Source organism: Microtus oregoni, unplaced genomic scaffold, assembly GCF_018167655.1.
Source record: "Microtus oregoni isolate MIOR12 unplaced genomic scaffold, Mior012 000005F_ref0000423, whole genome shotgun sequence".
Classification (NCBI taxonomy): domain Eukaryota; kingdom Metazoa; phylum Chordata; class Mammalia; order Rodentia; family Cricetidae; genus Microtus; species Microtus oregoni.
In genome coordinates, this window is record NW_024543064.1 from 56,065,843 (window position 1) to 56,354,200 (window position 288,358).

Here is a 288,358-nt window from a genome sequence, read left to right on the forward strand (position 1 = left end):
ATTGGAGGTTTCCATAAATGCCAATGAAATACAGAAGACCAGAAAGTAGTGTTTAAAAACCTACATTCAAAACTATTGGATAATCTAGAAGAAATGATAAATTCCTGAATGCATATTATCACTCAAAACTACATCAAGAGTCTATAAACAAGTTAAACTCGTCCACAACAAGCAATAAATTTGAAACAATAATAGTTTCCCAATAAAGAAAAACTCATTTGAGCCTACTCATAAAATCTTGGGAGAGTCTCTGGCTGTAAAGGTCATTTAGATTACTAGTCACTTCCAGTCTTGGTTGTAGAACTTGGCCCAAGAGAGAAGACAGATCACTTGGCTGTTCATCATCTCTATTTACAACTTTCTGGATGGAAAAACAGGTTTTTCAACTTTCCCATTGGAAAGACAATCCCATGTGCTTAGGATGTCTGTGGGTGCAAACACTTTCGTGCTCCCAACAAAAACAATCTTCCACAATCTGGTATCAGTTTTTGTCATAGTGGGGATTTCTATTGTTGTGAGAAAATACCATGACCAAAAGCGACTTGGAGAGGAAAGACTTTATTTCATCTACAGCTTGGTCAGGGAAGGCAAAGCAGAAACTTTAGGACAGGAACTAATACAGAGGCCTTGGAAGAGTGCTGATTTTCAACTTGCCCACAGATCAATCTGGTGGGGACATTTTCTCAGTTGAGGTTTCCTCTTCCCAAATGCTATGTGGGAGGCCCCTCTGTGTGCTGTAATTACCATTAATGAATAAAGAAATTGCCTTGGCATACTCCTAGGGTAGAACTTAGGTAGGTGGGGAGGACTGGACTCAATGCTGGGAGAAAGAAGAGAGGAGTCAGAGAGACACCATGGATCCACCGCTGGAGAAATGCTGAAACTTTGCTGGTAGGCCACGACCTTATGGTGATGCACAGATTAATAGAGATGGGTTAAATTAAGATGTAAGAGTTAGCCAATAAGAGACTAGAGCTAATGGGTCAAGCAGTAATTTAATTAATACAGTTTCTGTGTGGTTATTTCGTGGCTAAGCTAGCCGGGCATCTGGGACGAACAAGCGGGTCCTCCTCCAACACAATAACTCTAACTTGTGTCAAGTTGACATAAAACTAACCAGCACAAATGAAGTGTTGATTCTATCATTGTTTGTAATAATAAGCCATAAGAAATAACCTCTCACATAATTGTCTTATTTATTTGAGTGATTGTACAAATAAGGTAAAATGAGTAGCAGGAAAGTTAAATAAGATACGAAGCCTATTCTTCAAAAGGAAAGAGAAGCCCAGTACATGTTTCTGGGGAGTTTGAAGAGAGCCTGTCAGCATCATTCTTTCTCTCTTCAGTCTGTGAGAAACTGAAATCTAAGAAAAGAGAAACAGAGAAAATGACATCGCCTTCCTGATGTAATTAACAAGATGTCAGACCAAGTTTTTACTCTCACACTAGTAAAACTTTACTTCAAGTAGGAAGGAAGCAAAAAAAAGACAAAATGAAAAAAAGATACTGGTGAGTGTAGGAAAATAGCAAGAAAGGAAGGGTTATGACTGGGACATAATGAACTGATTTGGGGTGGGTGTCTTGGAATGATCTCATGGAAATATCTCTTTCCAGAGCTGACCTCAGGGTCTGAGCCATAACTCAATGGCACAATAGAAACTGGTGTTAAGACATCCTCAATGAAGGAGAGAAACTGAAGAACTGAAGTTTAAGAGGTGGTTTGGAAAGTCCCCCATAGGATGTTTAAGCTTAGGTAGGGATGTGGGTTTTCTTCCAACTACAACATTATGGTTTGAATCCCTTGACCAGGCTTGTTATGATCAAATATATTACTTCAAAGTGATCACTTGTCTGCTGGGTGCAAAGTGCAAGGAGGCAAAAGGCAGGAAGAACTAAAGGGCAGAAAGGCTCACGTTCCAGGTTCTGCACTGTGGAGGCAGGAACTGAAGGTGGTCTGCACTGGCATGCCTGGAAATACACAGAGTAGCCATCTGAAAAGAGCAAAGGCTATTTATTCATAGTTTGCTATAGTGTCGTCTTGAGACAGGGTCTCCCTAAGTGCTCCAAAACTGACCTGGAACTCTCTCTATTCTGGGCAGAACTTGAACCTGTGACTCTTTGCCTTCAGGTAATGTCATCCGAGATTACAAGCCTGTGTCCCAGGCCTAGGTCCCTAAAGCTCCTTTTCACCTGGTGTGTTAGTTACTTCCTATTGAGTGGCATATATTTTACTGTATTTTGTCCTTGTTGCTTACTATTCTTTTCATCCCTTAGAATTATAAATTTCCAATTTTAATTATTGTAATCTTGGATATTCTTAGAAATTGTATACACTTCTTCAAAAGCAGATCATTTTTCAAAATTCTTGAGGCAATATCTCTTAGTTACATTTATCTCTCCATTAGAACTCACGGTTGCCACATAAGCATCTCCTATTACTTCAGAATACCTGAAGAAATTATTTGATTGCACATAAACATACAGATAAATGCATAAATATGTGCTTAAATGTTTCAGAAGAAAACTTGATCTAGATGCCAGTGCAGCCTAACGGACAACATGAAAAGCAGCAAATTTATAACTGTCCTGTTGAAACTTTTCAGTAAGGCCATATTTACAAACATCCATTGAGAAGCTTCACTCTGTGAAACTTACTGAGAACTGTGTTCTGTGAGAATACGAATCCTATTAGAATACTGGCTAAAAGCTTAATGCTCAACATTGAAATGTGTGAAAAGTCAGAATGACTCTACCAACTCTGAAATAAAATCCCTTCCACTCAAGAAAACAAATAGCATCAGAAGGGCAAATCAGCCCAGCTCAGTAGTCTCTAGTCTTAGTATCCATACCGTGAATATATGCATCATCTCAAATCACACTGTGTGCAGTCCACGTATAGGTTTCCTTCCTCTTTTTTATTTTCCTTCTTAGACTTATTTTTTTTAATGTGATTGAGTGTTTTGCTTGCATGTATTTCTGTCCAACATGTTTGTGTCTGGTTCCCACAGAGGTCACAACAGGGCGTTCAATCCCCTGGAACAGGAATTTCTAGGTAGTTGAGAGCCGGTTCTGGGAATGAAATCTGGGTCCTCTGCAAAGGCAACAAGTACCCTTCCCCACTGAGTCACCTCTCCAACCCCTATGGTTTTACTTTCAAATGAGTATAGAATAAATGGACTCCCAACAATTTCCCAATGAAAGAAAAATCAAATGTTTTAGCCTTAGCCCATTCAGTGTTTTATTAAAAAGATTAATAATTTATGGACATCTGGAAAAGTCTCTTGCCTTTATTGTAATTATCAAGATGGATGGGTAGTGGTAAAAAGTATTCCCCAAGTAATGCGAGTTCTACTATTTTAAACATATTTATTCTTTCTTAAAAGGCTCTGGGCATGAAAAATTACACAGACTTCAACAACACAATGAATCTAAAAAACTTGAGCAGATCAAGGTTTATTTTCCATTCTTCTCTCAACACTCTTTACGTAAACGAAAAATTAACTTCTTTACATTTCTCTGTAAGGTGACCTCGTTTGGTAAGGTGGGCTTACAATTACCCCTCCCCCTTTTTTTGGTTAACTCTAAAACATCAGATAATTGTAGTTTTTTGGCAATGGCTCATTTGTGTCAGTACTTGCTTTTTATGTGAAAAACTTTTATGCCTACTCTCCACTTCAGGGGTAAAAAACGTACCTCAGTTGGTAGAGTATTTACCAAGCATGCACAAATCCCTGTGTTAGTTCCCCAGCATAAATCATGGAGTTTGAGGTCAGCCCCTATAGGATGCATAAGACTCTTGTCTCAAAAGAATAAATAAATGAAATAGATAAGACCTCTTGTTCAGTTTTTGCTTATATCATACTCTGCGTGTTCCTTCTAGCCCAATAAAATATTATTCATTCATCACATATCAAATGAAAAAATAGTCCTTGAAAGACTACTACGTGCTAGGATCTAAAACTGTAAGAATTAATTCCACTGTTTCTAGTCACAAGAAATACCTATGGGAGAAGTGAGGGCAGCAGAGTTGCATAAACATCGTAATTGTGATAGGAAACAAAGGGTGTTTTTTTTCCTGATTTGGCAGAATTTAAGATTTTTCCTAGAGGCAGTAGCATTTTAAACATTTTGAGTTTTTTTAAAGAGGAGTTATGATGCTTTTTAATGTTTTATATCAATTTAGTTTATAAGCCCCTTCAAATTAGTACTTTTCTTTTTATTATTTTTATTGAGCTATATATTTTTTTCTGCCCTCTCCCTTTCTCTCCATCCCCTTCTATGCTCTCTCATGATCCCCATGTTCCCAATTTACTCAAGAGATCTTGTCTTTTTCTACTCCCCATGTAGATTAGATCCATATATGTCTCTCTTAAAGTTTTCTTTGATGTCTATGTTCTCTGGGATTATGAAATGTAGGCTAGTTTTTCTGTGTTTTATTTCTAAAAGCTATTTATGAGTGAGTACATATTATATTTGTCTTTATGGGTCTTAGTTACCTCACGCAATATGTTTTCTAGATCCATCCATTTGCCTGAAAATTTTAAGATGTCATTTTTTTTCCTCTGTGTAGTACTCCATTGGTAAATGTACCACATTTTCCTATCCATTCTTTGATCAAGAGGCATTTAGGTTGTTTCCAGTTCTGGCTATAAAAAATAGTGTTGTTATGAACATAGTTGAGCATGTCTGTCTGGTATGATTGAGCATCCTTTGGGTATATACACAAAAGTGGTATTGCTAGGAATTGAAGTAGGTTGTTTCCTAATTTTCTAAGAAATTGTCATACTGATTTCCAAAGCATCTCTACCAGTTTGCACTCCTACCAGGAATGCAGGAATGTTCCCTTTATCCCACAACCTCTCCAGTATAATCTGTCATAAGTACTTTTGATCTTGGCCATTCTTACAGGTTTAAATGGAATTTCAGAGTTATTTTGAAATATGTAGCGGCGTAAATAAATGCAGGCAGATTGTAAAAAAATATATACAGCTTTAATGAAGGAATAAACTTACAGAACCGAGATTCCCGCGTAGCACAGGAAGCAGGAAAAGGGACGCGCAGGCTCCCACGCACCCAATTTATCAGTAAACATTCAATTTATCAGTAAACATTCGCCCGAGGCAGACCTGCCCCCTAAGGGGCTGGCTTAACCCTACATCTCCCCCTTTTGTCTAAATAAGACAGAACTAAACCAAATACAACTATAAACAATAATAACAAATGATAAATATAACAAACAATATTGAGAACAAAAGTTTTGCTAGACATTCTATCTCAAGGAGTCTAAATAATGTAGAGAGTAACTACAATTAAATAATCTTCAACTCTGTCAAAGATCTGAGAAGGGAATAAATATTACTTAACAAATGAGAGATATCCAAAATGTGCAACAAATGACAGAGACAACTGACTACCTGGGCAATCACCCAGTCTCGTTTGCAATGTTGAGTCAACCAACTTTGGCTAAGGCCTAACATAACTGACATACCATTATCAAATGCAAGGAACTTTCTTAGAATTATCCTACCCTGTCTTGGCAAGATAAGACAATCCTGTTTCATATCTTAGTCAGTAGTTGAGGTATGGGCTTTTCTTAACCCAAAGGCCAGTTCTGCCAAGAAGACAAGCTCCCAGTGGAGTGTCTTTGGTGCTCAACGTTCTCTCGGGAGTAGAGTGGCGTTGCCAGGAGTAATTGTGTCTCGTTGGCACAGAATTCTAGGTTAGATTAAAGGCCATTTCCTACAGCTCTTCGAAGAGGCTGAAGATTATACTATCTATACTAAATATAATCTCTATGTATCTAAAAAACCTGATTAACCTAAAAATAAATATGACAAACATATAATTCTCAATACCTAATTTGAAAACTAAGAGAATAAACAACTGTGCAATATATGAAGACAATGATCTTCACCTGTAAACAATGTCATTACATATCAAATGTAAACAATGTTATTACATAAATAGTATCAGAGGTAGAAATGTACATTGTGATATGGTAGATGTATCAATACAATATAAGCATACTCTTATACAAAAATAGAGGTAGGAACACTCACATTCAATATTCAATATATCAATATACAAGAAACAGTACCAATATGATTTTCTAAAAACAGTAAGCCACAAATACCAATCATCCCATCAAACCAGTTAATCCCCCTTTTTTTGAATATACCCCTAATTCCATGGCTAAGGATACTGAGCATTTCCTTAAGTGTCTTTCAGACATTTTAGATTCATCTGTTGAGAGCTCTCTATTTAGGTCTGTACCCCATTTTTTGTTTGTTTGCTTGCTTTTCAAGACATGGTTTTTCTTTGGCTTTGAAGAAGTAGTTTCTTGGAAACTACTTCTTGTAGACCAGGCTGGCCTTGAATTCGCCAAGATCTGCCTGCCTCTGCCTCCCAAGAGCTAGGATTAAGCACAAGTGCCTCCAAGTCCAGTTTGTACCCCATTTTTATTGGATTATTTGTTCTTTTGATGACTAGTTTCTTGAGTTTTTTGTATATATTAGAGATCAGCCCTTTATTCAAAGTGGGGGTGGTGAAAATCTTTTCCCATTCTTGTTTTATGAGGCCGCTTGTTCATTTCCCAGCCACCCAGACTCCTGAAATAACCACACAGAAACTGTATTAATTAAATCACTGTTTGGCCTATTAGCTCTAACTTCTTATTGGCTAGCTTAATTTAACCCATTTCTATCATTTTATATTTTACATGAATCTCGTGGCCTACTGGCAAGATTCCAACATATCTGTCTCTAGCAGCAGCTCCATGGCTTCTCCCTGACTCTATTTCTTCCAGAATTCAGTTCAGTTTTCTCTGCCTAGCTCTACTCTTTCCTATCACCGGCCTAAAACAATTTCTTTATTAACCAGTGGTATTCCGAGCATACAGAGGGGAATCCCACATCACATTCTGTAGGCTGCTGTTTTATCTTGTTGACTGTGAGTCAAATCGAAGACCCGGATATCAATCCATGCATCTTTGAACATCTGATTTTTTGACAAAGAAGAAAAAAATGTAAAATGAAAAAAAGAAAGCAAATTTAGCAAATGGTATTGGCGTAATTGGATATCAACATGTAGAAGAATGAAAATAGATCCATATCTATCGCCAAGCACAAAACTCAAGTCCAAATGGATCAAAAACCTCAACATAAAGTCAGCCACACTGAACCTCATAGAACAGAAAGTGGAAAGTATACTTGAACACACTGGCACAAGAAGCCACTCCTAAATACAGAACCAGTAGCACAGACACCGAGAGAAACAATTAATAAATGGGACCTCCTGAAACTGAGAAACTTCTGTAAAGCAAGGGACACATTTTGGAATTTTAAAGTGAGGCAAGAGTTCACAGGGGAGTATAGTCAAGGGCACAGACATGGGAGGGCAAAAAAACACAATTTTATGAAAGGGATGGTAGCAAATATACCTGGAGAAAATTCAATTAAATTATTTCACTAAGAATTCTGGCTAAAAATACTAAAAAAAAAAAAAAAAAACAAACAAAAAAAACAGAAAAGCTTGAATTCTAAAATCCCCTTCCCCTATAATATTAGTCTAGCTTTATTAAAGGTTAATTAAATATATAACATAATAAACTCTTCCTGCCTTGGTAAACTATCTGCAAAGTGATTAATCAGCTTCTAATTGACTTTCAAAATTAATTAACAAGGTCACATAAAAATGTGCTAAAACTCTACGGACCCCTGTACTCCTTATGGTAATTTTAAGTCTAGTACCATCTATGAATGAATCACTCTTATAGTTTGTATGCTATTTTCTTTTATAAGCTATTCTTAGAAAGTCAGCACAAAACTTAGCTATCATTTGTCTTGATAAAATGTTTTTCTTAGAAACCATTTATTTAGTGCTTTTGTGCAAATGCACACGACCTACATGAATGTCAGGGGACATCTGACTGGAATCTCTTTTCTCCTTCCATCATGTGAGCACCGGGAATTCAAGCAAAGTTGATTGAATTCAGGTTCCCATGTTCTGCGGAGGCAACCAAATATCTTATGGATAAATTAGTTGAAACATTTTTTAATGGATATACTAAATAAAGCTTATACTTTTTACAATTTTGTAAGTCACTCAATACAATATTAATAAGCAGATTCCCTCTGGGAGAAAAATCATAAACATGAATATAAGATGCTAGCTAATTTATTGGGGCATTTTCAATTTCAAAATTTTTATACATAAAATTTTGTGACCATGCTAAAAGTAAAATATTTACAAGGGTGGGTTAACAGTTTCATAAACCAAACATCTCTAGTTTTTAGAGTTGGTGTTTAAGGGAATGGTGAGATGACTCAGGAAATAAGCATTTTTGCAGCTGGAGCCTCAATCCTCAAGCCTGAGTTCAATCCCCAGAACGCACACAAAGGTAGAAGTAAAGAAGCTACTCCAATAAGCTGTCCCATGACCTCCACTTATACACCAAGTCACATGTATCCCTTTACTCACTACACATCACTCATTTCATATGCCATATATCCCTCAATACATCATGATGATGATGATGACGACAATGACGATGATAATATTCTTGGGACCCACTGGGTTTATGGAGCGTTTAAGTGGGTAACATCTCTGAAATTTTAATAGTTCATCAACTGATCTTCATGTCTCAATAAAAAACACTCCTAAGTAACACAATTCCTACCAGCTCTGGCTGTCTAGACAGATTTCCAAGGCCTGCCAAGTTATAAGTGTGTGTCATAGACATAGACATGCTTTCTTGGAGAGACTGTGCCAGTTTTCAATCACCTCTTTTATCACCTCCAGTATCTGCCAACTATTCTGTTTCTAGGAGTATTGTGATGTTTGGTATGGCCTCTCTAAGAGCAGGTGCAATACACAAAAGGCATCGCTTTCCAGTTGAGGGATTCAACTTTCAATTACATTGCTGAAATCATCTGGGCTATCCCCTTCCCACAGATCCAATATGACAACACCACAGAGTTGCTCTGGAAACCTGAAGGGCTTTCTAGTTGCTCCTCATTAAAAATAAATGAATAAAAGTAAAAACATACACACAATGGAACAATGGAGAAAGTTTTAAGGAGAAGAAACAGAACTCGAAAGATAAAACTAGTGGAAGCAGGGTGGACATTGATGGACATACCAATGAAAATAAATCACAAGAACTATATAAAATTCATTACCAAATTAGGTACCCACATTTGAAACAGCAATTCTCATTGCAAATTAACTGTGTAGGATGAAGTATTGGAGACAGTTTACAAATCAGATAGATTCAAAGAGTGTTCCTACTGGGGCTTGGCTTAGAATAAATCCTCTCTGAGTGCCCTGAAATTCCAAGTTTAAATAATCAATCGCTATTGATTTTTCACTTTTGTTCTGCCAACGTTTGGTTATTCCCCAGGTCACATAGCCTTGCCATTTGAGCCAAAGTCAATAAAGAATTTATTTATTCATTAGACTCTGTAGGAGTGGAACCTAATGCTGAAAACAAGCTTTAAGATTTTGTATGGGAAATATCAAGCATTTTGTGGAGTTTTAATGTGCATCACAAATCTGTATTAAGGACACTATCAAGATAAACTTGGGCCTTGTACGAAACTACTTCTCAGTAATCTAATTGCTTTACTGCAGGAGAAAATAACTTTAAAAGAATCTAACAATGTTTTGGGTCCTTGTAGCAAGATTATGAATATTAATTTGCTCATTAATAATTAAAAAGTTGCAATGTTTTCTTTATAATTATTGGAAGCACAGCACATTATTGCAATTTGACTTCTACTGGCCAGAGCTCATCACTTGATGAGCTGCCAGGAAGTACAAAGAGGCACAGACTACTGTAGCAATCTGAAAGTTCAATACTCCCAGGTCAACTAAGTTTTGCAAATAACACGTATGAAAGCAAACTAGCTAAAGAGAAAAACTTTATTTCTTTCTCACATTTACTCCATAATCAACAAAAATAATCTGCACATATGGTGAAGATGCTGCTAGGTTAACCAACTAGAGCACTGTGATTTGGGTGAATTGGAATGTTGTAGATCCAGAGACAAATTATTTCAGTCAGGACACACCTTTAATCTCAGCACTTGGGAGGCCTAGGCAGGCAGAGCTCTAAGGACAAGGTCAGACTAGTCTACAGAGTGCATTCGAGGATGGCCACCTCTCAATATCCAATTTAAAGAGATGAATATATATCAGAGCAAAGAAAAAAAAAACTTGATCAATATAGCCACATCATGAGTAATGCATAGAGTGGGCCAGGAGCTTTATGTCTGTCTTCAGGTACTGTCGTAAGCTTTGAATTTAAACAGATAATTGAGGAAAGAAATGAGAGATCATGGATTTACAGAGTCCTACTTAAGGAACGGCACCTTTACTCACTTGGTCAGTTCTTTCCCTGTACATTTGTCTTTAAAAGTTCCTATGACTGAAGGATGCCAGCTGGTTCTTGGGAGCTAATTCTTGCTGCCATAGACTGTGGGCTTCCCTTCATGGATAACCTTCCTCGCATGAGTGATGATCTGTCCTAGGTTTAGTTGCTCTCATAAACCGGGTTGGGTTCGGTTTGAGATCCAACTTGACAATGCATGAAATGGTTTGGATGGAGAGGTACTCTCTGGCTGGTTATCAGTATACAGAGTCAGATAGAAATCTGATTCAAATTACAGGAGGCACACGAAATTAAAACAGAAATGTTAGACTTTTATCCTGTTTTGGATGCCTTCCAAGTCCAAATGAGAAGTCCATGCATTTCAGGAAAACCTGCTTCTGTGTTAGTGTTATAGTCAAACTTTAATCTTACCAAGTAGTTCATTTCAATTTGTGACTAGAGAAAACAGAAATATCTCTGTGACTATTAACAAATTTTGCTGAATCTTCAGATAACAGGTTCCTAAGCTTTCACCAAATCACGAAGTAATTTTATTTTGCTAAAAAGAAAAAATAGTTTCTATTGTGCTGGAGAGATGGCTCAATGAATAAAGCACTTTTCATACTAGCATGGGACAAGAGTCTGGATTTGTATGTGACAGTCCACCTATAACCTTAACACTTGGAAGGCAGAGACAGGGAATCCCCAGGGCAAGCAAGCCAGCTAGACTCACTCAATCAGAGAGCTGCAGGTGTAGGGGTTCGGTGAGAGACCCTGCTTTCTCAAGCAGAGTGGAGGGTGATTGAAAAAACACCTGAGTTCAACACTCACGCACATACAAACACACATACACACACAAACATCATATGTGCATATTCATACATGCACATGCACAAAATGATTTGCCTAAGCCCAGAAATTTTATAAAGGAAAGTAGGGACACAGGAACCATCAAGTATAAGTAAGATTAAAAAAAAATAATTTTCAAAAGAAAAGAAAAAGGAAGATTTTTAAAAGGTACAAGTATGGTGTATATATATATATATATATATATATATATAGGAAAAATGGTTAAAGTAAAAGGAAAATTTTTTGAGTAAGGAAAGATTTTAGATAGACCATAAGCTGATTTTATCATAAAGTTAAAGAAGTTAAAAGAATTTATAAAAAATGGAAAGATGGCTCAGAGCATCAAAAGCACTTGATGCTCTCCAGGAAGAACTATGTTCAATTTCCAGCACTCAGAACAAGCTATAATTCCAGCTAAAGGGGCTCTGATGCCCTGGTCTGTTCACTGTGGGCACCCCACATGCATTTGATACACAGACACACATGCAGGCAAAACACTCACACACATAAAAGAAAACTTTTTTATTTTATTTTTAAGTGCATTGGTGTTTTACCTGTACATATAGACATATGTAAGCATGTTGGATCCTGGAACTGGAGCTACCGACAGTTGTGAGCTGCCATGTGGTTGCTGGGAATTGAACCCGGCTCCTTTGAAATAGTGGCCAGTGTTCTTAATTGCTGAACCATCTCTCCAGCCCCCAAGAAAATAACTTTTTCAAGTAAAGAATTACTCCAAAATAGAAACAAACAGATAAGCTAAAGTGTGTAATGAGAAGGCTTGTGAAAGATAAAACTTATAAGAAATATGTATATGATCAAGTCCACTATAATTAAGAGCTAATATAAAGTCCTTAGGTTAAGATTAAATACACTGACACAGACAGAAAATCTTTCTACTTCCAGCAGAATGTTTTTTTCATGCATCCTGATCCCATCCATCTTCCATCCCCTAGCATTTACCCTTTGCACCCACCCCTGCAATAAATAAATAATAAATAAATAAATAAATAAATAAAAATTTAAGAAAAAGAAAAAGAAAGAAAGAAAGAAAGAAAGGGAAAATCTCATCCTGGAAGCTGCAGTGTGACATAGTCACACAGTAAACCCCTTCATCCATACATCTTTAGGTGCAGACGTTCATCACAAAAAATCATTGGTTTGGTTCAAGGCCCCTGGTCTCAACACACTATGGACACTGTGCCCTCACAAGGACTCTTCCTGGACATGCCCTGTGTCTTGGAGATGGTGTAGCACCCTGGGTGCACAGGACTGCACCCCTCCACCTATTCTCCAGCAGATCACAGATGATGTGGATGTTGAGGCAGGCCAACACTTAAAGCCTGGTTCTGGGCTTGGCTAGTTCCAGCGGAATGTTTTAAATTCACAAAAACAAAGCAACAAAACAAAACTTGCAGAACAAGGATTTGAATTTATATCCCTCTGCCGGGTAGGCCACTTTAAAGCTGATGTGTAGGTTTGATAGGGAGACCTCCAACATGAAGCTATGAAAGTGCTGTAACATGCTGCATTTGTATGTTTCCCCACTGCTTTGAAGTGTCCCATTGTTAAAAACCCATCATCTTGGCAGCAGAAAAATTCCCATTGAAAATTATTTCTATCTGGGACACTCCTGCTGAATTACATGGCGATTGTGAAGCTTACTTTACTGAGTAAATATTTTAATCTGCTTGGAACATCTGAGCTACTGTACAGATATTTCATTATGCCTATAATGAATCTTCTATTCTCTAGATTGCTGATTAGATAAACAAATATCAGTAGAAATTAATTTTCACAAATGACAATAGCCTTTGTCTCCCTTGGCCAAAGATATCACAATTTATTTGTTCTAAATCTATCCCACTTGGAAAACATTAAATATCCCTTGTAAAATAATTCCTAAGCATCCAATGAAAATATGCAGAGAACTGTATGGACCATCTCTACTAAGAGGAAACGCTATACACTACTCTACTATAAGGGATATTTTTAATTGACAATGACAATTCAGAATTGGTTATGGGATCGTGCCTCAGTGAAGTATAGAAGACAAAGAATTAAACAAGCAAATGCTAAAACTGGTCATTCCATCAGTTAGAAAAGACAGCACATAGACACTTCTGTTTATCTTCCATGAAAAGAAACCTATTGGGAACTTCTAATTCATCTCAAGTTTGTGTCAACTTCTGAAGACACCGCCACATGAATTTCTGAAAAGATGGGTGGCAATTATCTTTGGTCAAACCTGAAAAGTGAGAACCCCAACACCTCTGGCATCATGGCATCATTTCTGCTGTCATTCCTCTGTAACACATTTCATATATCTTTTAGTGCTTAGACTTCTTTTTTAATTGTCTGAGGTATTTGTAACTTACCCTAGTACATATCCCTAATGACAGTAATAATTCTGATTTGAATATTAATGAGGATTGTATTATAAACTACAAATGAAGATAGTTATGTTGTCTCATGAATCTTACTTGCTACCCTGCACACCTTACTTGAGCCTAGTCTTTATGTTTAAAAATAATGCAAATTTTTCTTTCTCTCAGTATTTAGTTTCATTTAGAAAATTAATCCAGTTTTTAAAGGCCTATTTTAAATGTTCCAAAAGAAGCTCCATTTAGGGATATCTTCTGTTCTAAATCTACTAAGAGAAGGGGGAAGCCACAGCTAGGTAAAATCAGTTGGATTTCTGTGTAGCCATTAAATCTTTTAAAGTTAAGATACAACACATAACAGGCTCTCAGGAGCCCTATGGATTACTCAGATTTCTGTCTAGCTTGGAGTAACTGATTCTGTTAGCTCTTGTTAGGAATGTTCATGATTTGGGGTTGTGTCTTACTATTCAAACTGCATAAAACCATCAGTCTCCAACAGCAATAGCATTCATGTTGTTATTCTTATTGTTTTTTGTTGTTAGCAAAATGAGCCAAAGCCTATAGCCAACACAAGACCTTTCTGTGGTGTAGGTACTAAACTAGGAACTATAAAAGAATGAAAGAAGAGGAGGGAGGGAGTAAGGAAAAGAAGGAGGAAGGCCCTTATAAAAAGGATTGATGTTCAAAAATAGAACAGAAAGACAAAATGACATTTAGAAAAGAAACTTGTCAACTTAGAGAGCCCTGAGTCTATTTTTCTGGATTAAATAAATCTTCAAAAATATCCTATGATACATTTAGTCAAGATAAAAAAAATTTTATCAGGTAAATTTTACCAGGTAAAAGTAGATGGCCGATGTTACAAAAGGATTTTTATGGAATCCTGTTTTCCTTCCTCATATTAAAATTTAAAAAAAGAAACTTTGGGACTTGCAAGGTAACCTCAGTGAGTAAAGGCACTAGCCTGTGGGCCATCTTCATAATCTTCAGAACCCATATAGATGTTGAAAGAGAGAACCCATTCACAAATTTGTCCTTTGACCTCCACCCACACCCATAGCACTCACGCCCTCCCTTCTAACTCACTCCACCACACATACATGCATACAACGATAATTTTATTTATTTATTTATTTATTTATTAAGAGATAAGATTTTATCATGCCTTCAAAATTTATAGAATCAATTATGGAGTCAATTATGACCTCTTGAGTGTGCCATCATAACTAATAACATTTGCCATACAGGGAAAATGGCTGTTACAAAAGAACTTAAAATGGCATTATATTGTTAATCTGATTTCTTCCCCAATGTGATTTTCCATTCATTTCCCCAAACTGGAAGTTGTTGTAATACAAAGATAATAGGGCAAATCAAATTATTCCCCACAAATAATAGTTACAATGATTTGAACATTAAAATGCAATATTTCTTTCCATCACCTGCCAAGTATCTTCCTGTGCCAAAGAGACTAGAATATAAAAGTGTAATCTCCATGAAGGCACCAACTTGAGCTCTCTACATTCAGTGAACTGTGTAGATGTTGTCCTTGGCAATGAGGCCCTGCTTTCAGTTTTCAGAAGGTGACCTGCTTCTATCCTATTATCAGCCTGGGTTGTTTAGGGATCTTCAAGAGACCCTGTCAGTCAACAACTCATGCAAATACAATCCAGTCTCACCACTGGAAGCAAGCTTTGCCTGATTTAAAAGATGGCCAGTTCATACACCCTATACTCCAGGGTCTTTACTAGAAGGCATCCTCATAGTTTCCAGGAAGTTTGCACTGCACTTTTGGGGTCCAGCGTTGATGGATTCATATATTCCAGGGTAGAGGCATGTGGATTAGAAATATTGGCAGACAAAACAGAGATATAAAAGAAATAGACAGAGACACAGAATAGAGTCAGGAGGGCAACCCAGTTTGTACTGAATTCATTCGCGTTTATTTTCCATATGCTCACGTACCCCAATCCAAAAGTGGGGAAGAAGGCAAAGGACTGCTTTACCATGATACAAAGAACAAACAGAACAATTATGCCATCAACATCTGGAACATAAAGTAACTGTATCCTGAGTTAAGTATTCTGTTGTTTAGACAGGACATGCAGTGACCATACCTTAGGTCAAGCATCCTCTAGGCAGCCACTCCCTGGGTCAAACCTCCTGTCATAACCTTAAAACAGCAAGAATAGGTCTGACCTTTGGTCAAGAAGGAATGGATCCACATCCATGGTAAATGACACTGCATTAGGTTCACACACACACACACACACACACACACACACACACACACACATGCTTCCAATGCTTCCTAATTCTTTCAGTCACTTCCAGCACTTTCTGCCTCCACCTCCCCACCACCTGATCCCTCAGACTCACACCCTCTCCACCCTGAGTCCACCCACAAATTTTTTTCTATTTCCTCTTTCTAGAGAGGTCAATTTGTCACCCCTACAGTCCTCTTCTTTACCTAACTTTTCTGGATCTGTGGATTGTAGCTTATCATTTTCATAACTGTTAATATCCACAAAAATCTATGACCTACAATCTGTCCTGCCTGCAAGATGTGCTGGGGCAATGATGGAACAAAACTTGTGGGAGTGGTCAACCAATAGTTGATTTAACTTGAGACCCACCACTCAAGAGGGAGACCATGCCAGATAGTGTCTTGATTGCCAGAAACTGAAGACTGGACAGCCCAGAGACCTAGGGTAGAACCAAACACAACTTGAAAAAAAAATGAAAATCATTTCTAATGATATTCTGCTATACTGGTAGATCAGTACCTTATCCAGTCATCACCAGAGATGCTTTGTCCCTCAATAGATGGGAGTGGGTGTCAAGACTCACAGACATTATGCAAATTGGGAATCACCTTTGGGTCCCTCCCCTTGGAAATTGAGGAACCTTACAGAAGATGGGTAGGAAAGATTGTAGGAGACAGAGGGGATGAAGGGTATCAGGAGAACATGGCCCACCAAATTAACAAATCAGGGCTCACATGAGCTCATAGAAATTGAGCAAAGAGGAGTACTGTACCAGGTCCTCTCCCTATATGTTCGGGATGCTACCTTGGTGTTTTTGTGGGATTCCTACCTGGGGGAACAGGGGTATCTCTGACTCTTTTGCTTGCTAGTGGGACTCTTTTCCCCATATTGGGTTGCCTTGTCCAGCCTCCATATGAGGGCTTTTGTCTTCTTATTGTACTTTGTTTTGTCCTGTTTGACATCATCTCTTGGAGGCCTGCTATTTTCTAAATCGGAAAAAGAAGGAGAGTGGATCTGGGGAGTGGGGTGAAAGAGGATTGCTAGGAGAAGTGAATGAAGGGGAAACTGTAGTCAGAATGTATTGTATGAGAGAAGAATCTTTTTTCAATTAGAAAAATTGAGAAAAAATCCAGTTCTTCCTAATATTAGAACTAGCCACTCTACGTGAGGTTATGGCTAGTAAATTAAAGTATCCAGAAGAAAAATAAAAGCAATAATAAATTACTTCAAAAGTCCAAAATATCAAATAAAATATTTCATAGGATACAAATGACTGTAGACACTTGGGAAATATAGTCAGTCTGGCTAAAGAGGATGACTTTTGTTCGTGATGATAGTGGTTAAAATATGTTTTCCTCATCTGCTACTACTACTTCTTGAAGGCATACTATGACCTTTTGAAGACATATTATGTTATGTCTAGTCAGCTTCATCTTTATCAGATTCTAGGAATAACACTATCTAGAAGTACAATCCACCAACTAATTTGGCTTCTCTGTGCACAAAATATGATGGCTAATATGTTATTTGTTGTCTTATCTTTGATGATAACATTGCTATTATATGTTACATGTAAATGGTATATCAATACAAAGGATAGAAAAAGAATATAAAACAAAAAACCCAGATACAATCACTAAGAATGTCAGTACGATCCAGAGGCTACTTTCTTTTCTTTCTTTTTTTGTTAATGAAAAAAAAATTCTGCCTCCTCCCAGCTTCCCATTTCCCTTTCCCCTTCCCCCTACTCCTCTCCCCCTCCCTCTCCAGACCGAAGAGCAGTCAGGGTTCCCTGCCCTGTGGGAAGTCCAAGGTCCTCCCCACTCCATCCAGGTCTAGGAAGGTGAGCATCCAAACTGGCTAGGCTCCCACAAAGCCAGAACATGAAGTAGGATCAAAACCCCGTGCCATTGTCCTTGGCTTCTCATCAGCCCTCATTGTTCGCCATGTTCAGAGAGTCCAGTTTTATCCCATGCTTTTTCAGTCCCAGTCCAGCTGGCCTTGGTGAGCTCCCAATAGATCAGCCCCACTGTCTCAGTGGGTGGGTGCACCCCCTCATGGTCCTGACTTCCCAGGGCAATGTCCCCAGTTAGTTCCTTGAGCAGCTGAGGATAGGGAACCTGAAATGGCCCTATCCTATAGCCCATACTGATGAATATCTTGCATATCACCATAGAACCTTCATCTGGCGATGGATGGAAATAGAGACAGAGACCCACATTGGAGCACTGGAATGAGCTCCCAATGAGGAGCAGAATGAGGGAGAACATGAGCAGAGGCTACTTTCTTAATAGCTTTGGAGCCTGTCCTGGAACTCGCTCTGTAGACCAGGCTGGTCTCGAACTCACAGAGATCCACCTGCCTCTGCCTTCCGAGTGCTGGGATTAAAGGCGTGCGCCACCATCGCCCGGCTTACTTCATGTTTTTATACATTATATTTGATTGATGGCTAATGGGGAAACCCTGTCTCGAAAAACCAAAAAAAAAAAAAATAGCTTTATCAACTACTTCACATTCCTGAAGCCTGCTGCACTGCCTAGTCAGCTTCATCTTTATCAGATTCTAGGAATAACACTATCTAGAAGTACAATCCACCAACCAATTTGGCTTCTCTGTGCACAAAATATGATGGCTAATGGGGAAACTGTAGGCTCAACTTCTTAAAACAAAGTAACTCCTGTGTGATTTTTACAAACGTACTGACTCATTCACTAGAACTCTATAAAGTTAGAGGCTGGAGAGATGGTTCCGCAGTTAAAAGCACTCCCTGCTCTTCCAAAGGACCTTACAACATCCACAAAGCAACTCACAACCATCTGGAAGTCTCCATGTCCAGGGAATCTAATATCCTCTTCTGGCCTCCATAGGCACCATGCATACTAGTGCTGTACACATACATGCAGACATGCAGGCAAAACAAATAAAAATGTAAAGGTCTATTTTGAGAATCATATACTCAGTTTATAGCTGCAAAGCTTTCTGGGGTTGTTTATTGGTATACAGTCTTAGTGACACCCCTGTCCTTACCATGATTTAGTCCATGACTCTGCCACCTTTGTTCTCTATAAACTTCCTGGAGTTTCTACATTTGAATAGAACATTTGTGAGCTACTTTCATATTTTGAGAAATTCCAGTTTTCTTCTATCCTCACATAAGGCATTTATTCTGTTTTCATCATGAAGTAACGGAAGCCAAAAGATTAAATGAAAACTACCAAGAAAAAAACATTAGTTAGAAAACCAAGAGTAGAACCCAGGCTGGGTGACTTGCCTAGCCAACAGTGCCCTGGATTTGATTCCCAAAACTTTCAAGACAAAAAGATAAGAGCGCAGACCTCATTTGTCCTACTTGGATTCCTCATGAAGTATGATCTGTAAGCACACTCATTTCAAATGCAGTGACTTATGTCTTACTGCCACTGTACTCGATTTCTAAGAATTAACTCATGAATATTAATTTATTAAACTAACAAAATGCTAAATCACAAGAACATGATTTCATTTCTCCAAAAGCTGACATATTAATGTAAAATTAGACTTTCTAAAATTGACCATATATCTTATGGTTCTATTGTAATTATATTAAGAATTTAAATTGGAAAACAAAAGACAACTAACTGCCCAGTTCTTTTTGATTGGGAATATTAGAACTCAGCATGTGAGTTTTCCAAATTCAAGACCCCTCACCCATGGCACATTCTTTTAAACAAGTTGAGACTCTTATGAAATTTGTTCTTGTTCATACCAAGTAATTTATTTATATATTAAGACTGACATTCTGAATCACAAGATATTTTTACCAAATAAAAATTAAATGATTTAATATCTCAACATTTCACTTTACAGATACAAAATGAAGATTTCAAAGATAGATTCAACAGTGTTTTTTGTGACTCTAAATGGTATTTTCTTTTTCATTTTTCAAAACAGGCAAAAAAAATTAAGTGAGGGTTTGTGTGGCACACAAGCGAATACAATTAAGGAGACCCTCATTGTTGTCTTCTCAATAGACTTGTCACATAACTATTCACAGCTTTGTCTAGTGACAGAGGAATATCAAAAAGATACTGAATACTATAGCAAAATTCTATTGTGCTTCTGAGATCTAATCTTTGTCTGAATGTAATTGCCTTATTAAAAGATTTGCAAGCTTACTCTTTCTGTGATTCTAAAATAAGCCAAGAAAAACCACGCTGCAAAATTGCAACTACAGTCCCCATGATATGACAGCAACATGTAAGTCAAACTGAAATTAAAACCCTATTGCACAGTTCTCCAGCAATGGCATGGAAGCTTCCAGTCCTGCAATTATCCCTGATGGTATGAGTGACATTTGGAAGACTTTCTTCCCATGAACTTAGCTTAGAGTGCCTGAGGAACTGCTTATGTAAATATGAATATCTCATTTAGATTGTAATTTATGTTGTGTGGCAGTATCTGCTTCTTAGTACCTGTTCATTAGAGCTAATAGATTCAGGACAAATGCCTTTGTCTTCCCCACTCTTCTCATCCTCAAACACCTTGATATAAGTCTTGCTAGTGGGGAAAATAGATTCATCATTCAGTAGAAGAAATCACTATACATAGTAATGTCAATATCTCTTAGCTATTGTCAGCTTTGGTAACTAGAAATCTTCTGCAGCTGCTGTTGCTTTCCCTTATAGCAAACTCCTTTCTTTGACACATTGTAATGTTTTACTTTTATGATTTTATGAAAGGCAATGCTTTCCTCTTCTCACATTCCCTTACCCATATATAAGAGAAAGACATGGTGCCAAGCACTAATTCACTTTAGTTGGGAAGCAAAGTTATTATTCCCAGGGGCAACACAAGTAACAACCAATTTTATTTTTCCATAATTATCTTGTTTAAGAAACAGTAGTCAGTTCATTATAATTCCTCCAATAACAGTGGGTTTGGGTAGAAGAAGACAATGGAATTGAGACGTTTTGAAAATGTATAAGTTACATGCTTTTTTTGTAGTTGTTGCTCTTCTTCTTCTTCCAGGATTGGTGGACTTAGGGCATATATTTAGTATGTATAAAATGTGATGTGTAAAATTAAAAAGTTTTTTTTCTTTTGTTTTGTTTTTTTGAGACAAGGTTTCTCTGTGTAAAGTCCTGGCTGACCTGGAACTCATTTTATAGACCATGCTGGCCTTGAATTCACTGAGATTCATCTGTTTCTGCTTCCTGAGTGCTGGGATTAAAAACATGGACCACCATTGCCAAGCCACAAATTTTCTTTTTTTTTCCTGGCTTTATTTTTTTTATTTTAAATTTATTTATTTATTAAGGATTTCTGCCTCCTCCCCGCCACTGCCTCCCATTTCCCTCCCCCTCCCCCGATCAAGTCCCCCTCCCTCATCTGCTCGAAGAGCAATCAAGGTTCCCTGACCTATGGGAAGTCCAAGGACCGCCTACCTCCATCCAGGTCTAGTAAGGTGAGCGTCCAAACTGCCTAGGCTCCCCCAAAGCCAGTACGTGCAGTAGGATCAAAAACCGATTGCCATTGTTCTTGAGTTCTTTAAATATATTCTTTTCACTTCAATAACATGATAACACTCTATTAACACAGGATGAATTTATATCCATTTGTCTGTCAAAATGCAAGCATATAAGTTTAATCAGCCCAGAAGCTATGACTCATTCCCATGACCACTTTGTGTTAGAGGAAGCCACTTTTTGGTTACTGGCTGTTCAGCCCTGAAATAATCACAAAGGAACTGTATTATTTAAATCACTGCTTGGCCCATTAGCTCTAGCTTCTTATTGGCTAACTCTTACATCTTAATTTAACCCATCTCCACTAATGTGTGCATCACCATGAGGTGGTGGCCTACCAGCAAAGTTTCAGCACATCCTTCTCCAGTGGTAGCTCCATGGCTTCTCTCTGACTCAGTCTCCTTTCTCCCAGAATTCAGTTTACTTTTCTCCTCCTACCTAAGTTCTGCCCTGCTATAGGTCCAAAGCAGCATCGTTAATAATACCTAAGTAAACAGGAACTGCATTGTAAGAAATTTCCAAAACTCTAGAATTGACAGAGACATTTTGCTTCCAGGACAGTCACCCAAAGTTGTTCTGTATTGTTGGGGCATCCATCTTCAGCCTATAGGTTCATAGTATTCATCAGACTTTTTCATGAAGTAAGAAATTTCCAAGACAGTTCCTTCTATATTAACAGAAGCTGACTCTTTCATGAAGTAGGAACCCCAAAGGATCATCTCACCTTTAGGCAATTTCAGCAGTGATTTCTCTGTGGGTCCTGCATGTCCAGTTCATCCGGCACTTCAGGCAAGAGCAGTTTTGTGCCCAAATGGCTAACCAACTCCATAAGAAGATACTTAGATGCTCATCTTTCTTTTGAAGTAGGATGATGCTACCAGGAACAGATGTGTCTCATGTCATTATAAATACTAAATTTTAAAAATATTTAAATGCCATATTCTGTAGTTTCTGAAATGTTTTAAGAATACCTATCTATCTGAAATACATCTCTGTACATCTAGAAAATCTAACCAACATGGCTACAAGCTTGACTATTATAGATGACTATTTACCTATATTTCTTAGTTATACATTACATTTTTAAATGAACTTGCAAAATCACAATACCTTAATCAAGAGCAAATATATATATAGTATAACAAAATTGACCTTATATTTGTATCAATAAACCAAAATTCATGCCATTGAACATCTCTATAGCATATCCCCCTTTAAATGTAAACAAACATTTACAAACAATATTTGGGAATATGAGCACAGTTTTTCCTCCAAACTGCTTCCTGCTGTTTATTGGGTGAAGTAATTTTTTTGAGGGGTGTTCAAGGCAATCTTTCAGGGGCTCTTGGTCCATCAAACCAAGTTAGTCTAGAAGCAATCTACAGGTTCTCATCCTCTGTGGAAACAAAAGAAGAACTTCTTTTCCAAAGCAACATATCCTTAGGTCCATATTTTGAAATCAAGATACCTTTAAAATATATATGTTAGCTTAGCTTAGCACTCCCCAGAATCAAATGTCTCTCTGGATTCAAAAAATTCAGAGAAAACACAATAGTATACATAATCCAGACATAAAATACAATAGTATATTTCATCTTTACATGGCTTATTTCTTTTTACTTCTTAAATCTATGACTGTCTGTGCTCTATCTCTTTAAAGATTTTGTTTTATTTTTGAATAAATTATTTATTTTTTTATGACTCTCTATACTCTTTTTTCTTTTCTCTCCCAAGCCTACACACATTTATCCAATACTGTGACCCATTTAGAGGTCTTTTATGTCTGAATCTTTCCTATTGTGTATCTGTCATTCTTTACTATCCAGGAGTACTTCTTAAAATACTAAGTGCTTCTTAAAAATTTAAGATATGACATTACTAGGATATATACAGTACTTCTTGCTTGTTCCACACAGTCCAACATGGTGAAAGCCCATTCATTGCCTCTGCAAGCCTTGCACACCACCCCAGTTCCAAGTATGCAGTGGGTCTATGTTGAGCCATTAGGAAGTCCATACACACTGCTTACAAACCCCATTTAAGTGTTTGGTCTCCTGAAAGAGACAGAGTTTGTGCTGGCAGCACAGCCCAGAAAGCTGGCAGTTTCAAAACGGCGCAGATTTTTTTTTCTTTTTTCTGCTACTGATGAATCAGGAAGGCCTCTCTTAAAGGAGCTGAGGCATGCCACCAGCAAAATGCTGGCCACCAAGAAGCCGTGCTTAACTCTGGTTTGTGTGTGTGTGTGTGTGTGTATCTAAAATTACTTTTTAAGCTCTCTCAGGTTTTAAGTGGATTTTAGTTAGCCACGTTGGCGCCAATTTGTTGGAGGAAACTGCTTGTTGGTTCCCAGATGCTCAGCCCCAAAATAAACACACAGAAACTATATTTTTCAGATCATTGCTTAGCACATTAGGTCTAGCTTCTTATTGGCTAACTCTTATATCTTAATTTAACCTATTTCTATTCATCTGTGTATTGCCATGTGGATGTGGCTTACTGGCTAAAGTTCTAGCATCTGTCTCCAGTGGGACTATAAGGCTTCTCTCTCACTCCACCCTTCTTTTTCCAACATTCAGTTTAGTTTTCCCTGCCTAGCTCTGTTCCTCTATAGCTCTGCTGTAGGCCCAAAGCAGTTCCTTTATTAACCAATGGTAATCACAGCACACAGAGGGAAATCCCACATCAACCTTGTAAACTCAAATTAATGCCAACTATTGCATTTGAGCACATCATGAAAATACGAACATTTGGCATGCCAATTAAATAAGATGGAATTTGTTCAAAATGCTACTGAAATTCCAAGATGAACACTTGTTTATAAACCTAAGCTTTTCCTTATAAAAAGCCAATTGTTGGTTTTACTGTTATAACTTCATGGTTGTCTTTAAGAGTAATTTTATTCAAATTATAGGTTGTGAAGTAAAGAAAACCACATATATTTGCCAATAATTGGCATATCTGTGACCTCTCTAACACAGTTAGAACTTCCCAGAAGGCCATTTTGTGGCACTTTTTCTTTCCTCATTCCTCAGTTTCTTTCTAAGTCTTGTATTTTTGTTGGGGAATATATGAGGTAACAAAACATTAAATCATATTGAGTTATTCAATACATGTCTGTCCAGTTATTGTCCTTGAAAAATAATGATGTAAATGATGCCTAAAAATGATTAACCCATCTGTCAAGTAAATGCACATTGTCCAAGGGATACAATATTAAAAAGCTAAAATATTGCAGACCTAATTTTATATAATTCTAATACAGTTTTCTGGCTTAGCTGGAAGAATGTAATAAAAAGGAATATACATTCCACCTTATTTTATTTTTTTCTCCACCTACCCTATTAGAGGGATAGAGCCAAATGCATCACTCAATGCTCTCAGGTTCCAGGTCAGGATGAGCAGAGCTGTGATCATGAAAGAAGGAGCTATTGATATTTATACTAAGAAGAGTGTTCAAAAAGAGTCTCATTAAAATTTAGAATATATGGATGCCACATACTTTTTCCTAACCTCCAGTATCTGTTTCCAGGACAGAATACACTGTCTCAAGAAAGAGAAACTGTGGAAATATACTGTGTAACAGAGGTGATGTGAATTCTTCACATGAAGACTCAACTGTTTCTAAAGACATTCATCCCACTGTAGTTAAGAGAAGACTGTAAATGCAGAATAATATGGTTTCATATTATTACACATTATTACATAATATTGCATATTAAAATTAAATTTAAGTGTGCCCTTGGTTGCAGCCCAGAGATTGAATAAGTCCCTATTGCTGAAAACTATGCCCACTTCAGGCATAGGACTTAGATCTGCCCTGAAAGTCTCCTCCCTGAAGCCTAGCTTTCATAATATTAGAAGCTGCTAAGTGGGGGAGGAGAGAACAGGACCAAAAACACCACTGAGTTGTGATTCCAGCATGGCACGATATCTCCAAAAGTGCAATAATGGCATTCATATCTTGGCAGTGATTCTCAGCTGTCTGATTGGATTGGAAGCCCACTCAAAAGGAGTACTTTTGCCTAGTACTTGAGACATTGTCAAGTACCTGATTTATGAAGATCATATATTTTAGAACAAAACCAATTGCTAGTACTTTGCTATGCCAGCATAATTCCTAACTGTATTCTAATGCAATAATGGATACAAGATAGGAAGGAATATGAAAAGCTAGGTGTTTTTCTAGTATTATGTTTTAATTCTGTCATAAATTATTGCTTTGGGCAATGAATAAGTTCATAAAATATATTTGGTACTGAACACTTAAAATTTTATGTGAAGCCCCACAGTATCTAATCCAAATTCTTTCTCTAACCATATAGAGGTTCATTGATTTGTACAGAGTATGGATCTGTTTAATTTTGTTATGTGCTATTTTTATTTATTTGCAAGGTTTTTTTTCAAAATAAAGTTGTTTTGATCCCAAAGAACACTAAAACTTATCCTTATACTCACATATAAATGTAGCTCTCACCCCCCATCACAAAAGATTCCCTCTTTGCCTCCAAAGACCATAACAGAAAACCACAACTGGTTCATTACAAAGGTCAACTAATAGTGGAGAACTTAGCTTCAACTGATAACATCTACAACACAATTCCTGTACCGAAGGAGCAATTGGGTCATCCCAGAAAACAGGGCATTAAGATTGTAAGAACTAGAGGACCAAGAAGTCTGCTGTGTCACAGGGAATCCCACAGAGACAGCTGACCTGACCTGGTGGGAGCTCACATACTCTGGACTTACTGCTGGAGAGTCAGCATGGAACCAACCTAGACCCTCTGAATCTAGGTGACAACTGTTTGGCTTGGTCTTTTGTAGGGATCCTAGAAGTGGGACCAGAACCTGTCCATGATGCATGAGCTGGCTCTTTGGGACCTAATCCTTATGGTGGGATGCCTTGGTACTGCCTCAACTTGATGTGCCATGCTTTGTTGACTCCCATGGAAGGTCTTACGCCTTCTGAATGGACATGGAGGAGGAGTGAGGGGGCAGGAGGGAAGTGGGGGGAGGAAATGGAGAGGAGAGAGGAGACACTGTGACTGGTATGTAAAATAAATAAATAAAAAGAAGTCTACTGTGAGAATCTGTCTCCCACAAGTGATAGGAAAACTATAATCCCTTCCCCATACCTCAGCAGTATGGCTGCTTAAACAAAGTTTGAAGAAGGACAACACCAGTAGACATACCATAGATGTGCCAACGTGGAAGAGAACTCATAGGGCCCCGTCTATAGATGATCCAGTAGCAAATAATCAACCCTGAAAAAGCACTCAAACAACAATAAACAGACAGAGCAACTTGTAGTTATATGTGTAAGCATTTACATGAGTGCTTATGTGTAACAACAATAATCTAAGAAAAAGAGATAGAGGATTCGAAAGGGGTGGGGAGTGGAACATGATAGGAGTTAGAGAGAGGGAGCATGGAAGGGTTGGAGGGAAGAAACAAAATGGGGACAATGATGTAGCTATATTTAAATTAATATTTTTAAAAGAGAAGACTGTAGAAATTTGACCTTTCAGGATCTTAAATTTTGTATCTGGAGGAAAAAGATGCTGAAATGGATCATTTCTGCACTCTTGCATATTCTAGAATTTACTCTCATGAACCTGAAGAGCTGAATAGATAAGAAAAGGGAAAAACAGCAAGTTTTATATCTTAATCTGAAAAGGTTAGCTATATTAAACATAAGATGGTTCCACATTCTCTTCTCTTAAATGTGAAATATTTGAGGGCACATTAGAGCCGGCACATAAAGTTGGTCTTTAACTACTGAGAGGAGAAAATCATTTCTTTTACTAAAGTATATGAGCCAAAATTAAAAAATACATTGTAAGTGATATAAATATTGTCATAAACCTATCAAGCTTTTAATATTTCAGAGGATGAGAACTGACAAGATAATTACACATGATTTTTATTTTAATCTCTTCAAAATGACACTGACATCTCTCCTCTTCAGGGTTTACTTCCTTTGGGCCTATTATACCTCAGTGATTATTTTCTCCCTCCCGTTTCTGAAATAAATTATTTTAACTTTAAGATTTTTAATATGTCTTCCTCAGCATGTTCTGTAGGTGCCATACATACAAAATCATCTGGGTTTAAGTTGTGCTTGAAGGAAGTTTTGAAAAAAGATATGTGTGTTTTATAATTCACTCACTTTAAAAGATCAGTTTGATCTTACAGTCATTCTAGATATTTTCCATTTATTGAAATTTCTCCACCTTAAGCTTTAGTTTTATGCAATAAAAGTGAGCCTGAATGTCCTTAGAATTTGTGTAGGAAATGGTGTTGCTGAACACGGTCCAATGAGCATGACAGCCATTACCATCCCATTCAAAGCAGCTGAGACTGCTCTCAAGGGAACCTCAAGTCCAGCAGGTTAGCTTTCCAGCATGGGAAGGGCAAGGAAGCAATTAGGACCTCCCTTGAGATTCTGGCCACTCCTTCCTGCTCTTTCCTGACACAGGTAATTCTATTCCAGCTGCAAGTGGCCTCGATCTCAAGGTCTGAAGGACAGTCTTTCCAACATTTTTACTACTGTAAAAGTCAACACGACTGCAGGTGCCCCACTGGCAAATTCTAATTTACATCTAATGTTAATGTCCGTCTTGTAGCCAATGTATTCACCACAACTGTATTTTCCTTCACAGCGGATATCTGTCAAACATAACTCGCTGACTAAAATGTCTTTGAAGGCATGGCTTTCTCTTCAGAATCCTTGTCCAAAGGCCATGCTTTTTTCCAGTGCTACAGCATACGTCACATTGCCTTTTCCTTCTCTTACCAGAAGCAAGACTGTTGAATTAAGTAGTCACACATGCTACAGCACAAAGCAGATATTTAGGAAAATGCTATCTCACTTTAAGCTTTATCCAGACATCAAATATCCTCTGACGGATTTTATAATGCATGTTGATGTTGCCATAAAAAAAACCTAATAATTTTATGTTCTAAGAAATCAATTTGAATTAAATCTGAACACCACCTACATGTTTCTTAATTAACCTGATGATACTTACAACAATATTTTTAATTTTATGGTATTTTAAGTGAAGCTATAGAGCGAGTAGAACTGAAATCACTTCTGCTGAGGCTTTTTCTTTTCAATGCTTTATCATTTTTATTATAAAGTTAACACATAATTATTACCCAAAATTGTAAAATAGAGAATAGTACAGAAATAAAATATATCCAGCATCCTAACATACAAAAACAATAATCAACATCCTTTTGGCAGTTTTCCTTCCAGTTTTTATTTCATAGTTTTCTCTAAACTAATACTTTAGAATTTTATACATAAATCTAATATACTTTGAAAAAGTCTACCACCAGCTGCCTCTCTCCATACTCCATAGTACTTCCACCCTTCTCAATTTTATGTACCATTTTAACCCACTGAGTTATTTAGGACAGCTTTTTGTTATATGCATCAGTATGGAGCAGCTATACTTCCACAGATTTTTAAAAACCAGTTCCAATTATGTATACAGCTGTATGTCCTAAACTTGACATTCAATATCACATATTATCTCTCATATCAAACTACACTATTCATGAATGTCAACTGAAAGGAACATGAAAATTACATGAACCTAGCATAGTTAGATCATGATACCAAGTGAGTAAATGTTAGCATATGTCCAATAATATCTTGATCATTTCTTAATAAACTCAGTCAAAAAGCTCCATTAATTTAGATATGACTCTGATTATTAGAAGATATTTAGCATTCTTATTTTTTAGTCTTATAAATAAATAATGCTTGATTTAATAAATGTTATACATTTACTTTTGGTACATCTTGTTATATTATTAAAAACAATTTCCAGACTCAAGCCACACAAAACAAAACAGAATGTACATTGTTCAAGACAATGTTTTTCATGAAATTTTATAAACTTCTTCTCTCACTCAAAATATGTAGGATTGGCTGTAACATCAATATTCAATTTCTTTCCTAGTATATTCTCATATATTTTAATTATGTTCTTAGTGTACCGCTGCCTGGGGGATCAGCCTCCAGCAGCACAAGACTCAGAGTCAGAGTTGGCACATCCTGTGATTTTTTTATCTGAGGGAATTAAGGGGAAAGGACACTCACATACTCTTGACGGATTCCTTCAGACCTTTTCTTTATTTTTTTTTTTTTTGCATTCTCTATTCTCTATTCTTTCTCTCATTCATGATGTTTTCCTTCTAATTCCTTCTAACTCTCTCATTCTGGATATTTTCCTTCGAACTCATTTTAAATCTATCTTTAATCTTTCCCTTGCAGCTTATTTACCCTAGCAAAATTTTTCAAGCAACATAAATATTAGAATGTGGTAACATTTTGTTTTTAAGTGAATGACTATAATGAATACAAGTAAAAGAACAGCATGTTTTCCATATCCCTTACATGGCTAAACATTTTACATATTACAGGTGTAAAACAAATTATCCCAAGAACCCACATGCATTCACGCCCAAACAACATTCAGTATCATATACTAACAGTGTGTAAGCAAGCACAATATTCTTTTACTGGCAGGCTGCATTTTGTGGTTATAAAGAAAGGGCCAATCACTTTATTACTGATCTCAAAAGGTAAGCTCATAAGAAATATTAAAAGAATCCTAAATCTAAACTTTCATATATGAAAAAGAATCAGTCAGCTCCATTTTAGATCTTTAGGGTGCAGACCCATTCATCAATAGTTTCTAATATCAGGAGACTGAGGGCAGAAATGGGTATAAAGAATTAATCATCACCTTTGGTCATCAAGCAATCCTAGCAAGAAAGGCACATCAATTAGAAACGTTGTGCTGCTTTGTTCTTGTTCCCTGACCTTAAAGTGTTCCTCACTCAACCATGTGCCTTTGTAAAACTTTAGGTTGTCTTCTTGGGTTTTCCACCTCAAAACTATTTGACAAAGGCATTTTAGTCTTACTTTAAGTTAGTTTCAAAGCTTTGTTTCAGCTATGATGCACTCGGAAACCTGTGAACACATCTCACAACATTAAGGTTAAAAGAATTAAAAGGAATTCAAGCCAGCTTGGCTCCTAGGGATTCAATTGTTTCCCTTAATCATTAACCCGAACTGTGATCTCTGCAGCTCCTTAGGTAAAATTTACAAGTCCTAGCTGTAACACTTCCTTGTATTTATTTTTAATCATCAAAACTCTATTTAAACGAACATCATTATTATCAATTAAGCAGTTCAGCCTAGGAGGAAATCATCTTCATAATAATCCACAGGTAAAAATGCCCTGTAGAACGGCATGTTTCCATGAGATAAACACACTAAATTGTAGGCAGCGGGGATCTCCCCACACCCATTCACACCATGCCAGACACCAGAGGAAGATGGCAGCGGCAACCATGTAAAGGCACAGCAGAAGCAAAAGACATTCTGGATGCTGTGGTCTGGAGCCTTGCCTATCCCAAATTCATCCCTCAGGGATTTTCCTCCTGGTAGGCTGACACTTGAACTTCGATTGCTACCTGCTGCTCCCCTGAAATGGCCACTGGCATCAGTATATCGATCTCTATTATCACATTTTCTTTTACTTTTCGAAGAATAGACCTTTTGTAATTAACAGTGATGGAAAAGGCACAATTCAAAGAATTCTCCACTACTGCTTATCAGATTTTCTGAATGTTAACATGTAATTGCATTTACCCCATTTTCCTTTCTTTGCAGACACAGCCATAATTTTTCCCTGAAATGTTTGAGAGTAAGTTGCATAAATGATACTATTGTATTTCACAAAGTGAAAGACTATGCATTATATTTCATGATGTTTGACAATTTGAAATCCCATTTGTTCTGAATCTCTGCCAATTTAGTAGATGAAAATAGCATACTGTTTAAATTCACATATTTTTCTGTTAAAAAATGAGCCAGCTTCCTTATATTAACTAATAAAAAATAGAGCATTATTCCTTGTATTAACTAATTATTCCTGATTTTTGTTACTTGTCTATTGGTGTTTACATATCATCAACAACCTTACGTACACATATGCTCACCTTCCATGTAAGAGCAAGACAAAAATCACTTCTTAAAACAGTGAAGGTCAAGTCCTTGGTCACTATAAAGTTATAACCAGTTTTAAGAGTAAAGGTATAAGGTAGTAGATGAACGTTTCATACATATAATGTATTCTTATTTATTACATACATATAATACACATACATTAAAAGCATGGAAACTATCCACAAGTAAAATTTTACATATAAGTACTATGAAAAAAACAGATAATAGCATCTCTGGCAAAGATGAACTACTCAGATGGAACCAAACACACCCCTTTCTTTCCACCTCCAGGAGAGAAAGTTCTCCAATTAGGCCAGGGGTAGTAATTATTTTTCTCATTGCTGTCAAATATTTCTCAAATACCTGTCAAAGAAAGCCAGTTAGGAAGAAAGCGTTTATTTTAGTTTACAGTTTAAGAACGGATGTAGTTACCAATAACTAGGTGAAGGCATGACGGCAGAAGCATGAGGTAGCCAGTCTCACATTCAGAGGAATCAGAAAGACAGCCTGGTCTATGAAACCACAAGATGTAGCGTGAATTCTAATTGTTCTTAATAATAACACCCAGAGTCTGATATTACGTGGTGAAAGCTGAAGGATCAGGGAAGCAAAACAGCCCTAGTTCTTACCTCTACGAAATCCTCAGACCAAATGGGATATCCTGTCTCTACAAATTCTCAGACTGCAATTTCTAGGCAACCTCAGATTGAATCCTGAGCTCCTGTCTCCTCCCACCTTATATTCCTCTCTCCACCTGGCCTTATCACTTCCTGTCTTCACCTCCTTAGCGCTGGAACTAGTGAGTCACCCACTGCTGGGCTCTGTTTCTCTTTTAGACTGACTCAATCTTACATAGCCCAGTGTGGCCTTGAACTCACAGGGATCTTTAGACAAATTCTCCACAGCAAAAACGAATACAACTCATCTTAAAATCATATTCCGCAACAGCATTGCATTGCAGCGCAGGGGGAATTATAGGATGAAATCTTGTCTTGGGAATTTGAAAAACCAAAGTTTAAAAACTTCCAACTGGAAGTTGTTTGCAAACTGTTAATAGAATTTGGGGTGTTTTGTTCATTTGTTTGTTTTTTGTGTGTGTTTTTAGCTAGATTATGTAGTCCTGGCTCTCTTGGAACTTGCTCGGTAATCCAGGCTGGCCTCAAAGTCACAGAGATCTTCCTGCCTCTGCCTCCCAAGTCCTAGGATTAAAGATGTGTGCCACCATGCCTGGCCAAACTTCCATTTTGTCTCTTCCTTCTTTTGCTATCCTTTCAAGGCTATTTTGGGAAATTCCCTACCATGTGTTCAGAATGCACTGATCTTATTCTCTAGGAAATATTTACATTTTTTTCTTTTGGTTTTTGTTCCGTTGACCTTTGCTCATAATACTCATTTTGGGACCCTTCAGTCTATCTTGAAAATTCTCTTGTAACAGAGCTAAGAGATTCCCCAAAATAATTTCACTGGGTTCTGATATATTTAAGATCTCTCTATTGTCTTTTCAGTCAGTTTGATTTAGCCCCAAATAGCACATGAATTTCAGCTTTTACACAATTTAATTTTGTTTTAATTAAATATTTTTATTTTATCTTCTTTTTAGTTATATGTACTAGTCCACACCTCTGTTGCTGTGATAGGACAATGGCGAATATCATCTTGGGGGACTGTTTTTCTGGCTTATGCCATCAAGTGAAACCAAACCGGGAAGGGAAACAAGACCACTTGCTAGGGATGGCACCACCAACATGGCTTGGGCCCTTCAACATCAATTAGCAACTAAGAAAATGTTCTACAGATATGGCCACAGGTCAGTCCAATAAAAACAGTTCCTCAATAAAGGTGCCCTCTTCCTAAGAGGGTCAACTTGACAGATATAGTTAATTATGACAGTGTAAAATATTTCTCATTTGTATTTCCTAATACTGGACATTTTCCACATTTATATTGACCATCCATTGATATACATGAATACACACACACACACACACACACACACACACATATATATATATATATAGATATAGATATATATATATACATACATATAATTTTTTGAAGCTATCATTCTTTTCCTTTTTTTTTTTTGTTTGCTTTTTTGAGACAGGTTTTTTCTGTGGCTTTGAAGCCTATCCTGAAACTATCTCTTGTAGACCAGGCTGGCCTCCAATTCACAAAGATCTGCCTGCCTCTGCTTCCTGAGTGCTAAGGCCTGTGCCACCACCACCTGGCTATTTCACTTATTTTAGGTGGGGTTATATAGTTTTTTATTTGTAGACACTTTTATATATTATTAACATAAATTATCCTACTATACACATGCAAAGAAAAATATCAACAAGTAATCTCTCTCTGTGACTTGCTTTTTTATTGTATAACATGTTTGACTAGTAACTTTGCTGAAATCCAATTTATCATTTCTTTTTTTGTGTGTTTAGTAATTTTTGTTCTCTTTAGAAATCTTTGTCTGCTAAAGTGATGGCTCAGTGGGGAAGAACACTTGAAACTTATCTAGAGAACTGCAGTTCAGGTCCCAGCACCCATGTGGAGAGGTTCACAATCTTTTGTAACCCTAGCTCAGGCTTCAAGATACAACACCTTCTTCTGACTTCCAGGGCCACCATCACACATGTAAGGCTCACTCACATGGTTCACATAGGCACACATATAAAATAAATATAATAAAAATAAATCCTTTTTCATTTTTAAAAATCGCCAAAGCCCAACCTTGGCTGAGGTTCAGGTCCTGAGGAAAGGAAGGGCAGTTGGCACAAGGAAAACTTCTGACCACCAAGTGAACTGCACTCAGGGGGTCCTAATAGCTCAGGCCATCTTTACTTATACTTAAACAGAGGTGTTTTTTTTTTTTAGCAAACTTACATAAAACTTTATTTTTATCTTCTATTTTTGACTTTTGTCTTTGATCCATCTGAGGTTGATTTGAAGTACACTGTAAATTTGGAAGTAAACCAAGTTGTTGGTTTTTTGTTTGTTTGTCCTGGGTATTTGTTCCCTGCTTCTACAGCACTCATTAAAAAGCTTCTTCTCCCACGTGGAGGACACCTTGACAATAAAAGCCTCCAGACATACATCTAGCGAAGCCTCCTTCCAGGTCAGAGCAGAGGGAATGTGCACAGATCAAATTACAGCATAACACAAAGAAAAATATGGAAGGGGATGAGGCGAGTGTGCTAACATATCCAGGATGTGGACCCTTGCAGAACGGTAGCCCCACGTTGCTGGATCCGCATGTTCTTCATCTCAGTGTCTGGACCACATCACAATTCTCTGCTGGGGTTGAGAAGCTGATGCCCACTTACCCTGTCAGAAAAGGATTTCCACAGCCACATTTGGACAGTTAGTCTGAAGCGCAGTGTTAAAACTTACTGTACTTCCTGGATAAAAGCACTAAGGCCATACCTGGTATTATCAGCAAGTGGCCTATCTACACCCTCCTGATATCTGGGCATGGTGGCTCATTCTTATGATTACAGCCCTTGGTAAGTAAAGGCAGGAGGGTTGTTGTGAATTCAAGGCTACCCAGGATGACAGAGTGAGTTCCAGGACCCCTGGGTATTAAAGTAAGAATGAAACTCAAACAAACAAAAATAAAGGGACCTGAATATTTAATATTGCAGTAGTTCAGGACTTGTGCCTGTAGAGGCTGCAAAGATGCCATGCCTCTGCTGCCCTCTGGGTTTTTCTATCAATAACTTAAACACGATCAATTCTTCCATCTTTTTTATATGCACACCACACATGCTTCGGCGCATTTACTTTATACTAACAAGCTTCAGAAGCCAAGTTGTTCTGTATTTAATTTCTTCTCTCCATTGTATGTGCTTTCCTTATGTTTTGGTAGGAGGGATCAGCATAGCCCACCATCTGTTTTTGTAAATAAATCTTTCCGTAATACAGCCACAGTCATTCACTTCCATGTTTATAGCTGCTACAAACACTGAGCCAAGAAGGATCAGCAGAAGCAGAATAGGTGGCATTTCCGAATTATTTACTATATGGCCCTTGAAGAAAAGACTTTCCCTACCCCAAATTCTATAGAGGATTGGACGCTGAGCAAGCATTTATTACAAATCAGTTTCAGTCTGTGGATCCATTCTTGGACCTTCTACTATGTCTTGTTTCTCTGAAAGTCTACCACTGTACTGGTATAATATTGGTATGATAACAACATCTTGAAAATAAGTCATTAAACCAAACGAGGTGAGTATCTCACCATTATTTTCCTTTTTTACATAATTTTGTTAATTTCTGAAGAATTTCATGAAATGTATTTTGAGTGCATTTACCCCCTCAACTTTTCCTTTAGTACCCCTCAATTCTGCCATCTTTTCCTACCAACTGAGATTATTTCTTGTTTTTTCTTCTTTTTTCTTTCCCAGTCAAGTCCAGTTTGTGTTATCAAGCACATTGGAGCTTGACTCCTCTTCTCCCAGAAGCCATCAGGTGCTAATAGCTCCTCAGCTAGTGTTTAGACTACATACCTCCATTTCTCCCTCCCCTACGCTGGGATTTTCTCTGGATGGGACTTATGCAAAGCTTATGCTATCCCAAACACTGTGAGTTCTCTGCCTTGCTGTGTCTGGAAAACACTGTTTCCTAGAAATTATCCATCACCTCTTGCTCTTACAATTGTTTTATCCCTCTTCTTCAAAGACCTCTGTGTCTTCTGGTAAGACTTGAAGGTCTGATTTGGGGTATTGAGCACCCTAGCACTTTTTGTTCTCTGCCTGTTTAAGAATTGAGGCTTCACCCTAACAACATCTACACCATCTAGGACCTGCTGGAGCTAGTGAAAATACTGGTCCTGAGAACAATACCTGCAGGATCTCCATGACTTGGGGCAGTCACAGAATATCCCTAGAACTTCCAGTGAGTATCCAGGACGATGGTGTACCAGAAACCAGAGGCCTTGAACCAGACCAATGAGCATTTGCTAGTAAAGCTGATTAAACAAAAGGATATATTATGTGACACACTAAGGCTCCCAGTGCCAACAGGAGAAATGAAGAAGTGTGGGAGAAGTGGGAGAGATGGAGAAGTGGAAGAGCATTTTTGTTTGTTTGTTTGTTTTGGGGTTTTGTTTTGCTCCTTTTTTGCTTGCTTGCTTACTTTGTTTGCTTTTAATTTTCTTTTGGAGGCACTGTGGAGGTAAGGGGAGTATATGGGGGTACTGGGAGATGAGCAGAATTAGGATTCATGATGTGAAATTCCCAAAGAATCAATAAGAAAATTGTGTTTTAGGGATAAAACCGGACTCTCTGAACATGGCAGACAATAGGGGCTGATGAGAAGCCAAGGACAATGGCACTGGGTTTTTGATCCTACTTCATGTTCTGGCTTTGTGGGAGCCTAGCCAGTTTGGATGTTCACCTTCCTAGACCTGGATGGAGGGGGGAGGACCACTTTCCACAGGGCAGGGAACCCTGACTGCTCTTCGGACTGGAGAGAGAGGGGGAGAGGGAGCGGGAGGAGGAGAGGAGGGGGAGAGAAATGGGAGGCTGGGAGGAGGCGGAAATTTTTATTCAATAAAAAATAAATTAATTAATTTAAAAAAAGAAAAGAAAATTGTGTTTAATAAGATAAAGAATTGAGGCTTGTCTTAATTACTTTTCTGTTACTGTGGAGAGACACCAAGACCAAGGTAACTTTTGTAAGAGAAAACATTTCATTGGAGGCGTGCTTGCAGACTTAGAGAGTTACCCCATACTCATCATGACAGGAAACTGACAGGCATGTTGCTGAAGCAGTAACTAGGAGCTTTAAATCCAGATCTGCAGGCAGCAGGCAGGAAGACCTGGCATGAGCTTTTGAAACCTCAAAGCCCATATCTCGAGTACTTTCTCCTACAAGACCACACCTCCTAACCTTTCCCAAACAGTTTCATTTCCTGGTGATTAAACATTCAAATATGGGGAGCCATTGCCATGTAAGCCACCACAACAACTTACAAGAAAAAGCATTTAATAGGAGCTTACAGTTTCAGAGGGTGAGTCCGTGACCATCATTGTAGAGACTATGAAAACAGGCAGGTATGATGCTGAACAAGTTATTTGAGAGGTTATATCTGATCCACAAGCATGAGACAGAAAGAACTGGAAGGTTATGAACATACAGGGGCCATTCTCAATCAAAACTCCACAGGGATAATTGCCATCCATTGCAAGGGAAGCTTCTCTGATTAAGGCTGAGAGATGCCCTAAGTCCACTGTTTTAGCCATTCTAAGTATTTACCATTTTTATAAGAATTTTAGAATCAACTTGTCAATATCCCAGACACAGCTTTTGGGATTTTGACTGGGATAGTATTAAATCTACAGTTAACTTGTATAGAAATGTCATTCTAACACTACCAAACCACTTATTATATATTATTTATGATTTCCTCCATTAATGATTTCTAAATTGTAAGCAAAGAAATCCTACACGTATTTCATTAAAATGATTCTAAGTAGCCTATGTTTTCTGATACTTTCATAAATAGAATTGGCTTTCTTTTTTCTAAATCACTTCTGCTAAATGCAGAAAAGCAATGGATTATGACATGCTGAACTTATACATGCTCATTTTTATTAGTTCTATGCTTGCTCTGTGGGTCAGGTAATCATTAACTTTGTGTCGACTTGTTCTATCAGATTCTGACAGTAGAATTGAAATCTTTACCTTTGGTTATACATTTATCTATTTTTTCCCTTTGCTTTAATTTTGTTTCTTTTGACTCTTTGCTATTGGAAATATACATATTTATGATTGCTATGTCTTCTGACTGAACTCACCTTTTATCCTGAAATATAGACTTACGTCTGATAGTTCAGTCTTGCAATCTTCTTACCTGATACTAATATACCTATGCCAGGATATCATAGTTACCATATACTTTCACTTCAGTAATATATATTTTCCTACCTTTTACTTTCCAATTAGTTACATCTTTTTTTAAAGAGCAATTGTCACTGACAGAATAAACTTAGATTATATTTTTTATTCAGTAACCGCTAAGCTATAATTTTTCTATCTCAGAATTAGTATCCACTTGCTACTTTTCTCTCTGGGACTCTCAGTCACATTTTCATAAGGGACAAGACAAATTTATATGATTTGGGGGGGGGCATATGTACAGTATCACCTGTCTACCATAGGATGGTTCACGAGTTGGACAAGGGGCTGGATATTGAAACACACACAGAGAAACACACGGGGTGGGGGTGGGGTCATCCTTGACACAAGGATGCCAATTTTATTGTGTTTCAGGGCAGCTTATATAGGGCTCTCCTTAACTAATGGCCACGACCTAGCTACCTCTCAGGACTTTTCAGCTGCAAGCTCACCAGAAACCACTCCCCTGCCATCAGGAACTCATGAGGGTCTCGTGCCCAGAACAGCTGCAGGCACAGGAAAAACAAGATGTTTATTCCAGCAGGCAAGGGGTCATAGAAAATTCAGGGTCTGAGGGTCTGCAGTCCCCATCAGCATACTGGATGATATATTAACAAAACTCTAAGTTTGGGGATTTTCTTTTAAAAAGTTTTGAGGAGTTTGTTTTCACTTCCTTAAGTAATAAAGTAGTTTTGTTTTGTTTCATTTTGTTTTGTTTTCATTTTGTTTTGGAGCCTTCCTGGAACTCACTCTGGCCTTGAACTCACGGAGATCCACTCGTTGCTGCCTCCCAAGTGCTGGGATAAAAAGTGTACATCACTACCTGCCTGGCCCTTTAATAATGTTAATTTGCTAAGACCCAGGCTTCAAACATCTCTTATGACAGCTGCTGCATTCTATCCATCTATCTATCTATCTATCTATCTATCTATCTATCTATCTATCTATCTCTTTTTCTTTCTCTGTGTTCCTCCCTCTCTCCCTTCCCAATTTATATCAACCTAACTACTATGAGTTCTCTTCATGCCTGTGTCCAGTTGAGAAAGACCTAGAACGTGAGACTTTTGTGGTGCTCTCCTCAATGTGAATTCCTCTTTTATGTAATTCAGTTCTTGCATTTTTTTCCTTTTATTGAAAATAGATTCTTTGCAGGTCAGTGGTAGTGCACGCCTTTAATCCCAGCACTCGGGAGGCAGAGGCAGGCAGATATCCGTGAGTTTGAAGTCAGCCTGTTGGTCTACAGAGTGAGTTTCAGGACAAGGCTACAGAAAAACCCTGTCTGGAAAACCCAAAAGAAAAAAGAAAAGAAATAAAGAAAATAGATTTTTTTTCTCATAATATACCCTGATTACAGTTTCTTCTCCCTCTACTCCCAGTTCCTCCCAATATTCCCTCCTATCCAGGTCCATTCCTTTTTAGTCTCTCATTAAAAAAGAACAGGCTTCTATGAGATAATATTAAAGATACAAAGATATCTATCACATAGAAGTTAGACAGTACAAACCAACAGAAAGAAAAAAAGGCACAAAAATCAGAGATCTACTAATTTGCACACTAAGGAATCCCAGAAAAACACTAAACTTTGGAAGCCATAGTATATACACAGAGGACCTGGTACAGACCTCTGCATGGCTTGTGCATGTGGCCTGTCTCTGTGAATTCTTATGACCTTCACTCATGCTGATTTAAACACCTTGCTTTCTTGGTGTCCTCCTCTAGCCCTTACAGTTCCAAGCTGCCATGGTGGCCTCATCTTCCATCTCTGATACTCTAAGGCAATTGCTCAATAGTTTTTACTCACATTCTGGTTACACCCACACTGCATAGACCAGACAGTTTTTGAAGAACAGGCCAGCATAAATGCTAAGAATCAAGTTTATTTGAGATTTGTTTCTTTTTTAATTAAACACTGTATTCTTAAATATATGTGGATTTTTAATTTGACCTATAATTTGTAATTTTATCATACAGGGTAATTATTCTTGTACTGGATCCTTGGCTGTTTCTAGACCCAGAATTTAATAATTTTGTAGAACTCATTGAAATTTAAGGCAGCACTTCCCAACGTCAGTTTTGTAGGACAAAAATAGGTTCTTAAAGTGCATAACTCACAGGATATATTAAAATATTTCCTGCATGATGTTCCTAGCTATTAACAATTCCCTATATATAGTGAAGGACATTCCAAGTCCATAAGTAAATAAAACCATTACACTTCAACAGAGCAGTTTATTGATTTAATAAATATTTATTAAGTTGGCATTTTAGTATTTTTTCAGAAATTCATTTCTCATTTTTTTGTTATTTTTATCATTTTTGATACTTCATAGTCTAGCGTTCTATGTAACACTTGAAAAAATGCTGTGTTTAGAAAATGGCTTTTATATGGAATTCTAATTTCCTTCCCTAGAACTTCACTTCAAAAAAAAAATCTCTGTTCTAGAAAACTAGAATATTGCCCCTCTAGAATGTAAGTAAAAACAGCAACAATCTTTCCTATTATCCAGCACACATGAGATCACTTTTACCTTCCCATTCAACTACACAAGGACATTTCTCAGAGGCCACCAAATGAGTGTGTCAGATCTTATAGGCTGTGAGCTCGGTTTCACAAATGGTCCCCACTCCAAATACCAAACCCAAGCAAGCCCTGCATTGTTTCGCCTACACATCTTATCAACTATCTATAAATTATAATTCACAGAACCCCAATTGAGAGCATATTCGTTTACTAGAGTCCCTCATAGAACTAGGAGAAATATTTTCATCTATCAATTTATTATAAAGGATACCGATGAGCATCCAGATAGGACAAAAATAGGTTCTTAAAGTGCATAACTCACAGGCTATATTAAAATATTTCCTGCATGAGACACGTGGGGCAAACTGTGGGTGAAGAGACAAGAAGCTGCTGTGCATTTTCTCAGTATACTACCTTTTAAGAATCCGCTTTGTTCAAATCATGGCAGCCATCCACAGCTTCTCTTTAAGGAAGATGACTGATTGTACTGTTAGATACTGGTGATTAATGTAACTTAGAAATTCTCTTTCTTGCCTACAAGTTGGAGCTGTGTGTAATCCTACAGTTGGCTCCTCCAAGTGACTGACTCCTACCCTGAAGTTTTCTAGAGGCCCACCAGGAATTATCTCACTAGAACAAAGATAATTCTAGCACCCCTGTTGTAGGATATTACAGAGAGTTTAGAAGACCTTGGCTAGAAATTAGGGGCTGGGATCAATACATGTATTTGTTATTTTTTTTGAAAGCCCATATGTGTCTTTATTCATTAACCAAATAAAAACAGGGATTCTTCAGCTCTGGGCAGCTGGGGAACGAAAGAGCAGTCTCCTTCTACACCCACAAACGTATCTCATTTGTTTTCTACCTCCATGATTTTTCATAGAATGATTATATCAGTCAATACATGTCTTCTCTAACCAGTAAATGTATATTTATCAATTACTTCACCACAATGGCCAATCCTTTTTACGTTAATGCTCGAGTCAGCATCCCACTAAGATCTAGGAAAGCCCATAGGAACACTTTCCATATGTGTAGAGCACATACTGAGAGAGATGCAGTAGAGCAATGGGAACTAAACGGCATGTGAAGCAAGTCGTCCTTTGTTGTTCTGCATGACTGTGAAATGCATTCTGAAAACTTTAGTGCCTAAATCTTTAACACTGCACAACTCTGCTAGTAAAAATTCCAGGCAGGGATTACACCACAGAGCGAGACTCGGGGAAAATGAGAAAGTGTGAGTCTGTTCCAAAGGCTTAAGTGACTTCATTGACCTCCCTTGTACCATAATGGGTGTGGCTGTTTATTGGGATCCACATGAATTTTCTTTAGCTCCTATAGTCTCAGAGTTTCCTTGCAAGATGTCACATGTCCATGGTATCTAAGAGGACCAAGTGGGTGAGGTTGGGACTATAGCTTCTCTCAGGCGAAAGCCCAGAACTAGCCACTCCTCCTTTGGCTCTGTCCTATTTATCATAGTTATTGTCCCAGATTACAGACAAGGGACTCTAGAATCCACACAGCACAGAAAGAATATCCAAGTCAAGTATTTGTGTTCACCTTTAATCTATGATTTGTCTCAGGTAGAGACAAAGTTCTCAGGTAGAAACAAAGTAGACATTTTGCAGAAAGTGATATGAAAGAAAGGGACTTCTGATCTATTCCAGAATGAAAAGATAGGGACCTTGATCTCATAGACAATGTTATTGTCAAGAAGAAAATGATTAGAGGTAATGAAGGTACCAATACTACAAAAGTATATCATCAACTTCATGCCAAAATATTTGAAGGTTTAGGTAAAATTGAAATATAAATTAAACTAAAACTTATAAATTGATCCAATTTTTCTTTTTCTTTTTTTTTCTTTTTTGGTTTTTCGAGACAGGGTTTCTCTGTAGCTTTGGTGCCCATCCAGGAACTAGCTCTTGTAGACCAGGCTGGCCTCAAACTCCCAGAGATCTGCCTGCCTCTGCCTCCCGAGTGCTGGGATTAAAGGCGTGCGCCACCATCGCCCGGCTCCAATTTTTCAAAAATGAAATTACTATACTATTTAAGAACTCTGTTCAAATGTATAAAAAATATTCTGACAACATGGAAGTATCTAGACATGAATGACTTCATGAATGAGACAGACAAACATTCTGGGAATAAACCTTTGTGATCGATCACATTCAAGTCTTCCAAGAACAACAGAAGTCATGATCCCAACTGATTTGTCAGGATTATGGACGTGATGATCAGCACCTTGGAAAACTTAAAACTCATAGATGATTGCATCCCAGGTGGTTTCTGTAAAAATAATTTCTGGATATGACAAGGGGAAAAAAGTTGGTATTTTGGTTCAATAAACTTACGGAACTGGACATGCTAGGCAAGATCTCTGCCACTGAAGTAGGTACCCCATCCTGAGGACATCAGTGTGTATTGTTTTCCTCTTCTTGTTCCTAAAGATAATTTTCGTCATTGCCCACTTAGATTATTTTCCTCACATTTCCCGATAAGAAGTCCTGCTTTGCTGGAACTATTCTGTTGTGATGCCAAAGTGCACAAAGCAGAGGATTGAGAGAGGTGTGGAAGAGGGAGCCCCCTAACCACAATAGTCACATCTATTTACATAACAAAGAACTGGGACGAGGTAGAATGAAAGATTTGGGTGTCTGAGAAAGTTTGAGGAATTCTTAAGTAACCTCCTTAGGAGGGATTAGTGGGTTAATAAAGGCTGTTTCAGAAGTATAGTTTGAGAATTTACACTTGATTCTCATGATGTACCTAGACATGGAAGAGATGCTTGAAATTATTTCCTAGTGATTATTGTAGTAATGATTATAACTGCAGTGTTAGTGTTCACTAATTTTTCTAGCACCGTAACTATCATGATCTACCATTTTACAGTTGTGTGGCTTGATCTGTTTGTTGGGCCCCTGGCAATGGGACCAGGACTTATCCCGGGTGCATGAACTGGCTTTTAGAGCCCATTCCCTATGATGGGTTACCTTGCTCATCCTTGATGCAGGACGGAGGGACCTGGTCAGGCCTCAATGTAGTATGCCAGACTTTGTGATGCCCCAAAGGAGGCCTTGGCCCTCTAAGGAGTGATTGGGGAGAAGGGATGGGGATGGGAGGGGAAAGGAGGGGAGGGAGAACTGAGGTTGGTATGTAAAATGAAAAAAATTTAAATAAAAAAAGTGTAAAAAATCATAGAGTTCACGTAATTGAGTAAACAATAGTCATATAAAATATGGAGAAAATGAGAGGTCTATGAGATGGTTATTTTTCTAGGGACATTATAAAGTATTAAGGACATGCTCTTTTAAATAAACAAAATAAAACAGACAAATTGCAGATAGTAAGGTGACAGATTGTGGGAGATTGGACAAACAATAGATTTATACACATAGGCAAAATTTTTCAATGAGAAGATCCACTGGAAAGGAATTTTCTTCCATCCTATAGGACTTTGGTTTGAACCATTTTCTTTCCATTTTTATTCAGTGCTAATTAATGTATTAGACTATGAAAACAAAAGAAAATATTACTTAGTAATCAGAATATCAGCTGGGAGAGGGCTCATTCTCCTGAACTGAGAAAACCTGGCTTGATCTGAGTTCCAAAATGTAAGACTATCAAAAATGACAACTAATAGCTGAGGATCACATATTCCCAAACACCCCTCTGCCATTTTGCTTAGCACTGCTGCAAGTATACATTGTCCATGATAACGACCTGGACGTAGACAGGAAACCGACCCTCTCGCTAACGTGCATTCTGAGAGGCTGGCGAGATATGCGCTATGAATGAGCTTAGGGGACTTACTGACTTTGGAGGAGGATTTTGGAAAGGTGGTCACAGAATATAACCGAAGAAATATTGGTTCTGGAAATATGTTCCAATGTCTTTCTGCCAGTCTTTTATTACACTGTTGTTTCAAGTTTGCTCCGTCCCTCTAGAAGCCACTCTGCCTCCGCTTTGTCTTGGGCCGAGAAACCTATCCTCTTCCTAATACAAAAATAACAACAGCTATATTTCCTCTTTCAGACACTGTGCTGTTTCATGGGCATTGCCACAGTACTCAAACATCCTCTTATTAACAACTAACATTATCATCCAATCTATAAACGAGCAAACGGAAAGGTCTAATAACTTTTCCATGATCACATAGCTAACGATGTAGCTGACATTTGAACTAATGCAGTCTGATTGTAGAACCTATCTGTTGAGCCACCACAGCATCCTGCTTTCCACTGTAATTTCAAATTAATTTCACCCAAAACTTCTCTCACCATGAAAGGAATTCTGAGTCCAATTAATAAAATGATAAAAAAAATCTCTTGTCATATCATTAGACTTGTTTTTTTAATCTGAAGTAAAAATTTGGCATAAAGCAAAGCGAGAAAAATATTACTTGATCAACTATTACATGTTCATGTGTTTATGCTGATAATTCAAGCTGTCATTCAAATCAAGATTGTATGCCTGGGAAAACAGTGAAAGACAGAGGGGGAAAAAGGAGTGTAGGAAACATCTGAAACTGTCATTGGTAAGGGGAAAGGGCCACAGAGCTAAACGGCCACCTCAATATCCTAAGTGGTTCCCCTGAGATTTTAAGGGCCTCAACTCAGACCAAGTTCATTGGTTTTACACTGGAAAGAATTTCATCATTAGCAGGTTTATGAAGTAGAATCAGGCTTTCTTTTTATTTTATTTTTTATTTTTTAGATTTTATTTTATATCCATGAATACTTTTTTGCATGGGTTGGGGGGAGAGTTTATTTCTGCTTATACTTCCAGGTCAAAGTCTATCACTGAGAAAAGTCAGGGCAAGAACTCAAGGCAGGAACCTGAAGGAACAGCTAACTTAGAGAAACAGCTCAAGACCACCTTCTTAAGGAGAGAACAACTCACAGTGGGCTGGGTCCTCCTAATACAGGTCAGCAGCCAAGACAATCCCTCACAGACAAGGCCAAGCAAATCTAAGTGACTCACTTGAGATTGACCCTTCTCAGGACTCTAGGGTGTGCAAATTGATAATAAAACTAATCAGTACAGGGCTGGAGAGACAACTCAGAGGCTGAGAGCTTTGGCTGCTCTTCCAGAGGTCGTAAGTTCAATTCCCAGCAACCATGTGTCTCAAAACCATTTGTAATTTGATCAGGTTCCCTCTTCTGGCATGCAGACAAAACACATAATAAATTAATTAATTAAAACACAAACAAAACTAATCAGCACAATTAGTGGATATTTTTGATAACCATAGTTCAAAAAATTATAAAATCCAGATAAAGGGATACATGTCAGAGGATACACACACAACCATAATTGAACCATAAGTAGAGATTGTTGAAAGGTACATAGGTGCATATGCATGATCAAAATATACATAAAACATAGCTATACAAATATAATTATATGTACAAATGTACATATAAATCCCTAACATAGTTTTTCCTTTTATTAAATATACATTTTTTTCTTCATTTACTGTGGTGGTTTGAAAGAAAATGGCCCCCAAAGGGAGTGGCAATCAGGAGGTGTGGCTTGTTGGAGTAGGTATGGCCATGTAAGAGAAAGTATGTCACTATGGAAGCAGACTTTGAGGTCCTATATATGATCAAGTCAAACCTAGTAAGATAGATCACTTCCTGTTGCCTGCAGAATTAAGATGTAGCAGCTTCCTCTCCAGAACCATTGTTCACTGCCACATTGCCCCTTGATAATAATGGACTAAACCTCTGAACTGTAAGCTGCCACTTCAGTTAAATATTTTCCTTTATAAGAGTTGCTGTGATCATGGTGTCTCTTCACTGCAACTCAAACCTTGGCTAAGACACATAGCATATCCTGATTATGGTTTCTCCTCCCTATATCCTCCCAGTTCTACCTACCTCCCCTCCCATCCAAATCTACTTCCTTTCTGCTTCTCATTAGAAAGAAAACAAGCAGGCTTTTATTATTATTTATTAATGAAATAAAATAAAATATAATGAAATAAAATATAAAACAAAATTAATCTCACTAACAATCCGAGCCAAGAGGCAAATATCAGTTTACACCTCAGGGTTGCCAGAAAACCTTTTCTCTGTGTCTGTCACTTTCTGTTTATCTGTCTCTTTGTCTCTGTCTCTCTCTTGTATTTGAGGTGGCTCTGGAGGTGACTTGGATGGAATTATAATCTGATAAAAATAAAACTTGAAGGAACTGGGATTAACACAAGGAGTTTAGAGCATGTTCTGTCTCTGTAAATGGGGTTTCCAGTGGGACTCCCAGAAAACGACCACTTCACATCTGGGAAGGGAGAAATGCTTTAAGCCTTGCTCATTGTGCTAGAATTCTTGGTCTCCTTCTGGCAGGAGGCTTTAACTGAATCCCAGGGGTCTGGGTTCCTTTCCCTTCTTCACATCCCTAAGACTTTTCCTGTCTCTCTATCCTGCCTCAAAACGATATACGCAGCTTAAAACAAATTGGATCCCAGGAAATTCACATTGATTGCAAATGGGGAAGGATGCAAATAATGTTGTGCTCTATCTGAATATTTCTGATATGCTCGGCCTGTTTAGTGGAGATCATAACCAAGATAGAAGACATACGGAAGCAACTCTAGTTAGGAATAAGCATGAGGTGGTAGAAAGGTTCAATGGTTTATATAAGGCCAGCCAAGGAGACCAGTAATACACAATTCTAGGCAGATGTTAGCTCCCTTGAAGACATATACCTAAGGCAGGGAACTGCAAAGAGTCCAAGAATGTCAGTTGAAAATGGGGTCACATGGACATTCGAGAGTACTTTTACAGTCAGATTTTGGGGCAAGGGGTCAAGACTGGCTAATGAAGAAACGTCCTAACTGCAAAGTAGATGCTAACAAGTTTGAAATTTGAAATCTGTAGACTACTTTGGCAGGATGGAAATTCAAGCATTCCAACACAAAGTTGGAACTGTGGCTTTTAAATGCTAAATTCAATTAAATCATCTAGGAAATGTGTTTAAAATGCAGATCACTGCCTTGCTCACTCTGTGAAGAAATCTGCATCTGAACCATCATTCCAGGTGAGGCTGATATTCATGCAGGTCACATCATGACAACTGAAAAGAAGCTGAAGCAAGTGATAGACACTCAGCACATGGCTAACGAGAATCTGAATTCCTAAACACAACACAATCTGAGAGGACAAGCTTCACTCACTGAAGTGACAGAATGACCAGCTAAACCTGAACTATGTCACCCGGCAGAATGAAGATAAGCATTATAGAACAAAGCGAAATGATAGCCTAGATTTGCCAAGCAAATTTAATTTGAGAATAGCTATCTCTGAGCATACAAATGGAATCAGAACAAATGACCATTGAAAGCCAATTCAGGATATGGCTTGCACCCACTTCCTATCCGCGTGCTTTCTTTCATTTGTTTCTGTTAATGAAATTGGAGCATATCACAGAGAAACAGAACAAAGTAACTGCGATGCTAAGTGAACAGTTTGTTCTCTGAACCCACTTTTCCAAAGAGCTGTTGTGTGTGGGGAGGGGGAGGGAGGCTACATTCTTTTTTTCTTAGCAAATGATAGGCTCACGCATTTTAATGCCTTATATGGAGTATAGTATCAGAATGCAAGCATACCAAACACAGAGCTTTTGATAAAAGAGAGAAGCTTGGAGCAAAACTTTAAGGGAATAACTGTTGATGGTGGAAAAGAGAATCAAACTTTCATCTTACAAAACAACCCAAAGAATTGCTGCTACCGTGTGCTTAAAACAGCTCATTTAGCAACACGAGGAGAAAAATCAAAATCGCTTTCCTTTGAAATGTCATGTTTCATAACTGCCTACCAAGGACCTCCACCCAGTTTCTTATCTTTTAAAAACAGGTTTCGAGAATCGTCTCTTCATCAGTGGCTTTGATATCAAATCCACTTGTTCCTTATCAATGAAGCAACCCTCCTACACAATAAACTGGTCAAATATCTGCCAGCCTGTACTTTAAAAGTTTGAACGATGGGAAACAGTGGCCTCAAGAGTCCTGTTCACTTAGCAATATTTATTTGAACATCCCTCCTTTTAATGGATCCCATGATCCTCCCTCTACTTTCCCACGATAATTCTCACCCCCACTCTATTTTGTCCCGTACCTCCCCACAAGCAGACATAGTCAGTTCCATACACACAAATACACACATGTTTGCTAAGTTTAGAACATTATTATTTTTACCACATAGAAAGCAATAAACCTACAGAGTATTCATAATTCCAATCTCTAATAAGAAGAGACTGGATCGATGTCTAGGTGTGGCGGCACATACCTGTAATTCCAGCACTAAGGAGACTGAGAAAGGAGAATTAAAAAGTTAGAAGCCAGCCTAGGCTCTTGTCTCAAATAACAACAAAAGCAGAAAAAGAAAAAGGAAGGAAGAAAAAGAAGAAAGGCAGAAAGAATGGGGAGAAAGGGAGGAAGAAGTAGAGTTGAAACTGCATAAGAAATATGTTTTCAAGTATTATGAATTATTCCTTTAAAAGGAGATGGAGAAAAAAAAAAAAGGAGATGGAGAACCTGTGCTGCTCTTGCAGAAGACCAGAGTTCTGTTCCCAGCACCTTATCAGGCGGCTTACAGCTGCCTGTAACTCCAGCTCCCAGAGGATAACTTAAGTCTGGCCTCCTCAGACACCAACACTCATGTGTACATACCCACACAGAGACCTTCACTCATACACGCAATTGAAAATACTCAAATACATTAAAAAATATTTTTGCTTTGTTGGCTGTGCAAGCAAGAAGAACTGAGTAAAGCACCCAGGCAAAGCGAGGCTTGGGAGTACACATTTGTAATGCTAATGCTCCTACCAGTAAAGCCAGGCTGGGGGGGGGGGGGGGGTAGCACACATCTGGAATACTAATACTCCTACCAGTAAAGCCAGGCTGGGGGGGGCACACATCTGGAATACTAATGCTCCTACCAGTAAAGCCAGGCGGGGGGGGCACACATCTGGAATACTAATGCTCCTACCTGTAAAGCCAGGCTGGGGGGGGGGCACACATCTGGAATACTAATGCTCCTACCAGTAAAGCCAGGCTGGGGGGGGGCACACATCTGGAATACTAATGCTTCTACCAGAATGATGGACAGCTGTCACAAGGGAATCCCTGAAAGCTCACAGGCCAGCTAGAATGTCATATGCTACTTTGAACAATAAGGAGAACATGTCTCAAACAAGTTGAAAGGCAAGGGTGGACACCAACCCTGATCTTTACATACACAGACACTATGACAAGTGCATACCTATGCACCCCCACACACGTGCACATATATAATACACACATTATTCTTCATCATAGACATATACACACACATAATACACATGTTTTTCCTTTATCATCTATATTGAAGGCACCCACAGAACGTGCGAAGGAAAAATTCAATTTCTCATTGACCTAGCAATTAGTCAAGGTTTTTAGTCACTTCCTATACATACTAACTCCCCCCCCCCCCAAATATCACAATAGCTGAGCAAGACTAAATAAAGTTTGACGGTATTTATTTTTTTGAGTTTTTGTACCCATATTTTAAGACTACTTACTTATAAAACTATGATTCCTAGAAATGTATACGATTTTTAAGTAACAGAATTTCCCAAATTGTTTAGGGGTATTCACTATTTTTACAACTTTTTGTTGTTGTTTGGTTGGTTGGTTTTCAAGACTGGATTTCTCTGTGTAGCCCTGGCTGTCATCCTGGAATTCACTCTGTAGACCAGGCTGGCCTCAAACTCAGCGATCCTCCTGCCTCTGCCTCCCAAGTACTAGGATTAAAGGCATGTACTACTACCCTCCTGGTTTTACAGGCTTTAACAGAAAGCATGTTCTATTCTTCTAGCCTTACATCCGTGATGTTTTTACTACTGTATTATTTACTAACATCTTGAAGTTTTTACTGAACTTTAGCTCAATCACAGCATAAAGTTCATAATCCCATCTTCACAGAATCTATAATAATGTAAAGTAAATTCACTTTGTATAAAAAGAAATCTTAACCCAATCTAAGGAAAGAAACATGACTTTCCGCTTTACCTACACTAGTGATCAGCTTTGTAGAGACAAAAAACTAGTTTCTCTGAGCCTCTCTCTTTTTATTGTAACAAATCATTATTACTAGTTACCAATAGTATCAAACTATCTTATTTATTATTATAAATTTCTTATCTATAAGATATTTCTTATCTATTATTATAGATAGAAATTTTTTAGGTCATATAATAAACCTGATTGGTACACATGAAGCTAGGTAAGTAATGATGTTGTCTTTAGGAGTGTTGTTATAAAAATAAATAAAAAATGTCCAGAAAAATTAGAAATATTATCTAAGCTAGAGGGTAAGGCTCAGTGACAGCGTGCTTGCCTAGAATGCGCAAGAACCTGAAGCTCACATCAGAAAGAGAGAAAGAGAAGGAAGTGGGGGAGGAAGACAGGAAGGGCTTGTTAGTTGCTATGCAGCTCTATTAATCACTCAGCTTAAAACTGCAGGAGTAGGACAGATTTAATTTAATGAGATATAAAATTCTTAAAATTATTACAAGTTTCCAAGAATGTTTCTATAACAAATATTGCTTGTTTCTTACATGTATTTATTTATTTACTTAAGTGCATATGTATGTGCCCATTTGCATGTCCTTTGGCCTGCGTATGGTGGTCAGAGCTAAGCTTTCTGGAGGCACTTCTTTCCTTCCATCACGTGGGCTCTCAATTGGTACTCCGTCCACAAAACAAGGACATCAAATGCACGATCTATTTGTTGGGACATCCTCTCAAATATTTTCATTATTAACTGCTTAAGATTAATGTATAATTATTATATATTACTATATATGATTAATAGACAATCATTTGTACACAGTCATGTTTTATTTATGTAATATAACTACATACACACATGTGCACATGCGTGCACACACCTGTCTTAGAAGAAAAAAAAGAATTTAAGATATATAAAAAATGTATACAAAGGCATATATATATATTTATTATGAGTGTGTATTACATTGAATCTTAAAAATAAGCAAGCTTTTGCTTCTTTTATACACAAGAAAACTTATTAGTTTTTGTTTGTTTTTCTTTTTCTTTCCTCCTTCCTTTCTTTCTTTTTAAAAACAGGGTCTCACTATGTAGCACTGGCTTCCCTGGAACCCAAAATATAGACCAGGCTGGGCTTGAACTCACAGAGATAAACTGGACACCGCCACAAGGTTGGACTTAAACTGACAGAGATACATTAGACACTGCTCCCTAAGTGCTGGGATTAGAGGTGTGTGCCACCACACCCTGCACATAAATAATAAATGTTTATTATGAATTTAAATGATGACCTTAAAGGTGACCAGTTTAACAAGTACATGATCACGTTGGATTCAGTGTTTTCTCATCCACGTGTCTGAAGAAAGTAAACCAGATGCCAACACTGTGTCAGAGATGTTGTGTTACATTTTTCATCTCTATAAGAAAGAAAAATAACTTAAAAGAAGGAGCCCTTGTTTTGGTTCACAGTTTCAGAGAATTTATTCCTAGGCCAGCTGGATTCATGATCTGGGGTCTGAGGTGAGTCAAAATATGGTCCCTGGACTGTGTGCACCGTGGTGGCCAGGAAACAGTGAGAAAAAGCCTACTTCGGTCTGCAAGCTTCCTCCTCTCCCTTCTGGTTCTAGCATGGCTTCCTGCCCTTTGGATGAGGCTATCCACGTTCATGGTGAGTCTCCCTTCCCCCTCAATTAATCCTCGCTGGAAACACCAATCTAGACTCACCCAGACGTGTATTAATCCCTTAGGCATCTCTCAATCCAATCAAGTTGACAATCAAGATTAATTGTCACAGATGGGTATCTTCTCTGGCACCTGAATACATTGCTGTACCTCTGTGATTCTAATGTCTGCTGTGTGCGCCCGGAAGATTAACTCCGAAAGCTCTGCATGGGAAGAAGTACAAGAGAAGGTGAATCTCATCAGGGCCATCCACCTACAACTGTCAGCAAACCAAGTTTGAAATTTAGATGCAGAGTTTGAGAAACACCATTAATTAATTTAGGAGGTAAAGAAAACTTCACCTTGGGAAAAACTGGGCTGTATTTCATGCTGTTAATATGAGATCCCCAAAGTTGGCCAAGAAGAAACTCCTGGGTATGCATGCCAGACCCAGTGTCTACCAAATTAGACCATTTTTACGCCCACTATGAAGATTGCTCTTTCTGAATGTTATTAGTTAAGTTTAGGAACTTTTAAAGGTATTATCATGACAGATGAAGAAAGAAATTATTTTCCCCGTTCTTTGTTTTATTTCTATGAATATGCTTTTTATTTTATATATAATCAGAAAACGATTTCTGGGGCAATGCTGAGAGTTAACAGCTCTAAGCATTGATCGATTTTTCTTTCTTCTTCTTCATCTTGAAACCATTAGTTAGATTATTCCTACTTTTTGTACCTAGCTTGAAAAAGAAAAAAATTATGGCAACCAGTTACAACTAAGTCGGTTTCTTCTCAAGCAAACCAGCTCTGTTTGTTGCTTTTCATTCTAATGGTAAAGCTCAAAAGAATTTCACACCCAGTCACCAGGATATGCATTGTGGTTAATAAACCATTATTCTCTGGGAACATTATGATTTTTCTAACATTATATATTCCTTAAATTAAAAATTTAAAAATCCCACTCCATTCAGTGCAAGTAAAATAGGCTTAACAGTGAGTAATTGCTGATCATTTTTGCCAGATATTTTTATTAGAATTACATGGTAACCACGAAAATGGGTTTGCATTTGCTTCAGGAACATTAATTTTCGGATTAAATAAAATACATGGTCTTATTTTAAATCAGGCTCATATTGTACAATAGACCAATTTTTTAAATGAGCTACCCTACACTTAATGTCATTAGTAAACAATACATTTAGTCACAGAGGAATACCAGGCTCATACATTTAAAACACTTCAGCATCTTGTTATGCCAGCTGAACCCCTACACTGTGATGTAACCTAACAATAGCTATTTATGTAACCAAATGGATACAGAAGCAAGACTTCCCAGCACAGATGCTGCCTCTTGTCTAACAAAAAGTCAAAATAGCAATTATTATTTTAGATGTCAAGTTTCCTTAGCAGTCTTCAGGGGAGGCAGAAATTATAATCCACATCTTTTTACAGACTTCCACAGGAAGTCTTCTAAGGGAAACTGTGCCAAGAATGTTCTTAGCTCCCTTGAGCTTCATCAAAGAATCGTATGACTTATCCTAAATTATGCCTGCTATGCATAGAAGGAAAATTCTAAAATATTAGCATAACTCTGCCATCAATAGCTAGGGTTTATTAACCACATACAAGATAATGTACTAAAATTTGTATATGCTTAACTTCACTAAATACAAAAATTGTGCTATTATTCAAGTTTTTGACTTTTATTTATTTTGGGGAGGGGTATTTATGCATGTCATGCTTTGTCTGCCTATGTTGTGGAGCTCAGAGAACAACTGGCAGGAGTTGGTTCTTTCCTTCCACATTTTGGTTCCAAAGATCAAACTCAGGTTATCAAGCTTAGTGGCAAGTGCCATTGCCTACCAGGCCTACACAAATAAACTTTATGTCTCCATTTTGCAGGTATAAAAATTGAGACTCAGAAAAAAAAATCACGTGCGATATGCAATAGGTACACAGCTAAAATATGGTAAACTGGAGATTCAAACTACGTTTGGCTCTCGACAGAAAATGACACTAGCCATCTTTCTAGCTTTAAAAGCTGGCTTGGTTTTTTTAAAAAAAAAAGCTTTTTGCTTTTCTCTAAAGCCTCAGCATTTTCTGATGCGGCAAAAGCTTTGTCATGGGCTGACTTCATCACAATTCACGTACATGTATGTGCAAGCTATTTGTAAGTAGTCTGATTTTTTATATTTGAAACAATCATCCAATTGTGCGGCACCCATCGACAAAACCAATAATGGTAGGCGCTACAACTAAGCCAGTGTGATTCCTAACTGCATTCTCAATTCTTATGTTTGTATCCACCAATAAGTGTAGCTCTCGACCCTAATCAGAGCCATTTCTTTTGGCAGCAGATGGGGACCATTACAGGAAGGCACAACTGGTCAGAATGCAGGGATCAGCTCACCATGGGTGCCCGACTCACATTAAAACACATGGCCTCCAGCTTAGGGAAAACCTAGGAAAAGCTTGAAAACATCAAAGGACCAGGACAAGGAGATGCTTATATTTCTGTGGGGGAGGTGGTGGAGGCAGGGGATGCTCAGATCTAGAAATTGAGGAATAGGTGTTGGGAGTTGATCAAGATAAGCTGTATGAAATTCTCAAAGAACCAATAACATTTAAAAAAAAAGATAAACACCAAACAAAATTTAGCAGTACTCAAAACTGTGGTTAAATTCAACTTCTTAACTACTATCAATTATTTAAAAATGGCTCGTGCATTAAAAATTATACATATGTATATATATACACACACACATATATATTTAAACAAACAAGATATCTGAATCAGAGACACATTTATGGGGTAAAAATCTACAGGAATCATCTGGTCCCTTTCTGTGTCAGTAACCCACCTCAGAGCCCACTCTCTATAACACAGACACACACACACACACACACACACACACACCCATCACATGCTTCTGTAACCTCAGCAGGGTTCCTCTAGGTAGACAATATTTGGTTAATTGCTCATTGTCTCAGGCTGCTGTATGTTTTTTTATAACAAAATATCTGAGCCCACTTTGTTTCTAAAAGGAATTATATGGCAACAGTGTTGTTTGTCCCTGGAATATCCAAACAGCATGCATGGCACCTGGCATCTTAGTGAGGGTCCACTGGCTTTGATATGGCAGGGCAGAGTAGCGGACAAGGAAGCAGCAGCTGAGGGGGCACATATGGAGCATTCTTTCTAACAAGCATTAATCCACTAATGAGATTCAAGCTCTCACGACCTAACTGCCTGCAACCAGGACTCACCTGCAAAAGGCAACATCCCCAGGCTGAGAACTGAGCAGACTGCACAGGGACTTTCAGGGAACAGGGCACAACCAAAAAGAGAAAATACCATAAAGAAGCTTTATCCATTTCCTGGTAGGGAGGCAGTTCTAAATGCCTGAGTTCCTCGAACATTGGCATCTAACTTGCAGTCTCTCTGAGTTAGGTAGTTAGAATTCAAGACAAAAATTGGTCAGAATATCAATTACATAAATAAACAAGGCATCGTCTCTCTCCTTTTAGTCCTTATAAATTTTTTAATCTTTCTTTAGCTCCTTTACTATGGCTCTGAAGCAATCGTTGGAAAGAGAATGGACATAGACACAAGTATATTTTCATGGAAAATTTTAATTGGGAGCTTTTCAAAATATTTCACCTTTATCGCTCTCTCAAGAAGTGTCTCTTGTGATTTATGCACGCTCTAGAGGTTTAACTAGAATCTGCAAAGTACATATTTCTCATTAAATACTTCACAACGAGTTTCCCTATAAAATGCTCAATTTTACATAAACCATATTTGCATATAAGCATAGACTCATATGCAGTCATGGTACAGTTTGCTACAGAGGGCAGGTTTGTCTTGCCTTATGAAAACAAGTAGAAGGAAAACTAGCCCTTTGTCCAGAACTTTTAAATAATAATTCAATTGCATCTCTGTTTAATAGAAAACAATTTAGTTTGTAGATTCATTCTATGGTTCAGTGATAAATTAATTAATGCTATATATTACTTGTGTTGTCATATTAATATAAATCAGCTAATAGCAGTGATATCTGAGATTTTTCCTTAAAAGCAAGTTAGTTGATATATCATTTTGTTTTTCTTAAATTTGCATTTATTTATTTCCTTATTTATCTTTGTGTGTATGAGAGAGAGAGAATGGGAAAAAGAGAGGGGGGAGAGCATAGGGGAGGTACTCACATGCCTTAGAATGAGTGTGGAGGTCAGAGGAGAGCTTGTGGCAGCTGATCCTCTCCTTCCACCCTGTGAATCCCTGTGCTCCATCTCAGGTCTCCAGCTGTGGTGGACTGACTAGAAATGGTTCCCATAGGCCCACAGGGAGTGATGCTACTAGGACCTATAGACTTGTTGGAGTAGGTGTGGCCTTTTGGAGGAAGTGTGTCACTGGGGGCGGGGTTTGAGGTCTCAGATGTTCAAAGTATGTTCAGTTGCCATTCTCTTCCTGTTACCTGTGGCTCCAGATGTGGAACTCTCAGCTGGCTCTCGAGCACCACCGAGTCGGCCTGCGTGCCACCATACTTCTTGCCATGATAGTGGAGGAAGCCTCTGAAGCTGTAAGTCATCTCCATTTATTTTCCTTTATAAGAATTGCTGTGGTCATGGTGACTCTTCACAGCAATAGACACCCTAACAAAGATTCCAGCCTTGCCACCAACTGTCTTTCTCTGCTGAGCTACCTTGCTGGCACTAATTTCTGTTGTGTGATATTTTACTCTTTTGGATTTTGGGGAGGGCCACCACCCAGTTCCCAAACAAATCACACACAGAGGCTTATTCTTAGTTATGAATGCCCCGACTTAGCTTGGCTTCTTTATTGCCAGCTTTTCTTAAATTTTCTCTTTTGCCTCTGGGCTTTTATCTTTCTCTGTCTCTGTACACATTTCTTTCTTCGTGGCTTACTGTGTACCTAGTCCCTGATCTCCTCCTTTCCTCGTTCTCTTGCTCCTCTTCTTCCTCATTTCTCTTCTGTTTATCCTCTCTGCCTGCCAGTCACACCTATCCTTGCTCCCGCCTTGCTATTGGCCGTTCAGCTCTTTGCTAGACCATCAGGTGTTTTAGACAGGCAAAGAATCATAGCTTCACAGAGTTAGACAAATACAGCATAAACAAAAGTCACACATCTTAAAATAATATTCCCCAACAAATTTCTAAATCTATATTACAATAAAAGACTGCTGTCTCGTGTGCTTCTGAGAATTCTTCCGCTATGAAGATGGAGAGCAACTATTTCTGAAATACACTTCCCACTTACATAGCAAAACTTAGATGCTGCTACAGAGATAGAGCACCACTTGATAATAAGACAGAACTGATTTTCTGATCTCTGCTCATCTGAAGTAATGGAAGGCATTCACTGTAGAGTAGGTAAACAACACATTTCTTTAAATTATTTCAAAAACCTGGAAGCAACCACATCTACCAATGGTTCTAGCTACATGTGATTCCACACTTTTCCATTTTATTGTACATTTTAAACAAAAGAGTTCAATCTTAGTAGAACAAATAGATAAGTTAAGATATTTGTTATAGAAAATATATTGATATTTACATTTTTATTTAATCTTGCTTAAACAAGACAGAAATACTAAAAACCATCAAAAACTTTATGAGGGACTTGGAGATATGATTGCAGATAGCCCGGGTTTGTTTCCAGCACCCACGTGAACTAGGTGTTCCAGCACCTGGTTTCAGGACATGGGATACCCTCTTCTGACACTCACAGGTACCTGTCATACTTGGGGTACACTGACACGCATGCAGGCAAAGCACTCAGATACATAAAATAAATCTAAACGAAAGTCTGATAAAAATAAAAATTAAAAAATTATGAGACACTTTGAAGTTAATGTTTAAAAAAGTAGCTTGACCTATTAGAACTGTTTAAATTTTGGTGAAAGATAATAAAGATAGTTAGTTAATCAATGGACAATCCAAGTTACAGGAGGCTCTTTAAATATAATTACATTGTGTACATAAAGTACAACTGTTTTCTAAATTGCACTAATCCTCCTACAACATGAAAAGCATTTTTAATTAAATGTCTTCGGTAAACACACTGAGAACTTGGAAGAATGGTGCTCCATGATGCTGAGTCAAATCTCTCAGAGTCACAGAAATAACTGTTGCAAATCTAAAATATTTTCATAAACATTTAAAATGGTGAAATATCCCCTGATAAACAATTTAATCTCGGCCAGAGATGGTGGCACACGCCTTTAATCCCAGCACTCAGGAGGCAGAGGCAGGTGGACCTCTGTGAGTTTGAGGCCAGCCACATCTAAAAAGTGAGTTCCAGAACAGTCAGGGTTGTTGCACAGAGAAACACTGTCTTTCAAAACCAACAATAACAACATCAACAAAACATATGTAGACAAAACTGAGTATATTCACAGTGGAATGGCTGTGAATGTTATAATAAAAAAAGAAGAAACTAAATTCCAAAGTTTTGCACTAGGAATAAAAATGGTTACATCAGAAGTAATATGCAGACAGCAAAGAAGAAGGGAAAAATCAACAATAGCTTTTGACAGAACAAATAAAACTCCCATGGGCCACCATGTTCCAGCCTGAGTCCTGCAGTCTGTGGCTGAAGATATCCACAGGCCTAGTTGCCATTATGATAAGAAAATATATGGTGGAGAAATTGGAGAGAAAGAGAAGCAGAATGGCCCATTCGCCTGCTTATCATGGAGGCAGAGTGATGTCTGGCCTGGGCTGCTGCCAACGACCATATCTTGGTCCCTGAACCTACCATCCATGGACTGTGTTGATGTCCAAGGCCCACGTTGCCATGAAAGGCCACACAGATGCCCATGGTCTAGGTTGCAACCTGTGGCCATGTTGTTGTCCAAAGGCTGTGCCGCTGCTGGTGCCATGCCAATTTCAGTGGCCTGCACTGCCACATGGAGCCATGATGTTGTCTGGGCCCTGGGCTATGGCTGAAGGCCATGTCTGGTTCTGGGGTTCCCACTGCAGCTGAGGTCTGTGTTGATGTCCCTGGCCTATGTTGCTGATGGAGTGCTATGGAAACCATGAGTATTAAAATCCGGGAACCCTGCTGAGCTGGCCCTGCCCCTCTGGGGACACTGTAGCAAGAGAGCTGCTCCTGCCTCTCATGGGAGATCTGGTTCCCTACATTTGGGAGAGATGGCTCCACCACTCACTATGGATGTAGGAGGGAACGCTGGTCCTTACGGCATGGGCCTAGTAGAGCTGGCTCTGCCCCTCGCCTAATGTGGGCAGTCAGAGTAGCCTGGACTGACCAGCTCAGTTACCATCCTGGAGTTGTCCTATCCCATTTATGGCCTGCTGGAGTGATTGAAGGTACTGGTTCTGCTAAATGGTAACCTAAGGATCCCCATGACTCGGAACAACAGCAGATATCCAAGAGGAGTTTAGGGAGGGAAATGGAGGGGTAGTAGATCTGGGGGAGAGAGGAAGTGGAAGGAGCTGGGAGGAGTGGATGGAGGGGAAACTGTGATCAGAATGTGTTGTAGGACAGAAGAATCTATTTTTAATAATAATAATAATGAAAGGTAGGGTAATCACAAAGGTGTCTCTCCTCTCACCACTACTCACCACAACAGTGGAAATCTTAACCAGAGAAATTAAAAAGGCGAATGCACCAAAGTGAAAAGGAAGAGGCAAATTTATCTCTGAAGAGAGCAAAATAATATCTGAAGAGAGCTTAAATTACAACACAAAGTATTAGAACTAATAAATGAATTCACTAAGGACTCAGCATACACAATCACGGAATAAAAAACCTAGCCGCATTTCTATGGGCTAATAGTGAGTTATCAGGAAAGAAAATAACTAAATAATCTCTGTTATAATAGCAAAATACGAAACACACGGGGATAAACTGAAGCACAGAGGCAAAGGACTTGGACAATGAAAATTATAAAACATTGAAGAAGAAAATTAAAAGAAGACGTGGGTATCTGGAGAGATAACTTTTGGTCATCCACTGGAAGAATTAATATTGTTAAAATGTACAAAGTGTCCAGAGCATTCTACAGCCTAAATGTGATCCCTATCAAATTTCCAATAATATTTTTCAGTGATAAGAAAACAATCTCAAAAATTCATACAGAAACACAAAGGGGCAAAGGATAAGTAGCTTCAGATACACAAGATGAATGAGTCCCGAATATCAGATTTGCAGCATGGTGGCTGCACTTAATACTGTTTTCTACACTTGGAATTGGATAAGAGGGCAGATAATAAATGTCTCAAAATAAAAACCGTGCTTAGTGGATGAAGTCCTGAGTGAATGCGTGTTGTGGACATCGTACCCCAATGCCTGAGGCCTGAGTATTCGGAATCGTGAGACCTTACCCTGGTCCAAAGACAGACGAAAACAGTGGTGTCTGAACTAAGCACCAACCACAGCTTCCTCCTCCCAGATGAATGAGACGGGAGACTGACCCCCTGCAGAAAGGCCCGTGCTGTAATTAGCTAGCCAACCCACCTGCTCGTTCAGCTGTATGGAATGCATACTTGTATCTAATAACTGCAGAGTTTCTGGGCTGCAGGTGCATCTCCACCAGAGCGCGTGGCTCATCAGAGTGCATAGCTCACCTAATCACAGCTTAGTGAGTACATGTGTCTGTTATTTCTTTATTCCCCACTGCTCCATTCCAGTCAGTCCCGAAGCTTTACATTCATAGAAATAATAAGGAGAATGGTGGTTACTAGAAGCCGGGCGGGCAGAGCAGGGGGGAGCAATGTGGCACTGTTTAATGAATCTAGAATTTCATTTATACAATATGAAGGAGTTCTAGAATTTTGTGAACTAAATACATTCGATACTTCAAATTGTACACTTAAAATGGTTAAAATGGCAACATTTATGTGTTTTTACAGCAAAATATTCAAAACAATTAACTAAAACTTTTGCGAGGATTTGTAATTCTTCTAGACATTTTGTCTGAATAGGCTAATTTAAACTTTACAAAACTTCCACCCAAGGAAGTTGAAGACCTAGGGAGGTTTCTCTCTGCAGCAGACTCCTAACTTGTCAAAGTTGTATAAGCAATTGTGAGTGTTCAGCAGTTTGAGAATGACACAGGGACGAGGATGTTAAGAACTGGGAGAGGAGGAGGAGAGCCATGAAATATTCCTGAACATGAAATGGCTGTTACTGACATTAGCTCATAGCTGTTGTAGCTACCTGCAAATGACCAAGCCAGCCAAAGTCCAGCTTGCAAGAGAGCGGGCTCCGAAGGCCCACCCCCACTGGAGGAGTTTCTGGCAGTTGGTGGTGACTGAGGGAAGGAGAGTCATTCCTGACAGGCTGCTCATCTCCCATTGGATAGACACACTCCCATGTACATAGAGGTAGCACTAACTGGACTGGGGGTGGTGATATGAATAACAAAAAATAAAATAAAATGAACTAGGACAGGAGGCTGAGAGGGAGAGAGAATGGGTCAGTAGAGGAAATTGAGAAAGGTTATCGTATATGGATAAGATCAATATATATTGTATAATTGTATGGAATTTTCTTTTTTCTTATCTTTATTGAGCTATAGATTTTTCTCTGTTCCCCTTCCTTCCTCCCCCATCCTCTTCTGCCCTCTCCCATCAGTCCCATGCTCCCAATTTACTCAGGAGATCTTGTTTTTTTTTTTTAATTTCCCTTGTAGATTAGATTTTATGAAATTTTAGAAGGATAAAAATATTATTTAAGCCGGGCGGTGGTGGCGCACGCCTTTAATCCCAGCACTCGGGAGGCAGAGGCAGGCGGATCTCTGTGAGTTCGAGACCAGCCTGGTCTACAAGAGCTAGTTCCAGGACAGGCTCCAAAACCACAGAGAAACCCTGTCTCGAAAAACCAAAAAAAAAAAAAAAAAAAAAAAAATATTATTTAAAAATAGGACAATAAACAAAAAATATTCCTTAAAATAAATTCAAATACAACTAATGCTATTATCTCAATTTTACAGAAAAAAAGAACTAACATTCAGAAAGTTTAACTAACTAACTAACTTAACTACCAACTAGCTGATTGACTTATAAAAGCATCGCCTAGCTGATTTCTAGAATCTGTTTCTCAAAATGCAAGATAAAGACTCTTTCTTTGTCTACACAAAACCAGGCTAAGGATAAATGGATGTTTCAAGCAGATCAAAGTCATTGAAGTGGCTGAGCACTGGGGAAGAAGCAGGGCTTAGTGAAACAGTTTTCTCGGAGAGACACATTTCACTGGAGGAAAGGGGCTTGAAGGATGTGCCTCCTCTGAACCCAGAAAGAAGCAGGTACAGATGAAATGTGACATGCCGTGTTTGATGGCCAGGAATATCACTGACATGTACATTCGTGTGGGCATTTCTGTGTGGATGTGTGTCCTCATTTTTATTGCGTATGTCAATGGCAACTGTAAAGTCTTTATTGAATGCTTATGCAGGCCTAGAAACTTGGAAGGGGAGGCATATTTACTTATGTGGGGTTTTTTTTTTTTTTTTGAGACTTACTGTTTGTCTGCATGTATGTCTGAGAGGCTCAGATCTGTTAAAACTGGAGTTACAGTTCTATCTCCTAAAACTATGAGGGGTCACGTGGTTTTTAGTGACCAACCCTGGGCTTTGGGGAAAAGCAATAAGTACTCTCAACCACTGAACCACCTCTCCTCCCCCTGCAAATGTATTCTCTATAGGGTTATTTAAGTGTTCTAGAATTCTGGCTAGAGCAAGATGGCTCAGGAGGTAAGCATGCCTGGTTTTGACAACCTGGGTTTGATCCTCAGAACCCAAACACTGAAAGGAAGACACAGATTCCTTCAAGGTGTCCTCTGAGCTACACACATGTGTGTACAAACACATAAGCAAACAAATAAATGAGGAAATTTAAAGGAAAAAGAAGGAAACATATCCTTAATGGTTGGTGGAAGAGCTCACTGGTTAAAGATCTCAGTTTCATCCTTGGCATCAACATGGTGAAAGGAGAGAATTGACCTTCCTGAGTTGTCCTCTGACATTTACACACATTTTGCGGCATGCTCACACAAACACGATAGATGATGATGATAGATAGATGGTTGGATGGATGGATGGATGGATGGATAGATAGATGGATAGATATAATAAAATTCTATGGTTGAAAATTCTCAAACTGTACTAAAAGCCATTTAATTGTGCAATTTTAATAGGTAAATTCAATGATGTTTGAATTATATCCCAGTAAAGAAAGCAGTAATTATAAATTTTCAGAAGGTATCCCAAACATAGCAATCAAGACAAATAATAGTTTCACGCAAAATATGGTGAAAATAAAAAAGTATTGTAAACAACTAATCTGTGTTGGACAAAATAGCAGAAGCTTAAATAAAAACAGGCTAGCTTTTGTTTGAATTTTGAATTTTACCTGCCTTGCTGAACAATAGAAAAATCATTTCCATACAGCCCTGTTTTCAGGGCAGCCCAGCACACTAGTCAACATTTTGTCATGGTGCCCAACACCTGATGTTGGGAGCAAAGAATTGTTTAGCTTGTGCTTTGTTTGGTCCATCATGGCAGAAAGATGGGATACAAGCGAGTTTCCCACCTCATGACAGCTGTAGAGACATGGAGGAGTAAAAGTCTAGGGACAACACGAGAGCTTCAGCATCATTCCTCAGGGACCCACTTTCCACCACCAGCCCCTGACTCCCGCTTACCCAAGAATGCCATCAAATTATGACTACCGATGAATCTGAGCCCCCATGTTCTGGCCATTTACCCAAAAGCCCACCAGCAGGCAACCAGCTCTCAGCACACAAGTCTTGGGCAAACTGCATAGACAAAGCATGATGGATGTATCTGTCGTACAGTTCATTTATGCGGTTTGACAAAACCATGTAAAGGGATTGACAGTGTGCCTTTGTGTATAGTTACTTGATATATATATATATATATGTGTGTGTGTGTGTGTGTGTGTGTGTGTGTGTGTGTGTTGGGATGTTTTATTTCTATCTATATAGTTCAAACTAAGGAAAACCAGTTTGCGTTTTGTTTGAGCGTCTTTGTGTTTTTGCAAACACGTGCAGGTACGCACATTTTCCTTCTCCCTGGGATGTCAATGTTGCTCATCAGGGCACTAGGAAGGAGTCTTCACCGTGAACCCTGAGGAGTTTGAACTGTTTTCTGAAGTGCAACTACATCCTGGATGCTGCTAAGTTTGGAGAGTAGAAAAGGAGTAAAGACTTGAATAGTGAAACAACAGTAATTCTTCAGTATTGAGAGAGAGGTCAGCGTTCTAAAGATTGCCCAGAAAATGATTTAAATGCCCGGAACAATGCAGACAGCATAGAAAGACCCAAGCAGATCTCTCGTTTGGTTTAAGAGAGTTAAGAGGACCAAGCAAAGGATAAAGGGATTCACCACTGAGCCTCTCTCTAGAATCCATTGCTGGAGAGATATAAGGGGATAGGAAGGAACCTGGGTGGTGGTGATGATGTTTGATGGAACCCTGGGAGGCTTCTCTAAGAAACCCACTAGGGGGAGTCCACTTTAAACATATCAGCTCTCCAGTACAGGGAGGCATGACTCTTAAAAGAGATAAATCCAATCCGGATGCGGTGATACACACTTATTTCAGCACTCGGGAGGCTGAGGCAGGAAGATCACAAGTTTGAAGTCAGCATGAGCTATATAGTGAGACCATGTCTCAAAATGGGTGGGGCGCAGTAGGTGAGGAGATACTAGCCCACATGTCTGTTTTCAGTCATCCTTACCAACTATGACATTGGAGGGCTTCAAAACAAGCACCTGTGAGAGAGTGCTGTGGTGGCCGGGCAGCAACTGCACAGGGAAGAGGGGCTTCACAACTGAACGTTTCCATTTCCCTACGCAGTTTTCCAGGTTAGTTGGAGAGAAGATAAGACGGTGTGTTAAGTCCACTTTAAGTGGTTATCATCCAAGTGGTGAACACGCTGTGGCATGGGAATTCTGATTTCTGAACTGAGTCTGTGTTGATGGCAAAGTGACTATTGACTCTTTTTTCCTCAAAGGGCCTAGAATAGTCACAGAGGTATTCTCTAGATTCCACCGAGGGCGGGAAGAACAACACACCAATAAGTAAGTCTCAAGGAAACAGGGAGGGAAATAGGTGATATTTTTATTACATCCCATGAGTCAGAGTTATATATTGATATAAAATGAAATATTAAACACAATTTTTAAAATGTAGCAGTTGAGTATGTATATGGAATCACATTCAAACACATCAGTATTTTAAAGATTCTAAGACCATAGTGATAATACAGTGCATATTAAAACTAAAAAGTGACATGGAAGTGTAGTTCAGCAGTTGAGTTTGTCCAGCATGAGCAAAGATAAAGTGTTCCCCAGATCAAAAAAAAAGTGCTCTCTCTCTCTCTCTCTCTCTCTCTCTCTCTCTCTCACACACACACACACACACACACACACACACACACCAAAAAAAAAAAACATTTCCTGAGAGAATCTGTATGAATGATAGGCAGAAGTCAGTGAAATATTTGATTTTCACTGCCTATACATTATTATCTTGTATTTTCTACTGTGCCCTGACCATATAAGAAAATAAATTATGGCTCAGCAGGTAAAGGCTCTTTGCATCAAGCCTAGGGACCTGAGTTTATTGTTTGTTTATATTTGGGTGTATCCCTTTTTTTGTTTTTGTTTGTTTTGTTTTTCAAGACAGGGTTTCACTGTATACCCTTGGCTGTCCTGGAATGGTCTTTGTAGAACAGGCTGGAATTGAACTCGCAGAGATCCTCCTACCACTGTCTTCGAGTGCTGGAATTAAAGGTTTGTGCCCCCCCCCCCCACTGCTTGGCCTGAGTTCAGTCTTTTGAAACCCACATGATGGAAAGAATGGACTCATACAACTTAACTTTTGACCTCAGCACATACATGCCTTGGCATACATGTGCACATGCACTCAAAATAAAATAATTTTAATCAATTAAATAAATAAAAATGAGTTTATCTCTACATGTAAAGATGATCTAATGAAAATAAAGAGATAACAATGAAATAGGAAAGCAACCCTGCCCCCCAAATCACATATGGGGGAAAGTGGACTGGACTGGAAAATAGCTATTTAAAGAGCCTAGAAGCCTTGAGTTTCAGGACCTGAGTTCCCATTGCCAGATCACAGATCAAAAGGAAAGATAGACCAGCATGTGCCTGTCATTATATTGCTTGGGAGACTTAGATAGGAATGTCCCCAGAGTTTATGGGCTAGCCCAGTTTAACTGATCAGCTTCAGTGGAAGACCCTGTTGTGTAACATTTACATAGAGAAGCTCCTTAAGCATGAAAGCAAACAACTCAAGACAACTTTAGGAAGTTCCTGAAACTGACTGGATTCACTAGGCTCCTCCCTCCAAAGTAAACAGCAGTTGCTCATCATCCTTCTCAGAAAAAGGAAACCGCGCTGCAAAGAACCACAGAGAATTTTACAGAAGACTCTTGAGCAGTTGCCTGGAAGAGGCAGAAACCAACCAAGCTGCTTGGAGGACATTTAGACCAACTGAGGTACCTGGAAAGGACCTGCTCCAACTTGCTAAACTTTCTGCAGGTTGCACAGGATGGTCCAGGTTCCCAGATGTTGTCAGCTGTCACCCATGCTGGGATGAGCATTGGTGATAAAGAGAAATCTAGAAACAACATGAATGTCCCAATCTTAACCCTCTGTCCAACCCCCCCCCTACCCAAAGTACTTCTTTGGTGTTCCCTAAAGGGTTCTTTTTAGCCTCCCTATGTACTGAAGGGGAAACAACAAGGAAAAAGCACTACATTCAAATATGTATGATACATAGAGATTATATTATCAATATTATATTATCAATAACAGATGGAACTATAACTCAAGGTTAAGCAAAATGGTCACCAACTGATACCCTTATTGGATAAGTCTACAACCACATCAGAGGCAACGTTATCCACTGGAGAAGCCACCCCATCATCAGTAGCATGCAGAGTTAAGAGAAGGGTCCTATCTGGGCAGTGGTGGCTCACACCTTTAATCCCAGCACTTGGGAGGTAGAGGCAGGTGGATCTCTGTGAGTTCGAGGCCAGTCTGGTCTACAGAGTGAGTTTCAGGGCAGTTACAACAGAGAAACCTGTCTCAAAAAACAAAACAAAAACAACAAGAAGAAAAAGAACATTAGAGTAAAGTGGTAATGAATGTCCTTTTGGTTGAGTTTCTCCAGAGAAACAGAACACCCGCTCCTTCTCTTCCTCATATATAACCTATTATGAGAAACTAGCTTAAGCAATCCTGGAGCCTGAGAAGCAGTGTGACATGTGTTTGCACTCAATAGCTCAAGAGAAACCAGGCACGTAATTCAATCTGAGCTCAAAGGTGAACGGAAGGCCAATGATCTCAGTCAAAAGGAGGAAAAGACCAGGGTTCAGTCCCAGTAATCAGACAGGGAGTGAGTCTCCCCCATTCCACTTTCAGCTGTATTTAGATCTTAGCAGGCTGGATACTGCCCTATCACGTGAAGAAGAACAATCCACTTTACTCTGTCTCTTGATTTATACACTAATCTCACCTACAAACACCGGGACACACAGAAAAGAATGTCCCACTAAATACCTAGGCCCCTCTGATCTATTTCAACCGTAAAAATAAGTATCAAAAGTAGAGAACTCTACTGTTTCTTTCTCCTGAATGATTAGTGGTAGAAAAGGTCACCAGATGGTGACACAGGAAAACTGACCCACAGGCTTCACTCTTTGAGAAAAGGGAGGTCTATATTGGGAGCTTGTCAACTTAATTCCAAAAGTGTCCCCAGTACAAGTGAGCTGTGTACTGCTATACTGTCTGAGTAGGATTCCTCAATCCTGGTAGAAGACTTAATGAAAGGTGCAAAATGATGTCAGTCCTATGTTCTAAAGGAAAAAAAGAAGGGGGAAGGCATTATTCCATTACCTATGTCAGATGGCTCATAACCACCTATACTACTGGCTCAAGGGGATCCAGAGTTTTCTTCTGGCCTCTGGGGTCACCTGTACTCTGAACTCACATGTACATGCTTGTGAACACCACACACACACACACACACACACACACACACACACTTCAAAAATTAAAACAACTTTGACCCAAACTTAGGAATAGCATACTATGAGGAAGTGAATTAATTCTCTACAAGTGTTTCACCATTTAAAGTAATTTAAGAAGAATAAGACAAAAATTCAAAGATGAGTTAAAAAGCTGAAAATGTATAAAAGAAGGATTATGGAGTGAAGGAACTAGAGGACTGGCTGAATATCATTAAGGAACTAATAATAAACTTCAAATGCGAGAACCCCTTGAGATAACCAGAGCCAGAACCGATTTAGAAAAAAGAAGAAATTCAGAACTGAAGAATGGAAAAAATTCTATGCAGCATAGCAGTGTCTTTAGGTGGAAAACCCAGAGGAACACAGAAATGTGTTCAAAGAAATTCCTTTTAAATAAAGGAACTTTCTCTGATTGAAACATAAATTTAATTTTCATATTGAAAGAGAGTGTCCAGTTCAAGGTCATTTGGTTGTGAACACCAACCCAGAGATTGGTCCTTAATGGGCCTTCATCCTCAGTAATGTGAAGTGGTAGAAGCCACTGGAGAGCATCTAAAAAGTAGTAAAGACAAGGAAATACAATCCCATATCATAATCTCAAAGAATATGCAAAGTATCAGAGCACACCAGGCTTATGACCTGAGTGGAACAGGCAGCTGACTTCACACTCAGAATAAACATGAAGACCACACCGTGTTTGGACCCCTCCTTCACTGCAGTCAAACTAAACGAAACCAGACTCAAACCAGCAGACACATACTGCCTATTGGTCAAGAAGTCCAGTAAGAAGACTGTGTAAAAAGCTCTTGGGTGGACAATTAAATTAATTTTAAGTCTATTTAGTAACTATAAAAGATACATTGGCCAGGCGGTGGTGGTGCATGGGAGGCAGAGGCAGGCGGATCTCTGTGAGTTTAAGGCCAGCCTGGACTACAAGAGCTAGTTCCAGGACAGGCTCCAAAGCTACAGAGAAACCCTGTCTTGAAAAAACAAAAAAAGAAAAGGAAAAAAAAAAAAACAAGATACATTGATAATATAGAAATGCTACTAAATATCAGAAAGAGATGGGAGAAAGAACAAGGAGGAGGCTAGGGCTAGGGTCTTTATTGGGATGGGAATATTATGATGTAATATCAAAAGATTTCAAGACTCAAATATGATCTCAATAGCTTATTATTTTTAATAATTTTTTCTTAACTCTTTGAAGGCATAAGTCACAAACAATCTCACACCAGTTTGGAACTATGATTAATAGAATGGTTATTTATTTAAGGGGGAAAAAATCTTACAGATCACCGTCCCTGACAACAACCCTCTGCATAATCAGGAAGGGAGCCTAGTCGCTGGAAGGGGAGCCAGAAGCCAGAGAGGAGAGCAGTGGCCTCTTTTTTTAAAAGAGAATGAGAGACCACGCCCCAATGGGCTGTATCTCAGCAGCTTTTGGCTGAAGGAACAGAAGGAGCTCCTGCAACAACTCTTAACTGTAGATGAGTCTATTAGGAAACTTCAATCAACTTCATTTTTCTTCTTTCTACTTCTTTCAATACTTACTTTAAAAATAGCACATATTGAGAATAATCAAAAATGTTTGGGGATGATTTTTTTATAACCTCTCTTTTACTTTTCTCCATGACTTGAAGTCATCATAATGAGCAAGCATTATACTTAGAAGATCAATAAAGTAATTTTTGTTTAAAAATTAATAGGAAAGATAAAAACAGAGAGCTACTTAAGTTATTCAACAAACTGGTTTTGAGCCTAAAAAGCAAGGTATTATAATTTAATTAGATCTCAGACTTAAGATTTTCTTTGCATTTGGATAGATCTCATCTCCAAGCTCCAGACAAGCACCTCCATTTGAAAATCCTTTGATTCTGTAAGCAGAATTTAGCATGCAGAGTAAGTCCCAGCATTTTAAATCACTGATTTGGCTGCTAAATCAACAACATAGATGGGATCCAGGGTTGGAGCCAGAGAAAATAATGAAGGTTTAAGACTGAGCATTAATACATTATTTAAAAAAAAAAAAGGGGGGGAAGAGCTTTAACTTTCATAAAGCCATCTTTTGTCCTGTTCCTTCTTTCAGTCCCACACCCATTTTGTTTGAGTTGGTTTCTATTTCTTTTGGAGGTGATAGGTAGACTAACAGTGAACCAATGCATTCCCTATGCATGGATGTAAGCTAATGCCTGTGGGTAAAAGGCAGTACCTATAGAAAGAACACTAGCTACTGAACCTTTTAAAATGACATGCTCATACAGTCGATTGCATAGCAATTCTCCCCTCAAACTCCTCAAAACCGTTAGCACAATATATAGATTTTTCAAAAGGCGCAAAAGCAGGCACATTTTTATGGGTGTTTTGTCTTAGGACTCAGAGGGAATAAACATCTTTACACATACTCCCTTAGCATAATAACTGCTATGCAAATGTGAAAAGCAAAATAATCTCCCTTGCAGCGATGTCCACCTCTAATCTCAAAATCTTGTAGATCTATTACAATTGTCAGAGTAATTCGAATCTCAGGTGGAATTAAAATTGTTGATGAGACAATCTTGTGATACAGATACCACTGTTGATTATCTGGGCGGAGTCAATGTTATCATAAGGGTCCTGTAAGTAGAAAAGGAAGGCTAAAAGGCAGTATCACAATAATGCAATGAAAGAGACTCAGGCCTTTGCTTCTAGTTTTGAAGAAGGAAATGGGCACTAGTTAAGGTGCCCATTTTTAGAAGGTGAAAAAGGACATGTGAAATGTCTAACCTAAAGACATTTGCAGGATTTTATCCCTATTGAGAGTATGGTGGTTTGAATGCGCCAGGGCACCATAGGCTCACATGTTTGAATGTTTGGTCCTAGTCGACATAATTTGGGAAGAATAAGAAGGTGTGGCCTGATTGGAAGAGGTGTATCACCTGGGGTGAACATTCAGGTTTCAAAAATCTGTGATATTGCAGTCAGTTCTCTCTGTGTCTTGTGGATGTCTCAACATATAAGTTCTATGATAGTTTGAATAGGTATGGCCCCCAGAGACTCATGTGTTTGAATGCTTGGCCCATAGAGAATGCCACTATTAGGAGGTGTGGCCTTGTTGGAGGAAGTGTGTCACTGTGGAGGTGGGCTTTGGCATCTCATATGCTCAAGTCATGCCTAGTATGACATTTCACTTTCTGCTGCCTGCAAAGCAAGAAATAGAACTCTCAGTTCCTTCTCAAGCACCATGTTTTCCAGCATGCTGCCAGGCTTCTTGCCATGATGACAGCGGACTAAACCTCTGGAGTAGCTTTTAGCTACTGCTCCCACAACATACCTGCCCACTGCCTTGCTCCTTACCATGATCATGAATTAAGCTCTGGAGAGTGTAAGGAAGCTCCCAATAAACTCTTTCTTCAAAAAGTTACTTTGAACATAGTGTTTCTTTGCAGCTTTCAAAAAGTAACAGAATATATATCGAAATGGGATTTAGTCAAATGGATCACAGGGCATGGTCTGAGTGGTCCAAAGACAGCTGTCTCCTGATGGGAAGCCTGAAGATTCAGCCATTGTTCAGTATGGGAGATTAGATGTCTCAGCAGTCCCAATCTGATGTTATAGTCCCAGTGAAACCCCAGAGAGCTTCCAGTCTTCAATGTTCTTTGGAATCCCAAGAAGTAAATTCAAATGCCAACTAAGGAATGCCTCCACAACAGGATGGATGAACTTGCCAGCAAGAATGAAGACAAGCAAGCAAAAAGCAAAAGCTTCCTTCTTCCGTGTCTTTTTAAATGGACTGTCACCCAGTAGGTATGACCCAAATTTAAGGTGGACCTTCTCACATCAAATGAGCCAGTCAAAAAAATCTTTCATATCTGTACTCAGATGATTAGGTCTTGGTTGATTTCAGATGTAGTCAAGTTGACAATCAAGATTAGTCATCACCCCCCTTATCTAATTTTTTATGGAAATGCTCTCAAAGACATACCAAGAGGTGTGCACTGTACTAATTTCCCTAGTCTTTCTCAATCCAATCAAGCTGACACTCAGGATAGGCTGTCATAGCAAGTAAATGCTACAGGGGAATAAAGGGGAAGAGGATTCTCTAAACAGATTCATGGCTACTTAGTGTCAGGAAAGTTGAGTGGCAAGTCTCAAGTTCTGGGACAGGGGATGAGTAAGGGCCATGCATGGGCATACCAAGTAGTTGCAAAAGGATCTATTTAGCAAAGAAAAAGTACCCAGGAAGGAGATTATCTGCTAGCCAATTATGACCAAAGTAAAAAAAAATCATTTATTCCAGTTTGAAGCTAAATTAATCCACAGATGCCTCTTACCCAGAGATGAGGGTCTTGTAATAAGATAGAGTTGAATGTGTCCACCAAAGTCTCAGTGCTGTGGGATAGTGCTCTTGTACACTGTAAAGATTTGTCACTCATATTAGTTTAATAAAACACTTATTAGCCAGTAGCCAGGCAGGAAGTATATTAAGAGAGTTCTGTTAAGGAAAGGCAGAGAGTCAGTTGCCAGCCCAAACACAGAGTAACCAAGATAAGAATATTTTGTTGAGAAAAGGTATCAAGCCACATGGCTAAACACAGAAAAGAATTATGGATTAATTTATGTTGTAAGAGCTAGTTAATAATAAGCCTGGGTTAAGAGGCCAAACAGTTTATAATTACTATAAGCCTTCTATGTGTTTCTTTGGAAATGAACGGCTGGAGTACTGAGTGGGACAGAACCTTCTGCCTATAATTCAGATCTGGTAATATGAGACTCATCTCTATATACTTAGTGATAAATTCCTCTGAGCTCTATTCAGTAGATTTTCCTGGGTAAGAAGGAATTTAAACAGATAAACATGGGAGGCAGCATTAACACATTACAGGCACATTTCTTAGCCCTCATTGCTGGTGAATTTAGGTTCCTCTTCAATTGTTGCTTTTGATACAGCATCTCCATTATGTAGCGCAAGCTGGCTTCAAATGTGTAATCCTCCTGCTTCAAATGCTAAAGTCCTGAGATTACAAGCATCCACTACATGTTCAATTCCACTGCTGTTTTAGTTTTGTTGTTTTTTAACATCTATACAAGAAGACTGGACAAGATGCCATGAACCTTAAAGCCACAATGTTTTAGTCTAGCAAGTGCTCCTGTCTGCAACCATTGTGGAAAGGGTTTGTATTGAAGGTGGGGCTTGTTAGGTGGCTCTGTCACATGCTACCTCCTGCTCACGTTGTACCATCAGAGGGAATGCATCTCTATTTTTCATTGAAAATGCCTACATAGAAAGAAGTCTGTGCACTCAACGTGGCGAGAACCACAGAAAGATAGTTCATGCTGCAGGAAACCAAACCCAGAGCCAGAAAGGAAAAGAGACCATAGCAAAGCACATGTGCTGGAAATTGAGTACAAAATCTGTAATGAACGATGTTCAGTGCCCACCACCTCCCTGCCACACCACCACCTGGCAAAGCAAACAAGGAAACTCCGGGAAGAGCGCTGCAGAAGTTAAGTCTAACACACGCCATTACAGAGAAGCAGCTCAGCCCATGGACACAGCTCCAGGGAAGGAATGCAGGACCCTGAATTAAAAACTATGGAATGCTCATCATCACCCACCCCTGACTTCGCCCCGTCGACAAAGGACCCCAGGAAGAACTGAGCAGAGTGTGGAAAATGGTACATCATACAGATCCCAAGCAGAACCAGCTGTGGAGACAGCAGCAGAAATCTGTTGAAGGACTCTAAAGAAATTGCCAACACAATCCCTGACCCGCTCATAGGTATCTGGAAGGTTGTGATGGAAATTGGTGCAGTCCCCTGTGTATCAAGCTTATTGAGGACATAAGGGACGTGTGTAAGTATCTGCTCCTTCAGCTAACGCTGGGAATGCTGACAAATCATCATAGTTCTTACAGCCCCAGATATTCTTCTGAATATACATCCAATTGAAGACAACCCACCAGAAAGGCTGACATGAGATAAAAGGTGCAAAATAAAGTGAGAAAGGGAGAAAATACAAGCAAAAAGACGCATACCACTTCAACAGATGCACAAGATTTATCTAGGACATACACACACACACACAATAAGATAGCATTCCGCTATGACATCCCCACATGCTTTAAGTGTCTCATCATAATAAAACAAAGATAGATGATTGGGGGGGGGGAATGTTTTCAAGACCTACATTTAAAAAGTATCAAAAAGATAGTTCAGTGGTTAAAAGCACTGACTGCTCTCCCAGAGGTCCTAAGTTCAATTCCCAGCAACCACATGGTGACTCACAACCATCCATAATGAGATCTGGTGCTCTCCTCTGGCTTGCAGGCAGACATGCAGGTAGAACACTGTATACATAATAAGTAATTAAATCTTTTTCTTTTAAAAAATGTATCAAAGAGAAAATTCAAATAAATTATTTAATTCAGTACCTAAACAAGAAAGTGATCAAAGTGGGTGAAAGACAGTAAATCACAGAAAAATAGATAAATAAAATGTACTGGGGAAGAGTCAGCAGTGAAATTGACATGGTAGAAAAAAAATGGAATCTATTTTGGCTCAGTTTGCAAGCATTTGGGTTTGTAGGAACGGAGATAAAATCTAATGACTCAAATAATCTTTTCAATAAAATTCTGCAAATCTATAGATTGGCAGTATGTCCCACCTACAGAAAAAGACACAGAAGCACAGGAAGTATTTCATACCCTAAATAGACCTGACCAGAAAAGAACATTTCCACAATGTATCAGTCAAGGTATCAAAAACAGGGCCCAAAGGAGTGGCCCCACATGAAGTTAAGAGCATTTGGTGATTTCCCAAAGGGCAGGAGTTCAGTTCCCAGCACCTACATGATGCTAGAAACTACCCTCAATTCCAATTCCAGAGACTCTGACTCTCTTCTGGTCTGCACAGGCACTCATGCATATGGAACACACACACACACACACACACACACACACACACGCACGCACACGTAACATCCAAAAAATAAAATAAAATCTTAAAAATATCTTTAAAAATCTCAAAAATATAAAGAGCTAGAGAGATGACTCAGTTGTTAAGAGCACTGGTTGCTTTTGCAAATGGCTCAGATTCAGTTCTCAGCTTAGTAGCTTCAATCATCTGTAACTCTAGTTCCAGGGATCTAGTACCCACTTCTAGCCTCTGAGGGCACCAGACGCACACATAGTGCACACACATGCAAACATACAGCCAAAATATTCATACAAATAAAATAAAAAAATTTAAATCACACATATACACATATATGAAGCCCAGAAAAAAATAATATAATCTATAAGAGAAAACATGCTAAATAATCCTATGGACTATATTGTCTTAGTTTTTCTTTTATTCTAGAGACTCCTGACATTTACAGAGGCAGAAGAACCAGAATAACATTAGCTTTGCCATCAGCAACCCTAAAAGCCCAGAAATCTTGGAATCACAGATTGAAAATCCCAAAAGTATGAAACAATCCAACAAAATCATACCACCCAGCGGTTATCTGTTAAAATGGATGGAGACAGAAGATCATTTCAGACACTCACAAGTGTGATGGATCATCTTGATTGTCAACTTGACTATATCTGTGATCAACTAGAACCAGAGTAGCTGGTCTCTCTTGTGAAGAATTTTCTTGACTGGATCATTTCAAATGAGATGACTCACATCTGGGCCACACCTGGTGGGAGTCCGCCTACAAGGTCATGAAAAAGAAGCTTTTGCTTTTTGTCTGCTTGCCCTCGCTGTTGCTAATATGTTCATCTATCCTGCTGCTCAGGCATTTCTTTGCTGGTATTAGAACCTGCTTCTTGGAATTTCCAATACTGTAGACTGCAGACCGACTGAGACATTCACCCTCATGGACCAAACAGTGACCAGGTCTTGTCCTTTTCATCCAGATACAGCTACTATGGAATGAGCTGGACAGCAATGTGTGTGTGTGTGTATGTGTGTGTGTGTGTGTGTGTGTACATATATATTATATATATGCATATTTGCTGTCAGTTCTATTCCTTTAAAGAACTCTGACTAATACAATAAGACACTCATGACATCTAAGCAAGCACGTAGAAAATACTTAAAGGAATACTGTACACAGAGGAAGAATATAACAGTTTCATCCATGAGAATACAAGAAAGAGTGCATTAGATAAACACAGGAAAAGAGGAGAGAAGAAAGGAAGCAAATAGAATGCATACATAATTACCAGGAGTTGTAGTCATCCACCACACACATATAAGAAAAAAATAACTAAAAAGAAAATAAAAAATCCAAAATAAAACTTAGTGCTACTTTTAAGCATTTGTTTCCAAGCTTTAAATAAAATCCTTAAAAGACTTGAGTGATTAAATAACTATTCAGATCACTGAGCTAGATAGTAGTAAGGCTGGAGCTCAAATAAAATTATGATTGATTAAAAAGTTTACTTCCCTATTTAGGGCACTATTCTGGTATATAGTAGAATATACCTGGTATATATGGTAATCACCTGGTATAAAGTGACAAGACTGCAAAAATGCCTTTGACCAATTAAATACTCAGGGTATTACAGACTAAGAACATTAGGACAATGGCAAGGAAGAGGAGAAAATGGACATCTGGTTTATTCACAGCAATTACAGTGGAGAGTAGCTACAAGACAGCCATGTTTGGCTAACACCTGTGAAGGAATGAGGGGCCATCCTAGTCGTCCCTGTGCTCATCTGGGTGACATCATTGTCACTACAGCACATCTTCAGATCTGCTCCATATCTGATCATTCTGTGTACACAGGCAAGTGCTTTATTTTAGCAAAACAAACAAATGAAAAATAATCCATCTCATCTGTTTTTTGTGATTACTCATGTATCTTACTAGATTAGACTCTGGTCAACGTTTGGACATCTCCCTATGTCAAATCTAAGCTTAGAAGACCGATTTGTGAACATTGCTGTAAAGCTACTTCTCCCTAAAATTCTGATTCAGGCCCTGAACCCAATTCTTAAAGAGAATGTTGAAATTTGTTTGGCACTATGGCAGTAAACTGGAGTAATTGATGACCTAAACAAGCACTATTTTTCATAGGGAATTAATTTAATATTCCAATATGAATACACTTCAAAGTGAATACAACTCTGCCCTCAGTCTGCGCACTTAAGAATAAAAGAAAAGCTAAGCCTGGTGGTCCATACTCACACTCCTAACATTCTGGACATTGGGGTAGGAAGATCAAAAGTTCAAGGCCAGCCTGGGTTATAGAGGAAAGAAAAAGAAAGGGGAAAGGTATGTGGATTCACATTTTGGTTACATTTTAGGAAAATTAGTCAATATATGTTTACTTCCCAATCCAGTCATTTGAGCAGGTCATCTAAGCCCACTAGTCCATGGCTGTCGGTGGACTGTCACCCCTTTTGTCCCCTGGTTGTCGATGGACTGTTACCCCCACTAGTCCCCTGGCCATAGGTATGTTTTCAGGGTCTTTCACCCAGAATTTTCTACAGTGGCTGACATTCGAAGCCATACAAACAGTCTGGGCAGGTTGCATTTGCAAGCAGAAAACCTGCCACAGCAGCAGAGACCTCTGTTTAAGTTTCAAGCTACAGAATATGCAGCTAAACATGTCAAAAGTAAAAAGTAATGTCTTTTTTTTTTCTTCACATATATCAAAAAGTCTAAGGACAGGAAATCCAGACCCTATATGCCCTCAGAGACATCAGATACCCAGGCAGTTCGTCTCTTTCTTCACCATCTTACAGAGATTGAATTTCCATTTACTTATTTATTGGTTTTTCCAGACAGGTTTCTCTATGTCATAGCCCCTGGCTTGTCCGGGAGCCAGACTGGCCTTGAACTCACAACGCTCTACCTGCCTCTGCCTCCTGAGGGCAGTGATTAAATGCGTGTGCCACTACCACCTGGCTGGCTTTCCTTTTATACTAGAGCTTCTTAATTACAAGATAGCTCCCCGTCCAGACATCACATACCAATCCAGGCAGGAAGATGGGAATTGGATAAACAGAGATGACACAGTAGGCATTATGCTCATTCTTTCATTAGGAAGGCAAAAATATTTCCAGATGACCCCCAGCAAATATGGACTTAATGTGTGTCAGACTCTGCTAAACAGCCATTACATGCTGCAAAGAAAACTGGGAAATTAAATATTCAATTTTCCAGTCACTGAATGAGAGTAACGACGAGGGAGGAGAAAGTTGAGAATTCACGTTGAGTTAGCCAAATTATAATGTCTGTCTCAACAAGCTGACGTTTTACTAGGCAGTGTGTTTTCACACTTCATATCATTAAATCATCACAACTGTGGGAGCTGGTCTTTGTTCTTTTAATTTTATTAAAGTGGCAAGTGTAATCTAGAGTGGTTAAGAAAATTGCTCCGGGAACCCGGCTCAGAGGCACCGGCTTCAGTTTCTATAGGACTCAAGAAACAGTGCTCACGTGGGTAGAGGAAACATAATAGCACGCAAACAAGTGCTTTCCCAAGGGCCCAGCTTCGAGCTCCCCAGAGACAGCATGCAGGCCTGGCTTTCTATCCTTACACGCTGGTCCTGTGCTTACTTGGAGACAAACAAGGTCACTTGGGACTCACCTTCTATTCCATTAGCCACCGACAGCGCTCTCATGACTCCCAACATGCCCCTCTTGGGGAGAGATTTATGGACAGTGAATTACTCAATACCTAGCCTCTATATGCTCCAGACTTGATTTGCTTTTATTGATCATAATGTAGCCCTTGATGTCTGCCAAAGAAACTAGTTTGCCCTCTGTTTTTCACTGCCATAAACAGAGAAGAGCCTTAAATGAATCACACTAATCATGTTAGGAAAAACAGAAAATGAAACCCATGGCCTTGTTCAAGATATCAAGTAGCTTCTTTTCAAAGCTGTAATATCACCATACAGATATTATAGAATAAGCCCGATGCTTTTGCGAGGGTAAACAATCACACAGGATTGTAGGGTTTTTTTTAAATTACTGTGTCTCTGTGATCTGCTATGAGCGCAGCTCAGTTGATTCTGTGAGCTGTGTTCTTGTGGTGAGCTTGACGCCAGCTCCTACAATCCCCATCTCCTCTGCTATTCTTTGCACTTCTTTGTTTGTTTGTTGTTTTCTCGAGAGTTTCTCCGTAGCTTTAAAGCATGTTCTGGAACTTGCTCTGTAGACCAGACTGGCCTCAAACTCACAGAGATTCTCCTGTGCGCCACCACTGCCTGGCCTCCTCTGCTATTCTTACAAGTAATGATATACATCCATTTCCTAGCTCCACTCCCAATTATTTTGTAAATAGACATAAATAAACTCTATAACAAAGCAAGAAGAGATGTATGAAAACAAGAATTGCATATGCCCCTAAAAGAAGCAAGTAAGGCAAGTTAGGGCTAGAGATTTTTTTTTTTATTTTATTAAGAAAAGAAGAAAAAAAACATAAACAAAAAACAAGTTTCCACCTCCTCCCAGCCTCCCATTTCCCTCCCCCTCCTCCCACCCTTCTCCCCCTCCTCCCACCCTTCTCCCCCTCCCCCCACTCCTCTCCCCCTCCCTCTCCAGTCCACAGAGCAGTCCGGGTTCCCTGCCCTGTGGTAAGTCCTAGGTCCTCCCCCCTCCGTAATTATTTAAATTTATTTTTATTTTCTGAACATAGATTTTCGCCTGCATGTATGTTTGTGTGAGGGTGTTGGGTCCCCTGGAACTGGAGTTACAGACAGTTGTGAACTGTCATGTGGGTGCTGGGAATCAAACCCGGGTCCTATTTAGAAGAACAGTCAGGAGCTTAGCCTAGGAGCCATTTCTACAGTCCTGAGAGATGGTTTTGAAGTTAAGAGTACTAGTTCTTTTTGTAGAGGACCTAAGTTATGTTTCCGGCATTTGTGGTTGGGGGTGGGAGCACTCACAACCACCTGTAACTCCAGTTCAAGGGGATCAGCTCACCTGGACTCTGAATACACCCCCATGCATGGGCAAATGCAAACGAGCACGCAGGGGGCGAGAACACTCACAAATACAGGTTAAATCAATCATTCTTTTTAATGGGCAACTTAGTTAGGACTGGTGGTGCAAACGTGAAGTCTAAGCACTTGGAAGGTAAAGGCAAGATGATATGGGGTTCAAGACCAGCTTGGGCTCCATGAGATAGAGAAAAGAGGAATTTGCATAAAAACAATTATTTTATTAATTTAATATAATTCTTATTCACTAAGGTATATCTCTAAGGACTTCATCTAGGCAAACTTTATTAAGTGTGTGCTACTGTTAGTCAATAAATTAATTGGACAATTTATTTTTATTTCTCAATAATTACCATGATCTTGTCCCTCCCCAGCCCACCACTTCTCTATTCTTGCCCCTATATTTAATTATTGGAAATGCCAAAGTCTGGCACTAGTTTCAAAGCAAATGATGAAATTGAGGGGTGAAACCCGTGAAAGCAATTGGAGGAGTTTTGGAATTGGATGCATGCTTGTGATGCCAGAATTTGCGAGGCAGAAAATTCAGGTGAGTTTGAGGCCAGCCTGGACTACAGGTTGAGTTTGAGACTAGCTTAAACTACATAGGGAGCTCTTGTTTCAAAGTTTGTTTTTAAGTTTATGTTGGAAGCATTTAGACTTCTTTCTCTTTCTGCATGGACCAGAGGCTTTTTGAAGAGTGGCATAGAATTTTCAATGATTTTCCTGTGGACTGGAATCAACCGAAAAACCCATGTGCACAAAATTTAAGTGATTATGAAGTAAATGGCTGACCTAAAGAAAAGGGGAGCCGCTTCATTAGCCGTACGTGTTGTTTTCTCTCAAGCTTCTTGCCTTCTCTTGGCTACTGTTAAGGCATCCGTGATCAAAACAAGGAGGACATTTACTCAGAGACAGAGAAGTGGCGGCTCCCTAAACTCTAATAACCAGGAATAGATTCTCTCTATGCGCTTCTGCAGACGGTGCTCAGGGTGTTTACAAGGTGCTTTGATGCCTCATCAAGAGCATGCAGCTTCACAGTAAGTTAGACATGGAAAGTTGAGTGCCAAACAGAAGTCTATTTGTTCAGCCAAGGAAAATCAAAGTACCCACGACTTTCCAGTAAGTGACAACCGGGGTCTGCAAATGGGGTCTTTGGAACCATTCACAAAATTGAAAGAAGAGAAAAATAGCTGCTGGGGATGTTTTCCGCGTGGCGGGGGCAGGTGGGAGGCTCCAGACTGGCCCGCGGCGCGTCCGCACCTGGCAAGAGTGCCCGAAGCACACCTGCGGGGCGGGGCAGTGTCCCCGGACGCACTCCCCCCCGACCCCCACCTCCGGCTGCAGACCTGGTTCCTCCAGGGGTGGTGGTTGGGGGGGGGGGGGAAGATCGGCTAGAGGGGCGCAGAAGTGCTGGCTGGAGCAGCTTCTGAGCACCCGCTCGCCTCCAGGGGGCCTGGGCGCCCGAGTTCCGCGGCGCACAGCCAGCGCGGGCCGGCGCCTCCCGGAGGCGCACCGAGTCGGCCGTGCGCTGCGAGGACAGGTGCAAAGATGGGCTCGCTAACTCCTGCTGTCTCCGCTAGCCGTTGCACCCCCTCTTGCCTTCTTCTTAGTGTCTTTTTAGTGTTTGGATCCGTTCGCGTTTCGTTATGCGTTGCGCCGAAAATGACTCGATCGTTTCCCTACTTAATTGAACGCTGACTGCAGAAAATGCCTTATAGGGAGTTGGATTAAGAGGGAGGAAGGAGGGTGTGTGTGTGTGTGTGTGTGTGTGTGTGTGTGTGTGTGTGTGTGAGAGAGAGAGAGAGAGAGAGAGAGAGAGAGAGAGAGAGAGAGAGAGAGGAAGCGAGCAGGGGGCTTCTATCTTCTGGACAGACAGAATGATCCATACTGTCATTAACAGTTTTGACCCACCCAGACCCCACCCTTCGGTTGCATCCATCACAGTCACTACAAAGGGGCCGCGCTGTCTCACAGCTTGCCCTGTTCCTGGGGCTCTCGGGCTGGCTTAATGAGGTGCACCCAGTCGGAGCTATTGTGCAGCGCGATCGAGACAGGAGCAAGACTACAAGGATCCTTGCAGCTGCTCGAAGCAGCCGTGGCTGCAGTAGCCGCTAAGCCCAGACCTCAAGTGGATGGATGACTCTGGAAGTGTTTTCCTGAAGGAACCCGCCAGGCTTTGGAAGACTGTGGCAGGGTTAGTGAACTTAGATGGGGCTTTCCTGTGGTGCACTTGAACTGGCTGGAGGCAAAAACGGTCGCTCGGGTAATCGCGGGGGTGCTGGGGGCGGGGGTGGTACTGGCGGTTTAAAGCCAGTCGGTCAAAAGGCGGCTAGGATCAATTTCCCCTCCAACCACTCAACTCTCCCTCTTACCTTTTGTTAGCTTGGCTTTCCCACCCCCTGCTCCTCCTCCCTGGACTGGTCTGAACCCTGCATTTTGCTCAGGGGTTTGATTGTTCACTGAAATGTAATTCTGATTGGTGAATGCTCTCTCTTTTTGTTGTTGTTGTTGTGACTACTAGAGATTACCTTAGTCCTGCCTTCCCAGTTCTGCGCCCAGCAAAAGCAGTTTTGAAAAATTAAGTGCAAAAAAACATGACAAAGCAATATGAGATTGCTGTGGTAAGTGAACTTTTAAACCAAAAATTATCATTCTTCTGATATGCTCTGTCTGTGGGTAGCATAAAAAGGATTCACACACAAAGGGTTGGGGGCTGGAGAGAGGGGGTGATTAAACGGACAGACAAAACCCACTATTTCTGATTTGTTTACCAGGTTTTTTTTTCTCTTTTTCTTTCTTTCTCCTGGCAATGGTCAACAGACAAGTTCTGTTCTTTATTTGATAGTATTGGGTTGGCAATGGCCTTGAGGCATTTAAAGTGGGTGAGAGTTGACAGTCAGTAGGGGATGGGGTCCCCACCCTCCGGAACTAGGATATTGTCTGTTTCCCAAAGAACCCTGACACTCTGACTTCCTGAACTTACCAGAGTTCTCTGGGGCCTTCCCTATAACTAACAGAAAAAGAACAATAGCATCCTGCTCAGCCCCTGAGGCTACCCTGTCTCCTCCCATGAGTGCACCCCTCACTCTCCCTCAGGTAGCAACATTAGAGGTCTTCATTCTTAGACAGATTTTGCATCCTGAATTGAGAACCACAAAATGCATATGAAGAGCTGTGGACTTAGAAGGTTCCGGAGGCCTTCTGTATCCCTTCCTTGCATATAGCAGTGTTTCCTGTCCCACATCCTTTAGGGGGGAAATGTACGAATCCTTTCAACACTTTCTGAGTCGCTTTCATTTATTTTAAATTGGAAGCGTATTCCAGGGAAGGATTCCTCAGTTTTGCCGTTCTATCTCATTCATTTTCTGAGAATGGCTATCCAATATGGTATTTGTGGTGTAGCCAAGTTAACAAAGTCCCGTAAAGGGCTCAACTCTGAAGAATTCTAAACTCTGGCTGGACCTTCTCCTATGGGAGAGAAGCATTAGTGCACAGCAGTCTTGACTTATTATTATTTTGTTTTGTGGAGCCAGCTGCTGTTTTACTTATTTAGGGTTTTTGCCATGGAAATGACCGAGATGTTCTACACTGCAATGGACCTGCACACAGTCTGATAGGGGAAGGTCATCCGAGTTTTCAAATCTGAATGGTGTTAGAAACCCAAAATGCCCCTTGAAAGGAATTAGTCCTTGTTTTGTTGAGCCTCTGAACTTTAATTTCTATGTGTGTTGACGTGATTGCATTCCTATGATTCTCATGATGCAGTCTAAATTTTTTTTCAGTAATTATAAACTCCCTGTGAACCTAGAAACTTGAAAAAATACTTTTCAAGTGTTTTATGGTACAGATGAATAGTTTGTACATGTCTTTAATAACTATTTTAACAAATGACATTTTGCTTATTCTACATATAGTTCCTGTAACTTCCCAGTACCTTTCATAGGAAAGAGCTCCAAATTCAGCTTTCCAAGTCATCAGTGCTGCTGTTTTCAGTTAGAGCTTCCAAACCCAGTAGCCAGTTAGAGTACTTCCTGGGTCAATTTAAAAAAAATCAGGTCAGGTCTGTAAAAAATGTAGAGAATAAGCCTCAGAAGTTTAGAATTCAGTATTTTATGTTTGGAGTAGCAGGACCTCAATAGGGAAGCTTGCTTTTCTACGCAGTTGGTGCTGGGTCATAGCCAGTTAGCAGTGTTCTTAGACTAGAGACAGCTGGCTAGCAGTGTTCTTAGAGACAGACAGACAGACAGACAGACAGACAGCAGTGTTCTTAGAGACAGACAGACAGCTAGCAATGTTCTTAGACTAGAGACAGCCGGCTAGCAGTGTTCTTAGAGATAGATAGCCAACTAGTAGTGTTCTTAGACTATGAACAGCCAGCTAGCAGAGTTCTTAGACTTTAGACAGCCAGCTAGCATTATTCTACAGACATAATTCATTTTGGACCTTACTACTCCACTTCCTTAACTATTTAACTATGTGATTAATCTCAAACTATATTAGCATCAACTTGGGATTTTGCATAAGTATATTGAACTGTATTTATATATAAAATATTAAAGTGAGAATATTATTTTTCCACTGTATAGATAATTGTAATTAAGTGTCTCCTGTACATAATAAAATAGGTTAGTTTGACACTTTAATTTAGAAAAATATCTATAATTAAGCGTTCTTTTAACCACGTTCCATCTCAAATCAGCCTTCAGATGGTTTTACTTAGCTTCCCACCTACACATTGAAAATACTGCTTCAGTTGAAGACACTCAAAAGAAACATTATTTTAAAAAGTTGGGGAACAAATAATTTCTGATATTTTCCCTCAAGAATTCTGTAGTTCCCTGCCATTGGTAAGGCTGCTAGGCATATATGGAAATTTCTTCATAGCAGAATGTAATATTAGAACTTACTTTTTCTAAAATATCAAAATAATGAAACATTTTAGGTCTAAAATTTAAATGTTCTTCTTAGGCATTATTAGCATAGGAGGTTCATGGAGATCATAGTCTGATATTTTCCCTCAACCTTAGTCTATTCAAATACATTTTAAAGTAACAGAAACTTTATCATGCTCATAAGTACAAAATTCTTTTTTTCCATTTTAAGATTTGTTTATGTGAATGTTTTCCCTGCACACATGTGCGCATTCCACGTTTGTGACTGGTTCCAACAGAGGTCAGAAGAGGGTGCTGGATCTCCTGGAAATGGTTATGGACGATTGTGAACCATCATGTGGGTGCTGGTAACTGAACCCCAGTCCTCTGCAAGAGCCACAAGTGCTCTTCACGGCTGAGCCATCTCTTTAGCCCCAAGAAGACAATTCCTAAGTGTTTTTAACTCTGACAAATAGTCATTGCTTCCTAGAATATGATTATTTTGTGCAATTATTCACATATTAAGAAGTAGATAAGATGTAGGAAATTAGAGTTGGGGGTGGGCAGCAATACCACCTCATGGTATGTCAAATACCTTGAAGATCTGAGTTCTTGGGTGATACACAGGGCATGAAATGTACCTAGGAGCAAGGAAGTAAGATAAATAGGACTCACTGAGGTGATGCTAACTTTGTCCCAGTGTTTGAGACTGAACCTAAGAACTCGTGCATACTAGGCAATAGCTCCACCACTAAACTATTTCTCCAGCAATACCAACATCTGTAAGCATTTATTTATTGGTGTGTGCATCTGCGGATATGGGCTCATAGGAGAATGACATGGCGCAGGTGTGGATGTGAAAGGACAGCTCTCAGGAGCCAGCTCACTCCTTCCACTCCGTGGGCTCTCGGGATTGAACTCGCGGAGTCAGGTTTGGCTGCAGGCACCTGTTGCCACGGAGCCATCTCTTGGACTCCAGTGTTAACATTTCTTAAGGGACAAAAGCAATCTTTCTTTATTTTATTAGCATTATATTTAATGTGTATCTTATATACCACTATGTAGTCTAAAATAGCTGTGAATTTACTAGTCAACATTATCAATCAGTTTAGCAGTCAGGATCTAGTCATATGGATGAGTGCTTTGTATGTATGATGTCAGTTAGTGTTCAAAACACTGAGGAGTAGTAGGCTTATGTGGCCCAGAAACTTGAGTTATTAGGGTCAGATAGATCATAAACCATGAGAGGGCTTGAACCAAAATCTATCACACTCTAAACTTCCCAAAAGAAAGTAAATTGCAAATTAAATAAGAGGAAAAATATGAAATAGTCTACTAGACTTCAAAAATATAAATAAAACCCACACCATCTCCATATATTCTCATTACCTGATAATTTTTGTTGTTTGCATGACAAGAATTTCTTTCAGAAAAAAATAAAAATAAATAAGCTTTGAAATATTTCTAACTAATCTTCCGGTTGGTTTTAGGTGTAGTAAACTGGTTTGATTGGTTATTTCTTCTCAGGGGCATTAGTTATGGAGAATTTGTTGTATTCTTTGTCCTGTCCCCAAATCAAACAAACAAAGAGGAAAACAAAACCTCAATTGCAGAGGTAAAGCATTTTAAAATAAATTTTCACAATTCCTACTTTTAAATAAAAGGAAATTATAACTGAAAACCTGATTTTCCTTCAATTGGAACCTGAAATTAAATAAGTAAGGTGTTTTCTTTTGCCAGCAATTTAAGCAGGATCTCTTTTCTGTGACATACTTCCCACAATAGCATCTGCCATGACATTGGCAGTCTCTACCTCAACTCCCCCAGTGAATCAGGGATCTCTATTTTACAAAGAGACCTCATTTGGTGAACCAAAAGAACCCTAAAAGTTAAGGTACACAGAAGGTTAGAAGTTTCTTTTTTTTTTAATTTATTTATTTATTAAAGATTTCTGTCTCTTCCCCACCACCGACTCCCATTTCCCTCCCCCTCCCACAATTAAGTCCCCCCCTCAACCTCAAAAGCAATCAGGGTTCCCTGTCCTGTGGGAAGTCCAAGGAACCCCCACCTCCATCCAGGTCTAGTAAGGTGAGCATCCAAACTGCCTAGGCTCCCACAAAGCCAGTACGTGCAGTAGGATCAGAAACCCATTGCCATTGTTCTTGAGTTCTCAATAGTCCTCATTGTCCGCTATGTTCAGAGAGTCCGGTTTTATCCCAGGCTTTTCCAGACCCAGGCCAGCTGGCCTTGGTGAGTTCCCAGTAGAACACTAGTTTCAAATAGAACACTATTCTATAATTCCTTTTTAAACATTAAAAGATGATAGATTCTTAGCAGGCTTGATGGCTTTCCAAACGGTAGCCATTTAGGCAGCTGAAGTGGGAGAACGGCGGTGAGTTCAAGCCAGCCTTGATGCAGTGTATCCTGCCTCAATGTCCCTCCCCATGGACCCTCCATGATGGGAGATTCTCCAACTGTCACTGAGAGAACAGCCTGTACCTTGTAAGTGCTCTTTTAAAATTCGTCTTTGATCCATATATATTCCATCTGCTTTGATTTGTTGTTTATACGATTAGATCGTGAAATCTATTCCTAAAATTAATCTGTTTAAATATTATCAAAATAATTAAGGCAGGTTGCCCAAATTTTCATATTGCCCATATGGAAATATATTTAAGTATATTGTTACAGCCAACAGGAAGCTGCTCAGTGCTTCAGTTTTACTTGAGGAAGAAGTAAAGCATCCAGAATAAGTCTGGTGATTTTATGCAGTAAGCAGGATCCTGGCTTGTCTGTGTAAATACTTACTCTTTTAAAATTATGTTACTTGAGCCAGGCAGTGGTGGCACACGCCTTTAATCCCAGCACTCAGGAGGCAGAGACAGGTGGATCTCTGTGAGTTTGAAGCCAGAATGATCTATAGTGAAAGTTCCAGGACAGCCAAGGCTACATAGTGGAACCCTGTCTTAAACAAAACAAAAATATAAAATCAAGCATGTGAGGGCCAGCAAAATGGCTCCTCTAGTAAAGATGCTAGTAGTGAGTGCCTAGAGACTTGAGCTTGATCCCTGGAACTCATATGAAGGTTGAGGGAGAGAACAGACTCCACAACTGTCCATTGGCCTTCATGTGTGTACACTGCATACCGTGTACATACACACACTATAGTAAGTACATAAATAAATCAACAAATTTGTAAAGCAGTTGAATCTGGGTGTACTGGCATATACTTGTAATCCCAACCATTTTGAAGAAAGAGGCAGAAGGTTCATAGGTTCAAGGCCAACCTGGATGACATAATAATACTATGTCTAAAAAACAAAAATGTTTAAAATTATACACATACGTACAGAGTTTATATTAATGGTCTTGTTAAGTGCAAAACTTTTTAAAGAATTTTCCAACTTTTTAAAAATATACTTATCTAGATTTACCATATATAAATTATATTACCATGAAATATCAGTAGATATTTTTCATATCAGATAATTTTGAATGTTAAGGAAGCATACCATAATGAGGAGACTCATGAAGCTCTAATGTGGATGGCATTTAAGATTCAGTTCTGGAACATTTTGACCCTAGAGCACATATCTTGAAAGACTGGTCAAATTTTACCCACAAGAAAGTCAATTTGGTTGTTTGCACATATTAAAAAATTTCAAGGAGGTTTAGTCTCTGTTTTTAATATTAAAATGTTTTCATGACTTTTCCATCATATCTATAATCTGAAAATTTGTAATATAATGTACTAAAATAAAAACACTGTGTCTAGACAGATTTTCTTTCCACTGAAATTAATCAAAATGCAAAATCTATTTATAGAAATAATAAATACATATAGCTGTAGATATAAAAGGCTGTGGTTATAGCAATGTGTAACAAAAAAGGAAATTTAAATTATTAAAACCTTTTTTTAACTTTAAACTTAAAGGATAACAGATACCATGAAAATAAATTTTACTAAATAATAAGACTACTTACTATACTTACTATTAACTAAAGCCCAGGACTATTTAATGTGAGTCTATGGAGACTCCTGCATTTTAAACATCTTACTACTACAGTCTCACAGCTTCATACAAGTTAGAATGTCTTTAAAACGTTATTGGGAAAAATATCAAGTATCTTTAAAGTAAAGAAAAAAAGACAAAAGCACCTTCAGGTTCTGTCTCAGTCCTGGGATCTTCTAGTTCTTCAATTATTCCTGTAAATTCTCTGAAGATGAAACTAAAACATGTTGTGTTATATGATGTGGACTTTTAGTACCTCTGAGAATGTGAACGTTTTCCCAGGACCTCACAAAATAATGCAAACTAGATGCCACTACCCTTGATGGACACTGGAAAAGCTTGAAAAGGCAGTAGCAATGCTTTAAATTCCTTAAGATAGAGATGATAAAGATATAAGACTGGAGATTGTTTCTGCTAAGAAGAGAGAATCCAACTTTTTGAATGTTTCCAGAGCTGATTAATATTATAAACATTTCATGCAATCTTATAAATCACCATTATCCTTTGTTAAAGATAATGGGAGCTGAGACGTCTGTAGAAATTGAGGCTTGCGTTTGTTTCTAATTTCTCAGGGCTTAATCTACCAGCATCGAATCTGATTGTATGGCACTGATTGCATTCAAGATATGTTTGATTGTTACTGTCAAGGCCACTGTATCTGATATTACAAATGAGCAAAGACTTTACATATATCATTGTGTGTTGTCTAGTTACGTGCAATTCTGGAGCATCCATGGGAATGCCCTGCTGGAAACTAGAACCACGTTGCCAAGCATTGTACATTCCATGGCAGAGGTAGATGTGTCACCTAATGGTTAAATTTAATAAGACCAACTGTCAGAAGTATGCACTAAGTTCCTTTAAGGAGATGGAGGGTGGGCTCACTGGTGTGCCTGTACTGGGCACTACTTTGGCATTTGTGAAGGTGTTTTTCACAAACGGACTCTGTGCTTTTTTTTTTCATTAAAAAAAATAGAGTAAGGGATTTTGGAATGACGTGCAGAGAACTGGAAATAAACATTTGCATTTACATAGATACGCACTTATGACGAGGGAGAGTGAGCTTCCTGCATAGGATGCTGACTGGTCAAAGATTCATTAGCGTAATTCCTCAGACACACTGCCTTTGACAAATGGGCACAGCCAGGAAAGCCTTTAATATATTGATTATGTTAGTGTTTTGTTGCCAGTGGCGTAATGGATCCGGCACAAGCTCCATTTTTAGTCTTCTATGCTAAAAAGAAAAAAAAAATCTTGCAAAGTGTACAAGGTTTTCACAAGCATAGGTAATTAAATAACGTAAGTACAGAGGGAGACTGAGCTAGCTATGGTGAGGAAGGGGATGCAATAAAGAGGTTCTATGAGAACGATTGCTCTAAAAGTGTTTTGAGGTAGTTTCAGTCTCTTTGGATGGCTGCCGATTTGCCTGAGAGGAAGGAAGCCATGCTGATGTAAAAGCTTCCTTATTTGTGATTAATTTTCACTGCTCGTCAAGTTCAAGCCATCCTGTTTCTTTCTGCATCCTGCAGTGTGCAGTTTCACGGTGGAAACCATCCCCTCAGACCAGGACTTGGTGTGCATGTAGCACCTACAGTTAGGTGTGCTCTTGATACTCCCGTAAGACAGTGCGGCCCTTCTGGGATTCTCTCCTGGACCCTTTATTTATTTATTTATTTATTTATTTATTTATTTACTTCCCTGTGTTCATTTTTAGGAAACTCCTCTCGACATTGTTATATGTATTATTCTATAGGAAGGAAGTATGTAAAATACTCTTGAACTCATTTTACTCGTGAGCTTGAATAGCATTCAGATTAGAATGATTTCCCCCGAATTTTGTAGGCTTGCCCAATCCAGCTGTATATTTTATATGCTAATGTAAATTCTATTTTTGTTCCCCGTGGGGGTTTAAGTGATTATAATTGTTGCTCTTCAAAAGCCAAACAGATGATGATTGCTGCTTCAGGAGTGTACCAAAAGAAACTGGCTTTCATTAAACCTGCTCATCCACTTCTTAATCATCTCCATTTTATCTAGCTAAGAAGCAGGGGAAAAAAATGGCAAGTACAGTTCATTGAAGCCAGTTCAGTTATTTAAACATCACTTTATTGAACTAGCAGGAGGTGTTAAAAGTAGGGGGAATGTTTTCGTTCCAACACTGATATGTAGCCAGTGGCTCAACTCAAGCATTAGTTAAGCATCCAATGCCGGAGGCCACAGAGAACGAGAGGAGTCCTCTAGTGTACATATTAAAGAGTACAGCGAAGGCAGCTTTTCTATACACTCTTTTGCCAATGTGTTCAAAATGGAGTTACCTATTTCCTACCAAGTAAGAAAGACCTACAATGCATTCTAAATAATAAGGAAAATATCCTATAGAATGTGAAAAAAAAAGTGAATTTGACAGACTCTAAGAGGATGCTGGGTTCTGAGCCTGGTCTGGTGTCAAAGATCTTGTGAGGAATCTTTATGTTGAGCTTCTAGATCTGACAATAGGCTAGAAAAGGCTGTCACTGGTGTGTGTGTGGGGGGGGGGTTCCCTTAGTAGGCAGACATAGTGGCTACGAATTACCTGCTCTGCAGTGCTAGGGTAGCTAGGAGTTGGGTTGCACTGGACAGTGTTTCTGACTACATATTTGACTAGCTGCTCCACCAGTGGTATAGACAGTGCCCTGAACTCTAAGCCAGGAGCATCAGAGTGTCAGAGTCTACAGCTGTTCAAGCTTCCATATGCGAGAAAACAACTTGCCGCTTACAACACGGAAACTCCCACTTTCTATATAGGAACTGGAATATGGGCCTATCAACCCCTCTCATCTACAACGTAATCAGCGTCTCCTTGATCTACAACAGCTTGTCAGTGCATGATGCTAAATTATATCCAGACTGCAGAGTCATTTCTAAAGCCTGAAGGTAGATTGCCCTCAGGGAATACGTATTTTCACAGTGAGCTCCTAGGTAATCTATGCAATTTGCATTCTTAAATCGGGGGATAGTATATCAATGGCCTGCTCTCTAGAAATTCTGCATTAAAAACTCTGTTTGGTAGTGTGACCACTCTGGAACCTTCCTGAATGCCTATGCACAGGTATGTCAAGATATGTATCATTCGACTTTAAAGGGTTTGAGCCTGAGAACATTTCAATGTTCCAATGTACCTAGAGGAGCCCTGACAAAAATAGGAGGTTTTCTCACTTCTTCTCCACCTTGTCTCTTCTAGGACCTGAGTATCCTTCCTTCTCCTTAAACTCTGTTCTCCCCCCCCCCCCCCGCTTATTAACATTGTTAAAGCTCAAATTCTAAGAGGAAATTATTTCTGCTCCTTCCAAGGTGACAGACAAATCGCTCATCTAATAAATTAATTTCTAAACCAATGAAAAAATGTTAAGGATAGTCTTTCTGTGGTTAATACAAAGTCACTGTGAGCCATAAGTAACTTGAATATTCGTGTCAGGCTAGCATACCTTGTGCGTGTACACGTGAGTACGTACATGTACACATTTCTTAAGAGGTTACTCTTAATTGTGCGCCTCCTTTACCTTCACACCGGAAATAACTTATCTTGAAGGAGAACAGTTAAAAATGAACAAAAAAAAAAAAACCTAACTGAGCAGAAAAATATGACCCTGAAAAAATAAATTGGTAGGGTTGACTCATTTACTTATGTTTATTAAATAAAGGTAAAGCTACAAACATAGCTGACACTAAAGGATATCTTTGCCGGGAACGATTCTGTAATTTCCCAAGGTCATCTCTCATGTCTGTTCTTTCGTTTTACTAGCAGGAAATGGTGCTTATTCCATATAGCCACATGGCATAAATAAAACCCTAATATATACCAACCAAATATCCTTCAGCATCAGTAATAGCATCACAGAGAGCCAACATAGTTCAAGTCACAGTTTACAAACTGCACAGTAAGTGACCAAGGATGTGAAATCTGTACTGATTTTTAAAATTCTTTGTTTTTTGCTCTAAACCAGTGGTTTTTTTTTTTAATCCAAATCCCCGATGAAGTTTTGTTTGTTTTTGTTTTTTAAATAAACAGGTGTGCTTAGAACTCACCTCACAATTATCAAGTGGAATTCCCTAGAGTCAAGACCAGGAAAAAGAAAAGCCCCCTCCTCAGGTGGAAAGATGCACCCTGTGGCAGGTATTCTCATAAGACAAAGACTTTTTTCTTTCTTTTTCTTTTTGAGACAGGGTTTCTCTGTGTAGCCCTGGCTATTCTGGAACTCGCTTACTGTATAGATCAGTCTGGCCGCCAATGGAAAGATACACCTGGTTCTGCATCCCAGGTGCTGGGATTAAAAGCCAGTGCCTCCACACCTGGCTAGGGAACAAGGCTCCTTTTCATCTCGGATGCTCACTGCATGTGTAAAACAGTTGCTTTTAATTTCAGTGCCCATTTTACTAACGGCAAAGCTGAGGCTTAGGACGTTTGAGTGACTTGCCTAAACTCATAAATTAAGGACATAGGAAAATGCAGGGCCAGAATGAAGGTCTGCTTGAAGACTTAACTGCCTGAACTTGAAAAGCCCTTTTAATATACAGATGGAAAATGTATGGCCCTGCTTTATAGCTGCAATTTCCCACCCAGGAGCTTCAATTTTGCTGTTTTTATTACCCTAAGACTATCCAGATTGTATGGGAATTGTTTCCTTTTATAGCCTGGAAAGAAAGCCACTGTAGTCATGTGGAAGGCAACATGGTCTAATGGCTAAGGGATGCTTTAAAATTATAAGTAAAATGTTTTTGCTTTCTTTGTATAAAGGTCACTTCTTTGCTCTTAATTCACAAATTCAAGAAACTGCTGTAATTTCACTGTAGACTTTATGCAAACGGAAGGCAAGACCAGAAGTGCATGAGTTTTCTTCCAGGTCACTTCCTCATGAAAATATTAACAATTATCTAAAATCGTTTCTGGGAGATGCAGTTCTCAGAGAGGACTGCACAACTCTAGAATCTTTTTCTTTCTGATTTAGGGATGACAGCAATATTTTCAATAGTGATGACTCATGTCTAGGACTGAAATTTGTTTTTCATGAGTTTATACATTTTTCCCCTTGAATTGCACCAAAAATGGTTTTTTAATTGGCTTTAACTCATGCCCAATAAATTGGATGAGAATTGATTGCTGCAGTCCTGTTTGGTTTAGAATTATTCAAGGCTGTGCTTTGAGTCAAATGAGTGCATGAGTGAAGGCAGCGGCACTTTCTGTGCTCTGTTCCGACAAACAAGGCTCCTAAAAGAGTTATGATTCTTATCTAAAAATTAATATAGGTGCAGTTTATAAAACTTAAAAGTATAGTGATAGAGCACTTGAAAATAGGTCATATTACAAAAATGTTTCTCTAGTTAGGAATTGGGTTTTGATACCTTTCTCCCCTGTCTTAACAATACTACACATTTAGTCGAAATTCCTTTAAAATACATAGCGCCTGCCTGTCGCTCTTGTTCGGAACCCTACCATGGTTGCAGAATGCTTCTAAGTCGTGCCGTGAAATAAGAGATAAAGCAGAGAGCTGCATCATCCCACAGAGATAGACTGTGAGCCACTTTTCTGTTCTCTGAAGAGTGATTTTAAAGGCAAAAAATTAAACAGTATGAAAATTGAATTAACTTGGGTGGCTGTTTAGGGCATTGAAATAGCAATTCACTAAATGGTACCTGTCAGCAAGCCAGTTTTTGTTCAATCTCATTCTAATTACTTACTGTATTATGATTTTCATTTACTTATGTGCCACAGAAATATAAGCAAGTCATTTCAAGGCTTTCTTTCTTTCTTTTTTTTTTTTTTTTTTACTGGTTGGCAAAGGTTTGTTTTATGAAATTCTTTACTCGTGGTAGGAAAGGGTATAGTGGGTAAAAGAAATGATTAATTAATGAGGAGAGAAATTTCCCTTGATCATAATTTAGACAGGTAGTAAGTGAGGAAATAGTTAATTTTCTTTTCCCAGTTAGTATCAGCAAATTGCAACTGGACAGGAAAATTATGTCTGAGGTCGTCTTAAGAACCCAGGAGAGCACGTTCTTATATTGTGGTTCTGTTGTTCTGTCGTATTTGTTTCTCATCTGCATTAAGTTTAAATGTTTGATTTGGTCAGTGAAAGGTATTTTGCTTATAAAGCTCAGGGATGGCGGTCTGACATGTCTCGGAATCCAAGTCCTAAAGGACATTACTGAACCTGACCACTCCGCATATAGCAGCTGCCCCCACCTGGTGGTTGGAAGGGCAGAAGCCTGAGCTGGAGACTTTTTTTCTTTTCTGTTGAAACCCCAAGCTGTCTTTTCTGTAAAAGATAATACCTACTTAGAATTTTCACAAAGGCAACAATGCAGAAAATGTAGTGAGAGAATTAACTGTAAATCTAGTACGTTTCTGCTCAAATTAGCTTCTGGTTTAATGTTTCGGTGAGCATCCTCCATATAAAATGTAATAAGGTCGGTATTTCAGGAAACTCATATATAATTAAACAGTTAATATATACCATCCTCCCAATGGCTTTATTTACTGTACAGTTAGGGAGAAGACTCCTCAAAATATACAAAAACTAAATCACGTTCTTCAAATTTCGAGACAGTATTACCTAAAATTGAGTATATCCTAGGGCAACTTACAGTTTCAAAAATTCTAGTATTTTTCTCCAAATTGTTTTACAAAAGCAGTTATCAATTTGTTTCTCATTTATTTATTAGCAATAGACAAGCTATCACAAATGCAAGACATGTGAACATAATTACTTTTGATATGAAATAGTTTTGTCCGTTCATCTTAATTACTTATGCCTTATCATTTGTTCTTTTTTTTTTTTAAATATTTATTTATTTATTTTATTATGTATATAGTATTCTGTCTGTGTGTATGCCTGCAGGCCAAAAGAGGGCACCAGACCTTATTACAGATGGTTGTGAGCCACCATGTGGTTGCTGGGAATTGAACTCAGAACCTTTGGAAGAGCAGGCAATGCTCTTAACCGCTGAGCCATCTCTCCAGCCCTTATCATTTGTTCTTATTCAAGGGTTATGGCACCTGTAATCTGTGCTATCTTTAAAGAGGTTGGATTTCATATTAAAAGGTCCAATTGGGGTGTTGTGCCAAGCAGTGGGGAGGGACTTAGATTCAGACACTGTCAGTTTCCACTTGTTTATCTTGGGCAAATGGTTTAACTTTAGAGTGTTGTGTTGACACCTGAGTTTGGATGCCGCCTAACACATAGCTTGTGTTATCTTTCTCATGAGCAGGTTAGTGTGGGAGTCACGAGGATTAAATGGAAGGACTTGCTGATGGGAAACAGCCAGTTAGTGGGTAAATCAATGCTAGGGCTCATGTCTCCTTTCTCTAAGTCGAGGGCTTCTCCCACAATTTGTATCTTTCTAGCAGGGTTTTTAATGCCCTCCATAGGCACAAAGGTGTTTGGGAGGCATCCAAAACGAAGGAGGTTATCAGCAGCACAGGCCCTGGCTCCATTTCTCCTTCATACAGCCACCTTTCCCCTCTGGTTGCAAACGTATTCTATGTTCAGAATCCTGCCCCTTTCCCAGTGCTGAGTAGACCTATTTTGATCATCAGAATACATTGATTTTTATTAGTGTCGTGCTCCTCTCTTCCAAACGCGCCAGTCTCTCCTTGCTCTCTGTTATTCTGTGATCCTGTCATTTCCTTGGAAGAAGTTTTAAATTTCAGACAAAACTCGATTTATGTTGTGGGTCTCATTCGTGGACTTTCCAGTCCCATGCTGCTCAGCCGTTCCCAAATTGACATTAGTCAGTAATATGTAATTTGTCCTGGTACTTTTGTGTCTGTACTTCCCTTAGTTGATTTTCAAAGCCAGCATGGTGACATAAGCATGCTAAAGCAACCTGACAGCTGTACCTTCCAGCCCACTGCACTCAGGAGCTAGTAGCCTGGTCTTTACCACAGTGCTGCTTTAATTGTTACCTCTGAAACATCTTCTGTTTGTCCTGAACACTCCCTACCCCTGCATACTCAACAGTAGATTTGTAGAAAGATCCTTCAGACCGAAACTGAATGCTGTAATATATATTAATAATGCCCTCTTTATACAGACCTTATAAAGAGACGCAAACCTTCATGAATTCTTTTGATATGATTAAAACAGAAACATGCCTCTTTAAGTATTCATTTTGCATCTAGGAATTATTAGTATTCCAGAAAACACCAGTGTTCTATGAGTTAAATAATGAGCAGTGACATAAAAGAAAGGCTTTTCTTTTTATTGTCTGCACAAGGAATCCATAAATACCAGCAAGAGACAAAAAAAAAGAAAAAAAAAAGAAAAATCTCACAGTAAATTGTGTCAAAATGATTCAAGGAAGCGTCTATTTGTTCCTTCAATCAGCTTAAACAATCTGTACCTCATTCATTTATGTTATAGTTTCCAACTTGTGTGTATAAAATCTGGTACTTTAAACAACCATCGTCTTAATTTCTAAAGCTAGGATGACAATGACCAAAGGGATGGGATTTTCTTTCTATTATAACAGAATCCCTGGCCCCAAAATGTTGGTTGATCAAGAAAGCCCGTTTTTGATTTAATCATAGCAACCTTAATAGTTAAGAGGAGTTGGTATGGAAGAGCAATAAACAAAGTTTTAGCTACTCTGCGTCTATGCATATGCATTTCTTCCTGGTGCTAATTACACTTCCTCAGGAAGTCTAGTAGTCACATGACTAGACTTGCCCTTGAGTGGGTCAGCCCTATCAAATTATAAGATACCAAATAGCCACTAGAGTTAACATAAAACCGGCTCATCTGCTTCCCACCATGACCCACAGTGAAGTGAGACCTCCAAAGTTTATATCCATTCTTCTTAGCAGGCTGCTAAATTTTATTTCCTTCCAATTAATGACTCAGAGTCCACATCTGTAGCTATATCTTTATCAGTCCATAGCAATGGAAGCCTGGAGGAAATTGCAAAAAGCTATAAACCGTCAGCTAGTTGTGTTGTTCTGAAAGCCTGTAATCCGGTGTCAACTTGGTATTAATTCTCCACTTTGTTTTATTCAAAACAAACAAAAGAAAACCATATTATTAAAAGCTCTTTTATACAGTCTGTCTTTATATTCCTTTAGATATTTATTTCATAGATTTTTTTCAAGCACAGGCAACCTAGGAAATTGTATGCTAGAGTAGAAATTCCTTTTAGTGCATGTAAATGGAAAAATATAACAGCATATAAAAATACACGTGGAAAGGGAGAATGAGTCTACAGAAAGTCTAGGGCAGGGACACTGGAACCGATTTCTTTCCATGCCACAAATAACTGGCAACTTTTAAAATCATCTTTTGTAAATAACAAACATTAGAAAATGAGCATAGATTTTGTGTGTGTGTGTGTTGTGTATAATTGAATAATCAAGTGTTTCTACATTAAAAAAATACCTTAATTTGGTTAAACTTCAGTGTTCTATATTTGATTAAATATGATTCCATCAAGTAATTAACTGAATTATAAGCTATACAGAATGCCAAACACTAACATTTGAGCCTAACTAAAGTAACAATAGCCATAATTAATGCCACAGAGAGAACAGGTTGTAGGAACATCAGCATTCGGGAACCCCGCTCTCTGTTTCTATTAACCTTAGAAATGTTACCTAAATTCCTCATTCCTCTGCTGGGCTCCTGAATACAAGACATAATTTATGTCCCTCTCACCTCGCGGGGTTACCATGATAAATATGTAAAAGTGCATTGAGCTTTTTGTGATAAAAGGTACTATAAAAATCTAAGGTGTTTTTATTATTATATCAGTCAAATAGGATCTCAGACTCAGTTCCTTTTTGAAGACCTACAACTTTTTATGGGAGAATCATGAAATTGTATAGGGAAATATATTGGAGTCACATAGCAGGGCAGACAGAAGAATTTTATGCCTTCTGGGGCCTGTAAAACTTGGTTACAATTAGAAATATAAGAAGTTATTTATCATAGAATATATCAGGTAAGACATTAATGAGAGCAAATGAAAAATATTTAAGAGACCATATGCAAGGCAGAATTCTAATTCTGGCTTCACAAAAATAAAAATGCCCAAGATTGTAGTTACTGTATATTGACCACTTCTTCTATGCAGGAACTTTGATTGTTCAATACTCATGATTATAGTTAACCTCATAGTGATACTAAATTGATCATCGCTATCATTGCTTTATAGATCAGGAAACCAAGGCTTAGAGGAGATAAGTAGAAGCAGAGTCAGGTACAAGTCAACATGTGCTGAAGTCATGACTCTTAATAGTTTGCAAAACTATAGGTTCTAAAAGGGCACTATTATATTATGTTAAAAATGTTGACGATCATATAATAAGAAAATTACAGTGCGCAAACATTTAGAAGACTACACAGCAATAACACAGCACAGGCAGGCATACTGTGAGTATGTTTTATATGACACATTTACCGAGCTATTTAGATTTTCTAATTTTCTCTTTTACTAGGGGTTTCTAAAAGCCTAATCTGATTTCCATTAAACACTTACAGTCTGTAACCCTGTTTTGTTATTCTGGCACATGATGGGCACTCAAAAGATGCTCAACTCAAATTAAAGCAAGCCTTTTGTCAAATAGGAGGGATAAATATTTAGGAACTGGATGGATTGTCACTTATTTGGCGCTTACCTAATGACAAATGCTGTAACTGGAAAACTGTAATTGCCCTGTCAGATATTTTTGGTAACAGATTCGTGATCAGTTATAAACAAAAGTATTGCAACTTTGGGGCATTTTAAAAGCTTTCGTAGCTCTGCCTCTGGACTTACAGACTCTCTCCCTTTACTATACATTATCTTATTTCCCACAGAGAACTGATTCTAGAAAATCCTTAAAAACACTTTTTATACTCTTGACTATTTTGCTAGTTTTTGCCACTAGCCCTTTGGAAACAATACTGACAAATGTATATATTATGAATTAGTGGCAAAATGGGAGATAGGAGTGGTTTTCATATTAATTTAAAAGCCAAAACAGTTCCTATTCAATGAAGAAAATTACAGTTTTCTTTTAGTTTTGAAATGTTATAATTTAAATCCATTAACTGTCTCTTTCGTCTCACAAATTTGGAGTGTGTCTTTTAGCTTTGATGTAAATTTGTATCTTTAAAAAGTTCTACCTATGTCAATAAACAATAGTTTAAATCATCTTCTGTGTATATATTTTCAATTTGCTTAAGAAAAACAAAAATAGAACCCATAGCATAAATATTTATCAAACCTGGTAATTCAAAATTATCCTTTTGTGACAAATAGGTATTGTTCATATGGATACTGGCAATAACACTATTGTGTGGAAGAGCAGGAATTTATAAAAAGATTAGTCCTTAACATGTTTATACAGTTGCCATTATTTAAACTTCTATAACTTTATAGAAAAAGATAATATGGAAAAGAAGGATTACTTTTATAACCATACATTTCTGTCTCACTGTAGGTAGGATACTCAAATCCTTAAATCATTCATGCACATACTTGACTTTTTTAAAAAAGAAAACCCAAACATCTCTTTTCTGTGTTACATATGACAAAGGATTTTCATATAGTCATTCAATAGAAATGTCTTTGAGATCTCATGACTGATAATGTATTTTTGTTTATCACTAACAGTGAGTAATCTGGTCATTTCAAGGTTTAAAGAGCTCTTTTTCTTATGGGAAAAGAGTTTAATAATTACCAAGACATGCTTGGATCCTCAGTTTTTTCTTATCCTCCTTTCTAACAAATTTACCTGTTTTTCTTCATGTCAACGTGATTGAAATTTGCTTTATGCTTTTAGTCGTGTGCCCTCTGGCATTGATCTAAATTTGAGGGTTAAGCAAAACAAAGCAGATTGATTTTCTGAGTCTGGGTCAGCTTTGTGATGATGCTTGAAGGTACTTTTTATGATGTGTCTAAATATTGTATATTTATGCTGACTATAAATATTGTAGGGCATATACCCTCTTGTAAACATCATGACTCGACACCCACGGTGGACTTACATTTAAGACACTTAGGAAACAGAGTACAAGGTCCAGTGCCAGGCTGTTAGAGTCAGGACAACACATCAGGGCTTATTGGTTGGTCTTCATGCCTATTAAATCGTGAGGTAGCATCCATTCAAATATCAAGTTTCAAACCTCATAAGCGGGCAGAGGAGTGTGGAACTGAAACATTCTATCTGGAAAGCTGGAATCTGCTACAAACCTTGACAGAATTTCCTCAATTATCCTATTTTAATGAGCTGTGTAAAGGGGGAGGGAGTTGAAATACAACTGTTATCCGTACAGTTAGCTAAGAGGATTCTTTACAGTAGTTGATGACTTCTCAATCTATTCTAAAAGGTGGGCAGGGAGGAGGCCCTTTCACTTAGAGACTAAAGGCCAGGCTATAGTTGCCTGGCTCCGGAAAGTCTTATATCCGAGTTGATGTGCTTTTCTTACAGAGGAAGGAAAACTTTGGAGACTATTTGAAAGCCAGTTCCTCTGCCCTCTGCCCCCTGCTCTGAGCTAGAGTCCCCTTTCACATCAGGTTGGATCCAGTTGTTACTTAAGCTCGTTTTCATCAACTTCATGCCCGAACACTGAGTCCCTTTCCCACTGCTCACCGCATCTCTTTCCCAGATAAATTTAAAACCTGTTGGGCTTTTCCTTCCTTTGCCCCTATACCTTATAAACAAAACCAGACACAAAGTCCCACTGCAGGCGCCCCCTCTCTGCCCGCCGAAAGCATTCTAATGTCAGTTTGCTTTCGGAGTCTATCAGCAGCCGGCTGCTTCTGCCACCTGAATTTCAATTTCTTAATTCACAGCCAAGATGAAACAGAAAGGAGCAGGATCCGGGCTGCCCTCTACATTGGGTTGGGCTTATCAAGCGTGAAGTTTGGCGCTTTGCAAACCTATTCAAGCGATTATCTGTTGAGGACCTCTCCAGCCATCTCCATCTCTGCAGCGGGCTGATAAGACAGCTGTTTCACTAGCTGCGGTCTCCCCGGGCCTCAGTCTTCAGATATAAACCCCGCCTTTGTCACCGTGCCCCGGTGCTGTCGCTTGCACTGTGGGGCAAGGGTTGATCTTAACACACGTGGGGGGAAAATGTGAGTGTGCGTGAGAGAGGAGGAAGGAGAAAAGGGAGTGGGAAGGGGGGGTCTGGAGGGGGAGGAAAAGAGTTGGAGACCTGAGGGAGCTGGGGGCAGGGAGCTCGCCGGGCACAGTTGATGGCTGTGATTGACTGGTTGGTCAGCCCGGCTTTATTATTTCAAATTAGACGTGGATCGCACACAAGTGGAAACATAAATCTTCAATATAAGAAAGAGCCTCTGAGCATCGGAAGCAGAGAAACCGTTTCTTCTCAGGTCCGGGTAAAGGGGCGGGCGAAAAGACTGATTGCTACCATCTGAGACAGATGGTTTCCTTTAACTTTGGAAACTGCTATTTTTAATTACTTGTATTAATTTTGCATGAGCTGTATTGGCTGCAGGAGGAAGCTTAGAGAAGGCTGTTAGCGTCACTGAAAGAAATGGACACGAGGCTCTGATTTGCCCTGTATGCACCTCCAGGTTGATTTTTTTCCCCCCACTCGCCCGATTGCCTGGATGTTCCCCTTCATGAGAGCAGAGATGCGAGTTTATCCTCCTAAAAGTTCCTCCTGAGCAACCGACTCAAGAAAATCGGAGGATATTCGTGGGAGCGTTTCCGTAAATGATCTTTGATCGCAGGCTGAAACACAGTGGGGCACGTGCACCGATCTTGGTCTGAAATCGACAGGCAAAGGGCTTAAACAAGAAAGTGACTCACAAATTTTCTTGAGGGCAGAGGGAGACAAGTGGGGTGACAATATAGGGTCATCTCCCAAGACTGACTGGAAACTAGTTATATATAGTTGCGTGTGTATGTAGTTATGTATATACACACATATGTATACATTTGAATAACATAGTTCACATGTCTCTTCAGGTTAAATAGGAACTGGAGGAGTTCTCCTCGAGTATATTGTATTCTGTAGCTCTTCCCCTGGAAGAGGAGCTTGAAGACAAGAAAAGGCTGTTTGTGATCTTGCTTATTGCCTTCCTAGACATTGTCCTTGCTGGGGCGTTTGCAGTATAAAGGGTCCTCTGCAGAACAGTCTTGAGGTACTCACCTTAAAGGGTGAAAGACCCCCCCCCCCTTTTGCCAGGGAGTGAAAGCACCCCAGAAAAGAACTAGGGAAGTCAGGGATGAGTTCTTGTTGCCATTCCCACTGGGAAATTTCAGAACGAAAAACTCTGGAGTAGGTTTGCCAGACTTTCCGAGATTACCGGGATTTGCATTTGTTTTGCAAGAACACTTTAAAGAAAGGAATGCTCCTCCAGGCCGGGGTTGGGGGTGGTTGAGGAAGACGCCACACAACCGGACTCTAACTCTGGGGTTTGTCACAGTGACCCTAGCTTAATTCCAAACAAACCTGTTTCTATGCCCGGCAGTCTCCGCCTCAAATCGGTGGTATAAAAGGTTCCACCCAAAGTGTTCTTACCGAGTCTCAGAGGGAGAAACAGAAAATACTGTACCAATCTTCCAAGCTTTACCCTGCACGCTAAGCTAGTCTCTGTCCATGGTGCTAATTCCTGCCTCATTCTCCTATAGACTCTAAGGACCTAAACGCACAAAAGTGTCCAATATTTCCACAACTTTTTCTGTGTTTGAGACAGTAAAAAGGAAGCTGAAATACTCATTTAAAAAAGAAAAGTAAAAAAGGTAGTGGGCAAGTTATATAATAACATTTCTTATGAAGGATTTAAATAGCATTATGTCCATTATAAACATAAAACCTCTCCAAAGCCCAACAGTTAGAAAATAATATTTTAACTCATTTGAGAGGGTAAATTATTTAGAATTTCTGAGACAAATCAAATGCCAATTCATACACATAGCCGAGCTGCTTTATTTCCTGTTTGAAAAAGTTACAAAGAGTTTGCAGAGTCTCTAATTATGTTCGGGTCACCCTTTCTCAGCCCTAAGAAGGGCTCCTGCGAGGAAGTTATTTATCTTAAACAACATTGCCCACAGCAGCTTTAAGTATTCCTGGGAGGGACATGTTCTTTCCTGAGAAAGCCTCAGTGAAAGAGTTGAATCCTTTAATTTTCAGCTCTGCAAAGCATTACTTTGCAATTTTTATCAATATTCAGCTTTTCTCCACACCCCCAACAGCTCCCCAAACTCTCTCCTTTCTTCCTCAAGCCCAAACCATGCCGAAGGCTTGGAGAGAGTGTTGGAGCTCTCATGACTTAATCAGAATTTGAATATCTTGAAAAAAAAAAAACCCTGTTTATCTAATGCAAGTTCAGGTGCCGAGGATAATTCTTTTTCTTCACTATGAATCAAGAGGGATTGATTAAAAATTTGTGTCTAATTTAGGGAGGATGTTTGCACATAGTCTTCATTAATTGCTAGAAGTGCTGTGTCCCATAATGTTCCCGGGTAAGACGTGAATTCCAAAGGGAAGTCTATATCAGGATATCACTGGTATTAACACAGTTGTCATTTTGTTTTATTTTGAAAAGTCGGAAAGGTAAATGTTGCTTATCTATTTAAAAGTTTTAAAATTTTAACAATGGTCTTCTTTAAGGAATAAACTCCTGTTTCAGATATTGTCAACTTCCTTAGCAATGTAAGTCTGTGTCATCTACAGAGAATAGACAACATGTTGAATAAAACAATAGTTTGAGAATTTTCCACCTCCGTCAAACTGAGAAAATGCATATATACTGGATCCACAGAATTTAGTACTTTTTCATTTGAATGAACAGCATTACTGTTTTCATGTAATAGCTTTGTGAGTGCTTTTCCAACCATAAAAAGTATTTGTGTATTTACAAAGGTAAGGATTTTCTTCAAAGTGCTACAATGATAAGAACTTACAAAAATAATACAATATCAAAGTGTGAATATGGTCGTAAGGAGAAAATCTAGTTCATTGCCTATATAACTCTGAATAAACAAGACAATAGCATACTCCTGCCTAAATGATCCTTCTTTCCTTGCACGGAACTGGCAGGTGAGAGGTGGTCCCGAAGGGTTACTAGAGGAGACCCAGGCTTCTGTTAGTCTCATTTCTATTGTCAGGGATACACTCTTCTTATGTTTAGCCTCCTGCCTTCCTTTCTTCAAGCTACTGTTTTTTTCTTAATTTTTGCTTGTAGTTTCACTTGAGACTATATAATAGTTTTAAGTTGACATTAACCCCCCAAGAGCTATTGTTATATAAAAAGTAGGGAACTAGGAAATTATAATTATAAATAGTAATCATACATATAGGCTGAGGCCCCTTTTCCTAACCCCTGTTATTGTTATGCAAAGTAATATGACTTAGACACTGTTACACAGGTTAAATAGGAGCTAAACAAGTCCCCAGTTCTTTGCCATTAATCATTTATCAAACTCAAGGACACTCCGAAGGAACAATGATTTACTTCCCACTTCCAAGTCATTTTGCTCTCAGACCATCTTTCTCTCCCTTCTGACAGCCCACCTCCCTGCAGTCTTCACTTCTCACCAGCGCCTTCCCTCCTTTGCATTGTCAGAAACAGCAACCAGCAACAAATAAACAGGCAAAATGATCTTTGAGAGAAGAGAGATTATGTAAGAAATAGATGTACTCTCTAGGAAGTTGATGCTTGCTGTCAAAACTGAAAAATTCCATCTGGAAATGAGCTAGGGGGATATTGCTTCTCCTTATAACTCGAGGCAAGAGAGTAACCCCACTTTCACTGAAAGGAAGAAATAAATGAGTAAGCCTGTATTTCGGCTTTCTGAGTATTAATAAAATATGCGGTTGGATTAAAGAAGCCTTCATCCATAAAGCAAAAACAGACAGCACTAGGTCTACTGGTTAAACTTTTGAATACTCAAAAAAACCTGGTAAAGGCTGAGCTATCTTTACTGTCAGCAATCCATATGTGGTCCCAGAACTGTATGGCCAGCAAATGCAGAGGAGTGGCTTGTTCTAATTTATATACAGCTGCTCTTTTTACCTTCAAGTGAGGGACCTTATCTCCACTCAGTACCTGTTTTTCTGTACAGGATGTTTATGCTTCCCCTTTCCTATTCTGCCATGAACTGAAAGCTAATTTAAACTGTGCAGCTTTCATTTAAGCCACTTTCTTTTTTAAAATTCCAGAGAGAGAGAGAGAGAGAGAGAGAGAGAGAGAGAGAGATATCAGTGTGCACACATTAAAACAGCAACACACACAGCTACCTAATATCTAGTATAGATTTACAGATTACTGGAACACAAACCGAAAAAGGCATGCGGACAAGTAATGGGTGTACGTTCATCCCTCTCAGATCAAAGAGAGGGGCTCTCAATGACTCATACATACCGGACAGTTTACTATTATAAAGAAATATGCCAAAGATGCAGCCGTGAGGGAAAATAAAACGAATCTTTCGGAAGCAGAAAGACTTAAGAGGAAAATAGATGGTGCCATATCGCAAACTCTCATAGTACAGTTCCACCCTCCCACGTTGCTCTCTCCCATCTCTTTTTGCTTCTTGCATTTCCCTTCGCCGCCAGTGTTAAGTGTGTACCTCTCCGCACAACTTACCTTGAAACGGGACTCCATTGAGTTCTCGAGAGTGACACAGGTCCCTAGCCAATCGTCTAGCAGAACTTCGCCTGGGCGGCCTCAGTGGAAGCGTCTGGTCCAATCAGGAACCTGGGGCGATGAGCAAGTTACGTTGTGGCACGACTCGGCGTATACTTCCGCGCGTGCTGCCCGGGATAGGACTCTGGCAGAGCAGCTGCACACACGGCAGTGCGGAGGCAGAGAAGGGGTTGGTGATACGGTGCTATAAATCTGTGGTCCAGTCCACCTCCCTTTTAAGACGTCCTCCCCCCTTATTTCTGTTCTCACTTAGAGATGCAGCAGCTTACTCCTGTAGCGACCTACTAAAAAGCAACAAGGAGAAAGACATCGTCTTTTTGAAAAAACGTTCTTTCGTCTCTTTTCTTTGTTCCTTGGTTTGTTTTTCTTGCCCCTTTTTGTTTAGTTGAACGGCAGTAGGAGGGTAGTCTCTCCGTCTTTTTAAACTCTCTTTTTTAAGTTTCCCCTCCCCTTTCATATTTTTTTTCATCATTTCTTTTAGCATTGGACTTTGGGGTCGAGAGCATTTCTTTTTATTTGTTTCTTTTAAGCCGAGCACAGTTTAGGTTTCGTGCTGTCTTAAGAGAACTATCCAGCAGCTTCTTGCTCATCCTTATTGGGAGAACTGCACCGTTACTTTAAAAACACACATACACAAAAACCTTAAGGGAGAAAGGTAAGTTTCGGTTTGGTTTCTTTAATCATTAGTTGCAGCGATGCGCTGGCAAACCCAGAAAACCTGTAAGTGAGCGGAATACAGAATGTGAAGTTAATTGCACATGTTTGCCTCATTTCAAAGCGATTGCTTTGCTTTTTTTTTTTAATTCTAGAGAGTCAGACTAAAAGACAGTGGACGCATGCTTAACGTACTGAATTTTCGTAAATGTCACAGGCAGAAACTTAAGTGGTAAATGTGGTCAAGATACAGCAGGGCTACAATGGGAGGATAGATGCTGAGTGAGCCTAGGGGTTGAGGTTGGAAGTTCATTTCGTGGGAAGAGAGGGATAACTTGAATGTTGGGGGAAATGCATGCCTCTACTTTCGCAAAGGAATCGGAGAACTGGGGAAATTGGAAGCCTGGACTTGCTTGCAGATTAGACCAGGGGAAAAACCCCTCAGCTTAATTGCATTAACCAGATAGCATGTGCTGGGGAGAGGGGATTGCCAGATGGAATTTAGATGCTGCACCAGGCAGCGAGTTGTAGTTGACTGAAAAAAGTACATAGAGCCTGAGGGCTGGGGCTGGGTTGGGGCTGGGGTGGTTAGAAGCTGTCAAAACTCATCATTGCCAGAGACGAGGTCTCTGATTCACGGATTCCAATGATAGTAATTCAGATTTAAAACAAGATTGTCAATTTGGGGCCGAATCTTTGAGCCTGTACCGGATATGAGATTCCCTTTGTTCAGAAAAACGTAAATAAGATCCGTGAAGCTGTGTGAGAGAAGTGGCGGCTGCTTGGGAACCTCGCGGTGCTGGGCGCTGGGCAGTGGATTTCAAGCCCTGTCCTTGGTCCTACGCGGCGGAGCCCGCCTTCCGGGAGAGAGGGACTTGCTGGCAGCCGCGAGGCAGCGCAGCTACCCTGGGAGCTGAGTCGGCTGCACAGCCCTCAGCCCCTCCTCGCAGCTCCCCTTCCTCGAGTAGCTATTGTTAAAACTGACGCCGGGAGAAAGATGGTTGGGGACCAGACACTGGGCAGACAGGCACACGCTTCATTTTAACTTTTGTGATTTCTCCGGGTGCAGGGGAAACCAGTCGGTGTTCTACTCCGAAAGAGCGAATCCGGGTAGACGTGGGAAAGGGGGAGGATGCTCGCCGGGCGAGGAGGGCGGGGGAGGTGGTGGCGGACCGAGGTGCTGGCTTTGCCTCGGAGAAGTTTAAATTATTGGCAAAAGGGGGTGTGGGTGAGTGTGTGCGTGCGAGCGCCGAGAGGTGCTCAAGACGCAAAGTATGGGGGCAAGGTACAAAGCTGGCCCGGGTGGTTCATCTCTCGCTGCTCCTTACCCCACCCACACGCTGGTTCGAAAATCCAGCACTCTGCCAGCGCCCCCCTCCCCTAACTCGACTCTGTCAAGGGCGTGGGGGCGAGGGATGGCAAGGTGGCAATGCCCACCCTGAAGCCCCGTGGCAGACAGGACTTCTCGTGGCCATTGTTGCTTAATTTATGCCCAGCACGTTGCTACGGTATCCACCTATGTCACGTCTATAAAGAATTAATAGGAGAGCTGTATAATTGTGGCAGATTGGAGGGTGGGCACGTTCCCCATTTTCTATTTTCAAGTATCTGTTATCGAAACTGACCTTGAGATTGGTTGTTTTCTCTCCTAATTACAGCTTCAGGTCTGGCTTTATTGTGTCGAGGGTGAAAAAAATAATCAGCCATTTAGTGTTTACTCTTCACACTGATGGACGGGGATGAATGTCCATGTCCTTCTTCCCTGAAATGCACGGGTTCTGCCCTTTACCCCATCCATGTACAAACATTCCATTTGCTTAAGACTCTAAACCTTCAGCCTCCATCTACACCTCTGTTTATTAGAGCTATTGCCAGGGCAGTGGGGGTGGGAGATACACATGTTTTATTTTCTGGGCCTACTATTAACTGTCACCTAAAAAGGTAGGCTTAGTATGAAGGGGGGGTGGGAGAGTACAACATAGACAGTAATAACCCAATAAATTATCTTCCTAAATGATAATCACTTCCTAAAGGTCATGGAAAGGATGTTTGTGTTCTGTGGGGAAAGGAAGGTTAGGGATGTTTGTGCCCGGAAGATAATCCTTGTAAAATGGCTTCTTAAATGGGACATCTGAGAGATTTGTCAAAATCAAACAAACAAGTCCACGGAAAAGAAAAAATGTTGAGTGTTTCAATGTCATCATTTCAGAGATTAATTAAAAAGCTGTTTCCGCCTGTTATCACTGCCATTCCCGGAACCCATCTTAACAGACTCTTGAGTCTCCCCCTTCCAGCTTTTCACCAAGGGTTGGGGCATTTCTTTATAAAGCTAACCGGTTTGGAAGTTCTCTAGGAGAACGAAGATTGTAGACCAGAAGTGGTTTAGTAGACTTGGAAAGTGTCTGTTGAGAGAGGTCGCCTAACTTCAAGCAGACATCTTCAGAAAGTAGAGTGAAGGGTATTGGAAGGGTTTCAGGTCTAGATGAGCAAAGTGGGTAGGCCCATTTCTCCCCAACATTTCAAAACCGGCATTCTTAGCCATAATGCATGCCTGGGACAGGAATATTATAATTAACTGTTTAGAGGGAGGTCAAAGAGGCACAGGCGCTTGCTTTGAGCGAATTTCTCAGGAATCCGCACAAAGTCAGCTAAGGTCATTTAATTCTAAATCTGATTTGGGGTGACACAGAAATGCTGATGTTGAATCAATTAGCTATTTCTGGTGTCCCCAACCTGGGTCTTCCAAATTGAGGATGGCCTGTCTCCATTTTGACCATGATTGTGTTCCCTAATTTACTATGCCTGATTTCACTTCCCTTTAGAGGGTAAATTTGCCTCCCCCACCCAGCCCTGGGTTAGAGGAGTCCTTCCTCCCCGCCCGTCGCATGGGGGCGGGGAGCGCTGGGCGCCCTTAGCAAACCTTGCTGCATCAAACCCGCATCATGTCCTTGAAGCTGTAACCTCCATCACGTTCTTGCGGTGACTCAATCGCCCACTGTTCAGTTCTTTCCTCCTGCCTCCCGCAATTTCAGGTAGGTATGACAGGTGATGTTTTTAAATGTAGTTTTCTAAAGGGAAGGGTTAAAGCCGAAACCTTTTCAATAATAATAAAAAAAAAATCCCAGTACGACAGGTGCTCTGGTAATTAAGTCGCCAAGCAGGTGTAAAAAACGTGCGCGGCTCTGTCTCCCAGTCTCGGGTCTGGGTCCAGAGCAGACCCAGGTTTTTCGGGGTAAAGGGGGTGGGGGGTTGAGCCAGGTGAACGAAGCAGGCAAGGGATAGAGAGCATTCGGACGCCCCCTCGGAGTTGGGCCTTTTACTGGCTGGCGTGGGGGTCCTAGGAGAATGTGGTTCACGGCAGGTGCAAGCATGGTCGAGTGCAGGATTTCCTACTTCACATCTTAAACAGAGCATAGCACCCCTCTCAGATAGATACTCAGGGTTTATTTAGACCTCAGATTCTGTCTAGGGAGGTGGAAATGCACAGCGGGGGCTAAGCTTTTAGTTTCCCGTCGAGGCACAGGACCTTTGGGCTTTGGACGAGGGGGAAAAAATGAGCCTTTAAAAATTCTTGAAAAACATGTATTCTCTGTGTGTATCTAAACCTACACTTGGCGCACGTACACATGTCCAAAGTGACCCCTTGCACAGCCGGGGTCTCTGGGGTCACTGTTCCGAAACTCTCGGTGTGTGTGTGCAAACTTATTCGGGCGGCCCCGGGGAGCCCAGTGGAGGACGCCTAGCGGGAGCTTCTGCCCCCGAGGGTGGCGGAACTGGGCTCACACACGGGCCGGCTGGCGGCGTGGCGAGCTCGCCTCGGCCCCGCCTCCTGGCGCGCTGCCAGGCAAGCCCCGCCTCCCCGCCCAGCTACAAACGGCGGGACCGCGGCTCCCCAGCGTCACTGAGGCAGCAGCCGGCCGGTAGGGCGGGGTTCCGCCGGGTTCCAGTCCGCCTTCCCGCCGCCGCCAGCGTGACTCCTGTGAGCGGTGCTGACGGCCGGCGGCGCGAGCCGTGGGAGCTGCAGCCGAGCCGCAGCAGGCAAGTGTGGGGGGCGTGGGTGGGGGCGGGGACGGCCGCTCCTCCACTGGCTCCAGCCCAGACTCCCGGTGCCCCCCGGACTCGGGTGTCCGCCGCAGCGCTAGGCAGCGTCCGGCTCGCATCCGCCCGAGCGAGCGCTGGCCGGTCGGGGCGACCTCGCCGCTGGCGACAGCGGGAGGTAGCGCCCTCGAAGTTCCTGCAGGGGACCGGGAGCCCGGCACCACCCCTCCCGTGGGCCCGGGTCGGCGGTGGGGCGGTGGGAGCAGAGTGGGCCTGGGAGCAGAGCGGGGCTGGTGGCGCCAGCCGCGTGCACGGGCGTGGACGTACTCTGCACCGCGGCGTGTAGCGCCACCGGGGAAAACTGCGCCCAGACGCAGGTGAGTGCATTGGAGGGAGTGTGGGGGAGGGGGCTTCCCGCCCCAGCGCCCGCTTCCTGTGGCGCCTGCGGCCGCCTTGTGGGAGGACACGCAGCTGCTCTTCGTGCGGGAGCGCGGCGGTGGTGTCTGGCGTGTGCCCACCTGGGACGGCGTCTGGAGACTTGGAGAGGCCACGCGTGGTGTGCCGGGGTAGCGTAAGGCCGTGGGCGCTCGGGGCGGGAGCGGTAGTGATCCCCTTTTGCGTGTGAGGCGCAGCGGTGCGAGGTTGCAGCCGGCGATCGCGTCCCCGGGTCTGCGCGCTACTGGCGCGAAGCGCGGATGCTCTGCTGCTCTCCGCAGGCTTCGGGGTTTAGCTAGCTTACCGCCTTTAGGTAACTCACCGTGAGTCCTGCGTTTGCTCCTGCATTTACCCGGCTAAAATCTCCCGAGGCCTTAGTGCAAGACTAGTGAGCGCACTAGGGAGACTGAAGGAGCCAGGCGGACCAACCAAACTGGGTTTACCAGCAGGTGCGGCGGCCGTGGTGACAATGACCAGCAGTCATTCCACGGAAAAGCCAACCACTTAATACAGGGCCAGAGCGCAAAAAAACACCATGCTTCTAGGTGTGAGCTGAGCCTGGAGTTTTTACCTGTTCAGATCGTCATTTACAATTGTATGCATATTTACTACTTCCATCTTTACGATGAAAATTTCCATCTTCTTGTCTCCTCTTTACATTTTCTTAAATTGTGGAAAAAGGAGGAATTGCTACCAGATATGTGCTATCATTTAATTCCTTCTTCCAAAGAACAGTGGTTAGCACTGCCGAGATACAATACCTTCTGAAAGGACAAAAGAGCCTTAAGAAGCAGTTTTTCTTTCCATCTTATCCTTAATAATTCTGTCTTCTCAAAAACGTAGCCCAGTGTCAAAACTGAAGGCAAAAAGTCATTGACTTGTGTGCCATTTGGGGGTGGTTTTCCCATTCTCCCAATTGAAACCTGCTTGTTTGAAATTGTTTAGTTGCGTCAGAACGCAGCCTTGTCTAGAACCGTTTGTCCAGATTCCTCGAGTTTCATGTTTGTGCTGTTGGTAGTTTTGTTTGTTTGTTAGAAGCTGACCTGGAGTCTCCATTTTGGCGAACAGGTGTAAAGCTCTCCTGGATCTGTATCTTCTTTCTTCATCTGGCACTTTAGGTATGCAAATAGAGACAATTTGCTGGATGGCTCTGAGTAGTCCTGTATTTCTTTTCCAGTTTTCGGTGTGGTGCGGGGTAGAAAAATCCATAAAGAAACACATTCCTTTCATCCCTTCCCGTTTGGCTCCTTGTTGCCTGGTTTGAGTGACTAAGTCGTCATTTACAAAGTATGAAGGAATATGTTTTAAGTGTTTCCAGGTCTAAGTGTGTCCTCCCCAGTGTGGTGTTGGGAGTGAAGCCAGGCCCCTGCTGACGCTGCTCACACCACTTGTGTCTAATTTCTAGTACTGGTCAGTGTCCACCAGCCCACCTGTTCACCACGGTACCAGTTTTACTTACCTAGGCCTAAGAGGTGCCAGTCATTGGAAGTCTGAATTGGTTCTGAGTTTTGGTTAGTTGGTTGTAGCTTCTCACCATAAAGTTCCATTTTTTTTTTTTATTTTAATGAAGACTCCAGGCTTCATTAGTAGGTGATGGGAGAACTGTGCCGGGAGCCACAATCCCTTTGCTCTATTCCTTGCTGTAGTCTCTGTTCTCTGCACGGCCAGATGGTTATGGCCGAACCCTGGAAACTACCCTCAGCTGTTGGTGCTTTTCTTGTTAACATAAATATATATATATAATAAATTGTTTTTTTTTTTTTCCCATTTTCTCTTCTAGAAGCAAGTCCCAAGTTCTCTTAAAGGACACATCAGAGCCATCCAGAATACTCTGACTGCTAAGTTACAATCACATGTTTCTCTCTACTTGGAAATTTTTTTTTTTAAACCAGTGACATTTTTCTGGTATTATTTGCATGATACAAGAGCACCAGCACCATAGTGGTGAATCGCCCTTAGGCTCCTTTTCCCCTCTGAAGGACCATGTACTCTGAAATACCCCAGACATTTTTCATTGTCGCCTGATAGTGTCAGTTCCTTTCCTCTCATCTGAGATCTTACTAAGCCTTCCATATTGTCACATTCTCTTTAGCACCTTTATTGCCATGAATCTTACTTGGAAGAGAGAGAAACTGCAGAGCTGCTAGCCTGACGAGTGGGACAGGTTGCGCTACCTTGGGCCTAAATTTTCTACCGCCCTTCAGAGAAAAACATGTCAGTAGTCTACTTCAATTCTTCCTGTTGCTTTGGGTCTTCAGCTGGACCGACCACATCCCACATTTCTGATGGTTTGGTTTTTAATTTAACATGGTGCTTTTCTAGAGTCTGGGCTGCCTTATGCACTCTGGGATCGGAACAGTTTTATAACTTTCCCTACTTGACTTAGACATCTTGAATTTTTGAACAAGGGCACTCTGTTTTTAATTTGTGTTGGTACCTACAGACTAGCTTATCCTGGTTATGTACATTCTTATTTGTGTGGTCTTTCTGCTGATAAATAACTATATGCAGGCTCTGTACTTACTGGGATGCCACACCCTGCTCCCGAGGACAGAAAATTATATCGGATGTTCAATTGGTTGGGCCAGTGTCATTTTCTGATGGTCCTCATTGAATCCATGTGTTGTGCTTTCATGACAAATCTGCTATTGCATGTTCTAATATGCAATGATTGTGTATTTAACTTTCTTCAAGATGCTAGCTGGCTAGTTCATTATTATTTTTGGATTTTAAGCAATATAAATTGAAGCCGAAATGGGGACATGTATAAGCTTCAAAAACAATGTTTTATGCACATGTTTTAATGTAGGTTTAAATGACAGCTTTCAGAATCAATAGTAGAAATTTCATATTATAAAATCCCAAGTCTTGACTAAGTGTTTAGGAAAATTTTTAGTAAAAAACGAACAGATCTGCTATTTAGCTTGGTCATTTACTTCATAACTTTCACTGTCGTGAGGTCACTAGGAAAATTTCTATTTCAAGGGAAAATTCCCTGTGTCTTTAACCCGTCCTCTGAGCCTGTGAGACAAAACCAAAGGCAGTTAGTTCTGCGTGGTGTTCTCAATCGACCCCCAGTGTGGATTCTAAATTTCTAGACATTGGTATTTATAGAAAGAATCTGCTTTTGGACAGGGTGTTGTCTTCTCAAACAACGTGTGGTGTATTGAAAGCATCCCCTTTACCGACGCTCTTAACTCCGTGTTTCCTTTTTGACTGGTTACTGAATAGTTTGTGGAATGACAGGTTTCCCTGTGAGCCATCTTCATACCTAGAAGGATAAGGGCTTTGGGAAGGAATGCGACATGGGAAACAGCCAAGAAGGTCATAAGAGTAAGTGTCATGCTATTAAAAACGACATCAGTTTATAGTTTGTCTCACTTATAATAAATTAATTGGTGTTTTAAAAAAGTATTTTAAAATGTGAAGTTTCCTGTTATATATCTATATTACCAATATGATGTTATTTTCTGACAGTTAAGAGCAAATTTGACAGAAATTCTTAGTTTAAAAAAATGACAATTTTTTTCAGTAAACTTGTTTATATTTAAAGGGTAAAGGAATTTTTTTTAAAAAACCCTGAAGATTTTGTCTTAGTGTACAATTTAAACTCCTAGGTGGAGGTATCTGTATCTTTTCCTAGTCCAATTTAATAGTGATAGATTAATACCAGTCTCTTCTCTAACTTAAAAAATTTGTCTCAAATAATTAATTTTTAAAAAATTGAAGAAAAGGAACTTGAAACAGATTGGGTATAACTCTTTTTTGTTTTTGTTTTTTTTTTTTTTTTTTGAGATAGGGTTTCTCTCTGTAATCCTGGCTATCCTGGAACGTGATCTAGACCACGTTAACCTAGAACTCACAGAGATCTACCTGTCTCTGCCTTTTAAGTGCTGGGATTAAAGGTGTGCATCACCACTACCGGTCCTCTTTATATTTTTTAAATACTTTTTTTTTAATTGCAGAAAAGAAAGTCACTGTTATTTAGAAAAGAAAATTTATATTCTAATTAATTGTTCTTTTTCTCCATAGTTCTGTTGCTGTGGGATGTTCATTATTTTAACAACTTTAAAAACTGTATTAGTAGAATATCACCCCTCTAGTTATGAAAACATCAGACAGGTAAACTGTTTATTCAGGATGGTATTTTATTCGATTTTATTTTACTTTCTTTGAGCCATGGTCAAAGTCACTTTAAAGTTTTATTAGACACTTTCTTGACGGATTTCACTTAGAGCAAAAGGTACTGGCCGTTTTTAATGTTTTGATTTTCCGTATCTCCTTATTGTGGAGTGTATACAATACACACACCTTTAATTCCAGCCCTCAGGAGGCAGAGACAGGCAGTGAGTTCCAGGACAGCCAGAACTACACGGAGAAACCAGGATTCACAAAACAAGCAAAAGAAAACAGAATAAAAAATGACTTTTTTTTTTTTTTTTTTTTTTTTGGATCTGAGCATCTGGGAACATTTGATCAAAACTTGTAGGCCTGTCTTATTAGAGAAATACACACACACAGACAATGGCATGACATTTTTATCTTCTTTCCCTTTGGAACAGAGATGACTGAAATTAGATTATTAAAATTTGGAAGACAGGATTTTAGAGATTGGAGTTGCAGTTCTTACAAGTGTAAGAGTTGTCTTTAGTGGAGTTACCCTGTGGGCCTCTAGCTTTCTTGGAAGAATGGCTCCAAGCCTGACTGTTTTCTCTAGTTTTTCTTAGGGCCCGTCCTGTTTTTGTAAGTAAATACCCTACATGCACGGCCTCCTTGGCACAATGCTGCCAGCTTTCTGCTGGGTTGCTTTGCCCCAGTAGGTTTTGTCACTTAGGCTCAAATTCTTAATTTAGCAGAGGCAGGTGGAAAATTCTAGGCTTGAATGCAGATGTTCCAGTGTCTGATTTAAGCTTAGTTGCTTGTCCTGGTTCTTTTTAAACACCTCCCCCTCTGCCCAGCCTCGCTTTCCTCATCTCAAGGACCCAGTAAAGATGAGCATACTGATACTGAAGTACAGGAAAGTGGTAACGGGCGATCACCCCAGATTAGTTTTACATATTTGGGCTGTCATTGTGTTGTTTATGAACACTCTTTAAATTATCCGGTGTCTCTGGTACCTGGGGTCAAGCGTAGGTTTACCTGTGTTCGTAGTATTTGTCACAGCCACTACATCCATAGCTGTGTAACACACCACTGTAGTTATTCTCCCCTCCGGAAGCCTGGAAGATAAGAAAAATCTAAAGCTCCAGCAGCTTATTTATGCCTTGAATATTTCAGTATGGAATATAAATATATTGCTCATGAGCATGGAAGGAAAGCTTAAAATGTTTTTTCCTTGAAAAGATAAATACTGCAAAAAGATGAAATGTTTTCATTAGAATTTAGCCAGCTGATATTCTATGAATTTATATTTCAAAATTTAAATTTCCCATCTTTCAGTGAGAAATCAGATAGTTAACCGAGCATTTTTATTAAAATAATCAGTGAATTTTTTTTCCTGGTTTGAACTTAACCTGCTTTGTTACTGTGGCTCTGTTTTCTACATCACAAAGTGGAATTTACGGGGTGCATTTGCCCTATTTCTTTTGGTTCCTGGCCCCACCCAAGTGACAAGCCATTGATGGATGCTCTGCTAAGTAAGTTATTGGAAATCGCTCACTAACTGTGTTTTTAAAGGATGTTTAAAACTTTTTTTTATTCTTTGGGCATCATTTATATATATCAGAAGTATAAGAGGTATTTCGCAAAGCAAATAAATCACAGTGCATTCGAAAATAAAGTCATCAAATTGGGTAAGATAGGGAAAATATTCCTGGAACCGATCACACTTTGTCGTGTTTCCTTCAAGCTACTTTCAAAATAGAAAGTGTGACTTTTCTGTTTCACTGGCGGCTTCACTGTTGGGGCCCCTGGTGAAACAGTGTGGGAGGGTCACCTACTTTTGTTGTAGAGCAGACCAGAAGGTATAGCATGCTTAATTCCTTAGAGACGAACACATTTCATCATCCGTGGAAGGTACATTCCATATGAATTGACTCAACCTGCTTTGCTTTCTTCTCTTGTTGGCTTTCTTTCTTTCTCTCTCTCTCCTTTCTTTCTATTTGTTTAATTTATTTATTTATTTGCTTAGAATCTGGGTGTTCTTTTAGGCCTGTGATTGTTATGAAGGACCCCATCAACTGCTCCCGAATCCCAGGTCGTCAGGATTTTTTTTGACTTCCTACCATCCCTTCCAAAGTGTGAAACGGACCTGAACCAGCCACACCTGTTCTCTGCTCTTTGACCCTTGTGTATTAGCACCTGTCCCTTATGTATACATTTGAGCCTTGTACTAGTTTTCCTTTGAACTCCTAAATATCAGTCAGCGTCAGGTGACACTTATTATTTGTTCCTTTATTGTCTTCTCCTGCTCGTACGTTTTCATCATCTCTGATGGGCATTCCTACATTTTAGTCATTGCAGAATATCTTCTGTGACTAAAGGCATCTTTGCTGTGACAGAGAGAAGCGCGTGTGATTGCTTGTTCCTTGCAGTGGCTCACAGGCAGGTATGACCTGCAGCAATTTAATTTTGCCTGAATATTTTTTGTATTTTTATTTTTGTTTTTTGAGACAGGGTTTCTCTGTGTATTCCTGGCTGTGCTGGAACTCCCGTTTTGTAGAGCAGGCTGGTCTTGGTCTCAGAGACCTGCTCCTGCCTCTGCCCCATGAGTGCTGTGACTAAAGGCCTGCAACACCGCTGCCCCACTATTTTATTTTTTAAATAAGATCTCAAGTATGCCAGGCAGGCGTCAAACTTTCTGGGTAGCCTAGGATGACCTTGAGCATCTAGGTCCTCCCGCCTTCACTTCGGAAATGGTGGGATTGTAGTTTTTATGGTGCTGCGGATCCAGCCCCAGGGGATGTACATGCTGGAGAGACGTTGCCAACTGAGTTGCATCCCCAGGCCATGAACTGTAAAACTTAGGAGTCATCATCATCATATCATTGTCATCATCGTCATTGTCATTATTATTATTTGAGCTTGGAAATATATGCAGACTCATAAGCCATACTTATTGCCTCATGGAAAATTGAAGGGACCCAGTACAAGGGCCCACAGCTGTCAGCTCTGCCTGGAAGATTACACATGATTCTGTTGATTTGGGGGTACATCACTGTCTGCTCTCTGCAGATGTTCGGGGTTGCGACTGACACTCCAGCTCCCAGAGCCATTGGATTTAGGAAAGTTGACTCACATATAAAGATTTTCAGTTCTTTCGAGTTATTTTTTTGTGTATGTTTGAAAATAATCTTTGAATTCTACTAGATTCATTACACATTTAAATCTTACCTATTTCTTCAGTTAGAGAAATCCTGTTTTAGTCTCTCTTGCTAGCCTTTGGTTGAAAAGCAGCTTCTCTTTTAGTAGGTGTGTTTCTTTGTCACAGTTTCCTTCTTTCCTCCAGTGCTTTTAGAACTTGGAACCCTCTTGCCTGATGCTCGCCTCTCTCTATTTTTAAAGATACTTTGGGGTCAGCAAAAGATTCCTGGTGTTGGGAAAACTAATAGGCTGTTATGAGCCATTTAAAAGAGGCTCCTGGCCTCCTGCTAGTCTCGTTGCTGATGGTGTCAGCTTAGAAAAGACATTCTCGTCTCAGATGGCTTCAAAAAGAGCTGATTGGACAGGCTACCAGGTGTGCGGTTTATATGTGTTCCTCTCCCTTCCTCCCCTGATTCTTTCAGCCTTCGGCCCTTTCTCCCTCCTCTTTAGAAACAGCAGGGCACCTTTAGTGCGCTCTCTCCCATGTGTGCAGTAGAGCAAGCTGATGTGCCAGCAGAAGTAGGAAGAGGCACCACATGTCATGTTTGGGCCAATGCTGTAATTTTATTTTACAATAAAGGAGGTGGATATTATTAATCTACTCCTGAGCATAATAGCACGATTTGAATAGCAGAGAGCAACTTTGGTGTGTGTTAATGTCTAGTGAGATGAATGCAGATGGATGCTAAGTAGGTAGAAAATGTCAGTGTCGAGCCTTCCTCTCGGCGACTTTAAGCACTTATATTTCTAGTTAACTTTTTGTTCAGCCTGGCAAACAGATATGAAGACTTATTCTATGAAGCCGGCATTAATGCAGCTCCTGAGGATGAACAATGCCCACAAAGCCGTGCTCTCCTGGCAGCCACTTGAGCTAGGCCAGTTATAATGATGAATCAGAATGTGTCCCTGTGTTGAACATCTTAGGAAAACTCTCCAGCGTAATAGGAGCTTAATGCTGGCAGTTTTAAAAATTGGCACAGCCTACATGGCCCATCTAATTTTTTTGATGTTATTTTGAGTGTGAACAAAAGTGTATCTTTATTTTCAAAATGACCTTTGCATTAATTCTATTATTTTTCATATAGTATGTATACACTCACATATGAGAGGCATTTAAGTCTCAGTTAGCCATATTCCATGATGACCTGATTCCAGAGATGAAAATATTGGTTGTGCTTGATCTAGTCTACAGTGTATAGTTTGAGATGCCTGCAGGGCATCTTGGCCACTAGGTGCTGGTGAAGAATTGAGAATAGGCTTAACACCTCTTTTTCCCAGAGAAAAACAAAAACCACAGAGGGTGTTTTATCTCTTCAAAGGAAGGTTGGGAGTGACTGTCGCTGCAGTAAAATGACTTGGAGTTGGTGGTTAACTTGCACTCTGTACCTTTACAAAGTGCATCTGAAGTTCGTGTCTTTGTTTTTGTATCTGTAGAATACTCAGATGCCAGGAAGGTTGTGTAATATTTTGTACCATCACATTACCAAGAGCTTAGATACTGAGAGCTTTGCAGAAACTCATACAGTGTTCCTTAAGCTCATACAGTGTTGCTTAAGGAGAATAGATAGAAAATGCTAATTAATAGTAAAAGCCACAATTATTTCCTAGGCCCCTGGATTATAGAGTAGGAACCGAGTGTTTGAGAAATTGGGAGAAAGGATTTATCTTTGTGTTCTGGGCATCAGTAAACAGGTCAGATTCTTGCACACTTCTCTGGGGACAGAAGTATGGCTTTTCCCAGTCAGTTTAGTTTATGTATTTACTGATTTTGGCCCCCCTTTCTTCCTCTTTTCCTATGTTTTTGTTCCTTTTGATTCTCTCTTGTGGTATGTGTAAATGTTTCTGATTTGCCAAGTATCCTGTCATAGGTGAAAAAATATTTGTGCAAGACCTGCCACCTTTTAAGTTGTGGCTGCAGAGAGATGCTGAGAATGTCTGATCCTGCTGTTAGCTCAGAAGAATGAGTCCAAAGCCCAATCTTTCTCCAGTTTCAGTAGCATTATGTACCAAAACTTCCTTTGGTAAATAAGCTTATTTTTCTTCTTTGTAAATAAAACTGGTTCCTTTCTCTCAAAGTGTGTGTGTCCATGCGTGTGTATGTGTAACACAGCATTAGTGTAAGCCGCAGGACGACTTCGTGGAGTCCAGTCTCCTTTCCACTGTTACATGGGTTTTCCAGATGGAGTTCAAGTCACCGGGCTTGCATCATTAGGTGGCTGGTTCCTCTGCTCGAGGCGCTGAGCCAGCGCACTGACCCACACTTGTTTTTCTAAAACTTTCCTAAAGCTTGCATTTCTTTGATTCTTTTTTTAAGGCCTTTAGTTTCAAGGTCAAGAGACAAACAATAGGTTAATTGCTCACCTGTTTTGTGGAGGAGGGATTTGCAGGTCCTTAAGTCTTCCTCAGGCTCCATCTTCTAGGAGAAAGTGTCCTTGGGTCAGCTGCCTGTAGCCACCAGGTGTCATTGCTTGGCGTCCTCCAGTCTGCATATGTGGCCTTTCTGTAGTAATAGCGTTTATATATATGCATATTTCATTCCGAAAGCTGGTTGAGCAGCCCGTATATAGATCACCTTGGTTTGCTGGGAAGGTTCATTCCCTCGGTTGGAGCTGGCTTTTGAGGGAATGCTGTGTATTCTTGCTTCTTGTTTTCTGGCACCCTCATTTGAATTTGCTTGACTTATAAACACTGTTTTGTGAACAATAGAGGGGCGTTCAACTTCACAAACAACATAGTTTTTAGGGTCTGGAGACAGCAAAGATACCTGCTTTGTTTTTTTGCCTTATAGGATTACTTTGCGGCCTGCCTCTTAGAGAGCAGAGAACACTTAGTCGAATTGTCAGTGTGCTGAGAGATGGGCCGTAGATGACTTTTCCTGAATGCTCCATGACTCTTATTAAGATAGAGCACCTGCCATAGCTCAGAAGCCAAGCCTGTGGCTAGTATGTAGAGGGTCCCCAGTCCAGTCACCAGCACAGGAACAAGAGAAACAAAATTACTTATTCTAGATTAAAGAGAGAGAGAGAGAGAGAGAGAGAGAGAGAGAGAGAGAGAACACTCTGCAATCAGCCATTAAAAGGTAGTAAACCATTGAAAGTGTTGGGGTCTGGAATGAGGAAATGCTTGCATCCAGGCAGTGTTGACATGGTGGGGTGGAGCCTTGTCACTGCTCCCTGGGCCCTCACTTTATAAGTGACAAGTGTGAGACCCTAAGAAAGCAGTCAGTGCAGGAGCCAGGAAGGAAGGCTCCCACTGACTTCCACATTCTGTGCCTTTTCCTCTCCCTGCCTCCAGTGAAGTTGCTCTCCCTCTGGTTTTCCTGCTGGCTCTGGTGCCTCAGGCCAGTATCATCTGCAGGCAGCTTTAAAGCCTGGAGACTGTTCACTTCTGCTGGGAGGGATGTGATAAAATGGGTCACCCAGCAGCAGTTGGATCTCGTCTTCATCCTAATTGCTTGGTTCTTCAGTGTTGGGGCCAGCTGCACCAAGCGTATGTTTTTGTGAAGTATCATTCTGGTCTCTGAAGGAGAATGACCACAACTTGTACCTTCGGGCCAGGATTCTACCCGGGATCATGTTAGGTCTGAGACTAGGTGACTGCTGGAAGCCATTCCTTCGCAGGCTGCTCTCTTCCTGGTACCAGCTGGCAATCCTGACTTGCAGAATTACTTTTTGGAACTGTATGAAATAAGGATATGGCTTGTTTTCTATAAGTGAGGGAGTGAAGACATCATCTGCAGACTTATTTTTGGATGCTGTTAAGATCAAGAAAGAAGATTGAGATACTGTATGTTGTATTCCCAATGAGAGCATGTTCCTCTAACCCCTGGTCCTTGGAGTACAGATTCTGTGGGGCCTGGTCTTTTTAAGCCTGCTACTTTTGTGAAACAAATGTGTTCTAAATATGGTGGGCTTTTAAAAATATCACTGTTTTGATTTTAAGAAATAGAACAATAAATCAGGCTGGGTGTTCAATAAGATACAGGATGTCCAAACACAAACCAAGAAAAACATCCCTGAGGTAAGAGACTCCTTGATTCTCTTTCCAAGAAGTAACAAGGTCACCTCAGCATCTATTCCACTTCAGGGGCAGAGACACTGGTGATGGGGAATGGAAAAAAAAAATGCAGATTCCACAATCTGTTTTCACGCCTTTGTATGTATATCATAGAAGTTCACAATACATTTTCCAAACTTGAGTAAACTCCAAGTTAATAATGCAGATAATATAGAAACAAAGATGATCCAATTCTTGAGTCTTATATCAAAAATGTTTCCATTGGATTTGTATAAGAATTTGATTCCCTTTAGGAGAATTTTAACACAAGCATTACTTTTATTGATGTAGTTTTACATCATTTTTGAATGTCAAAAATGTCCATTAATTTGATTTTACATCCCCCAAAGCTGTGAAGCTTTTAGTTCATGTTTAGAATTGGGAAACTGAAGTAGATGCATGCTGACATGCTTTTTGATTTTCTAGTTCGGTGTATACTTTATTAGAACATACCTGTTATTTCATTTAGAATATATACCTTCTAGAATATACCTGTTACCTGTGTGTGCTATGTGTAAACTAGTATAACCCTAAATAAATAAGGTCATCAGATTAAACAGAGTGACATAAATTGGCATAAAATTGGTCCGACAGGCAGTGTATGAAGGCACAGTGGAGCAGAGCCAGAAGATGGGGTCCTGCTTAGGATGCTTGACACTGCTCAGCAATAACTTAGAACAGCACAAGATGAAGCAGAAGTTAAAACAGTTGTTGAGAATGTAAAGATGGGTGGGGTTTCTTTCTATGTTACAGGACATGGCAGCTTTACTTCCTTTCTCTTTATCTCTCTGTGGGGGATTAGCGTAGACTACCACAGATTTTATTAAGAAAAAAAATCTGTTTCCATTTTTTCTTGTTTTATTTTTTAGACAAGTCTCTCTATGTGGCCCTTGACTGCCCTGCAACTCACTCATGTAGATCAGGACAGCCTTGAACTCACAGAGAGCCTCCTACCTCTGCCTCTGCCTTCTGACTGCTGGGATTAAAGGCTGATCAACTAACTACACCTAGTTGCCATCCTCAAGGAAGCGTTTATCTGGTATATTTTTTAGCTTTCTGTCACTATGATAAAGTGGCCAAGGCCATTGAAAGAAGACCCTGAAACCAGCAGAAGAGAGACATGTCACCTGTGACCTAAGGGTCCCCCAAGGTCTCACGTCTAAGGGCCAACCTCTTAGCTGCACTTCCTGAAGAAGCAAGTCTTTAATGCATAGCCACCTTGGGCTCTCATCCAAGCCCCAACAGCCAGCCGTTCTTTGTGTTCCACATGCTTAGTATTTACTATTGGTTTAAAGAACGAGGCAGATTGACTGACTCTTTTATATAGCTTGTGAACATTTGAAATAATATCCACTATGCCTTTTGGGCAAATAAAGATTTTACTGGTAGCTTTTAAAACTTTTTATTCTAGACAGAACTTTAAAAAAAAATTCTTTTCTCTTGAGTTGGCAAGGTGGCTCAGCAGGTAAAGGTATTTGCCATCAAGTCTGATGCCTTGAATTCCATTGCTAGGGCCACATACAAGAGTTTGTTTATGCACATCCACATAGAAAATAAATTTAAAAATTTCCTTCAGGGCTCTATTTTGTTTTTTTTTAATTTTATGGTTTTCTTTTGGCTTCATGACTTTTAAGATTTTTCGGCTTTCTTTTTGGTTGATCATCCTTTTATTGTTCCAATGTTGTTTTGCTTTGCATTAGTTTAAAAATGATTACATTACTATTTTGTATGTATCAAGTCTTTTGTTTTCTGTGTAAAGGTAATCTGTGTAGTAAACACTTGTATTTGTATGGTGTGCTGTCTGCCAGGTTTAGTTCTGAGCAGGTCTCAGATGACATAGATAGAACTCAGGATTTATTCCAAAGGACATATATGTAAAAAGACCTCTAATGTATTATTTATAATTATGATTTGTGTTGTGAATGAAAAGAGCATGTGGGGCTCCACCTGCTAGGTGGTACTCAGGGAAGGTCATCCATTTGTTGACTTTTTTCTCCCCTGATAGCTATGATCTTCTGGCTGTACACAAAGGCAGGCTTTTAGCTGAACATTTTCTGTGTAGTAGGGTTTCAGGGCTGATAAAGGCCCTATAATTTTTATTTGTTTGGTAAACTGGTGAACTTTGAAGCCTAGGTCTGATCTTTAACACCATGTTTGTGTATCTGCTGTAGTCAGACTTTGAAATCTTTAACAGCGAAGGTAGACTTTTCAGTATCCCTTTAAAGCCAGCATAACTAGGCAGCATTTGCTCTGAACTCTACAGTGAATGGCAAACCTAGCAGGCAGACCTGTGCTCCTGTACCAATCTTGCCTTTACACATGGCTTTGAAAATCAACTGTGTCTGATTTTGAAGTAAAATAAATGCTTTTTGTTGTTGTTTTCTTCTTTTGAGATAGAGTCTCATATGTAACCCTGGCTGGCTTAGAACTTCCTATGTAGACCAGATGTGCTTCAAACTCACAAGAGATTTGCCTGCCTCTGCTTTAGGAGTACTGGGAGTAAAAGCATGTGTCACCATCACGTGTGGCTGCAGCTCTACCTGTGCAGCTGCTTTTTGTTGTTTTTGTGATTTTTTTTATTTTTTATTTTTTGAGACAGGGTTGCTTTGTGTGGCTTTAGCTAGCTTGGAATTAGCTCTGTAAACAAGCTTGACCTTGAACTCACAGAGACCCTCCTGTCTCTACCTCCTGAGTGCTGGGGCTAAAGGCATATATATGTACCACTGCTTTTTAATGGTTTGCTTGTTCAGAATATTGGTACAGGCAGTAGAATGTAAGTATGTCTGTTGCTATTTTTGCTTAGTTTAAAGGACTTACCAAATAATCCAAAATTTTAATTACCATTGATGGAAAGGTTGACTTATGAAAAACCTTTTTACAATCCCTGTCTTTGCCAGATTTTACTTAGAAAGCCACTTTATGTCTTTAAAATATCGTGCCCCTGTGCATGCCGCCATAATCCCTGTGAGTTTACTGTGCTTCAGTCCTTGTTTCCTTGGTGTCTTCATCTCCACTATTATGATCTTTCCGCCTCCTGTTCCTAAGGTCTGGACCAGATGAGGTTCTGGTGCTGAGAAGGGAAATAGATATAACCCCCATCTCTAACCCAGAAACTATCTCCAGTTGGTAATATCTCACAAAGAAAAAATTAGTTTTCTCCAATGAAGTCTCACTGAATATACAAACCAGACTAAGGACAGGCCCAAGCCTGCCAGTAGATGGCCAGCACAAAAGGAACTCAATAGTATTTTTGTCTCACAATGCTTTGTCTGGGCTTCCCCCCCCCCTTTTCCTCTTTGCAAATCTTTTGGTTCTATATTATCGTTTTTGATTATGTTTTATGGATTTTCTCTTTGTGAATGTGTGTGTCTCAGCATCTTGTATGTATTTCTTGTAACCTTGGTGTTCTTTTTTCTGCTTTATTTTGTCCTATTCTGGTTTGTTTTTGTTTTATCTTTTATTATTATTATGTGCCTACTTGTTTGCTAATGAGAGAGAAAGAAAGGGTGTAGATTTGGGTGGATGGGAAAGCAGAGAGGATCTGGGAGGAGTGTGGGAGGGGAAACTAATAAGAACATATTGTATGAAAAAATATGTTTTCAATAATAAAAAACATAAAGTACTGTGTCCCTCCCTGCATTTATTTAAGTTTAAAAGGGCTTACTGTATTAATTTCTAATTGTCTTTAAAACGATTCTTGTAGTGGAGAGGCCCAGGCAGTTTTGATTGTAGGAATCATATAAAACACACATACATTCTCTTGTCATGACCCCATGTTGGGGTTACATCTGTCAGGGGTCCCACATTGGGTGCCTTCTGTCAGAGTTCAGCCTCGATTGGTTCATATGGTCCAGGGCAGAGGCATGTGAATTAGAAATATTAGGCAAACAAAACAGACACACAAAAGAAATAGAGACAGAGAATAGAGTCAGGTGGGCAACCCAGTGAATACTGAATTCACCCACATTTATTTTCCATACTTTTATTTACCCCAATCTAAAAAGGGGGAGAAGGCAAAAGACTGCTTTACCATGATACAAAGAACAGAGCAATTGCATCTTCAATACCTGAAGCATTAAGTAACTATATCCTGAGTTAAGTATTCGATTGTTTAAGCAGGACATGCAAGAACTATATCTTAGTCTAAGCATCCAGTAGGCAGCTACTCCCTGGGTCAAATCTCCTGTCATGACTTTGAATCAGCAAGAATAAACCTGAACTCTCTGACCTTTGGCCGAGTTAGAATGGATCTGCATCATAGAGTCTGATATATTCCCACCTTTATAATTTATACGACGGATAACTATGCCTGGCTTATGCTGTCTTCTTCCACCTTGCAGACTTGCCTGTCATTGGTACATATATTCTATCATGCATGTCCTGTCTCTGGTTGCCTAGGGGGAAAAGATCTTACCAGTCATTGACTACTAGCCTCTCTTAATAAGGAAAGGGTTAAGGGAGAGTGTGTAGCTAGCCACTGCACCTCTGAGCCAACTTTCCATCAAAAGGGTTCACAAATAACAATATAATCATAAGCAAGCAGATAATGTTTTGCAATACACCTGCTTCTATGGCCACCGTATCTTCTAATAAAGGAATAGAGGATGACCAAGATGGGATGGCCTATTTAAATTGATCTAGGATGGTCTTATTAAACATATCAAATATAAGGACTCATTGGCATCATGTCATTTTTCTCAGATGATTTCTAACCTTTTTCTAACCAGTAACATCTCCACAGTGAACCAAAGTAGTTAGAAAGATTAACAGGTCAATACCATAATTGTATGAAAATTAACAGTAAACACAATTTATCAAAGTACAATTCTTACAACTGTTTATTGGAGCCCATAGATGTGGTTCCATTCCACATTGACTAGAGGTCAGAGAATGATGGAGGAGGGTCATCTGTCTATGTGTTACTTTCATTGGTTAATAAAGAAACTGCCTTGGCCCTTTGATAGGACAGAATATTAGGTAGGCGGAGTAAACAGAACAGGATGCTGGGTAGAAGGCAGTGAGGCAGACGCCATGATGCTTAGACTCAAGATGGATGTAGGCTAGAATCTTCCTGGTAAGCCACCACCTTGTGATGCTACACAGATTACTAGAAATGGGTTAATCAAGATATGAGAATTAGCCAATAAGAGGCTAGAACTAATGGGCCAGGCAGTGTTTAAAAGAATACAGTTTCGCCAGGCGGTGGTGGCACACGCCTTTAATCCCAGCACTAGGGAGGCAGAGGCAAGCGGATCTCTGTGAGTTCGAGACCATCCTGGTCTACAAGAGCTAGTTCCAGGACAGGCTCCAAACCACAGAGAAACCCTGTCTCGAAAAACCAAAAAAAAAAAAAAAAAAAAATACAGTTTCCATGTAATTATTTCGGGGCATAAGCTAGCCAGGGGGCCAGGAGCCGAGTGGCAGGAACGTAGCCCGCTGGTCCTTCTACAAGAGAATTCAAGCTTACTCTTGCTGTTTCAAGCTTATGACAGGAGGTAGGACCCAGGGAGTGGCTGCCTATGGGATGCTTTACCTGAGGTGTGGTCACTGCAAGTCCTGTATAAACAACAGAATACTTAACGCAGGATATAGTTACTTGATGTTCCAGGTATTGGAGACCTGGGATTGCTGTTTGTTCTGTTTGTATCGTGGTAAAGAAGTCTTGCCTTCTTCCCCGCTTTTGGTTTGGGGTATATAAATATGTGGAAAATAAATGTGGGTAAATTTAGTATTCACTGAATTGCCTTCCCGACTTTATTCTGTGTCTTTGTCTATTTCTTTTATTATGTCTGTTTTGTCTGCCAATATTTCTGAGCCACATGCCCCTACCTTGGAATGTATGAACCCATCGATGGTGAACCCCAACATTCTTATTCTCTCTCCCTTCTCTTTCTCTCCCCCGTCAGTGTATGTGTGTTGGATATTGAATCCAGGGCTCATACATTTTAAGGACATTCTTTACCACTCACTCACAGTCCCAGAAGCACATTTACCTTAAAACGACTAGATTAACGTTTGTCCACTTCATGAATCTTAAAGGGTTATGTATGTTTGTAGGAGATTTTCTGATCATTCAGAAATGACAAAGGAGTAGGACCAGGCATTTCCTCCTGACTTTCTTTATCCCGAGAGATTAGGAGTAAGCAGTATAGCAAGTGTATAGCATGATATCTTAAAGTGGTTTTCTGGTCTGCTTATTATAGCATTATATTTACCTGAAACGCTTTTAGTTTCCTTGGAGAAGTTAAAAATCAGTTTCTTTTGTTTTAAATATTACCTGTTTCTTTGGGAAGAAGATAAAAACTTTGAATTTCTTTAGTATATGCTGTCTGTGTTTGATATAACATGGATATGACATTCTTCTAGTTGGCTCTTACTTCATCATAGCTTTTCCATTTCAGGCTTGTTTTCCTTAGGTGTGCAGAAAGAAGCTGTTGAAATTGTGCACACTGACCAGTATTTTGCTGTGGTTTTTAGAGATGGGAATGATTTGTTGTTCTGATTGTGGCCTGAGAGGCAGAGGTGGGAACTGGGGAGTCCGTGAGGAAGTGTCTTGGGCAGCAAGCTTTAGTTGCAGCTTTAGTTGCCTTGGATTTCTGTACTGACTAAATTGGTTTGAATTTATAGGACACTTCTCACATCCTGGGCAGCCACTTCACCAGTATTGAAAGTTTTACCAATAATTCTGCCTTATACCTATTTAATTCCCCTTTTGGTGCTGAGGATTGAACCTGTGGCTTTGCTCATGCTAGACAAGTAGACAAGTGCTCCACCTCTGAGCCACATCCCCATCTCTTTGCTGTTAACCTTTCTCTTTGGAGATAAAGTCTTATCCAGTTATCTAGGCTAGGTAGCTCAGGCTGACCTTTCGCTTGGAGTCTGAGCTTCTTGTCTCGGCTCCTGAAATAACTGGGTTTCTGGAGGTTGACAGGTTCCTACATCCCAGGGTAGGATGTGCGGGTTAGAAATATTAGGAGGAGGAACAGAGATGTGAGAGACATAAAAACAGAAACACAGAACAGCACCAGGAGGGAAACTTAGTGAATACTGAATACCGAATCTGCCCGTGTTTATTGTGTTTATTTTCCACATGCTTATTATATACTTCACTCTAAAAGTGGAGGGGGGAGCAACAGACTTCACTAACATGATATAAGCAATAGACCAGGTATCCTTCTGGCAGCCTTGCCCTGGAACCTCCTGCAAATCTCCTTTGAAGGAGCAAGAATAGACTTGAATTCTCTGACTTTTGGTGAAAGTGGAGAGGATCCACCTCTATACTCAAAATACTAATTAATCACATTCTAGGTCGGGATCGCTAGTCTGTAGCCACACCCACTAACAGCTTTGAGAGAGCAAGAATAAGCTCAAACTCTCTGACCATTAGTCAAGGTGGAACAGGACTCACATTTGTGGGCCCTGGCAGGATTCTGGTTCTGTACCATTAAGCCTTGCCCAGTCTCGTTTTTTGGACATAAAACCTATTATACTTAAGAAATACTGTTATTTTATTTTATGTGTATGGGTGTTTTGCCTGCATGTACATTTGTCTGTACTTCGCGTATGCAGTGTCTGCAGAGGCCAGAAGAGGCTAGATCTGGAAGTGGAGTTACAGACTCTTAGCAGCTACCATGTAGGTGCTGTGAATTAAATCCAGGTCCTCTGGGTGAGCAGCTAGGGCTCTTAACATCTGAGTTACCTCCAGCCCCAGATCCTGTTTCTTAAATAAATAAATTAAAGCTGTAAAGTTACATAAAGGTAAATATGTCATGTAATTTTAAAACCTGGCATATTTGACCTTATTATTCTGTTTATTGTAAAGCTGGCATTACAATATACATATTTGATTAATTACAGTTAATAAAGTCCTTGATATTTAAACTACTGAGCATTTCTATATTTTCAAGGAATATCATTTGTTACCATATGATAATAATTAAATGCTAGTTTCTGTGTAGGCTAATATTTTAAGATGACTTTTGCGTTGGCAGCATTGTTCGTCTCCTCCATCCCTGGGAATCATTGTAGTCTCCACTTGTAGTCTCCTAGCTAGCGTTAACAATTTACCTTGACCCACCAGGGAGAGAGCTCATGTGATGCTTCTGCGCGAGCTTCAGAACTTTGCCCTTTTTTCGTGAATCCATGACTGGCTTATCCAGCTTCCAACTATGCTATATTAAAAAAGATCAGCTGCTCCAAGGGTTGGACCGGAGAGGCTGTGTTTGGCAGGAATATGGAGCAGGCTCCAGGGATGACCCCTAGGCCAATCATTTAATACAGCCCTGTGAACCTCTCTGGCTGTCGGAAGAAGGGCTGTTTTCTGAACAGCACTGAGTCTGCATGGAGTCAGGGTCTGAGGTGGCGGGCCAGGCTTCATTGTGGTGTACACTCAGGCACACACATGTGCACAGACACTGTCCACATAGCAGCAGCACCATCTGGTATGTTGTACGACTGCCCTGTCATAGAACAGTGTGTTTCTGAAGCAGTTCGTTTTAGAGCTGTAATCTGTTACATGGGTAGCCCTGCCTCAGATACCTCTGGTATGTTGGCAGTTTATCAGCTGCAGGGTTGTGATCTTGTCACTTCCTGTTAATGAAGGCTTTTATTTAGCTTAGCAAATCGTATCTCCTGTTAACATCCACGCTCGCAAACTGCAAACTTGAACAAGATGTTTGTGACTTTCTATTAATTAGTAGCCACCAGGGCGTTTTGGCCCTTGCTTGTAGAGATTTAGCTAGATTTTTTTTCTTTTCATACATGGTTTGTCTTAAACCCAGGAAGTCTCTGTATGCCCAGAAAACTTTTTTTTTAACAGAACAATTTTCTAATTGTTTTTTTAAGTTTTCCAATTATGTGATCATCTCCTGTCTCATTTTAATTTCTGTTATAAAATTCCAAGTGGAAATTTTGTCATTTTTCTCAGAGCCTTGACTTCATAGGGCAGCAGTTCAACTTTCTTAGCATTTGTTTACTCCCCTCCTGGGGAAGCCCAGAAGAATACTCAGTCTGTCTTCATACTTACCATGGGAGAGAGATTGTCACAGCTAGCTGGACTACACCCACAATGTTGACCGCTTTACACCTTGACAACTGATGCTGAGTGTCTCATGTTGCCTAATGACTTAGGAATAGCCAGTGTGGCTTCAGGGATGCTTCTGTATACTGCCCTTCCTTATTCAGAACTCCCTTTCCTTGGTCTTCTTACATGACTTCATTTTTCAAAATGTGGGTTGATGCTTGAGAAGATTGTTTATTGATACATTTTTTTATGTTTTGGTAGCAGTATCTATAATTTAAAAATGCACCAAGCTGGGTGTGATGCCTTCAGTCCCACCACTCCAAGGCTGATCCTGGTGAATCGCCCTTAGTTTGAGGCCTTTCTAGTGAGTTTCCAGGGCTAGAAAGTGAGACCCTGTCTCAAAAAACAAAACAAAACAAAAAACAACAACAGAGATGTAAACAAAGAAACAACAGCAAAAAGAAAAAACCCTCCAAACAAAACAACAGCAAAAAGCATCATTATTGACTGATACAATGATAGCTTATTTGTATATTTTTATTCTTTTGTATAAGATATTTTTATCATGAGAATTGTTAGGGATAGCAAAACACAGTTTTAGAGCTGAGTTAATTAGGACTTATCTTTGTTGTATTCTGAGGTAATATTGTAAAAATCAGGGGTTCAGGCTTTGAGGAAGATCAATGTCTGCATGTTCAAGTGTTTTTTTCTGATGTATGCTTATTTGTTCAAATTGTTCCAAAAACTCTTATCTCAGGTACTGGTTAGAAGAGTTATAGAGTTAAATTCTTTTATTTAATTTTGTAATTGGGTATTTTGTATCAAATACATATTCCTTAATGGATAAAATGGAATCGTTAATTATTTCAGAAGGTGATTTTCCTTGTCTTATTCAGGGCAGTCAACCGATCATTGACTTTTGTTTTCCCCCGTGTTTAGACTCGATTAGTGCTCAGTGCAGTTTGTCAACCTGGTGTTGGTCCAGGTTTAGAAGTGCAGAAGAAGTAGAGTGTGGATGTTGCTGAGTCTAGACAGGGAGTGGTGATGGGCGGGACTTTAAAGATAGCTACTAAAATAGTTGGGAAAAGGCTCTTGAGAACTGGCGGATGGGAGTGGTGCTTCTGGGAGGCATACTTATGTAAATGGAGTTTTATTTCATTGTAAAGATTAAGCATACTTAAACATTTGATTTTTTTAAAAAAACGTTCTTTTGGGATTTTATTTTTAGTCTTATGTATGTGAGTGTTTGCCTCAATGTGTCTGTGCACCTCATTGGTGTAGTGTCCAAGGAGGCCAGTAGAGGAAGTCAGATCCCCTTGGACTGAAGTTACAGACCTTTGTGTGAGCTATCTTGTAGGTGCTGAGAATCCCACCTGGTTCCTCGTGAAGAGCAGCCAATGCTGTTAATTATTGAGCCATCCATAGTGCTGATCCTTACTTTTTTTTTTTTTTTTTAAAGTCAGGATCTCACTGCAGTCCTAGCTGACCTGGCATGCACCACCACACACTTTTGATTCTTAGAAGGCCTTGTAATTCAGATAGATTTCTTGCTTGAGGGACCCACACTGGAGAGAGTTCTGTAGGATGGCTGGGGTGAGGAAAGCAGAAGAAAAGGGAATGTACTGGAAGTCTCTACACAGAATAGGAGTGGAAGATGACCGAGTGTGACCGTGGGATCCACCAAATGAGCATGAAGTGCTTAGCAGTTTGCATTTAGCAGAGACCCGCGCAACACCCTGGCATTTCCTGTAACCCGTGTTAGAGCATGAAACATTTGTGATGGTTTTTGTAATGTGTTTTGCTTTTCTTGATCAAAGAAGTTGATGTGATTAGGCTGGGTTTTACTTTTTATTTTTGCTTGTAAGTTAATTAGCTGCTCAGGAAAGCAACAGTTAGCAGTCTAAGGTTTATGTGTGTTAAAGGAATTCACAACGAAGTATTTGGCGACAAGTTAGGCAAAGATTGGCAAGCCATAGGCTCTTTTAATATACTTAATTTATGTAGGACCATTAGGGACCCTCTGCTTATGCAGGTTTTATTGGCAAATACTTACTATATTAGTAATTAAGAAGAGAAAGTTTAAAAAATACTTACCTAGTAAAAAATAAGTTCAGTAGGTATTGACAAAGATTTTTAAAATAAGGGAATATGTATATTTTTTCTTTCCTAAGACAAGTGATAAGGATAGCACAATTTTGCCTTTTTTAAACCCATTTAACTTTGAACTTACTAGAATTCAACTTTATCCTCCTCTGGCAGCAGACTGAGTGCCGAAGCAAAGGTCACACATCTAGAACCTTCAGGAAGCTCCGCTTCACATTTATGAGAGAAGACGACTTTGTTCTGTTTCCTGGATCTATTACAAATGACACAGGCAGACTGGGCACAGTAGTGTATATTTTAGTCCCAATGCCTGGGGAAAAATGACAGGCGGGCTGGGATCAGTGGTATACACCTTAGTCCCAACGCTTGGGAAGAAGAGGCGGCTGGATGATCTCTGCTGGGTTGGAGGTCAGCCAGGTCCATATAGTGAGACTGTCTTTCAAAAACTGCCACCACTACTAGTGCCTTTTCCCTCAAAACTCTATAAACTTGGGAACCCCAAGGAGGGGTTTCTGAACAGTATTTGGAACACGATTGGGTTAGACTAACGGCTTCTTGGAAGAAGTAAGGCCAGACTCACCTGACCCTACAAGTCATCTCTCCGAGGAGGAAGTTTAGGAATATGGCATGGGCTGGAGATGGAGCTGTGTGGAGTGCTTCCTGGGCATCCTCAGGGCTCCGTGTGGCTCCCCGGCAGGGCTGGGGTGTGTGTCAGCATGGAATTGGAGTGGTTGCAGGTGAGAGCACTGTGGTTTGGTTCTGCCACTGGCAGGTTTTACATTGGTCCAAATCTTAGGTATTACCTAAACATTGAGACTGTGGGCTAATCTTAAAGTGTGAACGTTCTGCGATTTATGCACATTCTTTATAGCGCTCTTAACACTTTCTTTCTATAAATACACACATGCCCACACATTGGCTTACACATACAAGGAGCACGTTGGAAGGTCACATGAGCTAAAAATGCACCTTGGAGTAGTTCACCTAAGCATTTTCTTTTTTCCTATATTGGTTTCATTGTCCTATTTTGTTTCTTAAATAGAAATTGACTAAATGGTACGTGGGTGTGTATAGAATCCGGATCTCCTTTGTTGGTTGTTGAGCAGGCCTGCACTTTGAAAAAAAAAGCCCCACTCACCCCCCATTAGTCATGGGATTAGGTGGGAAAGGAAGAGGGAAGTGAAGTGTCAGACATCAGAACTTTGTTGTCAGATAGATGCCAATTCCTGATTTTTGGGAGATGAAAATGTCCCCCGCAAATCTTTCTTTTAAAGCAGAGAGGGCTGGTGGCTAGGGATGCCCCGTCCTTGTTTCTCCGTCTGGGCTTCAATTTTTAAAGTTCTGATTGAATTAATTTCTTTCGCTTGTCACAAATGTACTGGTGTAGACATTTTCTGGATTTGAATTGGCTAACAGTCTACACATTGTGTTAAGTATTAACACCTTTATGTGTGGGAACCAGATCAGGAAGTATCAGTCACAGTAGCATCCAGAACTCCTAATAATGTTGATTTCTATTTTAAACTGAAGACTCTTAGTGAGGATACCTTTGCTAGGCAGGTGGGTGGCGGGGAGAATTACCCACAGCCCAGAGTTACAGATTGTTGGTTGTTTACCACCTTCAGAACTCTGAAGGCAAAGACAGATTTTTATAGTCAGATAGTTTCTTAATAATTATGGAATGCATGGCAGTAAAACTTTCTTCAAAATATGAAATTCACGATAACAAATATTCCTACTTGTATTTTTCCCTTATAGCTGTGAAAATGAAATCTTTAAACTGAAAACGTCTAAAACAAATGAGACATCTCTGAGTTGTTATTTTTTTAAAAAATATTAAATTTGAGATTATTTCCATGAGTGCTGTGTGTGTGTGTGCGTGTGTGTGTGTGTGTGTGTGATGTTTTTGCTATGATGTGTGGAGGTCAGAGGATGACTTTGTGGAGTCAGTTCTCTCCCTTCCTTCCTCACCCATCCACCGTTCACACATGGGTTCAGGATTGAACTCGGGCCTCCAGACTTGCATGGCAAATGCCTTTTACCTTTGGCCTCATCTTCCTTGACTCTATTTTACATTTCTTTTGTTTTGTGTATACGTATGCATATATATGCAGAAACCTGAGGTCAGTCTTAGCTGTGATTCCTGAGGAGCGGTTCCCCTTATCTTTTGAAACAAGGTGTCTAGCTGGACCCTGGCTCTCTGAGGAGGCTGGGCTGGCCAAGGAGCATCAGGGGTCCTCACCAGAGCTGGGACTACAGGTGTGTGCCACGACTGCCAGCTTTTTTCAGGGGTGCTGGGGATTAAACTCAGGTCCCCATACTTGTATTGCAAGCACTTTTCCACTGCGCCATCTCCCCAACAACCACTTCGGGATTTTATATTTAACACTTAAGGGGTTCCTGAGTTGTGTTTTAAAGGCAAAGAGCTGTTTTGAGAAATGAAGTCTGGAGAGCCGTTGAAGCTGCCCCATAGCTCTAAACGGAGAGGAGGAGAGACTGAAGGAAGGAGTTCCAGTGTTTAGGGTGGACTTGTAGTTCTCTATTGGGTCCTCTGTGAGGGTCATTGTTACTGAGTGTGCTTTTGGTAGGAAAAGGCCACATGCAGGGCTCTTCAGGAGAGCAGGAAGAGGGTGACAGTGCCTTCACGTGGCGCCTGTTTGATGAGCGACAGCAGGAGCACCTGAGATTTACAGACTGTTTTTATTGTCCTGGAAGGCACCATATTGAATAAAGATGGAAAGTCAGTATTTGAATAAAAATTTCAAACCTCCTATCCTTCCCCAAAGTAGATTTAGTTTTAAATGTTTAGTGTGAAATCTGACTTCTCTAACTTTTTAGAATTTTATTATTGCTGAGGATGAGTCCATACCAATAGTTCCTTCACTGAGATCAAACATTCTAAAGTAGTTGCTACCTCTGATACTGAAGCTGAGCGTTGGCAACAATGAATGATCCATGCCATTTGAAGGGTTTTTTCAAGTTTTCATTTTAACTGTAACTAAAGTAAACCAGAGACTTGTGGGTATGAGCATGGTGTCACACTTCCTATAATCCTCGTACTCTGGTGATACCAACAGGAAGGTTTTGAATTTGAGGCCAGTTTGGGCTATAGTGTGAGCCCTGGTGTCTCAGCCCTGCCAAGCCTGAGGGTCTATTGGGGTCATTACCTTGAAGATGAATAGGCTGTGTAGCAGCAGGCCTCCACCTGCAGATCGTGACCCCTCAGGGATCAAAGGACTCTTTCACAGGGGTCACATATCAGATATTTACATTGTGATTCATAACAGTAGCAAAATTACTGTTATGAAGTAGCAGTGAAAACTATTTTATGGTTGCGAATACAGGAGGAACTGTATTAAGGGCCACAGCATCAGGAAGATTGAGAACCACTGGGCAGAGACTCTCGGAGGTAGTGCTACCTTTCCCCATTCCTGAATTAGAACGTTCTAGAAGACTGAACATACAGTTCTTAAATGAGATTAGTTATATCAGGAGACATCATTAGCTTCAAGAACTTAATTTATGTAATATGTCTGCTTCTGCATCCACAGAGCCCTGGGACAATCACGTTTTAAAAGCAAGGACGTAGTTTCCACTTGCTAGGAGACGTCTCATAACTTTCGGGGAAGGAAAAAACAGGCTGAGAAAAATAACAAGGCTGAACTTTTTTCTTTTCAAGGGTAAGAGATGTTTCAGGGCTTTCTAATGGTTAATAGTTCTTCCACCCCGCAGCTGTGTGCATCTTGTTTGGTGTTTTATGCCTGTAAAGACTCTTGGTCTGGCCGGAAGGGACTTGGGTGTGGTAAGGCAATTTAAAGGCTCTCAAAGGCTGCACTAATTAGTGAGCCTCATCTCTTTCAAAGAAGAAGAGTGTTGGCTGCTGGGAGTAGTCAGCCTTCCTATTAAGGATCAGTGACTAAGAATTAATCTTATTTAGCTGCAAGTGGGGATAGATATTGTAATTAGATGTGAGAGGGGAGATGTGGTAATCAGACTTGAAAATACAGGCTGTGAAAATTCTTCCATGTCTCCTCACCCATGGGTGGAACTGCTTGCTATGTCGATGTGTACAGGATGCTTGGGCTCCAGGTGTGGTGTTGACTCCCATTGTTTTGGAGGGTACTCACTGCTTAGGGTGCTTTTCTCTCTGGCTGGAACCGGAAGATAACCCTCAGGGCTGCATTTTCAACTTAAGGATCTTACTTTGATGATAGAGCCTGAGGTGTTGATACACTCATCTTACTTTCTCATTTGGAAGGCGGCTGTGGGAGATCCCTCCCTCCATGCCTTTTGTTTCAGTGATGGATAGTTGTTTGGAGACCCAGGTTGAATATTATAATAAAAAAAAGTGCTGTGAATAAGATCACATTAGGTTTTGTTAGGCTCTGCTTGCTTAGGTTATGCCTGTCATAATTGGGTAATAATTAGCACTTTAGGAAGGCTATTATGATAAGGATTTATTAGTTTTTCTGCTCTTCACTTTATGTGACCACCACCTGGGAGAAAATTTTGTGCACTGATAAGGAAGAAAATGATCAAGTCTTGGATTAAGAATCTAATTGTTAAATCTTGATTAAATGACGCCTATTAGGTTGTAATTATATCTATCTATAAAAACGGGTGATATTAGATTTGATTGCCGGGTTTCCTAAAGCAGCATTTTAAGATAATGAATTTTAATTATATGTGTGCCTGGGAACCATTTTAAGCCATCGAGGGAGGAAAAATGGGCAAGGCTGAATGAGAAAGTGCTCATCTAGGTGGGTAGCTTTCAGCTTGTGGTTGGGGAAGGGTAGAAGCAGGAAAATGTGACTCCTCACCTTGCTTCCTACACAGGCCTTCCTTACAGAGACCCCTGTACCAACGGAATTCGCTTTATTCAAAATACCCCAGTGCCATTCACTTGCTGTCACTGCTATGGGGTGAAAGTGCTGGCGTCAGCATTATTTGAAGGCTTTTTCTTTGTGCCGGAGAATTTGAGAATGGAGTCAAAGTCTGTCCTAAATATTTTCATCCTAAGCAACCTGCCTGCATGCATCCCTCCCTTACAGATATTTTCCCGTGTGCAGATGAGCAGGTGCCTGCAGCATGGGGGCCTACATTACCGGTCTAAAGGTGCAGTCATGATGGAGCTAGAGCCAGGATGCATGAGTCCTGTGGAGTTCTGGTGCTGTACCAGCTTGGCACTTGTCTAGAATTTCCTCTGCCCCAGTACTGTAGTTTAATTGTAGATTAATTAGGACTATTGTGCTTTTGTAGCTTTGGGCACTAGACTTATGAGTTATCTCCTAAGACAAATACGACCTTGCAGTAATTACAGGAGACACAGGCTGCTTGCTCACCTTCCTTGCCTGAAGCTTTCAGCGGCTCCCTGTTGCCGGCAGAGCAATTTCAAGCACTTGCAGGCATTCACAGTTCCCCAATTTTTGATTAGACACAATAGTTTATGAACTAGCTAAATAATTTCCCTTTAGTAAGCCAATCTGTTTTTACCTCATGCTTTGTGATCAGTCTAGTTTTTCCTTGTGCCAGCCCTAACTTGTGATTTTTTTTTCCTGTCTTCTCTGTCTCTACCTCTTACTTTGTCATTATCAAGCTCTCCTTACTCATTTCAGTGCCCTGTTTTCATTTAGAATATTTTTTAAAATTATGATTGTGTGTGAGAGAGTCTTTGTGTACATGAGTTCAGTACTTGTGGAGGCCAGACGAGGGCATTGGATCCCCTAGGGCTGGAGGCATAGGTAGATGTGGGTGCTAGGAACTCAGGTTCTCTGGAAGACCAGCAATTGTTTTTAATACCTAAGCTATCCTTCCAGCCTCACATTTTAAATTCCCAGTAGTTTTTGAGGGTCATATAAGTGTGTGTTGTGTTTTGTAATCAATGACATTGCTGTGTGTGGTTGTGTTTATTTTACTGCTCCTAGTGAGCATACATTTATTTATGGGATGATTATGGCTTATGACCTAAGAAGTTTTAGAAAATCGTTGTTTTTGTTGTTTTTGCAAGACAGGATTTCTTTGTGTAACAGCGTTGGCCGTCCTAGAACTTGATTTGTAGACCAGACTGGCCTCAAACTCACAGAGGTCCCCTGCCTCCTCCTCCTGAGTGCTGGGAATACAGGCATGTGGTTTGGGACATCACCACCCGGCAAAAAATAGTTCTTTTATTAATTCTTTCTTGTTGCTATTTTTGGAAAACATTTATGATTTGTTTTTTCTAGCAAAGAGATTTAAGTTCACTTTTCGGCATTAAATGAAAAGTAGATTCCATTCTGGATTTTGGTTCATTTTTTGTTGAATATTCTTAGTCCTTTTGTTCCTATTGTTAGCTGCTCAGGACTTGCCTGGGCAGATGGAAGCTGTTGTACACATCAGAATATTGAAGGATAAAGTTGAGGGTAATTCAGTCCACTTCCACTTGGTTAAATTGGTACCATGTCCTATTTGTGGGTTGGAGTGGACATCAACCAGCTTTACAGACTTTTGTCCCTGTTCTCTTTTGTTATCACTAGCCACCTCTCCATTGACTTCATACCTTTGACCGTGTGGCAGATGCTGTTAAAGTAGATGTGAGATAAGTTAGCCAAAATTCATTTTTGAATCCCATGATCATGGGTACTGGGTTGGTCTGTTATGTACTCTATACTAAAGGCACAGGCATGTGTGCTGGACTCTCCCTTGTGTGCTTGGGATAGGACTCTGCTGTAGAGAGGCTCAGTTACAGGACTAAGATAAATAGCTTCTGTGTAGGTAACCAATTCTGTTGGTATTTATTCGATATTGTCAGTATCGGGGCACCCTGGGTCCCTTATGGCAAGTCACTGCCTGCCTGTAGTATTCACACATCTGTAAGCCACAGTGACTAAGCAGCAGAATCGTAATCTGGTAATTTTGTGGGTTTACCGTTAGAGTGTGAAGCTGCTTTTGCCTTTTGGCAGTACTTTGCTTTCATCAGGATGATCTCAGCTTTCATTAAGTTTTCATCTAATTGAAAAGATTGATTTTTGAGTAGGTGAGAGTCCTTTTATGTAATGTCTCAAAGGACGGAGTGTGGGTCAAATCACTCTTCAAATGGATGGTAATTGTGAGGAAGAGGCTTTTCAAATGGAGGTAGCAAGTTACCCAGAGCTTATTGGAACTAAGAGCTTTTATATGGAATAAGCATCCATGTTTGTAAATAGCAGGAACTGAAATACGCTAGTGAAAGCCCTGGGTGGAAGCATAGTTACTGATGGCCTTGAACAACGCTGTAATCTTGTGTTTAAGAGTAGAACGTAGGACATTTGTCATTTTGATGTTTGGCTTTTGGGTATCTCCTTCCTTCCTTAGCTGGGTTGATTTACTCTTCAGTTTTGGTGCCCTTTAAAATAAGGCGCGGTAGAGAATCTGAGAACTAAATAGGTACTTTGCTTTTGTGTGATACTCCAAAGTCTGGTGTGTGTTTGTGTGTGTGTGTGTGGGGGGCATGTTGAAATGAAGGAAGTCATTTATGCGTCCTTTTCGGTGTTTCCCCAGTTTGTAAGGAGGTGGTAACACCACAGAGCAGGCTGTGAAGAGGAGTCGATATTGAAACAATCACTAAACTCTTGGAAATACTTTCTTGGAAACACTAAATAGCAATAAATCAACTTTCTGGGAGAAAACACATTGCTATTAAACGCCTTGTTTTTGTCTCAGGTTTGTAATGAAAAAAGGAATATTCTTCAGCAGGAGGCATCTAGAGATTTTAAATTTTGTTTAATCCAAAAACTTAGTTTCATCTTGGCTGCAAGCTGTACTGTCTTTTGCAAGACTCTCTTGGTCTTTTTAGAGCTATTTTATGAGATAATTAATGATTCTGCTTGTTTTATTTCCAGTTCTTAAAACACTTTTCTTCTTATAATTGTCAGGATTTTGTGCTCTTAGAAAACATTTCTATAAAATTTAAAGAAACGACCCACTTAATACATGTCAGTGATGACCACAGGGGTGGTGGTTTTCATTGTTGGCTTTCAACATACTGCTTAGAAATGACTTATAATCTAAACATAGCAGTTTTATTCTGGCAGTTTGATACTTGATTTCTAACAGGCATGCATAGTTGTGTGTGTATTTCTATGTAAAACAGGGAGATGTGGTTAAGAGAAGTATTAATCTTTGGAGCTATGTACACTGACCAAACACAGCCCTGCTCTCTGTTTGTCATTGAAATGACTGATGAGAAGGTTAAAGCCGCCTTTGGCGTGTTTGTATTCCATTGGTCAGGGCTGCTTCCTAGACGTGAGGGAGTGAGTAGGTGGTGTGGTGTATCGGCTCTGACAAGATTACATTGTGTTTAACTGCATTGATTTAAAAATTATTTTCTTGAACAGTAGACTTTGCCCGTACACACTTTTTTGTAATTTTAGTAATTACTCTTTTATGACTAATGTTCTTATTTAAAGGTGGCTGATATTTTAGAATTCTAGGAAATTTTCAGACCGAAAGCACATTATTCAGCCTTAAGTTTGAGGAAAAAGGGCTATCTAGTGTACATTAGAATCCATCTTTTTACCCCCTAAAAATCACGGTCCTCAGAAGCTTTTAGGAACTCTGGCAGGACAGCTTGCCTTTTCTCCCTCAAGGCCTGCTGTACATGTGTTTAGCAATCAATCTGTCATAGAAGTGGGTGGTTCTTTCCCCCTCTTGATGGGAAGCTGATGGCCCAGCCCTCTTGGGCACTTAATGTTCCAGGAAATAGTCACTGAAGTCTCTGAATGTTATCTATCGGCTTGTGCCAGATTCTGGGCCCTGATGTAGATCTGCTAGCCATCATCGTCTATCCTGTCATATTTCCAGTAGATGAGATACATACATCAGACAACTTGCATGCTTTTGGCTATTCTCTGTGGACCTTGGGCTACCACTGGCTGCTACTGATGAGAGCACGTTTTTATTTTGGTCGGAGTTAAGACTCTTCTAGAATTCAACCCCTGATACCTGTCTCTACGTAGACACTATCAGGGAAGTGAAGTCATTGACAGTATCTTACCAGTGTCTGGCTGTCACAGTGCATGGAAAGACCTCTTGGAGTACTTGTTTGAATGGTGGGTGTGAGTATGCATGGGAACTAATAGGGAGAAGATGTCAGCATGTCCAGAGGGTGGGTCAAGGCTGTTTTGTCAGCGTGTAAAACTGAGAGCCAGGTGTTGCTTGCTGAAAGCAGTTGTGTCCTACTGTGTCTTGCTACCACATGGTGTAAATATGGAGGGTCCGGTGTAGGGTTTTATTGATGTCTTACTGTGTCTTGCTGACACGTGATGAAAGTCAATAGGAACCCAGTGTAGGTTATGAACTCAGTTACTGTCTCGTAAAAGGAGGGTAGGAGAGGCTTGCTGTTTCATTCTTTGTAGGACTGATGGGGAAGGAATAGTTGGACATTGGGAAAATCAGAGACTCTGTCAGTTGAAAGTTTTATTGCTGGGATTGAGGTGATAGGTTTGGAAAGAAAGCGGAGTTTGGGGATCAAAGCTGTGGGTTCCTCTCATGGGCTCCAAACTGTATGCAGAATTTAGGATGGGCTTAGGGGATGACAAAAGCCTGTGAAGTCCTTTGCATTTGATTAAGGTCACATCCCTCCAGTTTTCTGTGAAACATGGAGCTGAAAATTAAGTTGACATTCTTTGCCCTAAGGTATAAGGTATAAGGTATAGCACATGGTCTTTTTTCAAAAGTCAGCCAAACCCTCGTGGCTTTTCTCCTCCCTCCTCTCAGAACTCATGGATATGCCATGACTTCTAAGGTATTGTATAAGTTCTTTCATAGCAGACGACTCATGGTTTCTGCTCGTCTGTAAGCGTGGGGCAGTATGATTTGGTCGGAGTAGAGCTTTATTTGAATAAAGTCACCAATGCACAGAGAAGCGCTTGGGCAGTTTGCCATGGCCCCTTGTCATAGCATAACCCTCCCCAGGAACACCATTTTTTCATCCACCACGCATGAAGGAAGTAAGCAGAGTGGTCAGTCTAAATCATGTGCCAAGGAGAATAGGAGCAAGGGAGGAAGAAAATCAAGGGATGTCAATAGGATGGCTATGGACCATTTTTACCTGTTGAGGGTTTGTGTATGAGACGTTGGGAGGAAAATACTAGGGTAGGCAAGATAGAATAGAAAAGCCCCTTGTGACTGGAAAGATGGTTTGGCTACTTTTACAGAAGACCCAGGTTTGATTCTCAGTACCTGCATGATGGCCCACATCATCTGTAACTCAAATTCCAGGTGATCCAATGACCTCTTCTGGCCTCCCCAGGTGCCAGGCATTCTGTGGTACATACACTTATACACAGACATATACATTTAAGAAATCTTTAAAATATTGAAAAAGCCCTTGAATGTATATACATACATGTGTACCATTAGTGCTTCTAAGTAATGATAACATGAGACGTTTGTGGAGGTATTGAGAGGTAGGTACTACATATACACTGGAATGAGGAGTGGGTAAAGGGTTAGGGGCTGACTCAATCCAGAGTCAGCGGAAAGCAAAAGGCAACTGAGAGAGGATTGGTTTGGGGGATCTATTCGTCAGCTTGGGCTTCCATAACAGAATACCAATGGTTAGGTTAGTTAAACCATAAAAAGTTTATTATATTATAGTTGTAGAGGGTGGAAGTCCAAAATCAAGTGCCGGGCACTGGTACTGAGTAGAGGCTGTCTTCTCGCCGTGTCCTGTGTGTGTTGTGTGTGTGTGTGTAAAACAGCGTCTGGGGTCTCCTCTTTCCTCTTTTGTGTGACCTAACATAATTACCCTGTTCTTTTTAAAGTGTCTGCACATATATAATCAGCTTGGAGCCCAAGGCTTCTGCATAGGAATTTTGCAAAATACAGTTCATCTAAATACTTCAATTCTTCTAGAAATGAAGAGAAACAAGCCTGTTTCCCTTGCTTCTGGTCTCTGATCTTTCTTTCTGGCTCAAAGACAAATACTTTTGAATGTTCACAGTTGCTCAGGGCTTTCCACTTCCACCCAACAGTTGGGCATTTCCAACCCGCTGGTGGTTTTTTTCTTGGTTGGTTGGTTGGTTTGTTTTTCAGTGTGTAAAACAGTTTCTGACCAACTCTGCCATTTAGAATTGGGTTTTGGCAGTTGATATATAATTGATTACTTTAACTCTCTCGATTTTATAGTGTGACCTCTTGCTAGAAACGTCTTTGAAAGTTAGTGTGCCCATACTTTAACAGCCATTTAAACAGAACACACTGTTAAAAGGCACCATGCTTGGTCACAGGTGGGAAGAGGAGCTTGGCAGTGTTTTTACAGAATGTCTTCAGGAGTCTGCCTTGCTGAGGGGCTGGGCATGGAACCTGTGATGTTTATGTTGGAAATGCTGACATGCAAGTGTAGAGTGTTTTGTGTTATTTTGCTCAGTGTACTTACCTAGATCATGTATCTGAAAACATGACTCCATTAAAAGGGCTCTGGTTTTCAAACTGAAGGGGAAGCCAGCAGTGGGATCCTTGTATCTAAAACATTCATATTTAAAACACAAAACCATACCACTGGCTCCCGTCCACTTTTGATAGCTAATTAGTTTATAGTTATTGGTCCCAACCTAGTTAATGGCTGCTTGCCTGTTCCTTTAAGAACGTCCTTTCTTCTTCTGAGGTACAGCAGTGGGACTGGCAGCCTCTCACCCCCCCCCCCCCTTTTAAATAAAAAATGAGTCCATAGGTTGTTTGTGAGGTGAGATAACATATTTCATTCCAGTTCCGTCAGTCATGTTTTAGTGTGACCTCCTTTTGGTTCAAAGTGAATTCCCAGAGCTGCTGATGTGCCTTTAATTAATCCTAAGCAGAAAATCCTTTTCAAAGTGCAGAAAGTATTCTTGTTCTACCTGCTAGGCATATAGACATGTGTGGGTCCCTGAGAATGATTCAGATGGCTTGGCAAAAATACCCCCTGTCCTTTTATCCAAGCTTATGTTTCTGGATTTTTTTGCGTCCATCTTTCTTACTTCCCCTTTAGAGCCTCAGAAGCTTATTTAAAGAACCCCTCAGTGATCTTGGACTGGCATTCCTTGTCTCTGTGAGATCTATTTGTTTCCTCTCCCAAACAAGTAAGCAGAAACTGGATCCATGACATCATTCAGAACACTTCTCTAGCCAAAGAATGTTGTCGGGGAAAAGTGTGTCCTTTGCAGAAAGACTTTGGAAAACCCTGATATGCAGCTCCCGTTTTTGTCTGTCAATGGGCTGTAGATGTGTCAGGTGTTATAGAAGTTCCCTTGAGAGAACTGTTTTCTGGCATTAGAAGATATGCTCTAGCAATGTTGTACCTTTGACCTCAGAGTACAGCATCTGTGCACCCAAAAGCGGGTTAAAGGAACAACTTTAGCTGGGCATGCTGGTGAATGTCTTTAATTTCAGTAGAAGGCACAGGTCTCTGTGAATTCAAGACTTGCCTGGTCAATATGGCAAGTTCTATGACATCCAGAGCTCTGCAGAGAAAGTGTTTATGATATGATGGTTTTGGTTGTGGTAAAGTATGTTCCAAGTGACCTTTTAGGGGAGCCTTTCTGTTTCATATGGCTGCATCTTTCATCTGACACTGGACTAAGCTGCTACACCAAGAAACCAATCGGAACCAGGCTGCGCTTCTACAATTGCTGAACCCATAGACCCACCAGGGCTCAAATTGTAAGCTGAAAAAAATTAGGGGGCTCTTTTCTTATATTGTGTTCTGTTATAATATAGAAGCTCTTTGGATGTTTTATGTGGATTGTTTCATTTTTTTTCTCCTTCTGGTTACTAAATAAGATGACAGCACCACCGCACACCTGAGCCATGGTTGTGACCGCTGTTCCGCATTTGATTGCTCCTCAAGGCCTGCGTGGCTTCTCCCTTCTCATTGGTTTGCATCACCACCTGCTGGCTTTAGAGTAGTCAACTGTTAATTTTTCCTTTTCCCCCTATAATTTATATACCACTTGTCACATCAGTTAACGACCATTTTATGCTCTCTTTGTCCCTACAGTACATACTATATAGTGCTCTTAAAAGTGCAGGTTCACTAGCCTGTACTCTGCTCTCCAGTGGGCTGATTCCAGTCTACTTTTGCTGCCTTTGTAATTCCTGCTTTTTTCTTTGTATGCACACTCAACACGTGTACCACATCATGTATGTGGAGGTCAGAGGACAACCTTTACAAAATCAGTTCTGGGGACCAAACTGATTTTACCCCTGAGCCATCTTACCAGCCCCTAATTAGTGCTTTGAATCAAGCTTTGTAGTCAATGTGTTGCATTTGCTCTCAATTCTGTTGCAGCAACTCCTTTTCTGATAGTTTGTTTTGTTGAGCTTGTTTGTATATTTGAGACAGAGTCTTGCTGTATTGTGCCCATGCTGGTATCGTACATTTACTTCTCCTGTAAGGAGCTGAGTGCTGGAGGGTTGGGGAATATTATTTTCAGGTGTGTGACTTTTGTTTACTCTGCATTTGTTTAACTCTGTAAAGCTGTGTTACTGGCCTCTAAAACACCTGGTGGTCCTAGTAAAGCGTTGAACAGCCGACAGCGAGGCAGGAGCAAGGCCAGGCCACGCTAGCCGGCAGAGAGTATAAACAAGGAGAAATCTGCGAGAACAGAACACAAGGAACAAGAGAACAAGGAGAGGAGTAAACTAGGGACCAGCCCAGCCAGCCTGCCACAGAGTAAGAAGGAAAATGAGACCTACAGAAGTAAGAAAGAAAAAAGCCCCAAGACAAAAGGTGGTGGGTATAATTTAAGTTAAAAGCTGTCAAGAAACATGCGAAACTAAGGCCAGGCATTCATAACCTAGACTAAGTCTCCATGTGATTTATTTGGGAGCTGGTGGTGGACCCCTCAAAAAGCCAATAGAGTAAAAAACTATGCCACACAGGCGTTCCAGGCATGTGTCACCACACTCAGGTTCAGTGATGTTCTTGCAGTCTTGCATAGTCCTCAGAGCCAGATGCCTTGCACAGTCCTTAGTTTGAATCTTTGGTTCACAGGACCCATGAAGGTTTTTCCCAGTGGCTCTCCTCCTTGACTGCATGCAATACAGTTGACTGTATATAACAGTGTCTAGTCCTTTAAGGGGGATTTTTAACTTATTTTTTCTGGGATAAAATAGGCGCTGCTTATTATAACTGCTTTGCTGATAATAGCACAATGAACATATAACTTGGGTTCTGAAAGGTTTTAATAAGCAATCTTTTGCAGTTCTGAGCAAGTCAATCTTTTGTAAGCCCATTTCTTCATTTGAAAAATAGGGTTAAAGCAATCCATCTCATTCACTTGTTAGTATCCAATGAGGCTAATGCTTTCTAAAGGGGCTTAGCACACTGCTTGATATATCCTGGCTTAAACCACTAAGAGCCTTGCCCTATCCACTATTGTCTCCATTTCCAAATGTCCTTGTGTTCTGATATTGCCTATCTATCATTCTTTACCCACATTTGAATGCGTGTCTTTCTCGTTAAAATTTATTTACAGATTCAAGGGCCTTAGTGGTGTTTTCGTCTATTGTATACTGAAGTAAAAACCTAATTTATCTCTTAAAATCTACTAGACATAAAAAGAAAGCTCCTGAAGAGAATAAGAGAAATCGCCTCTAAACATTTTTGAATGGGAAGATAAAGGGGTTATGTGGGTGTCATTTTGGGATTTCAGTGGCTTAGATTTCTAAAATACGTACCCCTGAACGTCTTTCCCCTCTTTCCCTCTTTGTCTCCCGTCTTCACCCACTAGAGTCTCTGTTGTGAAAACGCTACACATTGTCTCTTATACACCCTTCTAATAGTTAACATCTTAGGGGTGTTGTTTTATTTTTTGTCTTAGTATCCAGCCCTGTGTTTATTTTGCTGGCTAATTCTTCCTCTCCCCTCTTCTGATGGATTCAGGGTCACCTTCCGAATGATACATTGTGTCGACTGACTCCAGTTCAAACAGCTGTCTTTTGATTTTTAGAAGGTGGATTGTTATAGAAGTGTTTTTTAATATATATTTTATTTTTTTCGAGAGAGGGTTTCTCTGTGTAACAGTCCTGGTTGTCCTGGAACTCACTTTGTAGACCAGGCTGGCCTTGAACTCACTGAGATTCACCTACCTCTGCCTCCTAAGTGCAGGGATTAAAGGTGTGCACTACCAGTGCCTGATGGAAGTGTGGGTGTTTTATTTTGTTTGCTTTTGTTTGTTTGTTTTTTTAACACAGTAAAAGAGATTGTCTCTCAAAATATCCACTGTTATTCTTTTGATAGTCCAGTTTTGGGATGTCATCATCATCCAAAGCTCAGGGGCCATGTGCATTTAGAAGTCATTCTTGTCTTATAAGAAATCAGTATTCACCTGAGGTTTTTGCCTGGAGTAGTCTGAACTATATTGCTTCTCTCAGTGTCAGTTAAGTCTTGACTGATTATATCGTTTTGATAGAATGAGGTATCAAGATTTTAATTTTCTCATAGTCCCCTTGACTTTTTTGATGTATAATACAATTTTGTTGTTAAACTACTTTTTTTTTCTCAGAGTACGTGCGGTATGGGCTTTGACTGCGTTCTTTTGGAAGGTGACTTTTCTTCAGTAACAGAGATAAATGCTCAGGTACAGACACAGTTTCTGATGTCCTTGGAAAGGTTTAGAAATCTCTCAAGAACACGGAGCTTGCGACAGTAGGTGTCTAAAATAGAGTGCAGCATCAGTGAGGACCAGCCAGTTGGGCTTCCAGTTGATCAATCAGCATCTTGGGTGACCTCATCTGTGACCATCAAGGGCACACTAAAGTCTGGAATTCTTACTCCTCGGGGAGTGGGACCCAGTCTCCTCACCTGTTCCAAGGACTTCATAAACTCTGGGACTGTTTGCAACTCTCTTCTCTGTAGCCTTTTTTATTTGGACCCATTGTTCACCTGGGTCAGTGCTTCAGAAATGCATGTGTACAGGCAGACCCAGGCCTTCAGAAGCTTGCCATTGGCTGAATAGTTCTAGTGCTCTGTGTTATACCTGATTGGTATCTGGGAATAGGAGTTGGGGGAGAAGAAGTACTGGGGACGAGTGGCCGTGGCTTCATGAAATTTCTCTCTTGTTTTGACTACTCATGCAAAATACAATGCAGGGTTTGGGAAAACATGCAATTAAAGGTTAATGTTTGACAATATTTGATTTTTAAGGGCAATTTGTAATTTAAAGACCCTAAGTCTGTTTTCTGGTCCCCTAGGACAGAATTCATGAAAAATTTATAGCATATTTTATTCTATGCATGGGCCTTCTTATTTTGTGGTTGTTCAGTTAGATAGGAGCATATTCCTGTCTTCCTGTGTTTAGTGTTCATCTGCAAACCCCATTGCCGGCTTTCTTCATTCCCAGCCCTTAGTAACAGTTTCCTATGCTCCTGTCTCTCAGGCAGGTACAGTGAGACACAAAAGTGTGTCTGTCCACAGTGGCATTGGGATGTTTGCCAATTCTGTTTCTCTAAGGAAAAGCATTTAAAATAATTTGACACACTCTCTACTTTCTCCATGATTTCCTAGCTAGTGCAATACCCGAAAGGATGTGTGCAACATCAGAAGAGAAACTGAATGTATTTTCTTTTGTGAAAAAGCTTACTACATTTCTTACTTTACCTCAACGGTGCGGAAATTGTTTTTTGTACAATCTAGTAAAGTGCTTGGCACCTAATCTGCTTATTTAACCAGAAGATATTAAGTGCTACTTACTCTTTACCTACTTCCTGAGCTCCAACTTTTCAAGTGAATTATCTGATTAAAAAGCTAATTGACAGCTGGATGTAATGGGTGTGACAGGCTGGGACTATCCTCTGCCTACACCGACTTAAGTGCCACTGATCCAGTCTCTAGGCTTCTTTCCCTCATTTGGGCAAAGGAGTGGCCAGGCATGGATAGTGTTCAGGCTTCCTAGTTTAACTATCTGTAATCGTAACAGTTCTGTCTATAGAACTAACACACTGCATGTGGCCAATCTTGGAACAGATTGCTCAGGGCTCATGGTTCATCTCGCCCCTTCCCATGTTGGTACCATGCTGTGTCCCCAGAGACCAAGTATAGCTAAGATTTTTCTCATTGTTAGGTCTCAGTTTAAATGTCACTTCTCCAGAGAGGCTTTCTTCTTATGATTATTTCTGTAGCATCCTGGTTTTCTTCATGGCCGTGGAACATAGTGGAGACAGAAATTGACCTTTGGCTTGTTTAATATCTGTGTCTTCCAGTACATTCCCTGCAATCCTGTCTTGTTTATGTTTGCACTCTGTGCAACCCAGTGTCTGAAACATGGTAGGCAATTATTATTTAATAAATAAATCCATGTGGACTCCACCCTGTTTGGACATTGCATAGCACATAGCCTTTTCTTTTCTACTTTTTAATTTTTATTATATATACATATATATATATGTATATATATATATATATATATGTATGTTTTTGTTCTTTTCCTTTCCTCTCTCCCCCCCCCCCCCCTTAAATCCTCTCCCATGGTCCCAATGCTTTTAATTTACTCAGGAGATCTTGTCTTTTTTTTTACTTCCCATACATTAGAGTCGTGTATGTCTCTCTTAGGTTAGGGTCCTCTTTGTTATCTAGGTTTTCTGGGATTGTGAATTATAGGTTGGTTTTTCTTTGCTTTATGTCTAAAAGCCACTTTGAGTAGCTTCATATGATATTTGTTTTTCTGGGTCTGGGTTGCCTCCCTCAATATGATGTTTTCTAGATCTATCCATTTGCCTGCAAATTGCTAGATACCATTATTTTTTTCTGCTGTGTAGTACTCCATTTTGTAATATACCATATTTTCCTCATCTATTCTTCAGTCGAGAGGCATTTAGGTTGTTTCCAGGTTCTGACTATGACAAACAATGCTGCTATGAACATATTTGAGCACATGTCTTTGTGGTACAATTGAGTATCCTTTGGGTATATACTCTAAAGTAGTATTGCTGGATCTTGGGGTAGGTTGTTTCCTAATTTTTTTTGAGAAATTGCTATACTAATATCCAAAGCGGCTGTACCAGCTTGCATTCCCACCAGCGATGCAGAAGTGTTCCCTTTACCCCACAACCTCTCCAGCATAAGTTGTCTTCAGTGTTTTTGATCTTGGCCATTCTTACAGGTGTAACATGGAATCTCAGAGTTGTTTTCATATGCATTTCTCTGATGACTAAGGTTGTTGAGCATTTCCTTAAGTGTCTTTCAGCCATTTTAGATTCCTCTGTTGAGAGTTCTCTGTTTAGGTCTGTACTCCATTTTTTTTTTTTACTGGATTATTCTTTTGATAACCAATTTCTTGAGTTCTTTGTATATTTTGGAGTTCAGCCCTCTGTCTGATGTGGGGTTGGTGAAGATGTTTTCCCATTCTGTAGGCTGCCGTTTTGTCTTGTTGACCATGTCCTTTGCTTTACAGAAGCTTCTCAGTTTCAGGAGGTTCCATTTATTAATTGTTTCTCTCCGTGTCTGCACAGCACATAGCCTTCTGCACATGCACTTGTTCTGTCTGTTGGAGCTGTCATCATGGGTTTCCCCATGTCACCCCGACATCATCCCTTTCACACTCCAGCTTGCATCCTGTGTTGTCGTTCTATTTATGTGTTCTGTTCTTTGCTAGAAAGTAAGTAGGGACTCCTTGTCTGAGTCATCTTGACTACACAGCATGTTGCCCTCTGTCTTATGAGATTTGCCTATTGCATCAAATGAGGATGTCTAAGTTCTTCAAATATCTTGATATTTGAAGCAATCTAATTTTTCTGTGACTAAAGCCCATTTGGAAGCTGAATCTCCCAGGGTCTGTGATCTGTCATTTAAGTATGAATCAGAGTGCTCTGTATTACAGCTTAGGGGCCATTGTCATGCACGTAGTTACTCTTAGAGGTCCCATATTGGGAACGAAGATCTTGCTGTTTTTTCTTCTTAGCACTTTGAGTATTTCATGTCATGTTTACCAGCTATTTCTGTTTTATTGAACTATAGTTTAAGAGATGAAACAAAAGTAATCATGCCCGATGGATCAACTAGAAGAAGGGCAAGTCTGTTTCTTGAGAGAACAAAGGTCAGCTACCTTTTACAGCTATGGAACGATTTCTCTGTATTTTCTGACAATGAAGTTTTGAGTTTGACTGCCTAAATGAGGCTCGATTAGTATTTTAGTCTATCTGGGAACTCAGCTGAGTTCTCAGATAAGAAAGGGCATGAGAGAGTTCAGTGAACAGTTGAGGTAGAAAAAGAGAGAAGAGCCTGATATTCAAAAGCATCAGGACAATTAGCCTTCCTTCTGTTTCTCCCTAGCTACCTGGCCCAGCCTCCCTGTTGCTGTCACTACCCACATCTTGGCATCTCCATCCTTAGTGTGCATTCTTATTGTGCCCAGGCTCATTTTCCAAATCTTGTTGTTTAGACAGCCTTGTAGATAATTGCTTCATCAGACTGTATGAAGTCATTTCCTCAGCGTGGGATGGTTCAAACTAGTTTATCTAGAGAGTTAATCTTAATTCTTGGTTTAGCTCTCTAAAACGGCCTAATCTCCTGAGTGACTTTAAGAGGACCAGGCATGTAGTATTAATCACAGCTTACTGACAATTTGCTGACCCTTCTGAGACCCCGTTAACTATTATACTAAATTGAGCAAAAATGTCCACTATGTACTATGGTTTTTAATTCTTACATAGCATCTGTTGGGTCTGCTTCTTAAGACACCATCCGGCTCTCCCTGTTAGCTGTTTAGTAATAAAGTGTTCTGATTTGGCTACCTATGTGAATATTTTTATGTTAAAGGATTTTTTCCTCAAGTAATTGATGGTGTGTGCTATAGTGGCTTAAATATTTGGTACTCGGAACATGGCATTTGATAGATGATAAATGGTCTGCTTGCTAGTAAGTAAAAATGTTCTTTTGAGTAGGTGAAGGATACATCCTAATCTGTAGGCACAGTTCATATACTTGGGTGTATGCACTTGTGTGGGTATACCACACCCACGCACCCCATAGCAATACCTTGTTTTGTGTAGTAACTTGATTCCTTCCCCTTCCTTCCTTCCTTCCTTCCTTCCTTCCTTCCTTCCTCTTTTCTTTTCTTTTTTTCCCCCCAATTAAGATCTAACCATGTAGTTCAGGCTTGCTTTGTAGTTTAGATTGGCCTTGAAGGTTTTGTTTTCCTGCCCTACTTCCAGAAGACCAGGCTTATAGTGATGTACCACACACCCAGCCTGACAATTTTATGAGCTCTTTTTTTATCCATTGCTTAACTTCTTTAAAAATATGATTTTTTTTTTAAAAAAGAAAGAATGAATTATACTCTAGATAGGAGAAATTACCAAGGTTAAAATTCATCAGAGATCACCAAAACTCTAAGAAATAGATTTGGAACTGCCTACAGTTGTCTTTGGCCCTCAGACTGTCAGGTACTGGAGCAAGTGCCTACTGAGCCATCTCACCGTCTAATCTGAAATTCTTAACTGATGAAGAACTGAACTGACTTCTCAAGTTTATTTTAGTATTTATTTTTGCTACCAGTGTTTGGAACGAGAGCCTTGCGTATGTTAGGTACACGTTCTCTCTAGCATTGAGCTATACATTCTAGCCTTGAAGCTTTTGTTTTAATATAAATGGATCTAATTACAATCTTATTCTTTAATATTTAAATTTTCAGTTTTGTATATGTGTGGGTGTGTGCAGGAGAGTACAGGTACGTGAATAGACCAGTTAGCATCTTTGCATGGATGCTAGGAACTGCAGGAGCAGTAACTGCTCCTGATTATTGAGCCATCTCTCAAGCTTCAACATCTTAGGTTCAAAATATTGCAAATATTGTAAATATTTACAACATTGCAAGTAGTGGCCATATTTGGAAACTGTCCTGTGTTACACGTTTTGGCTTTAGGTTGACACACAGTGTATTTACTTCTGTAACCTTGACGCTTAATGAAGAAAGTAATAAGAATCATTACATGGACAGCATAGCTATGAATGTGAATCAAAAGTTGACCCTCTGCCGTGTGCATATTGTAGAATTTAACACAAAAGGGCACATTAAGTTGACCAAAAATAGCGAGAGCAGGTGATTGTACTGAGACATGTAAGTACATAATATTTATAAACTTTATCAAGTTGGAGGTATTCCTTTGTGGAAAGCCAAATTCTTATTTACTAGATTAGAAGTTTATCTTGAATGTTAATGGCAGTCCTGTGCCAAGAGACAGCCGTGCATGTGTGCCTGCATTTAAGTGAACATTGAACACAGCAAGCAAGTTCTTTTTAGTACATTTCCTACTGTAGTCTTTAGATCTGTGTTTGACTCTCACGTGCCAGGTTAGTGAACAAGTGTAAAATGATTGGCACGTACCAGTATTTAATGCCAGTGTTGTTCCTTTCTCAGTTTATAATTGGCCTAGGAAGAAGAGAAAGTGTGCATCCATTATGTACGTGGTTTTGTAGGAGTGGAGCCTTGTTTTCTACAGTGGGAGCCATCCTTTCCTTTCCTTGTGTAGATTGGCTTGAAAGCACAAGCCCCTCCCCCTTTAAGGAAAATTACTATGTACTCTGTGGGGAAGGGGGAGGAGTCAGTAGCTTTAAAGTAATATTCTGCAACTTTAAAGATTTGCAGTTGATAGAGAATAATTTAATGTGCCCCATAAAAACTTCAACTTGGAGTTTCTTCAGCTTTTATTTTTAGCTGTGGCTTCTTAGTTAATGAGAGGCAGTGAAAAGTATACGTTTCTCTTGTCCCCACCTGGGATTACGGAGACTGTCAGTGCTGTACAAATTTAAGAGAACTTGGAGACCATCACTACTTATTGCGTGGTGGCGTTCTCTCTTTTTTGTTCAAATCCCTATTTCTAGAAATTTCTATTTTCAGAAAATGGTAAATAACAGAGTTATTATCTCAGGACTTTACACACATTGCACTCTTATATTTCCAAATGAATCTAGAGACAACTTTGCTATAGCATTTTGAAACTTGTATATGAGATAATAGCAGATTTTGGGGGCCCAGAAAAATGCATCCACTTCCTGAATTGTCCCTTTATCCTGCTGTACAACAAATAGTCTTCAGGCCGGGTGTTGCCTCCCTGCCACCTTGCTTCTGTGGCTTGTTTACTTAGCTGTTTTGAGATAGGTTTTCATGGTAATCTATGCGGGTAAACTAAAGGCAGCAAAAAGAAGAAAAAAAGAAAAATAATGATAAGTATGACTTCAACTTCTTTACACTTCTGCTTTATCCTTAGTACCCTCTTCTGCATCTTGAAATATAATTTGTGATATGTCATGAGCAGCTTTGGACTTGAGACTGGGTCACACTGTGCACCACAGGCTGGCCCAAAAGCCCAAGCTTTCTGCCTCAGTCACCTTAGTGCTGAGGTTATAGCCATGAGCCACAATGCCCAGTTGTAAGTTTATTTAATGTTAATTCCACGGCTTCTGGTATATGCGAGATGATTATCAGTTTGTTGGGGAGGGACTACAAGTGGGGGGGGGCGGTTTCTCTCCTCTTCCTACCTTCCATGCTTATGATAAGGCATTCATTTGCCCCGCTTTCTAGAAAGTATCAGAATATTTAGTTAGCTCTGAATTAACTTTCTTCTTAGCCCCCATCATAGTTACTTAGTTATTTTTCTTAGTTACAGAGAGAGTGAGACAGACTGTCTGACTGGAAACCATCCATATGGGCTTTTGAAACCTCAAAGCCCCTCTTCAGTGTCACACCTCCCCCAACAAGGCCACACCTCATAATCTTACCTAAGCAGTTCACCAACTATGGAACAACCATTCAGATATATGAGCCTGTGGGGGTCTTTCTAAGTCAAACTACCAAAGCTCCCCATAAGGGAAAAGACATTCCTACCATGTATGTGCAAGATGACTTTCTCTTAGAATTCAGGGAAGTATCAGTATGTCAAAGTGGCTCTTATTTTCAAGTGCATTTAACATGCTGTGATCATATTAAGATATTTGTAATACAGGATTGATGCTTATGTTTTGCTTATACTATGTCATCCTTTCACCATGTTCTTCCATGTTTCCTCATGTTCTGGTGACCCCAACCATACATGCTACTTCATGTCTGTAATTTTGCTACTGCTGTGAATCCTAATGTAAATATTTGTTTTCCAATGGTTTTAGGTGACCTCTGTTCAACCCTCAAAGGAGTCAAAACCCACAGGTTAAAAACCACTGCTTTGGTAAAAAATAGCACTAGATTTCCTCCTAGGGCCCATGACCTATCTAGTCTCAGGTCCTTTGCCTCTTGAGCACTATCAAGTATGGATTCCATCTCATGCAGTGTGTCTTAATACAATTTTTTAAAAAAGAGGCAGTTTTACTCTTACAACATTGGTGTCACTATTGGACTTGTATATCTTGTAGGCAGGTTGCTGTTATCGGCGGCAGGGTTTGTACCTGGGTGATATTGATAGTTACTTGTCTTCTCTGGTAATGTGCAGAGTAACTCACTGTACAATGAATTCTAGTCAGTAGGAATCAAGCTTTTAGTTGGGTACCAGCTCAGTTTGTCCATGTTTAATGACAGCCCTAGGGCTTTACCATCAGTAGCCTTGGCAAAGCCTGTGATGTTTAGAGTCAGGTCTATGGAACCCCCTTTGGCAAATGACTCAATATGATACAACCCATTCCTAGCACTGGGATGTAGTTCAGCTCTTAATGTAGGAGGTGACTTTTCTTTTATTCCATCAGATGAAGATGTAGGACATTGTCAGGAGAGCAAGAAGGTATACTGGAGATAGACTGCTGAGTTTTGCATGGTGGTGCCAGGAACTTGTTCCTCATCTGATGTTGGTACAGTTCTGAGTGTCAGTGCAGATGAAGTTTTCATCCGTCTTCAGTCACGAATCTTGCCTCCTTCTCCACCATCCTTTGTCTGTCCTCCATATTCTGGTCCAGGTAGTGAGTACAGAGTCACTTTCGGCTGAATTCCAACAAGTGCAGCTCCCTTGCTTTTGGAGTGAATCCTGTGTATGTGCTTAACAAAGATGGGTTTAACAAGCCTGAGAAGGTAGGGCAATAGATTTACAAAAATGATATATTCTCGGCACTGATTTTTAACTAGAGGTCGTGGTCACCATCAAGTCTTTCCAAGGGGTGTGTCTCCGCTGTGTATACAAAGAAAGTGAGCATTTTGGGGTGAGGTTGGAAGTAGTTCTCTTCAGAAGAATGGTTATTCTCCTTATTGTTAAACCATCCCAGATTAAAGTAGTAGGAGATGGTGGGAATTTTCCTTCAAGCCTGGCTTGGAAGAGATGACTGCCATAGACACTCTGCACCGGGTGTCACCTGGTGTGCAGTGGGTCCTTCAGGAAGTCTTGTCGGCAGTGAAAGACTGTTTCCTACCAGTGGTTTGCGTCTTCAATCTACCGTTTCGCTGGAATTCTCTTAAAGAAACCTTCACTTAAGTTGTAGTAGCTGGGAATGAAGACTCAGAAACTGAGTCAGAAAGCTTTCGGCCTGTGTTTCTTTTTAATTTCAAACATTGATAATGAGGCAGAAATCTAGTTTAACACTAACTGCTCTGTGAATGCCACAACACTTTCCTGCTATTCTCTAGCGCTTTAAACATTGGGAAGCAGATGCCTCATTTCTTTTTGTTCACTACATGTCTAAGCTCTGTTGTTTAAGTTAGAGGTAGTGTCCTTAGCAGCAGGTGACTTTGCCCCTTAGCCTTTTCTTCCTGAAGCATCTGTCATAGGTCAGCCAGAATGGCTGTGAGTTCTGGAAGGTTTCCATGTAGGTCTTTGACTTCTTGGAGCTCAAGGTTATTGAGAAAGTTGGCATCGGATGTGGTGGGGGTAGGGGAGTTGGGGGGTGAAATTGGAATGTCCATATTTTGTGCTTCTGTTATTCCCATCTGGCACAGTGCCTGATGTATCCAGTGGGTCAGAGAAATTGCTTTCTGACTTTTAAGTACCTTTTCTAGTCTTTTATACAGCAGACCTTAGGGGAAGAATAGGGGTCTAAACCTCACATGTGGTTTTGTGAGATCTGCTCATCTTAAACTGTGATGTGGTGACAATATGACCTGCCTACACTTGTCTTTCCCCTTGGTTACTGAGGCCTGTATTGTTTTAGTGAAACCTTACAGCTAAATGTGTCCTGTTAATATTGGTTCAACTAGAACCTTGTGCTTATACCGACTAGTAATTCTATCCTGAAAAAGAATGTGTGATGGTCCAATGGAAGCCTTTCCTTTATAGGCAGCCTAAGATGACTTTGACTCATGCAGGTACTTGAGGCTACGATGGAAAATCTTCCTCTTGGCGAGGAATGTAAGCCTACTTGGTTAGGTAGGTGAATGTTTACTTGCTGCCTTGACTTACCTTCATGGCCATTTATCTGCCTTGTGCAACTTCTTGGGCTTCTGAGAAGAAGACAAATTCATGTAAGGTGTGTGCTTTAGGTTTGGGGTAGAAGCACTGGATACTAATTATCTGGCTAGTTCAGTGCTTCTCAGAATACCTGCTGGAGGCAGTGTATCCCCCTTCTTAGACTGATGTTTTAGTCAAAAGAAAGGTAGTGAGGATGTTGCAGAGGAAAAAGAGAGATCGAGTAACAGTGGCAAACAGACTGGGAGTGGGCAGAACTATTGGGGATTTGTTAAGAGTCTATTGTGTACCCTGGGAGCGGTGGGCATGTGATGCAGAGGTAGGTGGGAACAGGTCTAGTTGGATGCCTCGCTGGGGAGCTGAGATGTTGCTATGTAGGCAGCACAGAGTCAGCAAAAGCCTTACAAAAGGATGTTTGTGGGATGCTGACTATTTTGGGGGAAGCTCTGTGTAGCTGGGGATTGGAAGGTGATTGCAGATGGGACAAGTGTGGCAGCAAAGAGTTGTTAGGAGCTTTCGATGAACTCCTGACCCCGGTTTCAATTCTCGTTTCTCCTGCTTTGTACCTGTGTACTTGCAATCCTTCAATCCTAGTTCTTTGGGAGACTGAGGCAAGAGGATTATGTGTTCAAGGGTTGCCTAAACTATAGTATGAGTTTAAGGGCAGCCTGTGCAACTTAAAATAGACCTTGTCTCAAAATAAAATGGAGGAAGAGGGCTGGGGATACAGTATGACACATTTCCAGCAAGCACTAGGCCTAGCTTCCTTCTATATGACGTCCCCCACCACCATCATTTGTAAATTGAAGTGTGTGTGTGTGTGTGTGTGTGTGATACCACACAGGAAGATTAATGAAATTTTATATTTAAATTATCTGGTGTGGAATAAGTAGTCAATAAATGATAACTTTTTCTTCCACTTTTCCTTATTTTAGTCAAAAGATTCATATAATTCTACAAAAGGCAGTCCTGTTATTCTAACAACCTCTTTTTGTGCCAAAATGATGCAAATTCTGTGGAAAATTCAGAATGCCTTATTTTTCTTTCAATTAAACATCTCAAAACCACAGTTAATGCAGGCTTATAAAAATCATGTTTAAGTTTACGTTGGTTTGACAGTCATGATGGGAGAGACATGACGAGGGGAACTAAGTGACCTTGTGTACCTGGACCATTTCCTTGTGAATGGTCACCCCTCCACTGCCATAGGAGGTGCACATTCAGTCTAGATTGTAGAGTGCTTTCATAGTTGGAAGGACTTCCTTACTATGTCTCTACTTCCAAGTGGAAGGGGAGGATGGTTGGCTCACCCTTGAAGCCCTTGTGAAAGAAGCAGAGTGGGTGGTGGATTCTCAGTGCTGAGCAGTTGAGGGTGAAAAGACCAAGGTGGGAAGGAGGGAAGCCAAGTGTGCTTTCTTCTTCTCTTTTTAAAGGGGGGAAGAGAGCATGTAGTTTTAAAAGTAAGGTAAATTAAAATATATAAGGGCTGTAATTCAGATTGAAACGCTTGGACTATTGGCTCCCTATATTTTTAAATATAATGTTGGAAGATCTGGGGTTAAAAATTGCAGCAATTTCAGTAAAAATTCCCATCTTTCTTAGTCACCGTTTGTGACTGTGCTAAATGTAGTTTAACATAGCATCTGCTTCAGAGGCCCAGGACAGGAGATGACAGTCAGAATTAGGAAAAGTACTTTCTGTCCACAGTGCTTCTATTTCATAGGAGATTCTTCTAAAATTCTTCAATCTTATTGTCCATATAGGTGTTGGGCGGTCCGGAAGGGATTATCCAAGCCTTTACCTGAAAGACTGAAAAATTTTCTGCGATAGCATTTGAGAGAAGCATTTTCCTTTGTCTAATGATAGTGATAACAACCTCATACTCATTAAGCACTTGTTTGTAAAGTGCTCTGACATATTATCCGCTTAATATTTGTACATAAAAAAGCTTTTAAAGAAAGTTGGTCTCTGTTTATCCCCCTCTTCCCAGAAAACAGATGACTCAAGGGCTAAATGTGTGCATGGCTGAGTCTCTGGAAAATTTTCTTAGGTTCAAGGAGCCTTCGATTACGTCTCTACCTTCTTTCACTCCTTGGACTCACCAGGAGATAGGTCCTGTTCTCAGTAGCTTTTGGAATTATGTTTGTGTATAATTACACAGGAGATATGCACATAGAGACTTAGACCTTTGCCCCGCTGTTAAGTTCTAACTCGACCCTGTGAGCGTGCAGAGAGACCCACGGATGTGAAGATGGCATGGGAAGTAAAAAGCCCACAGAAGTTGAGTGGAGAAGCTTTGCTCTATGACTCCTATGTGATGTGACCCCTAAAAGAACATCAAAAAACACATTTACATTACAGTTTATAACAGTAGCAAAACTGCAGTTATGAAGTAGCAATGAAAATGATTTTATGACTGGCGGTCACTACAACATAAAGAATGGTATTCAAGGGTTGCAGCATTAGGAAGGTTGAGAATCATTGCTCCATGAGATGGCAGGGGATATCGACTGGGCACTGAAGCATCTTGTCTTGTTTGCCTGTTAAGAGGGATGTCTGGACCCGTGTGAGTGGTGGGATCAGTGAAGTGTGAGGCAAAGAAGTGTCCTCCTGTTTTGTGGTGTGTCACCTTAGCCTCTTTTGAGCTTTAAGGCTTGTGTGCATTCTTAGGCAGCAGATTAACTAGAAATGTCTTTGAGATGCTCTTCCTCCGTATTCTCCTCTAGTTGGAATTACAAATAAAAGTACCATGTTAATTGAATGCAAATTCTTGAAATGTAGTAAATAGCTGAACGTTTAAGAACCATAACAAGTCACAGATGTACTTTTCCCCCCTAGCTGGGAAGTAGGTTTTACAGAAATCTGTCATCAGGGGAGTGAGCAGCAGAGCTGGGCCAAAGGAAATAAATAGCTTTCTTGGTGTGAATCCTGTTTTTGAAGATGCCCCAACTTACCTTGCTAAGTTCTTCCTAGCTGTGTGTCTAAACTGAATGCATTTATCCCTTAGGACTCCACACCATTTAAAAGCAAAGTGTTCTACTGGTAAATATCAGTAAATGAGATGGTCCACTATTCAGAGTCAAAGGCCATGGGTCGCCGTGGACAAGGAAGGGGAGGACATTGCTCTGCTCGCCACGATGCCTTGATGCATTGTAAAGCTTTATGTGTCCTAGGATAGTGTCTCCCAGTTTTCAGTTTCTTTAAAGTCCTACAGAAGTATTTGTAACCTTGCAGCACTACTAAGAGAATAACATATACCTTGTTCAATCAGCTGACATTTCAGGTGCCTTTATTTTGTTATAAACTGTTTGGGATGGGTTACACACTAACTGTAGCTTTTTTTTCCCCCTAAGCCTTAAAATGATAGTGGAAAGTAAAATGTTACCTCAAGTGGCCAGATGGAGAACTGTGGTCCTTTCTAACAGTTGAATTAAAAGTAGTATTTCTGTACATAAGCCTTCCTGTCTTTTAGATTCCCTTTAAGATTAAGCATTCCTCCTGTTCTGGAGCTCAATTATGACAGAGCATTTCAGCGTCTCTATCTAACAGACGAACTATGTTTTTAGCCTACCTTATGAAAACACTCAACTACTGGGATTAATTTGAGGATTTCCAATCAGCCTTTCACAACGTGTTCTACCCTAAGGGAGTTCCTGATAGCTGTGATTTCTGTAGAAGAATGTGAAGTTAATCCAATTTCTGTGCTGATTACTATGTGAACTGTCTTAATTTAGCAGTTCACATCTATCTGCCTATATGAAACAAGTCTGCTACAGAAATGGAAGGCAAAATTGACTTTATTCTCATTATACTCATGTTCCCTTTTAGGTTCTGCAGCCAAATAATGGCTTGGAGATTAATTAGGCCCACTGAGGTTGGGATGAAAGAACGATGTGCCAATGATTCATCACCAGAACTTAATGGTTTAGTATATTCCATGCTTTAACCACGGCACAGTTAAGCCTTGACTTTGTCTCACTATCCCACAGCAGGGCAAATGGTCCCGCTGAAGAGTGTGCTTCAACTTCAGAAAATGGCATTTTAAATTTTTAAACTTGTGGGGGAAAGCTGAGATTTTTCTTGTTTTTCATTCTGGATTGATTAAAATGGGCTCATAATACACATCAACTTTTTTTTTTTTTTTTTGGCCAGTCTGGGGGAATGGTGGTGCTTTAAAATCAGGCCTCACAAAGGTAGCCCAGGATGCTTTCGTACTTATCCTGGTCCTTATGCTTAGCTGGGAGAGCTAAGCGGGTGTGTGCAACCATGCTGCATGGCTTTAGTTAAACCTTTAAAATTAAATGATTGTTGATTTTACATTTGCTATTAAATGAATTGAACGCTGAGTTTTTTTTTTTTTAAGAATTCACTGTAAAGAATACTTGCAGAGAATAGCTTGATTTAATACACAGTTTTTATGCTGGGTTCCTTGAGACGGTTTCCCTTCTCTTTAAGGTCCTGTTCTCTATATAGAAACCTTTCCTTTGTTTATTCGTCTGTATTCTTCGCCCCTAGCTTGTAATAAATGTTTTGTTTGGTTTTTGATGGCGTATTTAAACAGTTTGCCGATATTTAATTTAAGTGTAGATCTTGAGCTCTGTACTTTCTCATAAGCATCTCCAGGATCTGAGGTCTGCTTGTTCTCCCCTGGCAGCACCTTGGTCAGAGTCACTGTCATCCCTATGTGCCTGGGTTATTGTGGCAGCTCCTTGCCTGGCCTAACTGCTTCCAGACTTGCTGAGTCCTCCTGTTCTCCCACACAGTTATTTTCACAGGAGCCTCATGCTACTCTTTGGCTTGAAACCTTTTTGTGGTTTCTTTTCTTCTAATACCCTTCCAGACCCTATGTAGTCTGGCCTCATCGCCTCTTTGACTGGTCTCTTCCTGTCTTACACAGCAGCCTAACTTTGACTTGCTTGGACTATTTTTCTTGGTAGTCTAGTAGAGACGACAATGATTTTCTGTTACATCCTGAACTGCTGTGACATAACAAGCGGCAGAGGACAACACACATCACTGTTGGACAGCCCTGTAAGGGGTAGGTCCTTTCAAAGTAGATCTGAGACAGCCAAGGTGAAGTGCCCTCTGGAGGCTTTAAGGGAAAATGTCTCCTCATCTGCTCCTCTTGCTAGAGGCTGACTGTGAGGTCCTTGTGATGCCGTGACTTCTGGACAGTGTTGACTTTCCCATGTCCTGCTTTGACTTGTAAGAATCATTGCTAATCCTCTGCTCCCACCTGGATGATGTAGGACAATTTAGTGTTTATAAGATCACTTGGTTAGCCACCTTCATTCCAGTTTGTTGTGTAACATGACATAGTTACAGACTAAGGGAAGAGAAGGATGTGGACTTCTGGAGAGACTTTATTCTCCCCATGCAGTGACCAGGTCACTTCTCTTTTTAACCTTGTTCTTCTCAGTGAGACCTGCTGCTTGTTATTGGAGACTAACACCGTTAAATCCACATCCTTAGTCTGCTTCCTCTGCTCTGCATTCTTAGTAATTTCAATGCATGCATTTTCTGTCTAATATACCATTTTCCTATATGTGTTTCTTCTTGTTCTGCTGTCCACATCTCCCACACAGGTATGTGTACCCTGGTTCTTCCTTATTTGCAGTCAATTCAAGTACGTAAAGCTTCCCTCAGACCCTAGGAGGCACATGAAGATGTTTGTTGAATGGTTGAGCAGGATGGGAATGGTGAGCAGATCTTTTTAATTGGATCGTTATTTTCCCATTGACTAACATGATTGACTGTAGTAAGCTTAGAACAAAGGGAGGGATTTGGGGCCCTGTACTCATCTTAATCCACAAACCCCAAAGCCTTTAATCCTGCCAGCTCTGGAACCTCAAACCTACAGACTGACATCAAGAGAGACTTGTTCACGTGTAGATGCTGGAAAGTCCAGAGACAGGATCAGCAGCTAAGGAAAGTTTCTTGTGGAATTCCTGCAGCTAGCTGGTCTTTTGTTAACCTCAAGGCCAAACATGTGAGTCCGAGGTGGAAGAATTCATGGAGCCGATGAAAGAAAGTGGCATGAGGTTGGGGAGGGAGTTGATGAGAAGTTTATGATCCTGAGGATTCTGTGAAACGAAGAGCTTTACGGAGAACACACTAACTTCATTTTTGTAACTCCTGGGTTATCTCTGATTTCAAAGTTTGGTTGAATATTATCGTTTACTTCAATAAGCCCAGCAATGTATCACGAGCATGTCTTGTAATGGTTTCAATGGGGGATGCTAAAGCATTCACTGCAGGCTGGGTGACCTGCAGACAGGTGACCCCATCTGTCCTCAGGCTGCCTATTCTGCTCTCATCCTGTATGTATATCACTGCTTACTTTGTGTTCCAGTTTGTTACCCTGAGTTCACTAGAGAAGGGTGTCTGGTCAGGATTCTACTGCCCCCTAGCTTTATTTTCTACCCTTTAGAGACAGATGCCTTCCTTTCACCTTGTAACTTGGACTTGGTGTTTAGGGGAAGTCTTATGGAGAGGGAAGACACTACACTGATTTCGCCTGGGTGGTGTGCACTTGGAGGTATTCATCCCAAGAGAGTATGGCATTCAAGGTCATTGTATCCAAACTGACAGCTTTCGTCTAAGAGTCCCTTATTCTTGCCTCTAGCCATGACTCTTCTTACATCATTGGTATTTGCCTGGCGTTCTTATCAGTATCAAATTAAAGCCATTTAAGACCCACGACTTAAGAATTCCTTTGCATCAAAATCTGTTTTCTGTTTGCATTTACTCTTGCCTTTTGACCATTTTCCTAAGTGATCCTTAAACCTCACAAGGTTTGTCTCCATAACTGTACCAAATAAAGGCATGGAACTTACCTGTGCAGTGTTTCGGGATTTGTTTTGACTTTTGTATTTTATAGTTCGCAGGTTTTTGAGGCCAAAATCACACAACTGATCACTTCAAAGATAAATGGTTCCATTTACTGAACCATGTAACACGAATTTCGGTTTCAGTGGGTGAGGGTGGCTTTTGGAATGTACCCAAAATGGAAAGTATGCTTTTATTGTGATGTTTATTGTGAAATACTTTAGGTGGGACAGAGAAACAAGCTATTGAGTTTTCACATATTACAGACATTGTGCTTCACCTTTTCAATCCCCAGTTTTTGAAGAGATTGCTCATGCTCTTGTCCCTTTTACAGATCCCTAAAGGGAGGGAGGGAGGTGATTTTGAGGATAATCATCAGCAAAGCCAGAGATGAAGGCACGGGGCTTGTCTGAGGGACAAGGAGGGCTCAGATTTCCAAGGCTGGCAAAAGGAAAGGATGTAGAGTGTTTATCAGATACCTAGAGCTTCATTCGACAGGCAGGAGACGGCTGTTGGTGGCTTAGGAAAAGCTTCCTGGAGAAGTTAGTATGAATTAGCATGAGGAAGGGCTTTGGAGAGGCTGTGAATAACTTAGGCTCTGCAGAGGAAGTATGAGCCCACATCCATTTTACTTCACTCCCCTCCCACTTAATACAGTGGTTATCAAACCCCGGGACTTAGCTCATGATAGGCCAGTGCTGTACCACTGAAGCAAATTCCCAGCCTGGGAACTGCTCTCAGGACGATAAACATAGCAGTGGAGTGGATTGGTAGAGCAGACTGAGCCAGCCTCACTAGGGGCTTTGGAATGGTCGTCTCAGCACCCGGCTGTGACTCTTGACTTGTGCATGGCTGGTCTCTATATTAGGTAGCATTCAGGCTTTGGAATCCTTTTTCCTAGCTTGGTCATAACACCAGGTGAACTTAATGAGAATTCTCAGGGTACTTTAAAGGTATTTTTGACTAGAGTCTGTCCTACATGGTGACTGTCTGGAAGAGGTTTTAAAATAGCAAAGAAGCTGATTACCTCAGTTTTCAGAATGTTTTTGTTGTTCTGTTTTTAAACTAGGGAGTTTAGAAAATGGAGACTTTTCAAGTTTTCTTATGTGGTCGGGAAACTCTTGGACCAGTTTCACATATCCTTACTGTTGCATGATGGGAGAAATAAATAGTTTTGATCTCAGATTTCCACCATTGAAAGAACCTGTAGATGCTGAAGTAATGTTAGCACTAAGTACATGTAATTGAAAAAAACAAAGGGGAGGGGCGATCAAACATGTGCAGAGCTTTACTGCCTGCACAGTAAATCATACAACCATGGAAAGATAAAGGCTACCTTCCTCCCTTTCCCTGTGAGAGCCATGCTCCCATCAAACGGTTCCTCACCATTATCTCTTGTAGCTCAGTGCAGGTATAGAATATTCTAGATTAATTTATCAAAGTGTGTTTTCATAAGTTACTGTGCTGAGAATAACAGGATGAAAAGCAGACTTGAATTGGCACAATTGATGTCTAAATTAAGAGGTGAACATACATGAAACATTATTTTTCTAAGCCTTAAAATTAATGGCTCCGTTTCACTGGAATGTGGCCTTTTTTTCCTTTCCAACAAGCCTCAGAGCCAGTGGGTTCTATAAATAGTGCGCAGCCGGGTTGTCTGTGGTAGATTGAGTGGAGCAGAATCACCTGTCCTTAAGTGAAGGGGAAGTAGCTTTACATTTTTAGTAACTGAATTGTTGGCCAGCATAAAGGTAAGGGCCATGTGAGCAGCTTATTTATAACTTCCCATAAAGGTGTGTGTCTGCTTCAAGCGGAGAGACTGTCTGGGTGCTGGGGATGTAAAAGTGCAGTGGAATCATTTTCCATCAGCATCCTTCCCAGCTTAGTCACTTCAGTAGACTGTTTGCATCCATCCCTGGGGCCTTGCAAAGGAGGAGTGTCAACAGATCAGCTTGTTAGTGTAGTCGCCTACGTAATAGAGGGGATAAGGCCATTAGGTTTGATTTGATGCGTGATTTTAGACAAATAGGAATATTTGAGTATTAAATCCTGAATGTATACTGGACTTACATTTTGTCTGTTTTAACCTGTTGGGTGTGGTCATCCTGCTACATAGTTGGGCTCTTATCAAACTATTTCATGTATATAGAACACTTTATCTCAGGTTAACTATAAGATGAACTGTAAAATTAAGAACACGGGGTCAGACTGAATTTTCTGGCTACAGTGGGAGAAAGGAAGGACAGCAAAGCATTTTCATGCATCTGTGGAGGAGACTTCAAGTCCTTTTGTAGATGCCAGAGTCCACTCCATGCTTAGATTTCCTGTAGATCATGTACAGCCAGGCCTTTACCTCTGAAGTTGAAAACTGGAATTTACTAAAATGTAAGGGGATTGTTTTTCGGCCTTCCATTTGTTCCTTATTGTTTTTGACCCTGAGTTTTCCGATTGCTATGTTGGTCATTTCTATAGCTAAAAAGTAAACTTTGGCTTTCAGGCCACTCTCACAGCTCTGTTTAGTTTTCGGGCCAGTTGAAGTAAGGGACAGTGATGCTGTTGAGGCCTCGTGGCAGCACTCACTCTAAAGCATGCTGGGTTCACAATTTATATGTCATAAAAATGTTCACTTGATTTCGTTCAGGGACAAAGCTGACATCCTATGCAGTCATTAATCTAAAAAGTACTATTTATTGGTCCTGTTATTGTAATTGAAAGATGCCACTTCACCCCTGTTAGTTTGTGCGAGCTGTTTTTGGTGAAGCTGGTAGAGACTGGTTTCACTCTAGTGGCAGAATACTCACAGGGGGTTGTGATTCCCTTTTAATTTGAAGTCCCAGGATTAAGGATCATTTGTAGTATAATGTAACAGTGTGGGCAAATACAGCCTCACTTAACGCGCCTTTGATATTTAGGAGAGAGAGTGCTTTTATACACAGCAATCAGTTATGAATCGCTTGACTGCTCTTCTCACTGAACTTCCATTTCCTTTTCCTCCCTTCTCCCACATCCATAAGAGAGGCCTGCATGTAGTATTTTCATTTTATTTCATTTAAAACCATTTTTTTTGAGATGGAATTTAAGGTAGTTTTTGAAGATAGATGCCAAGATAGCTAGTTAATATTGTTTTAAAATCAGGCTTTTAATTACAAATACTTACATTTATTCAAAAAAACCCCTACATGTTAAATTTGGAAAGATTAGATTGGAATTGCCTCAAATTCAATTAAGCCCCACTGCATGGACGTGCTGGGAATATGAAGACAATCACTGTAAATTTGCGCAAGCTGACGTGTTGCATTACCTTGCTCGACTCTAACGTATGGTACTTTTTGTGTCCATATTGCAGACGGCAACTCCAAACTAACATGGCAGTCAGACTGTGTGATGTGGCTTCTCTGCTTAGAAGCGGTTCGTGGGCAGCAGAGCCTTGGACCGGGGTCTGTGGGATTTTTCTTAAATTCTGTAGGCTACTTTTTTTTAGCATGTTGCAGAAGTGCCGAGGCCATACCAAACACTTGAACCTTTAATTTGGCGTACTAATCATTCTTACCTACAATGGTATGGCCATCATTAAGAATTTAAAAGCACATTGCAATTTTTAACCGTGGTGGTATATGTAGATCAGAACCGTGCTGTTATATGTAACTCAAATAATCAAAATTAGGATTTAGTGCAGACTCAAAAGAGTGACATGCTTTTTAAAAACAAAACAAAAACAAAAGTTTTGGTATGGTCTGAATACTAAGTTACCGTAATTCTTTACATCCTGTTTACTATGTATTTTTTTGGTTACTACATTTTGAAGTTATTTACAATTCTTGATGCAAAAAAAAATTTGAAATTGTAAATCTGGCTGAAAATTATTTGCCCAGTGACTGCTGAAAGACTGCATTCTGTGAACAGTTGTGTTGAGCCTATCAATGGAATATGCATTATTTGGAAAATATAGCACATTAGTATCATTTTATTCAGAGCAGATGGTCCTATAGCTGAGAGATGCTGTGATTTTCAGTGCACACAGCCTACCGCAGCTGTTCACTTGAATGCTGGCTTAGGAGCTCATCTTGCCACCTGAACGTGGAAATAAATGTGCAATTAAGTGAAAGTGTTTGTTGTCCTTATTAAACCCTGATAATTTCAGTCAACGAACATTTATACCTCACACGACATCCCAACGAGCTCTAGTCCGAATTCCACATTTGGGGTTCTTGTACTTTGTGCACGCACCCTTACTTTTGAGTGGTGGTTTATTTTATAGGCCTTGGCTACTTTCCTCCTGTAGTTCATTGTTTTTATAGTTGCTGGGCAGAGGTAGCTCTATGAGAATTTGGCTGTGAAAGAGTAATTCACAACTCACCCAGGAACTGGAGCAGTCATACTTTTACTAGAAAATCTGGAGCCTCCCTTCTCATTTTCAAGTAATTTGTCAATTATAATAACTTGAAATATTTTTGATTTTTTTCTTACAGAAATTTAAAGATTTATTTATTACCCTTTACTTTCTTAAGTATTCACTCAGAATACTTACCTGAGAAAAGTAATTTAAATCTTGAGGGGGGGAAGTTTCTTTTTTTTTTTTTTTTTTTTTTTGGAAAAGAAGATACTGAAAGGTTACAGATTATTTGACTATTTCCTAACTCCTCTGGCTTGAGTCTGTTTTTATCCTGACAGTGGTGATTCCTGTCCCTCACCATTCTGGATCTGGTCAGTTGGCCTGTCCGTCTGGTGCTGCTTTCTTATGTAAACATCTCTTTGCGGTAGAGATTTTATATCTGTAGATGTACCCTTTTATTTTTCTTAGGCAATTTGAATTTGAAAAGACATTTTCCCTGTTTCCTTATTGTCAGCCCTCTTTCCCTTCTACTTTGCTTTTTTCCCCCTTTATCAAATTCTTTGCCTTTCCTATGTGAAAGCCGGCTAAAGCTAGCATGCTTTCACTCAGTTGCCAGGTTGGAGCAGTTCTTTGGGGAGCTGAGGTGTATTTGATGAGACAGAGTGGAACCTTTTCATTGATGCTTTGAGATTTGGTTCCCCCCATAGTCTTGGCTGTCCAGAGTTGGACTGTTATTAGAACATACTTTTGGAAAATTTGGGGGTTGTGGTTTGTGACTCCTTTGTTCAAAGACCATCAGATTGGTTTTAGGAAACTACTTCTAAAATTATATAATAAATGGTTTTTAGAGAAGTTGGAGCTTTTGAGGAAATCTCCCCCTACCCTGCTGTTCATATGCTGGTTGGTTTATGGACACCTTATTCCTTGCATTTTCCACAGCCTTGAGCTGGCCTGTTTGGAGCAGTTGGTGTATTTATATTATTGATGTGGTTAGCTGGATATGCATTTTTGGTCTTAAAATTAGAGTCAAGGTAAAATATTATCCTGAATTGTTTGTGGATTCTGTTTTGATGCTATAGATCAGTTACTTGGTGGTGGTGATCAGCTGCCAAATTGACAAGAATGGCCAAACAGTCTGCAAGTGTGGACCAAATATTCATAGTTTTACTCCCAAGTTAACCTTCCCTTTCACTCCTGAACATATAACATCTATTTTTTTCTTTCTGACCAATGATAGAGGTACAAAACAATGTTAATCAAAAAAGCATTTCAGTATGTAACCAAAACAGTACATGTTGACAAATTTTATTTTTGAAAGTACCTTTCTCCTTGATTTTTGTTAATGGATGCCTGTCAGTCTTAGATAATTGACTCTTACGAACTGAAGAATCCTCTTCAGAGTTACTATGTCATTTTTTTTTTCGTTTGTTTTGGCAGCATGTTAAGCATTTTTAATTTTTAGAATGACTTAGTTAGGACGCAATTCTGTGCCCTTTGGTATTAAATTGCTTCCTCTGTGGACACCGCAGGTGAGTTGAGGGTATATAACGAGACCCATGATATCAGTCTAGAAGCTGTTTAAAATTTAAATTGTGCTTATGTGCATGTATGGAATATGTATGTGGAAGTATAATTGTAGTCTTAAATTGAATAGCTTAATATGAAATACAATTAGCGTAGGTGTTGCACTTTTGTTGAAGCTTTATTGTAATCTCAGCAGAACGACTTGTGTTTAGTGACAAGTGTTTAACTCTTGGGTGGAATCTCTAATAGCTTGTGAAATATGAGTTCTGACATTTCTTATTTTCTCTGTTTTTAGCAGGTAATTGCTGCCATGGAAACACAACTGTCTAATGGGCCAACTTGCAATAACACAGCCAATGGTCCAACCACGGTAAACAACAACTGCTCCTCACCGGTTGACTCCGGCAACACGGAGGACAGCAAGACCAACCTAATAGTCAACTACCTTCCTCAGAACATGACCCAGGAGGAACTCAAGAGTCTTTTCGGGAGCATTGGTGAGATAGAGTCCTGTAAGCTTGTAAGAGACAAAATAACAGGTATGCAATTTCATGGAGTCGATTGACATTTAAAGAACCATGGGTCAGGATATTGAGAAAATACTTTTGTATTAATCATTCCGTGCCGAACCTTTCCATAGCTAGGTTTTCTGTTACTATGTAAGCAATTTGAAACTAGTTTGAAGAGTCTCTTTTAAATCATGATATGCTTTTGGGGGCTGTCTCTGACTTTATTTTTTTTCTTGCTGTTTTTTAAAGACAAGGTCTCACTCTATAGAGTACTATAGTACAGGTGGGCCTGCAGCTCACTAGGTAGTCCATGCTGGCTTTGAGTTCATGGCAGTCCCACCTTAGCCTCCGAGTGCTGAGACTGCCAGTGTGAGCCACCATGCCTAGAGAGCAGTATGCGTTTATTGGACTTTGAATAGTATATTCTGGGATGAAGGAAAATGTGTGTGTGATAGCAAAGTTCAGGTTAACCTTTGCTTCTTCAGTACCCTGAGCTTGTATAACTGAGCATTTCAACAGTGAGCTGTAAGGAGAATATTTTTTGTTTTAGAAGGGGAAAGGGGACTTACAGTAAGTAGTCTTTGGTTAAGTTGCTTTGGTCTTATGCTCACAATATGTATGATAAAGTACTGTCTAAACAATTGTACTGATAGAATTAGAGAATAATGGAACTTTATGTTATATTTCTTAATAAGAAAAAATGTGTGGCATATTTATTTTATTGTACAGATGAAGAGAAAAGGGTGAGAAATTGGGCCAAAGTAATGGCCCATTTGGCCAAATTTGAGTATTAAGTATTTGAAAAATCTTAGTAGCGCTTTTTTCTTTTAAATGCTTAAATTTTTATTTAAGCTCAAGCCTATTTAATAAGCGTGTTCTTAGCACAGGAGTTAATGTTTCCCACTAGAATTCTTTTAAAATGCTAAAACCATTTGACACAAAGTATAGATAGACTTTGCTTGTCCTAGAACTTGCTCTGTAGACCAGGCTGTTAGACTGACCTTGAACTCAGAGAGACCCACCTGCCTCTGCCTCTGAAGTGCTGGGATTAAAGGTGTGTGCCACCACCTCCTGGCCACACTAAGTATTTGGATTGAATAAATGTTTCTTAAAGGAGGTGTGAAGAATGGGGCCAGAGTCTGACCGCTCAAATGGTCATGTAACTGCGGACAAGTTAGTTCCTGGCTTCGCCTCTGGTTAACTGAGGTTGAAGAAAGCGACCATACGGGGTCTCTTAGGACTGGTTGAGATGATACTTGGAGCAGCTCTGTAATTGAGGCCCTGACACTCATTTTTTAAAGATCTCGTAAGTACCTGGAGCAAACGTCTGTTTGAGCCTCACTGCTCTGTTTCCTGAGGCTACAGATTGAAGGCCTAAAATCTGTTCCCATCAGATTAAAAAGAAATCCATTGCCTCCAATATGTACTGAAAGGTTCTGTCCTAAGGTAATTATGTTGCCTCTGTCTTCACCATATTGTCAGGATTCCTCCTTGTTGAAAACTCCAATGGATCTCATTTTCCTTCAGTCCCTTGTCTATGTGTTTGGAGGAGCACATAGTGGGGATAGAACCAGGTCTCCACGCACACTGTAAACAACTTTCTGTCACTGAGCTACATTCCTGGCCATTTTCAAGTTTCATTTGCAAACTGAGAAGGAGCAGTCTGTCAAATTAATAGAGAGTTTGAGAACTTGGGAAAAGTAGAAAACGGTTCTGTCCCCTATAGATTTTATCTTTAATGTTTTCAGTAAAACTTTTTTTTTTCTTTTTTTCTTTTTTTTTTTGCTTGTGGATTTTTTTTTTAGGCAACTTGAAATAAGTAGTAAAGTATGATAAATGGCGCGCAGGCTATAACATCAATTTCTGTGGTTGCCTGTTCGATTGCTCAGTGGCAACCCTGCCGTTATAGGATCAAGATGGTTGAATATTGTGTAAAATCACATTTCTTTTTTTTATAATATTGGGAGTGGTAAGTGAAAATATTAAATAACGCATCCATCTTTCATATTAGACATTTGCCACAGAAAGCATCTTAGGGGATTTTCCAACGTCTTATCCCTGGGCAGACTTGAATCATCTTATTCTGCCATAAAACCTTTGCAGTATGTAATGGGGTAAATTTGAGTTTTCAGTCTTCATATCTATTCACTCTTTGGCTTCGGTGTGGGGGCAGTGGTGACAGAAACACGGCTTGCCTCAAGCACACAGTTAGATGTTGAAGTGAAAGTGATTCTTGACGTCCCTTTGCTTCACCGTCTGTACAGTTATGGAGATTTCCAGGGTAGTATAATTTTTATAAAATATCAGGTAAGCACATGAACTCATGGTGCACACAACCAGTGCACACCCAGGCTAGACAAAATCCGGCATGGAGGAGGGAGCTGGACACACAGTCCCACCCCAAACTGTGGAGTGATTTGCAATTGTTAGCTGCAAAGAAAATAAGGGTCAGTTTTCTCTAAGAGTGTAGCCCCTGGCAAGTCAACTATACTCCAGTAGAAGACTATACACGTAAGAATATTTTGGGCAAAACCTACTGGTCTTAAAGGGTTTAAGAAAAAAAAGTGGGGGTACAAAGTTGGGTGAATAGAAAACGCAGGGAGTGGATCTGGGAAGACTTAGTGGAGTGATGATGTTGAAAATGCAGTGTATGAAACTTGAAACTCTTAAAGAACTAATAAAAATATAACATAGGAACCAGGTGTGGTGCTCCCTCCTTTAATCCCAGGACTTAGGATGCAGAGGCAGGCAGATCTGTGAGTTGAACACCAGCCTGGTCTACAGAATGAATTCCAGGACAGCCAGATCTATACAGAGAATCCTTGTCTCAAACTTCCCCCTCCCCAAAAATAATAAAAAAAAATTAAATCAGAAGGCCTAAAATATTTTAGTATTGGATAAAATTAACATTTGTAGGCAGACTAGGCATCACTCTTTACATTTGAATTTTAAATTTCCATTGGAAGTTTTTCTAATAAAGTCACTGAGAAGATGAGGAAAGCAGTTATTCAGAGAGCAAGTAGCAGGCCTAGGGACTCCCACAGCTGGCGTCACAGTCACACTGCACTTTTCCCTTTCCTTTGAGATAGTTTCTTGCCACGCAGCCCAGGCTGCTCTGGAACTGACCATCATCCTGCCTCAGCTTCCCAGTGCTGGGGATTACAGGTATGTGGTGCAGATAAAGGCTTTAAAGCCACAGAAGCTCTCAGAATTATTTAAGCACATATCAGACCGTGTAGTCTGAGGTTCTTGCCTCTTGGGGTTTGATCGGTGATGATGTGTGTGTTCCTATGATGAGCACAGTGGTAGGGAAGTGTAAGTTAGGAAGCCAGTGCTCAGAAAGATTAGATGTAAAGCAAACAAACAAAACCCCAGGGACCCAGAGACTTTGCAGGTGCTGATAGGTGGGAATATCAACTGTTAGGTATAACCCCTTGAGTGGTAACCAAAGGTTGTTTCCTCCCCTTTAGGGAGAATAGCCCAATTCATTCTTAACTTCCTGAGAACTTTAAAACTGTCTATTCTACCAGAACACTGTGATTTTCAAACATTTTTATAATGAGATTCTTCCTTCCTTTAAAAGTAAATGCAATCTTAACTCCTCAGGATTGAAATAGATAAATGCTATTATTTTATTAGTCTAATAAATACCTTCAAATTTAATAGGATTTGTTTTCTGGGAAGTCAGTCATCACAGACACAGGCTGTTTTGATGAAGGTTAATTTAAAAATACAGCTCTGTATGTCAGTTATTATTTGGGATCCATAGAGTGATAAGTGATCAAGAATTCAGAGACAAGTAGTTGACAACAGCAGGGTGGCCAGGCAGGTGGGTGGGCGGTAAATTAAAATAAAAATCCGAAGTATTCATTCTGAGCGCTTGTGCTATTTAATCATAAGGGTAGTGGCAAAACTGCATGGCTTCTCAGGTCTGAAGCCTGGGATAAGCACTTTGTAGGTACTATCTATCCTGCATACACACACACACACATATATACATATATATGTATATATAGACAGACATATATATTTTAGAGGTTAAATTTATAAAGTGACATTAGTATCAAGTTTATGGAACTGTGATTAAAATTTGAATCACCTCTAACTAGTAAAATATACCATAGAAAAATGTGAATTTTCATTAGACATTATTTTCACATGTGTTTTTCCTTTCTAAAGGTTATGACTAGTCAGTCATCTGAAAGTATGATATTAACATTATGGAAACTTATCCCAAAGGTTTTGGTAAAGGCTTACGAGTTTATTCCAGACTTACTTTTGTTGTGTTCCTCAAATTCGGTATTTATGTGCATGGGGGAGGGCAAATATACGCACGCACACATGCTTGCACGCACAGGTTCTTGAATATGCTTGAAGGTCAGAGCAGTACATCCAAATTGTTCTTCACATTGTTACCTTGAGATTGGGTCTCATTAGACTGGAAACTTGTCCACCAGCCTTGGTGGGCTAAATATGGAACTCTCAGGATCTACCTGTCATTTAATGGGGTTTGGCCATGCCAGGTTTTTTTGTTGTTGTTTTTTGTTTGGACTTTGTTTTTGTTTTTTATCATGGGTGCTGGGGAATTTGAACTCCAGTCCAAATATTGACGAACAGGTACTCTTGCCCATTGAACTATCTCTCCAACCAGTTTTAAAATACTGGTTTTTAATCTCAATCTCTCTCTCTCTCTCTCTCTCTGTATGTATACATGTATGTATGATGCCTGCATGAGCTTATATGCACGTAGGTACTTGCCAGAGGACATTGGATCCCTGGGCCTGGAATTATGAGTCACTTGATGTAGATTCTGGAACTGAACCCCTCTGGTCCTCTGCAGGAGCAATAAGCATTGTTAACTGATGAGCTGTCTCTTCATCCCTGAGCTAGGTATTCTTATAGAACAATTTTTGGTGTTAGTGTTGATTAATGCCAATACAAAATTACTGAAATTCTCTCTCCCTCTCTCTCTATAAGTTACACTGTTATAGCAGTGTCAGAGAGGAAAATTTTTAATTTATGAATACAGGAAATACATGAGATGCAAAGTAGTTGTTAGGCAAGGGAGTGAGCACAATATTTTTAACAAGGAACAGTTTGGTCATTGAAGGATGTTAAATTACAGGACAGTGTCTAGGAAATCTGTAGGGGAAACAAAATGAGAGAAGAGCTGTATTAGCAAGGTGTGCTTGTGTGAACTTGTCTCATGTATGCCATCTGTAATGATGGAGGTCATTCCTTTAGCTGGTGTAGGATGAGGGGTATATGGTCCCTGGGAGACTCTCTACTTCCCTTTTGGGCAGAACAGGAGAGGGGAGGAGATTCCTTTTTGCATTTGTTGATTTTTAACCATCTTCAGCTTAAATAGTCCTTGGGTAAGAGTGGACCGTTTTAAGCTGATATTTGCTGGCTTTTCCCTCAGATACGAAGCAGAATTATCTACTACATTAGTTATTAGTAAGATAAACAACCATGACTATAGAAGGAAGAGTTTATTTGGCTATGGTTTCAGAGGGAGAGTCCGTGTGGCTAGCAAGGACAGTGTTGCCACAGGCAGCTGGCTCAGGAAGCTGGCTACCACATCTTACCTGTAAGCAGGAAGCAGAGAAACACCTGAAGTGGGACAAGCTTATAAACTTTCAATGTGTGCCAAGCTCCATGTCCTAACTGGGGACCAAGTGTCAAAAAAAAAAAAAAAAAGGTCTATGTTTCTCATCTAAACCACACCTACCCCCCCTCATCTTTATAATGTGATACAAAATCAGCCTACCTTTGATGTTTTCTCATTCACTGCCTTATAGACTTGACTATCGTAGCCTTTGTAGTTTTATTTCATTTGTATTTTAATAAATAAAGCTTGGCTTAATTTCAGAGAATAAAGCAGCCTCACTGGTCAGCCTTACAGACCAGGCAGTTGTGACACACATCTTTATTCCCAGTAGCCACCCTAGTTTGCCATAGAAACATGGTGGTAGTGGTGCTCACCTTTAATCCAAGTGGAATATAAAACAGGAAGAAATAGCTCTCACACACAGTCTCATTCAGAGAATCCTGCAGGCAGGATCACCATTTCAGACTGAGGTTAAGAACCAGTGTCTGGCTGTTTTGCTTTTCTTACCTTCAGGTTGAACCCCAGTTTCTGTCTCTGGATTTATTATTATTATTATTATTTATGCTACAAGCCTTTATTTTCTTAAACTTTGTTAAAATTCTGAATTGGCTGGGCCTTTTGTCATTACTGTTGGACTATTTCCCTTGAATATTCCTGAACGGGAGACTCGATCACTGAACTCAGGGCTGTGCTCCAGAGCTTGTCAGTTTCATCTGAGCTCCTTTAAAGCTAATTGACTTTCGCCTGAGCACGCTGCAGGCCGTTGCATTCTGTTGTGGAAACCCTTCTGTGAAAAGGTCAGCTTGGACAAATATTTCCTGGCATTTTATTTGTGAATGTCATTTGACTTGTTAGTTCTATATACCATGACTTAATTTCTATTTTTTTTTACTTCTTGCCTTTTTTTCTTTTTTTAAAAAAGTTTTAGGATGTTAAATTTGACATCATTAGGGGGCCTCTTTATCACACAGACACACACACACACAGAAACACACACACACACACACACACATTTTAACTAAGCTTTGAGGCAAGGTCTAACTGTATAACTGGTCTTGAACACACTGTGTGGCCAAGGCCAGCCTCAACCACTTAGTCCTCCTGCCGGCAGCTTCTGCGTCCTGGTGATACAGATGTGCACTATCATACCCAGCTTTGTAATCAGATATTATTTGAGGGCCCTAAGCACTGGTACCCCTTCCCAGTATTGTGAAGAAAGAGATTCTCAGCTAAAAGGATATATTGAGGTCATAGCTGCATAGGGATCTCTTAGGCAGTATACCACCTTCATTTCAGTTTTTATTTGAAGACTTAACCGTGACTATAATTTCAATAAATTTTTCTACTTTGTACTTTATACCTCTTTGAAGAAAAGATTTTGCAAGATGGAGTTATTTAATTTAAGCTGTGTATTTGTTCTCTATTCTCATATTAAATAGGTGTGATGAAAATTTACCAAAACTTTCTATACACCAGGGTGATTCAACTTGTGATTACTACTAAATAATGTCTCTTCTTGATAGAGAAGGTGGTTTTATTAACACTAATTTTGAAGGTTTTAGCATTTAAAGTCCATTCTTAGGAGCTAGGGAAGATGGTTTAATTGGTAAACTGAGCAAGCATGGGGACGTGAGTTCAGTCTGGATCCTCAAAACATATGTGACAAAGCTGAGTGTGGCTGTTGACTCCTGTAATCCCAGTGTAGTGCTGTAACATAAACCTCAGGATCCTAGGGGTTCACTGGTCACTCAGTCTAGCTAAAAACAGCAATCTCCAGGCTCACTGAGCAACTCTGTCTCCAACGAGTTAGGTAGAAAGTGATACAGGAGGACACCAGGCATCTCCTGGCTTCCAAGCATGCATTGGGCAACCAAACACACACACACACACACACACACACACACACACACACACACACACACGATATTTTTTACACATAGGTCGATGTCCATTCTCACCATTTGACTTGTTTTTGTAGCCTTATTGGAATTGTATAACTCTGAACTTCAATTTGGTTTTGGGAAAACATCTCCAAACAGATCTATTATCTGAGAATTCTTAGTATCCCGTGATCTGGGAGGAATGCAAAGCTTCTTTTCTAGCCTATATGTTATCATCATCATCACTAGGAGGTAGGACAAAGTAGGAATAGGAAGTTAAAGGAGACCAGGGAGTTGATTGATGCTAATATGTCAGCATTGGTGAGCTAGACCTCTGGTGTATAGGTGTGCATGTGTGTGTTTGCATGTGTGTGCGTTAGAGTGACTCCATCTGGTTACAACATAAAGGTTAGACTCCTTAGTAGGGTATTACGGACCTGAGCAGGTTGTTAAATTTAGCCATAAGGTATTAGTTGAAAATTATCAAGAGTGCCCCCTTGCACTGTTATGGATTCTCTCTTCCTTATGAAGACTATCCCTTTAATGTAAATCACAATACCCTTGCTAAAATTCTGATTTTGTCAACTAAGGCATTCATAGAGAAGTACAGAGAGCATTAGCTTCGATGTAAAGAAGCCCAGTATTTCTGCAGTGTTAGCAGATCACAGGGCTTGAAGGAGGCAAAAAAAAAAAAAAAAAAAAAAAAAAAAAAATGCTGCCTCTGTTTTCTTTTCTGTTGAAACATCATTGAAAACATTTAAAGTGTTGCTTCCTTCACTCAGATTTTTACAGATTTCAGTCTGTGTGAGGATGAGTGCAGTTTCTGTGAGGACATGGTTAACTTAGCAGATGCAGTTTTACATCTTGTTTTCCTTTTCTGTTCATTCCTTATGCATGTTGTGAATTAGAGTTTATTTTTAGTTCTTAATGAGTCCTTTTCTCATTGTACTTTTTGTTGGAATTCAACATAGTGTTTTCATTTTAAAGGGAGCGTGTGTATGACTTACCAATTTTGTATTCACACCATTCTCCAGCTCAATTAAAATTTTATGTTTCTTGGTGTAGGATGAGAGACTTATTACCTTGCTCTTGCCCTTAATCTCCCCTAGCCTGTTTGACCTTGGACTCTTATCTTCAGAAGTCAAATCTTCCTTTCAAGAGAAAGTTTAAGGGAGGTGTAGAAGCAAGTAAACTGTAAACCAGAATTACTGCTAGTCTTCAAGGTCACTGGAAGGTCTGTTTCCACACACATTTTAAAGCCCTCTTAGGGAGGACTTTTAACACAGGGGTTTGCAGGCTACTGTCCTGAAGTCTTCCTGACCTTGGTACCAGTCTGAGAGATTTTCCTAACACAGCTGTAAGAATGGTAGTTGCTCTTAGTCTGCTTTAACAGTATCCAAACAGGCTGTTTGTTGTGTCAAAAGATTCCTGATGACATCATAGTTTAATCCCTTGGAATTCTGACTTTTCCATTGTGATCCGAGGGCTGAGGCAGCCCTCCTTTAAACACAATGTGGAATGCTTTTGCTCTGTTGAGTCATATAGCACTCACCTTTTCAAACATGATGGATTGGGATTTTTTTTTTTAATTAAACTTTTTTTTAAGATTTCTTTTACTTTTTAATTATGAATGATCCATCTCTATGTACACCTTTATTCCAGAAGAGGATATCAGATCTCATTTTAGATGGTTGTACATCACCATGTGGTTGCTGGGAATTGAACTCTGGACCTCTGGAAGAGCAGTCAGTGCTCCCAACTGCTGAGCCATCTCTCCAGTTGTATGAATTGGAATTTAATGTGTTAATATCTCAAGGTTTTAGGCCAGATTTGTTTTAAACTTTTAAATTGCTGTTGTTTCTATAATAAGAGCTTATTTGAGGGATATGTCCATAAGTGTTAGAAAAGATGAAAATAATTGATAATACCGATTTGTAAGTTTTCAATATATATATATATATTTGTTTCTTCTTTTTAAGTGCTAGAAGCCAAAAACTTTGACAGAAAGACAAGGTAATGACCCCACTTTCAGGTTTTAGAACATCCTAATCTAGACCTGGTGTTAAAAGTCCTTACAAAGGGGTTAGAAGGATGATTCAGCAATTAAGAGTACTTGCTGCTCTCCAAGAGGACCTGGGTCAGATTCCTGATAACCTACATGAGGCATCACAACTGCCAATTACTCCAGCTCCAGAGGGTCTCACACCCTCTTCTGGCCTCCAAGGCAAGCATGTAATACACAGACATAATACCTATACACATAAAATAAAAATAAATAGATCTTCAAAAAAGTAGATTCAGAGTCATCTGAGCTTAGCTTCCTTATGCAGGTGAAGTTTTAGTCCTCTGAGTGTGAAAACCAGTGTATCTGTACCTGGTCGTCCAGTGAGGGGTTCCTCGTGTTCTTTCCCTGGCCTTGAGCCAGACGGCCGTCTTCCAGAGGGTCCGCTTTTCTGTTTTCCCAAATAGGAGGGGACAAATAAGAGTGAAAATTTCCTTCTGTAACTTGGTCTTCCCATTTACTACCCCCCTTTTTCAAGTACCCTTCCATTCACCTTTCAAGAAGTCTCTCTCAACCACGAGTGGAGCCATTTCCGCTTACCCCCAGACATTAGGAAAAATCAGTGTCCTCGTGAAGTCACTTTGGGAGATGCTGACATATGTGACCTTAGGAAAAAGTGGCGACTGGCTGTTTTCTGTGTTTTGCGTCGTGTTGACTTGCACCTCTTCCTTTTGTATCTTGGGTCTATACCTTGGACTCCCGCCTTCCCATTTGGCACCAGCGGCATGCCTGTTGCTGCCGGAACATCAGTCCACTCCCAGTGACCGACTGGTCTTGTATGCAGAAACTGGCTAGTGACAGTTGAAAGCAATTGCATGTGTTGTGGCTTAACAGAACACTCCCACCCCATTGTATGAAGTTAAAATAATAAAAATGTAATGCTTCTCATGGTTAAAGTCTCTCTTTTTTTTTTTTTTAAAGTTAATTTTCCCCCCATGCTGGGGATTGAAACCAGGGTCTTATAGATGTTAACCTTGAGCTGGGAGGAAGATGTCCCGTGGTTGAGACTATCATTTACAGTCATCTGGTGATAGTGGTGCTGCTGGCTCCAGGAACCTGTTGTTTAGCCTGTGGGAGAATTTGGCTGTGGTTGGGTACATCTGTGCTGTTTCCTTCCTCCTTCACGGGATGATGTGACCACGTGTTGAAGAGAGAAGGAAGGTCAAGGTTAGGGTATGGTGAGAGCAGACAATGGTCATATAATGAGTGTTCAGAATATTCTAGGCTTCTGTGCACTGTTCCAAACTGGATGGTAGCAACGGTCTAATGTGGTTTGTTTGCTAATGACTTGCTGATTATACCACCTGGTAGTTGTTTTTGTTGCAGTCCTTTATGTCAACAACAACAGGAGTATTCTTTTTGGTTTAAATGGAAAGATTTCTAAGGACCCTTGTGTGCTCAAGGGAAAGTTGTCTCATTCTTTTATTAGGACCACTCTTATGTAAATTCTCTTTTGTGCTTAGTGGGTGTGAGGCTAGAAAATGGGCATTTCCTCCCTGAGTCTGCTACAGAAAGCTAAGCCAGTAAAGGACTAAGATCACTTAGCAGTTTGCCCCAGAACCCAGCTTCTTTTTCTTACTTTGTTTTTAAAGACGTTATCTCAGTCTAGCAGGCCTGAGGCTCGATATTGAGCATTTCTCCTCTCCAGCTCTAGTGAATGCTGAGATTGCAGGCAAGAGCACCCAGGCCCAACTGTTGTAGGCATTTGAAGAGTCAGTGGAAGGAGGAGATTGTGATGGAGACACTCTGTCTGGTCTGAAATGATGGTTTTTACTTCTCATTAACTCTGGAGGCTGATTTATAGCTGCCTCCTCTTCCTTCCAAACACTCCTGTGTCTACTCCAGGAAATTCTTTTGGCTAATTAGCCCGAGGCGATTTGTAGTTCTCCTGATTTACACTGTAAGGAAACGTGCTTGTGTAATGCACATGTTTAGTTCTTTCTGAGTTCACTTTGGAACTCACCCTAAAGGAAGGTTATTTACTGCATCACCTTGTCTTGAGAGTAACTCTTGTAACTGTGTGCCTAAACTCAGTGTGCTCACCTCTGGTGAACTCCTCCACTATGATGTGTTCAGTCACCTCGTACGGGCTTCATGTTCCCAGTGTTGTAAGAAACCAGATTCTGACAGAGTGGTGCCAGAGCAGAGAGGTACAGCAGTAGTGCCTTCCAGGTCTCTTCACGGAATGCCCTCATCCCCACATGACTGTGTCTTCATCATGCCTGTCATCCTTGAAGATGAGCAAAACAGCCGGAGGAATGACAGAGAAGACCAGCAGCAGCGGTGCCCTCAGACTTGCAGGTCACTTAGGCTGTATGTTTTTTTTTTTTTTTTAGCTCAGAAGTCAGTCAAGTTTTACAATTTCTGTTGCTTATAGCAATTGTGTGCCTAACTGGTAGTAAAAGAGACTCACTTGTGAATTACCTTCATTTATTCCTTTTGCCTATTTATTCCTCATTTAATAAAAGTCTTTCTGTGGCCATGTGTACAGTCAGGCATTCCATGCCTTTTGGGTTTTGTGGTTCATGTCATTGGTATCTACTTAAAAAGTTTTAGTTGGCATGTGTTCATTGTACATGGCACTGGGTTTCATAGGGACATTTGCATACATTTATATAATGTAACTGCATATTCCACCCATATTTCACCTCTTGTTTTTCCTCACTACCTTTGCTCCTGAGTTCCTTGATTCCAGTAGATGAGTATATGTGTTCATAGCATATACACATGCATGATTTTATGTGTCTATGTGAAATCTAGAACCTACAAGTAAGAGAAGCCTAAAGTTCCCATCTTCTGATGTTGGTGTAATTTCATCTCTCTGCAGGTGATATAATCGTCTTCAGCTCAGCTCACCACAGTTGTCCCCTTCCTTGTGTCAGGCTTGAGTTCTCTTGCAAAAGATTTGTCTTATTCTATCTTTATTTGCAGTGTGTTTATTCTCCCTAAGTCTCTGCTGCAGAATGCTAAGTGTATTGTTTAAAAATAAATTCAGTCAATGTTATGATGCTAACTTGCAGTTTCTGGAAGCTTAAAGGAATTAGATAGCTGTCCTGGTGGCTTTACCTGAAAATGCAGTGAGGGTTGGAGCATAGGAAGCCTGGCAAAGATGACACCAAATTTTGGGAGGTAGTGAAAAGAATCTTGCAGAAAGCCTTAATTAAGTGATAAATTCTTCACTTAAAAGATAAAACTGTATACCTTTAATGCTGGTACTCAGGAGGCAGAGACTGGTGTATCTCTGTTGAGTCTAAGGCCAGTCTGGTCTACAGAGTGAGTTCCAGGACAGCCAGGACTGTTATAGAGAGACCCTGTCTCTGGAGCGGGGTGGGATGGGGTGGGGTGGGGTGGGGTGGGGGGGAAGAAGGTGGACCTGTCTTAATTCCTAGTTACTTAATGAGTACAGTTTTTAGTTGTTTGATTTTTTTTAATACTTTACCTCAAGTGTTTGGGGAGTAACAATCAGTACTTATAAGTGATTGCATTCTGGTGGTAAGATTCTACAGTCAATTAGGACAACCTTTGGGTAAATTTTGATGACTGAGATTACTTTTAGTTCTTTTGTTTCTCTGTTTAGCTGAACTTCTGAAGACTAAGAAAGAAGAAATTCTGGGTTAATATTCATGTTGTAATGAGTGAAAGAAATTACATTCAAATTGTTAAGTATTATGGCATAGTTGAATTGAATAAAGATTTAATTTGTCATGTTCTGTAGAGTTAAAATATCTCCCTTACAAAGAATGCTGCTGCTGTCCATGGAAGCTCCCACCCGTGATCCTCCGCATAAGAAGCAGAGGAGAGATGATCTTGAATTCAAGGCCAGCCTTGACTATATAGTGAGACACTGTTTCAAAATCAAAAATAGATAAAACATTGGTGGCTATCAACAATATTTTCATCTCAAATAATTTGAGAAGTATTTGAAAATTTGAATGCACGAATAAGTCACATCTGTAGATGTGCCAGACAACTTTTAAGCATGATACAGTTCTCCATCCTTGTGCTTATATTGGATGTAATTTGGGTGTGGGTGTAGATAAAGAACCCCAATAGGATTTAAGTGGGTTTTTGTGTTCAGATCATTGTCAGTGTATATGTATATTTTTTATTTGCTAGATAATATCTTGCTTGAGAAAGATTCAATAGTCTGGAAGGTAAATGAAATACTTTAATAATGTTGTCAACTAAGGAACCTAGAATAAGTACTTCAGTCTGTATTGTATTTGAGGATAGGCTGAATTAATAAGTGATCTGGTAGCATCACAATATAATTCTGTCCCCCCTAAATAAAAAAGACCATTTTATAATTTTTTCCCCTGCTCCTTCATAGGTAGCAAGCAAGAATTAGTCAGCAACAAACCAGAAAGTTTCTTGACACCAAGGTTATGTTGAGTTAGGGAAGAGCTGAAAGGTTGGCATTTAGTGGAAAGTAAACCTAATTTCTTTACATTTACTTTGAGTTTTCTTGAGTAATTGAACAACTAGTGCTGTGTGATTCTACATGTAAGAAAATTCTTTAACAAGCTTTACTCTAGCACATAGGGCTAAACATATTTTTGGAAGATAATTTGATGAGGATAAGGCAGGTGGGGACATTGTGGGCACTAGCTTTAGAGACACCCTTGGCTTGGCTTTTGGTCATAGGTGAGATGTGCTAAGCAATCTAGGTATCAAGTTCATAAGGCTATTTAGCAGATAGCCTTAAGCTCCTAGCCCTAGAAAACCCCCATCTTTGTTCTAGTCTTGGGATATTTTTTCAGAGTAAGCATATGATGTGGTCCAAATAGCTGGCACAGAAATCATGCCTTATTTCAAATGGCCTTAACATTTCATCTGATTTCATCAAAACATCACACAGAGAATACATAAACCACTTCTTCTCTAGTATCAGGTGAACAGAAGCACTATATTTCATGACCTAAGATGGCTTAAAATGTAAGTAATCATGAATAAGCCTTTTTAATTTCTACCCTCTTGTATATTCGTGGCCGTGTGTGAAATGATGACACGGCTGTAGGAAAGATTACTTTTGTGTTCAGAATTTTCCTGCTTCACTGGGAAGATGTGACTGGAATTGCCAGCAGTGGTTGCGTACACTACATTTCTGGGCGTGAGATTAAATATTTCACTGTCACCATATGACTAAAAGGCAAGCAAGCTTCTGCTTTTCCAGTTCAGTGAGGGTGGTTTACTTTGATGCTGCTGCAGACAGAGCCACACTCCTCTGTGACCTAATGAGTCATGGTTTTCTGAGTATTTGTTTCTTTATTACAGTATCTGTGTGAATTTTCGGTTTCTTTGAGGTTGACAGTACCTCCTCTTCCCAACTTTTAAGCCGGTGATTTGGCGGAAATGCACAATGGGTGATGTAGGAGCTGCACCATTTGGGCTTCTCCTCAGAAGCCATCTGTTAATTGATGGGCATACCGCCATGTGGTCTGAGTGGTTCGCAATAGCTTAAGCTGCCCCTCAGCAAAAACAGAATGCCTATTTATCTCCATCAGGATACTTTGTTGATTGAACTTGTGGCCGTGAATCCGTCTGACCCACAGGCTTTCCAATTTGTGAGTGCTGCCAGTTCCCTGTCAGTTGTGATCCACTGGGGTTGTTCCCCTCTACGGCTGCAGAAACAGCTTTCTTGAGGTCCTAAAGGCCATGTCCGCAATATTTATATCGGTTTCCTTGTACTCAGTATTTATACCCCGGCTTGACAAAACACAATGGTTCTGTTGGGGGATTTCTCCTAGATATAAAGTTCAGTGCTTTTGTGTGACTGTTTTAAATTTAAGGGAGGAAGAAATGTTTTTTATACATTTGAAAATGTTAACTGTCTTTGTTGATCAAATATAAACTAAGCAAAATGTTCCATACAAGAAGGAAAATCTTGTTATTTATGCCTACGTAGATCTTTGAGTGAGGACAATGGCAGTCCTTGGGAAACTTAATCTCTGTCTTTGCTAAAAATATCACTAATTGAATTCTGCTCTTTTGAAATAAAAGGAACTAAAGTGGGCACTTATCCCCAGGTACATGACTCTTTGTAGAGGTCACTTTATAGAATTTTCCCCTTTTAGTTGTATGATATTACCGATTATTCCTTCCACAGTGACTCTGCCTCTTTCCTTCTCTAACTTTTGTTAACTTCGCTATCTGTGATGAACTCAGGCACGGGTTAAATATAATCTTATGACTCCTATATGCAATATCAAAATCAATTGTCCTGTGGTAAATTTCTTCCCACTTTCTGCCCACTCAGAATAGCATCTCAGCATTCACATCCATGTGCTTTCACATCGACAGGAAGGAGATGTTAGTCTGCCCAGGGCAGCCATCATTGACTCTGGAGATGATGAGGTCGTCTATCTCTGTTGGCTGTGCCGTGAGAATAGCTGCACAGCGTCGATGCGGTGTTAATCGCCATGCATCAGTGTTATCATGCGCGGAGCAGCAGACCCCCTGGAAAGGCTGGGATTCCTATCCTGGCCTTGCTGTGAAGGGGTTGCTGCAGGGCAGGGCACCAGGTCCAGAAGTTGAATACTGGGCGAAAGGAGGCTTCTGGAACCTGTGATTCATCCAGATTAGTGAGAGGTTCTCATGCATGCCTGGGAAGCTCATAAAGACTGGAAGAAGGGTGGGTTCTTAGGGACTTTGTATCTTAGGTTGGCATTTTCCTGTGACTGCTACAGGCAGGCTATTCTCAGGTGTCTTTCCTCACCGTGCCTCTGTGAGTGGTTAGCCCTGCGTTGTGGAGTTAAACCTCTCCTAGGTCAGGCCCTGTTTTCAGGGAGAGGCAGTTCTCTTGCCTTTGCAGTCTTAGTTTGTGGTGTACTTTTGTACCCCTCTATTTATTTGTTTGTTTATTTTGACGTGAAAAGCCCCAATTGCATCTGTCTTGAAACACTAGACTTCAGCTTTTCACGTTAAATATTGGTTAAGCATAAAACTCCAGTGATTGATCATACTATTCCCAGTTCATTTCTGGTACTTGCTTCTCTTTCACCTGTGGTGGGGCTTTACATTTTTAAGCATTTTAGGGGTTAGAGACCATGCGGTATTGATCCCACTTTCTTTCCTATAGCTAGAAAACCACATTCTGGGTATGAAAGCATTTCAAGCAATCTGCTGAGGAGAGAACTATCTTGTGTGGGAGACAGTTTTGGCAGTAACAAGCATGTTTGGCTTTAGTTATAAGAATTGCTTTCTGAGCTTCTGGAAGAGGAGTATGTAAATGAAGCTTCATTTAAGATGAATCCTGTGATAATGCAGATATCTCTGATCTATCTGCGTTATAATGATGGATTTGTTTTGAGGGCATAAGTGGTTTCTGCACCTGCAAGATGCTGTTCCTTTCAGGTTGGTGTTTTTTTTCCCCCCATCTCCCTTTTATATGTGATCTTTTGGATGGATCAAGAAAGAATGAAGTTTCAGTCAGCTGAATATACAACAAAGGACAAGAAATAAATGCAGGTGTATTTGGAGATGAGTTTTCTGGCTAGAAAGTTGTGACGTTTGGATGCACAGGACCCTTCTTCATAGTCGATCCCAAACTCCACAGATGGCAGTGAACTTGGAGGAGCTGGGCTTGGGAAGACCAGCCCTGGCTCTGAAATCAGACTAATTTACTATCTATCCCTGAACAAGTTAATTACCACCTCTAAACCTCCATACTTATGTCTGTAAAATGTCTATAAATATGTATCCGTATAATTAAGTATTACGACTTTATGTAATGTAAGGCCCGTTAGTTCGTCCAGAGTATTGTTAGGCCATATAGTAGTCTTTGCTTCTAGGTAGGTACACATGCCTTATAGGCTATTGGGACTTTGACCTTCAAACTTACTGACCTTTCCATAGTGGAAATTTTAGGATGTTGAAGCTTTTGAGTAAGAAGAAGATATTCTTAAAAAGAATGTGTGTAAGAAGAAAGTTTATCTTCACAAGAAGCTTTTATCATATAGACCTGGTAGGGTTTCGTCATCTACTGTTTCTGCCATAGTTTGTATATCAAATGTTTCTCTTTGAAATTTTGGACAAAACAGGCTTCCTAATAGATTGCAAGACTGACCTAATGTCTGAAAGGCTGCACACTCAACTAGGTATAGTGTTGAGGGGCTCTGGTTTTTTAAATGCAATATCTAATGAAAATGCTGTCTTGCAGCGAGTAAAAGCCACATTATTAAGGAAGCGGCTCTGCTTCTCGGCGGACTGCTTACGGGTATCTTTGTGTGAGTGTGTGCATGTGCCCATGTGAAGATTGGTACCAGCTGGCAGTGCAGGCAGCAGCAGATGCCCTTTTTACTACCACAGTTGTCAACTGGTTTCCTGCTTTACCACAACACTATTTGGAGGAACAGAGCTCCTCTGCCCTCATCTCAAATGGTATTTACTTGAACAACCCCACTGCTTTTTAAAGCAGAGCTCGTCAGTGTGTGTGTGAATGGAGGCCCACATATGTTGATTATAATGGAGACACTATTGCGGGAGACCCAGGCCTTTAACTAGGAGTAGATCTGGCATCCGTTCAGAGTTGTTAAGGTCCTAACTTTGAACTATAGGGGCTGAGCTTTTGGCTCCCTGCCAGCGTTTGGCTTTTGCTCACATCACAGCAGCCACACTATTTGAAGAGAGGGCTGCTGCTGCTCCTTCTGAGCAGTTACCTGAACTAGTAAGAGATGAGTGCTGACTTTGGTCCTCAGTGCCCAGCTGCTCCACCGTCTTACTCTCTTCCACACTGGAGAACCTACTCCACGAGTTTCTTCTTAAGATATGGAGTGGGAGGAATCCACTTATTTTTCTCTCTTTATTTTTTTTCCATTTTTTTTATTATTGAGAAAAGGAAGAAAAAAAAACAAGTTTCCACCTCCTCCCAGCCTCCCATTTCCCTCCCCCTCCTCCCACCCTTCTCCCCCCCTCCCATCCTTCTCCCCCTCCTCCCACTCCTCTCCCCCTCCCTCTCCAGTCCAAAGAGCAGTCAGGGTTCCCTGCCCTGTGGTAAGTCCTAGGTCCTCCCCCCTCTGTCCATATCTAGGAAGGTGAACATCCAAACTGGCTAGGCTCCCACAAAGCCAGCACATTGCGTAGGATCAAAACCCCGTGCCATTGTCCTTGGCTTCTCATCAGCCCTCATTGTTCGCCATGTTCAGAGAGTCCGGTTTTAACCCATGCTTTTTCAGTCACAGTCCAGCTGGCCTTGGTGAGCTCCCAGTAGATCAGCTCCACTGTCTCAATGGGTGGGTGCACCCCTCGTGGTCCCGACTTCTTTGCTCATGTTCTCCCTCCTTCTGCTCCTCATTGGGACCTTGGGAGCTCAGTCCAGTGCTCCAGTGTGGGTCTCTGTCTCTATCTCCATCCATCACCAGACGAAGGTTCTATGATGATATACAAGATATTTGTCAGTATTGCTATAGGCTAGGCTCATTTCCGGTTCCCTATCCTCAGCTGCTTTTTCTCTCTTTAGATTAAGCCGAATTGCCCCAATATTTCTTGTATTGGATACAAGACAGTCGTCATACCTGGTGGAGCACTTGAAAATTTAGAGGATTTAATATGCTCTCTCTGTTCTCAATAACCTAAGATTGAATTGTGTGGGAGTCCTTAATGCTGTCTGCAAAGATGATGTATTAGGAACCCACACTTTAGCCAACTTAAGCAAGGTCACACTGCAATGCCAGCAAATTCATAATTACTGGTACTGGAACTGTAGGAAACAGCTTTACTAGTTGTATGATCAGGACAGATATGACTATTAAAATTAACTCACAGAGAAAATGCCTTGGTGCAGAAGGCATTAGATGCTCCCCATAGAATTAGGCTGTTTAGGTAATATTTACCAAATAATCACTACTTACAACTTTGATTTCAGCAGAAAAGTTTCAGTTTAAACTCTTTCCTTATGATCTCCATATATCTGAAATTCCAAAACCATTTAAAGTATTAGGTCCTTTGAGTCCCAGGCCAGTTTTATTAATTAGCATTTGGGGAGAATATGGGTGTTGGAGCAACACGTCTGCTTTCTGCATTGTGTGAGCATCTAGGTCGAATTTTCTATCCTGGTAATGCCCTTTGGGAAGTTGGTCAAATTGATACTCACGTTGATAGCTGGCTTGGACTGTAGTAACAGGATCCTGCCAGCGTCTCCTCTCCACTTGATCTGATTCATTAGAGGGCAGCAAGGAGGAGCTGACCCAACTTAGTGAGTTGTTCAGATGGAATAACTAACTGCATCTGGAGAATATTCAAGCTAAGAAGGGACTGGACATTTGGAGAGAAATGTGACCAGAAAGGCTTGCATCCCTTTGCTCTCAAGGTTCTCTCTCCCCTTTCCCCTTCTGTGTGTCACCATGCAGTCAACTATTAAGAAAGCCGATAAAGTCTGGATTGTACCACTATGGTGCCAGAGTTGTAGTGCACAGCCTGTCTGAACAGACACACATGATGGGTGCCCAGGAACAGAAAGTCCATCTGAGGAAAGACAACATATTTGCAACTCGATTGTGTACTGGGAGGAGGAAGGGAGAAGGGTGGCACAATGAGATAACTGGTCTTTATTAAAAAGAAAAATTTCCTCCTTACAAATAAAAATTTTAAATCTTATTTTTTGTTCTCCTACTCTTTTTTTTTTAAGATATTCAATTTTATATAGGCGCTGCTCAGAGATCACAAATATTTCTTTTTCTTTTTTTCTCCCCAAATGTTTCATTGTTAGACTTCGGGTTGTAAGCTTAATAGAGAACCATCAGCAACCTGTTTCTGGTAACTCTGGGATTTAAAAAAGATCCATGTCTCTTTTATTCTGTTATTTCATAAAACATTACTGCTGCTCTAAATGAAATAATAGATACACATCAATCAGTGTAGTCACCTTTTATTGTTGATTCAACTACCAGGTTTTTACAGAATTCACTCTGCATTTTATTTGACTCGTTCATGAATAGTCTCGGCAGACTTAATTATATTAGTGAAAAAGCACTTTCAACAAAATTATATGCTGACATCCCATAATTCATACTTACAGATTTGTGAAACAGATTTATGTAAATCTATCAAATTACTCTATATAACATTATTTTTTAAATTGAGATTTCATTTTAATGGTATTTATAGAAAATTTTCATATGAGAAATTTTACATGAACTATTTTAAAAAATAGCTCATATGATTCCCTCATGAAGACAGAACACTGTAGCATTTGAGCATCTCATCTCCATGTTCTGGGATCCATCTGGTACCCGACAGGGGCAGGGGAACGTGCTCGTCAGGACAGCTCCATCCTAACCCACATGATCCCGGAATGCAGATACTGCTCTTGGTTACTTCATCCGTCTGTGGTTCCCTCACTCCTCTGGTCACTGAACATTTATTTACTAAATAGTATGTGGTGGGGCTTTGTCAAGAACTGTGGTCAACTTGCCCTGCCTTGCTCAGTCCCAAGATGGAACAATCTGCTTTTATTCAAATTATCCCAGTGCCCATTCAAATTGGCTGATGTATGTGTGCGCACATGTGCACACACACGCACTAACACACGCACGCGCACATGTGCGCACACACGCACTAACACACGCACACACGTGCACACGCACTAACACGCACACACACACGTGCACGCACACACGTGCATGCACACATGCACATACAGTAAAATCAGGCCATAGTGTGGGGACTGATGGAGAACTACTAGGGAGGGGAATGATGGATACCACATATTAGGATCCAGGCACATGGTAGCAGGAAATGTTGTTACAGATAGTATCAGGTCTGCGTGAGTAATCCAGTTCTGTAAGTGTGCTCCAGCACTGACACCTGAGTGCACAGTAGGGCCTATCTGTAGCACCAGAAGAAGCAAAGCCCTGGTGGAAGTCAGCAGGAAGCCAGCGACACCCTTGGAAAACAGGGCATGGTCAGATTGATTTTTAGAAAGACCATCTATATAACTGTAGCGGAGGATGGCTGCTATCTTAGATTCCAGAGCCCAGGGAGAGGGTGATTAATCAGGAAGAGTGGAGAAGCAGTAAACTAAGTCAGAAAATTAATAACAAAGGATGTCCACCTGAGTAAAGAGGCAGTAAACTATTTAGCTTGAACAAGTGGGCAGCATGTTGATGGCCGGCAGCTCTCAGATCTTGGCCCCTGGTCCAGGACCCACCTCCTAGTGGTCTTGTTTCACACACTGCCATCAGGACCAGGCCCTCTCTGCTGTGTTTAAACAGCAGTGCCAACCCACTCTCACCCCATGTGGTGTGTCTCCTTATTCTTATTTGACTCGTACTCATTGTCTCCTCTCAGAGTGGAGGCAAGAGAGGAGGAACCCTGCCTCACCTTGGCCTACTCCAGGGCCTAGCAAAATGGCAGTTTTGATAGGTGAGAAATACTTACACGTAACTCTTCTCCACAAATTCTTGTTGAGAATGGTCTCCTTTAATATTGGTTGGATAAAACTAATGTACCAGGTTTTTAATCAAGAATTATGGTAGTCTATTGCCTTTAGTTTTAGACCTAAGGGGGTAATTTGATATTTTGAACACTGGTAGTAATTTGAAATAGAATAAAAAAGTAAATAAAGTGACCTTTGAATGAAACGGGTCCAGAAGATTGTGTATTTTTAATTAAAATATGCAATTAAGTTTTTAATTAGAGTATGCTGTTAAAAGCAATGTCGGTGACTAGGGAGTGGCTGCTGCTTTGAATTATACACAGTTTGGAAGAAGTTGGCATTTGCTGTGTTTCCCTCAATACCAGTTTAACACTAAACAGATTCTCTTCATGTTTAGCTCTTCTTTCTGTGACACTCCCACCCCCACCCTGATGGTGTGGGCCTCTGTCCCTGCCAGGGCCTGCTGGAGTGTTTCAACTCCATGCTTCAGGTCATTAACCATGTTTCTAGTAGCTTGCTCTTGTACCAGTTGAATTTTAGACACATTTTCCCCCTTATCTTGTGAAGGAAGGGATCCTTTTCTATGATGTGTATGCCCAACTTAAATAAAATGCAATTAAAAAGACACCCACAATTTGCTGGGGTGTGGTATTTGTCCAGAGAGTTTAGTACTCCTCTGAATGGCTGCATAACTGTCCATCCAAGCCGTTCCCATAGGATAGCTCTAGATTCCTTGCCACGCTCTTAGGTCCAAGACTTGGATTAGTAGTTCCTAAACCCTTGAGAGAATATGGACACAGGTAACGTGGGATGATAGCTGGGGACAAGTGATGCTAGTTCTGTTTGTTTTTTAAAAACTTCTTTCTTAATTGTGTTGGCTTCCATAATTTATCACACTTTAAATTTAAATGTGCAGCTTTGTAAGAGTTTTTCAAAGACTGATTTTTGGCTTGGGGATAAACAGTGCACACATTCTAAGTTCAGAGTCACTTGGGACATTTGGATGATACAAGGAAAGGTGCTTGGCTTCTAGGAAGTCTTGGCTCAGGGGGTTTGGCTCAGTGGGTTTTCGGTTTTCTTTCCTTGGCGTTCGGTTTGCTATTTTTTTTTTTTTTAAATAGGAACCTGTAACCAGAAATACAAAATAGTTTTTTTTTCTTTCTTTTTTCTTTTTTTTTTTTTTTTGGTTTTTCGAGACAGGGTTTCTCTGGTTTTGGAGCCTGCCCTAGAACTAGCTCTTGTAGACCAGGCTGGTCTCGAACTCACAGAGATCCGCCTGCTTCTGCCTCCCGAGTGCTGGGATTAAAGGCGTGCGCCACCACCGCCCGGCTAGAAAATAAATAGTTTTTAAAAAAGCAGTATAGACATAAAGAATAAACTGTTATTTGCCAGAACCGACAGAAAGGAGACAGTAGGCAACCAATAAATTATTAATAATGTGCATATATATATATGAAGCCTATCAGAAAATATCTAGTGCTGAAGACAGCCCATGTAGCTGAAAGGCCAAAGCCTCTTTGTCCCACATGCAGTGCCTAGCCTCTTTGCTTTATCCCTTGCTTCTTATGTTGTAGAAGCTGATTGCCAAGCTTTGGATTCTATTCTTGCCTTTGTGTGAAAATTGTGAGTTTTTAACTGAGCAGTAAATTACCACATAACTGCCCGGGAACAATGGGAAGTCACTTTCCATGTCTGTGATGCCTTTGTTTACCTTAGGCTCAGTAAGTATTTGCTGACCTGGATAAATTAATGCACTCCATATTGGAAATCTGTAAGGTGCCTAGCACTCTAATTTCATGCAATATGTTTTGATCCCTAAGTGACCACTCACTTCTCTACCCACCCAACTTTGTGTCATTTTTTAAAAGAGCTCAAGTTCAGTTTGTGCTGCCCACCTGTTCTTGAATGTGTGGCTTTCTCCTGGAGCTTGGGAGACCTACGAAGACAACACTCTTGAAGAAAATCAACTCCCCATCTTCTAGCAGCTATCATTTGTCAGTGACTCTTCCCCTGGGGGAGGACCTCATGCCCGCCACACCTCTCTGTGCTGGAATGCTGTCTGACCTCAGCTTGCACAGCTCTTGTGCACCCTTTAAAAATACTGATTACGTATGTGCAGCTGCCCTGCTGTGTTTGGAAAACAGTTTCCTTGTAACTATCCACCATCGCTGGCTCTTGCATTGTTTGTTCCCTCTCTTCCATAATAACCCCTGAACCTTGGAAGAGGGGAAGGAGTATGATAGATGTCCCTTTTAGAGCAGAGATTTCGGCAGTCTCTTTTCTCTGCACCTTTACCAATCGTGGGTTTCTGTGTTAATCACTGTCTGCTGAAAATAGAAGCTTCTCAGATAAGAACTGTCTCCTGTATTAGCACCCCAATATTTTAGTTTGCTGCACTAAACAGTGGACTTAAGAATGTACCTTTTAGTAGCAGATAAACCTTACATGTTTTAGTTCTAATAGGAAAATCCACTTACCTTGGACACATTTTACTTGGCAGATGGCACTCCTCTCAATAATGCCAGATCAGAAACTTCTTTACAAGGGGAAGAGGTTATTTGGAGATAAATGTGCGTTTCAATATAGTCAATAGTAGTGAGAATTTTATTCATCATTGTAGCTGGCCAGATTGCATTGGGTGTCAGGTCAGATTCAAAGAATGTACTTTCTAATGGTGACCTTTATATCTTTGGTAAAATAAATAGCACCATTTAAAGTTCTTCTGGTTTTATTTTGCAAACAGCATGCTAGGAGTGAGGACTGCAGGCAGCCTGAGAACAGGTTAGCCCGAACAAGTGGACCAATCTGCAGGCAGCCTGGGAACAGGTTAGCCTGAACAAGTGGACCAGTCTTCTCCATGCACAGCGTTGAGCATAGAAGCATGGCTGCCCAAGACCCAACTTAGGAGGCAGTGAACTGCTTCTTGAAATAATAGGCAATGTGACAGCATAAAAGACCATCACAAATCTCTAACTACATCTATAAAATGGTGTCTTTCCTGTGGGGACATTTCATATACTCAGGCCTCCTCGTAGCTTCCCAGATGTTCTGTATACCTCAAGACTCACCTTTAATCTTGTTTTCTTTGGTCAGTAGGATGACTCAACTCAGCAAGTAAAGGAGCTTGCTGCCGAATCACTGGCCTGAGTTCAGTCCCTGGAGCACACTTAGGATGGGAGGAAGAGACTGACTCAGTTCTCTAAGTTGTTCATACACAAAAATAAATTAAAAAAAAAAGCCAAAAGCATGTTTCTCAGCCTGGCTGTACTCTAAATCACCAAACTTTGGGAAAGTTGAAATCTGTGCTTCAAAACAAACTAATAAGTTAGGATTTTGGAGTGTGGGATTCATGCTTCCCAAGATCTCTGAGAGATTCTACCATGCAGCTGGGTTTGAAACAGGCGATTAGAAACTGCTGGTGGAAAAACTGCCTGTAGAAAAAAGAGCTACCTTCTTTTTGATGACAGTTACTGCTTAATTTTGTCATAGCAAAGCTACGCAGTATGATGATGATCAGCCTTTTCTTTTCCACTCTATTTAATACCTTCCTGATAGAACCCTAAATGAATATGCTTAACGTCATTAGTGTATAGTATGTGTGCTCTTTCCTCTTCTGTTATCTTCTGACGGGGATGTTCACTTTCATCCACACTGAGTATTGTCCTTGTCGTTGTTTTAACATTCTAGTGTGTAGGGATTATCTTTCTTTTCAAGGTAGGGCGCAGTGACTCTGAAGGTTGAGTAACATCTTGAAAGTCACACGTTGATAGATGGCAGAGAGGAGACTGGATCTCACATGCCCATCTTCAAACCTCATATTCTTTCCGTCATAAGCTGTTCTCTTGTGCAGATTTTTTTTTTTTTGTATTCTGCCAACTTGAATTCTGCTCAGTGACAGGAGAGTCACAGCACTTCTCCTAAGAGGGCTCTTCACACATACGCAGTAGACATGTGAGAAAGGCTTCTCAATTTGGGAAAAAGCCGAAAGCTTGAAATTATAGTGGTTTGACTTATGACCTTTTTCTGAAGGTTTATTTTATGTGTGTGAGTGTTTTGACTGCATCAGAGTATGAACATGCGTGTCTGGTGCATGTATTTAAAAAAAAAAACAATAGAGGCTGAGGAAACAAAAGAGCCTACTCCATTCTTGGCTCTCTCTTTTAATTCTTTGTTTTCTAGATGCCGATCTTCTAACCCAGGGCCTTGCGCATCTTAGGCAAGCTCTCCACTACTGCCTTATACCCCAAACCCACCTCTCTGTTTGTTGTTTTTGCATACAGGAAAAAACACTTCTTGGTGAGGGAGACTATGTTAGCTCCCATTTTCCCAAATTCTGTTCATGGTCTCCAAAGTATAATAAATCACAAGTTCTCATACTTACTAGGTTATGTTTGGCCTACTGTGTTTACCTGGTCATTAAAAAAGAAGTCACACATTAGAGTGACCAGAGGGGCTGTCTTTAATACCAACATGTAGCAATTGGGGGGCCCATCAAGAACAAATAGGAAGCTGCTAAACAGCCAGGGTCTTAGTCAAGCATTTGTGCTTTCCAGGCAGTGTCATCGTCTGAACACTTTTCATTGGTGTCACTTCTCTCTTCTCAAACGGAGCCACCTGACACAGGGCTGTGTTCTGCTTCCCCCTGCATGGTGCCTGCCTGGTTCCTAACAGGGCACCACTGAATGAGAGCTGAGAGGCCGGCTGATGGGCACACCACAATGTTTGGAAGTTATTCTTGTGAAACCCTTTCTGGGCTTTGTTATTTCCTCAGGTCTTTTCTTGTCATATGTATACTGTTCTCTGTGTAAATCCCTTTGTTTTCCTATAATCCTTTTTAGATTAGGGCAATACCTATAGAAATTTTGTTGCGCTTATTTGAAGAAATACCCTTCTCAAATAAGTGTGGTCATACATTGTTTAACGGCAGCTCATTCTGAGATGTGCTGTTTGTCCATTTTGTTGTCCGTGAACATTGCTGGTGGTACTCTTATACAAGCTGAGATGAGACATGTCAGTTATCTAATGTAAATATTGATATAATCAAATGATGTATTTGAGGGGCTGTATATAAAAATATGGCATTGTATAGCATGCTTTTTAAGTGCTTATTGTTAAATGTGTAATAGGAAATACATAAATCAGTAATAGCCATTATCAAGTAATCACTGTACAAACTCTGTGCTGCATCTTCATATGACCAGTCAGTTACATTTGATTCCATCAGCATTGTCATAAACACATGACTGTGAATTGTGCTGTGAGGTCACTGTAGTAATGATGTCACTATATGACAGGAATGTTTTAGTTTTATTAGACTCTCCCGGGAGCACCGTTGTGTGTGCAGCCCTTTACTTACCAGAATCCCATTCTGTGGCTCATTTCCGCATGTACACACCACCTTCACTACTCCACTGTGTGTGTAAACTGTAGCTGCACAGTACTACTGTAAATGTGTCAGCGCAGTTCACACACACCGATGGCTTCTTCATTGCTATTGCCATCTTTGACAGTGAAGCTCATGGTTTTGTCTGTTCCTTCTGGAGCTCAGCAGAGAGGTGCACCCAGTTTTGGGGGACTGCTGTCACACCCTGAATCAGGCATGTGGTGTGCGATGGGAGACTCTGGGCCTGTGCAGTTTTTAAGCAGCACCCCTTTCTCAGTTCTAACTGATGTGGAAGTTTGCAAAGATACTATTGAGAATGTATTTGGATGTGAATGCAGGAACCTGTGCCCAAACCAGTCTGCTCCTGCCAGTAGGCTGAACTAACATGTCTTTCCCCTTTCCTCTCCTTAGGGCAGAGCTTGGGTTACGGCTTTGTGAACTACATTGACCCCAAGGATGCAGAGAAAGCTATCAACACTCTGAATGGATTGAGACTTCAGACCAAAACAATAAAAGTATGTTTGCATTTTGCTTAAATCTAATTGTAAAAAAAGGTCTTCTTTTTTTTTTAAAGGGGTCTTTTTACATTTGGGTTCCACAAACATTTCTCGGGGAGACACAGCATATTTTGGGGGGGGGGGTTATTGCACAAAGGCAGCAACTATGATTGTAAATATTCTATGTAGACACATATCACCAGACAGAAGCAGTGCTCTTGGATAAATACTGCATGAAGCCCCCTACATTAAGTACTTCTCATAGAGAGAATTCTTGTCCTATTGCTCAAGGGATTCTTGAAATTGTCTAGACAGTAGCTGTTGGACTTGTTTTGTAAGCCAGTAAATGCATGAGGTTTTGCAAGCCAGTAAGACTCACCCAGGTCTCTCAACTCTGCTCCTGACACAAGAATGTGACTGTGGTTGTAGTTTGATCTAATACTTTTTTTTTTTAATGAACACCGAAACTATAATTTCCTGCGACCTTTGTGGATAATAGTGTGTTATTTTTTCTAGTTTAGAATGTAAAACTATCAGTGGTTAAGCAAGCTAGATCTAGGTGCTTTTGCTTGACTCGTCCTAGCGGATTTCTGAGAAGACAGGCCCTAAAGCAGCTCCCGTGGCACACAGGCCATCTTGCCTTTGAAGAGGGACAGTGCTATTTTATGGATACTTTTCTGCAGCTTTACAGTTTGAAATCCTTACCTGAATTATCCAGGTAAGAAGTTGATCCAGTTTCCCGCATAGATTTTTTTTTTCTTTAGCAAATAGAGTGGCAGTGGGGTTGCCTCCAGCAGATTATTGGCTCTCGGATCATCAGTGTATTCCCTCTTGCTCAGTGTGAACCTCTCATATCAATCTTGATACACTTTCTCGATGAAGCCAGGGGTGACTCGCAAATATATTTTAAAATAGTGTTCCAGACAATCTATCAATTGGCTCAAGTTGGAACCCATTTTCTGCTGTGATATAAGAAGTCAGCCCAAACTGGAGCCTAAGAGGTGAGGAGAGGTTGCTTGAGGCTGACTGTACCATCCATCTTGTTTAAAGACTTGTCTAGAAGAGTTTTACTCTTTTTTCCCCCCTTTCTTTTGAGGTATCTTGAAACGCAGTGTCATCTTGGTGCTTAAAGTGACTTCTCTTAGGATTGTCAGCTAAGGTGATTTGTTAGCCCTGGGTCGTTTTGACACCTCATTCTTTATATTTATTGGCCAATAGGAAAAAAATTCCTGTCAGCACTTTCCATCTAAATGAAACTGTATGATGGTCTCCAAATATACTTGATGTAAGATGTCCAAGAATGCTGGGTGTTTCTAATAAAGAAAATGGGAGAAAGTACACCCTGTAATGACTAAAGGAACCGATCATTATGTTGCTAAAATTCTAAGAAAAATCTTAGAGAAATTTAAGATGATAAAAATTTGGTTTTGATCATTTTTTTTTAAAAAAACCTGAATTGCTTTCTTCCCCCCTAACTCTCTTCACACTTGCCTGCTTAATCTTTCTTTGTGTCAAATGCTCAGTCTTCTAAGTGATAATGCAATGCCCTTAGCAATGGTGCCCGCCCACTATCTGGCTATCTCCAGGCTGTTTTATGTGTTCTGTGTCCTATGGATTTTTGTAGGCTTCCTCTTCCTTAGCTTAAACGACCAGCAATCCTGGAAATCAATTGCTCTTAGTGCTGAGAGCCAAGTTGTTGTTAAAAAGAAAATGAAACATGATTGGGATGGCTCATCTCAGCAAATGACCATTTCCCTCATTCCAGAAATAATCACCCTTATTTCATTCTCAGTGAGTCACTTCTTTTGCTATACATTCTGCATGCTCTAAGATCCAGAAAAAAGTAGAAATGCAGAGAAAGCAGGTCACCATAAGACAAATGGACTCAGTCTTTACCAGAAACCATTGATGACAGTAGCTTCTCTACTGCCCATGGTCCTGCCTTCTCTCCTCAGGGCTCAACTGCCCGTGGTCCTGCCTTCTCTCCTCAGGGCTCAACTGCTTGGACTGAGTGTACAAGAGAGGACAGTAATACTTGTGGCTTTTATACTGTGACATCTGCTACTTGTAACTTTCTGAAGTTCGGGAGGGATGATGGGCAGGCAGTAGGCTACTTCTTCCCCTGCCCCCATTTGGTTCTTGCAAAAATATCAGATAACAGCTGGTATCCTCAATTTGGCCCAGATTTCTCCAAGAGGCAAAGCAGACCATTTTCCAGAAGTAGATTGCACAATTTTTGCCTAGATTCGTATTTCTATTTTTTCTTTTTTTCAATTAGATAGGTTTTGCATTCTTAACATGAACTCTCGAGTGTGTTTTTTCATGTGCTCACTATTTTCTGTGCGATCTGGAAGCTACTCTTAAGTCTTCCCATTCCCTGGAATGCTCTTCATCATTCTCTCTTCCCTGCTTCAGTCCATTCTGACGGTGGCTCTCAGGCTGGTTTTTACCAATTCTCACTTCTCAGAGCTCCTCTAAAACCCTGCCTTTAGTTGCTGCCTTGTTGGGTTGTTCTAATTCATGTTGGATTCTCCTCTGTTTGAACTCCATGCTTTTTACCCTTAAGTAACCATCGAAGTTTTGGGATCAGCATGATCCAGTTGTAGTTCAGACTCACATACTACTCTCCATCTCCCAAAAGTGTGGAGACCATGGTGCTCATGCAGCTTAGCCAAGATTGTAATGTTGAAGAAAGCCACCAAAACATGTGCTATTAGACCTTGCTTTTCTTTAGAGGAAAACATCTCTTTTGTATCCAGGTGTTTATATGTATAGTTGATGTTTCTTGAATTTCAATTTATGTTCTGTTTTTTAAGCTACTCACCATATCAGTATGACATTGGTAAATGCGTGGTTTTTTAGATATTGAAACAGTGACTGAAGTGCTTGAAGATGGCTTACTTAGGAGTTCTCCCAAGGTTTTCTAATAGTATCAGCCTACTAGAGCTTCGTGTAGTAACTGGTGTGTCAAGTGATATATATTTACTCTTCAGTGAGTGCAGGCCCCCCAGGTCCCATGAGAATCTCATGTTACTGTTGCATGGAAGTCATGTGAGGAATGACTTAGATACACACATTCCAGAACTAGAGATGTTTCGTTTAGTGTCCTCTGGTGAGATTCAGCAATCTGCCTTTCAGTGAGCGTCTGTGTTTTCTTTTTCTTTTTGCTTGTTTGGAGAAAGAATTTTTTTGGCTGTTTTGACACTAACTTTGTAGAGCAGGCTGGCCTCCAACCCAAAGATCTGCCTGCCTCTGCCTCTCAGATCTTGGGGTTAAAGGCGTGTGCCTCCACCCTGCAAGCTTGTAGGTTCTCTGCACAGTTGATGCTTTGGATACACAGTCCCGTTTGTCTAATAGCTTCTGCTTTGTGCTTAATTCTTTTTCCCAGAGCAAATTATCTGTGTCTTCTTGAATATGTTGGTTAAGCAGTGAGCATTTGTAGCTTATGGTTCAGTCTTCACCTTCAGAAAGAGCATCTTAGAATCAGAAAGTCCTGAGACTGGTATCTCTTTATTTTGAGCAGCACTGATAATGCTTAACCTTCAGTATGATTAATCACTTTTTCTAGATTTGTTTGTGCCTCCTGGGGAAATGTGCTTATGTCGCCCCTTGCTAGTAACAAGTGATGGACCTGTTAGCAGCATGGAGATAGCCACTGTGGGCTAAACCTTGCCTGTATTGCCCCTTGTATTGACATAGTAGATAAAGTGTGACTGTTCCCAGATGTTAATGTCTTATCTTAGGGAGGGTAGGGAAAAAGTGTCACTTCTCTACAGCTCAGACAGAGAGAGGCTCTCAATATATTCTAAGGGCAGTATACAAAATCATATTCAAGGTAGTGTCTCTGACCAGTAACCTCCATTGTCCATGAGAACCCATCTGTGGACTGTTCAGGCGCTCAGTGCTTGTTGACTGTCACTCACAGTACCCTCTCCTGACTTGTTTTTAGGGAGCCGTTTGTATTGATAAGATCTGAATATTGTGTAAAACACACAGTTTAAACCAGTACATTTGTTCTTTCTCTAGATGAAAGAAAGCATCAGACTTTAACTCATGAATAGAAGAAAAATGATTAGTTTATAAAGTAAAGTTACTTATTTGTGAAGTGCCTGTATATTCTCTTGACACATGCTCAGGAGGGGTGATTGTGAAGAGTGATATGAACACCTGATTCATCCTATCTTCCATTGTCTCTCTTCTGGACTAGTCCTCTGGAGTAGCAGGGCATACGGAGCTCTATTTTCTTAGAACGTGAGCTCTGTCACTGGAAACTAATCTTTTCTTATTGTTAGGTACTACTCCTGAAAACCAGTCTTTACCGCCTGAGAAATCTGTGGAAGTATGGCCAGCCTGGAAAAGTGCCCCCTTTGTATTCTTTTTTCCCCCTCATAATTATTCAAGCATTTAGCAGACTAAAATATTCTTTTGCCTAAAAATTATTAACTACCATCTGGAACTATAATATACCTTTATTAAAATAATTAAACTACTATTTAAGTACATATGGAAAATTCTATTATAAAAATTAGAGCATTAAATATTAATAATATCTGTTCCTTAAAGTGCTCAGTTTGGCAGTGATTAAGGTAATTTAATAAACCTTTATTCTGAGCCACCTATATTGCTTTTTAATTTTTCCTTAAAGATTTATACTTTTTACTGTTTCTCGATTGAAAAATTAGAAAATGTCACATTTCATTTTTCCCACCTTTTTAGCTTTGAGTTGGAATTTTAACATGGAACCGGAAGCCTCTTGTTTCTGAAATCTTTTCTGAGCTCAGCTGGCTATGTCATCCAGGACAAGCCTTTCTACTATTTGACTTCTATGTGTACCTGGGAATGACTTGAAGCTTGACCTCCTCAAACTGAAAAGTGTAAACTGGTCCAAATTTTGAGACCTTAGAATGTTGACCTGATGAGTATACCACATGGCACCATTCAGTGCACAGAATTCTTAGAAATAACCTTTAGGTGCCCTTCAGGTTGTTTGCTATATGGTGTATATAAAATGTGAATGACCCTAGTTCCAAGATACCTTACTGTGTATATGAAAACATTAAAACCTGACATCCAAATCAGTGTGTGTGTGTGTGTGTGTGTGTGTGTGTGTGTGTGAGAGAGAGAGAGAGAGAGAGAGTGTGTGAGAGAGAGAGAGAGAGGGGGTTGAGGGAGAACACATACATAAGCTTGAAGTTGATGTGAGATATCTTTAATCTACTCCTCCTTTATTTTTTGAGTCACTGTCTTCTCATTGAACCCAGACCTTGACAATTTGGTTAATGTTGCTAGCTAATGTGTCTCTTAAGTGCTGCAATTACAGGCAACCTCTGTGCCTACTCAGCTTTTTATCTGGATTTTGGGTGCTCCAAAGCCAGTACTTATCACAGAACTGCTTTCCAGTCCCCCAAACACTTTCAGATCTGAAACATTTTAGGTAGTAGATATTCAACATGCAATTGATAAACTTATGTTAGTAATTCATACCAATATTTAATTTACACTTATGTGACTCTCAAATCCCCTCGAGGTCAGAATATTCATGCCTCTGCCTCCCAGTCCAGTTTTTGGGACACTAATGCTTTGCTGTGGGATGATTTGGTCATGGAAATCAGCATTCCTTCCTGGAAGCTTGACAGTTTTGACTTCTTTTCCTCTACTACCTGTGTTAGGAATATCTTTGCTTGTGCAGCCTCCTTTTGCTACAAGATGATTGGGGTGGAGTTGAGTTTCGCTTATCATTGTAAATTGTTCTATGACATTCTGACTATTGGAAAATATTTTCTCTATATTACAATATCTGATTTTACTATAGAGTAGGAGGAGAGGACTTGGAAGCTGTGCTAAGGACTTGCCAGTTGGCAAGTGCTCTGATAGAGTGGCTGGCAGCATAATTCTGGGAGGTTTAGCACAAATGTTACCTGTTGACGAATGTGCAGGGTGTGGAAATTTGAAAGCAGATGTGGCAGGCGCCTCATAGAATTTGCTGGTCCAATGTACACATAGACGGAAATGACGGTGCTGAAAGGCAAGAGGACGATGTAGATGGGACATTCTCGCTAGGTGAGGGGGACCTGCCAGAGTTTGGGGGGCACAGCAGTGATGGGGATAGACTTCAATCTTTATTCCAAGAGAGCATTTGTCTTTAGACTCCATATATGTCTGAGCATCTCAATCCACCCAGTAATTTTCTGGCTGGAGTATTATTTAACTTTAGTGATGGTCAAAGTGTAGATTTTGTGAATCACATCATTCAGTGTTCCTTCATTTCAAAACTTAAACCTATAGACCATGATTTCCCTGTCCTTGAAAAGATTTCAAACCTTGGAAATCTTATTTGAAGTACAGGTCTTAAATTTGCTGACCACCGATGACTTCTAGCCTAATAAACTTTATTTCATTCCTTCAGATCTTTGTCCAGTGCCAAAGCCAACTAAACAATAGCAAAAGACAAAAAGTGGGAGAAAGTGCATTCTAGAAATGGAGCAACTATGAAAACTGAGCAATGACTACTTTGCTTCTTAAAATAGACAGATAAACTTAGTATGTACTTTCCTAATTTTGGTTATAATTATAGAATGCACTAGTATAGAGCGATGGTTCAGGTTTTAAGGGGCTATTTGCTATATCTCATTGTAATATTCTTACATCTGTATTAATCCATTTTACATAGTCTTTTCTTGAGGCAAAATAATGGGTGACCTTATTAATGAGTTATTTATATGAGATCTCCTGCATGTATTTCATACACTGCTTCGTCAAAGTCTATGTGTGATTTCTTTTTTGCCTACCTTTTTGTCCAGCTGTGGGCACATAGCCAGAGGGTCCAGACCCGGGTGTCACCCTCTGGCCATTTATATCCACCTAAGAGTTAGGTGGACATTTGATAATTCCCAGTAGTTTTCTATTCTTTGAATATCATTTTCTAGATGCTGGAGCAGAAGCTGAGCTCATGGAGAAGATGGGGTGGGCAGTATCCCCAGCTCTATTGCTGTCAGGACACTTGCCACCCAGGGGGCCACAGAGTGTGGCTATTGTAGAAGTCTCAGCAGAGGACTGAATCTGTCTGTCTCAGGAGGAAGTTGCTGGGTCGTTGTGTTGCCCGAGCATGCTCTGCAGGAGGAACATTATGGGCCTGAAAGATGGCTCTAGCCTAGAGAATGCTGGCAGTTTTCTCTCCTCAGCCAGTCTGCAGAACTTAAAGCTTTTATAATACCTCCATTGGAGTAAAAGGGTTTACAGCCTTTTGAGTATACACCTATCTGGAAACGAGGGAATGACATGGAAGTAATACTTTTAAACACTGGTGAGAATTTAGGGAGTTGCTGCCATTTGCTTGGTTGTTTAGTGATGGGGAGTTTGTTTGGGAACTTAATCTGAGTTGACCAGAACTCTGAATCATTCAACCAGAATCTTTTAAATACCTAGAGAAGATTCTACTACTTAAGGCAATGGAATATTAGTCCTATGTATGTGGATCTATTTGGGTTTGGCTTTTAAGCTAACAATAAGAGAGCAAAATCTAAATCTGATTCACATGGCCAGAAGATGCCATCCTGGTCCACCCTCAGTGCTGTTGTGGAGGTGTGCCTCAGTAGAGGTGTTTCTGTAAGGCCTTGCTAGCTGCTGGCTGCTCTGAGTTCTCACTGCTTATGGCCACAGTTGGGCCATTGTTTTTATTAATTTATAGCCAGGAAAGCTGGCGCTTGGTTCATTTGCCTTGTTCTGTGTAGCTAGTTAGGCAGAGTTAGGTGCTGACTTTAAGGAGTCTGTGCTTTCTTCTTTGCTAGGCCTGCTTTTCAAAGTGATGTCATGGGACTCTTAAAAAAATAACTTGTTTGGATTTGTAAATGAGCAGTAGCTGTCTCTGAAAGGCAGATGCTTATTGTCGTTCACTGATAGATTGGAGACTAAGTTAATTTTTAAGACAATAAGTCTTAGATCTTGCTAACATGCTTCCCACCCCCCCTTTTTCTGTCATTAGTCAAAGCTCCTTCCTCCCACAGGAGTGGGGAGTTTAATCCTTCCTGCTCAGGCTCTGAGGGTGGCTAATGAGTCTCAAGGAACCCTCCAGTGAGGGACAAGAAAGGAAACAAACTGTCCTGGGTCCTGGAAACTGACAACTCAGAAAAATCATTGTCCACATGTATGTTTACTTATCTATATTTAGACATTTGATTTATCCTGCCTGTTTTATTCTTACAGGCCTTCTTTCCTAGAAAGGTTTTGGAGACATGGAGAGGTGCCCCCCTCCTCCCCATACTTTGTGAGGTTGAGTACCACAATCATTTTATGATTTCACAGTTTCTCAAGGTCTGCCCAGGCTACAGGGCTCCTGGCCACATTCAGGCAGTCTGAGATCTTGGAAATCCTTAGGATTCTATGGACTTACTTTGACTTAAGCAATTTTGCATTTGTTGGCAGTTTATATCCCTATAAATGTTTTTACGTTGCGATGTGGGAATTGCCTCATTCAGACGCTACCATTAGAGGACAGTAAGTGGGGACTGGTGGCTCTGATTTTTATGAGCTCTCTAGGAAAGCCTCACAGTTGAGATCCAGAGTTGGAACATTATGGATTTTAAATCTTTCTGATGAGGGGTTGTCAGAATTTCTGTTGTTCTTCAGGATCAGTAGGATAGAGTGGTTGATAAAACACAGATAGAGCCACCAAGGGTTACTGACTGATCAGCAGACCTGGGCCAAGGAGAATGTTACTCCAACAGCTGCCACAAGTAGCTCTTAGGCAGTGACCTCAGCTAAAAAGCCTGGCTTCGTGAGCCTTTCTAATTTACATTTGGGTATACTCATGCTTATTTCCAAATAAATGTGGATACAAAGAACCAAGATCTTCATTATGTGTTGCATTAAATGATCTTCATGGCAGAGCAATGTACATTCAATGAATAAAATTTTGGATTTGGATTTACTGGAGAAACAATGAATGTTTCAACACACACACACACACACACACACACACACACACACACACACAGAGAGAGAGAGAGAGAGAGAGAGAGAGAGAGACAGAGACAGAGACAGAGACAGAGACAGAGACATAGCTCCTTTTCAAGATACTTATTGATTCAGGTACTTCACAAGAGTAGCATCATTTGCTGCCTATGTATCCTTTTTGGTTGTTTAGAGCCCCTGCACTTAAGATGGGTCTTCATGGTGGTCTGTTCAGATGCTCATGTTATAAGAGATGTATTTGTAATTCATCATAAGTTCATATTACCCCCACACCCCTCCTTTGACCTTTCCTTAGTATCTTGATTTTTTTTTTAAAGCTTTTTGCCTAGGGCCTCTCCCCAAATATCAGTTTGTTCCATTATCCTAAAAACCGTAAACAGTTTTCAAAGAAAGCATTTGCTGTCAGCAACTTTAGTTTAGGACCTTTCGACCCGTAAACTGAATATTTCCCCCGTAACTACGTGAAACCAGTATATAGGTTTTCCAAAAATCTGCTCGGATTTTCAGGAACATAGATTTGTAAGACATTGTCACAACTGAAGAATTTTTTTTCTGTGTGTTCTTCACTAAGCACTGTGTGCATTGTCTGCAAACTACCCAGGCCCACAAAGTCAAGTGAACTGTGAAGGTGAAGGCTAAAACCACCTCTCACCTTTGTACTCTGTTCTCTGCGATCAAGGAACATTGATTGACCAACAGCAAAGAGGATACTATTTGGAAGGTTAATTACAGCTACTGAGTGTTATTGATGCTATCAATCAGTGAGGCCCAAGGAGAGGGCCTGCTGCCAGATCATTCTGTGTAATTAAATACCACAGAATGGGATTCTGAAGGTGAAGCAGGTCTGAAGAGGACGCTTTGTCTCAGAACAAAGGCGAAGGTGCCTCACTCCCCTTTCACTGCCCCTTTCTTAAGCTTCTGGATATGTTCTAGAAATGGCTGTGGTACCGCTCTTTTGTGCTGTGAAGGTTGTCATGTATTCTATAAAAGCTCTCTTGTAAAATCTTTACAACAGACACAGAAAAAGCGTTAGGAGTACAGTAATTATTTTTTATTAAAGCAGTTTTGGGGAATATACAGCTCAGGTGTCTAATAGACGTTCGGAGAATGGAGGATCTCATCTTTGAATGAGAACATTAATCTTGCAAATCAGTTCATTTAAAGAAAGCTTTCCCATGGTTATGCTTCAATGTCTGATCATGTTAGAGAGAGAGAGAGAGTTGAGAGAGAGAGCTATCTTTGTAGATTTAAGTCATCAAACACTCAACAATGTTTCATGTTATCCCCATTGGTTCTGGATAAATTTCTCGCAGTCATATAACTTCAATCACGTCTACAAAAACCAGGCTGGGGAAAGTCCTTTAGCTCTGGGGAAAGCATTCATATTTTATATACCCCCCTGTCATGCACATGAATGTCTTCCTTACTTTGTCTCATTTAAAGGCTAAGTGTTGTAGACAAGTCCAGCAATTCTCTTACAACTGGTGGTAGCTTGGTTCTAAATCACTCCATCCTACTACTGATCTTGAGGAATGACAGGAGTTCTGGCAACCTTCATTTTAATTTGCTTATTATTGTTTTAAACGGTTGCACAATTTGTACTGATTGAGGCTACTGTAGACAGGCTACCTTGGAAAGAAAATAGTTTTGTAACTGTTTACTTGAAAATGTATATACATGTACTCATAAACTGAGTTACCTCATATCCCCAAACATTGACTTGGATATTGTACAATTTACTAACAATAAAAGAGAAGGTGCTAAAGTTGTATTTATTTTTTAAAATTTTACTTTAATTACTTTTGTAAATGCAGATACTTTTTAATTAAAAACAGTATGTGTATTGGGAAGGGGGCATGCACATGTCAAAGCATGCATGTGGTGCTCTTGGGACAACTTGTAGGAGCTGGTTTATTACCGTTCACCATATGCATTCTGGGGGATTTACCCACTGAGGCATCTCTCTGTTCTGGGTAGCAGGTTTTAAAATAGGTATCTGAAGGGAAATTGTTGGGAAAACTTGTCATGCGTTTAAGTGAGGAAGATAATTTGTTAGGAAATTGTCTTTGGTTATATGGGATAACTATTTCAAATAGATCGTGGCAGTGGTTTTAAGAGTCTCATGTAGCCCTGGTTGGCCTGAAAACTGCTGTGTAAACTTGCTAAACTGGAATTGAACTTAATTAACCCTCCTACCCCCTCTTTTCAAAGTATTGGGATCACTTAAATGCTTGGTAGAAATGATTAGAATATGTTCAAGAATCCTGTTATTTTTAAACCTTAAGTACTGTTGGGGACCAGACCAAGAGTTGTAGTGGCATTCCATTTGTATTTTAATAAATAAGGCTTGCCTGAAAAGTAAAACAACCACACTGACCAGCCTTACAGACCAGACAGTCACACACACACACACACACACACACACACACACCTTAAACCACACTGGCCAGCCTTACAGACCAGACAGTCACACACACACACACACACACACACACACACACACACACACACACACTTTTAATCCCAGTAGCCACACTAACTTGCCATAGAAACCAGGCAGTAATCCCAGAACTAGAGAGGAATATAAGATGGGAGGAGACAGCTCTCAGTCTTTGAGGTCTCCTGGAGGCAGGATCACCATTTTCAGATTGAGGTCAAAGAAAGAGCTAGTGGCTGGCTGCTTTGCATTTCTGATCTTCAAGTTGAACCCCAATATTTGTCTGAGTTTTTATTAATTGTGCTCCAAAGAGTAGACTCTGAATAGTAAAGTTTACCAACATCATCATCATCATCAACACCATCATCAGCATTAAAACAGAGTCTTGCATGACTCAGATTAACTTTGGATTTCCCGTGTAGCCAAGGATGACTTGAGTTTCTGATCTGCCCTGAGGCTTCAAGAATGCACCACAGTATCCAGTTTACGTGATACTGGGGACTCGTGCATCCATGGTAGGACCTCGTGCATACTAGGCCACCATTCTACCAACTACCTCTACCAATATCTTTCTTTAGCCCAGGTTAGTAGCTTTTAGTGTTACCCTTTTCTATCATACCTGTGCTACCCACTCACCCCCAGCAAAGGGACAAGGATAAACAAATATAAAACTCTAAAAATTGAAAAATAATTGATTATATTATCATGGCTATACAGTCTTAGGCAGGGAATATCTGTGAGTAATTAAGTGTTCATTTTGTCAGCCTTTTGAGTGTAGAGTGTGTTCCAGTTAACTTTGCGGAATGTTGGAACAACTTTTAGAATAAGATGAAGCAGTCTGACTTTGACATGGTTACTTAGGGAAGACAGCACTTACTTTTATATGACCATTATTTGGATGTTAGTTAAGTGAACACAGAGAGCAGTGGACCGGACCTGGTTGTGTCCCTGGCTTTCTAAAGGGCTGTGCAGTGACTGCTGAGATAATAGCCTTCTACAGAATGGTTTTATTCAATGAAGAAAAGAGAGAATCACACAGGAGTATTTGGGACGTGGAAGCTTTGATATGACACCCCTTTTGCAAGAAACTTAAATCTGAAAATTACAGAAGTGTATGTATTCTGTCAAGTAGTCACCTTTGACAGAATAGATTCATAGGGAAATTCTCCTAAATCTAGCTGTATGTTCTGCATCTAAGCCCCGTTAGCCAAGACCTGATCATTGAAGGGACAAGAAAGCAGACTTGGCTTGTTCTCCCGAGGTCCTTGGTGACCTGAGGGACATACTAAGCTGTTCACAGACCCACACCAAGGTGAAATTTCTCTACAGGTTTTCCTGAGCATAGAGACAGGACTAGTTTACTCTTGTTACTGTATGTGTAAATAGGTCAGAGAAGACCTGAGTATCTGAACTAATATCTAAAGAAGTGTGTCTGCTAGTTATAGAATAGAAAGAAACTTGAGTAGATAGGATTAAGTTAGACTTTGGCACACTTATGTCAGTCACTCTTTTTGTCTAGGTCACCATTGGAAAATGCCTCTTATCATCTTATTCTGCCCTCCCTCCTTTGCTCTTGTGAGCTGTACACTGATATACTTAAGGCCCTAGAATCCGACCTCAGCTCACAGTTTCAGTGGTACCAGTATTCTGTCTGGGCTGGGCTCCTTACCCTTCACAATGCAGAGCTCACTCCCATCTCCATGTCTTCTGTCCTCTACTTATACCAACACATATCTCTGCCTTCATTTATCAGTTTTATTTGATCATAGAAGTACTTGTTTGGCTTATTTATTAAACTAACAGTATCCTTGTCTCCTGCTAGTGGTTTGCCCTGTGGGGATCCTTGTTAGGACACACATTCACATGCTGAAATGTGGAGAACCCCTCAACTCAAGTACAACTTAAAATGACATTTTTGGTACTTTAAAAAAAAACATATTGTTTAAATTTGTTCTTATCCTGGAATGTCTAGAGAAGCTAAATAAGAGGGTGAATCCAAAGACAAACACATGGGCATCCTCATGAATATTAACCTTCATCAGGCGATGAAAGGAGACAGAGACAGAGACCCACATGGGAGCACCGGACAGAAATCTCAAGGTCCAAATCAGGAGCAGAAGGAGACGGAGCACGAGCAAGGAACTCAGGACCACGAGGGGTGCACCCACACACTAAGACAATGGGGATGTTCTATTGGGATCTCACCAAGGCCAGCTGGCCTAGGTCTGAAAAAGCATGGGATAAATCCGGACTAGCTGAACATAGCGGACAATGAGGACTACGGAGAACACAAGAACAATGGCAATGGGTTTTTGATCCTCCTGCACGTACTGGCTTTGTGGGAGCCTAGGCAGTTTGGATGCTCACCTTACGAGACCTGGATAGAGGTGGGCAGTCCTTGGGCTTCCCACAGGTCAGGGAACCCTGATTGCTCTTCGAGCAGATGAGGGAGGGGGACTTGATCGGGGGAGGGGGAGGGAAATGGGAAGCGGTTGCGGGGACGAGGCAGAAATCCTTAATAAATAAATAAATTTAAATAAAAAAAAAAAAAACCTCTAACGTTGGGTGGGTGCTGCAAAGCTCTGTCCCTTGCAGGCATCATAATACATTGAAGATACGGTCCCACAATGGATGTCTGTAGGATTTATCTTTTTCTTAAGATTTAGCTGAACTTTTCCTCCAAGTGAGATTTTCCCTGCGGGTCCTATCAGCCCATCTCTGCTTGTTGCCCATGACTCTTGCATAGCTTCCTCTCTTCTCAGGCCTTAGGGAGAGAGATTATGAAGGCTCTGTACCAAAACTGGCGTGCTGAGCTCTTCTTGCTTTTGTATATATTATCGCCAGCGTAGATGACTCTATGTTTAAGCAGCTAAGGTTACTAAAAACAAGCACAAAGTCTTCACCAAGCCACCATGGTAACCTGTTGACACTGAATTAGAGACATACTAACATTCATGTACTACTACATACATATGGCCTAAGACGTTTTTGGAGATGTATTGCAGCAGTTAGAGATGTCCTCTGTCCAAGTTTCAGAATCTTGAAAGAGCCCTTAAGAAGCCATTATTGGAAAATGGCTTACTATGTAGTGGAAGAAGATATCTTGATTTCTGTAAGACAGTTTATGATGTGGGAGTGATTTCTTATTAATAAAGAAACTGCCTAGACCCATTTGATAGGCCAACCCTTAGGTAGGCAGAGTAAACAGAACGGAATGCTGGGAGAAAGAAGCTGAGTCAGGGAGTCGCCATGATTCTCCCACTCCAGACAGACGCAGGTTAAGATCATTCCTGGTAAGCCAGCTCGTGGGCTACACAGATTAATAGAAATGGGTTAGATCAATATGTAAGAGCTAGCCAATAAGAAACTGAAACTAATGGGTCAGGCAGTGTTTAAAAGAATACAGTTTCCGTGTAATTATTTCGGGTAAAGCTAGCCGGGTGGCGGGACACAGCCCGCCGCTCCGTATTTCAACAAGTTTAACTCCTGTTTTCTCAGGAAGCATAAATTCCAATTGGGCATTTTTTTTTTTTTTGGAAAATATCACAACTTGTTTTTATTTATTTGTTTTACATCCTGACCACAATTCTCCTCCCTCTTTTCCTCCCATTCCATCCCCACTCTCCTTGCCACCCCCCCCACCCCTCCCCACCCCCCGTTTCTGTTCAGAAAGGGGAAGGCCTCTCATGGGCATTAGCAAACCATGCAGCGTCAAGTTGTCATAAGATTAAGCACCTCCCCTTGTATTTAGGCTGGGCAAGGCAACCCAGTATGAGGAATAGGTTCCTAATAGCCAGTGAAAGCATTAAGAATAATAGCCCCTTTTCCTGTTTTTAGGAGACCCACAAATAGACCAAGCTACGCAAGTGTCACACATAGGTAGAGGGTCTAGGTCAGTCTCATGCAGGCTCCCATGGTTGTCTGAAAGCTCAGTCTCTGAAGGGACACAACTTCTCATCATCATCTTGGAGAGGTACTTTACAGGTAGCTTCTTCCCAAGTCCCTGAGTTCTGTCCCCTCATCATATACTAGAGTGTCGCCTTGGTGGCCGACCCGTGAAACAGGCATGCAGTTCAGAATCGGTTCAGCCCCATAGGAGCTTGAAACTTGTATAGAAGCTCTGAGCAGTAGAGAAGCTCTGGGCAGTAGAGAAGCTCTGGGCAGTAGAGAAGCTCTGGGCAGTAGAGAAGCTCTGGGCAGTAGAGAAGGTCTGGGCAGTAGAGAAGCTCTGGGCAGTAGAGAAGCTCTGGGCAGTAGAGGCTCTGGGTAGCACTGCAGACACCGCACACAGAAACCCTGACACTAAGTACCAAGGTCTCCCTTTAAATGTCTTGAACATTGCCGTAGCATATTTATGTATGTTCCTCACCACAGCCCATTTGGACCCTCTCTTAGCTTATATGCTTGAATGGAATTGGTTCCACTTAATCTTGTTTGGTGTCACATTCAGAGGCTGAGTTTATACCATATGTAATAGGAAGTATACTTGTGAATTGGTGTTTTTAAACATTTATGTTATTTTTCCTTTTATGTGTATGGGTGCTTCTCCTGCATGTATTATTTTGCACATTGGCATATGGTGCCCACAGAGGCCAAAAGAGCATGCTGCATCTCCTGGAACTGGAGTTCCAGACCATTGTGAGCGACCATGTGGGAGCTGGGAATTGAATGCAGATCCTCTGGAAGAGCAACAAGTGCTCCTAATGGCTGAGCCATCTCTCTACCCCATATTTGTCAATTCTGCAGTTGCTAGTTTGCTTGGCACAACCCTTACAACAAGTGTGCTTTTGTTTTCTTTTGTCCATTCAGTGTTTCAGTTATTATCTTACACTTAGCTATGTCTTTATGTTGGCTAAGGTCAATTGCCTTGACTTTTACTTAATGAAATTTAAACTGCTACGATGCTGGGAAGCCTCCATAGTGTAAACAACCAGTGTGTCTTTCTTTTAAATGGTGTATGATTTTCAAAGAGGCAGATGTACTTAGTATAGGAGAACTTGTATTATAGGTATATTTCAATTGCTGTAAATTGGTGAAATGTCAAGATTCCTAGTTTTTCTCTTTTTATTCTGCTGGCCTGCCTCCAAAAATTAATTTTTTTCACACATAGCCTAAATTTATCTTGGGCATTAATAACAGAAGAAATTCAGTACTTGTGCTTACCAAGTCACTCCCTTTAATGTGTTCGATATTTTTAAAATATGTATTATTATCATTATTGTGTATGTGCGCACACACGTGGAGGTCAGGGGACAGCTCTGTGGGTCGGTTCTCTTCCACCATTGTGTGGATTAAAGGGACTGCACTGGCGTTATCAGGCTTGCATGACAAGTGCCTTATACACTGAGCCCTCTCGCCATCTGTGTTTTGTAGTTCTTATATGTTCATAAGAGAACATTTCATTTATCAAAGCAAAGTTTCATAACTTCTTACGGAATCTCTTCAGGTATCTCCTTGGCAACGGCTGCTCATCCTCTTATTGACTGGTATTTTACCAGTTATTTGTGAGTACAAAGGCTGTGTTTCAACAAATGGTATAATGAAGAAAAAATGCAGGGACAGAGGAGTCACTCTGAATGGATCACCCGATTCCCCTCTGTGTCTTTGCACAAGCTACTTGCCCTTCTGTGTCACAGCTGTCTTTTCTGAGTGTAAAGAAGTAGAATTAAATGATAGCTGTTTTCTTTTTATTCCAACATTAAGCCCCACTCCTACCCTACTAGCACCTTATGACTCTGATGAAAATTGTTTCTTTTGGGGATTTAAATCCTCAGTTTAGGAGCTAAAAACTTCCCATTAATCATGTTTAATAGAATTGTCAGTCCCTTCTGTTGGTAACACTTCCTTTGAACTTTTGGCACTCCCATTTAAAATTTATGGCTTGTCTTAACTTCTTTTAAACAAAATTTAATAAACTCTCCAAGTTAGTACATGATCATGGCATACTGTCTTCATCCCAGTAAATGTGTGGTTGATACCAATGCATGCAAAGTAGTATAATGGTTATTTCCTTTTTTCAAAGAATCATGTCACTAATAAGACAGGATAATAGTAGGCTTGCCCTGTTTCAGTCAGTAGGTTTTGGTTTTTAGAGACAGGGTTTCTCTGTGGCTTTGGAGCCTGTCCTGGAACTCAAACTCACAGAGATCCACCTGTCTCTGTCTCCCGAGTGCTGAGATGTTGGGCCTGAGCCACCACCACCAGGCTCAGTCAGTATTTGAGAGACCAGCACAATCAGTTCACTGTAGGTACAGGTAATGAAGCATGGGATTTGGACTACAGTGCATGGGACTGGCAAGCATTGGCTTTTATGTAGTAGTATAGATGACATCTGCAGAAAGTTGGAATTGACTGAATTATAGGTGAGTTAGAACAGCTTTTGTTCAACATGGGAAGCAGCGAAACAGGAATCTAGGGAAACTGTAATTTGAATTTATATAGAAAAGCTAGGCAGAGCCCTAAGTATAAAGGTCCAAGAAATTTTAAGTTACTCCAAAAGCAATTGGAAGTGCTCCAGGCATTTTAAACAGAGAATGACACCATCAAAAGTATTCTCTGTTATTTCTGAACTCAGTTGAGTTGAAGCAATCATTATTAATCATTGAACAAGTCTTATTTTAAATCAAATTTGGAGTTCTGTATTTTTTCCACTAGTGGTGTTTTCTAACTTCTGTATCATGGAATATCAAAGGTAACTACACTAATGGGCTTTTATAAGCCTTTTGCTAGAAGTAATTGTTTTCTTTAGCCCCAACATATTTGCTGGACCCAGCCTTAACTCCACTCTGTCAACCTCTCTCATTTGCTGCCTGTGAGAAAGCATGCTCTTCTTGAAAACGTAGTTTAGGATTGCCATCGCATATGCTTGGTGTGTGTTGAGGGGTGCCCCTGGTAGCATTTTGCATGTGGAAGCTGATCAAAGCCCACCTCTTCCCTTTGGGTACCTTTAAAGTCTGTGGCCTGAATTGTGTTCAGAGGCTGAATCCCTCAGTATGTGTTCTAAGTCTCTCAGGAAGAAGCCACACAGCAACCAACTGTTTAGCCATGGTGCTGTCATGACTCCCACTTACTCCAGCAAGAGCCAACTTGGATTTAGTGATAGGTGCTTTTGCCGATAGTCCCAGTCCTTTCACTGTATGATATGAAGAACAGTTCACTTGGAGAGTAAATGGGCATAATTATGACCTTTCCTACTCTTTTCAGTTAGAAGAAAATGAATAAGGCTTTTAAAAAATGTCTAAAGTGGCAAACATTTAATTTTCAAGTCTAATGTTTGTAGTTCTGGGTCAGTAGTTGACAAATGATAAAAGTTGTTCATTGATGATCTTGTCGGTGGGTTATTTCTCAGATGTACATGGTGTTAAAAGGAAGGGATTGCTTTGTTCATTTGTGGATCATACCACTTGAATCTGCCCGTATTAGCATCACTGTTTCCGATGTTCCTGTTGATGAATCAGAGATAAGGCAGTAGTGCTTTTGGACAGAATTGTTTCAGATGAGCTTCTGTAGACTGCAATAATGTCTAAGATACTAGGCTTCACATTTAATGAAGTATCAGTTCTTACCCAAGGACATTTTTCTTCCCTTTAGTTCTGTGTATTTTGTTTAACGTGCTTCTACTAGTAGCTCACTCTTAGTATATGTGTTACTCATATTTGCATGTTTAATGTGTAATTAGTTTTAGCTGCTGATGATAAAGAAATGGGTTTTTAATTACAAAGAATATAGTGTGTTTCAGAGTACTCTGTTTTTGAGACCTTATTACTTTGGTAAGTTTTTTTTTTTTTCTGTTTGTCCAGCATAGTCTCATTTGTGACGATCACTTTTGGAAGCCATTGGCTACAGGGTCTCTGTGCCTGCTGCTTCTCCCTCCCTTCTGCTTCCCTCAAGTAGCCTCAGCATTGCTTGCCTTGGTTTATTATATCACTTGTAGGCTTGTGAGAAATTCCAGAATAAACCTGAGTTTTAAATTGCTATCTTGGAAGCAGATTGGTGTTCAGTTTTTGTACTCCCTGTATCATCTTTAAATATTTAAATTGCAGACGCTCTGGCTGCCTCTTAAATTAGATCCTTCACTTAGTAGTTTTGACATTTCATAACCTTGTTCCTCAGGCATTAAATATTCACCTGTTTAAATGGCACTGAAAATTTAAAATATAAACCCATATATTAATCCAGTGACTTAGATTGGAGATCAGCTCACATTTGCAGAAGGAAGAAGCTGTTGGCCCCTTCTAGGACATATGCTAGAGATTCATTGTATTGAAGTATTTCTAGTACAGAATTCAACTGGAAAAGAAAACCCACTTGAGCCGTCTCTGAGGGAATTTAGTTTTAAAGACCCACAAGGGTATTTAGCACTTTGAGGATGGAGACACCCTGTGTGGGTTGGTGCACAGGCAAGGCATCCATACAGCTCCAAATTCACAGCAAAATCTGAGTGCTGACCGCTGCTAATGATTACTAGGTAGGTTGGGCTGATAACTGATTTAAATCCCCACAGTGAGCATCTTCATCCTTCTCCAAGGATCTGAAGTGTACTTTGTATTTATAATCCTCTGAGATTGAGGAACTGTTTTCCTTTTCTTGGAAGGCAGAATGTTGTCAACAGTGATATTCCTGACAGAGCAAAGGGGGCTGCTTTAATTCTGAGAAACTTACCTGGTGCATTATGGGAGAAGGGTCAACACAGCCTTTCTTCTTGGAAATTTCTAGGGGTAGTATTTTTATTTTTATGGCTTAGAGTGTGAAATAAAACTAATTTTAATTATGATGTACAATTTCTACATTTAATCTCAACTGGTGACCACTATTTTTAAGAAAAGCTACTTTGAAAGACATTAATGCATATGACATAAAAATAACTGGTTTAGTGACATCTTTTCTGCTATCTTTGCTTAGTTTATGTATGTGTTTTAAGAAGCAGTCTAGAGTTGCTTAAAAATTCCGAACCTCTTACAACAAGTGAGCTGACACGCTAGCTTCAGTAGTGTGACACTGTGTAGAGAGAGTTGGAGCAGGAGAAAAAGGCACAGAGCCGAGAAGATCAGTTGGTGAATCCAAAACTCTGTAGCAGCTGTGTATGACCTCAGGCATGGGATTTGAATTATCTTTACCTCTTCCGCCAGCCTTAATTTTTTTTTTTTCTGTGCCCTGCCTGCCTCAGAAGATAGTTGAAGGCACAGAAAGAAAACTATTTGATCATGCTTTATATCTGACAAAAACCTAAGTGTGAACATGATTACATTGTTAAGCAGTGCTTGTTACCATCATGGGTTTCAGTGTAACCCATTATCTCTGTTCTACATATAGTAGTGGAAACCAGTTCTCTGACAACGTTATAGAGAAACGCTGTCTTAAGATTTGTCTTAGAGCTTTTAAAACATAATTTGAAATTAAATAATGTAAATTTAAATGTGTATATTAAGCCTGCTATGGATATTCACACCTCTCAGACCAAGCACCCACAACGCTGAGGCAGGAGACTTGACCTAATTCTGAGGCCAGCCTGGGCTAAAGAATGAAGTCCTATCTCAAAAGCCAAACCAAACAAAGACAAAAGCAAGCAAACAAAAGGATGGGCATTGAAGGCAGGGCAACTGATCCAGTATACTTTCAGTTTTTTTATATAATCACTAAATATAAGCCCTTTATCCTAAATATATCTCAGGATAACTTAAAGCACCTCACCCACACATGTCGGAGATGTACAAAGCAGTGCATGTCGCTGTGGGAGTGAAGGACTCTGGAAAGCCATGGTGGACTCAGTTACTCTGAACTTAATCGTGCGTCTTTCTTGACGCATTCAGATGTATGTAGAGGTGAATCATCTCCATAGCACAACCACCCTATTTTAGACTCTTAATGCCATGCAAACTAAAAAGTACTTATTCTTAAGAACTACTTTTAAAAGTAAAATTCCGCAGTTTGTGTGATGTATTAGGACTTGGGAGTTTGTCCCAAGTTAACAGGGTCTTCAGTTAATTGAATCTAGCTTTGAACTAGGCTCACTGACTGGAGAATTGTCACTTTTTACTACTGTGACTCTCCCTGTGTATCCTAAGCTTGAGCCTCCTGACTGCTTCTCCGTTAGCCTCTCACTCATTGACGGTGCATAAATGCTTGTGACCGCCCTGTAGCCCATGGTGAGTGGCTCTTTCACAAAGAGAGCATTTCAGCCACATGGTCCAGAGCAGAGTGACTGCTGACGGGCTCCCTGCTGCATAAATAAAGCCATAAATTTCTCAGTCTAGAAGTGGGGCAAGCGCCGGATTGTGTAGCCTCCTTAGATGATGACAAAGCAGTCTAGAAGAGAGCTTTGGTAGTCATGTGTTCTCACAAATTCAAACATACTTTAGTGGCCGTGGGACCATAGGTACAGAAGTCCCAAGGATGGATTTTTGCTAATATTATTTTGATCACTTCAAGGTTTCCTCCCCTTTTCCCTTTTCTTACGAGTGTTCATCACTAAGTAGCTAGGTGCAGAGGGAAAGAGTGTATGTGAATATTTTCCCTTTGTTCCTGCCAGATTCCTTTGTATAGGACAGGACACTGTAGTGTGACTGTCAAATTAGACCTTGGAACAGCATCTGTATTTTCACTTGTTAGCAAACTGATAAGAATAGAGGTATTAAATGTAAGGGGTAAAAGATAACCAAGAACTACCTAAATTAATATAAAACACAGCCTGTGTTTTCTTCTTTTCTTTTATTTCCTAGAAAGTTATATTTAAAAGTTAACAAAGAACTGCAGGCATAAACCAGGAAGAAAATGTTTGAGGCTTTAGTTACGGAAATATTAGTTTTGAGCAAAGATTCTATATTAGAGAAATGAGGATGATTAGAGGTGGGCGCTACTAGGTAACACAATCAGGCAGAAGTAATCATATGTGTTAGTCTAGCAAGTCAATCCCAGAGTTAGGTGTGCTGGCTCTTTTTATGAATGATGCAGTAGACAAGCCGTGTTACAAAATTTCTGTCCATGTAGTTGGCCAGTCCTGAAGAAATCACAGGCAAACCGAAGGGAATATGATGAGGAATCACTTAGGGGACAGGACACGTAGCTGTCTCAGTAATGCTTATATGATGGGCAGATCTGGATGAGATGATGGAGTATACCATAAATGCATGTAGTGCTGTGGACTCACATCATCCATGAGGGATCAGCATAGATTCTTGCATTGACCACATGCTGGTCATTTCTAAACATTATGAATCCGGTTATGAGCAAGACCTGAATAGTGATGATTATAAACTAATACAGGCTTTTTGTCTTCCATCTTGTACAAATTTGGAATTCTTTCATTAAAAGACTTTAAGTATAAGGAAGGCAGAAAGACTGTGAGAGCCAAGGGAATACTACAGGGCTGATACACGTAAGAACTCACAGACTACGGAGATGCACAAGACCCTCACAAGTTCAAGCTAGACAAATCCCAGTGCGGAAACGGGAAATAAGCCCATGTAATTGGTACCTGCTGGGAGAGGGAAAGTCACCTTTATCCAGTGGAGTGACATTGGGTATATCAACTACTCCAGGCCAGGCCTTATGCTCAGGAGGATTGGCCAACACAGAAGGGACTCCCTGCTTATCTTCATGGGTGCTTCTGTCATCAGGATGGTGTGATTTGTTGTCTTATTTTGAGATAGAGAAGGAACATGGAGTAGAGTGAGTAGAGAGGGTGGACCTGGGAAGAATTGGGAGAAGGGAAAGAATAAGATGAAATTATATTGTATGAAAAATTTTAAAAAAACTTAGAGGTTTTTTTTTTGAGAGAACGTTAAATAGCAGATAAAGTCATTGAAAACACTTGCTCTAAAAATGAAGGTTATGAAAACTTGTAAATGAGAAGACAGTGGATCAAGAAGGTTATGACTCCTTAGTGTATTTAAATCTCTGGGAGTTTGTGTAAGTGGCATCGACAAAAATTATAAGAAAAGCTTCACGAATGTTTAAGTATTTTTAAATGTATACCACCATCTCCAGAGACAGTATAGTATGGAAAACAAGTCATAAGAATGCATCTGATGACTTCAAAATATGTTAACTAGGAGTGATTGCTCCCACATCTCTTGCTTCCTGTTGGCCTGCTCCCCTTGGTGTACCATGCTGTGTGTGATATTGGTGTGCTATGCTGTGTGTGATACTGGTCTGGTTCCGCTGGTGTGCTGTGTTGTGTGTAAATGTTCGTCTGCTCCCCTTGGTGTGCTGGGCTGTGTGTGATACTGGTCTGGTTCCCTTGGTGTGCTGTGCTGTGTGTGGTACTGGTCTCATTTGAGACCTCACAGATGCGCTTGGAGTAGATCTTCTCTTATTCACACAGAGAAATGGCATTGTCTTCTTGTCTGAAATGCGCCCCCGTCCCCATGAATAAACATCCTACTTACATTAAGGCCAGTGTTTGCTCTCTGCCCCTTATGGAGCAGTTATCCAGGTAGGCATTGAGTTTCTGAAAGGAGTGAGTATATCAGTATGCTTAACCGTATTCCCCTTTTCAGGTTTCCTATGCTCGCCCAAGCTCAGCTTCTATCAGAGATGCAAACTTATATGTCAGCGGGCTTCCGAAAACAATGACCCAGAAGGAGCTGGAGCAGCTGTTTTCACAGTATGGACGCATCATTACTTCTCGCATTCTTGTCGACCAGGTCACTGGTAAGTGGGCAGTGGTTCTGGATAGTCTTGTGCTCTCTGATGGGCAGATTCTGAAATAGTCTGTCTCCTCACACAGCAGCCTTGCCTCTAGAGCACATCAAAGGTGTATGTGGGCCAGAAAATGCAATTTTCTGCTGGAATTGTTCATAAATGTGCATGGACAGAAATAGATGGTGGAGTGGAGTGAGCAAGCTTGAGTCATTTCCACCCCGAAGCTGCAGGTTTGAAGCCTGTTTCATGGCTTGTAATAAACTTATAGATGCTATAATCTTCATTTTCAAGCCTCTGTGTGAAAGAAGCCCCTGTCTTCCTTATAAGCAATCTTTATTTTTGTGAAAAGCGAAATTCACTGCAGCAGGATGCAGCTGGTACTCTGAGTGAGGATGAGGCGGAATCCACTCTGGTGATTGCTGTGGAGGCAGTTTTCCAGGGCTCTGCTGTGCCTGCCACAGAGGCCTGCGTAAGAGCACGGAATTTTGAGTGGTAGCAATTTGTTTTATGCCTAATGCAACTTTTGACCAAATGAAATGAGAATAAGATGTTCATTAAGACTTTATACATAAGGAACACTTCTGCCAGCACTGCTAGCGAGCAGAAAGCTGCCGATATGGATTGCATTACAGATTTCTAGATTTTCTATATAAAAGCAACACTTGTCCTTTCCAAAACAGAATAAAAATAGAGAAATATGAAAAAGGAGGGGGCGGGAAGTCACCTGCAGGGCCTTGTTTCCACGCCAGTCACATTGTAGTATCGTGTATCCTAATGTGTGGGTTTTTAGTGTAAGAAAGGGGCAGATTAACCCCAGAATAAAAATCAGGCCACAGTTTTCAGCTTCAGTTGTGAATTTGGCCGGAGTGGTCTGCTCTTCAGTTCTGTGTTGTTATTGGCTTCACAGGAAGTGCTCTTCTGTTCCTAGACTTCTGGGTAGAATCAACAGTGTGTACCCTTGCCTGGGAGAATGGCCTGTAGACTGTGCTGCCATGAGAAAGTCTGAAAGTGTGCAAGAAGGGGCGTTAGCTGCAGTAGCTCTTCCGTTATCCCCCCGATTCATTCTAACACACTGTGCTGTATTGCACACAGTTTGTTAATGGGGCTAAATAAATTTCCAAGCATAGCCAATCAAACAAGATTTATTCTAAGCAGAAAATACCTTTTTGTTCATAGCATTTTTTTTTAAACAGAATTTTGTAGTCAACAAGAAGTTGGTGGACTTAGAGTAGGCTTAATCTGTGACATCGAAATTGTGTCTCTTTTCTTTAACAATGGACCTTCCGGAGTGTGAAGGATGATAGGTGGTCATTCTTAGTATGTCCTGAGTGTGGCCCATGCCTCCGGCACCAGCAGCCTACTGTAATGTTGCTAGAACTACAAATTCTGGGGTCCTACTCCAAATGTACTCAATCCTGAGGAAAGGCACCCCCCTACACACTCACACTGTTGAGAATAGGCACACACACACCCCACCACACTCCTGAGGATAGTCCCCCCCCACACACTCCTTAGGATAGGCACCCTCCATAGTCCTTAGGATAGGCAACGCCCCCCACACACATACTCCTGAGGCTATGCACCCCTTCACACACACACACTCCTGAGGATATGCACCCTCAGACACAGACACTCCTTAGGATAGGCAACCCCTCACACTCCTGAGGATAGGCACCTCACACTCACACTCCTGAGGATAGGCACCCCCCTACACATACACACTTTAAAGTAGTCCCACCTGTGAGATTGCCATTTTTTAATCTGTGCTTTTCTAATGGAGCAGCCATTAGAATAAAATTTTAGTATTTTATTTTACTTTTTTCCCTGTGTGTTGTTCTTTTTGCCCTTTATTTTTCCTTTTTCTTTTTTTCCCCATTTTTCTTTTTTGGAAATTCAAGAGATCTCTCTCTCTCTCTCTCTGACCAACCTGGCATCTCACACGGTAGCAAACCACCTGCTTCAGCCTGCTGAGAGCTGGAAATATGCTAGCTGGGATGATAATAGGAGCCAGTAGGTACATGAAAGGATATATTTATAATTATATCTTCTTCATTTAGAACTTTAAGAAAACACCTACACCGTCCCTGAAGCCCAGCAGCTTGTTATTCAGCCATCAGGTGTTTACTGTGGACACTGCACATCGTTTACACAGAACAAGACAAAGTGATTGAGTGTATCGGATTAAGCATACATGTAGAAAATGCCTTATTAACCTTAGAAAATTCTGAGCCTTCTCCAGGTGTAGTTGTAAGGCAAACAAACCTCCTTTATTTTTGAGGTTGCTCTAGGTCAAGATGGTCCAGGTTTTCTCAGTCGACCCTCCTTTCTTCCCTGGCCCACCCACTTAGAAGTATCTACACTTTCCTATCGGCTAGTCTAAAACCCATCCTGTGAGTATCTGGTTAGTTGCCAAGAAGGCATTTCTCTGCAGCCACTTACGTTGTGTTGACCAGCTGTGATTACCTGCTCACCTGCCTGTGACAATTAAATGGGATGAGCTGAGAGTCACATGCTGCTGTTTCTCGTAAACTGGATAAGCCTCATTCATGCCCTGCTTTGCCATTGTTGTCAGACAGGGAATGGCTCTCCACGGTTAAGAGCAGTGCTGGAGGTGCCAGGAAGCTTGCGGTCCTACTGATTTAACTTGGAAAATCCAGGTCCTCTTTTACCTTTTCCCCCGTGCAACATTACTTCTGTAATATATAGCTAAAGAGAAGCACGGCGGAGCTCAGAGGATGTGAAGACCCTCTTCAGCGTTTTTTTGTTTTTGTTTTTGTTTTTTTTTCGCATTTCTTTTTTGTTTTTCAAGAGAGGGTTTCTCTGTGTGCCTTGATGGTCCTGAATTTGCTCTTTAGACCAGGTTGACTTCAGAGATCCGCCTGCCCGAGTGCTGGGATTAAAGGTGTGCACCACCACCGCCTGTCTAGGTTTTGTTTTATTGAGAGACTTTCATGCTAAATGATGTGATAAGATGAATGTATTACTTAGAATTTTAGTTGAGCTCTATCTGCTCTCGAGTGTCTTTAGCAAATGCTTGGTTTGTTTTTTATTTCAAGGGAAGAGGCTGCCTTTCCAATAGCATGCTTTGAGAACCAGAACTCAGGCACCAGTTGGTGCTACTACAGAAAGCACAGGAGGCAGGAAGGAATGCAGGGGAAAAAAGCATGGGTTTATGTACTTTTGTGATTTCTTGGCTTCTTGACAAGCACATGATCAATAGTGAGAACTCACATTGTATAGGTCATTTCGTGCGTTTATAAAAACCACAGAGAAACCCTGTCTCAAAAAAAAAAAAAAAGGTGGAAAATTGAGATTCAAAGTTGAATTGGTGAGGTAAAATTTTCTTTCTGATGTGATTTTTGTGGCAAATGTTATATGTGGGTGAAAAGATGTTCGTGAGAAGGAAAAATTAATTTATCCTTTCTTCTCTTCTTCCCCTCTCCTGCTCCCTCTTTCCCAAATCTTTACTTAAATCTACCTTAGGCATATCAAGGGGTGTAGGGTTTATTCGATTTGACAAGCGGATTGAGGCAGAAGAAGCTATCAAAGGCCTAAATGGCCAGAAACCTCCTGGTGCCACAGAGCCAATCACTGTAAAGTTTGCTAATAATCCAAGCCAAAAAACCAATCAGGCCATCCTTTCCCAGCTGTACCAGTCTCCAAACAGAAGGTACCCAGGACCGCTAGCTCAGCAGGCACAGCGTTTTAGGTAAGTCTGGTCCAGTTCTCGAGCCTAGCTACTAAACTGGAGGAGAATGTGCAGGTTTACTGTCAAGTAATTGTATCACCAAGATCTCTGCTTTGAGTTTGTCATTACTGTTGTTTTCTTTCTTTCTTTCTTTCTTTCTTTCTTTCTTTCTTTCTTGTTCTCGCTCTCTTTTTCTTTCTCATTAATGGGCACGGAGAAAACATACTTTGGGAAATATGAACTTTTGAAGGTGAGGACAAGTAACTGTAAGAGCTGTTCTCCTCAGAAGTGATTTTGCCTCCAGGAGACATTTGACAAAGTGTAGACTCATTCGTGATGGCATAATTTGGGTGGAGATGTGACTCACATCTAGTGGGTAGAGTCCAGAGATGCTGCTACGCATCCTGCAGCAGACAGGATACCCAGCAGCCACAGGTGTCTGGACCCAAAGCCCAGCTTGAGAAAACCTGACCCACAGACGGTGAAGTCTGACATGCTGTTTTCCGTTTGAGAAGAATTTTTGTGTTTGAGCTGTTGAGCTCTTCCGGTTAGCTTTGTTTCATAATATAGACATTGTTAAAGATATTGACCTATGTGAAAACCCCGAGAATCTAAAAGTGGGCCCCATCTCCTTTGTTAAAGTTTAGAGGTTGACAAACTTTAGTTGTAACAGTTTAGAGAAACAATATATTAAATTTTTCTGAGTCATGGTTTTTGCAACTATGCCTCCTCTTTCTTTCCCTTCTCCTTACCATCCCCCTCTCTTCTCTTTCTCATTTTCTTTGTTTTCAGCTCTTTAAAAATCTAAGTCATTTTCAGCACCATACAGAAAGTAGTGGTGGTCTGTGTGCTTATTCACTGAGTTACTGATGGGCATATACCCCGGTTCTCAAGTTAGCTAGTCCTTGAGCAAACAACCAGACCGTGAGTCATTCCGAGCATATCGGCGGCATGTGACAGAAGAATGTCTTGACGTTCAGTTAGGAACAGTGAGCTTGAGATTTTTATGAACAAGTCACCCAGTTTTTTTTCCCAGGATGTTGCAAATACTATTTGACCACGCGGTATGGTATAGCCACATTTCATCTAACGCCCAAGGTAATGTTTTGTAATAGCTACATGTAGATCCTATTTTCTTCCTGAGACGAAATAGTTAATTAACCGATCACATAATCACAAATTTTGTAAGATAGAGGACTTAACTTACTTGTTTTCTAGCCCCAGAATCATAGATTTTCCCCATTGGTGTATTGGAGTGTTGAAAAGAGAAGAAAAGAAAAAAAATATCCTAAAAATATTTAAGTATATTACTTAGGTGTAATAAGAAATTTTCCGTAAATGCAAGGTTGAATTCCTACTTAAGTTGGCATTCTCTCTGGGAGAATGAAGGTTGTGTTGACGAAGGCGATGAGCTCCCTAGTTCATGGAAGAATTAAGAAAAACAAAATATGCATCACCTTTGACCTTGGTTACAAGCAATGTCCACTGAAGGGCAGGGCAGGAAAGGCCGGTGTGCCATCTGGCAATTCTTCTGCAGAAAGAACTCTCATAGCCGCCCCCCCCCCCCACTTCAGTGCCTGCTGCACGCCCTCTCTGGCATCTTTCTTGACCATTTACTTGTTGGTGTTTTTAAATGTAGTACAGTTAGACTCCAGTGAGTTTTAGCAGTGTTTTCTAGTTGTCCTTCCCAGTTAGTTTTAGTTTGCTATTAGAAGAAAGCTGTATTGCCCTAGATTGATGTTTTATGTTTTCGATTAAAGCTGTAATTTTGTTTTGTTGCTATTTGTTAGAGGAACCCTCTTAGCCTCTTAAGACTAGGCCAGAGGACCCATAGATAGCATTGAGACGCCTGATACACTGGCTAGGACATATGTGGGCAGCATGTGCTGGACGTTGGGCACCACAGCACCTAAATCTTCCTGCCCCTCTGTACATGCCACGTACCTTTTATTTTTTGATGGGGTAAAGTTTTCCACGGTTGTCCTCATGATTAAATTGAAAACTTTTAGCTTCTGTCCATCTTACAATACAAAAAGTCTTTAAATAGTATATATTATCATGACTTCTGAGGTTCTTTGGCCTTTACAGAAAGACAATGTAGAAGAAGGGCATAAGGGGCATTAGTTGAAAGGAAAACTTGGCAGTAGTGATGAAAAGTACAGTAAGTGGAGGTTTGAGCTTGGAGTCCCAGCTATTCCAGAGGCTGAGGCAGAAGGGTCACTGGGAGCTGTGCACTGGATTGTGCAGTGCTCTTATTGTACTAAGTTTGACACCAGCTGGGCAGCCACAGAGGAGTAGCTGCCACCAGGTTACCCAGTGAGGGCAAAATGGGAGCCATCAGGAATTAGGACAGATTTTCTTTCCTCAGATCCTGTCCTCTCTCTCACCTCACTGTTCATGCCTATGCCCATCACCTCTGTCTGAGCGGTAAAAATATGAGCTACCAGTGTGCAAGAGGATCTGTTGATCCTAGACTATGTTTTGGAAGAAGCTGAGTCTTCATTTCTACAATCCAAATTTATCCTGATGTGTAATTGGTGCTCTTTAAAGGTATCTTTAATTTGGCTGTCATTACCTTGAATTTCCCCGTGTTTTATCGATGAAAGTCGATCTTCTTTGAGCTTTTCAGACACTTGAATTAAGAGCTTGCAGTTTTGTTGGTACCTTGATCTTTTCTGTAGCTGAGGTCTATTTACACAGTTATTTCTTTATAACATTTGTTGTTCTAATGCCTTTGCTTTGAGTTTGCCACTGCCCAGTATGAATTTTAGAAAACTCATTGTGTATTTTTAATGTTATCTTGGTACCTTGACAGCTGAGAGAGGCTGGAGAATACAAGTTACATTAACAGTAAAAGGCTTTTCAGTACTCATGAAGATTAAAAAAAAATAAATAAAATTCCATGTAATAAGGATTAACTTTATAAGTGGACTTATGAGGTTTATGGATCAATCTGTATTAATAAATAGAATTATTTAAACATGAACACTGCTAATCTGATGGGCTTGTTGAAGTGTTTATAGTTTTCAAAATAAGACAGACTATTTATTTGGCTGGATAATGTAATTTTAGTCCATTAAGAATATTTTTAGTACAGTGTATCCGAATTAAATTGTACACAAAATTTTCTCATTCATTCTTGTGAGGTAGATTTATCTTTATTGAGTGGCCTGTGTTCTGGAGTCTTTGTGAACTTTTGAAGAACTCCTAGAGTCAGCCATTGGACTGAGCTTCAGGCATGTTGCTGATGCCATTAATTTGATCTCATGTTGGAAGACACAGACATCAAACGTTCTAAGTAATTTTCCTCATTCTTAGATGCCATGCGATTGCATAAGGAAACGTGCTGATGAGCTTGTGTTGGTTAACTTCAAGCTAACTGGTGCTCCGTGCTTTGGAGAGGTTTGATAATTCTTCCAGTGTCCGAAATTGTGTTTTCTTACTTACTGTCTTTTTCACATATTATATCTGTTTTTAATTGATTTTTTAAAATTTCTCTTTCAGTATGGTCTTTCCTTAACCTACCAGCTGAATAGCTTGAAAATCAGGCAGATACCTTAGTTTTATGCTGCATTCCTAAATACTCAGTTTTGAAATGAAGATGCTTTCACTGATAGAAAATTCTATTAAAAGTATTGCCTAGAAATAATCTGAATTCCATTATCCTGGTGATAGGAAAATGTTACCAATGTCTTCTGTGCATGTAAAATGTGCACGCGGCTTGTGCCTCTATAGTCAGCGAACTTTAAACTGTGAATTCTAATCAAACATACAAAGAGAGGATAAAGGGGCTGGAGAAATGGCTTGGCGGTTAATAGCACTGGCTGCTTTTCCAGAGGTCCTGAGTTCAATTCCCAGCAACCACATGGTGGCTCACAATCATATACAATGAAGTCTGGCGTCCTCGTCCGGGCTGCAAGCAGAACACTGTACATAATAAATACATTTTTTAAACAGATAGGATAAAGATGAAATAGATATCTATCAAATATAGTAATGTACTGATAATTGTTAGACTGGTATATTTGCCTAATGTATCTTAGTAAATAAGATCTTTAAGTAAGATTCATAAAGAGTTAATATTTATCACCTTGACTTTTCTGGCTGCATGTATGAGATGTTGTGTCTAACCTCCTGATGTGGTTTCTGTGAGAAGTAAGGGAAATAACTGGTTTTATTTTGTTTCTTTTAGTTTTCCTCACTGAATTTTCAACCTAATTTCCCTTCTCCTGGGAATCTTTCTTTAAGTAAAGGATGTCTTAAGGGAAGCTAGGTTTTTCTATCTAGTCTTCCAAATAATGTGTTATTTGTAAATTGGATTATATCCCAGCTCATGATTGGGTAGGGGTGACATTGGTTGCCCTCTCAGAGAGACTCAGACTTCCTTGCGGAGCTTATGATACTCTGGAGAGTAGATGCCAATATTGGTGCAGCCTATATGTTAAATATAATTTAAGAGCATTCTGGTTTTAAATAGCAAAATATACACACAATTGACTCCTTCTACTCCTATGGTGTAGCCGTCATCTGTGTGCGGCCTAAGTCACTGCAGAGACCTCTAGACTGGGCTCCATTTCCAGCCTTAGGTTATCCTTGTAGGAGAGTCCTTGAGCTGTGGGATGTGGAGTGAAGGAATGAAGCTGTGCCAGGGGTACTGTGACATTTTTTCCTGGAGCTGCACAGTTTATAATTTGCTGCCTGCTGCTGGACAAAGGCTGTTCCATGTCCATATGACGTGTCCACTGTCTGCTCTAGATTCAAATGGGACACATAGACGTATGGCAGTGGGGACAAGGGAAATGGGTTTCGGCTGCATGGAGTCAGCCAGCTGCTGTGCCAGGGCTGTTTACTGGAGTAGTATCCACCCCTCTGCTGATGAGGAGAGAAAAAGAGGGAGGTGGGGGGAAGAGGAAGAGGGAGAATGAGAATTTCCAAGGGCTCAATTTCCTCTACAATTGGGAGATGAATGAAGGGCTCGATTTCTTATACATTTGGGAGATGAATGGAGATCAAGCGATCATATAAGACTCCACGGGTTGGGCAGCTATGAGGCCCATCGAGGTGTTCTAGGGTTGTGGGATGGGATAGAGGTGGGAACCGAGACATCTATCCCTCAGTGTGTATAGCTCGCTCCCATGGCAGGTTTGCTTTCCATCCTGTCTTATAAACAGACACATTTAAAGGCATTTCTATGTAGGGAGTTGGTTGCTCTCTCCTAAGTGGGTGAAGGGGAAATGGAGCTTCTGAATTTCATCCATTAGTCACTTTTGACAGCAACCTCAGTATGTTCATCTGTCCCAGAGGTACCGTTTGTCAAATGCATCCCATATCTATCATTCCAGCAATTTGATGAACTTTCGTATCAGACCGCTTTGTGATTGGTGTTGCGGATTTGCATCCATTTATCCTAGTGTTTGTAACCTTGGTTTTTTTGTATATAAAGGCATGGCATCTTTACTCATCTCCACTCTGCAGAACACAAAGTCCTGTGACAGTCTGCGCTCTTCACACCTGCTCCAAGCTTTGTGTGTGCAAATATTCTCACCCAGTCTGCCTTCTGGGTAGTTTACATACCTGCATTAAGTGATGGGTGATACTTTTGGTAACCATTGCTTTTATACATAATCAGCAGGTACACGGAGCCCAGGCTAGTGGTCTGTGCTAAGTGGTACATATGAGAGGGTCATGGAGCATGGCAGATCCAAAATAGATGAAGGAAGACCTCGTGCCACTGTGATTTGTTCTCTTGTCTTACACTTTGCATTAGAGCAACTCAACACTTCCTTTTCACTTTTTTTCAAAACACACAAATGCTCAGTGGAGATAGCAATTAGGATGTGCAAGGACAACATTCTTCCCTATCCGAAAGGCCAGAAGGAATACATGGCTTTTATAAAACTGAGAGGAGTGGCTTTTCTTATGTGCTCTGCTGTGTGCATAGGTTTGACAGAAAGGCTGCTACCCACCCCACATAGCCTTTCACAGGTATTAGAAGACAAAATAATTGTGCCTCACCTCTAACCTGGGGCTGTCTTTATAGAGTGGGGAACACTCTCACAGTTGGGTGGTTACATATGCATTAGGCATGCTTGCTTCTCACATGTAATTTATTGATAAATTCTAGAAACCCTGAGACACCCTCAGTAGTCTTGACATTGATAAAGCAGGATGGAACAAATTCTGTAAAGCCAAGTTTGTCCATAAAATCCAGTGCACTTGTAATTCTGTGTCTTTGATTGTTAAAGATCAAACTGCTGTGATGTCACTAGCCTTGTGAGCTTGGGCTAGTTAAGCTTTGTGTGCTTCAGCATCCTCAGGAACCCATGAAATGGTTGCAAGTAGAAGGGTGGGAATTTATACAAGTACTGGTCAGTTCCGGTAGCACTCTCAGTACCCGTCTGGTAGGAAGTCAGATGTTAGCTGTTCTAACGCCTTCGCATTTTGTTTCTGGCTCTTTCCTTGGATGACCACTGCTTTTTTTCTTTGCTGCACTGACCCTGTAGCAATAGCCAATATTCTACAACAGTGGGTACCCATTCTCTCATGAATGGTTAAAGGCCCAGTGTCTTGAGACATCACATACATTTTGTGCACAATTATCCCCTTGGAAGGTGGCAGTAATGAGCCTAGCTTTCATGAACTTCAAGGGGGAAAATGAAACACTGAAGTTTGCTAAATGTGTGTTTTGCAGGTTGGACAATCTGCTCAATATGGCTTATGGAGTGAAGAGGTAATGACACAGGTTCATGATACTCATAATCCCTTCCCACAAGTGATTAATTTCTTTGATTTGGGGAGCAGTATTTCCACCTTCATAAGTTTATGTTGGGTTTTCTTTTGCATGTTACTGCCTTCTGTAAAACTGATTCTGAAGTGCATTTGATTCATGGAATATTTTATACCACTGTTTGCCTCTTAGTCTTTTAAAAAGTCATTTGTTTCAGATTGCGTTGCGACATTATAGCATGTGTATGTTATGTGTTGGTTTTTCTCCCCAACCCGCCCTGTTTAACTCATGAAGCCAGTTTTTAGATTTATTTGCCAATGTGTTCATTGTTATTCAGTACAGCAGACAATGGTCATTTCATAACGTATCAACACCTGGAATGTTTGTCTGTCACTGCAAGCCACAAATAGAGCCTCGGTTGGCACATCAAGTAGCTGTATTCATCTGTTGGGAGAGGGAAATTGCTAAATTTGGAGAAATGAAAAAAAGGGAAAGGAACTTAAACCTATTGCTGTAACCAATCTGTGTTCATTCTCTCTGTGTGTGTATGTCTGTTTCCTATTTTGTTTAGTAGGTTTTCACCAATGACGATTGATGGAATGACCAGTCTTGCTGGAATTAATATTCCTGGGCACCCCGGAACGGGCTGGTGCATATTTGTGTACAACCTGGCCCCCGACGCAGATGAAAGTATCCTGTGGCAAATGTTTGGGCCTTTTGGAGCTGTCACCAACGTGAAGGTCATCCGTGACTTTAACACCAATAAATGCAAAGGTTTTGGATTTGTGACTATGACAAACTATGATGAGGCTGCCATGGCAATAGCTAGCCTCAATGGATACCGCCTGGGAGACAGAGTACTGCAGGTCTCCTTTAAGACAAACAAAACGCACAAAGCCTAATGAGCTCTTGTCCTCAGTCCATTTATATATGAAAACTATACAACAAAAGCAAGTTAAGAGAAACTTTATACATTAGTAAATGTCTTTGTAAGTCAGTGTTGAGATGGGGATAAAATGACTACTTAGCATCCTAAGAAATATGTGAGATTTTTTATTGCTAGTCTTTGAATTAAAACTTCTTAAATATCTTTTATGTTTGAATATGGACAAGAGGTACAGGGTTTTTACCTGTCACGTTGCATTCTATTGCCTTCTTTGAAGAAGGTGGACCTTTTAAAGTGTTTCAGCTAAGGGAAGACGTTTCTTTTCTTTTTACATAACTGCCTTGAACCTGTGAGTAAATACTGAGGCTTTGTGTTGTAACTCTTCAGTTGGTTGTGTCTTTCCCCACCTCCTTTTCTTTTCTTCCTTTTTCTTTTCCTTTTCCTTTTTGTTCTCTAATTAGCTTTGTGTTTGGTTTACATTTAAAGCATTGCTGTTATGTCTCAGAAAAGTATTTTGAAGTTTACATTTTTATTTATGAAGTTACAAACAATATTTATTTTGTAATTCTGATTTGGGCTGGGGCAGGGGGGGCGACATTATAAACGCTTATTGTAAGAATACTGGAGAACTTTTCGTAAAGCAGTACCTTGCCAAAGAGATAAGAGCCTCTTTGATGTGGGTTTAAAAAAAGCATCTATTTTTATAAAAAAGAAAATTTGGAGAAACTTTTTACTGGTCCTGGAACAAATATTTTGACTTGAATACTTTGAGAAATCTCTTCATATGACACCTAGTGAGCTTTTAAAATTTACCAGGAAATTTGCAACGGTTGGAAAATTTAGAAAGATTTATGATGTAGAAAAATACTTTTGAGATCTTTGTATGAGAGGAATTGAGTCAGTGAGGAAACACTGCTGGTTTCATTTTCGTAATCACCAGTGGGGTGTCTGATCATCCTGGTTGCTATGTGATAGATGGCTCACATTGATTTGTGATTTTGAAACAAATAAAAAAAATTTACAAAAGAATATATAAGAGCAGGCAAGAAATTTAAATTACCAAGAGATGGGGGAAAATCTGTTCTTCCTAAAGAAATCCCTTCAGATAGAGCTCATGGTGTTTAGTGATGTACTTGCAGTATCGTTTGAAGAATTGTTTTGTCTTAAAGAAGTAAGATGTTGCAGAGGATCTGTACTGCAGCAAGTCAGCAAAGGCGGTCTGAGTTGGACATATTTGAAGGTATTTTGAGAGTTACGTTTAAGGCTAACACCTGAGCTTTGTGTGATGTAAATAAGACCTTGTGTTTATGAACCTTTCAGCTAATTTTATTTTTTTTCCCTTACATATCAAGTGATGTTCAGGTTTTGAATGTTTTGTATCAGTTTTTTCCTTTGTAAATGGCATTAACATTGTTCCTTGAGGTCTTGCTTAAATTCACTTCTGTTGTCCTGAGGACTTGAATTTACAGTGCATCAGATTTGTTGCTAATTCTGTCTGTAGATAGTCTAGCTTCAGCTGTTTATGGTGATGCTACATTTTCGTTTATAAATATGTTTGTGGTAAAAAAAGGAAAAATGAGTATAACCATAGGTTTTGAACAAATTTCCTTACATTTTTCATACAAAAATCATAAATATCTGTATGCTATTGAAATTTAACTTTGTATGATGCTTAAACCACTATTTGGGGAAATAATAAAATAAGTCTTTACCATGTATGAAAGAAATTTTAAAAAATACAAAATATTTTCTGATTAGCATCTAGCTTATAATAAATTTTCAAAAAAGCTGAAGGCAACCTTTGCCTTCATCAGGATGCACTGAGAACTATATAGTTACGTCCTGCGTTTTGTATAAACTGAGATGCTCATATGCTTCCCCTTAGAACAGGCAATGTGCTATGCATAACATAGTTGTACATTATCTTTGCAGTTGCTTTGAGTTTTATTTTTTATTATTTAAAATTGTAGTTATAAAATTTTTCAGTATAGTACAGTACATATACTGTGAGGCGCGTGCTAAAGTGAATAAGCGAGTTTTCATGCTGACCCACTCAATGCTACTCAGAACTCAATTGGCTTAGCACTTTCTCATATCCTTAGGTGCATTTAGATTGTCAGAGTTAACCTGCGTTAAAAAAAATAAAAAATAAAATACATGTATATACTTAAAAAAAAAAATAAGGTTTCCCTTATGGGAAAACAGCAGCTACACGCTTCTTTCCTGTACTACTTACTGTAGCAAACCAAGGCATTGATGAGAGGGCATGCAAATTGTGCTTCACTTTACAGTGTTTATCAGAGCACTTAATAAAATGTAAGGCTGGTATTTATTTGAAGTTGTACAGTATGACTTAATTCACATCTGTTGGAATAGAAAATATATTCTGTTGAGTATTTAAGAGGCTGTACATGTTTTCTTTTGTGTTTGGATTCTTTGTGCTTTTTCATGTTCGGTACATCAATAAACAAAGTTGAAGGGAAAGAACTGTGGTGTATCCTTAAACACATGGGGTTGGGGGCATCTCTACTCAGTCTAATGCCTTCAGTTAAAAAAGGGGTGTTCTTCGAGCTCTAGTTGAAAGCTGTGCTATCTGAAGGAATCGAGAAGACAAGTTAACTGACTGGAGAATGGGGGGGGGACGACAAAAACAAAAACAAAGCAAAACAAACAGAAAACCTGAACAAAATAAAACCCCTAAAAGTAAAAGCAAAAACTGTTACTGAATAAGATTCTGGTTAGCTAGCTGTCAAATGCATTACTCGGTGACTCTTTCTGGGACAAGTCCTTTCATTAGCTAGTTGTAAAATTTGAGCACTCAGTTGTTAATTACTCTGTCACTGATTTAACTTTCAACCATTTGTACAAGCAGGAATCACACAGTTACTTTAGCTAGTTCAGGAGCCCATAAGGAAGGCAACTTTCTTCTGCTTCTGTCAGTGAGACTGAATTCCCCAGAGATGTTGGTGTATGATCCTTTTGTTGCACGGTTGCTGTCTCAGTAAGGGAGTTTTCCTGAAACAGAAAACTCACCTTCTGTTAGGTTAACATGTGTGCAGCACACGTGTGCAAACTATGAACTCTGCCAGCTCTGTCCATGCTTCATTTATGCATTTAATCAAAGCACATCCATGGCAGATAAAAGGATGGAAAAACATTTCTTGCTGTTTCTTTTTTGTCTGTCTGCCGGTCTGTCTATCTGTTTGAGACAGGGTCCAACTATGTAGTCCTGGCTGGCCTAGAACACACAGAGATCTGCCAATCATCTGATTGTTGGTCTTAAAGATGAGCACCAGTGTGCCCGGCTTCTTGCTGTTCTTTTCTGTGAAAATTCTACTTTTATGAAACTTTAGAAAACTGAGTATTTTTTTAAGTTTACTTAATGGATTTTTGGTTGCATTGATTTAATTCTTTGCATTTTGCTTTGGTAACAGCCGTGTTAAATGTGTTTGTTCTGAATTCACAACTTAATAGCCAAGAGGGCCTGAGCGGCAAGCCACTTCCTCTCCTTCCAACCTGCAATTAAACTAAATTCCCCCTGCTTCCAATTATGTGACTTCCCCCCTTTATTTGTGTGATGTTCGTACACCCTCCCAGCCCCTCTTTCCTCTCACTTTATCGGTGTTTTGATTGTCAATAGTTCTTTCACATTTGAGCAGATAGTGGGAGAAAAGAAGTCTGTAAGAGGGAGGGCTGTGAAGGAGCCGTTCTGCTTGTGTAGAACTTGCATTTTCCCCTTCAGATCCCTTTGCCATGTATGCCTGAAAATCACCTGAATTGTTACCGTGCATGACAATGGCTGTTAACATCATTTCAAATTAATCTGATTTAAAGAGAAATGTTGGCAATTTAATCTTTCCTTTTAAAAACAAAAATGAATGAGAAGATTCTATTCTTTACAAGATGTTAAAAAACGAAGTGAAAGTTTACACAGCCACTCTTTCTTTCATCGTGTTACCTACAAAACAACAAAAATGCAAATATCTTAATAGTGTGTAGAAATTGTAAATCCCCAGGCTTCTTAATGCACTTTCTAGTACAGTCTCCATATGTCACTTTATAATTAGAAGAAGAAAAATGACAAACACAGGTTTTGATACTCATCTCTTTTACCATATTAGAACCCTGAACAGTAGAAACAAATAGCAATGCAGATAAAACCATAGCAATTTGAAAGAACAAGTATTTGTAGTCTGTCATTGTAGTGAATGGTGCCTAATTTTTCTACCTATAGTTTCTCTACATTCATCACCTCAAATTGACAGATTCTTTCCCCTTCGGAGTGGGAGATTAAAGCACATACCCCGCTAATTCCGTCAGCTGGCTGGTGCCAGATGGACCTTGCCGAAGTTAAGTGTTCCAAATTGCATTTCATATAATTAGCAGGTGAGAGAGAGAGCATGTGTGTGCTTCCACTGCCTGTTACACTGTGAGAATGAGCAGGTGCCATTCTTCCTAGGAGCCGTCACCTAGAAGGGAGAACAGGTATGCCACCCGGTCATGACTGTAGTGCCGTCAGATGCAGTCACTGAGCCAAAGTGCAGTGACTTCTACAGCCTGTGCACCCACCCACACTGCTCCATCTCTGCAGTTCCCAGCACATGCTTTTCACTCAGTGACTCTGCTGAAGCCCAGACTCTTTCAGTTGCCCAAGTTCTTTGTGAAACAAACTGAAAGTTATAAGCCACTACGTAACCTTGGATTGACTGAGAAATCTGAGTGGATTTTTTTTTATAAATGTGTCATATGTGTGTCATATAGAGTGACAGTTTGGAAAGCACTAATCATGATAAAATAGCCTGCCTATTAATAAGATGTTTTACTATTTTTATTCAACTTTGAAGTAGGACAAAATACAGTCTTGGGCCTGAAATTTGGCATTAATGTTATATTTAGTTTAAATAGCCAAAAATGTAGCTTAGGTCTGAACTGTTAGGACCCTCAGAAACACTCACGGGCATTAGCTTTTCATGTTCCTATTAACCAGCCACATTCCAGATATAAATACGAGCTTATGTTTGTGCCGACATAAGTGACTTACCTCACTGCTGTCTGGAGGTTGCCATTTGTAGATCAGAAGAACTGCACATCCCAAATGAACGATGAAAGGAAAGGGGGGAGTCTCATGCACAATATCCATGATTATAAAAAAGAGGTCATCTAGCTTATAGTGTGTGTGGACCTCAGGAATAGTACGATAAGAACACATAGCCACACAGAAGCGGTAACAGTTGGCCAGGTCATTGAAAGTAGATGGGATTGAACAGCTGTTGGAGGAGAGAATTCAAGAAGATGACCCCATGGAAAAGGAAACCTCTGCCTGCTTGTCATGTTCCTGTGGCATTAGAGTCTTCGCTTATGAGCTGTGTGACTGAGTTCCTAAACATTGTATAGACTAGCCTGATATTTGAGAACATAATGAAACAGGAAGACTTAAATTTCGAAACGTTGGCATTTGAGGCCATGATAAAATAAAAGTACCTAAACATTGAAAGTTGTTGTCTGCCCCCATTTTTCCCACCCATTTCTACTGTGGCCTGTACAGTGTCCGGTGTGGTAGGTTTTATGAATTTGGAGACTGTATCAAAGACACACTACTGGGGCATTGCCTCCTTTAGGAGATATGCATTTGAAGCATGTTGTGAAGTGTCCACAGTGGCACCAAACACAACCAACATCTCCCTGGCCATAGACTGTTGAGCTGATTTCCATCCAACTATACATCATTCACACTGGACAATGTGATTCCCTCTTAGCAACTATGCTATTTGGGGGTTTGTCCAGTAGCCACCCCTTTCCTCTCAAGGGCGAGTGACATGAATGTCAGTTGCGTAGCCCTTCCCTGACCAAGTCTTGCAGCATTGTCTTGTAGCTCCCTTGGATCTACCAGTGGTTAGCCACGTTCAATCCCCACCACTTAATTGCCTGATGTTTTCCTCTCATTTCTTTCCTGTGTATCTGAATGTGTGTTTCAGAAGCAACCTGCCTCTCTGTGGACCTCGTTGAAGCTGTACTGATGCCAGCTGCTACATGCAAGGTAACTTACCCTTTGAAATGAAGTACGGAAGGCAAGGTAGCTGTGTAAGCTTTGTGTTGCAGGGGTGGGTAGAAGTGAGTTGCTGGCTGTGAGAAATGGGAAGAAGGTCACTTAGGCATCCAGTAGATGGAGAACTTTGGTTTCATGGACTCTGAATTAATACCAGATGACAGCAAGTACTGTATCAGAACACTGTACCTGCCTTACAGATCCTTTCCTCTCTCAAAGGGTAGGTTTTGCTAACATAGATAGTAATAATGAATAATGCAGATCTTCATACTCCAAATGTCCAAGTTGCTATCAGAAAGGATACGTAACTGTTGTCTTAAAGTGGAACCAGAAATTAGTTTTCCTATATATTCTTTACTGCAGTTCCTCCTCAAGTATGATTGGTTCTGTGTGTTTCTCCCAACACAATGAACTGCTTGTTAGCATCATCCTGTTTCTCAAGTTCTCTGAGAAATACCCCTGTTATACCCAGATGTTGTATGAAAAGTAGGGAAACCTCTCCAGGTAAGTTAGTTTCTTCGTCTAAGAATGCATGACCTGACTACTAGACCATAACGCAATGAAAAGTCTTCCTTTCCTAAAAACAAGCACATTGAAAACTTTCGGAAACGTTTATCCTGAGCCCAGGGGATTTTTTTTATTTCGTTTTTACTTTAGTTGTTGTGTACTTTCAAAGTTGTTTTCCTGATTTTTTTCATTCTGTTGGCCTTTCCTGAAGAGAACCATATTTTGGCACACCAATACCCTGTTTATAGTCGGCATTATACTGTGGCTCAGGGTAGGAAATCTTAAGAATGCATGCTTTATATTTAATTGCCTTTTTTTTTTCTTTAGTAAATGCACATCAAGAGCCCACTCCGTACCAGTCACAGGCTGTTTCTAGGCTGAAGGTTTAATTTATATTTTTCCACCTTGTTCTGAGCTGGAAGGTTTAATTTATATTTTTCCACCTTGTTCTGACACTTGAGCAAACTCCCTTAGTATCTTATTTTTCAGATATGTGAGCCAGGTTTCACTGGAGACTTGGCCCTTGGCCCCAGCTCTTCGAGCTCCTGTAACTCTGCCCTTCATTATCATCCAGGCACTAGGACAAAGCAGAATTGATTTCTGCTGATGTGCTTTTACAGAATCAAAGTTTTGACATCTTGAACTAGGTCTGGCATCCAGAAGTAGAACAGAGGTGAGTGTGTATACATGCTTCGGTTACGTTTTTAATACATTTTACTTCAAAATCGTAAATTGCAATTGTGTGTGAATGCTTTTTCAAGCATTCGAATTTAGTTTTTGTTTTTTTTTTGACAGAATGTTTTTGCTTTTTAAATTGCCATTCTTTAGCATAATGGTTCTGACCATCCTAATGCTGTGGCCCTTTAATACAGTTCTTCAGGTTGTGGTGATCCCCAGCCAGCATTTTCATTGCTACTACTTCTTACCTATAATTCTGCTAGTGTTATGAGTCATAATGTAAATATATGATATGCAGCATATTTGAAATGTGACCCTGTGAATAAGTCCTTCAACCCCAAGGGGGTCACGACCCACAGGTTGAGAATCACTGCTTTAGCATAGGGAAACAATGCGTGTTGATTGACTTAGGCAGATCTAATGAAAACGCGCTCTCTCTCTCTCTCTCTCTCTCTGTCTCTCTCTCTCTCTCTGTGTGTGTGTATGTGTGTGTGTGTGTGTGTGTGTGTGGTGTTGTTTGATTGCTGCTTTCATTATTTCAGAAAGTAATAAAAATCAAGAATTCTGCATGTTTTTGCATTGGAGTATTTCCCTAGATTTGTGTGAATGGGCTGAAGACAAATTGAAAGTCCAAAACTAGGGTTCTGTCTCCTAAGTAAAGCATAGAGTGGCATTATCTAAATGCTTGGGCCACAGTGTTCAGTTTGCAGTGTTCTGTGTAGCAGGGTCCTGGGTGAGAAGAGAAAGACGCTGAAGCCATAGAGAACAGATAGATATCTTAGTACCAGGATAGTTCAACTAAGCCTATCCTTTATTTCCTTAGTGAGAGAAAAGGCTTTCTTCCCTGATGGAGGCCAGGAAGAGGACGTCTGGGAAGCCAATTGTAGGTGAGTAGTTTTTTTCCCTCCCTTTCCCTAGGTCTCTGATTGCAGTGATCTTTGTTCTTGCAAGGGCCTGGGTAAATACTGGCTCCTTATTGCATGTGCTCAGACAAGTAGCTGATGGGGAAGAGCGCTTTTAAGGGGCTGATGAGCTTTAAAGACACTCGTTAGAGTGCACCTGGATCCTGCCATGACATCACAGGCGGACCATCAGCGGCTTTCTGGAAAGCATGGCAGCCTTTTTTCACCTCTTTCTTAACAATGAGACATAGATTGGGCCTGTTCTCTATTCAAGCACCCTTATGAGTAAATGTCTATTTTTACGATAGAGCTGCACGTTAAAAATAGCTCCAATCAGTGTGACTCTTTTCCCCCATATGTTAAAAAGTTATACATGAGTTAAAATATCTCAGATTGCTTAAATTCCTCCAAATGCAAGGCACATTCCTTTTTTCATTTTGAGGGGGCTGGACTGGGTAGAGGAGAGGATTAAATACAAGATATGTACTACGGGGGCGGGGGACACCTCCTCAATTCTGTTCTTGTTATTTGATTTGAGACTCACCAGTAGCAAAGCTCCTAAACCAAGATTTGAAATTTCTGTTTAAAAAAAAAATTCATTAATATTTGGCGGGCAGAGTCTTCTTCCTGGAGCGATTGTTTATTTTTCGTTGCTGAGAGCAATTAGCTAGAATAGTCACAGTTGCAGCTGTTAGATACTATAAGCTCCAGTGGAGAGCACAAAGGCCTTATGCACATTTAGAGTCTGTATTTGGATTGTTTTTAATGGGCGATTCTTCTGGAGTTGACTGTGTTAGCAAATTCGATTGGGCGATCCTGAGCCAAATTGAGTGTGCAATGGGATCATCAGCTATGTTGATCAGAGTTACATCAACACCTTGCTGGTGTGTTTCGGAAGCCAGGATGGCTGGGCCTACTCTCTGTCCCGGTCCTGTCTGTATCCACTCCACGCAAACCCAGATGTGATTCATCAAAACAGTATTCTGTTCTTTAAGGGGATGTTTACTTCTTGACTTGTCAGAGCAATCATGATAAAAATTTTCATACAGTCTGGTGCCCACTAATTTGTCTGTTTTTTTTTCCAAGTAGTTTATTAGATAATCTTGGCTCCAGTTTAATACCTGACACTTTAGAAACAGCAGCTCAAATGAAGGGATTGATTGCAATTTTTATACAGTCTGTATGTTTGCCTTTGAATATCATCCAGAGGGAGCAGTGTCTACCTGCTCCATAATCACAATGCTTTAGGATTCTTACTATGTTTTTAGTGTACATTCTCTCCTGGTTCTCAAGGTCACCTGGGAAGCAGGGGATTTGTATAACCCCCTCTTGACAGGCAAGTTTAGAGCTGGTGAATGGCCAGTCACCTGCTTACTTTCTGTCCGACAGCCATCTGATGTGCATATACTATGTATCTTACTGCAAACACTGCAAACTAAAGTGTCCTGATGGACTCAACTTATTGTAAGCTGGTAGAAACCGCTGTCAGGTTCAAAATTCATGGTGTATTGCTACAGCAGAATCAAGGTGGATTGCCTTGGTGGGGTTAGTCTTGGGGGAATTTTGAAAGCTTTTGTTGATTGTATTACAAGTGAGAATCTTAGGTGAATATTGAAACCTCATTTCCTAAATTTAGCTAACCTAAATCAATTCAGAGTCATCAGATTTTTATGAGATTTTAGACACTTAAATGAAGGTATTTTTAGAACAGCCTTTCAAATGGCAATTGATTGACCAGATGACAATCTTTTTGATCAGTCAGGTTGGATCCATTACGGAGTCAGGTGGAGGAGATCTTTAATCACACCCTTTCCAATAATACCATTCATATAACTGGGGAGGTAGGAACACTGGTGAATGAAAATGTCTTCTGGTTATTTTAATCAAGTTTTTCTTTCCAGTAAATGGTCTCTTTTTAGATGACTTTACACTTAAATTATATCATAGTTCTCCTACAGTATTCATATTTAAAATTATCCACATAAAAGTTCCATCCTATGCAGAAGCTTCTTCCCTTACCCCTTCTGAGTATTAACGAGGGATATGAACTATGGATTGGGTGGCCTGTATATATGAACGTGTGTGTATACATGTGTGCAGGTGTGTGCATGCATGTGTCTGTGCATACATCTAGAGCCCAGAGGTTGATGTTGGATGATTTCCTCGGTCACTCTCCACCTTGTTTTCTGAGGCAGGCATTCTTAGACGTGATGAATGTGTGTTAGACAGTCATTTTAAATATTCAGATTTAGTGTGATGGGAATGAGAAATAGTAAATATGAGCAATAGTGAGGTGTTGTTGATAACATCTTGAATAAATTAGTCAAGGGTCCAGCAGAGATGCAGATAAATAAGGTGAGACCATGAGGGAACCATGACTACCAGGATAGAGGAAGGGACCAGGGGCCCGATGTCTGAACCAGAGGGCACTAGTACATCTTTTTCTTGCTGCTCCTCCATGAAGAGGGACAAGCGATACTGGTGAATTGGAAGGAACTGGGCTACAAAGACCTATGAATGGAATTTAGAATAAACATCTCTTATCCCTGGATACTTTCTAAGACCCCAAGTAAATGACTGAAACCACAGCTAATACTTAACTCTCAACTGTAATTGGGCTATATCCTGGTAAATCCATTGTAAGCTGGGCACATTATAAACTGAAATGCATTTGCTATACATAGCATACCAACCCTCATAGCTTAACAGCAAGGCCCACTGTAGTACTCATCATTGTGATGGTGTGGCTGGCTGGAGAGATACTCTCTGACGCTGCACAATGTATGAGACAGTATCTTCATATCACTACTGGGAAAAGGGTCAAAACTCAGACTACTGTTCCCATCAAATGTTATTACTGTTGCACCATTATAATAGTAAAAAAAAAAAAAAGCTGTCTTTTTCTTACACATACCTAATTGTGACAGTTTATAAATTAGACGCGGGAAGCTATTGATAATAAATAGTAATAAAACAGACCAATTTAGGAGGTTTTTTTTAAAAAAGGAGGTTATGTTAATGTCAAAATAACTTTCACTTGCCTTTCTTATCTACTGGTACTGTGCCGACCACAGGTATTGAAGTTACAGAACACAAAGCTGTAGATCACCACCATGTGAGCCCTTAAATGCAGTATAGACCTCACCTGAGTGACATGTAAGGCAGAACAAAGCATGGCGACTTTCACAGCGGTTCTCTGCTTGTGTACATGTGCTGCTGACATTGGGAATTACTAACTGTGACACTTTAGACTCACCTCTTCTTTTTTCTGATGCTCTGGCTCAACAGTGAATTCAAATAGCTCCATGTCAGAGCCACATTGGTCAGTGAATGGAACTAGCCAACAAGAGTGTAGGAAGGCTGAGGTTGTTCATACCCTGTGGTGTTTCCTCCAGGGTCCAAGGAGCCCTTCTGTCCTCCTGCTCCAGTAACCACTGAGAAAGCTTACTGATGGTAGCATAGTGTAGACTGGACACTGTGTTAAGTGACAGGCAATCTATTACCTGTTCTACATAGGAAAAAAGGACCTTAAGGTGCTAAAGTTTCTAAGACACCCCCCCCCACACACACACACATACACACATACACACAGCACCACCAGCTGGAGAGCCAAATATTCAACACATGAGCTGAGTGAGGTCATTTCCTGTTGACCTGTAGCATAGATACATACTTGTTCATGGTTCAACTTTCCATAATGGAATGTTCTTAGTGTCTCTACTTTCTCCTTAGCTTTCTGTTTCTGTCTATCTTTCACAGGGACTTGTGTGTCATAACTGCCCCAAATGGTATTGTTCAAATTTTTATAAAAGAAAGGTGAAATCTGGGGAGCTGGTCTTAATCAGATTTGAGACTCATCCTAAACTTTATTTTCTCTGTCAGAGATCTGACCAGATCCTTATGGATTCATTTTCTGTTGATATCGCATAGTATTATGAATTGCAGAAGTTACAAAGAAAAAGGGTATATTTTATGTCAAAGTTCTTATCCAAGATCAAGGGGCCACATCTGGAGTTTGCCCTGTTTCTAATGGAGTCTCAAAGCAGTGAGTGGCATCAAGTAATGGAATACATATGCATATGTGTGTCATCTCTTTCCCTCTTAGAAAACCTCCAAGTCACAAGCATGATGGCACACTCCGTCGATCCCAGCACTTGGGAAGCAGAGGCAGGCGAATTCCTGAGTTCAAGGCCAGCCTGGTCTTCAGAGTGAGATCCAGGACAGCCAGAGTTGTTACAGATAAACCCTGTCTTGAAAAAAATAAAGAAAGGAAGAAAAAGAATATCCCCAAGGTCAGGCATTCTAATTAATTTTCTCTAACTGCAGTCACCTTCTGAGGGTGCTGAACTTAGAGGTGCCTGGCACCCCCTGAATACCACATTCAGATTGTTCCTGCAGCTTTTACTACCTCACAGTAAGGGTTACCTTCCAAGACCCTGTGTCTAAATCATAGCACTGTATTCAACTTTCCACTTTTGTTTGCTTGCTTTGGATCTGCGTTAAGATCGAAAACAATTACAAATTATAGAACAGCAATTCTAGGAACTGTATGGAAAGGGAATCCACTATGTTCCAGGAGAAACTGTGAGTCTGTATACGTCCTGGATTTCACATACATTTGTCTATATTCTTGAACAGTTTCCTTTTCATTTCCCACCTAAAATTGGGGACACGAAGTGTTAGTTATAATGTATTTTCTGTTGGACATCACATAAACCTATTGTATGGCTATTGTATACGTGTCCATATATGTGCTCATGTATGCACACACAGGAGGGCGGTGAGGATCGTGTGTGCATGTGTGATGAAGTAAGAGTGGGACTGAGGTGTGATGTTGACCTGTCTTCCATACCGTTTCCCAGGGGTCTCAAATGAATAGTGCACTCATCAGTGGAAGACTCCTCGGCTCTTTTCTGTTTAGTGGGGAAGCTGTAGTTGACAGCCATGAGGAATCCAGCTGCTTTGCTATTGCTCAAACAGAGTACTATCCTCTGCTTAGAATTTATAGCCTGGTGTATATCTTTTCTTGACCAAATGAGGTCTGAAGAGGGAGTTGGGACTGTCAGGATGATGAGTGCTCTTTGGAGTTCTAGTGCATGCTGGGGCAGGGATCTCTAACCATTCTTAGGAGCTATAACAGTTTTCCGCTGAATTTTGACTATAAGTCACTAGGCAGGGCTAATTTTCATAATTCTAAAAGACACGAATTATATCTACTTTGCATAGAGGAAAACCTGGAGTTTAGAACAGCCAAGCAATTTCTGGTGGACTATAAATATTGTAATTTATTATTAAATAAAGTGGGAAAGAGGATTGTTTCCAAGTAGGTACAATGATTGATTGTATTTGTCACTAAATTATGGCCAGGGAACTGAATTTGGAACTAAAATCTTGGTAATTCCATTTTTGTCTTATGGTGTGTGTACTTTGGAGGTCAGAAAAGTTGCAGGTTTTGCCAGGAGAATTCAGAATAAATTATTTATTTTATCAAGAAGTATTTGTTCTTGTGGTAGCCAGATAAGCTATTATCTTGTAGCTTTCTGTGTATGTAACATCCTTACATTCATCGCATTTGTGGTTCTTGTTGGGCTTAGGGCTTCCTGGTGCCAGGCATAATAGTGTTCAGTAGAGTACACAACGTCTGTGGACTCTCTACTGTAGACACCTTCGTTCGGCATGTAAGGAGCGCAGGGAGAACAGAAGTGGCCAGCTTTGCAGATGTTGTGATTAGAACGGCAGACCTCCAGGTCCCAGGCTGCTATGATTTTTGAAATGACATCTGTGAAAACTCAAATACATTTCCCAGTAGTGCTCACTATCTAACTTGAGGTGCACACCCATGCATAGATAAAGCTTTTTCTTAAATGAACTGCACAGTATTTGGGGCAGCATTCTGATTATTTAGAACTGCCACAGGGCCTTCAGCATCATGTGAACTTAGTCTCCAAATCCGACTGTTAATAAAGTAAGGTAGTACACAGAATAAGAACACTAGTCTCTTTCCCTATGGCCCTGTTACCCTAAGTATTATCTCTGGATCACCAGCATTTAAGCCACACGAGAACTTATTGAAAAGTACATACTTTGACAGTTCACAACTGTATATGTCAATCTCCATTTGCTGAGTTTTTAGGTGTTATGGTGTGCCCCTAAATTTTGAGAAGTACTCAAAGACAGTGTAAATGATTCTCAAGCTTGAATATGCTTAAGGACTGACCTAGAATTTGCTAGAACAAAGACCCCTTGACCCAGCTATTGGCTTTGAGGCTTGGGAGGGACACACATGCTAGAAGCTGTTTTTCCTCTGGAAATTTTGTAGCATTGGTTGGCCTGTCCCCAGAGCCAGGGTATTCCAGCTATCGTTGGGGTGGTTGAGTCCAGTGAAGTTGGGATCTCAATGGCCATATTTAGTATTTTTCACCAAGGTCTAAGGTTGGATCTTGGGAATCTTGCAAAAGATGACGGTGATAAAAAGTGTCTGTAGTTGCTAGGCCAAGTGCAGGCCGATAAGAAGATAATAGAACAGGGTGGTCACGTCTGTACTGTTTCTAGCGAGCTGTTTAATTTGTGAACCAGAGTCTTTGCCCTCTTTATCAAAAGGAAAAAAAAAATTGCACGCTTCAGCTTTTCTAAGATTCCACTGCCTTCTAAGAAGGAACTCAGATAACTTCTCATCCCTCGCCCTGCCAAACATTAAACAGCAAACACAGATCAGAACTCAGCAGCTGACACAGCCATCCTGCTTTCCCTTTTTAAGTTGATTTAGAGAGGTTTTTTGGTAGCTGGCTTGGCTGCCTACTGCTTTGCCTTTAGGCGTTTTTGTGTATCCACCCATTGAGCTACCTTTGAGGTTGTTGAAAAGTCTGTTTATCAACATGGTTAGGAAGTACAGGCCCCCGACCCCCACCTCTTCCCCTTACTAAGACTACACAGAGTGTGGATACTGGATGGATATTTAATGGCAATTGATATATGTTCATGTCAATATGAAAACTCTTTGGGTGGAAATACATTTTTGTTCGTATTACAAAACTTTAAACAACAGTAGCACTAGAAATTTAACATCATTATCATTATTATTATTATTTTGGCAAGAAGTATAGTGATATGGTATTTGTATTTTAATAAATAAAACTTGCCCGAAGAACAGAGGCAAAGTTAAAGCCTCTAGAGGTCAGGCAGTGGTGGCATACACCTTTAATCCCAGAATTTGGGAGACAGAGTCAAATGGATCTCTGAGTTCAAGGCCACCATGGGCTACACAAGATCAACGCAGAAACAAATCCAGGTGATGATGGCTCACACCTTTAGTCCAAATTCTAGAGAGTCACATACCTTTAATCTCAGCACTAGAGGGAGAATAAAATGGGAGGAGAGAGAGGCTTGGGATGCTTAGTGTGAGGTTGCCAAGCCTTGGTAGAGGTAAGACTTCACCAGTGGTTGGCTGCTTTGCTTTTCTGGCTTTCGGGATGAGCCCCAATTTCTGTCTCTACGTTTTTATTATTCATGCTTCAAATGAATAATTGTGTATATGACTGGTTCATTTTGCCTTTAATTTTCATCTAAGTGCTTAAGAACAAAGTAACTTATTCGTAGATACGTAAAATATGTGCTAGGAGATGAAGGGCAGGTTTATTTTTTATTCTTAGTAAATTTATTTCAGTTTATATAAGTGTGCCTTTTAGGATAATAGTCAAAATTGTAGGGATATTTTCTGAAAAGCATGTGCTAGGAATTCCTAGATTTTTGTTGTTGTTGTTCGTTTTAGAGGTGTCTATCTACATGCATGTGTATATGTGCCCATACTATAGGATAAGCTCTTTGTCAAAAGGCCACTAGATTATTCTGGAACTGTTGGCTGTAAAGGACTAAAAGAAGGCCAATTCTTCACTGAGGATCCTTTTTTTTTTTTAAATGTATTTGTTGAAAATGTCATAATTTTATTTTGGAACATATTTTCCCCATCTGCTCTCAGATCTACCCCCACTTCCATGACCACCCAACTTTTTGTCCTTGTTTTTTGAAAACTCAGTTGAGTCCTGTTTGTGTTGCTCGTATATTCTTGGATGTGCAGTCAGCTGGTACAGCATGGTGACGCTACCAGGGGCTTCTTTTATCTTAGCCCTGTGTGCAGCACCTCACATTCTACAAAACAAGGTGTGTTATTCCATCCTCTGTAGTTTAGGAAACAAGAGGGTCAATTCTCAAGACTTATTTGTGGAGCTGTGGTTGAAAATTGAGGTTTAAACATAGGGAGCCCAAACCATTCTCAGCATGAAACTGCCAAGACTGGGCACAGTGGTACATACCTATAATGCTGGCACTTGGGAGGCTACTGCAAGAGACTGGTGAGTTGAGGCAAACCTGAGCTATAGAGAGAAAAGCCATTGGAGAAGGAAGGCCATGAAAGAAAGAGATTCGTGAATGCCACACGAGATAGGTAGGTCAGGTTGCTAACAGCTTACTTTTAGGTGAGATGGAGGTGAGCAAGCTAAAGCTTGGGCAGAAGGACTTGAAGGATGTTTAAAGCTAGGGCATGGCAGGGCATGGGGTGGTTGCATTTGCTTCTGTTGGCCCTTGTTCCCTCCAGTGTAATGTGCTTGTGAGGTCACCAAGGCTTGGCAACCTCACACTAAGCATCCTAAGCCTGACCAAACCAATTGTTTAAAGTGTGTTTGGAAGAAGCTGGAAAAAAGGTAAATTAGCTAATTTCAGGATTTTGTAATGTCGCATAAAGAAGCACTGGCTCTTCTTCTGCTTCCTTGCCTGCTCATCGTTTGGAAGTGGCCAGCAGGAAACTACATGGCAACTGAGGACCACTTACAAATAGTTGAACTCTAACCTAATGATATTCCAAACCCTATCTTCAGAGCTTAATTGTTAAAGGTATAAATATTTTAATTCCCTGCCTCGTCCAAAGTTAAATATTCTTCCCAGGAGATGGATGAATAGATTGTGTTCATTATAAAGATTTGTTGGTTACATGAAGCAGGAGGTTCCAGTTACCATGGAGGGGTTTCTAGACTTTGGCTTTGGAGACCTTTGGTTGAGTCAGGTATAAATTCAATGGCCTGATTGCTGTGGGCATGTTCTTTTCTTTCTGGAGGGTGACAACTGCTTTTGTGGTGACCTGTTGTTCCTGAATTTCTGGTTCTGTCTGGTTATATGGGGGACTGTTCTTCCTGTCTGGTCTACCCAGTCTTGGGAAGTGATTTGTCAACCCTGCCCTGAGAGCCTGCTGGAGACAGTTGGCAAACTCTCCTGCCCTGCTGTGAACCAGGCTTGTGAGGAACAACAGATGGCTAGGCTGAGCTCGGAGCCACCCCTCTTCATAATGATGAAAAATGACCAGCCTCATGGTAAATGGAAATCAGGACCCATGCAACTTTGGATTCTGGTAAATGACTTTGCAGTCAACTCAGAGTGATGGAAGAGGTCCTCTTCTAAGTTAACAGTCTGCCTGCCTTGAAGGTCTTCTTCATGTGTGCTTACCCGGGTGAACACTGTACTTGGACTGCTGAGCCTAGAAAGTATCCTACGTTCTTTGGGTTATAAGAAATGTCTGTAAATGCCAGAGATGCATGGCAGGATCCCAGAAGGATGCAGAATTGCCCTCTGTGGGATATGAGCATCTTGAGGCTCACTGTCCACACAGCCCTCTCCAGGCTTGCCCGCCTCCCTCATTACTTGCTGAAGTTGTGGTACTTGTCAGCCTCGCTTCCAGGCTCTCGTGTGTGGCTATAGTTAATAGCATCATTCAGTTTCTAGGTTATCCAGTGAGTTGTGTGAGCCTGTTATGGAGAGGGGAAGCATGTTGGCAAAAGCAGAACGTAACTCAGTAGTGGCACTGGCTTGGAGTTCACCGTGACTGGAGTCTTTCTGTTTACTTCAACTCCATATGCTGTCTCCATGAAGCATGATATTGGGGCTCTTTTAAGTTCTATGCCCATCCTTAAGGGGACACTTCTTCCTTCAACTGGGCTAAGGTGAGTCTGTCCATTTGTACGCTGTGGTCACAAAGACAGTTGATTTGTGGTCTGGCATCTTGGCTTCCATCTCTATTCTACCCATCTTGCCTAACCCATGAGTTATTTGATTAAGATTAATGATCTCTGTAGGCTTCCATTTTTTTCTTCTGTAAGAATAGTAACCTACCTCAAAGTGTTGATGAATCTGTCAGCATAATTCCTGGGACTGAGAATACATACTCAAAAGATGTTAGCAGTTGTGACAGAAATATGGCATGGCAGTTAAGAGCGCTAGCTGCTCCTCAAGAGGACGTGGGTTTGATTCCCAGCACCCACATGGTGGCTCATTACCTTTTCTTAACTCAAGTTCCAAGGGATCCAGTGCCATCTTCTGGTCCCCTTAGGCACTAGGGATAGACGTGGTTCATAAGTACACACTCAGGCAAAACATCCACATGCATAAATATTTTTAAAGATCAAAAAGGATGCTAGCTGCTCTTTTATTTACTGTTGTTCCTCTTGCCACACAAAGAAGAAAATGAATAAGTCTCTTTATTGAAGGAGTAAAATAAGATGATAGTCCTATGACTATCATTGTCTTGCTCCTGACTCCTGGAGGTTGTTTTGGAGTCCATTAAACATTGTCATTGCAAGATATAAGGCTTACTTTTGCTTGGAGCTCTGCTGTGGGCCTAATCATTATCTACAAACCCGAGGCTGTCCACAGCTATTACTGTTTGAGAGTGAAGAATCCAGTCTACAAAAGAGGTTCCATACCCAGAAGTCTCTAGTTACTGGAGTATTGTTACACCAGGATAAAATCACATGTCTGATAATTTCCCTAAGAAATATGCTTTTTAACTGTCTGCTACCAACTAATTATAAACAGGAAAGGATTTTCCCAAAGACTTGATAAGGACCAGAGACAGTGAGCATGCCACAGAGTCTCACTGTAACCCATGCTGATCTTGGACGAGCTCTGTAGTTAGGTTGGCTGTACACATCTGGCGATCCTTTCTGCCTCAAGTGTAGAGATTTTGAGCCTGAGCCTCTGCACCCAGCTGCATGTTACAGTTTTTTCACCAACTCTTTCCTACTTTGATAACAAAACTCTCTGGGTTCTCCCCTGCCACACCAGAACCAGGAGAAGGTACACAGAGATGGTCTTTCATCTCCGGACTGTTCACCATGCTCAATGCCCTGCCGCTCCTTTGCAGAGGAGAGAAGTAAAAAAGTAATTATTAAGAGAACTCCCCCACCATCCCTGCTGCGGCTTCCTCTGACAGGCAACTTCTTAAACAAGCATCTTGATATTTCAGCAGATGGTGCCGGGCTTTGTTAAGGCAGCCTGCGGTATTCCCAGTTCGATCCTGCATTTCTGGATTCTTTGTAATTAGCTCACAACATGGGTGAAAGTGAGCTCAGTGTAATCTAAACCCAGGGAGTCTGGAAAAGGCAACATCTGGCAGAGGAGGAGGCAGGGCAGTTTTGCTCTGCTTGCAGGGGAGTGGCCCCAGAGGTAAGCTTCATGAGATTAACAGCAGCACCAAGTCATTGCAGCTGCCGCCTGCATTCTGCCCTGGCCACCCATTTGCTTCCAGGAACAATGCAACCAAGTATTAGTTTCCATTTATAAAGCCTTTTGTCCCCAGCCTGGTCTCATGAAAATCAAATCAATCTTGGTTCTTGCTTATAGTGTGTTCATTGTCCTTGTGATGGTTGATTTAGATTTAAGAAATACCTGGGACACCATTCAGCACGTCTTTGGGGATGTCTTAACTAAAGGGAAAAGGCATGATCTGAATATGGGTGGCATTGTCCCTGGGCAGTGGTCCCAATTTGGATAAAGGCAGAAAAAGGAGAGCAAAAGTTGGGTTGTGTGCAGCCTCTATCTCAGTCTGCTTCCTGACCTACCTCGATGTGAACAGGCTGCCTTGTCCTGCAGCCGTGTCTTCACTGCCGTGGTGGACTGTCTTTCCCCCTGCAGTTGCTTTCTTTTCGGTGTGCCAAGTGAAGTCCTTATTCCTTATGTGTATGGACGATTGCTACCATCTTAGGAAAATATAGAAGCAAGATGATGTAGTCAAATTGTTAGTTGTCAGTCTGCATGTGAGCTAGGGGCGTACCACTTTAAATTCCACAAAATATATGATACTAAGTTCCTAATGTTATAGCAACTGAGGCTGTCTTTGTGGCAGGAACTGTTAACTGCCCAGTGGCTAATGGTGGATGCGTAACTGGTTCCTGGTGGGTTGGTGTGATACAGCACCAGCTTCAGAGGCCTCCTGTTACCTGAGGAGGAAATGTGGGCGCTAGAAGAGGCGGTGCTAGATGACCTTGTTTCAGCAGACCCCACACAAGATTTGACGCCCCAGATAGGAATTCCAGTGTCTCTAATGATAAAAAAACAGAGTGTGTAGAATGTAATCTTCCTAAACTGAAACTTCTTTGTCTCCCAGTATGTGACTCAGAAGGCAGTTAAAAGAGAGCCTTCTTTGTGGTGTCTTCTCCAGCACACCTTTGCATCTGCTTCTCATGGCAGCTGTTTTCTTGGTGGGCACTGTGCTCAGTATTGATTATCAAGTTCACGTTCAGGAGCCACTGTAAATCACCCTAAAAGATGCTTAAAAGATGTACACACCGCCATCCGATCCCCGCGGGGATGTTACGAGGAACTCAGTTATTTTGTTTTATACACAAGGACTCTGAGATGACCCGTGTAGTAAATAGCAAGATGGGTTTCAGACCAAGTCCGTCAGACTTCGGAGGACTATTGCTGGAGACTAAATGAAAAGAATCTGTCAGCACTTCCTTCGCTTACTGTGTCTGCTTCTGGTTGTCTAACTTTTCCCCTATGTATAATCTTAATTTTATCTCTTTCCTACTTATGGGCCAGTATTCCATGCTGTGCAGTATTAGGAATGGAAGAAAAGAAAACCCCAGATCAGAGTTCTAATTAACACTGTAAATTTATGGCCTGTTGTTCAGGGAGAAACTCCCTTTGGCACAACAAGGTCAAGATACCAAAGATGAGCTAGGATGCTTAAGGATTGGAGCCCCTGTTGCCCCAAGTGGAGGAAAGCTGCAGTTTAGCAGTCTAGACAGGAAGGGATTGCTCCTACTGTGTACCCGAAGGACTATCAGGGTTGTTTCCTACACCCTGAGAAATAGTCACTGTCAGGAAAATGAGGGAGTTCTCTGAAATAGGGTCCCCAAGTGACTTCATCCTTCAGTACCTCTGCTCTGCTCACCTCCATGACCAAGGTGGAAAGCTATATTGATGTTTTCATAGTAAATACCCAAAGTTTGGGCGCTGGGTCCTAGGATTCCCATCCTGAATGTTAGGCAAAGGTACTCCCGAGGAATCCTCATTGGCCATATGGACCAGGGACGCATTTCCAAAATTAGTGCTGCACAGAGAATTCTCTCTTGTGGACTCATTCTTCTCCCCCTCTCTGAGGACCATCTGTCTCAGGGGCACAAGAAAAAATAGACATCTGTTCAGATTTGTGGGCTTGGCACCTGGACATGTTCCTACAGTGCTTCCAAGCAGACGACTGGGCTATCTTTGGACCAACCCCCAAATTTTAAATTACTGGGGTCTTCAGTTAGGAGCTGTAGAATCAAGACAAAATAATTTGGGTGTGAGTGTGCCAGGAAGGGGGAACAGTGGGCACACGTGAGGATCTAAGCTCCAAGCCCTGTGATGGTGTGCCCTTGTGATCCCAGTGGTCATGATATGGGGGGAGTAGGGCTGCAGAAATGGGATGAGGGTGACCACTGAGAGTTTCTGGCCAGCTACTTCAGTCAAGTCAGTGAGATCCAGACCCAATAAGATACCTGGCATCAGCCTCATGTGTGTGCATGTGACACCCCAACATATACATAAACATACATATATACATACGTAGACACAATTTTTTAAGGACCTGATTTTGTAGAACAAAGCATGTGATCCACTACTCTAGAGCAAGAGATAAAGTATTTTATATAAAGATTGTATTTTAGACCTTGTGACAATATGATTTCTGCCACAACTACTTAGCTTTTCTGGTGTGACACAGGCACATCTCTCATATTAATCATCTATAATTAATGTATAATTAAGTAATATGGCTGCATTCCAATAAAACTTTATTTACATAATGATCATGATCAGCAGAATTTGGCCTGCAGGCCATGGTTTGTAGATGCTTTTGACCACAAATATTCTGTATATGTATGAGATTTTTCCCATCTAAAAATTACCATTCATACAATACGCATCAGCTGATCTCGAATCTATATCCCTTAAGTTTTCTAAACATGCATTTAGTGTGTGTACGTGTGTGTGTGTGCGCGTGTGTGTGTGTGTGTGTGTGTGTGTGTGTGTGTGTGTGTGTATGTTAAGTGTGGAGGCCAGAGGACACATTTCCAGGTCAGTTCTGTCCTTCCACCATGTGGATGCCAAGGATCAAACTCAGGTCATTCCATTTAATGGCAAGCACCTTTACCTGCTCAGATGCCTCCCTATCCAATCCCTTGTTTTGTTTTGTTTATTTGTTTTTTAGTGATTCTGTTTAAGTGGTTACCCTCCTATAGCATAGTGCTTTCTGTTTATTCTCCGTCCTGTTTATTTGAAATCAATGTTTTAAGTCAACACTGAGTAATGTTGAGAAGAGCTCAAGGTGATGTCCAGTGTAGCATCAGGTACCTTTGGATGTCCGTCGCACCACATCCATACTTAAAATCAGTCTTGGGACGTGGCTGAGTGAAGAAGGAGTTAACAGTGTTGAATAGAGTGTTCTTTCCTTCTAGGCTCTGCCCGTATGTGGGTTGGAGTTAGTTGTTCAGCATGAAACTAACAACTTCCTTCCCGGGATGCTGTGGGTGGCTCAGCATATCACAGGCACAGGGATGGATTTAGGCCCAGTACCTTTGTTTCCTTCCCTGTTTTGGCGCTGAAAGGACACATTGAGAGGGAATAGCTGCAGATGTGAAGCCACCAAAATAAACACACTTAGGACAGAACCGATGCTTCCTGTTCCTTGGTTGGGCTTAATTCTTTATCTCCAGACTGATGGTTAACTGTCTCGGCAAGTGCATTAAAACTTGTTTACAAGTTAGAATCTGACTGTCAGTCAAATGCTCTCTGTGATTTTGCTCCATTTCCTCCCTTGCTGTTTTCTGTGGGGAGGAGTAGTCATGGTGCCCATCTGACAGTTCTGCTTTTACTGGCCAATTTAAACAGACAATGTTTGTTAGGTCCACCACTGTCCCCTTTCTCATCAGGTGTATGGGGAGAGGAGAGATTTTTTTCCCCTTTTTTCTAGGTGACAGAAAAATAATGTTGATTAACATCTCTACGTCATTTCCTTGAGTCAGTGAGTCAAAAGATCCAGCAGTTACCACTGCTTCACTTAACCATTTCAGAGTTGGGCGCATCAAATGTCAGCAGTGCCTTTGTGTACCAGAGAAACTACTGTCCAGCAACTAAGAGAAGAATGAATGAAGCATAGAGAACTATAGAGTAGTGGAGGGTGAATGCTGCCTTTTCCATCCTCCCCATGTCCAGACAGTCATCTAAGCCTCTAGGCAGCAATTGATAATTAATAGGAATTGTGTAGACATCTCAGGAAAAATAGTAATTGGAGTAATTGTCTCTGATGCTGTCAGGCTATATTATATTATTCACTAACCATATTTCATACTGACAGAGGAGTGTGAAGTCCTGCAAAGGACCAGCAGCCAGGACCACTATGAGCAGAGGGGGAGAGTAGAAAATGTTATTTGAGTAGATTTTTTTTTCTTTAGTTTTCAGAATTTGAAGATTCTTTCTACTACAGTTTTCTTCAGAATTGCAGAGAAAGTTAAGAAAAATGTATATATAAATAAAAATTAGTAAATTTATTTGCAACCTTAGAAATATAGCAATGATTTTTGCTTACAGGAAATAGTCATCTTTTTGTGATTCTTTGGCATGAAAAATCCTTTTGTAAGATTCAATACATTCTTCACTAGTGTTTTAGGATGTCCAGAAAGCCAATCAGGAAGGAATTGTTCATGTGGACGGATAATAAGGACACATATGTCGGAATACTGTAGAAGGCTTAAAGGTCTCTCCTAACTTAGACATGATGAGAGAGACCAGCCTTCCCACAGAACTAGGAAATTGAGACCCAGATGAAGGGGCGTAGTAGGGCGTATCTGCAGAGTGGAGAGAAGGGTTGCAGATATTTACAGACAGCGCTAGGGAAGGAAGAACATGTGGAAGCTCAGAAATGTTCCAGCAGTTCCTTTTTACCACAGTACAGGGCAGAGGGCTGGAATAGTGTCAGGTAGGAGTCAGTGGGTCCGAACAAGGACCAGACACTGACTGGCCCTTTACTCTGTCAGTCAGACTGTCCCTGGAGGGCCTTATACACTGTGCCCATCAGACTGCTATCTGTGTGACAAATCCCTGAGGTGAGCAAGTGAAGGAAGAGAGGATTTGTTTTTGACTCCTGTTTCTCAGGTTTCAACCCATCATAGCACAGGCTGTGATAACAATTAATGTATGGTGGCCAAGAAAGCAGGAAGACAGGATCACTTTTTATCTCGGGAAAGTGGCACTTCCCCTCACAGACACACGCAGGTCCTTCTCCATCCAGCCCACCGAATTAACATTATTAACTAGCTCAGCTATCAGACAACACATGTTTAAAGGGTGGCCCACTGCCACCAGCAGTAGCTTCCTTTGAAGAGTTGAAAATAGGGGAAGGATATGATGAAAGTTGATCATCTGGGGAATAGGCTGTAAGATCGTTAAGGTTGGTGTCCAGAGAACCAGTGGGATGGTTGCCATAGGTAAGTGGGAAATGATGGGGTCCATTTCTAAAACTCTATAGTGTTAGCATTCTTCTCAAAGCTGCAAGCGGAGTATGGAATGAGAAAAGAGGGTTACTGATTTGGCTTTTCCATGCAGGCTACTAAGTTGTTGAGCTCTGGTACCTTGAAAGACAGCAGTAGTTTCTTACCAGTGCCCCTCCAGCTGTTTTGGATCAGGGCCAAATTGAGCTTATTTGGGGCACAATATGCCTAGAATAAGAACTGAGGCTTGGGTCAAATGATGGAGGTCAGTGGAAGTTCCGGGTAAGGCCAAGTTTACAGATGAGGAACGTTGACAGTGTGACCTGGGCTTGAACGCAAGAGAGGTAGAAGAGGACTGGGTGACTACAGTGCACGGAGTGCAAAGAGGAGAAATTCCCTATGGAAATGGAGAAGAAAATGCCAGGCTCAACAGTGCTGGAACTTGGCGGTGCTGTGCAAGACGTCAATTCCAATATAGTTCTTGGGTCGCCTTTGTAGTCTACTTTTTCCTTTCACATGCATGCGCCTCACACCTGGAGAAGAGAGTATTGTAAGAGCAATACAAGTACTAGACAATGAGCTTCACGGAGGGATTGCTTGTACATTGTTAAGGACGACTCCACCAGTGGATGACGTGGAGCATATAATGAAGAGATGTTCAAATGGTGGATTTTTACACATTTTCTCTACTGGTAAAGGTTTAACAGGACACCTTGTGGGAAAAGAGAGCTATAGACTCACCCATGTTTGACTTAATATCCAGGCGTATCAGAAATGCTTGCCTCTTTCTTACCCGACTGTAGACTGCATCTTGTTTACAGCTCTCGGGGAATCACCTGGTTCTGTACCGTGGCGTGCTTTGCGTCTTCCCTCACCATCTTGACATGCCAGGCTCACCTAGGGAGCTTTGTGGGACTTGGGGGTGGGGGGTGCATACCCAAGGAATGCATATGCAAAGCTGTAATTCTGACGGCAACGGGGTTCATCTGTGATTGTTTCGTGTAGACACAGCTTCTCACTACTGCGTCTTACACTCACACTTGTCTGTACTGACTTGGTTTCTTATATTTGTGGGGGTTTTGTTTCTTTACAAAGAGATAACTTGTATGCACTCCCATTCTTTCTCTCTAAATTTCTCCTATATATTTTCCTGAAAGAGGTGGATTCTGCCCCAGGCAGACAGCCAGTGAAGGGACTTTCCTAGGATCTAGGTTACAGAACCCACCTATTAGATGGAGCTGATTCATGGTGACCTGAGTCTTTTTTTTCTCATTTTTCCTGTGGACTTCTGTTTTGGGGGAGGGGGCATTTATGGTCAATAGATACGTTCCACATCCTGGAAGGTTAGCATCAAATACAGTTATTTCAAAGTAAGGTCTGTTTGTTTTTAATCCACACAGGCGGTTTCCCATTACAGCAAAGCTTTCACAGTTGAGTACCACTGATCGCTTGTGTTCTTGAAAATGATTGGTGATTAAAATCACCCCTTTTGCAAGCAGCTACCCACTGCTGCTCTCTGCAGAGAATAATAAACTACCATCCACAGAAATATTAAGATACCACTTAGAGAATTAGAATTTTAAACCACTTCATGTGGCTGAGGCACGGGGGCCTTTTCAGCCCAGTGCTAGTTATTTCAAAATTGGTAATGCAGCCCCCCCCCCCCCCCCCCCCCCCCCCCCCCCCCCCCCCCCCCCCCCCGCTTAACTCCCTGCTCCCCTGGGGCTGGCTGCCTCCTGCGGTGCGGTGTGAAACTTAACTGTAATTTGTTGTGACTGATCCCTAATGCAAGTGTTAACAGCGGCTACTTGCCATGAGGAGAGTGAGAGTAAGTGTTGTTTATCCAGACAAGAAGTGATACCAAAATGAGACCGGAGGTGTGATTCTAATTTGCACCTCCATTTCATTTGCCTGGAGGAACTACATTTCTTTGTCATTATTTCTGAATATATATAGTGACAGGGGGAAGGCTTACCAAATGCACCGCTAACAGATGTGGCAATCACACTTCTCCTCAGCCCCTCGGTTTTTATTCATTCATGCCTTCAACAGACGTCTCTGCCCTTTGGAGGACAGACCCTTAGCAGAACCGCTCAAAATACCAGCCAGATAGGAAACACGGGCGGTGATGCCAGAGAGCATCTGGGAGCGTGCTAAATGCCCTGCTTCTTCCCCATGACATAAAGATGTGCTGCACACTGCATTATGCAGACATATCTTTGTATTTGGAAGGTAGAGTTTGAAAGCCTGCTCCTGTGGTTCTAAAAGTTCATCCTGTGGAATGCCTGCCTTATCAAATGTTAAACACTTCTTTATAAAAAGAATTCAATGAGAAAGCTTCAAAAGAGGCACAATATGTATCAGAATGTTAAAGACTCAGAGAAGTTCTGCAAAAAAATAAAATAAAAAAGATCAACCCACTGAACTTTGATTCTCAGCTTCTTTCCTCATTTGTTCCTAGAAAGCTCCATCAATGAATTTCACTTCTCATGATGCCATGCTGTTCTGAGTGATAGATGTTCCTTGATTCCGTATCAGCATTCGTGGTCATAGATTCTTTAAGAGGCCGGCCATCTAGGTGGAGTGCAGGGAGTTTCTGCAGAATGTTCATGGATTATCCTCATGTTTTGCTGTTGAGGTTGACTTTTCCTAGCTTTGCCCTAAAGAAAACAAATGATTGAGTTCAAGGAGTCAAGCTGGACCTCATGGTTTTTTCACACATGGTAGAGGATGGAACAGAAATTCCTGCTAGGAATCTAATATTAGCAGCTTTGAAAGTCGTCACTTAATGCTGAGGGAGCTAAGCCTTTACCCCTTCTGCCTCATTAGAAAGTTGTATCTGAGGTTTATAAGCACACTAAGATGTTTCTGCAGTTCTCGCACTCACCGTGTATTGTGGAAACAAAGCCTTAGGAAGTGCCTGGTGGATGCATGCTGTCCTCCCGCTGTGACTGTTAGCAATAACTCACAAATAGGGACTTCGAGTCCAATAATGAAGTCTTTATTTAAAAAAAGAAAAGAAAACACCTCTGATACATACTGAGCTTCATTGTCTTCTGAAATTCAGGACCAGGGAATGTATCTATAATAAATCAAGAAAACTGTTGGCTTCACCATTCGACACTTGATCACGTTAGAATATAGCCCTTGTGGTTGGTGTTTTGGTTTTCTAACTGGTATATGACAGACACACCACCCCAACTTTCTGTGTGATTGCTGAAAGAATAAACAGCCTGTGGAGTGCTGTGTGCTGTTCCAAAGACCGGTGGCTGCGGTTTGACTCAGGCTGCTGTTTAAAGGTCATACCTCAAGGTACCACTTTGTGAAGAGCACTATATTAAAAGGGAATGTGCACAGATGTAAGCACAGGTTAAATCAAGGACCATCTTCATAGCATCTCCATGAGACATCAGCACCGATTATGCTGCTTACCTGTGTGACCAGAAAGCTCAGGAGGAATAAAAATGAACACCACGCTTCCCCCTAAGTTAGCTTTCAGCAGGAAATTCACAGGGGAGAAGTGGCAGACTGAGCCACCCAGTAGACAGGTGTAAGCCCTGTTCTTACATGCTTAGAAGAAATGGTTCTATGGAAAGCATGTTTCATAACCTGTCACAGCCTATGCATTTAAGAACTAAGTGACTAGAATCCTGACCTAGCCGCGTGTAGCCCAAAGGTCTTTTAGAAACAGATTTTCCTGGAGATGGAGCCATTCTAGACACAGATGAGTTCCCAGGACTGGTTTCTCAATTTGCTGGCGGGTTTCAGATAACTGTGCCTGGCCTCATTTGGGGACTCTGAGGTATAGGGAGGCCAACTCTTGTAACTAGTGCTGACAGGTTATTTTATCTTCAATTAAGTTGTAGCAAGGTGCACCAAGATCAGATTGTTCTACCTAGATTAAAGATGTTCTTCCTCTCATTGCAGTCTGTGAAGCAGGGGAGAGGCTCAGCAGGAGCAGGACTGCGTGGTTAGGAGACAGGCAGCCTCACAACACACACTGAGCCACCAAGCCAAGTGAGTGGGTCCTGCCCTACTTTGATTTTGCTTCCTGTACCGTGTAAAAGTCTGAGCCTCTCTCTCCTCAGCGGCACAGGAAGAAGTAATCATCACTCTGTACATCTTTGAAAGACTGACTTACTTATAAAGGAAAAACTAATTTTTGTGTGGGAAATGGACATTAAGCTGGTACACTCCCAGATTCTACTCATCTAAGTAAAGAAACTTGCTAAAGTTGATTCCTGTGTCCCAACACTGAGCCACCATTGTAACCTGGGGCCTTTCTAAGTTGATTCCTGTGTCTCCAACACTGAGCCGCCATAGTTACGTGGCATCTTTGATCTAGGAAAAACCATGGAATAAATGAAGCATTGGAGTAGGCAGATTTATCTGGCCAACCCTTAAACACCCACCATGCCCCCTGGGAACTAGAGTTACTCCAAACTGTTTGTCAGCCTTGCTGGGGAGCAGCCACTAACCTGCCAGTCCGAACCACCAATGTGAACACAAGTAAGTAGAGGTTGTTTGAGGAGAGTAAATCCCTGCTTCAGTGATGAGTCTAGAGAGCAAGAACCGCATGAAGAGGCCAAGAGCTCCCAGGCACCGTCTTACTTCCACAGACAGCTTCTGCAGAAGAGTGAATGGAAGGGAGAAAGTAGGAAGGAAGCAGGGCCTTCCTACCCCACATCACTGATGGGAAGACTGTAGTTTAGGCACTGCTTTAGGGCTTGAGCTCAGGCATTGTCCGCATTTGGCGTGTAGCCTACCAAAGCTCTCCTAGTTGAGGGAAATAGGCACAAATAAGTAAATACTCAAAATAATTTGAGATCTAACCAGTGCTTTAAAAGGGACAAAAACAAAAGGCTAGGGTAAAGAATGGCTGGCAGAGAGTGAGATGAAGCCGGTTTTAAAAGAAGGGTAGTAAAAATTCAAGCTGATAGTTGTTGAGAAGATAAAGTCATGAAAAGGAAACAGTAAAGTTGTAGTGTGGAGAGAGTATGCTAAGTTATGCAAGTGTGACAGTTCATAGCTGTGCAAATCAGGTTGAGAAGTGGAACTGGTCAGGTGAGTGTTGGTTTATGAGTGTGTGCATAAAGATCTCTTGAAAGGATCCCTGTAACATTTAGGAAAATGGGCACATCCCAAGGCTGAAGATGCGTCAGCAGTCTTGAGGGCCAACCATGTAGTGCAAACTGAACTCAAATGCTTGAGAAGTACAAGAGACCCTCGTGTAGTTCCTGGGCAGTGGCCAAGACCCAGGAAAAACTGGTGTTGCCACTTGACACCAAAAACTGGAGTTTGAGGTCCTGTTTCAGACGAGTTCAGAGGGAAGACTGTTCCTGCTCAGTAGCGGGTGACCTTTCATGTTCTGTACAGGGCTCTAACTGAATGAGACTCGGGCGTGCTGGAGGGGCGTCACCTGACCCATCAATGGCTGGAATGAAAGGAATGGCACGTGTCCCGCCTTATTGTGCCTTGCCCTGGGGGTTAAGTCCTTGAAAGGCTCTCAGGACTTCACTGTCTTAACACCACCAGCTCTCCTGGATTTCCTGGCTTGCAGATGGCAAATCACAGAGTATTTCAACCTGAAGTCATGTTAGCCATTTCCTTAGACTAAGTCTCTATAGACGGAATTGTTTCTCTACATTGGTCCAGTTCTCTTGGGAATCCTACCTATTACAGATGATCTATTTTACTCAGTCTCCCAGTCACCTGGTAACCTCCTCCAGAGGCAATCCTTGGTGCTTTTAGGGATGGACTAGAATAACCTTTGGTTAGAAAGCTGGGTATCCCTTAGCCCAATCATGTTGCCACGTAAAATCTTATGTGGGCAATGGAAAGGGGAAGAGCTCATGAAATCAGGCAATGGCAGAGCTTTACAGTAGTCAGGGGTCTGGAGTGCATTCTAAATGTCTTGGTGAGAGCTTTGAGGGAGCTTAAATGCAAAGCAACTTGATCCCACCCATTTTAAAATTCACAGCACTTGGAGCCCAGTGTTTAGCAGATAAACACACTTGCTACCAAGCCTGCTGACTTTAGTTGAGTCCCTGAAACCTGCATGGTGGATCGAAAGAACTGATTCCTGCAAGTTGTCTTCTGACCTACACACACACACACACACACACACACACACACACACCTAATTTAAAGCCAATTGCTCTTTGAAGCTAACTTGTGAAAGATGAGGCGGAAGCTGCTGGAGTGGTGATAGAAACAGACACAAGGGAGAGGGAATCAAGGGAAATGAGGAAATGAGAGGAATATTTTAGAGGGTTAGGTTTGGGGACAAGATGGGGTAAATCAAGTATAATCAAGTTATATAGAAAGGTTTTTGTTTTTTCATCTCTAGTAGGATGTTGAATCAAACAGTGGTCTCAGCCAACAATTAATAAACTATCCTGCTTGTTTTTATGTGGCTTGTGATCTAAGAATCTTTTTTTTTTTTTTGACAAGAAATGGTGATGCACACATTCTTTAATCCCAGCACTTGGGAGACAGAGACAGGCAGATCTGTGTGAGTTTGAGGCCAGACTGGTCTAGAGAGTATGATCCAGGACAGCCAAGGCTACACAGAGAAACCCTGTCTCAGAAAAACAAAACAAAACAACAAACAAACAAAAAACCAGAAACTTTTTTTTGACAGTTAAAAGAACATTTTTAAAAGAATGCCTCATGACCCACTAAACCTAAAATATTAATTATCTAGCCCTTTACAGAAGAGACCCCCTGGCATCTGTCCTTGGAAAAGCATGTTGGTACTTAAATGCCCCTATGTCACCTAAATCTCAGTCTCTATTGGCAGCAACACTGTGGACTGTAAGTTTCTCCTTTCTGTTTGTGGACTAAAGTTAGCTAGCTTTACGGGAACACTCTTTTTCACCAGCACTGGAACCTCAGCCTGTTCTCACAGCCAAGTAAACACTTTCTGACACCAGTAAGATCAAAGATGAGCAAAGCCGTTTGTTCTGCTTGCTTTTTTTGCATGTTTTCTCTGATATTGAAGGGGCCAGTTGGGCAGCACTGAAGGGGAAACAGACTGGGTGGGTGGCCTTAGCTCCAAGCATGTGGGATAGCATACCGGCAGAGGAAAGGACAGAATAGCTAACTACTGACTACCGCTCAGACCTAACTTGTTTTAAACCTGTGTTCTCCAGAGGTTGTCTGTGGCATTGAGTCAGCTCTTCTGGCCCCGGAATCTCTCACGGGAGATGCCTAACAGATATTCTGTGTCGGGCATCAAGCTTTCGGTCTCCATGCAGGTCTGGAGGTCATTTCTTGGCGCACCATGTTTTTGTACATGTAGAAGCCCATTAGCCATGGGGTACAAACAAAGCAAGCCCAGCCTGCTTCGTAGAGGCAAAGGAGCATTTCAGAGTCCCCTGAGACTCTGTGCAAGTGGGTACAGTAAATATTCTCCAATAAGCATTTGAGACCTGGAACATTTTCCCATTGGGGGAAACACCTGAATGGTTTTGATTGGGTCATAATTTTCTCAAATTTCCATTTTCCTGGAACCTAGGTGGCTAGGTTATGTTTACACAAATGTGTCCAAGACTTCATGATCTAAATAGTAAAAATGTAGAACAACTTTTGACTTAGGAGTCTACTCCAGGATCCAGGCAGATTGAGGACCTTCTAGAAGATAGAGTCCTTCTTGGTAAAGAGTAGAGTCTGACCAGAAGGCTCCTCTCCGAGGCCCCAGACTGCTGCTGGGAGCTCTGCTGTCCCTAGCTTTCACTTGTGTCTGAGGGACTCTGTAACCTCATGCACTTCCGCTTCTGTTGGTTCACCTCACCTCTGTCGGACAGGAAAGCAAGAGTCCAGCGCCACAGGATGGCATGGTAGATTGGATGGCTGAGCTGGAGTAAGGTGGACCCATGCTTTACATGGCTAGCCAGAATGCAGCAGCCCAGGACAGCGATCTCAGGCTTAGTGGCTTTGTAGAGCAGCAGTGTATCTTCAGCGACAACATTCAGTGTTCTTTTCTCATCTTTGTTTACTTACTATTTCCATCTCCCTGACCTAATGTTTCCTTTCACAATTGGTTTTTGCCTCCTGGAAAAATGTGAAAAGAATCCTGAGCAAGAAGTATTCTTTAACCATAAAGAAAATCTGCTGCTCCAGCATTATTTTTTCATACTATGCTAATCATTTTTGAATACATTGTACAGATGGTAGGTTGTATTTTTATGGAGGGCTTATTTTTTTTCAAGCCAAGTTCATAGACATGATCTTGAATTTGTAATGCTGTATTCCAAAGTGTCTTTTTTTTGGCTGTCAAAATAGTACCAGCTTTAAAAAGTACATAGACACTCTGGGCGAGGCTGATTATTTCTGCCTGCTTTCTTTTTACAAAATAAGTATTTTCCGTGTTTGGAAAAAAAATAACATATTTGTTGTAGAAGACTAGAAAATGAGAAGGGAAAAGAAGAGCAATCCATTGGTTTAAGCACTACCCTTATAAAACCTCTCCTCCTCTTCGCCCTCCTCCTCCTGCATTTTGGTTCATAGAATAAGCAATATTATATGTCAGATCAATTTAATTTAGTTCCAGCCCCTGTCTCCATGTCAGGTATGCAGGGCTTGGAGAACATATCAATAGAAGTTGGACTTGTGTGCATTTTGCACAGTAGAGTAGGAGAGCTTGGGCTTAGGAGGCACAGAGTCCTTGATTTTGTTGCAGAACTGGTTAAACTGTATACTCCCAGGAAGATCCTAGGCTGGTTTGTAGCAATAAATTAGGAGAGCTCTTACAGAGATTCCCACAGAGCCGCAAGTTCCTGGGCAGGGTAGGTGGCAATGATGGGGCTCACCTTTTGAGCACCTGGGTATAGTCCAAGTGCTTCTGTGAAACCCTTGTACAAGTCACATAATTCAGACTTTAGGTTTTTCAGAGTGAGGCAAAATCCAGGGTCAGATAGAGAACACATAACCCCTTCACACATGAGCATTTAAGGAAGTGAAAAGAGAGGATGGTCACTCAAAACGGGCAGTAAACTGGATGTTATCAGCTCCTATATTACAATCTTTGCAGCCCTTTGTGAAGTCACTTTTCTAATGTGTGACGGATTCCAGCTCCAAACTGAGGTGGCCAGAGCCCCGAGCCCACTAACACTGCTAACCCTAGGTCTTGTGACTCCAGTCTCCTGCCTGAAGGTCAGTCTTAATTTTATGTAAGCAGTCACCCATCTTTGCCCCAGTCTGTGCAGCCCACTCCCTTCCTTTCACTATGATACTGTGAATCCCTATCTGCATCTCTTCTTCCCCCACAGCCCTGTTCTTAGACTGGAACCCAGGAAGCTCTGCTCGTCTTTCCGGTCTTTTCACTGTTCTCTCAGCACGATGCTGATTCTTCCTGCTTGCTTCCGTGACTGCTTATCCTTTAGATCTAAGTCCAAAGTACACCTCATTTGGAGAATCCTTTCCCAAAATATTTGTTCCCTATGCCCTTGGTGTTCTAACACATCTTCTTTATTTTCCAACCTCTTTACTCCTCCCTTCCCTCCCCTGTGAGCATCCTATATTGGAGTTGTCTGTGTGTGTGTATCTGCATCTGCTCTATAGAAAACAAGCTCCTGTAGGGCAAAAGGAGGACTCCGCTATCCATCAACACATCCCCAGCTCATGGGTAGTTGTGTAGAACACAGTGTTTGGCAGATGTTTTAATTTGTCTTGCTAAGTGTTTTCAGAAATCAGCTTAAATTTTCATTGAGGACTTCCATGATTCCCAAATCCATGTAAGTTTCTTAAGGTACTACTATTTGCTTTGCGGGTCTAAGGCCTTCTGTTATTAGTAACATCCAAGGTGGAGAGTCATTGTGTCTCCTGTGCAAGGACAAGGAGCACACAGGTGAGCCTTAGGAAGCCCCAGCACCTGGGTTGCCTGCATGAGGCAGAAGCTAGTCCTCAGTACAAGGAGTGATGGCATGAAGGAGAAACATCCCTGGCAGAGGCACTGCCTGACTGTGGTTGTTGGCAATACTCTTTTGTGTGTAAGAGGTGCCTGGCATCTTTTACAGCTCTGATTTAAATACCAGAGTGGGTTGACATTCTAAACCTCTGACTTACTTTTAGGAGTTATCTGAAGCTGTCAGTCATCAGACCACCCATAAATAACACAGGCAGGACCAGAATATAAACCTTAGACTTACTGACTTTGGGAACCAAATTTTTTACTGTTCTCTGGGGTTGTTGTAGCCATTAAGTGTTGAGCGCCATCCCATTCCTGGCACGTACTCTCGGATGCCACTAGCACTCTTGAAGTAAAGCAGCTGCATCTGTCTTCGGACATCACCTGATTTTTCTGAGGTTCTAAGCTCATCTCCATCCGCTGCCCTTAGCGTCCTCTTTAGCCTTTTGGAATGTCTGAGTTTTGCCTAAGCTATTTTAGTAGCATATTTATGTCCTGTAATTAAATCCGCGGCTTACATTCACGTATTTCTTTATGTGTATGCTTTTGTATGTGCTGTCTTTGTACTCTGCCAAGCTCCATAGAAGTGCCTTCTGCGTGTCTTCGTTTTAATGTTGTGTTTTAATACTTAGCAGGTAATCTCATCTGTGGGAGGTAGTTGATAATGAGGGAAATTCTACAAGAAATGGGGTTAAATGCTTTCTTTTCACTTTGGAGCATAGGACTCTTTTTTAAACAGAAGTTTTGTTGAGGCTATATATATATATATATATTCCCAGAAAAGTGCACCGAGTCTATGTTTCAATGAATTTTCACACTTTGGCTATTCCCGTGTTCAGGCTGACATCAAGAACACAGCATGGCCAGCATCCCCAAAGCTTCCCCTCTGTCCCACTTCTACTTTATAATCCTTTAAATTTTTCCTTCTTTTCAATAATGAAAAGGAACCCATGTTCACTGTTAAAAAATTTAAAAGTAGAGAAAAGCAAAAGGGAAAAACATACTCCTTTTTATAATGCATGCGTTTTAACATTTTTACCGTCTTTCAGTGTTCGCAGTGCCTCTATGTGCACATAAATATATTCTTAAAACTGAAACGGGATTTGTAAATGTATAGTTCTGTGTCTAGCTTTGCTTACCATGTTTCTCTGTGAAGACGTGTATATTATTGACATATTTCCCTGTAAATATGTGTATGTGTATACATAAATACACATACACACACCCCTAATTTGGTACATTAATGACAACATGACATTTGCTGTCTGTATAAGTCATTCTCTTTTATTGAGAAACTGGATATTTAGATGGTTTCTATTTTTTTTCTGATAAACACCCTTTCAATACTTAATCATCTTATGATTCTTTACCATTATTGTTGCTGAATCAAATGAAAATGAACCCGTATAAACTTATAATTTACATATATTTGGTTCCTATAACCAACCATCTTTTAATTAGCAAGTTCAAAAATGGATCTCCATGAATCCTGACACAGAGAGAAACTGAGTTTAGCATTCACTCTGAATAAAATAGTCAGTGTAGACAGAAAGGAATGAACATATGCTCTTTCTCAAACCTCCAGGGACCTCTCTTGAGAACAGGTGTTGTTAGCTCTTCATGTTCCACTATTCCTGTATAGGGACCTTAGTGGATAGATGGGATAGGGTCTTGGAAAGAGAGGCAGTGAAGTGTTTTTGAAAACTTGGCTCTCCTCACCACAGAAGCACTTGTTGGATGACTGGCTCCATGCTTTATGGCAGAGTCAGCAAATATTCCCTTGTGTGAAGAACCAGATCAATGCTTCAGCTTTTCTAAACGCTGTGGTCTCCACTGCAACCCTTCTACTCTGTCCGTAAGGGAGCACATGAGCGAGCAATGGCCCAGCTGTGCTCCACGGAGCATGTTTGCCACGGCAGTGCATCCTAGGGTGAGGTCTACTCAGTTGTTTACGACTATGTGTCTGAAAATGGGATAACGAATATGAATGGATATGAGAGTGGAGCATAATACAAACTTTAAACTTAATAGTTTAAAGACAAATTGATTAAAAAGTAGACAAGAAAGGTAAAAAGGTAACTTCACAAACAACAGTTACACACGGAAACTGGGCATATGAGCCGGTGCTCAACATTCATTGTCATTCAGAAATTGAAAAGCGGAGCCAAGAGATACTGGTTCACACCTGTTAGGCTGGCTTAAAGCCAAAGGCCTAGGCACATCATACATGTGAGAACATAGAACAATAGAAACAGGGTCTCACTGACGGAAATGCCTGTGGTGTAGCCACTTTGGAGACAGATCGGCAGATTTTCCAACGCTAAGCACAATCAAACCATGAAGCCCAGCAATTACTGTTCCTAGTTATTTGCTCAAATGAGTAGAAAACTTAAACATCTAACCAGGAAGAGTGCATATGTTTATAACAACTTTATTCATAACTGGCAAAAGAAAATTGGAAGTAATCAAGATGCTCTTCAATAGTTGAATGGGTGAACAGGCCGGTAAATACATACAATGGGATATTGTTCAGTGCTAAGGAGAAATGAGCTATCTATCCATGAAAAGACACAGGGAACCTTGAATACATATTTCTAAGTGAAGGAACCTTGTCTGAAAGGCTGCACAATTGATGTGACCTCCTGGAAGAGGCCAGCTATGAAGATAGAGAAGAGCAGTCAGTGGTTGTCGGCTGTTCAACACAATAGAAGAACTGAGAGACAGGTGATTGGGGCTGCGACGCTTCGTGCGATGGTACGAAGGTGTATTTGCCAAAGCCCTCAGCATGCACAATGCAGATTAAGCCCTAATGCAAACCATGGACTTTGTCAGCTAGTAATAATGTATTCATAGTGTCCGTTAACCTAATGAATAGATCACATTGATGTAAGTACTATATACAAGCCGCTGCTTAGAGAGCTCTGCATGTTCTATACCATCTTAAAATTCTGGTTTTAGCTTTATATTCTCGAAAAGAAAAAGTCTACTAATTTTGAAAAAGTTTCCTTTGCTACCTTTTCTGTGTAATTTTGCTTCCATACAACTTGAACTGCAGAAATAATATTTTGAGATTCTTCCCTATGGGAAATGTACCATGTCTCACTGTCATCAGTGTGACATCTCTCTCTGCTTCTCAGAGGCCTTTTTACTTTTTGATGGCTCTCATGGGTATGATTGCTTGACAGCTGAGCTCTGAAGAGATGTTATGTTACTATGTATTTATTCTTCATCATCTCTCTCTCAGTTCTCTCCCCCTCTCCATCTTTACCCTCCCCGTCCTCTGTTTCTGCCTCTCTCCCTCCCTCCTCTCTGTAAATGTAATACTAGAAAGACTGGGGAAATCCCTTATAAATATATAATGCAAATAAATAAAATGTAAAACAGCTCCTAGCTTTATAAAAGAGTGAGCTGCCTTAGTAGATGCGCCTTTCAGAAGGCAGTATCTGGGATATGTTTTTAGGAAGTAGATTAAACGTAAGGTATTTAACCCTCCGATTTGTGATGCGAGTAGTTGGCGAGGAAGCCAAGGACGGAGCAATAGGTAGAATTATAAGCAACCCAACTATTCTCATCACAAATCGAAGTCTACCTATTGCTCCATCCTTGGCTTCCTTGCCTCCTCCAAAGTCCGAAAGCAAAAACATGTCCTCTCTTGTGGGGATACTTTCCCAGTTCAGAGTTCAGCTCTGTGTGTGACTTCCAAACCATCAGTGACCTACCATTACCTTCCAGATGAAGCAAAGCCTCCTTTGCAGCAATCCCAATGACATCACACAATGAAGCAAATGTGATGGTCATTGCTGATCATGCAGAGCCTGTGGTGGCCCCCCTCCTGCCTGGACCCAAAGCCCCTCCTCAACCCTCTAGTTCCTGGACTCTGGCAGCTTTTGCACACATTTTAGGAGTGTGTGTTTGGAACCTCTTCTACTGTCCCTGTGCCTCAGTAATCAACTGAGGTGTCGTGTTCCGAAGTGGCTCTTTGAATTCCTACCTCCATAGAGACTTCTAGAACCCTGCATACATTTTACCTGCAGGACTTAGGACTGTATATTGTTGAATCTTTGTCACTTGATTTGCTTCTTGGATTTAGAAAGCTTTCTAGGATTCATTTACTTCCGTTTTTCCGGTTCATCTTTAGTGCCCTATGCACCATTACCTTAACTGAACGTCAGTAAACAAGTCACACAGAACCACTGAGTTAGTAAAGCTCATGTTTACTGCTGCAATAAATAAATACACGTCAATAATTTTTTTCTATTCCTTCAGTCTCCTTCCGTTCTGTAGCTTTGCCAGCCTTCTGTAGCATGAGGATTCTAAGACTGATACCGCATGGGTCGAAATGTGGAAGACTATTTCCTTGGGAGTCATGGTCCTTATGGGAAGCATGCACACTTGCATGTGTTTAGCCCTAGCTGTATGTTCAACTCTAACTGTAAATGAGGCTCAGAAATCTCTAGTCCAGCTATGTGTCTGTGAGGATGACCCATTGGTTTATGCATCATCTATTAAGTTTTCTGCTGTCGCCTTTCTATGGCACTAATTTATATTCAGACTTGAGTTTGCATTGCTTTCCCTTGGGATATCGAACTGCTTTCATGCAGAGGATGCTGTTAGGGAAGCAGCGGTTGAAAGGGTAAATCCCTGGTGGAAAGTGAGTTGTTTCGAATCTATATTCTGGCACTTACATAAGATTCTTTTCGTCTTTTGGCATGTTAATCTCTCTGTACCTTATCATTTTACAAAGGCAAATTTTGCAGAGGGCTACCCCCTCCCAATGCATGCTTTCTTAGAGAGTTAAGGCACCCCTACATGTGTAGCATGTGTCTCAGGGTTACTAATGTTTAATGGGAATGGATTTGTGGAATTTCACATAGTAAGAGAATTAGAATTCAAGTCGGTGTGATAAATCACCAAATATGCCTCTGAAAGGCCTAAATTTAAATTAAACCTTTAAAAGCAATAACCTCTTTTCGATTCTGGTATTACCAGGAGATAATGGAGCTGTTAAGTGGAATGGATTTGATTTACAAGTACTGCAATTCTTTCCTCATTGCTGATGTTTTCCACAGTGTATGTTCTGTTCTTTAAGAGTGTAATCAATACCTAAGGTAAGTGATCTGTCTCCTCCTCCCATCTGCCTTACTTATAATGCCCTCTGATGCCCATATCTGTCATAATCATGTCAGGTGCATGTTAAAATAATTACCTGACCAAAAAGGTGTTGTTTTTTTTTAAAAAAAAATAACCTAGTGATCTGAGAAAATTAGCCACTAATAGTGAAGAGGCATTATTCTCAGATCATTTTCATATGCTCATGGTGCCCATATAGAGCTAACTTCAGCAGTGCAGCTTGGAGCTGTTGCATTTAGAGGCTATAGCTGGTGACCTGGCACATGAGACCCACTCTCATAACTTAGAAGATTGGGTTAATTTTCCATGTCTTCACAAATCACTACCAACTTTGTGACTGAAAAGCAAATGAAATTTATGCTGTCTCAATTCTGAAAGACAGAGTTTAAAATTAGTGTCATTGTGCTAAAAATCAAAGCATCCCCAGAGCTGTCCTCCTCTCTGGAATTCCTAAGGGAGAATTCACTTCCTGTTTCTGTCATATCTCAAGGGTCTCATCTGTCCTTGGAGTGTGACCACATCGCTAGTTTTTTACTCTGTGGCCAAAAGTCGTCTTCCCTGCTGCCTGTAATCATGCATCTCTCTGTCTCTTAGCTACAATTATGTAGAATTACATTTAGGGTATCCCTGAATAGCCATAAATAATCTTTCCACTTCAAGATCTTTAAATAAATCGCTTCTGCAAAATCTCTTTGTACCAAGCAAAGAACATTCGTAGACTCCAGAGATTAAGGTCTCTGTCTGTCATCTGTCTGTCTCTTCTCTCTCTGTCTGTTGCTCATTCAGTGTGTGTGTGTAGACCAGATCCTGTGTGCTGTGATCAGAGGTGTGCACCACCACACTCAGCAGCACCTTGTTTCTGGGAACCGCACATCTCTCACTGAACCTAGAGCTTGCTGATTTATGTTGGCAAGCTCTGGGGATTCTCCTGTACCTACCTCCCCTACACTGAGATTATAGGTACACTCCATGCCCAGCTAAAAGTGAGTGCTGGAAAGCCCATCTTAGGTCCATAGGCTTGGATAGTGAGCATTTAGCCACTGAGCCATCTCTCCAGCCCCAATTAACCTATTATTATAATATTTGTGAATTTTTAAAAATTCTTTGAGAATTTCATGCTGCTTCCCACCTCTGTCTCCCACTGCACACCAAGTCCCCTCCCAATGTCATGTCCTCTTTTTTAAAAACCCACTGAGTCTGCTTCGTGTTTCCTGTGTACTCATGGGAATGAGTGTGTGCCCTGGCACATGCCCAAGCATACCTGTGGCAACACCCACAAAGAACGGGAGCTGTCCTTCCCAGCAGCCATCAGCTGATGTTACATCCTCAGCTAGGGGAGCAGCCTAGTGAGGCCTCCCTTGCCCATGCTCCTTTGCTAATGAAGAGTAACTCAAATAACAAGAAAAGATAAAACAAAGGCAATTTTAGCCCTTGGTCAGCTTTATGTGTTAGCTTCACTTTCTGACCTAGACTTTCTGTTTCTGTATTCTGACCTGTAATGACCTTGTATTTGTACATGATAAAAAGTTCTCCTTAGGGGGGAAAAGTACTTCAGATTACCTTTTAAAATAATTTCTATTCATTTTTTGTGATTAGAAAAGTTATGGCTCGTTTACCGACTGATTTCCATGGGATGACCGCCTGTATCTGAAGAGAAACAATAGGGGAATGGATGGGGAGGGAGGTTGGGAAGAGGGGAGAGAAGGAAAGCTTTGGTTAGGATGTAAAAACAAAATAAAATAAAGCTATTTTCAATATTTATGCCTCTTTTAAAGGCATAAACGTCTCTTTTAAAGGCATAAACACGTGGAATAGTCTGAAGAAAAAGCCCTGTTATGCTTGACCATATAGAAATGACCACTGTTGCTGATTGGCTCTTTAATCTGTGGCATTATCTTCCTCCTGAGAGCCACTTTCTCCACCATTTGTCCAGTGGACCTGGAGCATCATTGCTATTACCGAGTAAACAGCAAACAGAAGATTCAGAGCCATCACTGAGGCTAGGAGTCTGCTTTCTTCCTCAGTTAAGCTCTGACCTGACTGGCCTGGATTTGATTAGGTATAAAAAGAGCCTGGTACATATTAGCATTGACCTGAAGGGAATTCCATCAGTTGTGAGCATCCACTCTTTCTGAGTCCGTCTGTCAGGCACTTTCTAACATGTTTGGTAAAACACAGAACCTGGGATATTTATCAGTGACATTAAAGTCATTCATGAACATTAAAGTTCAGGACTTAATGACTACTTAACGCTCATTCTCTCCTGCATTTTTTGTTATAATGTGTGTGCGCGCACTCGCCTGAGTATCTATGCATGCCTACTACAGACACCACATGGCCAGACCCCAGCATTCAGGCTTCACATCTTTGTGGCTTTGAACTCAGGTCATCTGACTTACAAAGCAAGCACTTTTACCCTCTGGGCACTTCACGTCGCCCATGCGTGTGTTTCAAACGGCACAGTGCGTATTATCAAAGTGTCAGACTTTCTACCAAGGAGTTTGTGAAACCCAGAATGATTTTTTCCCACTTAGCGCCTATTACAAGAAACTCTGTGAAACATAATTTAAGGAAGACAGTATTAATAAATATGCGTCAGGAACTTCCAAAGGTTTGGGATATTTTAGGACTTTCTTGGGTCGGGAAGACACGCACATGCATCTGCATCTTCACTTCAGTGCCTTTGTCACCTGCCCAGGTCCGCAGCCGAAAAGGAGTTCAGCTGATGCTGGTGTCAGAAAAGGCCTCGTTCCAGATGTCTCACATTCTCATACGTTCAGTGGCTTTCCTCTCCCTGGAGGGAATGGGGAATTGAAATCAAATAATAGTATCAAGCAGAGTGAAAGTTCAAGAGAAGAGTGAAAAAGATTTGTGGTTTTTAAAATGTAGTGTGAAATCCTCCCAACCTCTCCCACCGAGTGTCATTTTGGCCTGAAGCTGAATTAGTTCTCATCCGATTAAATCAGAACCCAATTCTGCTATTTCCTAATGGCTGTGAAATGCAGATTTTTAAGATGTGTCAAAAAGGCAAGAATGTAATCCTTGTAGGAAAAGGCTCTCTTTTAAAAGAGAATAATTAACATCTCATTTATACCATCATCTTACATTTCAACATACAAAAGTATTCAGTGTGTTTGTGTAAGGTGATTATTAAATGCCAGGCTAGAATATACACATTAACTTTTGAAATTAGTTCTGTTTTCAGTAGAATCCTTATACTGTCAGCATTGCTAGAAATACAGAGCTGGGGCTCCACCTCAGACCTAATGAAGATTAATTATTTATTTTACTGTAACTGTAGCTCCGCGCTCTGACTTATCTTGCCCTTGCCAGCACTTCTGTTCTGAGGTGACACACCGGAAGTCAAAAGCGGAGAGATAGCTGATGTTTTAATTAACCTATGAAAACGGACAGGCCCCTTTTTGAATATTGAATATAATTAAAGTCTTTCATTATTTATTATGGTTTTTCAAATCATCTTGGAGAACTCTTGTTGGATGTCTTTGCTCCAAAGGACAGTTCCATAGATAGATGCCTAACGACGCCAGCTAAGTTAGTACAATGTATCCAAACCATAGACTGGCTCTATCTCAGAGACAAGCTAATGCCTGCGTCTCCAAAGCAAATCAGTTTTCAGTGGATGTTGTGTTGCCTCTCCTGCAGGAGATGAGAGACCTGGGATCTGAACTGGAGGATTTCCCATTTCTAGTCTGGGACTGCCACTGCTTCTGTGAGAGGGGCAGCTCATGGAGGTTTGCGTCAGCCTGGCTTGGATATCAGTCACATCAGCACACCTGAGTGTAAAGGATGCTGCCCTGTCACTGTGCCCAGGAACAAGAGCTGAGTTTGGTGGTCAGCTAGTGCTCTATGCCACCTGGGGCTCAAATGCCAGTTTGTGAGTCTGCCTGCGATTGATTCACCGTCTGGAGCAAAGCATGGTGGGAGTTAAGGGGTGGAAATAGATTATGTAGCAATTGATGACACCTGACTGGTGATTCTTATTAGCTTGTGGGAACAGAGACACAGAAAGTTTTCCTGGCTCTTGACATCTTCAACAGGGATTTTTCTCTCAGTTTTCTAGTACTTACATCCCAGAAGATAACCAGCTCACCAGATGGTGTCTGTCATCTTTGGCCTCGCTCTCATGTACATCTCTTTTCCCAAGACTTAAATTCACTGCCTGCTTGGACACCCAAGAGCACCCCAGTGCCCCTGCTGTGCCAGGAATCCATCCCTCAGGTTCCCCTATGGAGCTAGCTGCTCTGAATAGTAAGAACACTGTGGATTCTTACCTTTGCCATGGAATGAATTAGTCCATAAAAATGCAGTTTGCTCTTCTCAGTCTTTGTTTGTTGGGGGCCAATTGTTACAGGGAGCGGGGGCTCCTTGTTTTGGCCACCTGGCTAGCTTACACCCAAAATAATCACACAAAAATTAATTAAAGTATTAATTAAATCACTGCCTGGCCCATTATCTCTAGCCTCTTATTGGCTAACTCTCACATCTTGATTTAACCCATTTCTAATAATCTGTATATCACCATGAGGTCGTGGCTTAACGGGAACGATTTATCATGTATGACCTGGCGTCTCCATGGTGACTCTCTCTCTCTCCTCTGCTTTCTTCCTCCCAGTTCTGTCTTCTCCGCCTACCTAAGTTCTGCCCTATCAGGCCAAGCAGTTTCTTTATCGATTAACCAGTAAAAGCAACACATAAACAGAAGGACCTCCTACACCATTTGTTTATTTGATTCATCTGCCCAATTGTTCTGCCCCACATGCTACTTGTTTGAAAGACTCAGAACACTGCCTCTACCACTTAGTTATTAGTCTCAAGGAAGTCCTAGAGCCAGCCCAGATGGGCCCTGTGTACTCAGAGACAGGAAAGATTGCTAGTGGTTGTGTCTGGCGTTTATTAACATGTCTTTTCACTTTGTTACTTGTGTTTTAAAGCTGTGTTACCTGTCCTGCAGTCTATCATAGTGGACACTTAATTCGCCTTCATCTCATGACTAGTATGACCCTCCTCTGGGAAGATGGCAGGTATGCAGAAGCAGTCTGGCTGGAGAATAATGACGGAAGAATGAAGCAACGCTCTGAATTCTAAATTAAAGGACCAGGCAGCCTTGAACCAGTGGTGATGAATGGGAGTTGTGTTTAAGCAAGATGGAACTTACAATGGGACACAAAGAGAATTGGCTGCTGACTACAGTGAACAAGAACTGATTACATACGGTTACTGAAAGAGAGTAATGGAGGGTGTATGATCAAAATATGTTCATGTTTGCAGATGTCATAATATGTTAATAAAGTAAAATGGAATCACATAATTTGTAGCCAAAATGTGGGGTTTTTTGTTTTTTGTCTCAAGATTTTTCTAGATTCAAATGTCTTTCTTTTTTTTTTTTTTGCTAAGTAGTATTCCACATTATGGGTATACCACAATTTGTGTAGCCATTTACCTATTCTATATTAATTCTAGGTATTTTGATGTTGTTATTTTAAATAAAGTTCCTATTAACCAAAAAAGCACTAAAAAGTAATTTTTCTAAAGATTATTTTTACTTTTGTGTGTGTGCCTTTGTGAGTATTTGTGTATATGAGTACAGTTGCCCAAGAAGACCAGAGACATTAGATTCCCCCAGAACTGACGTTACAAGCAGCTGTAAGCCAGTAAGAATAAGTGATGGGAATTGAACTCTGGACCTCTGGAAGAGCAATATGCACTCCTAACCAGTGAACCATCTTTCCTGTTCCTAGAGTAAGTTTTAAATGTTTTCACAGGCAAAAACATATGTGAAGTGACAAATTGCTTCATGTCTACAATGTACATTTAGCACATTGAAACATCACATGACAGTCCATGTCATTATACACATCCTAGACATATATGTACAATTTTTGTCAAGTTTACATTTAGAATGAAGATTGAATGTAGTGTCATTGTCCATGGTTACCATAGAAAGGTATGCCGAGAACTAGCCTGGAGCACAGAGAAGGAGGGTGGTGGGGCCTAATAAACATAATCCACTTCCTATCATCTCCATGGTGCTGTCTAGGGTGGAGAGGCAGCTCCTTCCAGCACATGCCTTTCCGGGAAGAGAAATGAGAACTTGTGAAAGCACAGAGTTGCTCTCAGTCTTCTTGTTGAGAGTCACACATGTCCCTTCTGTCCACATTTTGTTATTTCATCAATCAAAGCATGTTTCTTGGTTAATGCTGGTATCTATCAGGACAAGAATAATATCCTTCCCTTAAAAGGAGACTCCCAGGAATAGACAGCAGATATTTTTAGAATAAATAATACAATCAGCCACATTTGCATTTTTCTCTTTTCATTATACAAATACTGAAAAAAAACACAGAAAATACTAAAAAAAAATCATTTGGCAACATTTCTCTCACTAGAAATAGTGGCTGATACTAACATTTTGATGTCTCTCAGATAGTTTTCTCTGAGGATTTTTATAAGGAAACTGCTCTGTTTTGTAATCAGGTGCTGACTTAGTGATACCCGTTGAACATACGAGGTGAGCAGGGCAATGTGTAAACAATTTCTCTCATGCTCTGAGAATCCCACCATATGACGATGCCAAAATTTAGTCAGTGTTAAGTCTTTAGATGTTTTCTCTTTGACCCTCATGTACAGTGTTCACGCAAGCAACTCACACAAACTTGCTCACTTAGCAGTTTTGTTGGATAGGTTGCTACCAGTGAAAACATTAAAAAGAGTACCATTAAAGTCCTTTTGGACTCATCATTGACAAATTTTATAGCTTATTTCTAAGGTGTACCCCCCTAAAATGGGGTTCTGTTGCCATAGCAATAGAAAAAAAAAACAGTGCTTTCATCGAAGTGCCTAATTTGTCTTTGTCTTCATTTTAACTCAGCAAGTTATGTTTTATGCCAAGGTTAGCGCTTGTGCGCGCGCGCGCACACACACACACACACATATACACAAAACTATGGACAACCTCTCGGGGGGTTAAGAGTTGGGGGCCTCTGAAAGGCGACCTTTTCCTTCTCTGGTTACCCAATTTTACAGATTGGCTCTCCTGGTATCTGCTGGGACAGGCTTTGTCAGGAACCATTGCTCAAAGACATGGCACTGACTAGGAAGAACAGTTGATGGGTTCCTGGAAAGGGGTCATCCCTATAAGGACAGTCATGTAGAGATTAGTAACTTAAAACTTAGGATAGATTTATGGGAGGCTCTAAAATGTCTCTCAAGGTAGAAGACATAGTGTAAGACAACTGTCACTCAACTTTCTTGAAGAAAATTGAGGTTTAAAGAATGGTTCATTTTAACACTTTCCTCTTCGGGTCATGTTCTTGGGGAAGGTTCCTGCTGAGAACACTAAGCTGAACACTGATCTGAAAACATGGTTGAATTAAGGCATGATTAAAGGACAGTCGCGAGTGGTAAAATGTCAGCATTGGTGGCACCTCTGGGAGGACTTTTGGGGTAAAAAATGTGGAGTATGGAGAAGGTAGAAAGGAGCAGAAGAAAAGCACGTTGGTTGTACAGCTGCCCAGCCAGCGACCCTGGAGCTAGTTATTGGATGCTCAGAGTGGTAACTAAAAGAAGTTGCCTCGTTAGAATGTGCACAGTTTCACAAAGTCGTGAGAGTAAGAGCCATTGTGAGCGCACTCTTCCCCTGCCTGCTCATTTCCCTTAAGGAAGGCAGATGGCTCCAGTATGCCAAAACTCATCCTGGGAGCCAAAACACAGCATCCCAGATAGGGAATCTCATCTATCTACTCATCCCAGATAGGGAATCCATGACAGACCAAAGCACGAATACCACCAAAGTCCAATTTGGTAAACTAGGGAGTTTTATTGGAGTTACTTACAGAAATATGGGTGAGAGGTTACTTACAGGAGCAGAAATAACTCAAAGACTGCTGCACAACCGAAGTCCACCCCAGCATGGGTGACAGCTCACAGATGTAGTAATAAGAGCGGGGCTGCGGGTTGCATTCCGCCACCCAGCTCCCGCCACCAGCTAGCTTTACCCGAAATAACAACACACAAATTGTTTTCTTTTAAACACTGCTTGACCCATTATTTCTAGCCTCTTCTTGGCTAACTCTCGCACCTGGACTAGCCCATTTCTAATAATGTGTGTAGCATCCCAAGGTGTGCTTACCAGGAAGATTCTAGCCTACGTCCATCCTGGGTCGGAGCTTCATCGCGTGTGCCTCAGAGAGCAGAGCTATTGTGTCTGCCTGGAAGAGGGGAGCATGGCGTCTCTGAGCTTACTTCCTCTTCTTCCCAGCATTCTGTTCTGTTTACTCCACCCACCTATGTTCTAACCTATCAGGGCAAGCAGTTTCTTTATTTAATTAACCAATGACCTTCCTCCATCACACAAAGCTGTGAACCTGAACCACATGCAACAGCCTACAGGCAGCTCAACAGGTTGGAGTGTGTCTTTTCCAGGTGCCTCAGTTGGGCTAAATGTCTTCCAGGTTGCTCATCTTGTTTCTACTTCCAAGCAGCTGGTCTGGGTCTGAGTCTTCATTGCAGCTTACCTCCCCAGAGTCTTATTTGCAGCTCGTCTTGTCTGTCTTCTTTGCCTCTCAACTTCCTCCTCTGAGTATCTATGGCTTACTCTGACAGAGGAACCCAGTAAATCTGCTCAGTTTCGGGAACTTCCTGAAGCTGTTTAGAGTTGTTTGCCTTCTTATTGGAGGCTCCCTACAGGACTAAAGTTTCAGTCTAGGAGGAACGTGCTCCACAACAGTGGCACAAGGCTAGGATAGAGCTTCAGAGAGAGGAGACTCACTGTGTTTCCTAGTTTTGCAGCCTCTATGTTACTAAGCCATCACAAGTTTTCTTATTCCTAAAAGGAAGTATGATTATAATACCTGCCTTGCAGAACTTTCATAGGAGAAAAACCCCAGGAAACATTGGAATCCCTGTCAAAAAGTAGTTATCATACATATATTACACACCTATTAGTTTCCAAGGCAAAGACTACAATGTTTGGTTTAGATGTCCAAGAGAGAGCCCACAGACCTTACTGCCATACACACAGAGACTGATTTAATTATGACCCCAAACATTTCTAGACATCTTGCTTTTTGCATTATAAAAAATTTTTATATTTAAATACTGTAGTATGATAAAGGATTTTCCTTATTTTTATTTTAATATTTGGTTTTCTTTTGTGCTTTTTAAAATTCTTTGACAATTTCATAAATGTATGTTCTGAGTTTCCATCCATTACCATCTCTTCCGCCACTTTCTGCTGCAGCCCTTCCCAGTCAGCTCCTTCCTACTCGATGTCTTCTTTTGTTTGTTCTGTTTTGTTTTGTTTGACCTACTAAGTGTAATTTGTTTTGCTTACATGAGCATCAGTTGGAAGCTATTTAGAGGAACATGCGCAACTTATCCATGCCTACAATGTGGAGGAAAATGGTACCACCCCCTTCAGCTACCATTAACTTTAACTGCCCGTAATCTCTCAGTGAAGGGTAGGACTTCCTAAACCCCCTCACCCATGCATGATAAAAAGTCTGGAGAGTCTTGTGCACACATTGTTCATGTAACCGCATCTCCAGCGAGTTCATATGTGCAGTAATCTTGTCATGCCCAGGGACTGTTATTTCACCCCTCCCCAACCCATAGCTCTTACAGTCCTTTGACCATGTTTTCTGCAGTATTCCCTGAGCCTTGGGGTAGGTGATATTGATATCCTGTTCAAGGTTGAGAACACCAGCTTCTCACTGTATTGCAGGATCCAGGATCCTTCCATCTTATAGTGCTATCATTTAACTGCCCAAATTTTATGACTGCATTCGAGAAGGAAAAACAGAAAAGGGCTTTGTCAGGGAGACTTCATGGGCTGGTCCTAGCTGAAGCACACATCCCTTCTACTTGCATTCTGTGGACCAGCACTGTTACTCACCCATTGCTTTCTGGGAACAAGTCTATGCTCTAGAAATGGGGTGTGAGTTCTGGCGAGTGACTGGCCACATCTCTAATACTCTGACTCCAGAGCAAGGAAATTTTGAAGGTTTGTATCTGTTGCTAATATTTCAAGAGGAGACATGATATGATTGGTGAGGGAGCAAAGAAGAGTGGAGAGTGATTATTTGAGACTTTTTTTTTTTTGTTTGTTTGATTTTTTTTTTTTTCGAGACAGAAGGGCCTCTCTGTGTAGCTCTGGCTGTCGTGGAACTCACTTTGTAGACAAGGCTGGCCTCGAACTCACGAACATCTGCCTGCCTCTGCCTCTCAAGTGCTGAAATTAAAGGCATGTGCTACCACCGCCCAACAATTTGAGAGTTTTTAGCCAGTGAAACTAGGTGAGCTGTCACAAACTTGTAGGAAATGATGTTGCAGGGAAACAGCTCATCAAAAGGTATCCTGGACCTCAGCACCTTGAACCACTCTGAAATACACTAGCGAAATCTTCCTCTGACACCTGAAGGAACAAATTTAGAGAGTCAGCAAGGCCATCTTCTCCTGGGAGGACGGGCTCCCCTGTGTTTAAATTTTCTTGTCTCTGACTTAGGCATTGAGCTGCAACAGATGATTCTTGGGGTTTGCCTTTTCTTCATTTCATCTTGATAAATACTCAACCTTGGAGTGGCTCAGGAACGGGCTTCATTCAGATGGAGTTTTGGTATGTGCATTTGGGATTTGCCTTTTCTTCATTTCGTCTTGCTAAGTGCTCAGCCTTGGAGTGCACAGGGACGGGCATCTGTCAGATGGAGTTTTGGCATGTGCATTTTTCAAGAAAGGCATGCCTAGGGACCCTTGCTAATTAAACCATCTCCTTCCAATCACTTGTGGTACCGCTGCCTAGGGAGGGTGAGCCACCTCCAGAAGGACAAAGGATCCAGAAAGCTTGCAAGGCAAGCAAGCCAATGAATGGTCCATGTAGCATCATAGATCTGGTGGCTACCCACTTTTTATATTCTGTTTAAATTGGCCTCATGTGGAGCAGGATAACTGGCTGTTATTTCTTTAAGAGACTTCATCAACCTCAAACTTTATGGGAGAGATTCCTACAGCCCCCTAGTTATGTAAGGAAGTGTTTAATATCCACAGCAGTCTTCCTTTATAGTTTTGCATGCAGATGCCTCACTTAATAATCCAACCAGGGGGAGCATGCCTTCTAGTCTAATGTTTGCTTCCTAGCTGTGAGTAGTGAAGCGAGTATTGCCTTTGGGGCAAAGCATTTGTGAATTTTTTGTCTTCAAGAACCTTCCATCCTTGTGAAACTAGACCATCTTTATCTTAAGTCATTTAATGTGTGTTGTAGTTAAGTAGCCTTTACCAAGCAGTAGGTCTTGCTCTATGTAGAATGTAGTTAGTGGAACTCAAGGTTTACTTTAGAGTTCACATAGGAGAAAGAAGAGGTCCAGAATGAACCATATTACCATAGTCTCTTTTTGTTGTGATTAATATTCTAGTCATTTATTTCTTACATATTCATGTCACATTTACTTTACTGTGCCATGAGCTGAGTCCTAAAGATGAGTAGATTTTGGCAGTGTGTCCAGTACCCTCAAGTTGCTTGTAGTTTAGGAAAAAAATCAGGGGAGGAGTTTACATTCAAGCAACTGTTCTACATGATGTGGTAGGAGTTAGCACAGGTATCTTAGTTAAAGTTTCTATTGCTGGGAAGGGACACCATGGCTACGGCAACTCTGAATAAGAAAAACATTTAATTGGGACTGACTTACAGTTCAGAGAGTTAGTCCATTATCACTGTGTTAGATAATGGCAATGTGCCGGCCGAAATGGTGCTAAAGATGGAGCTGAGAGTTCTACATCTGTATCAGCAGGAAGAGGGAGCAATGCTGGGCCTAGCTTTAGCACTTAAAATATCAAAGCCCACCCCTAGTAACACACTTCCTCCAACAAGACCACAGCTCCAATAAGGCTGTAACTCCTAATAGTACCATGCCCCATGGGGGCCATATTTCATTCAATGAATCCGCAAAGCAGTGATTCATTGTGCCTGCAGAAAGAATCAAAAGGAACTTACTTTTAGAAGAGCTTTGTGAGCCAATGATGAACTTCTGAGGCCACACATTTCAGGTAAAGAGTGAGTGTAAACAAATC

At 40.6% G+C, this 288,358-nt stretch overlaps 1 protein-coding gene across 13 annotated transcripts; it reads left to right on the forward strand.

Moving 5' to 3' along the window:
• Positions 1–81,618: 81,618 nt before the first annotated feature.
• On the forward strand, positions 81,619–238,786 carry Elavl2 (ELAV like RNA binding protein 2). 13 transcript variants are annotated; one of them, XM_041652256.1, is made up of 8 exons: positions 107,182–107,695; positions 170,133–170,223; positions 172,939–173,182; positions 200,873–200,976; positions 224,863–225,016; positions 228,491–228,716; positions 235,387–235,425; positions 235,994–238,786. In XM_041652256.1, the coding sequence occupies exons 2-8, from the start codon at positions 170,152–170,154 to the stop codon at positions 236,322–236,324; spliced, it is 1,170 nt and encodes a 389-aa protein (XP_041508190.1). In that variant the 5' UTR covers positions 107,182–107,695; positions 170,133–170,151; the 3' UTR covers positions 236,325–238,786. The 13 variants fall into 13 exon arrangements, with proteins under 13 accessions (XP_041508200.1, XP_041508190.1, XP_041508198.1 ...); XM_041652255.1 differs by lacking the exon at positions 107,182–107,695 and adding an exon at positions 111,576–111,732; XM_041652259.1 differs by lacking the exon at positions 107,182–107,695 and adding an exon at positions 111,576–111,732 and having other exon boundaries at positions 235,997–238,786.
• The last annotated feature ends 49,572 nt before the right edge of the window (positions 238,787–288,358 follow it).

Excerpts from the sequence above, each read along its gene's own strand:
- Elavl2 (XM_041652256.1), top strand. The coding sequence starts at position 170,152 with ATGGCAGTCAGACTGTGTGATGTGGCTTCTCTGCTTAGAAGCGGTTCG. Across the intron at positions 170,224-172,938 it reads CAGCAGAGCCTTGGACCGGG|CAGGTAATTGCTGCCATGGA; the intron begins GTCTGTGGGATT and ends CTCTGTTTTTAG. Across the intron at positions 225,017-228,490 it reads TCTTGTCGACCAGGTCACTG|GCATATCAAGGGGTGTAGGG; the intron begins GTAAGTGGGCAG and ends AATCTACCTTAG.